This window comes from Lissotriton helveticus, chromosome 3_2 (assembly GCF_964261635.1).
Source record: "Lissotriton helveticus chromosome 3_2, aLisHel1.1, whole genome shotgun sequence".
Taxonomy (NCBI): Eukaryota; Metazoa; Chordata; class Amphibia; order Caudata; family Salamandridae; genus Lissotriton; species Lissotriton helveticus.
In genome coordinates, this window is record NC_136062.1 from 123,130,626 (window position 1) to 123,418,983 (window position 288,358).

At 44.9% G+C, this 288,358-nt stretch overlaps 1 long non-coding RNA gene across 1 annotated transcript; it reads left to right on the top strand.

The window, feature by feature from the left end:
- Nucleotides 1–33,168: 33,168 nt before the first annotated feature.
- Nucleotides 33,169–182,330, top strand: LOC144826235 (uncharacterized). Its single transcript, XR_013609724.1, has 3 exons — nt 33,169–33,256; nt 33,359–33,434; nt 182,199–182,330. It is a non-coding gene; the product is annotated as an uncharacterized LOC144826235 (long non-coding RNA).
- The last annotated feature ends 106,028 nt before the right edge of the window (nt 182,331–288,358 follow it).

Genomic DNA, 288,358 nt, shown 5'->3' on the forward strand with positions numbered 1-288,358 from the left:
GTGGCCTTGTATATGTTAGGCTGCATTATTTGTCTTAATTCTCTCAAGTGTCTATGCAGGACTGCAATGAAGACCGTTTAAGAGATTATTTTTGATTGCTCTGGGGTCCACACACATGGGCGGGACTATTCACTAGATTATGACTATTAAAGAGATACCCCTTCTACAGAACTGGAGTTACAGGTAAGAAACTACTCCTTCTTGCCCTAGGCTACCTCAAAAACGTTCCACCACTACCAGCCTCCCAGGTACCAGAAATCCATCTCCCTGACACTAGTTGTAGTTCAACCACACATAGTTATCCAGGATGTAGAAACAGTTGAAAAATGACAACTATTTTATAAAGATAGTTATAAAATAGCCGTATTGTTCAACTAGTTCTACATCTTAGAAATCTGTAATGATAGGTAGGATCTTTGCAATGGGCCATTCATTCATTTCTGCTTGCATGACTGGATGGGTTATGGTACACATTTTAATTTTCTTCATTGTTGAAATATCTAACTTCTGCTTTCATGATGTAGGTTTCCTTGACAATAGTGATTGTAGATTTAATTTAAGATATGAGATAGACGAGGAACTTCCAGTTTAATATACAATTCATAGCGTGACCTTATACAGCTGGAATCTAGTGTAGATGTGCATGATTTAGTCATTAAATTGCCAGATTTCAGACCAAGGGCTTAAAAACGGCTTTTCTGCTCAGTTGCTGTGTCGCAGTGTAAAAATGGGTGATTTAATTTGAAAAAGTTTTGTTTTACTCTGCTCAAAGCTACGTGTCTGAGCTACCCCAAGACGGAAACTGAAAATCATGAAGGCTTGGAGACACCCTATTCTCAGTCCATGAGAAACCTTGGGATTTAGTTCAACAAAGCTCTGTGGCACAATCCATAGAATTCTCAAGTAAAAAATAATATTTTTTATTTACTTGGGGGTATTTTACTTTCTAGTGTGATCCAAAACTGAATAAGACAGTGTTCCCTCTTATTCTCTAGAAAGACTTATTTTACTAAATGTAAAGCCACAGTTGTTTGTTTTTCCTACACTTATGTAGATTTGTTTTTAACATGAGGAGAATGGATTTCTACCTAGGTCTGCCATCCTCTTGCTCAGGAAATAGCTAATTTCTCAATGTTTGTATGAGAAAGCTGGGGTTGTGCCATTTGGCATAGGGGCATAACTTGGAAACCTTTACACAGCTAAACAGCTCACTCTTACGTGTAAAGCTTCGTGCTTCACATATATGAGGGTCGAGGCTGAAGTGAGTAAAAATAAAACTATTGAATGAATAAGCAGATAAGTAAGCATCTATGTGAAGTAATTCTCACAGCAGAACGTATTTGGACTGTTTCAAGACTGGAGCATTCACAACATTGGCACAATGAAGTTTGGCACCTAGCTCTAATCACCTCATTGAAGTAGTAATCAAACGATGCATTCACACCCTTAACTCGTGCTCAGGAATAACTAATCAGAAGCCCTTTGATAACTAGGTCTTTATTCAGTTTCCAACAGTAGCTCGGTCTCCATGGGCCTCAGTTCAATGTCTGGATCTACACCCAACAGCAAAATGAATGCAGGGAATATACTTTCACTGTCTAGGAAGCAGGACTCACCCTCCATCTTCTGCCATGCTAAACCAATGGCAGAAGGTTCATATTGAACACACACTCCACAAACACAAAGGATGTCAGAACAATGGTTCTTGGTTGACACATAACAGTAGCCCTTTACACAAGAGGATCCAGTAGGTGTGGGCAACTATAGGAGTTCATAAACAATGATATGCTGCTACCACCCCCTTATGTGCTTAACCCAAGACAGTAGTCCTCTGTCCAACCTGAGACTATGCTTGTTGCGCCCCAACAGGTCTGAAGGCAGGTCCTGCACCTATCATTGTTCAGGCAAGGATAGGCTTCAGTGCACTCCCTGAACTAACGGGCCACAGGTGCCAGAATGAAATTCGGGATACCAGATACGACCGCACAGTTGGGCACTCAGAATCAGGGTACATGACATTATTTGAAATGGTGGGACTTTCCAGTCAAAATTTAAATCAATCATACATTTTTTGCAAATGAAATAGTGTTATATTTTTATAGTGTTACGTCCTCGAAATGCATGATATCCCAAAATGCCTCACCCGACTATATTTTTAAACCCTGAATGAAAGTCAAACCTTGACTCAAGACTTTAAATTGTTAGCTCTTATTTCTTTTAAATAACCCCTGTCCTCACCTCCTTTCTCTGCAGGTCTCTTCTCTGAGTTTAGCCTACTCTAAATTGCATGCCTTTATTCCTTAATCTGTTATCTTTATTGTGTTTTATTCAAATTGCCTACATCTCATCTCTTGGATCACAACCTCCCCTTTCGTTGCAATCCAACAATACCTAATCTCCTGCAGCCTGCCTATTCATCCCAATATAATTTACAAGAACTCGCATTCCTCCACTTATGATCATACCTTTTATCTAGCTTAGTACCAAGAAATTGAAGCAAATATACTATATCAGTTACTAATGGATTGAACACACATCTTGAATTCCGTAGTAGCTTGTAACTCGTTGTCAAGTGCTACAGTGGTCCCATCTTGGGTACTAAGCGCTATATAAATGTAATCCAATACAATACTGACATCCTTAAATTCCAAAGGATACAAAACTGATCAGGGAAATGTTGCCTCAACCCAAAGAAGCCTGGCCACATCACCCCAACTCGGCATGAATTCTGTTCAAACTACTATGCATAATCTTAAAATCTCAAAAGGGAATAAGCTAAATCGTACACTAAAGCAAACTCGACTATTAGTGCAATGTCAGATCAACCTTTTGGTAATACACTGGAGACAATGGTGAAATCATGTCCGTCAAGCTTGGTGTCTTTGCACCATTGCCTGATCAGAAGTGAGTTGTCAAATGTTTCATATATTTTCCCAATTTATTTTGAGAGGGGTACTGCGTGAGAGTGTTAAATTTGTTTAATGCAGTATTCTTTGAATTAGAAATTGTACAACTCAGTATATTCTGAAATTTCCTTTGGCTTATTACAACCTTCTTTACTTTCGAATTTCACTTAATGTCAGTTTGCTACTGCGTTTAGAAAATGTTCCTCTACAGATTGTAACAGCAAGATAGAGTAATAATCCTCTAGAATCCCCTCTGTGATCTGTCAAAAAGGCATCCAACATATGTTTCACCTGCTGATTTTATGTGCTGCTTTTAAGAGAAGTCAATTAACCTATTTAAGTCCAGCTATACATAGATGCAATCTGTTTTAATATTTACAATTTTTTAAGGCTTTATTTTAACCTGTATTTACTAAATGGCTTACATTAAATATAGAGTTCATAATTATATATATTTCTTTTATACAATTATTGTGGTGCCCGTCTTGCCTTTAATTGATGATGAAGAATGTAGACCTCAGTTTAGGTACTAATCAGTTTTAAATTAACTTACGAGTGGACAGGCATGATAGTGTCAGAAGGGCTCAGTTAGTCACGCAGCAGTCTGTAGGTTAGAAGTTTGAGTCTCAGCCAGGCTGGTTCGGCTTGTCATCCTTCTAAGGTTGGTAAACCGCTGAGATGAAATTTGGATACCGGCAACACTTACTACTTGCAGTGTGTAGAAACTGTGTGATATGAAACTCCTTATAAAAAAAACCCAACACTTTATATTTAGTTTAATCATCTGTCTCAGTTGCGAGTTAAGCAGCATCATTTCCTAGACGCTTTCCAGTTTCTATAGGGTTTTATTAAGGGCGCTACAATCCAGTTGGGAAGGCACCACTAATAGTAGTACTGGAATTTTGGGAGGAACAGGGTCTCGTAGTAAAGTAATGATGGAAGATGTTGTTTTGCGTGTTTGCTTGATGGGGGAAGGAGAGATCCTTCTCTAACACCACATAAATTGCAAACCTTGGACATTGGTTTAGTCGGGATATCACATTGAGTTCGACCTGGCAAGATGGGGGTGTGATGGATTCATAGGAGCTACAGTTCTCTTTGGCTATTAAGACAAATTGAGGTTTAGTTCCGTGAGCAAGGTCTGCGTTCAGACCGAAACGCGTAGGGTTTGGTGCTGGATGCTGCTAAATAAACTAATATCTTGGTTTTGAATATCATGTGGACATCTCTTTAATCAAGTACCAGGGAGTGCGCAAGATAACAACGCCCTTCGGGGCTCTGCCGCCTCTCGTTGCACCGCCGTCAGAGCGCCTGGAAGCTCTCAAGTGGGTCACAACGGAATAATTATATATAAATATAAATATATATATATATATATATATATATATATCAAACCAAAACACAGTCGCTTTGAATCCCTGCCGCTTTCAATGGCGGATTTCGTGAAAAAGCAGGGTGTACCTGCGAAACGCGTCGAGAGAAAGCCTTCTGAATTAAACAAGCTTTGCAACTCTAAAGTGGCCCGGACTTCTTTCTTTTAAGGAGGAGAGTGTTTGGTTGTGTATGTGTATATATATATATATATATGTTTTTTAAATTAGTTAAAAAACGCAGAAATACTTAACATCTCTGTACAGTAGAAAGCTTCATTGTTCACCGTAGACTCATTTCTGTTAGGCAAAGAAAAGAAAAAATATCTTGATTACCGTATTCATAATCTCAAATCTCCCAAGTCTTTTTTCAAGCTAATCTGTAAAGAGAACACAGGAAAGAAAAAGCTGAAGCCCCTTTAACAGGGAAGTCTAATTCAATGACAGACATCGACTGTTGTGATATGAATTTCCTGGGCAGCGATTGAGACAGTGCTGCACAGTAAGCATTGCACTATCTGGAAGGTTGTCAAACCAACCAGAGAGGTCCTCCTCATTGCCAACCCAATCAAAACGCCTGGGGTGCCTTGGTTGCAACAGGCACCCTGCTACCAGGCGTGTAGTCCAATCACACAAGGAGTGTGACGTGCACTAATTGGCTCTGCCCGACAATGGACATTTCTTCAAAGCCAACTGAGATTAACTTCAACCTATCCCCTCTCTCGGGTGTTCAGTGTATGGCACCCACCTTTCTTTAACCAATGGTTCCATTAATCTGATTCTGTGAGTTGTGCTACATTTCTTTTTTGGCCTCCGTTTTCACCCTTCATCGCGTAATCATAGGAATTGAGTCAAATTTCCAAAGACATTTAGTACATTTATCGGTTAAACTCCTGTCATATGTAGCAAGTATTCCTCCTTTGTTAAAAATTCCCCTCGCTCCCTCTCGGAATTACTTATTAGGACCCTGTAACCGAAATGTAGATAGCATCTCTCTGTACAGCTTATTCCTAAAAGATCGTAGTATTGAACAGGTCTAAAATACAATACCATGTGGCCCTCCATCACCCTCTGTTAGCTACCTCCAGGCTGTTTGAGTTGATATGACTGGGATGGGACTACATCCCCCCAGCATTCCTAACCATATGAGGGGCTGAGTTTACTTGAACAGCTGCCTGCTGTAAACATCAAAGCGCTTAAAAGCGCTAAGAGACTCCTGCAGTACACGACTTCCATACTTTTGTTCTGCTGTTAACGATGCCATGTACTGGGGTGGCATTTGTCTAAGAGAGAGGGTTTGTGATATGCCACGAAGTGTGGCGCCTTGCTATGTTTGTGTTGTGTATGTTCATTATGTATGTTACACGGAGCAACTAGGAAAGGGGCACATTAGTAGGTAGATACGTGTAGTGGGGTGGACCGGCCGTGTGGAGGGAAGACTCCTGTTACAGACTGGTGGGTCACTGATTTGGTTGCCCCTTCCTCTTTTACTGCACATCAGGACGATTGGAGGTCTGACTCGCAGTCGCTATGGCCCGACAAAGCCAGTGAGGAGTGTTCCTTTACGTGGGCAGGTACTACTAAGGAAGATACGCCCCTGAGTGACGTCTACGCGACCGGATTGGATAAGACCCAGGAAGCAGAGAAGTCGGCGTGTGACATCACCGAACGAGCAAAGTCGAAGTGGAGAGGATCGAGAGAGGCGAGCGAAGGAGTTGGAGTTCCAGCATACCCAGAAGAAGACTTGGAGGGACGTCGAGACGAGGGGACAGCGGAGGAAGAGCCAGGAGGCCAACGACACCACGAGTCGCCCAGCCACACTCACAAGGGAGTGTGGCTCTCCCAGGTACGGCACCGCGTAACAAGCTGGCTGGGAAGGAGGGGAGGTGCTCCTCGGTAGACGAGAAAGCGCGTAGCCCAGTACTGTACATTAATCGTGCTTTGTTCATACGTCGAGTGCTCCCCTCCCTACCTATACCTACTTTCCCTCTCCAGACACCCTCTCCTCACTGTCTCCCCCACCACGCACGGCGTTTGTAAAATTCACGGTGCACGGTGCTCCTTACACAACCCGGACCTTCCCCTGGGAAAAGTATTGAAACAAGGACAGGTTCTAATTAGTGCCATCCTTTGCCTCACGCATGTCCTACGGTGGCGTAACCGAGGCGGAGTGGACAAGAGAAAAGCAGGAGGATAGGCGAGAACCACCCCACACCAGAGGAGTCAACCCAGCGATCTTGTCCAGAGAGAGACTGTCACAGAGGAAAAAGAAAACCTTTATAAAAATAAAACCATATATACAGAGGTCTAGTCTCCGTGCCCTTACTTCTCCACCCTCGCCCCCCTCTACAATATGTTTATTAGGAGAGTCCGTGATATCATAAATATTTCCATAAAAGATCCTCTCAAGATTTATAGAAAGTCTTCAATTCATTTAATCTTTATCATTATCAAGCACAACCAGCCAACACGTGTTTCGTCACAATGGGAAGTACCTTGTGACTTCTTCAGGGCTGTAATGTAAACGTAGGAATTTCTCATGGAATCGCCTTGCCGGTGATAATTCTAAACCAGCTGGTCTGGGTTTAGAAATTGAAAGTCTTTATCAATCCTATGGTAAAAGAATCAGAAAATCCGTTGTAACGGAGATCCTGGGACGAAAGCGCCTGTGCAAAGGTTAAGCGGCGGGTGCGCCGCCTAGTACCGGAAGACCCGAGGGTTGCAGCGTAAGGGAGTTATTATCAGGCGGGTGCACCCTTCAGCGTGTAAGCTGATGCAGGGCACAGGCACTGGTACACCTCTGTTCTGGCACTACATCCCCCAGCATTCCTGCCCATAGAAGGGGCTGACTTTAAACAGCTGATCGCGGGTAACATCAAAGCACCTAAAAGCGTGGTAAGACTCCAGCGGCGGGGCCCGCATTGCGCCTGACAGCTGGAAGAAGCCGGGCGCCCCTCTTGGCTCAAGGTCCAGGTACAACTGTGTGATTCAGCAATTAAATCATCCCTGGTGAAGTTTGGCGGCCACATCTTGTGATGCGCTGATAAGTCTGGAAGAGACTTTGGGGCCACAGGAGAACTTGTCATGGAGGCACCAACGCTACTACATTAGCAGATATTGATATAATTATGGCTCGCATCCCACTGGGCCTACCCCCTCTTAATAACTTTGTACTCTTCATTACCTGAATGAGCTTGGTGATGACACCTTTACCCTAGTTACTGGCGGTGGCCTTATTATATCCATATGGGGTTGTGGCACTATTAATTAACCGCTTGCTGAGTATTTACATCTGTGGAGGGAATTTACATTTTGGCTGTGTGCGCCAAATCTGGCCAAAACACTGCATCACTGGATGGGTCTATTAAGCAAGCAGTGGGGCTTCTAAATAAAGAGAACAGGTAGAACGATTCTTATCGGCCACTAAAGCTGCAGCTCCAGAGGCTCTACCAAATACAGAGGCTCCACCGAATACAGAGGCTCCACCAAATCCAGAGGCTCCAGTACAACCTGTTACTGATGTAGCTCCAGGAAGGCTACATGACCAAGTGAAAGCACCGGAGGTAACGCCAGTGAGACACACTCAGGGAGGATGTAACATCAGTAGCCCTATACCCTCTCCGAGCAATAGGGCTTCCCCAGCCAAACTAAAAAGGTCACAAGTGACACACAAAAAACCACACTGCTTCTTAACCTAGTGTAGCTGCTCTTAATAAAGAGACTTGTATCTTCGCAAGCGGAGGCAGGAATGTCTCAGGAGAACCTGTTGCCAAGTTTAAAAGAGGTGTTGTAAACTATGCTATCGCCTGTTTATGAACTGCTGGAAGAGATTAAAGAATATCTGGACTATATTAATTCAAAGTACATCTTTGCTGATGAAGTATTATCTTAGTCAATCCATCCAATACAAAGGTCTTTGCTGTGTGGTCAGGATGACCATGTAACTGTAATGCATTTACACATGACCTAATATGAGTTCATTCATTTTTATAACCATCTTTGATTCCACCCTTAGTTCGGTTCTTACTGCATTAGAGGCTGACCAATACCTTTTTTGCTAGCCTGCTCCCAAAATTGGCTAATGTTATGAGTTTGGGATTTTAACATTCAGAAATGTTCACTTCCAGCAAAACCCGTGTGTGGCATTACTGATTCAGATAGGGGGGGGGGCTCCCATTTCATACACAGTGTCTATGGACATGCCCTTGACTCCTTAATTTCCAAGTGTGGCCTATTATTAGAGACTAATATTGAAGTCGACAATAGTCCGATACCTTCATTTATTGGTAGAGGTGCTAATACGATTATTGACCATACATTATTTACTACTTAGCCAGGACCCTTGTTACTAATTATAGAATAATAGCAACCACTGTAGGTGATCACAACCCCCAGGCCACATCACAGTTAATACAGGTTGAGAGGCTGGAGGTTAATAAAATAGTTAGAAGTATAGACATCATTAGGTCTAACTGGGTACTGATTAAATGGACGGGGTTTGAACCCTCAGTGGTGCTGCAAAGGCTGTTCGATATTAATGCAGCAGAGTTTAGATACTGCTTGAGTGACATGGTGGACAATAAACAGCTAGTAGAGGCATTTGAGCCTATTGCTGGATCAATCAATGCTCTCCTGACTAACCGATCTAGACGCGCACCAGGGGATTGCCCGGTGCCCGCAACGGCCAGTCCGGGCCTGCCCGGAGCTCATTGAGGCAAGTATGGTTTGATCACTCATGTTTCCAGGCTGCCAGATTACGGCGGATTGTATTATACAGCTCTCACAGGGACTTTACTGCCATCAAGCAATTTACGAGGGGTTATAAATTGGCAAGGGAAAGGGATTCTTAGGGAAGAGACATGGGCCAATCTGGCACAGGCAGCTGAGACTAATAATTTTGTATTTGTATGTTGGATTTATATCGCGCCAATCACCTACAGATCTCTAGGCGCGCGGACATCGATGGAATTTATACCATAACCACATACAACACAGAGCGGTAATGCACCAGCCTACACTGCACCCAAAGCCCTCCCAAACAGCCATGTCTTTAGAGACTTTCTAAACCTTAGGAGATTCCCCTCTCTGCGCAGTACCTCTGGCACCTTGTTCCATAACTGAGGGGCCAACACAGAGAAGGCTCTCCCTCCCTTAGTCACCAATCTGTACCGAGGACAGACCAGCAGCTGAGAAGCAGAGGATCTAAGAGTTCTTTTTGGGCTGTACACATCCAAACGGTCTTTGATGTAGGCAGGTGCATGGCCATAAATTGCCTTATGGACCGTGCATAGACTCTTGAACTCTACCCTCTCTTTTATAGGAAGCCAATGTAGGCTCTGCAGTAGAGGAGAGGCTTTAGTCCTTCTGGGGAGTCCAAAAATCAATCGCGCCGCGTCGTTCATCACGACCTGCAATCTATTTGTCAGAGTTTTTGGGAGGCCGAGATAGAGGGCATTCCCATAATCTAATCTAGAGATAATGGTTGCCGCTACGATTGTTCGCAGCATAGCCTGGGATAAAACTGGGGCTAGCTTACGTAGCTGCCTGATGATATTCGTACAGCTCCCCACAACAGAGGAAATTTGGCTGCCCATTGACAAATCGCAGTCCAACTTAATCCCCAAACTCTTTACAGTTGCACTCGGCTTCGGAGTTGGACCTAACTCCGGAGGCCAGTAAAGATCGCTCCAAGGTGAGGTGGCTGATGTGATTATCAATACCTCAGTCTTATCTGGGTTGATCTTCAGCAGATTTCCCGTCATCCACCCAACCGTGTACCTCAGGATATTCTGTACTTGGGACTGCACGGCCACTTTATTTTGAAACAGTCAATGCTCCCTTTCTAAGAGATGATTCATTTCCTGAACTCACTTCACTCACTCTTATACAAGGGTCAAGCATTATTCGGATACTTATTGCACACGAGCGTGTGATATGTCTGACTGTCATTCCAACTTATGATAGCTTATTGGAAGTGTCCTTGGAGGACATACTCCCCGCCTTAGATCATAGTGTAGGGGGAAAAGTGCCTGGACCCGATGGTGTCCCAGTCGATGTCTTTAAGGCCATGGGGGAACTTTGGGCCCTATCCTGACTCTCATGCTCAATGTAGCCACCGAGTATAAGATCCCTCCTAGATGGGCAGATTCCATTATAGTGCCAGTGTTTACGAAAGGTGATAGATTGGACACAGGTGTTATCGCTCAATTTCTCTTTTGGACTACTGTTCTAAATCGATGGGCAGCGTTCTCTTACAAAGATTGGCGCACTGGGCTATTGATAATTCTATTCTCTCAGAGGTCCAGTATTTTTTTTAAAAAGGTTTGGGAACTGCAGAACAGCTTGTTAACCCAGACCTGAATGATGAGAAATACAAAAAGACAAATCCTGGCTCATTTTATTTATGTTTTGTTGATCTTAGTAGTGCCTTTGATTTGGTGGCTCATAATAACCTATGGGATACACTGCTCTAATTTGGGGTACTAGGAAACAGTTAGCTTTCTTGGCAAACTATATGGGAGTTTGACTGTAAGGGTACACTTTGCTCCAAATGGAGTGTACCTAACCCTTTTGAGTCAAGAAAGGAATTTGGCAAGGCTGCGTTTTACCCTGGTTTCTATTTTCCCTCTAAATTCTTGGGGTTGATGAAGCCCTGGGAGCACTGCAGGAAGATGCGCCTATAATTGCCGGTCGTTCAGTTCCTGTGTTACTTTGTGGCGACGCAGGGTTGATGCCAAGAACTCCTGGAGGTCTGCAGAGGCTGATGGACGCATTTGCTGATTATATGGAGGAGAAGATGTCGAAGATTAATCGCACTAAGACTTTCACAACGATTTGTGGGTGAAAAAACCTGAAATGTAGAACTAATTTTATTAAAGGCTCCTCGATTGTGAGTGTTGACAGTTTCACCAATGTAAACTGTTAAGTATCCCTTCCTCGACCTCAACATATATCAGTCACAATGAGATCGGGTTAACCTATCTAGAAGATTTACTTACACTTAAGCCAATTTGGCTTTGGCGGTCAATTTGGGCCAAACCCGAAACGTTCTTCACAAGATCTATTATGATGGACTGCTTGGTGCTTGGTCATGCTTTTAATATCCCCTATCTTGCCACATTAATGATACATTTAAGTAGCTACATTTTCTCTCTACTACACAGTGTGCTGGCTCTGTATTGGAATGAAATAAAACTCTACTCTTAGGCAGAAGGACAGAAAATTGGAGCCTTAGTGAAGGTACAAAACCTATGGGTGCACTATATATGTCGAATCCCTTTGAGGAAGGTTTTCAGTCATATAAGTCTATAGTCTTTCGGCCCCAGCATCGATTTGTTTTTAGCAAGGCCGCAGCTAAGTATGTTGCTTTTTTTAGTCTCTTTTCCAGTTATGAAGCATCAACCTATTGATAGGATTCAATGTCCATGTGAAGGTACTTCAAAACAAAGCACTAAGCACCTTATCCTTTTCTGTACGTTTTATGGTGGACTGCGGAGATACTATTTGAAGCTTTTCTTAGTTGCAAATAATGTTTGAGATCATAAGGCTGCCAACAAATGTGTGTATACTCTGACCGATCTACTGTTATGTTTCAGTTTTGTCTCATTTATATAGGGCGCAGTTTATATTGGGGAAAGTATTGTTTCTTAAACGTTTATATGGCTATATGCACTTAGTTTTATTACATTGTATTTTAGAAGGATCTGATCAGATAAACGTATACCTTTTCTAAATCGGATTCGTACTTCTGGAAACTGAGTTATAGAGAGCATGGAAGAATCTAACTTAACATTGGAACTGTTACTCTGTTTTAATACTATCTTATTTATAGGGGGCCAGTCTGTTTTAGGAAAGCCCAATTTTCTTAGGCATTATGTGGCCTATTTGCATTTTATGAATTTTGAAACTGTTTTCAAATATTTAATCAGGTGTTGCTGGTTCCCCTTATTGAAATATATTTAGAAATGTAGTAGGCTGTGGTATGTACTGTTTGTTTTGATGATAATTGCTGATGAAGTACCATTCAGTGTTAACTTATGAGCTGATTTTAAATGAATTTCCTTGTAGTTTTTATGGTCACTTGATATTGAACCGAATAAAGATTTTGAATAGAATTGCTACTCTAAAATACCAGATCAGCACTTTGCATTCAAATTCTCACCAAGAAAGAGTACATTGTAGCATTAGCTGAGGCAAACACTGAGGACTCCAATTCGTTTTCCTGATAAGTGGCACCTAGCTACTCTTCCCATTTAATCTCACCTTTCTCAAACATATTTTTCTTTAGGAGCTGTTTCATAGTAATGGGTTATCAGTTTTCATATGGTACAGCCCCAATGGACCAACTCTAGGATAGTTAAAAAGGCCTGTCCTTTTTTCTGAGCCACCTTTCCCTATGAATAAAATGACTGAAGATATTTCCAAACTAGTACGTATTTATGAAGTAAAGTGCCACGTACAATGAACAACTATTGGTTTTGGGCCTGGAGGCTGCATATACCAGGAGGAGCACCTGCAAAACATGCTTGCCATACGGCTCATGCACAATGACCCAAATCCAGAGTGAGCACACTACTGGGGTCCTTGTCAGCAGTCTACGCTGAAAGCACCAGCCAGGTGCTGGATCAACATGAGTAGGATAATGGGAAATTCCTTGCAGAAGATTGAGCTACATGTGCAGACCATGTTCTACAGTGGGAACATTGGTTTACCTGGGGCTAGTTACAGTGAGACTCCAAGCCACACGAAGATTATTAAGTTATGCTCCATATCTCTTGTTTGCGACGATGCGCCGTTCTGTGACCCAAAGAGTCCAGCACAGGTCTTCCACTCTCTCACTGACTCTCTCTCTCACCTACTGACTCTCTCTCTCACTGACTGACTCTGACTCTCTCACTGACTGACTCTGACTCTCTCACTGACTGACTCCGACTTTCACTGACTGACTGACTCTCTCTCACTGACTCAGACTTTGACTCTCACTCTGTCTCACTGAGTAACTGACTCCCTCTCAGTCTCTCTCTCTCAGTAGCTGACTCACTCACTGACTGTCTCTCTCTTGACGGACTCTCTCACTGACTAACTCTCTAACTGACTCACTGACTGACTCTCACTCTCTCTCCCTGACTGACTGGCTCTCTCAATCTCTCTCTCTCTCACTGACTGGCTGACTCTCTCACTGACTTCCACTGACTCTCTGACTGAATCACTCTCTCTCTCACTGACTGACTCTCTCACTGACTAACTGAGACTCTCACTGACTGACTAACTCTCACTGACTAACTGACTCTCTCACTGACTGACTCTCTCAATCTCTCTCATTGTCTTAATGACTGACTAACTTCCACTGACTCATTCTATCACCGACTGACACTCCCTGACTGACTCACTCACTCACACTCTCTCACTGACTGGCTGACTCACTCACTCACTTCACCCTCCTGTTATTTATGCCCCCCCAACACAAAAAAAACAATAACCAATTGGGACAGGCAGATAGAAGTTGCCAGCATTTACAGGACAAAAAATCCTCAAAACATTATTTATTGTTAATACTTTTTTAATATGGTCGTTCAGTTGTACATTATGCTTTCTTATTCACATATAAGGTAACAAAAATGCTTCTGACACTTAATTATAACTTTTCAGCATGCTTATAGACATAGGCAAAGTCAATATCTCTGGCTAAACACTTATAAGGTGCCAAAGGCGAGACCAATGCTTGTTTTTAGTAGACAGCCCCACTCCGCCCGTCCCACGACAGAGCTACTTGCCATAGAAATAAGGTAACTTTTGAATGACTTTTAAGAGCATTTGAGCACATTTCATTTAAAATGCGGCACAACTCGTAGAAATAATCATAACACACTATTGCCGCATGCCACTACAAGACCAAGCGAAAAACAGTAGAAACATTATAGCAGGTGGCATTTCTTTCACCACGAGCGACAATACTTCTGACCTTTAATATACGAAGCACTGCATGTGCTTTGGTACTACCCGCAGATAACTGTTATCATACCATCCTCACTCATATAAGGCACTGGCATACAAACTATGTGCTTGAAAAGTACAGCAAGATTTTAACCATTTCACAACCATCGTAGTGACACCTTAATTAGTGAATAGGGTTTGGAAACCGGCACAGCTGCATGCAAATATGAGATACTAATAATTTTGATGTATAGGCTTCCATTCCAGTATGTTTATTTGGAGTTTCAAAAACACATACATATTGTGATTTATGTATTCGTGGAGCATCAGACAGCACCAAGGATAAGACTGACTCTTGCATGTTGTCTGTTATTCATGGTCTTTTCTCCAGTTACAATTCACCTATAACAGGTTACAGTGCTATTTAGCACACGCAAGAAGAAGTGTAAGTGAACCACTTACCTACGCATACCATAAAGACGTGTGCCACAACACAGTCCTGAAGAAAGACCAACAACCCGACAGGGTGTGAGAGGGCTGAAACATGTCAACCAATCACACTTTTTAACAGGTGCAATAGAACAGTGACTTTTCAATTTCGTACCGCCCACCCTTTTTAGCTCCCCCCCCCCCCATCAACTTAATTAAAAGGCATTCTAATGAAATGGAGGTAATTTTAAACTCACCCTACTCTCACTTGAACAATTACTGATCGCTACTGCGAATACCAGTTGGTCTAAAGCATAACCTAAAACCCGAGGATGATGCTTTTCCTGTCATAATACCTGCGGATAATCAAGATACACCGCACCAACGGCTTCAAACGTGAATGAGGGGTTTAAAGACTGACAGACCCTGGTTAATAACAAGACAAGTGATCCATTCTCTTTTGATTTAGTTACCGGATGGAAGCCAAATGAGTCTCCGCTCCTCTTCCTCTCTGATTATAAGAGCCCTTTCTTACAGACCACAGGGGTCACCACCCTCTAAATTTAGGTAATCAATACACAGGGTACTTATGACATTCCCCTGTGGAATGATGCATGGGATTCATAGGATGTACGCCCTCAAGGGAACATGGACTCCAAACTCTACCCCACCGCTAGATGACACTACCTCTTACCTGACTTCCTTGGTAGGGTGGCCTCATTTCATAAGGTCAACATGCATAGGGATGCTTTTGAGGAGGATTTTCTACTAGAAACCTTGTCCCCCTCACGACGCTCATGCAGTACCTCCCAAAGCTCAAAGGCATGCTTAAACCAGCTTTGGACATATTTAGGGAGCTGGTTAAAGGTTGTCTAGTCACCCCTAGGATGGAAAAAAAATTGTAATGCCTCCCTTTCTGATCTACTCTACATCTGAGGTCATCTCCCTCCAGACTCTTTAGTGATGCATATGGCTCAACCCACACTGTACCCGCAACGAGCCATCACCGGACAAAGAAAGCAAGTGCATGAGTAAGCGGCCAACCATTGGCACATCGCCAAGTCCATTGGCCTGCTTTCTCAATAAGCTCCTTTAACATCTCCCAGAGGAGTACCACAGATGAGGGCATGTGCTAGTCTTGGAAAGCAAACTCACTTTTAACATTATGATCAGATATGCCTATGATGCTGCTGACACCGTCACATGCTGCATGAATTCCTGCATGCTCCATGTTAGGAATGCTTGGCTCCATGTCTCCAGATTTAAGCTGCACGTCCAAGAGCAGCTCCTCAACCTGCCCTTGATGGGAAGCAATTATTCGGGCAACAGGTTGATGAAATGCTGGAGAAGATAAAAAGAACACGACCGCTAAGGCCATGTGTGCCCTACAGATAACAACCACTTTTGGGTCCTTTCGCATGCCAGATTACTGAGGCGGCTCAATTGCTGCTTCCCCAGACGCCTCCACTTCCTTCCATCATCAGCAGCCTCAGCAACACTTCACAAGGGGCTACATCTGAAGGTCATACTAGGGTAACCGCTTCAAAGGCAAAGGTGCCTCTCTAAAGGAACTGCTGCATATTGTCAGAATATTTCCATGTGGCCACACTTCTGGATGGTATTCCCATGCTACAGCAAGGCATCTTCATGGCTGCATTCTACCTCAAAGATGCCTTCTCCCATCCCGATTCACCCAGTGCATTTTAGCTATCTACGGTTTGTGGTAAATGACAAACACTATCAGTTCAAGGTGCTGCTGTTCAAAGTCACAACCACACCTTGACTGTTTACAAAATGCCTCTCAGTAGTAGCCATGCACCTGCGAAGAGAGGGCATACATTTATTTGTGTACCTCGATGATTGGCTGATATAGAGCGGAACCCAGCAGCAGTGTCACACACACATGCAAGCCACCATAAACCTCTACATGATCCGGCGGTTTACCATCAATGCTGTAAAGTCCCAACTCCAACCCCTTCAGATCCAAGCACATTTAGGGGCAATCCTCAATGCAGAAGTTGCAAGGCATACCCCAGTTCCGAAAGGGTCCAGTCCTTCCATTTGTTGCTGTCTTTCAACCAGATCAAGAGGCACAGTCCAGATAGTCTTGCGCCTCTTTGGTATGATTGCCTCCTGCATCACCATAGTTCCTCACGCCAGGCAGGCGCCCACTCCAAGAATGCTTAACTCATCAATGGTCTCAGACATATGGTCATTGGGATGAACTAGTGTTGATCATCTGCCCCACTCATTGCTGTCGGCAGTGGTGGAACACCAACAAATTGTTGCATGGGCAGCCTGTTCTGAACCAAGTTCCGCAGATTACCGTTACAACAGAAACAACACTCTCAGGTTGGGGGTGAGCATCTACTGAACCAAACTATTCCAAGACCAGTAGGAACCCTGTTACCACATTCTGCACATGAACAATCTAGAAATGTTAACTGCCCTACAGCAGTGCCTTTGGCTCCTGTACCTGAGACTGGCCTGCTCCCTCTCCATTCTCCTGCTTCTGTAGCAGGGATCCAGGCCTCGGAACCTGGGCCGAGTCTGTCCGTTGTCTGCTTCTCACCCTCAATGAGACTAACCGCCTCCTTGATAACATCAAAACAGGCTCCCCCTTGGACCCTTGTCCGCTTAAACTTTTGAAAGCCTGCAGGGAGGTGGTTATTCCCCCTCTTCTTGAGGTGATGAACCTGGCATTCACTGAGGGAACCTTTCCCCTCTCCTGGAAACAGGCGGTTGTCAAGCCTCTCTTGAAGAAGGCCTCTCTTGATCCTGCGGTACTGAAAAACATTCGACCGATTTCTCTGCTTCCAGCCCCCGCCAAGATTCTCGAGGCCCATCTTAATCACCACCTTACAACCTTCTTGGATGAATCAGGCATGCTGGATATTTCGCAGCATGGCTTCCGAAAGTCCCATAGTACTGAGTCTGCCCTTACGATGGTCATAAACAACATTCGCTCGAGGGTCGACAGGGTCCAGACTACTCTTCTGGTCCTACTCGACCTCACGACAGTTTTCGACACCCTGTCTCCCCTAGTCCTGGTTGCCAGGCTCAGGGAGATAGGAGTTGGAGGCTCGGCACTTAGTCTTCTTACTTCCTTCCTACATCAGAGGGAACAAAGAGTGAAGCTGGGTGACTTCTTGTCCTCCCCAAACCAGTGCAGTGTGGGGTGCCCCAGGGATCTTCCCTAAGTCCTACCCTTTTTAATATATACGTTGCCCCTCTTGCCAAGGTAGTGAGGTCGTATGGTTTTGAGGTGTTGTCGTATGCCGACGACACCCAAATCATGGTATCCCTCACACAGTCTGTGAGTGAATCTGCCCTCAACTTTAGAACTTGTATGGAGGCAGTTTCCCAGTGGATGATACGAAATTTTCTAAAACTCAACGGGAAGAAGACGGAGGTCTTGATTTTTGGGAGCCGACAAGACATCTGGTCTAATGACTGGTGACCGGACTCCTTGCGTGTTTGTCCTACTCCATTACATTTCGCCAGGAATCTGGGGGTCCTGATCGATACCTCGCTCTCTTTTGACCGTCAGGTCAGCAGGACGGTCTCCACCTGCTGTGGGTTCATCAGGATCCTCAGAAAGATCGCAGCCTACCTCTCCCCGGATGCCCGAAAACAGGCTGCAGTAGCTCTGGTCTCTTCGAGACTGGACTACTGTAATGCTCTGTATGTGGGCTTGAATAAGAGCTCTATCCATCGCTTACAGATGGTGCAGAATGCTGCGGCCAGAATGGTGCTCAATCTTCCTAGGCTCTCTTCTGCAACCCTGGCCAGGGAATCTCTCCATTGGCTCCCTGTTGAGTCCAGGAACACATTTAAGCTTTTTTGCCTGGCTCATGGGGCTGTTTATGGCTCTGGTTCAGAGAGTATTAGGTCTCTCCTTCATCCCTATTCTCCCTGTAGGACCCTTCGGTCATCTTCAAAAAATCTCCTATTAGTTCCTAGATTTGCTAAAGCAAGATGCGGAGGGAAAGCCTTTGTCACCTTAGTCCCTAAGCTTTGGAACTCCCTTCCTCCGAAACTGGTGGGATTACCCTCTTTGGCGCGCTTTTGCAAAGAATTGAAAACTTGGCTCTTCTGTTAGATGTGAACTCGATGAATTTGAGATGGTCTCTTTAGTTTGGGCGCCTTGATGCCCTTGGGCTAAGTTGCGCTGTACAAATTTCAATCATCATCATCCACCGCTGAAGTCCTTCCTTCCTCACATTGTGGGCAAGGTAGACCTCATCTGGACGGAAAACATGACAACCATGTATTACATACAGAAACAGGGAGGCACTTGCACTCTCCAGCTAGCCCAGAAAATTTGGCAGTGAGCTCTACACCACAGAATCCTTTTGATGGCTGAGTACCTTCTTGGGGTGGACAACGACTTTGCAGACCTCCTCAGCACGTTGTAGCAACTAGTCCGCAAGTGGGAACTCCATCCACAAGTCCTGTTCTCGTACTTCCAGTGATTGTGTCTTCCCAACGTGAACCTTTTCACCATGGTGGAAAATAGTAAATGCCCATACTTCGCCTCCAGACCCACACCCAGTCAATAGGCAATGCACTATGGGTGAACTGGTCAGGGATATTCACCGATGATTTTCTCCCTCTCCCTCTCCTTCCATTTGTAGTTCTGAGGCTTTGGCAGACCTCTCACTCTCATTCTTGTGGCTCAACCGGGGCCAGACCGCCCTGGTTCACCACTCTAAGCAATCTCTTGGTGGATCCACACAAGATGCTCCCCAACAGGCTGAACCTTCTCAGGAAGATCCATGAAGAAATCAGGCACCCCAACCCCAGGAGTCTCAACCTTGCAATCTGACTTCTAAAGTCTTTTGTTACCTCAATCTACCTCCCGAATGTATGAATAATCTCAAGGAGGCACACAGGCCTACTACTCGTGCCTGCAATGCTGCCAAATGGAAAAGGTTTGTCTGTTACTGCATTTCCAAAACACATTGACCCCTTAGTAGCTAGTGTCCAGGACATTGTCTGCTACTTACAATACCTACAAACCTGTGGATTAGCGTTCAATTCCATCCAGCACCACTTAACTTCTTATCTCAAAAATAGGCAACACATTTCTCTCCTTGGGATTCCCTTTATCAAAGCAAATTGGTCATTCCTACACGGATCCTCCCACCTGATGTGGATCTCACTATCTTACATACCTTATGGGTCCTCCGTTTGAGCCACATCATTCATGATCCTGTCAATTCCTTTATTGAAGGTGATGTTTCTTGTTGCTATCACCTCACTCAGACATGTCAGTGAGCTCCTAGCTTCGACATTGGGAGAGCCTTTCTCTCAGGTTTATATAGATAGGGTTGTCCTTTACATTAACCCTACATTTCTTCCTAAGGTGGTCTCTCCATTCCACCTTAATCTGTCTTTAGAACTACCAGTTTTCTTTCCTTGACTTGACTCATTTGCAGAATGGGCCCTTCATACCTTAGATGTTAATTGAGCCCTATTGTGTTATGTGGATAGGACAAAACCCTTTCGGAAGACTCCACAACTCTTTGTTGCTATTCTCAAACACTATATTGGGACAGATTTATCTAAGTCAGGCATAGCCAGGTGGATAGATAAATCTATCCAAACATGTTATGCAAAAACGTAGCGGCCTTTGCCCCTCCAAGAGCCCACTCTACCAGGAAAAAAAAGGCCTCTATTGCTTTTATGAGGAACATCCCTAACGCGGAGATTTGCAAAGCAGCTTCTTAGTCTACAACACACACTTTTACTAAACACTATTGCCAACAAGCCAACGTTGGTTATGCTGTAACCGTACCCTTTTTAAGTCTACTGGAACACCCACAGGCTAGCCACTGCTTATGAGAGGACTGCTTTATAGTCTTAAGCACAGCATGTATATCTACAGCCACACATGCATAAAACAGAAAATGTTTTACCTTGTCCACATCTGTTCTTGGCATGTAGTTCTACAGATTCACATACTCCCAACCTCCTCCCTGGAAGCCTCTGGCTGTTGCAGTTATCATTCCTTCTTATTTCTCTTGCGTGGTCATCTCTCTCTCCTGCATCACTTTGCTCCAACTCCATCTTCACCCACTGTGCAGAAAACACTCGTAAAAGTGGAACCAATAACCGTGTATTACCAGCAAGTGGTGGAGTCACATTACCTCGTGACTCGAGAAGAATTCTTCAAAGAAAAATAATCCCATTATATAAGAGCTCTGATATAGCCTCTCTGATTATGCCAGGGCTCATACCATAGTAGTGTTTGAATATTTGCAATCCCCTTTTGTTACCATGTTTCCACAGATCTATATACTGGGGCTGAAGGTAGTGCTAAGCAATAGTTCCAGGGTTAGAATGCCCTTTTGAGTCTGTGCAAACCTACTAACTTGCATGTTTTAAGGGTTTTCACACAACACTTCTCTAATCTTGTACCATACTGAGAAATGTTGGAAATGTACTCCTGACAATGCAGACTTAAACCTTCTTCCAGAGTTGGGAAAAAAGTGGTTGGAGGGAAAGTGAACTTGCAAACACTCAGATTTTCCCATGAGCAAATCTACACATGCATATTAGCTCATGCTAAAATGAAGTTAACAAATATTTTCTAGGAGTACTATTTCTAGTTTTACTTCTGTAAATTCTTGGGAATTCACAAAATCTGCATAGCTGCCCTTAATGCAAAGACATATACCATGGGTGCACTTTTGATGCTTTTTTAAATAATTGGGCCCCTATTTTGGTGTGGCATTGACCGTGACCTTTTGTGTTTATTGAAATTCTGTCTCTACCTCTCTCTCTGTATAGGCTGGCTTCAATGCGAGTGACAGCATTCTACTCTTTCACAAGAAGCATATCGGCACACAAAATAGTTTTGTTCAGGGCCAGTAACTATTGTGGCAGTGTGTGCTTTTTGAGACCAAATACAAGTTTTGCTTTTTCCAAAGTTTGTTATAATGGTGAGGGCCCATCAGCTCCCACACCATTTAGGTTTACAAAAACCATGCCAAAACAAGTAATACATTGACAAAATGAAAAAGCTGACCACCAATTTCAGACCTACAGGCTTTGCCAATGCTAATTTATTTCTGTTTCCCATAATCTTATTGAAACTGGTTACAGAAATGCATGAGCTCCATTTCCATCTGGATGTCATCTATTTGCTTAAAGCTCAATTCAGCAAAAACGGAGTTGTTATAGTTTGGCAACAATCCCCGGGTTTGGACACCGGATTGGTGGCCTGAAGGGTTGGGAGCCTGTCCTATACCCTCTAGGAAAGCTAAAAATCTGAGAGTTTGGTGGATAATAAACTCACCATGGGGGATCAAGTGAATCAGGTAACTTCTGCCTGTTTTATGGTCCTCAGGATAATTAAAAAAATCAAGCTCTTCCTCTCAGATAGCAACCTTAGGACGGTTGTCGCGGCTTTAATTCTGTCCCGCCTGGACTATTGCAACAGCCTTTAACTTAATGTACAGAAACAACACTTGTACAAGTTGCAACTGGTCCAGAATGCGGTAGTCAGACTACTGTCGGACATCGCCAGGTTCGCTTCTGTTAGAGGAGAGCTGAGGAAATTACATTGGCTCCCAATCCCACTTAGATCACGGTTTAAGGCTCTCTGTGTGGTCTTTAAGGCAGTGAACGGGATTGGGCCGGAGTTTCTTAGACCTAGGCTCAGCTGGTATGTCCCCGGCAGAACCCTGCGCGCCTCCGGATCTAAGCTAGTTCGAACTCCCATGTTTAAGAAAACTTACTGGGGAGGCCGAAGTTTCTTTCACTGCGCCTCCAAAGCTTGGATCGAGCTCCCATTCCATCTCAGAGATGCCTCAGATCTTACTTCCTTTCGGAAGGGTTTGAAAACCTGGCTTTTCTCCAAATAATCAGTTCACTCTCTTCCCCAGGTAACTAGGACTCAGCGCCAGAACACCCCAGGGTACCAGTGCGCTTTATAAGTTCTAATAACATAACATAACACTGAATTTCCATTGTGAATATTTTTGGGGAAATACCAGCATGCATCAACACGTTATTAAACTTTTCCTGCATTGATTTTTTTATGAACATTTTATTTTGAAAGCAATCTTTCTTTTACGCTTCTGCGAATATTTGCATCAAACCAGAGAGCATTCTGGGAGCATTATACATAGCCTCATATTGCTAAACTTTGAAATAGTGTGTACACATTTTTATACTGGAACAAATGTCAGAAGTGCAGTTGAAGCTTAAAACATTTACTAAGAGCGCTCACCCTAATAATAAAGGCTTTCAATTAATGAACCATAAATACAAGTTTGAACAGCATTAACATATGGGCTAAAATATTAGCTTAACTGCAGACTGTGCCCTTCCCTGATCCATAATGTATTACTATAAACTGGCAGCCAAAGGGTTTGTACTGTAGGGGGTTGGGCCTACTTGTCCCAAGGACAAAATACACATGACAACCTGTTGCCCTTGACCCCAAACAATATGTCCTGGGTGTCGGGCTTCAGGAATTCCACATCCCTGTGGTTACTACTCCCCCCTGTGCCACTTCCTTTGGGGAATGGGTATAACCCTTTCCCAAGTACCTAATTCCATCAAAAACAATATGGCGTAATCCTCCTAACGTGGAGCACATCAGATAGCTCACCTTAGGGGTGTAACTCCCTTGTAGTGTACCACGCCGCATTGCACATCCAATTTCCCAGCTGTGCATTTTAAAGCTCTCAATGTCCACCATGCAATTGCATCTGGTTCGACTCTGACGAACTGTGCAAAAAAGCTGCAATTGTATTACTGTTTGTAAGGAGAACTATTTAGAATTGTATGAGAGTTGTCTAGTGGCCTTGTGTCAAATGCGACACCTTTAGGAAGTCCTAACCAACATCGCTGCGCATTCTGGGGCTCTTAGTTTTATCTTTACTTCTGTAGTTATGAGATGATGAAAATTCCCAGTTTGAAAAACCTCTTGGATTACAACCAAAAAAGCCACCCTTGTTCTATGCTTTGATTATTTGGTTTTCATTTCTTCTACCCATGTGCCAACTGTTTTTTGATGCAGGCTTGCATATCTTTCCCCATGCTATACTGGCTTTCTGAAGGAGAATGGCGATTCTCCATTTAATATACAGAGAGGATCTTGATTTCATTAAACACAGACGGAGGCTAACATTATGCAAATACTTTTATTTGCTGCCCAAACATGCAGCCCTTTAAAGAATGTTAATACATCATAAAACAAAGAATGTTCAGAACACCATAAGAAGACGGTGCACACTCCCATCTTCCTCTTAGGCTGTGATGACACCAAAGATTGGACACATCGTAGCATTCCGTTTGCTCCTTATCATTGTTATCTAAGGACCAAAGGAAAAAAACACTGATGAGTAAAGATGTAAAGAAAAGCTATACAGAAGCAGTTATGGTAATGTAATAAACAACTTCAGAGAACATTACATTGGAAGTAAAAATATACATATCAGGGAAAAACAATTTAATTGAGCATTACATTAACTAAAGAAAAAAGTAGTAATACCAAGTCCATACTCCTCAGGGAGAGGTGGGTGGGATAATGTTAGCCTCCATCTGTCTTTAATGAAATCAAGTTTCTCTCTGCATATTCATTGTAGAATCGTCATTTCATTACAAGAACGGAGGCTACCATTATGCATGTTCAAAGCCATGTAAGGCTACACTGCTAACATGCTCTACTGGTCTCAAACAACATTTTGAGAAGGTACTAGCATTTGACCAATCAGCAGCTTTAAGTATTTCAGTTAAGGATCCTCCTGCCCAGAATACTCCCTTGTCTGACATCTGGGACATCTCTAGATCTATTAGTTTTGAATTCTCTGAGTCTAGAACCATCTCTCTTGGTCTCTTGAGTTGAAAGGACATTTCCAAAGTTCTATTTTGAAGCCAACTATAGTTTCTAGAAGCCAAGGGTCTTGTGTAATCCTTGACCAAGTGTGTGCAAAATGTTTCAAACTCCCACCTTTGTATGGGAACAGGAAGTCGGGCTGACCTTGATAGTTTTGATTCGAAGGTTTGGGCGAAAGCCTCTGTTGAAGTGAGAGGGACCTCTCTGGTTTTGAGGGGAACAACTGGGACCTGTAGGCGTTGCGGCTGACAGCCAGACCCCTCCTGCCAGCCCTTTCAAAAAGTGGACGTCCATCAAAAACTATGCGCATGCTAGACTGCGCTTTGCTAAAAGCCGTTAAGGTGGAAACATACTTCCCCAAAGATTTCACAAAGTTGTTTCCGAATAGGAATCCTTTTGTATTGCCATGTCCTCCCTATAGGATAAATCGGCTAGTTTAGGGTTCATCCTTAAAAGAACTGCTTTTTGACGTTCCGTAATTAGGTTTGCGTTGGCATCACCTAAAAAACAAATTGGCCGTTGTGACCAGCCCCATAGAAGATCAATATTGATATTTGGATCGAGATTGGGGGTGTTGCACACCTTATCCTCCGTAGAGGGTCTTGGACACTGATTGCGCAGAAAGTTGCGAGTCTCTCTGTCCAGAGACTTCCTCACCCATTGAGTTAAAATATTGTGTACGTGGTCCATTCGCCACCATTGTGAGCTGCGGGGATGTCTGATAAATGTAGGGTTGAATATTTCCCATCTGAGGGCGTCCTTAACGGATGTAGAAGTGGAAGGTTGTCCCAGATGTTTGTCAAGATTTTCTAGGGTATCTTGAGGATTGAAAATAAATGTGTCCATGTCCAACTCCTCACATTCTAGGGATTCAGATTGTGAATTAAAGGTATCTTCAAAATCATTTGTATCATGAAGGTTTCTCTCATGCCGCTATGGGCAACCTTTCTGACTCCCCCAATATGTTGGGTGTTATCTTTTGTGCTGCTATGAGCACCATTATCTATTGTAGTGTGAGGGCTACCAAAATCATCAGCACTGGTGGATGCTTCCTCCAAGTGTTTCCTCTTGTGGTAAACTTTCCCCCCCTTCAGGGGTCCAGAGGTAGAAGGGGACTCGGAGAGAGAGAAGTAAATCTCAACAGGGGACACCCTCTTCCTCTTGGCTGATGCGGCGTCCTCCGCCTCCTTAAAGTAATACCTAAGCTCTTCCTCAACAAAACATCTTAAAGTTTTCTCCCATAAGCGCCTCCTTAGGGCGCTGTTGGGGATTATTCTGAAAAAAAGATTGTAATAAACAACAAGCATTGGCATAGCCAATTGGTCTCGCTTTTGGGACTTTACAAGTATTTAGTTATGCAGCACAATAGCCTTGGTGCAACATAGACTGTTGCATGGTTAAACACTTAGAAGGTCCCAAAGGCGAAACCTATTGGCTATGCCAATTTTCGTTTTATTTATCATTATTTAGAGAACATTGGAGTATATGGAATTAGCAATTGTTAGGCTCCTTCTTCACTGTCTCCCACATCCTAAATTGGCAGGGGCCATGGCATAAATTTCAGGCAAAGCTGCAGTGCCTGGTTGTTTTGTAATACAAAGTGCTTGTTTATTGATGGTGAGTTTTTCGTTGTAACTATGGGTTAGTGGGTAAATGAGAGAAAGTGTCACCGGAAGGATCAATGTTTGAGTGAATGAATGAATGAGTAACTGAGTACAGGGATAGTTAATGAGTGAGTGAATTATGGATAAATGAATGGGTGAGTACATGAATGGAAGAATAAGTGACTGCATGGATTACTGTGTAAACGGTTGTGTGAGAGCATCAAAGGAGGCAGGAAGCTTACATCCTTGTTACTGATGGAGGCCTCAAACTGCAGTAGTGATCATTTTATACAAATGAGAACTACCAATATTATGCCAATGCAAGTAGCACTTTGGGGAGGGACACCATCTTGCCAAGAATTCCCCTACTATGTCAAAAGCTCTCAGAGACCTGAAGCAGTCTGGTTCTTTCAGCATGTAGGCTGTGCGGCTGTAGAGCTCCACTCCCTGCATTTAGAATGCAAAGTTCAGACGGTTGCCCGGTTAAAGGCAGAAGTACGGAATAGAGTGCCGCTACAGGAGTTGGAAACACAACAGTGATGGACAGAATGTGGATCAATGTCACACATTCACCCCAGTCCAAAGATCTGGGCCCAAATCCATCGTTTTTCCACTCCACACCACCCTGGGTTAGACAATGGCGATATGCAAATCAGCGCTGACCCTGTGCCCCATGGGAACAGTCCAGTCCGAACTACAAAAGCCATGTCCTTCCCAGAACGGAAACAAGCATCCGAGGACCGGCCCGGTTTCGAGGTAACACCTCATCAGCCCGGCTAGCTTGATTCCAGTGGTGTGGAGTGCCTGGGACTCACGTCTGAGCATCCCCAGTACACTTAGAGCGGCAGGAGTTTGACGACTGTGATACCATTGCCTTGTATTAGTGCAGAGCCCAAAGTGAATTATGAAGCTGGTGCGGTGCCTGCAGGAAGCATTTAGGGCAAGTGACAGAAGACAAGCAATAATGGCATCTATCCTAAATCTGTGCTCTAGAGAAAAACTTGGGAGCTCCTTCACCCCTACCTCTTTCTTTCAAAACTGGCCCCTGCTCCGTTGGCAGTGGGAGACAGGCAGTGGACGAACTTTGGTGGGTACTTCACTATAGTAAATAATAAAGTTGATGCACTGGAGGAGGAAGAAGGACTAGCAACTCCTGTGCCATTTGGAGAGCAGTGGTGGCAGTGCAAACTCTCCAGACCAAGAGGACAGTGAGACCCTCCACTGACTTTTCCCCCCCAATAGCAGGTACTTGGTTGCAGATTAGATGCTCCCGCATCATCCCTTGCGTTGGAGAGGAGCTTCAACCCAACTGTCTATACTTGGCATTCTATCTAATTATTTCCCAAGCTGCAATGTCAAAGATGCACAACTCAGGCATGTTTTGTTTTAATTGTGACCATGGTTGAAGCAAAGAATAAACTGATGATGTCCTAATGTGAGTCTCATCAGAAAAAAACGATACTTTTTTATTTCACTGATGCTATTGGTGGCCGTAAGTGTGGGGTTGAGAAGGCAATTCTGCACGGGCAAGAATCCGGGGTTAATAGGACAGCTGGGGGGAGAGACTGGGTGACGTTTATGTGTTGCACCACTTGTGTTTATTGTGTCTTTCGGATGGGGACTAGTAGACCCCATTCCACTTACTACACCAGAGTTGCCTACTGGACTCTGTGGCCCAGCACCCCTGAAAGGGCCTGAAGGATATTTGGGTAATTGAAGAGTCCTGAACTTAACTGACACTTAGGTCGGCTAGTCGTTTGTCCAACAGTTCTGAGCGGTCCAATTCACCCAGATGTTTATCAATAGAGTTTAATTGATCTAAAATGGGATGCTTTTTCACATTTACAAGATGGCTGATCTTCTCACATAGAAATTATGTAGGGCCTACAGCCCCTCACCCGTTGGCAGGATCTAGTTGCGAAGTGGAGTCGGACTCAAGTGACCTCTGCTTCTCCTTTTGTTTTCTAAACTTTACAGTGGACCAATGCCAGGATACCACAGAACAGGCTCTGAACTAACGTTCTCCTTGCGGTGTAGCTCCATCGCCCTTGAACGTTAACACACTCTGTAGGGTAAGACCTCCAAGTGTCCTTAGGCCATGTGCAGGGAGCAATAAGCGGCGCTCGGACAATTTAATTTCTGTAGAATTAAATAACCCCCACAACACATGCTAAAAAGCCTTCGTTGGTATTATGACCATTTGTCTGGGGTTGGGCTGTGCCTTTCTTCTGTTTCCCTATTTTGTATTTACGAACCAGAGAACAATTAACTATTCAGACTAGATTGATTACGGTAACTGACAGAAACCAGCACAAATCCAAGGATGGAACAGCTTATGGGGCCAACCAAGGTAAAGTAAGTCTCATCAATGACCCGTACTTTAGAGCTAACTAAGCGAGGCAGACTATTAGAAATAAATGTACCTGGCTTGTAGAATGCTTTTCAAACAAGCGCTGAAACACAAGCTGGCCCCGCTGCCATGAAAGTTAATTGTTGTGAGAGAGAGGAGGAGCAGGATGTGAGCCCGCGAGTGGTGCACGCGCGTGCTTGGGAGAGTCTTCACTTTTGAAGCACTACATTTGTTCCTACCTGCTCGCTCCCGCAAGGTGGATGCCGCCACAAGCACAAGTGAAGTGCTTCAAAAAGAGCAGAGCGACGGCTAAAGGCCCTCCTAAGCAGGTCATGTGCGCTGCGTAGGTGAGACCTAAAAATGCCCTCAAGGCTTACTCACATTTATACGGCCGAAGAGGGACCCTTTAAAAGTGAATTCTTTCCCCTTATATTTCAAATCAAGGAACATTCTCTCCCTTTAATCCTCTTTTAAAAATGTTTTAAAATAAATTATTACAATTACAGGTTGAGCCCACCGGGTGGCGTTGCGTTGAAAAAAATATGCCAGGAAAGCACAGTTTCTAATGAGGAGGCGTCCGACTCTCAGCAGGCACTGTTACGAGCTTGAGCGGTGAGCCGTAGTCATGGTAACATGTTTACCGAGTCGTAGATCTCCTTCAGTGCTGTCAGGCATCGTGTCTCTAAGAGCACGTATGCTGTAACCAGGAAGAAGTCTCCCCCATGCCTCCTAGGAGGTTGCTAGGAGACTTGTGTGAGTTAAATCACGCTAGCGTTATTCCTTTGGTTCCGGCTTTTTTTTTTTTTAAATGAAGAAAAATTAAGCCGTAATCTGTCGCCCTGTCTATATTAATGCGGCCAGCGGAGAGCTACGCAGCATGGGCAAAACAGTTATGATAAAGCTGCTAAGCGGCACGCAACCAAATACGTTTCTTGTCATTAGCCAAAACGTAGTAACAGCATAAATGGTATAAAAAAATCACCTAAGGCAATGAAAATAACGCAAAAGGCTAAACCAGGCACTTACCTGTCCCCGCCATGAATTGGACAGGGTTAGAATCTGTCTGCTACAGGAGAGAAAGGTTAATACAAGTATTATCTGAAGCTAATGTCAAAGACAAGTTGCTATCATATTATAGAAAAAAGTATAACGTTATACCAATACAACAATAAATTAGCGATAAAGCCACGATTGAAGAGAGATACTTAGCTGTGTCAGGAGCAGCAAATAAAAAAGGCAAATGGAAGTGTGCACTGTCTTCTAATGGTGTTATGAACATTCTTTGTTTTATGATGTATTAACATTCTTTAAAGGGCTGCATGTTTGGGCAGCAAATAAAAGTATTTGCTGCTTACTTCCAGTGCTGGACCAATTTACTGAGGGATTCTTGTGCATCTGACGCTTGTGGTTGTAGTAGGTTGTATTCCTCTGTTTTGTTTATGATGTGTTCCTTTGGCCTCGCGCTTGGAGTGTGCCTGTGCAGGGGTTCGATCAGCTTCTGTCAGTTGCGGATCGAGCCTCTGATGGTGTGCTGCTCCTTACCACGGCTGAAGCTCTGCCCTAATAAACTTACCTGCAAATTGAAGAAGAGAGGCCTGTTCGTGTTCATTAGCTACTTACCACATTTGGCGATGAGCGGGAACCAGCTTCAGCCACACCATCCAGTAGAAGAACTCCACGCGGTGGGGTCACCTCACCAGTTGCTGTCTGCCGGCTGTCAGAAACTTCTCACCGACATCCAGATCTTGCTCATTTCTTCTGGTGACAAGCGGGAACTGTTAGGTCTATTGTTCCCTTCATTTTTGGCTGTTTCTCGTGGATTGTAGTTGGTCGGCCGTTGGCAGCTCGCACTGGGCTCTCGCGCTGATCTGGAGGTATGAAGTTGGCGCACACGCATGCTTAGTGCGTAATAGAACCTCGTTCAAGTGCACCAACGTGCTGACACTGTGTGAGGACGTACGGCGGCCTTCTTGGTTCAGGTTGCAATCCAAGGCTGACTGCAGTTCGCATCGCTGTGCTGCGCACGCCTTTAATTCCTCATCGTTTTGACAGTCCGCGTGCATCTCGGTGATGCGCACACTCTTCAGTCAGCAATATTTCTTCAGGCTACAAACCTCCAGCACGTGCACCACGGTGATGCGCTACCTATCTGATATTTGATTGTTACAGGCAAGCTGCGTGTTCGTTGACACGCACACCTCTGTCATTTATACAGCTACTGATACTGGGTTGAAGCTTCTATGTTAACCCTTGAACTTCGCTGTATTTGTTTTATTTTAGTGGTGGGGCAGTGGATTTAAAGCTTAAGTTAAAGTGTTCTTTCATTCATGGCTACTCCACAACAAATTACACAGCCTCGTCCATTCCTTGGGAAACCGCGCAAGCCAAGTATTCCCTGGTCAGAGTGGTTTTGTTTATTTGAAAATCACTTGGTGGCTATTGATGCCACAGAGTACTCTCCTGCCCGGAAATTGTCTCTACTTTTTGGAAGTTTGGGTCAAGCAGCTCAACATATTTTTGACAGTTTGCCTCCAATTCCTTCTCCTCCTGGCCAATCTGGTGACAGACACTGGAATATTTATTTAGAGGCTATCGCAAGATTTAAGAAGCAGTTTTCTGAACCACCTAATGTAATGCTGGAAAGGCACAAACTTTACAAGCACAAACATGGTGAAGAGGAAAAAGTGGAAGAATACATATCAGCTCTAAGCGTCTTGGCTACTACTTGTGGGTTTGGGCCTGTATTGGACGATTTCATCAGGGACCAATTCGTTTTTAACTGAACTTCACGCAAAATAAAAGAAAGGATTCTGAGCTGTAAAAATCCTCCTGTCTCTGAAGTAATAAACTTAGCCATAAAAATAGAGATGTCTTTTATTTCTACTAAGGCCATGCAAGCAAGCTCTCCTGTTAAGGTTAACCTGGTTTCTGACCAAGAGGAGGTCCCAGAGGATAGTTTGCTTGCTGTAGGGGTAAAAGATAAGCCTAAACAATGTGTTCAAAAGAAAGGCCAATCTTTCAGTTACAGATGTGGTTCAAAATTCTGCAATCGGTCATTTTTCTGGCTGTCCTGCGTTGGGTAAGCGCCGTTCTATTTGTAAGAAAATGGGCCCTTTTCAAAAAGTTTGCAGGAGTCAGAGAAAACCAGTCCGAGTGGGCAGCGTGAATGTCGAAATGGACAGGTGTGCGGAGTCCTTTGATAATTTGCTTTTGACATTGGAATATAAAGATGATCTTTAGGAAATTAAAGGTCCCTTATGTGATGGAGTGGAAACCAAGATTATGGCAGACTCTGGATCTCCAATACCAATTCTTCGTGATATTTACTTCTATGAAAATTAGGGCACAAAGATTACTTTGTCCCATATGGATGTGAACCCGAAGGCCTTCAGGGAGAAAAACATCGACATGTTTTTTTTATGGTAATGTTGAAATCTTGGGGCGCAATATTTTTACTAAAATGTCCCTGGATGTAAAGGGGAAGAATATTTTAGGCTGGAAAGATCTTGCTCGGATGGCCTGTATTTAGTATCAAGTGAAGACAATCCAGTTAGAGTCAAGGAAACCTCTGTGTGTAGTGTGGGTGAATCAGTAGTGGATTTTAAGAGTTTTTTGTCTAAATTTAAACCAGTGTTCAATTATCAGGTTGGTTGCGTCAAGGGATTCGAGCACAACATTAGGTTATTACCTAATGATCAACCAGTGATACACAAGGTCAGACCTGTACCCTTGAGTGCTAGAGAGGAGTTAAGATCCATGCTTGAGGGATTGTGTTCTCAGGGTATCATTCAACCCACTGAATCTTCGCAATGGGTCGCCCCCATTGTTGTTGCTAAAAAAAACAAAAAACAGGCAAGATTAGGCTCTGTGCAGACTTGAAGGGCCTAACTGAGAACATCTTGATCAATTGCCACTCCCTTCCCAAAATTCATGAACTTCTAGCAAAGTTGGGGGGTGCTAAATGGTTGTCACTAATCGACCTAAAGTCTGCCAACCATCAGATTCCTCTGGCTAGGGAGTGTCAGGAACTGACAACGTTTGTTACACCTTTTGATGCTTATAAGTTCCTGAGGTTTTCCTTCGGCCTAGCATCTGCTGCTAGTGTCTTTCAGAGGATAATGGTTACAGTTTTTAAGGGCATGAAAGGTGTACAAGCCTATTTGGGTGATATCTTGATCTTCTCTAAAATTCAAAAGAGCATTATGATTTGTTGAAAAAGGTGTTGTCCGCTCTTGGTGAACATGGCATGACTGTAAGAGCGGATAAATGTAAGTTTGGGGTGAGAGCGCTGGATTATCTGGGTCACACTGTATCTAGCGAAGGTATCAAACCAAACTTTTCTTTTATCAGCGCCCTTAAAGAGGCTAAACAACCTTGCGCTAAAGATGCTCTTCGCTGTTTCCTGGGACTTGCTGAGTATTACCCCAGATTCGTTGGCAATTATGCTTAAATTGTTGAGCCTCTTCACGTCTTACTCAAGAAGGGTCAAAACATTTTATGGTCTCAAGAACTGGAAGGTGTGTTTGTTAAAGTGAAAGATTTAATTGTTTCTGCCCAAGCATTGCATGCTTTTTGGGATAATTGTCCTATGATTTCAGTTGATGCAAGCATGAATGGTCTGGGAGTTGTCATCAGTCAAAGAGTGAATGGCAAGGAGCAAACTGTTTTTTCCATTTCATATCTAGGCGCAGTCCTCTTTCTATGCTCACCAGCTTGATTTTTTCAATGGCGTACACGAACGCGGTGCACTCACTGTGACCGGCGTTCTCAGAGAGGAAATACCGTTTTCATTCTGCTCGTTCTTACTATCGGTAAGCCTCATTTTTAATTTTCTGTTTAGTCATTTATGCAGCATTATTCGTCTTGTAATAAGTATCATACAGAGTGTCTTAAAACATGCGCTTTGTTTCCAGGTGCACGCGCATCCAGTCATCTCGTGGCTTCTGGCTACAGATACTTTCAAGACTAATTCAGACACGCAAACTTAAGGTATTCAGTAGTCTTTTTCATGTTTGCCAATTCCTTAGCACTTTCCACTGTAGTGATTAATTGCCAATTTTCCGACGATTATTCAACAGTTCACTATTTGGAGGCTGGGTCCGAAGTGCGGAAATCCTTTGAGGCTGGTTTACGATTGTAACTGAAATGTGGCCCACGGTTAGCGGGTCAACGAGTTGCACAGCTTTTTGTACACGGTGATCTCAAAGTAATCCACCTCAAACATATATTTTTTTCAAAGTTCATCCATATTTATTCCACAATTTTATCATTTTTTTATTTTTTTTTGCCACGTCAAAGGGTACAGAATTCATTATTTTCATGCATATAATTTGCTTGATGATTGCCCATCCGGGCCTATCAGTAAGCCGTTTAAGAATTGTACTGCTCCCAAAGAGTCCACACATCATACCCAATGCATTTCTGCTCCTTAAAAAATGCATGTCAGGCACATTGTTTTACAGCCAACGTCACATACATTTACCTTGATAATACTACCCTAATTTCACCACCAGTAACTCCCTCTACACTCTATGTTCTCACCCGTGGGCCACATTTCAGTTACTTATTCATGCAAAGTGCTTTAATGGAACGGAGCACTTATCGAGTGTATGCACGCTAAACTTGATTCAATTGCAAGGAACAGAATGATAAATAAAAGGAAAGGGTGTGCTTCGGTTTGACTTTTTTGGTTTAGGATTGTGGCAGTCTGTGTACACAGTTCTGTCTCTTGTTTTCAGGTAGATTTATTGTTCCTCTATTGGCCACACCTTTACTTATTCACAGCAGGGTTGTTTAAAAGTTCGGATGAGGCTTCTATTTCACTATTTTGTAAGGTTCCATGTATCAAGCACCCTAATGGTCTTACTTTTGGTTCCACTTTCAATACTCTGCATTTTTGGGTCGTTAAATTGGATCACTGGCCCTCTACATCCATTATTATTTTTTTTTCTTCGAGTCCTTGTTATTGAGCCATTGTCAGCTGAAACCTATGCACTATTTTATTATTGTACATTAATTGTGTAAATCATATACTTGTTACAGATTCCCCTGATGAAGGGCTATTGCTTAAAGCCCGAAATGTATTGGGAATTTTCGATATCTGTTTCTGCATGCTGAATTCAAGTTGCTACATTTCTTTTACTCCGAAGTTGATCTGCTTGACACTGAAATAAACCACGCAGATTTTCAACTAATGAAGCTCATGAAGATTTTCTTGTAACACTTGATCCTGTTTTTTGTTGATGCTGATAGATTGTACTAGCATATACACTTATCTTTGATTCTTTTGAAAATTATATTGTATACTTTATTAGTGACATAGCAGTAGTGCACTGGGTTTACCCAGATATCCATCTAGGTATTTGCCTTCATTTTGAACCAGGTGGTTCCCGGAACCCCTTGCCTGGTGCACACGAAATTTTGTTTGTATACTTATTATTAATTCGTAATTCCGACACAGAGAGTTTGAACTGGTTACCTGAGTGCACACCAGCTGGATTTACCCACTTGTAAGGAGCAAACTGAGGCATTTGTATCAAGATCCCGAAAACACTTTGAGCGAAATTACAGCACCATTGAGCGCGAGGCGTTGGCTTGTGTTTGGGCGGCTCAAAAATTACAATACTTTGCCACACTGTACCACTGGAGTCACTCCCTTTGAGTTATTGAGGGGTAGAAAAGCAAACACTACTTTGTTACCGTCGTGGCTTGACAGTAGAATAACTGTTGGTGATGGCTCTGATTTTAGGAGTGTGGCAAAGGTTGTCAAGGAGAAACAGTTGGACATGAAGAAAAGGTTCAACAGGAGAGGTTTCCTATTTGATTTGGGAATTTCTATTGGTGATTGGATTGGGTTTTGTTTAAAAAACTATTCAGGTTAAAAAAAGTGAATCTGTATTTTCCGATCCTGCTCTAGTCTTTAAAGTTAGTAAAGGTGTGGCGTTTTTAGAAGGCAAAGGTTGGTGGAACAAGAGGCAATTGACGAAGGATCAAGCTGAATTAATTTGAGGCAGGAAAGTCTCATTGATGGAGCATGATCTTGAGTGGACGCATTGGCTGCATGATCATGAACAGCCTGAGTTCATGAGTGAGAATGTGAGTCCGTTCGTCGATTGGCCTGTTGGTTGTACTTTAGGTGGGGATTCAGATAATTCAGTTTGGGGTGTCCTATTAGAAAACCCCCTTCGAAGTTCAAGGATTTTGGTACATAGTAATTTTTCTTTTTGTGCATAGGGGAGGTGATGTAGTGGGTTGTATTCCTCTGTTTTGTTTATGATGTGTTCCTTTGGCCTCGTGCTTGGAGGTTGCGTGTGCAGGGTTTTGATCCGCTTCTGTCAGTTGCGGACTGGGCCTCTGAGGGTGCGCTGCTCCTTGCCGTGGCTGAAGCTTTACCCTAATAAACTATTGCAAATTGAAGAAGTGTGGCCTCTTCGTGTTCATTAACTACTTACCACAATGGTTTCCTTGTGTACTGCAGGGGAGGCTTGTCCTGCCACTCCCAAGTCATTACTTCTTTTGTCTGGAAGATTTCCACTGCTTCATCCTGTGATGTCTGTTTCTGTAGGTTTAGATGGGCTTCTATGCTGTGTCTGGTGATATACATGTTTAATGCAGGAGTGGCTTTCAAAGCTGATTCCCATGAATTCATCCGTTTTAACGACATGATGGAACAGAGAATCTAAGATCTGAATTTGGAGCAAAGAACTCAACTTGGTAGCAGGGAAGGGCAAATGAAAAAGATGAATGGGACAAAGGGAGAGAGAAGATGGACAATTGGTAGGAGGGAATGGATTAAAATTTGTGAAGATTCAAGAGGAGAAATAAAGTGGAAATTTTAGAGAAAAGTAGAGGTGTTAAAAAAAGAGAAGAAACTACGAACTAAGAGGGCGAGGGTGATGAGAGGAAGAAAGAAACAAAGTTGCAGATAGGACGAAAACAATTTAACAGTAAAGGTGAAAGCGAAACTAAAGAGTATAGCACATAAATAAATAAATTCAAGAAGCATTAAAAACAAAGTCAAACAGGCAAGGAAATGCCGGAATTTAAAAGTAAGAAAGATAAGAGAAAATGAAAAGAGAAAGAACTCGGGTCCTACTCTGATAGTGTTGATTTACAAGTGGCCTCTAGATGGCAGCACACCAAGCAGGCTATTGTCACATGAAAGGTAAACTACTGGTCTAGGAAACTCCACATAAGAATGAAATGAACCCATTCGTTAAATCCGGATGTGAAGGTAATGACAGCTTAGTCTTTGCTTTCTGTCAAAAGGATTTTATCTGCACTGCCCTTATAACGTTTCCTCGTTAACAACCTTTTCTTAAGGGCTGCATTGATTTAACTTTCTTGAGACCAGCAACTCTCAGTCAGCGCCTCATCCTCCATTTTCTAACTCAAGAACAGCCGAAATGGCCTCCTACTCTTCTAGCAAAGCATTTTGATCTCTTGTAAGCTAATACGTTGACCTTCCTAGGTATAATGCAGGTTGAGTTGTACTGTTGAGGTACTGGAACATTGAGAAGAATAGTCTAAGGCACCGTGTGTAAATGATGGGCCCCCTTTAGTATACCCTTCAGGGAGGTGGGGATAACGTTTTGTTATCCTACAAATTGCTTTGTCTGGTGCTTTGTATCATCCCATACATCCCTTCAAGGCAATTACATATGAAAATAGTCACTTCAGCTACAAAGTCCTTATTTACTAACAGGACAATTTGGGGAGTGTGCTGGTTTGTTGTCCAGATATCAACATGTTACATGATGGAATATCTTTTGGCTAGCCATTTGTGGTACCAAGATCCATCTATTGATTCAAAAAAAGGCTGAAAGTCTTACTTTTTGTCCATTATGAAAAGGGCCCACATAATATCCAGAAATACATAATGCTAATAAATGTCTCTTCGCTCAAAAGGTACGAATGTAGCTTTTAGAGTTCAATGTATTTTCAAAGTATACAGTCAGGATATGAAATCGACTTTATACCTGGCTGATATTAGAACTTATAGGATAATTAATTTATCCTTTTTATGGCAGGTGAATGTTTTCTACTTCCAGTTGGTACTGACCTTGTCCTAAACTGTTTTTTGCACATGATTGTAGTGACAGACTTCAAATGATACATGCAGTATGAAGGTATTCTTTGAGTCTTTCTCACCAATTGCATTCCCTCAAACACTAGTAAGAGTGATACAAAGTAAGCAAGGACAACGCAGTGCTTTCTCATTCCCTGCCATCTGCAAACCCTTACTTTTTGTTACATTGCAAAGTAAAACTAAATCTTAGCTAACTTAGACCTTTTTATTCCTGACTACCAATATCAGAGATCCATCTTTCTTTCTAGCACTGTACAATAGTGTTTTTCTCATCTGATGTGTGACAAGTTTAAAGTTTTGCGGCAACTAGTGGCTACAAATTCAGGTTAGACTTTGCTTTTCCAGTGTTCCCTTTGTGAGGGAAATTGTCATTGCAGTTTACAGTTGCTTGTTTTCATCTCATTGGCTGTACGGTCTGAAGCCTTCCTTTCACAACATAGGCATCAAGCAATACAATATATAGTAAACACATCAAACTATGTTCTCTTGGTGCCATCATGATAGCTGCTTTGTTTGCATAGCCCATTAAGTACATCAATTTATGAACCAATGAAATCCTAATCCACAAAAATGTTTGCTAAGGTTGTATCTCAGAGTTGATAAGCCAATGCATTTTTAAGTCCAGTGCAGTTACATCTAAAAAACAAGTAATAGAAAAGAAATTCTCTAAGTCCTTGTACAGAAAAGAACATTTATTTCAGAGCTGAATATTTAGCTTCACCACTTTGGCAGCCTGAAAAGCATAGAATAAAGATAATTAATCATAAAAAAGATCTTTTTCATCAGCTCCTTTTTTCAAATTCCGGCCAGGTGCTCCTTGTGTAGTGCATATCATACTGTTGATTTCAGTGAGTATTAGTATGATAGTGTGAGTGAATGTATATTCAAATTAATAACATCTTTATATTGGTTCTTAGAGCCCTGTTGTGCAGTAACAGAAATGTCACAAATTAGTGTTATGTAGTTCTCTGTATTGCACAAACTAGTGAATATATACATTACACAATTTGCGCCTATCTTTATTTGTGTGGAGATTTACTTCCAGCATCTACCTCATTGTTGCCACTCTGTTTAGATATTTTATAATTCTCATAAGCTAAATTATTCCAATGTGCAAGCAGTGGCTATACGTCACAAATGGGTTGTTCTTTTGTATATTTCAGTTTGATATAACTATCAATACACATAGATTTCTATTATAGTAATTATCATTTCCGCAAACACAATCATGGATAACTTAAATTCACTATATTCCAAACTTTTTAGATGAACAATGAAGTATCTGTTTGCAGCAGTTCTAGAGAATGCAAACAGTTTGATAACATATGAGTCATATCTGCATCTCGTGCTAGACACATAAGTCAGTCCTTCAATATATTTTTTTTAGAAAACAATTAATGTAGCGGCAACGTTGTTGTATACCTTGTAGTAAGTGTTTGTTACCCTATTTCAGAGCCAGCATTACAATCTGGAATGAATCAAGAAACAATCTTGGAGCAAAAATTAGAATTTAAGTTCACTGGAGGGTCAAGGGCAAAATAATTTGTAAGATCGTATGAAAACAAATAAGACCTATACAAACCTACCACCAGGCACAAGGGGACTCTTCTACTTAGATTCAGGGGTAGCAAAAAGTGTTTTTTATTACTTCTATGATAAAACATCTATTTTCGTACTCTCCTCATTTTCTTCTCATATTCATATTTCACATCTGTTGCTTCTGTGTGTATCTTGATTTTTTTGCGCTGCACTTAGTTTGCAAGATTCCATTCTAAGGGCTTCAGTGTTTATTTCACTCTTGCTGTCTTGCTTTTGTTATTGTGGTCAGTTTGCTAAGTTTATGTGGCTTATTTATCCCCATGGTTCCTCCTCTCTATCCTGTTTGCCAGGAAGCAAGCTAAAAACAACAGATGATGGCCCAGGTCAGAATGAAATTATATTTGAATCGAAAAGATGAAGGCTAAGGGGGAAAACAGGACTCATGAAAGAGAGCTAATTGGAGATTGAAGGCAGAGACATGGTCCAAGACTGACAGAGATCCGAAGCAAGGTTATTATTAGAAATCCTGGGTAGAGCTACAGATGGATATAGGTGTTTGAGTTTGGCAGACTTACAGTATTTTGAAGTCAGCATCCATATCCGGACCCTGTGCAGGCGGGGCCCGTGTATTGGCTAAGCGACAAGGAAGTGGCCAAGAGGACGATGACAAGGCAGCAAATAAGGAAAGATACACTCCTAGGCCAGGACTTAATTCATGTAGTACAGAAAGACACAGTAACCAGCTTGTCTGAATTCAAAGAGTAAAGAAGAAAGCATGCAGAACTGTGAGTTCTAGTACAGGGTAAGCTCTCGAAGTTTGAATCAATGTCCATTTGGCAGAATGAGTTGCTAAAATGGCACCTTAAGGCCACTGATAACTGACTGACAGAAATTCCAGCAGGTGTGACCGTGGCCATTAAGAAAAGGCATCTTTTGCAGCTTCGAGCAGCCATCATAAATATGTATCCATAATAAAATGTTCCTTTTCTTCTAGTGCATAATTATTAAATTACTTATGTATAAGAATATTTAGTTTTAACTTATACATTTTGTTTCGGTCCCAAGTGCTACACAATTTAAAAACATATAGTTTTGACGTTTGAATATAGTTCCTTATACATAGTGCAATCTTCCACTGTTACTAACGCACACTTGGAAGAAAAAGCGCACATTTCTATTCTAAAAAAATGTTCGACAGCACTAACCTTTTCTAACAATTTCTGTATAAAGTAAAATATTAGTTAAGATTTAATTTGCAAGACCGCTCATCACAATTTTATTTTACTCTTTTATCGGCCTACCTCTATTGTTATTTTTTTTGTATGATTCCTGATCATACAAATGGTGGCATAGGAGCATGATCTCCTATGCCGACGACACCCAGCTGATCCTCTCCCTCACCAAGGACCCCCACACCGCCAAAACTAACCTCCATGTAGGAATGAAGGCCGTCGCCGAATGGATGAGGAGCATCCGACTGAAGCTGAACTCGGACAAGATGGAGGTCCTCATTCTCGGATCCACCTCCTCGGCCTGGGACGAATCCTGGTGGCCGACAGCACTGGGAACAGCTCCAACACCCACCGACCACGCATGCAACCTATGGGTCATCCTCTACTCCACCCTCTCCATGACGAAGCAGGTCAACGCCATCTCATCCTTCTGCTTCAACACCCTCCGCATGCTCCACGGGATGTACAAGTTTGAGCCCCACCGAAATGAGAAGAACGGTCACCCAGGGCCCTCGTCAGCAGCAGATTGGACTACGGAAGTGCCCTCTACGCAGGAGCCTCGGCCAAACTCCTGAGACAGCTTCAACGCATCCAGAACGCCTCGGCATGCCTGATCCTCGACATCCCTCGCCACAGCCACATCTCACCCCACCTGAGAGACCTGCAGTGGCTCCCCGTCAACAAGAGGATAACCTTCAAGCACAAAGCACTCCACATCACCGGACCAGCTTACCTTCGCATACGACTCAGCTTCTACACCCCCACCCGCCAGCTCTGCTCCGCCGACCTTGCCCTCGCCACAGTCCCCCGCATCCGAAGAGCGACATCCGGCAGCAGATAGTGCTCCCAACTTGCCACCAAGACCTGGAACACCCTCCCAATCCACCTACGGCAGACCCAAGACCTGCTGACCTTTAGAAGACTCCTTAGGACCTTGCTTTTCGAGCAGTTACAGCGTTCCCCACCCCCACAGCGCCTTGAGACCCTCACGGGTATGTAGTGCGCTCTACAAATGTTTTGATTGATTGATTGATTGATTGAGTGTATACATGTCTGTGGTGCCACAAATTCATTTCATCTAGTGGTTACTACTTTGTGTCCTATAGTGGCAAGTCCACATCATACTCCACTGAACCATTCTGCATTTAAATATTTAGCAAGTCCGTCTTTTGGGCCATTTCCCCATGAAACTTATTTTAATTTGCCTTTCATAGCTTTATTAATAATCAGTGTTTATTCTGCACAGCCATTTTTGTCCTGTCAATTTCAACATTTTTAATTTGCGCAGGTGCTTATGACCACAGCTATAGCTATTTTCCTCAATATGTCTTTGCTGTAGCAGTTTTTTTTAAAAATATAAACAAAAATTTCACCTTTGAATCATTAAAGTCATTATGGGCAGTTCCCATTCTGATTTGGTGACGTGGGCTATACTGCCTCCATCTCAGAAGGTTCCTGGACACATTAAAGCATGAACATAAAAAATGAGGAACTAGGGGGCATGGCCAAGATGGCGGCAAGTGTGGATGCGCTTTGCTGAGCTCCGTGTGTGACCTGCCCAAATATCCTGAATTTAACCTACATGAGCCACTTATCCAGGATGTAATGAACGGAGGAAGCCCCCTGCAACCACATTGACCGCCACTTCTGGAGCGGATTTGTAATAAGGGCGATGTCGGAGGTGCGGCGCCATGACTACCTGCGGCTGAGGACCTCAGCTGAGATCGTAATGCCCAGCAGCACCGGAGAGCGGAGGATGTGGGAAAGGACACTGACGAAGTAAGCTAGAAAGGCTGTATCTCCAGAGCCTCAATTAGCACAGGAGATGAACACTATACGAGCCCGGACCAGATGAAGCCAAGTCTATTGTGGCCAGCGTCCACTTCGACTCGTGGGTGGTTGGGCCTGGACGGCGCCCTTCCTCGCTGATTGAGTGGCCTGCGGTCCTGCATGCACAGGGATTGCATGGGTATTCCCCCCATGCCTCCCCCCGAGGCTGGAGCTGCTACCTATGAACACGCACCGAGTTGCGAGTCGGACGGTGGGCGGGCGGGGGATCGAGGGAGGTGCAGCACGCGAATGCTTGGCCACTTCTGCACTGGGTCTCGTTAAAGGTGTAGCTGTGTCTCTCTCCACATCTGGGGCATCGCCCGTATTGAAGGCCTGGTGACTCGTTCTGTGCCTTGAGGTTGTCACTGGCGCAGGACCGAGCTACTGGACTTATTTATGCAATACTATGGGAAATAGCGTGGGGTCCAATGCTGACGCCATCTCCATCTGTGGTGCGGGTGCCATCATAGGGGCGTACGATGAAGGTGGGTGCTGTAATAACAGAGGGGAGCTCGCCACTTGGGATCTGTAGAGAATGGTGTATAATCCCTGCCACGCTCATTAAAGTTGTAGTTAGGGTGGCCCGGCGCTCCCCACCAAAGGTGCGCATAGGACTATGGCGCAGGCCGGAATGCTGTGCAGTGCATGATCCTCTGATGACTACTGTCTGCCTCGGGACACCGTACCTGCTTTGTCCCCTCCCTTTGGGCCACTAGTGCATAGGTGCCGCACCGCTCAGCGCAACACAAACTGTAGCACAAAGGCAACATGGCACGATACCCAGCGAGGTGAAGGTGGATGATCATTTGAATATAAATAGAGGCCCGCCACGTGAGAGGGCCCGTGCTTTTACTGCCAGTGGGCCCCTCCAGAGCCAATACATACAATGGGGAAGCCCCCTCAGACAAATCACAGCCCCAGCAGACTGAAGCAATGACATCTGCTGCCGTTGGAGGAGATGCCACACAACAAGTTGCTCTCAATATAAGCATCCAACCAGATCACTCACATCGGTTTGATGAACTGATGGCAGCAATACTGGATATTAAGACCACATTAGGACCCAAAATTGACACACTATGCGCTGAAATGGGATTCTTAAGAGAGAACCAAAAAAAACTCAAAGACAGAGTTGAGGAATCAGAATTGGCGACCCTGCTCCCCACTGTGTCCACAGCTACAGATCAACTAAAGTCTCTAGAGATGGACTACTTGTCGAGCCGGGTGGAGGACCAAGAAGGTCGCTCCCATAGGAACAATATTTGTATTTTGGGGATACCAGAATGAGTAGTGGGTCCTGCCATGGACCTGTACCTGCAATCCTGGATCTCCAATGAGGCTGTTCATCTACAAGCGCACACTGGCTTCCTGGCTGCCCTGAAGCACACCAAAGGACCCTTCTCCTGCCGGAGCTGCAGCTTCACCAGCCTCCGAGCCACCAAACCGCCTGCCGTGACAAGACACAACCACCTCAGATGCATATTACTGCCCACTCGCTTTGCACGCAAACACGCCGTCGAACTCTGGGACCTGCTCAACACATCCTCCCTGGATGTTACCTTCCTGACAGAGACCTGGATTATTGCCTCCTCGGCACCCGACATCACCATAGTGTAGGAGAGTAGGGTCTGCTATCCTATGGTCACCCCAAATTTTTGCTTTTTGCTTCACTGGTTTTCGACTACTGAGGCTGTGGGCCTGCTGATCAGACCCCCAGCCTGCTGTTCTCTCACTAAATTAATGACACATGTGCTATAGGCACATACCAATTGGAAATGGACTCCTTGTCAGCCCCTGTAGAATGCACTATAGGTGCACAGGGCATAGGGGCCACCAAGGCCTACCAGGGGCTGCAGCATATCTTTTGCCACCCCTGGCTGGTTCTTAAATTGACACAACTGGCTGATCACTCAGCTGGGGTAAGGTGGTGTAAACACCCCTTGCTTAGGTATAGTATATCTATATCTAAACCTATATCTGGACACATGTAAACCTGTGAGCCACTCCTATAGTAGGCCTCATCAATCCTGGAGGCTGAGTGCGTGGTTTTATGTGAGATGGAGCTCTAGCATGAGCTGAGCCTGTCTGCAGCTGTCGGGAACAAATCCCTAAGCTGTTTCAGGATAATGCCATACCATATACTATTAAGTGCCTTATAATCCTCGCGGTTATTTAGCAACTTTGGTTTGGCTTTATCAAAACATGTCGTGTAAGGTGTCATACGATTTGGAATACCATCCCCTCGCCAGTTCTGGCGACGGGGATGGCATTCCACCCCTCTAGAGGGGTAAGACATGTTCCTTTACTAAATGCGGTTAATTTCTCCAAAGACCTTAAGATCCACAAAATGGATGCCTCTGCCACAGACAAATGTCTGGACCCCTGCAGTTGACCGAAACTCGACCAAATGGGTCCTGGACAAAGGGTTTCCTGTCACAGGAGGGTGTCACCGCCCTCCAGACAGGAGATAGTGTATTGTAGCAGGGAGGTTTGAAAGAAACCAGACACTGCCTGGGGCGCACAAGGCTGCCCCTTGCATAATCCGGCCAAACCGGTTCTGGGGCACTCCAGCCCTCGTGCCAGGGCGGCCTGGATCAAAGGAAGGGGGTGTATCCACCCACTTCCTGGGTACCACCCATAGGAGGGGACCTAGCAGGTAATCACGCCCCCCAGATTGGAATAAGAGTGGGAGCAGTGCCAATGCACATCAGATTTCCTGGAAGAAACATTAGAAACGAAACTCTGGACCCTTGGACCTCCATCTCAACGTGGAAGCCCGAAGAATCTCCCTTGTGGTCAAGGAGTGACCACCCTGCAGCAGCAGGCACCATCCAGCCCTCGACGTCTACTTAGTTGCAGTTCCCGCCGGAACTCGAGCGACTGAGATCGACGAGATCAAGCTTGCCTGCCTTCCAACAGCCCGATCCACAGTCCCTGCAGAGCTGAGACCCGTGGAGGCGACCGGAAGCGTGGGGCACGCCATCTTGAATTGACCACCAGACGCTGACCGTGCAGCCCACGAGTGACCCTCGAAGCTGTGCACCGGGGTTTGAGAAGCCCCCACCCTGAGCTGCTCCTGAGCCGAAGTTCAGCCCTCCACACTCGACGAGTGCTGCGTGGGGCCCTTTGGCTCTATTTGGCTCAACGCGTTGGCCCGGTCACTTGCCAGCTGGCTAGTGGTCCCTGTGCCGACGAAACTACAAAGAAGACTCATGAATCTGGTTGCTCCAGATCCACACCAGCTCCCCTGAAGAGGAGCCCCGACTCTGACCTTCCTGGTCCGAGTGAGAAGCAATCTTCCGATCCCGCGTGGATTGCTCTTACCAAGGCTTGTTTGCTCCAAACTTGAAGCCGACTGCACCGACGGTGAGAGCCTGCGTGGGACAGATCGTGACCTGCTCCTGGACGTCGCAGATGCCCCAGAGCCCACGTGACAGCGGAGAGAAGCTCCTCGACGACCACCTGATTGCGCCCGACATTGCCTGGTTCCGTCCTGGTTCCACCCTGGTCACTGCTGAGTGACCCAGACTCTGTCCCCTCTGCTTTCAGGTACTCTACAACTTGAGTCCACCCTTGGACTCCACCGGACACTTCATCTTTAACCCGCCTGCAGCCCTTTCAGCTTCAAGCACCAAGAGCCTGCGTGTCAAAACCCGACGCCACTTCGACCCTGTGCATCCACTTCCTGTGGGTGAGGTAACTTTGCTCCGCCGGTGTTCCCACACTGGTGCACACCTCTAGGGTCTGTGTGTTAAGTTTTGTTCCTCTAGGTTCAGCGGAAGTGTCCTTAAACTTTAACTCTATGACTTTTACGCACCATTGGTTAACATTGGTGCATGCGTGCGCTTTCCGCACATCTCCCGAATCCCGAGGGCCATTCCCGACTTCAGCATTGCTTGTCCTGACTGCTCCCAGCGATTCCCTAGGCCCTAGGCCTAACCACTGTTCGAGTGGCCTCTCTTATACCACTTGTTTAGTATATGGTTTGAGTGGCCACCCGCCCTCATCCATAATTGTGCAACTTGTATGTTTAAACAGTGCTTTTGATTTAACGCTTGTGCCCCTTTATTCATAAAGAATACTGGGGATTGTTTTTAGTAATAAACACATATATTTTTATAATATATACTTGTGTGGTGTCCTTTCATTTGGTATTACAGGATTGTATGTGGTAAAACAGCTTGCTTAACACGACCTCTTAAGTTAAGCCTTTAGGCTGCTTAGTCCATGCTACCCCTAGGATAGCTTGTCTAATAAGGTTGACTTACAACCAGACACCATAAGGGATTGTTTGGTCAGGTAGTAGGTGGTTCCAGAATTGGAAACATCCCCTACCAGGCCAACTTCTCACATTGGTGAGCAGCGGTGCGGATTTGAGCTTGCTGTTGTTTTACCATTGCAATCTTTATATCAAATTGAAAGATCACATCAAGTACCTCTAGGTACATATAAATCAAAAGCTTAGCATATTAGGTTCTACTGAACTTAGTAGTTGTAGGTTGAAGGGATTAGCACACCCTGACTACAACTAACTAGCAAGGTACAGTAGGAAAACACTTAGTGTAGGTAAGTGCACCACTTACACCTCACTAGTAACCATGTCTGACACAGGAAAAGCCTCAGGGTCTACTCCTGTGACAGTTGACCCTACCCAGGCAACTTTTGGATATGACAAACTAACCCGCAGAGACTTGATTGCCTTGTGCAAAGCAAGAGGGTTAAAAAGGGGCAGAAGCCCCACCTGCCTAATCCTGGTAGAAATCCTAGAACAGGATGACTTAGACAAGGCAAAGGCAGCTTCCCTAGACACAGGAAGTGGAGGGAACCCCCCTGAAACTGATCCCCCTCAGGAGGAGGAGGATGATGATGACTTAGATGAGGACTCAGATGTTGAGGACTTAGGAGTTCAGGATCAGGGTAGCCAGGTTCCAGTTGCCAGGCTTAGCCAGGCCAACTTGGACCTACTGGGGAATGGAGAGGGCCAGCACCTCCCCAGAACCCAACATGTTATTCTCCCAGGCAACAGAAGAGTGAGATCTCCCTCAGGGGACTCTCATGTTTCTAGTGCCTCCAGAGAATCACAGAGAGGCATGAATGCTTCTCAAAAGTTAGAGCATAGGGCCAGAATGAGGGCTGTCAAACTCCAGATAGAGAGGGAGGAGGTAGCCTTGGCTCAAGCTAGACTTGCCTTGGCAAGAGAGCAGAAATTAAGTGGCTTAGATGTCACTGGTGGCAGCAATTTTCCAAGAGAAAAAGACAGGGCCTATGACAATAGAAACCTGACCAAAATTGTGCCCCCCTTTAAAGAAGGGGATGACATCCACAAATGGATGACTGCTCTTGAGAGAGCCTGCATGGTACAGCAGGTTCCTGAGAATCAGTGGGCTGCAATTTTGTGGTACTCCTTTTCTGAGAAAGGGAGGGACAGGCTCCTCACAGTTAGACCTGAGGATGCCAAAAACTACTCTGTTTTGAAGAGTGCTCTTATTGAAGGGTATGGCCTAACCACTGAGCAATACAGGTTGTTGTTCAGAGACACCCAAAAAGCACAGACTCAAGACTGGACTGATTTTGTGGAGTGTGCCACTAAGGCTTTGGAGGGTTGGTTGCAGGGAAGTAAAGTTTCAGACTATACAGGATTGTACAATCTTATGATGAGAGAACAGATCCTTAATAACTGCACAAACCAGCTGTTGCATCAATACCTTATTGACTCTGATCTGACCTCTCCCCAAGAATTGGGAAAGAAGGCAGACAAATGGGTCAGAACAAGGATTAAGCAGAAACCCCAGAACCAAGGTGGTGACCAGAAGAAAACAGACCAGAAGGGTGGTAACCAGAATCAGAAAGATAAAGAAAAAGACCAGAAGTCTTCAGGCCCCCAAACTAATAGTAAGGAGGGTGGTTCCCAAAATGGTAACAAGAAGAAGAAGAACAAAGGTCCAAAGACACCTTGGTGTAATACCTGCAAATCAGTTTCACACTGGGGCAGTGAGTGCACCAAGGCAAATCCAGTTCCCACCACTACAGCTCCTAAAGCAACTGCAACCCCAAGTACAGTAAGCAGTGGTGGAACACAGTCCAAGGGTTTAGCTGGGTTGACCCTGGGTATTGAAGTAGGATCTGGCCTAGTCAGAATCCCTACACAGGCAGTTCTCCTGTATGATGTGGACATTGAGTTGCCCACTGCAGTAAGCCCCACTAACCTGGGCAAATACAGGCAGACTCCCTTAATTAATGAGAAACTGGCTCAAGCATACAGGGACACATGTGCCAGTGTCACCATGGTGACACCTGACTTTGTGGACCCTGGACAGATTGTACTAGGAGAGAGCTACCTAGTAACCAACGCCAGCAACTCCACTACCTCCCATAGTGTGGCAGTTGTGAACTTCTCCTGGGGAGGGGTTGATGGCCTAAAGAAAGTTGTGGTGAGTGCAGACCTACCAGTAGACTGTCTGTTAGGCAATGACCTTGAAAGCTCAGCATGGTCAGAAGTGGAGTACAGGACTCATGCAGAAATGCTAGGGATTTCAGAGCATGTCCTTGCCATGACAAGGGCTCAGGCTAAGAAGTGCCTTCCTGAACCAGTGGTGGATCTTGAAACAATAGACCAGCCACAACCCAAGAGAAGGAGCAAGAGAGGAAAGGCTCAGCCTTCCACCTTGCCCCAGGTTGAGGATCAAGTTTCAGAGGAAACTGATTCTGCAGTCCAAGAGGAGACTGTCTCAGAGGAGCTTGAACCTGACCAGGTTGAGTTTCTGGGGACAGGGGGACCCTCAAGGGCAGACCTGAGGCAGGCTCAATTAGATTGCCCTTCCCTTGAACCCCTCAGACAGCAGGCTGCTGCTGAGGCTGCTGGGGATGCCCAAGGTACCCATACTGTGTATTGGGATGATGGACTCCTTTACTCAGAGGCTAGAGACCCCAAGCCTGGCATGACCAGGAGGTTGGTCATACCTCTGCAGTTTAGGGGGTTCCTTCTTACCTTGGCCCATGATATTCCCCTTGCAGGACACTTAGGCCAGAACAAGACGTGGGACAGGCTTGTTTCACACTTTCACTGGCCTCACATGTCAGAGGATGTCAAGGAGTTTTGTCGCTCCTGTGTCACTTGCCAAGCCAGTGGTAAGTCAGGTGGCACAACAAAGGCCCCCCTAATACCACTACCTGTGGTGGGGGTCCCCTTTGAAAGAGTTGGAATTGATATTGTGGGTCCAATGGACCCCCAAACAGCATCTGGGAACAGATTCATACTGGTGGTAGTGGATCATGCCACCAGGTATCCAGAGGCTATTCCCCTGAGGACCACCACAGCACCTGTGGTGGCAAAGGCCCTCATTGCAGTTTTCTCAAGAGTGGGCTTTCCTAAGGAGGTACTATCAGATAGAGGGACGAATTTTATGTCCAGCTATCTGAAAGCAATGTGGAAGGAATGTGGAGTAAACTATAAGTTTACCACCCCATATCATCCACAATGCAATGGGCTTGTGGAGAGATTTAACAAGACCCTTAAAGGCATGATAAAAGGATTACCAGAGAAGCTCAGGCGGAAATGGGACATTCTTTTACCCTGCCTGCTCTTTGCTTACAGAGAGGTCCCACAGAAGGGGGTTGGCTACAGCCCTTTTGAACTTTTGTTTGGCCACCCTGTGAGAGGTCCATTGTGTTTGGTGAAGGAAGGATGGGAGTTACCTCTCAAAAAGCCCAAACTAGACATAGTGGACTATGTACTTGGTCTCCGCTCCAGGATGGCTGAGTACATGGAAAGAGCATCCAAAAACCTGGAGGCCAGCCAAGAATTACAGAAAGCTTGGCATGACCAAAAGGCTGTGCTGGTAGAGTTCCAACCAGGACAGAAGGTATGGGTACTGGAGCCAGTGGCTCCAGCAGCACTCCAAGACAAATGGAGTGGACCCTATCCTATTATTGAGAAGAAGGGGGAAGTCACCTACTTGGTAGACTTTGGAACACCCAGGAGCCCTCACAGGGTAATCCATGTGAATCGCTTGAAAGCATTTGTGGACAGGGAGGACATGAGCTTGCTCATGGCCACAGATGGGGAACAGGAGGAAGAGAGTGACGCTCTCCCAGACCTGCTTTCTCAGAACCCTGATGATGGTTCAGTTGATGGAGTAGCCTTGGCAGGCAGCCTCACTGACCAGCAACAGATGGACTGCAGACAAGTTTTGCAGGCTCACAGGCAAATGTTTTCACTCACACCCAGCCAGACTGACTGGTGTACCCATGTTGTGGACACTGGTGACAGTCTGCCTGTCAAGAATAAGATCTACAGGCAACCTGATCATGTCAGGGATTGCATCAAGGCTGAGGTGCAAAAGATGTTGGAGCTTGGAGTGATTGAGCCATCAGAGAGCCCATGGGCCAGCCCAGTAGTCCTGGTGCCAAAACCTCATACCCAAGATGGAAAGAGAGAAATGAGGTTTTGCGTGGATTACAGGGGTCTCAATGCTGTCACTAGGACAGATGCTCACCCCATTCCAAGAGCAGATGAGCTCATTGACAGATTGGCTTCTGCCAAGTTTCTGAGCACATTTGATCTGACAGCTGGCTACTGGCAAATCAGACTAGCTGAGGAGTCAAAAGCCAAAACAGCATTCTCTACCCCTAGTGGACATTATCAGTTTGTGGTAATGCCCTTTGGTTTGAAGAATGCACCTGCCACTTTCCAAAGGTTGGTGAACCAAGTCCTTACTGGGTTGGATGACTTTTGTGCAGCTTATCTAGATGATATTGCTGTCTTTAGCTCCACCTGGGAGGATCACCTGATCCACCTGAAGAAAGTTTTGGAGGCCCTGCAAAAGGCAGGCCTAACTATCAAGGCCACTAAGTGCCAGATAGGGCAGAGTAAGGTTGTATACCTGGGCCACCTAGTAGGTGGAGGCCAGGTTCAGCCACTGGAAAGCAAAATCCAGGCCATACAGGACTGGGCTCCTCCAGTTACCCAGACAAAAGTCAGAGCCTTCTTGGGCCTGACTGGGTATTACAGAAAGTTTGTGAAAAACTATGGGTCTATAGTGACACCATTAAATGACTTGACATCCAAGAAGATGCCAAAAAAGGTTCAGTGGACAGTTAGCTGTCAGAAGGCATTTGATGACCTGAAGAAGGCCATGTGCTCTGCACCTATCCTGAAGAGTCCTGACTACTCCAAACAGTTCATTGTTCAGACAGATGCTTCTGAGTTGGGGGTGGGAGCTGTGCTCTCACAACTTAATCAAGATGGTCAAGACCAGCCTATTGCTTTCATTAGCAGGAGGCTGACTCCCAGAGAGAAACGTTGGTCAGCCATTGAGAGGGAGGCCTTTGCTGTGGTTTGGGCATTAAAGAAGTTGAGGTCCTACTTGTTTGGAACTCACTTCCTGGTGCAGACAGACCATAAGCCCCTCTTATGGCTTAATCAGATGAAGGGTGAAAATCCCAAACTGCTCAGGTGGTCCATTTCCCTACAGGGGATGGACTTTACAGTGGAGCACCGCCCAGGGACTGACCATGGTAATGCAGATGGTCTCTCCAGGTACTTCCACTTAGAACATGAAGACTTATCTGGTCAAGGTTAGTTTAATGTCCCTGCGTTTGGGGGGGGGGTTGTGTAGGAGAGTAGGGTCTGCTATCCTATGGTCACCCCAAATTTTTGCTTTTTGCTTCACTGGTTTTCGACTACTGAGGCTGTGGGCCTGCTGATCAGACCCCCAGCCTGCTGTTCTCTCACTAAATTAATGACACATGTGCTATAGGCACATACCAATTGGAAATGGACTCCTTGTCAGCCCCTTTAGAATGCACTATAGGTGCACAGGGCATAGGGGCCACCAAGGCCTACCAGGGGCTGCAGCATATCTTTTGCCACCCCTGGCTGGTTCTTAAATTGACACAACTGGCTGATCACTCAGCTGGGGTAAGGTGGTGTAAACACCCCTTGCTTAGGTATAGTATATCTATATCTAAACCTATATCTGGACACATGTAAACCTGTGAGCCACTCCTATAGTAGGCCTCATCAATCCTGGAGGCTGAGTGCGTGGTTTTATGTGAGATGGAGCTCTAGCATGAGCTGAGCCTGTCTGCAGCTGTCGGGAACAAATCCCTAAGCTGTTTCAGGATAATGCCATACCATATACTATTAAGTGCCTTATAATCCTCGCGGTTATTTAGCAACTTTGGTTTGGCTTTATCAAAACATGTCGTGTAAGGTGTCATACGATTTGGAATACCATCCCCTCGCCAGTTCTGGCGACGGGGATGGCATTCCACCCCTCTAGAGGGGTAAGACATGTTCCTTTACTAAATGCGGTTAATTTCTCCAAAGACCTTAAGATCCACAAAATGGATGCCTCTGCCACAGACAAATGTCTGGACCCCTGCAGTTGACCGAAACTCGACCAAATGGGTCCTGGACAAAGGGTTTCCTGTCACAGGAGGGTGTCACCGCCCTCCAGACAGGAGATAGTGTATTGTAGCAGGGAGGTTTGAAAGAAACCAGACACTGCCTGGGGCGCACAAGGCTGCCCCTTGCATAATCCGGCCAAACCGGTTCTGGGGCACTCCAGCCCTCGTGCCAGGGCGGCCTGGATCAAAGGAAGGGGGTGTATCCACCCACTTCCTGGGTCCCACCCATAGGAGGGGACCTAGCAGGTAATCACGCCCCCCAGATTGGAATAAGAGTGGGAGCAGTGCCAATGCACATCAGATTTCCTGGAAGAAACATTAGAAACGAAACTCTGGACCCTTGGACCTCCATCTCAACGTGGAAGCCCGAAGAATCTCCCTTGTGGTCAAGGAGTGACCACCCTGCAGCAGCAGGCACCATCCAGCCCTCGATGTCTACTTAGTTGCAGTTCCCGCCGGAACTCGAGCGACTGAGATCAACGAGATCAAGCTTGCCTGCCTTCCAACAGCCCGATCCACAGTCCCTGCAGAGCTGAGACCCGTGGAGGCGACCGGAAGCGTGGGGCACGCCATCTTGAATTGACCACGAGACGCTGACCGTGCAGCCCACGAGTGACCCTCGAAGCTGTGCACCGGGGTTTGAGAAGCCCCCACCCTGAGCTGCTCCTGAGCCGAAGTTCAGCCCTCCACACTCGACGAGTGCTGCGTGGGGCCCTTTGGCTCTATTTGGCTCAACGCGTTGGCCCGGTCACTTGCCAGCTGGCTAGTGGTCCCTGTGCCGACGAAACTACAAAGAAGACTCGTGAATCTGGTTGCTCCAGATCCACACCAGCTCCCCTGAAGAGGAGCCCCGACTCTGACCTTCCTGGTCCGAGTGAGAAGCAATCTTCCGATCCCGCGTGGATTGCTCTTACCAAGGCTTGTTTGCTCCAAACTTGAAGCCGACTGCACCGACGGTGAGAGCCTGCGTGGGACAGATCGTGACCTGCTCCTGGACGTCGCAGATGCCCCAGAGCCCACGTGACAGCGGAGAGAAGCTCCTCAACGACCACCTGATTGCGCCCGACATTGCCTGGTTCCGTCCTGGTTCCACCCTGGTCACTGCTGAGTGACCCAGACTCTGTCCCCTCTGCTTTCAGGTACTCTACAACTTGAGTCCACCCTTGGACTCCACCGGACACTTCATCTTTAACCCGCCTGCAGCCCTTTCAGCTTCAAGCACCAAGAGCCTGCGTGTCAAAACCCGACGCCACTTCGACCCTGTGCATCCACTTCCTGTGGGTGAGGTAACTTTGCTCCGCCGGTGTTCCCACACTGGTGCACACCTCTAGGGTCTGTGTGTTAAGTTTTGTTCCTCTAGGTTCAGCGGAAGTGTCCTTAAACTTTAACTCTATGACTTTTACGCACCATTGGTTAACATTGGTGCATGCGTGCGCTTTCCGCACATCTCCCGAATCCCGAGGGCCATTCCCGACTTCAGCATTGCTTGTCCTGACTGCTCCCAGCGATTCCCTAGGCCCTAGGCCTAACCACTGTTCGAGTGGCCTCTCTTATACCACTTGTTTAGTATATGGTTTGAGTGGCCACCCGCCCTCATCCATAATTGTGCAACTTGTATGTTTAAACAGTGCTTTTGATTTAACGCTTGTGCCCCTTTATTCATAAAGAATACTGGGGATTGTTTTTAGTAATAAACACATATATTTTTATAATATATACTTGTGTGGTGTCCTTTCATTTGGTATTACAGGATTGTATGTGGTAAAACAGCTCGCTTAACACGACCTCTTAAGTTAAGCCTTTAGGCTGCTTAGTCCATGCTACCCCTAGGATAGCTTGTCTAATAAGGTTGACTTACAACCAGACACCATAAGGGATTGTTTGGTCAGGTAGTAGGTGGTTCCAGAATTGGAAACATCCCCTACCAGGCCAACTTCTCACACATAGCCATCCCGGACGGCTACAAGATCACCCGCAGGGACCGCACCAACGGAATAGGAGGTAAAATTGCCATCATCCACAAGAACATCCTCAGGGTCTCGACCAGGACCGACAACACCCTCGGCACCGCTGAACACCTGCACTTCCAGATCCACTCCGATCCCAACACTACCCTCAGAGGAACGCTTGACTATCGCCCCCCCCCCCCGGACCACAGCCTCAGTTCAGCGACTCCATCGCCGTCTTCGTCAGCACGCACGCCCTTACCTCCATAGACTACATCCTCCTCGGTGACCTGAACTCCCACCTAGAGAACAACAACGACACGAACTCCACCTCCCTGATTAACAACCTCACCAACCTTCGACTCAGACAGCTCGTCACAACACCCACCCACTCTGCTGGACACACGCTTGATACCATCTTCTCCGCAAGCCCCCACCTCACTTCAGCCACACCACCGAACTTCACTGGACCGACCATCGCTGCATCTACTTTACCTTACGGAAACCCACCACCCACCACGCACCACCGCACTCAACAGATCCCCCACCGCAACTGGAGCAAAATCACCAAAGAACAGCTAAACACCACCCTCATCTCAAGCCCACCTGCCGACCCCACCAATGCAGCCGCCCGATCAAGAAACCCTCCAACAGACACACTAGCAAGCAAGCCAGCTGGTTCACCGTAGACCTCCAGGCCTCCAAGCAAACCTGCTGTACACTAGAGAAGAAATGCTCCAACACCAACGGCATCCCACCATCGCAAGACCTGTGTGACTCCCTTGCCACCTTCTTCCACCGCAAGATTGCAGACATCCATGACAGCTTCAACAACTTGACCATCCTGAAAACTACCGACACCTCAGACCCCGCGGCCACCACCCACATCGATCCCCTGCTCGCCTGGACCAACATAAATGACACCGACACCATAAAAATCATAAACACCATCCACTTTGGCTCTCTGTCAGACCCATGCCCACACCACATCTTCAACAAAGCTAACACCACCCTCCTACCCCATCTCCGCAAGGCCATCAACATCTCTTTCGAGACCGCAACCTTCCCGGAGAGCTGGAAGCACGCAGAGATCAATGCCTTACTGAAGAAACCCAAGACCGATCAAAGGGACCTAAAAAACTTCGGCCCATCTCCCTGCTCCCGTTTCTGGTAAAGGGCATCGAGGAAGACTGTTAACAGACAGCTGAGCCGCTACCTCAAGGAGAACAACATCCTGGACACGTCCCAGTCCGGGTTCCGCAGCAACCACAGCACCGAGATGGCCCAATGACATCAGAGCCCTGCTGGACAACGGCGAAACCAGGGCCCTCATCCTCCTGGACCTATCAGCCGCCTTTGACACTGTCTGCCAACGCACACGCCTCCACAATGCAGAGATCTGAGACAAGGCTCTGATTGGACCACATCCTTCCTCTTCGGCAGAACCCAGAGCGTCCGCCTCTCCCTTTCCGTTCCGAAGCCTCCAAGATCATCTGCAACATACCCAAAGGATCATCCCTCAGCCCGACATTGTTCAACATCTACATGGCACCGCTCGCCCACGTCGCCTGACAGCACGACCTCAACATCATCTCCTATGCCGACGACACCCAGCTGATCTGCTCCCTCACCAAGGACCCCCTCACCGCCAAAACCAACCTCCAGGAAGGAATGAAAGCCGTCGCCGAGTGGATGAAGAACAGCTGTCTGAAGCTGAACTCAGACAAGACAGAGGTTGTCATCCTCGTCTCCACCTCGTCAGCCTGGGACCGACTCCTGGTGGCCGTCCTCACTTGGAGTAGCACCGACACTCACCAACCACGTGTGCGACCTGGGGTTTATCCTCGACTCAAAACACTCCATGACCAAGCAAGTCAACGCCGTCTCGTCCTCCTACTTCAACACCCTCTGCATGCTCCGCAAGATCTACAGGTGGATCCCTACCGAAACAAGAAGAACAGTCACAAAGGCCCTCGTAAGCAGCAGGCTGGACTACAGAAAAGCCCTCTCTAGGAGCCTCGGCCAAACTCCTGAAAGGACTACAACGCATACAGAATGTCTCTGCACACCTTATCCTCGACATCCCGTGCCCCAGCCACATCACACCACACCTGAGACCTGCACTGGCTCCCCATCACCAAGAGGATCACCTCAAGTTCCTCACCCACGCACAGAAGGCGCTCCACAACACCGGACCAGCATACCTCAAAAGACGATTCACCTACTACAACCCGAATCGACAGCTCCGCAACCTCGCCCTTGCCACCGTCCCCCGCATCCGAAGAGGGGCCACTGGCGGAAGATCGTTCTCCCATCTCGCAACCAAGACCTGGAACACCCTCCCTATCCTCCTACGGCAGACCCAGGACCTACAACCCTTCAGGAGGCTTCTCAAGACCTGGCTATTCGAGCAGTAGCATGTGTGTAAGTATATATCTAGGCAATTGCAATCGCTTGTCTCAAGAAAAGGATTAAAGGCTAAAGACCATTCTCAAAGATATGGTACTACAATTTTATTGACATTACATCAGTTCATAAAACGTATTAAAAACAGTCGTTTAATGAAGCCAAAGAATAAAAATGACCCTACTAGGGGCATACAATACATATGCAACAACATATACAAAAAATAGGAATAAATGAATAAAAACACAATGTAAAAAATGTGGCACAATAATATATATTCTCAAGCAGTAGCAGCATCCCCCCTCAACACCTTAAGACCCTCATGGGTGATTAGTGCGCTTGGTAAATTTATTGATTGATTGATATCTACCAAGACAGACACCATATCCTCCAAGTGACCAAATCTGGTGGCCCCTGGCAGGTGGAGAACGCAACAGTTCACATTTACCTTGATTATACTGCGACTGTGCAGCACTGCAGATCCTCCTGTATGGAGGTTAAGCAATGCCTCAGGGAGCACCAGATACAATATGCATTGCAAACCCAGCTAAACTGCGCATCTGGCATAAAGAGTTCAATATATACTGCTCTACCCCAGAAGAAACCTGGGCATGGATAGACCAAAATAGATTTGCAGCCCCCCGTCTACTACCCTGGCGGACTCACAACCGTCCTAGAAACTCATAGGTGCACGCAGAGGGCATGGGAGGAACAAGATACAATGTCCTACCAAGAAACAAGTGGCAGCGGAACGGACGCAGGCATAAATAAAGACAGCGGAATACCTTAGTAATCCTACAACACCCACTAGAACTGACTCAGACGCAGGGCAGGACCACTTGTTATCCTTAACAGACTCTCAACACGCAGAGTTGCGGGAAGGAGGCCTAGAGATTACCCCGCAGATGACAAATGAACTTGGGTGATGCCCTGAATATCCTTTTTGAGTGTCTGTAGTCTCTACATGGACAGTCTGTTTCCAATGTGGGGGGGTCAACTCAGTTATCTTTTTTTTTTGCAGAGTTATATATAGCGCGAACTTGACTCGAATCGGGTATCAAACTACTTTACATAGCACCAGTTACGTTACACGAGGACATACATACATTTTTGTTAGGCACGGGGAGATTAAGTGATTTGCCCAGAATCACAGGCTGTTTTAGCGCCGTTACCGAGACTCGAATCCAGATCCAGGGGACTGGGGTACAGGATATTGTAATGTTGCTCAATACATGGCAGCCAAATTCAAATAGGACAGAATACAGCTACGCACCCTAGTAACGTTAGGTGGCAAGTTTGATAGCATTTCAGTGCAATTGGCTAATTGCCCATTAGCAAGCTGGCCTTGGGTGGGAAATGTTTTTATTGTTTAATGCAATCTCTATTTCCTACCATGATATGTATGTGATGCAACTGGAATATTATTGTATACAACACAGCGTTCTTTGGGGGAGATGGAAATATGGACTGGGCAACATGATGGCGGGCCCCTCTATCTCTCCTTTGCATGGATTTGAATGGCTAATAATGACTACACTTTATTGACCTCAAATTGGCGGGTACTGGCAGGATGTGTTAAGCAGTGGTGGCTGGTGACATTTGAAGGTGGTGAGGGCGTAAAAGTGCAGGATGAGTGCCCTGTGGCAGGCAAGCTTACGTAGTCAACATAGTGACATCCCACGCGATGGTAGAAATGATGTAGAATAATTACATAAGACGACGGAGATAAAAACTGTTCTTGCAGCACTGATCTTGAAATCCCTTTTTTTCTTTTTTGTTTAATGTGGTTCCCATTTGATCCATTTTATACATTTTTCTATGGGTTTAAACTGAACACTACAAATTGTGTTTTAAAAGTACATGCTGCTTCTAACTTCATATTTCAGACAGGAGGCGGCAGTCCAAAAGAAGCTCAAGTCTCGCCAACTAGTTGTTGCCTTAAAAACATGGGGAATAAAAGTGGCAGACTGGCTACCTAACAAGTAAAAAGTAATTAAAAGGCAAAATAATATGCAATTAATGTCTATATGGTTGTCTTTCTAGAGAACCCCTCCTAAAGCCTATAGCTTGTAAAGTATTTGCTACTTCATCTCTTTATAAATCCTTTTAAGTCACTTTACCTATAGCTTGTGCTATGCAACTTATTGTACAATATGTTATATGTTGGGAGGTTTCTATAGCGCCATCACCGCCTAAGCAGTCTCTTGGCATTAGGAAGAGGGCTCTGATTGGGTTAAAGAATCCAGTCATGTGCACAGGAACTATGAAAGGGAATCGACATGCGTAACTTCTTACATCAGTGTGTTCTCCATCTCTCTTAACCGCATGCGCGCTAGCGGTTTTCCCGCTGCGCGCTGCGTTTTTCAAATTACCGCGTTACTTGACGAGCTCAGCTCGCCATCAGCGCACGGCACGTTACGCTCATGACGAGCTGAGCTCGTCATCAGCCCCGAAGGGGTTAAATAGTGTAGGACTAAACTTGATGATGTGGTTGCCCTGGCATGAGGAAAAGGATCGTCCTCCTGTTTGAAAACACTGATACAATGTGCCAGGAGGATGTGTTCATTTTGCCACACAGTCTTCTTGTGGTCAAGTCGGATAGCCTTTGCTTCGTATGCTTAGAAAGTGAGGGCCAGAATCGTGATCAGTGAGCAGGTGAAACTTATTGAACCAGATACCAATCCTTTACTTTTTTCAGGTGTTGTAATTCTGCCAGCATGTTCTTGATACTGACCAAATACGTACTACAAGCGAAATCGAGATGGGAGAGTTAGAACTTAACATAACACACCCATTGTGGAGAAGCGTGGCTCAGTGGTTAGAGGCGGCAGACCCGGAAGCTGAGATCAGCCGTGGACCAGGGTTCGATTCCCCGCCTCGGCGGGTCTCGGGCTCAAAAATTCCACGGACTCGACAATTCTCGCTCCGGTGCCTACTCGACTCACGGGGTCACACTCTGCGACTCTGGGCAATAGCTTGCTTAATCTCCACTACGGCCCCTCGCGGCGGGATGCCTGGCTTTCACCTTGTGAATACCCTGCTGGGGTATCTCACAGGGGAATACCAGGACGGGTTCCCTAAGCAAGCGCCTTGAGACCCCTGGGTGATTAGTGCGCTATATAAATCGAAATACATTTACATTTACATTTACATTGTTAGTGTTCATAGTAATGAAACAAGTAATTCAAAGGTATACTGTAAGCAGACATTAAAGGCTGTGGGCATGCCTACCTCTGAAGCCTTGAACACTGAGGATTATTACATGGGAGACAGTCTTAGAAACACAGCGCTAACAGGAAACCAGGCAGGATCATTGGGGAGCTGGTGGCAACACATTCTTAAATACATGCACACTTGAATGACGCGCACAATCACGAGGCCACCTCGTAGCACTATGGTGCTAAATGCCGTTAGAAAGTGGCAGAGCTCAGCTTGGTGTCAGTGAGGGTGCCGTATGCAAGAAAGGAGAGGGGTACCCCCGACTAGAGTTCCTAATTTCGGGATATGTGACCGTGTGTCAATACAATAATTAGGAACAAGATAAAAGGGCGGATAATTACTGACAAGAGAGAAGGAACACTAAATCATCAAAAAAGTGTGCGGTGCAGTTAAGTTTCATATATTTTTATTAGACAATCATATATCAAAAAGAGGAAAGGAGGGAGGAACCAATATCTTTTATACATTCATTATGGTTTGGTCTCCGTCATATTTGTATATTCTACAACAGCATGAAGTTATACATATTTGTTTCTATAGACAGCTTGTTTGAGATTTACATTTGTAGTGCTGTATAGAAGATTACATTAAAATACATGGCTAAAGATTTGAGTGTTACTACGCGCGTTTCGGCTATTTAGCCTTCATCAGGAAGCCATGATGAATAGTTCTGAAGTACCCGGAACTTATTGATGTAACGTCCTGCAGTATTGGCACGGAAGAATTAGGTGGACACTGTTCGGTTGCCAGTTGAGGAAGGTAAAGTTCTATATGTTAACGGGATTGATGACAGTCTTTAGTAGTGGGGTTGTGCGTAAATGGCCTTCCTCGCAATAACCATGAACCTATCTGTAGGTATGGTGGGTCCTCCGTTTGGAGCGATCACTGGATGTTTGGTACTGCAGGATAAAGTGGCGGTAATGGCACTAATAAGTCGTACCTTGTGTGGATCACTGGTATATTAGCTGATAGCCGGTCCTTTCCAGTGATCGCTCCAAACGGAGGACCCACCATACCTACAGATAGGTTCATGGTTATTGCGAGGAAGGCCATTTACGCACAACCCCACTACTAAAGACTGTCATCAATCCCGTTAACATATAGAACTTTACCTTCCTCAACTGGCAACCGAACAGTGTCCACCTAATTCTTCCGTGCCAATACTGCAGGACGTTACATCAATAAGTTCCGGGTACTTCAGAACTATTCATCATGGCTTCCTGATGAAGGCTAAATAGCCGAAACGCGCGTAGTAACACTCAAATCTTTAGCCATGTATTTTAATGTAATCTTCTATACAGCACTACAAATGTAAATCTCAAACAAGCTGTCTATAGAAACAAATATGTATAACTTCATGCTGTTGTAGAATATACAAATATGACGGAGACCAAACCATAATGAATGTATAAAAGATATTGGTTCCTCCCTCCTTTCCTCTTTTTGATATATGATTGTCTAATAAAAATATATGAAACTTAACTGCACCGCACACTTTTTTGATGATTTAGTGTTCCTTCTCTCTTGTCAGTAATTATCCGCCCTTTTATCTTGTTCCTAGTCAGTGAGGGTGCCCCCAAGGTGCGGTGACACTAGGGCTACCTCAGCGTCACCGAGTGTGGTGTCATCGAGAGAGTTCAGCCTCGTGTCAGTAGGTGGGATGAAAGCAGAGTAGCCGCATTTCTACAGGCTAACATTTCTATGGAAAAATCTTGCTAATTTTAATCATTTTCTTTCTACTAATGCCCCCATTTTAAAAAATAATTTCGTCTTGGACCTTGTGGCTTTTCAAGACTGGATCCAGTCTCCACTGGACACTTGCCTTTCTATTTCGGTCAGGAAGTTAAGCAACCACCGCCCCCTGCCCCGTGGTTCTCTGAAGAGTTGAAAAAGGAGAAAACTAAATGCAAAAACCTGGAGTGACGGTGGCGTAAGACATATACGCCCGAAGCTAAAACCGCCTACCTTATCATCAAAAGGGCTTATCACTCTCACTGCAGGTCTGCACGTGCAAATTTTGTTTCCTCAACCATCACTCAGGCTCAAAACTGCCCCAAAACCCTATTCAAGATGGTTAAAGTACTATCCGGCTCGGCTACCACGCAGGCCTCCCTCAGTCTCAACGTAACGCAATGCGAGGATCTTGCCCCATTCTTCTTACACAAAGTGGTAACTATTTACTCTGCATTGGCTACAACTACTTCTACTCTCATGCCCACTGTGACCTCTGACCTATCATGCCCTTTGCCTGAATGTCTTACTGCTTCCGCGTCTGACCATATGCACATGAATTTCCTTGACACTTGGCCACCCTTGGACATGGTGACACTTACACAACATCTTAATAAAATTAAATCGGGCTCCCCCTGCGACTCACTACCCATCTCAGTACTACAGCAGATCGTATAACCATCACTTTACTACATCCTCGAACTTCTTAATGCATCCTTAAAGGAGTACCTCGTCCCTTCTGACTGGAAACATGCAATGGTCGTCCCTCTATTAAATAAAACCAACTCTGACCCCGCGCTTCCCTCGAACTATCGTCCAATCTAACTGCTTCCAGCTCTCTCAAAAATTTTGCAGAGACACATCAATGGCCATCTATATAATTTCATCGAAACTAATAGGCTCTTGCATCCTTCCCAGTCCCGCTTTAGGACCGGCTATTCTAACGAGTCCACCCTTTAGGTGTTACAGAAATGCTTCGATAGAACCTGGATGCAGGTGATACAATGGCCCTGGTATTGCTTGACTTAAGCGCGGCCTTTGATACGGTCTCCCACACAGTACTTATAAAGGCCCTCCAATCTACTGGGGTTATCAGCTTGGACTTGAATTGGCTTTTCTCTTTTCTTTCGCACCGCACCATTCAGGTTTTCTTATCTACCGCTAAATCCAAGCCACATTTTTCACCTAATGGGGTCCCACAGGGTTCAATTCTCACCCCCCTGTTATTTAACATTTATGTTAGACCCCTAGCAGTTATGGTAGAGGAATCTGGGTTGTCGCTATTCTCATATGCCGACGACACCCAGATCATCTTCTCTCTCTCAGCGGGTAAGACCTCAGAGCCTTCTGCTCTCAGGACAGGCCTTAACAAAGTCATGGCCAGGATAAACGCCAATTTTTTAAAACTCAATGGCGAAAAAACGGAGGTCCTGGTTCTGGGCAAAGACAGAGGTCAGAGGTCTTTGGGGGCCCCAACATTTGGCTCCCAGAAATGGGTGCGTTCCCACAACCTTCCACCCAGGCACGCAACCTTCAAGGCACCAAGGTTGCAGCTACCTGTTTCACCATTTTGAAATGGTTGAGGAAGATTGAGGAAGATTGTGTGGATGTTACCTGTTCACACCCAGTGTACCGTAACCCAGGCCCTTGTTACATCTAGGCTGGATTATGGGAACATCCTTTATCTGGGAGTTAACAAAGAGGTAAAGCGTAAGCTGCAGCGAGTGCAAAACTCTGATGCCAGATTACTGTGCCGAGCCCCCAGAACCGCATCGACCTCCAGGCTGCTAGGGAACCTTCACTGGCTTTCGGTGGAGAAACGGATCATGTTTAAGGCCCTTACCTACATGTTTCGTATTAAGCATGCACAGTCTCTCCGCTACTTGCAACAATTAGCCTGTCCTTATGTTCCCTCTTGCGCCCTTCAGTCTTCCACACAAGCTAAATTCCAAGTCCCAAAGGTCAGACTTTCCTGCTCTTTCTCCTACCTGGGTCCTGTCTTATGGTATGCTTTGCCTTTACCTCACCGCACGCAATCCAATCTCCTCTTGTTCCGTAAGTCTCTTAAGACTTGGCTCTTTAGCCAGTAGGTCTCTTTCTTCTCTCTGCTGTTCCTTTATGGCGCCGGGAAACCCTTTTTGGGTAGCTGTTGTGCTGCCATATAAATTCAATTAAATAACTAAATAAATAAATAAATTAATTAATAAATAAATATGAATATGGGGCTCAGGCTCGGATTACTAAGCATCACACGGTTTGGCGCCACAAGCCAAATTTCTTTCATCAGAATGTAAATTAAGTCGGTCAAATTCATTTCCTGGTTTCCCCTACAAATCCCATGATTGTGGCATTTAAAATCCCATAATTTTCAGGGTCACGGGTGATATGGTTTCATATCACGAGAGGAGCCTTTCCCCTGAGGATAATCCTGCTGCAAGAACCCATTTTGTGCAGGTTTGAGAAGTACTTTCCTGCTCTGGAAGCATACAAATATGTCCCCAGCTGCCAAGCATATTCCCATCCTCAATCATCTTGGCTGGAGATGGAATAACTGCCTAATACCTGGAACACGCGTATCTGCGTCGCACATACATAGTAGATAGAGAAACTAAAGTAAACAAGCATTGGCATAGCCAATAGGTCTCACTTTTGGGACCTTATGAATATTGAGTTATACAGCACAATATCCTTGGTGCATCAAGTGTTGCATGGCGAAACACTTATAAGGTCCCAAAGGCAAAACCTATTGGCTATGTTCCAAATGCCCAGGGACTTATGAATTCAGGATGATGTGTTTATTTCAGCTTACTACTGTACATTCTACTGAAAAGTGACCTTGTAGCAAATTTTATGTCGAACCACATTTCAGCCGGTGTACAGGTCACCTACGCTACTCACTGAGAACCAGTATTACTTCAAAATAACGGGATGACAAGGCTTTAGCCAGAAATGTCTAAGCTCCAACAAACATCACACATTCCTGTGCATTTCACTTTAGAAAATTACATATTTGATTGCCCCAACACTGCCTATTTGGGCAAGCACACTGTTGGCAGCAAGATAGTCACTGGGCCACGCTCATATTGTTGTGGTTGTCACCCTACAGCTGTAGATGGTAATGTAAGGCCGGAGGACACACTGGGTTGTCGCTCCCAAGGCATTCGAGCTGCCCCTGCTTTATACCACTGGGAAGCGATACAGCGCACTAAGACACATGAGTCGTTAGAGGGCTGTGGGGGGGACAACTAGCACAAGCACTCACATTTCACTGCCTGTTCAGTGCTCAACTATCTCCATTCTTTGGTGGACATTACTGTGGGTAAGGTGTGGTGGGAGGTGGCAGCAGGGACACTCTCACTCTGGGCTGGTACTTTTAGGACACAGGGAGCAGGGGGTGCAGGGAAACAGCTGACTAACGTTGCTGGAGAAGCTGGCTCTCCAGTAACTGTTCCTATAGGCAAGGTAAAGGGGAGCAGAGGAGGACTGCTTCAATAATGGAGCCCCCTCGAAGGTTTGTGGGCCCTCTGGAGGGTTGGTGGCCCTCCTGCTCCACAGGGGCCTAAGTTACCCCAGGTAGGGGCAGAAGTAAATGTCTGGTGCTGTGCAGTCTGTTTAGAAACCCTGCTGTGGCCCGCATCAACGCAGCAGGCCATTAAAAGTAGTTTCTAATACTGCAGGCTTGCTCAGTATGACGTGGCAACGGGATTGTATTGTTTACAGAGAAGAGTGACTGTGGAGAGGGAAATGACTCATCCTTCACTGGAAGGAAAATAATGTGATAAAATGTCACCTCCGTTAGCGGCTGATTTTAAAACCCGATCAACAAGGAAGAAGATTGGCGGTGTTGCTGGAACATTCCCACCGGCCTACAACGCATTGAACAATAGATTCCAGGACACAGGATACAGTTTCAGATATGCACAAAACGTATATTTTTAGACTGCCGGGGAGGGGCGGACTTGATGTAAACTAGGAGAGACCGAGAGGCTTCGAGTGTTAATTCCGTGCACAAAGTAAAACTAGACGCGCGGCCGCGAGACCCTCTCTGTGGTGGGGGAGGGGCATGGCGAGGCGCTTGGGAGAGCAAGCCAGAGGAAAGCCAGATAGCGCCTGATCGCGCGCTGTAAGGGTGCCGCGAGGAAAGCCAGATGGCGCGCATAACTGTGCGCGTAACCGCACGCTCTAGGCCACAGAAAAAGCTGTGGTAGGCTTTTTGAAGCCCACTAACTAAAAGTTTCGCCAGAGCAGTGCATGCGCTGGCTCAGGCGAGACCTAACGAAAACTGTAACGTCCCTGCTGACTGATTCCTGAAGCTTCTCTTCCCATCTCGCGGATCATGGATATAAAAGACGTCTGAAAAACAACTGCCTCGTGCATTTCATTACCCTCAATCCTGCACCAGGTAGAAATGCACAATGGATGCTTGTTTGTAAATAGGCTAGGCTGAACTCAACCATCATTAAAGAAGATAGAAGATAGGGTTTTGGATTGGCAAACTAAGTGTTCCTTCGAAACAGTTTTGGAAAGGAGCTACTGCCATAATGGAGACCACAGTCCTCTCTGCTCTCCTTTACGCAGGTTTGCAAAATGTCTGTGACACCTGGTTTCCGCGCAGATCTATCTAGACATGGCCCTTAACATCCTGGAATTAGCAAATCTCACATCAAAGGCTATAGCTTCCAAGTCATTATTTTACACCTTGTTATTGTTAATCGATTTCAGAAGTGTTCTCACCTGGGCCTACCGCTGTGAATGCACACTGCACTGCAGTTATTCTTAGCGCGCCAGTGTTGCTTTCCCTCACGAATGATAAAAGCAGCCAACACACGAACACCTGCTGCGTGCTCATTATCACGGAAATGAAATCAGAGCTGCAGAGACAAACTCTTCCACAGCCCACTCCCCCAGCTTCCATTGTCCAATAGGAGGCTTAAACAGTGGTGCAAGCATGAAGGGAGTGCTTCAGTTGTTGCCACCCACTTCACTTCGTTGATATATGCCAGCCCTGCCCCATAACATTTAGTGCAATGGCGCTCTGTTGAAAACGCCTGGGCTACAGCGAAAGCGCCCTATTTAAAAGTTAATAATTGCCGCTTCCTCCAGCCACTCCCAGCATGCTGACATCACTCTCCTTGTGTGTGCCTCAAGGGCGAGCAATAGCCCTCGCCCCGACCGGCACATGCGCAGGAGGACTCGCCTCAGTCTGACCTCACCCCTTCCTTTAAAAAAAAAAAAAAAGCAAACTAGAATTCGCACGAAGCAGTGAGCGGAGCGCTTAATTTAAAGCTGCTGTTCCACATGGTGCACATTCTCTTCTTCTTCTCCCGGCCACTGGTAAAGCAACGCCCCTTTTGCCCATTAAAACCAGCCGCCACTGGTAAGAGACATAAAATATATCAATACCTGTGGAGCCACAGTATTTCAATCGCATTAATACAGGAGACACACCTTACTACAGAGACTCTTGCCTCATTGCACATGCGATGGAGGGGCATTATCTTGGATTGATTCCCAGGGCCGTTATGTGGTGCTAGAGGGCTTATTAGATGGTTCCCCATTGACATTAATAACCCTGTACTATCCGAATACTGGGCAAGCATAATTTCTACAGACACTTACGCCATTCCTGGTCTCCGACCCCGCAGCACCAGCACTGTGGGGAGGGGATTACAATTGTACTTATGATGGCGTTCGGGATATCTCACGTCCGCCGCTTCTGGGAGTGCAATCAATCCAGTTGTCACGGCACATGAGAGACTCGGGCAGGTCACATGCAGCTGTGCGAAGCATGGCGTAGTCAACACTCCAAACGCGGAATGATGCGCTGTATTGCTCGACGGAAACCTTAACTAGAGTAACACATACGGAATACCTGCCACGTGCATTATTAGATCATACCCACTACAGTTGCGCTTTTCATGGGGCACTCACAGGGCTAGGATTCCGACCTTGCGTCTCTCCGGATCAGCCCTCAGGGACACAACATTTCACTCCTCTCTCTCACAAGTGATCACCACATATTTCCTGAATAATGCAGGCACCTCCTCCGGCAGAGGCATAGAAGGGGTGCATTTAAGCAGGTCACTCTTGTGCACGCCATCAAACGGTATACGGTTCCCAAATGGCGCTGACACTAGAATTACAAAAGCACAAATCGGAAATTCTGAGATGTGAATGCCTGGCGCCCACAGATGCCCAGGTGGCTCCCCTGCTAGCTGAGGGGCACCTGGCATACAAGGAGGCTTTAGAATAGATAATCTCTGTGCGTTAGATTATAAACAATAGCTCACCAACACACAGAGTGGGACAAAGCAGGTAAATGCTAGCTTGCCTCTTGAAAACGAACGGTTCACAGCCTCCCATCACGGAGATACATAATAATGGGGGTGTATTGGTGAATACACAGGTGGCAATGAAAGAATCCTTCCATAAGTATTACACTTCCTTGTACAGGGCGCCCAGTAGTGACAATCGCCCCCACATTCAACGATTTTTGACACAAATACAACTTCCGCAGGTCACACAACCCCAACATGACTCGCTTGAGGAACCTATCACAGAGGACGAAATACTTGATGCCATAAAGCAGCTAGTGGTGGATGAGACCCCAGGTACTGATGGTTGGCCCTCAGAGTTCTACTCCACTTACTCAGAACAGCTGGTACCTCAGCTCTCCAGTGTATACAAGGAGGGATATGAAGGGGGAGAGCTCCCATCATCCCTCCGAGAAACACTGTTAGTGGTGGTACCCAAACCAGGTGGGGATCTGCTACAGATGGCGTCATATAGGCCACTGTCATTATTAATTGCTGACAATAAAATATTGGGGAAAATACCGTCCAACAGGCTCATAGAAACATCACCCCTACTGATAAGTGAAGACCAGAACAGCTTTATTCTGAGGAGAAGCACTGGCCTGAATCTGCGCTGTCTGCTTGAGCTACTGGATTGGGCCCAGTTGGAGTCCGACACTCCCTGGCTAGCAGCCTTGGATATTGAAAAGGCGTTTGACACCTTGGGCTGGCAGTATCTGGATGTGCTCGGTAAATTTGGCATTGGGCCTAAATACCTACGCCGGGTGCGTATATTATACACAAACACCAGGCAAGAGTAAAGACGGGTGGTGAGATCTCCCACATTTTGCAATAGAGCGAGGCACCAGACAGGATTGACCCTTGTCACCAATCTTGTTTGCATTTTCCATGGAACCCTTGGCATGTAAACTGTGTCAACTGATGCTGGTTTGGAGGCTCAACGCACAGAGGCAATGGCATATTATTTCGCTACACGCAGACGATACGCTAGTCTACCTTAGGGGCGAAATCGCTCTGCTGCTAGAATTGATGGAGCTTCTGGATACCCATGCTCAGGCCTCGGGCCTTCGGGTTAACTGGTCTAAGTCGGTAGTGTTCCCCATAAGAGCGCTTTCACCTGATCAAAGACAACCCTTGCCTCGAATCCTGCTGGAATGGGCACTTGACACTTTCAAGTACTTGGGGGGTGTACATTTATCACTCCAGTTCAGATATTATAGATGGGAAACTGGGAAAGGCAATGTCCAGAGCCCGTGCAGCCCAACCATTTTGGCAGAATCGTCTATCCCCTATGGGCAGAATGGCCATTGCTAAAATGCTTTTACTCCCACTGCTCCTGTATTTCTTCACTGCCCTCCCTCATGAATTCCTGCAGAGCACATTTAAAGAACTGGAATTTTTACTGGTCTCGTTGATCTGGGGGAGGCTCAAGACCTGCAGTGGCACTTTGCAAACTTACCAACCACTTACTGACGGAGGATTGGGGCATCAAACTATGAGAATTATTATGCTGCAGCATAGCTCCAGTGGCCAATGAGATGGCTAGCGAGTGCCCATGTTGCCGAGATGTCTTTCTGGGCAATGACAATAAGACGAAAAGCCATAATAGAGTGGCTGTGGGCCTCCACAACTCCACTACAATAAAAGCAGGGTAACCTGTTAATGACGACAGCTAAACGTAGCTGGTTAAGAGATGTGATGCCTAAGAACCAATTGGCACCATATGCACCCATGCTACCACTGGAGATTTTACCAGGTTTATTTGCTTGCCATGGCCGCCAGGACCTAGAGTCCTGGACTGCGGTGGGATTGGACACCTGGGGTGACCTATTTGTAGATTCACATCTACAGACCCATGAACCGTAATACATTTCTGGATATAGCCTGAGCACTGGCAAAGCGGAGAATAGCTATGGCATGGAAATGGAGTGCTGCCCCCAACATCCGCATATGGCTGTTGGTTCTCTGCAAGGCACTAGTGGTGGAGCACACAGCGCACACACTTAGGGCACCCCACACCCCCTCACAGACTAATCCCATGCAATGGCAGGAATACCTGTCGTTTGTAGAAGACAGACTGAATGCATCCAGCTCGGCCCAGGACTGATGGTTCCTCGCTCTCTATATTTGATATAGCACGCTGATACATGGACAAGAGTATGCAAGCCCCCTCACAGGTATGATTTAACTGGACAGATTACCACATGTACGTGGTTGAGTGATACGCGCGGCATTCTCCCTCCTCCCTCGCTGATCCTAAACATTCCCACACAAGCAGTCATCCTTGCTCATATATGGTGTTAGACGCAACGTACTTGCAGCTTAGATGAGATCGAATAGTTCTGTGTAATCTACAGCCTGGTTATGGTTAGTGAAAATAATATTAGAGACAAGGAACGTCTATTGCTTTATTTGTTTGTTACAATGTTGGTAATATATAATTAACTATACGAAATGTTGGTTCAGCTCCTTGCTACCTGCATGCAATGGAGTCTGGTACCCCACCAAGTGTTGTGTTAATAGATGTCACTGTGATGTTTTGTATGATAAAACTGGCAACAATTGTACTATGCATGACTTATGGAACACCAATAAAGACGATTTAAAATTAAAAAAAATAATTGGGAACTAGCCTCGCTCCTATTCAGGTAGGAAAATGGGAAACATCCTAAACAACGAAGTGTTAATAACGACTCGCCTTAACAACGAAGTCCGAACAACGAAAAATCCACATCAACGAAGTCCTGAACAACGAAGTCCTGAACCACGACTTTTACGGGACTGCAATGCAAAACTGTGCTAATAAAAATAATGCCAGGCTGTTGTTTGATGCAGAACTATCCACTATCCTTTGTACACCAAATCACAGCAGGAAATCATTGCATACGCCATCTTCTGATGCTGACAATCACTTGGCTTTTTCAATTAAAATTCTGCAATGAACTTTCCAGGGCCTTGGTGCTTTCTCAGTTTGACAAATGTAACATTATCTAAGTTGGAGCACCCAATTATGAGGCCTTGAGAAAAGAATGCAAATTAAAGTAGCCATGTTTTGCTTGTAGAAATCAGTTTATATTGCTCATGGCTCTCAACAAACTTCACTATTCTATGGGGGGAGGGGGGGGGGGTGCATGCTTACCATTCTTGATGGCATCAAAATCCTGGATGTTTCATGGCTCCTGGACAGTTATGGTCCGTCATATTGTCCTCATGCAGTGTGCCTCTCACTGTGCTGGACCTTGGCTCTCTTACCTTGCATCAGGTTACTCCTCATGACAAGCAGAATCCAGATCCTCATATAGGCAGTTAGAGCTTCCTTCTCTCCATGGGTCAAGCAGCAAAGCGACTTCTTAGGCTTCCTGGGATCTTTGCCCAGTCCAGAGGGAGAATTGCAACCACATAGATGTTCCAGTCCCGGTTCAGTTATCTTTTTTCCTTATGCTTGTGAACCAGCTTCCTTTGTATTAAGTCAAGCATCGAATACAGGACTGGCAGAGGGAAGCCATTACTTACTGTGATCTCAAAAACAAGGCAGCTTGCCTTCAGGAAACTAGACAGTCTGCAATTGTTTAATGTTCCAGTACACCTTTAATCATAAAGAAGCATTTTCTCTCTGTTGCTGGCTAAATTTTGCAGACTCCGTCCTGTTGGACCGACTGAGACCAATTCGGGATGGCTCAGGTGAGACTGTTTAGTTGGATGTCGGAAGGCTCCTATTACCATGTTAGACAACCAGAAGACAGAAAATGGACAAGGGCAGGTTTCACTGTAGCAGTATCGAGGGACGGCGGTGGGAGGGCTTACTTCCCCAACTAACAGTTACACCTTTTTATTGACAGAAATATATTCGAAATGGTATGCTTTAAAGGACATCAGCCTTGCACAAAAGAAACTACCGCCATTTGCAGTATACCCAGTTGAAGTGCAAAGGACTCAAGCATTCACTATCCAGCTACACAAACTTAAACTCACCCACACAAATTGCACACTTTTAAGTAACCTTTACACATGTCCCACCATGAAGATCAATAATCCGAGTATTGGGGACTGAATGTAAGGGAGGCTGGTGCCAGTCCCCCCTTAGGGTAAAAATAAAAAGACATACTTCCCTCTCTGGAACATATTGCCACCACTGTCAGATAGATATATATGGTAATCCTTCAGCCTTGATGAAAGAAAACAAAATTCTGAAGGGGTATCTGCAAAAAGCCTGGAATTCATCTGGAACATAAAGTTTTTGACTGCCCATTTAAAGCGCCCTTTACCTGCTGGCGTAGGTAAAGGGAGCTTTAGCAACTTGGACAAAAGGGGTGCTCCTTGGTAAAACAGGACATCAGAGCCCAGCTTCAATGTTGATGTGAAGAATATGCTACTTAAAGTTGAAAATGCTGTTTCTAGTGGATACTCTAACCACAAATTCCTCACCTTTAGTATATCCAAAGATGGCCGATTGTATCTGGAAGGTTTTTCTACATAGCCCCTGCATTTGTAATTTGTAATTTGTAGGGGTATTTATAGAGCGCAACGGTCGCTCCGAAAGGAGCATCTTGGCTCTGATTTCTTGGTAGGAGATCAAATTACTTCCTAGAGGCTAAGAATTAGATGGCTGCCATGGTGTAGTCATCAGGAAGATTAAATATCCAGGTTTTTAGTAATTTCCTGAAATGTTTTTCTTGAGATTGGGACCTCAGGTTTTTGGGCATGAGGTTCCAGGCTTTGGTGGCCAGATAATTTAAGGTTTTGCCACCTTTGGTTTTCAGATTAAACCTGGCTGGAAGGATTAGATTGTCATCGGAGGAGCGCAGGGTTCTGCTAGGGTTATAGTAAGGGAAACGCCTGATGAGATATTTCGGGCCGGAGTTATTAAATGCCCGAAATGCAACAATAAGAATCTTGAAGAATATTCTTTTATGAAGTGGGAGCCAGTGTAAATCTTTTAAAGCTGCGGATATTGAAGATTTTCTGGGTAGCTTCAAAACTAATCTGGCTGCAGAATGGAGTACACTTTGGAGTTTCTTAAGTGTAGATTTCTTTGCGCCAGCCAGAAGACCGTTGCAGTAGTCAAGGCGTGCGAGAATTAGGGCCACTGCTACGGTTTTTCTAGAGTCTATCGGTAAGAAGTCAAAGAATTTTTTAAGAGACTTTATGATTCCGAAACAACGACCAGCCACAGTCCTAACGTGTTGGTCGAAAGACAAATCGGTGTCGAACAGGACTCCAAGATTCCTTGCAGTTGTTACGGTCTGGGGGGGAGCAGCTGAATCTTCAGGCCACCATAGGCCTGGACAGAAGTTGGTATTTTTTCCCATTGGGAGGATCTCTGTCTTGCTGGAGTTGCATTTAAGATGGTTTATATCCATCCAATGAAAAACAGCCTTCAGACAGCTTTTGAGGTTTTGTTCAGCTTTAGTAGAGTGATCCTCTAGTGGCACGATGAGTTGCGTATCATCGGCATACGATGTTACCAGTATGCCGAATGACTCAATCAGAGATATGAGTGGAATTAGGTAATATTGAAGAGTAGAGGGCTCAAAATGGAGCCCTGGGGAACTCCTGATGGGACCCTCTTCTCTTTGGAGAGGAAAGGACCTAGGGCGATCGTTTGAGATCTGTCAGTTAAAAAGGACGTTATCCACGCTAGAACCACCTCTGAGATACCAATATCTTTCAGTCTACTAAGCAGAATGGAATGTGAGATGGTATCAAACGCCGCTGTGAGGTCTAGAAGAATGAGGACGGCTTTCTTCTTTTGATCCTGCAGCAGCTTTATAGAGTCTGTTAATTCAATCAGAGCCGTTTCTGTAGAGTGATGGGGGCAAAAGCCTGATTGTTGGGGATGGAGTACGTTGTGTACTTCAAGATGCCTTTTGAGTTCTCTATAAACCATTTGTTCGGTAATCTTTCCTAGAGCAGGGAGGAGCGATATTGGGCGGAGATTAGTAAGATCAGAAGGGGATTTATTGGATTTTTTCATCAGGGGTTTTACTATTCCCTGTTTCCATAAGCGAGGCACTGTTCCCGTGCTAAGGGAGGAGTTGACAATCTGGTTAATGATTGGGTTCACCACGTCAATGAGTTGATGGAGAATTCTGGGGGGGCAGGGGTCAGATGGTGATCCAGATTTGCATGCCAGAATAACTTCTCTAGTTTGATCTAGATTGACCGGTGTAAAGTTTTTAAGACTTCCAACTGGAATTACTTTCTGAGCAGTTATGCTTGAAATCTGGGTTGTTTAAGGTGGAGGAAATTTTTTGGGGATGGCGTCGATTTTCTCCTCAAAGAAGTCGGCAATTTGGTTACAAAACTCTTGAGATGGGGGAATTTCAGGTTGTAACGCTCTGGGCTGGGTGAACGTCTTCACTATGGAAAACAATGTTTTTTGTTTCTGTTTGGACTCCTTAATAGCGTTCGTATAAAAGACTTTTTTAGCTGTTTTAATGTTGGAGTGATATATTTTCCTCAGCTGAGTATATGAAAGTCTGTCTGCCGTGTCGTACGTTCTGCGCCACTTGCGTTCGGCTATTCTGCAAGATAGATGGGCTTTTGCTAGATCTGAGGTGAACCAGGGGGCATTGATCTTAGGTTTTTTATCTGTTCTTCGGGGACGGTTGGGAGGTTCACGTGCTCTGATCTCCTGAAGAATCCAGCTGTGGAAGAGATTAGCGTCATGTTCGGTGTCGCCGGTCAGATTAGGGGTCTGAGATTGGGTAATAGGATTTAGCTCAAAATTTTCCTCTATCTTTTTCCAGTTGACGAGGTTAACCGAGTGTGAGCAGGGTTTACTAGTATTCTGCGAGCGTGAGGTTTTTATATGGAACGGGATCAGACTATGATCAGTCCATATTTGTGGGACAGGAGGTAGGGTTGTTAGAAGGGGAAGGTTAGTGCATACCCCATCGAGTATATGTCCTAGTAGGTGAGTGGGCTGAGTAACTGTTGTTGAAGGTTGAAAATTTCTAGGGTCTGTAGAAAGTTTTTGGCCTGTAAGTCAGTTTTGGACTCGAGGTGTAAATTAAAATCCCCAACAAGAGTGAAGTGCGGGTATCTAAGGAGAAGGTGTCCCAAAGAATCACTAAGCGTGTCCAGGAATCTGGTGGCGTTACCAGGGGGGCGGTAGATCAATCCTCCTGAGAAGGACGAGGATTCATTAAGTTTGATTGAGAAGCCAAGACCTTCAATGTCTTTTAGGGGGTCTAAGTTGAATGTGTGGCAGTTGAAGCTGTTTCTGAGTATTACGGCAACTCCTCCGCCTCTCCCCTTCAGTCTGTCTTGCCTAAAGATGGAGAAGCCCTGGGGGAGGGCTATGGCTAGATCAGGGTTACTATCGTCCGTTAGCCAGGTTTCCGTTATAAGGAGGCAATCGAGGTCTAAGTTTAGGATAAGGTCCCTTATGTCTTGGCTGTGCCGACACATGGAGCGAGCGTTGATCAGCCCTCCTTTAAAGTGCGGTATATTATCCATGGGGTTGGTTACGGGAGTAAATGACTTAGCTGGGTCTCTGTAGGAAGACCAACGGCAGAGTTTACAGCTGAAAGGACCGTTTAGGTTCTTCATATCGAGCTTGCAATTGCAGTAGTTTATCCCGCGTAGATGGAGCAGGTCGTTTGGCTGATACCTTACTAAGGGGGGGGTTAGGCCAGAGTTTCCTGCGCCTATCGCGGACTTGGCGCGGACGGGCGCAGACGGGCTTGCCTTAGGTGCGCCTTCGGCGCGCAAACGGCGCTCCCGCTGCGCTCCCGCTGCGCTCGTCCGCTGCACTTCCTGTGCATGCACATATCAATCTAAAGGGGGCGTGGCCTCAAGGGGGCGTGGTCAGCTTCCGCCTCAGGAGTGGGATTAGAAATCAAAAGCGGACGCTAGAAGTCAGCGTCTTTATAGGATGGGCGGGGGCGGGGCCTCAAGGGGGCGTGGTCAGCGAGCACGCCTGAGATGATGGCGGCCGCTCAAGTAAACAGTAAGCGCAACAGCGTTCAGATCGGCTGTGCGCTGATAGAAGCGTTGGGCTGCTGCCCCAAAAGAGCAATGAGGGCGGTAAGCTTTTTGTTTATGAGTCGATTTAAAACACAGCATTATAAGTGACACCAAACAATTTTAAAACAAATAGTAGGCAAAAGAAATCGTACCGCCAGCTCCCGGCTTCCGCCTCAGGAGTGGGATTAGAAATCCTGGCAGGTGGCATCATGCGGCTCGGTGTTGACCCTGCTCCATCGCAGAAATTAGGCTGGAGCTGCATATCAGCCACCAAAACACGCTGATATCACTTTGTTTCTTTCTGTGCCTTTGTACAGAGATCAGGTGCTAGCTCCTTCGGTTTTCTCAGTAATTGGCAACATTTTGTATTAAAATACTTTCTCCAGAACACAAGAAATGATGTCCCTCAGAAAACCATGGATGTAGTTCGCTGAACACCTCAGGAAGTCCCATAAGACCCACTGTCGCTTGTAGTTTCGATTGCCGACCAGTTCCTGCCCTTGGGGCACTCCCGCAACAGGTCTTCATCATGATCCAAGTATTTCAATTCAAAGTCTAAAAATTAAAATTTGAAATCCCAGTGGGCCACCCTCACCACTCTTGAGAGGCTGTGAAGATATCAGGGTGCCTCTTGGTCTCGCTCTTGGTCAAGTAACCAATTCAGTAGCTGATCCCAATACCGCCGGAATTTCCAGGGCCATTTGTGTCTCTACAACAGACATTAAAGGAAGCCATGCTACGAATCTTTGGCACCCTGCAGGCGCGTGTCGGCACGCCTTTCGGGCCCACGGATCCGCGGAGGCATCCGTTTGGATTACTACCGTTTTGAGGGTAGCTCTGACTCCAGACCTGACTACACGTCCAGAATCTCAATTGGTACTTGTTAATGCCACATCATCGCCGGCATCAACGCCGCCAGTGCTGGAGGAGGATGCTCATCCTACTGTCCTGCTCTGAATCAAATCCATCTCGATGTCAGCCAAGGTTCTTTTTATTTATTTATAAAGTTTTGTATAGAGCGAATATGACCCAGGTGGGTCTCAGAGCGCTTCGCAATTAGTGTAGGTAGGATACAGTAGTGGTGTAGGAAAGTAGGAGCTGCTTCTTATGGTTACCCACACTTTTTTGCTGGTGCTCCAGCCGGACACCGAACTCTCAGCACTTAACACCCTTTGTGGGACAGCTCATATGCGGCTCCTGGTCCAGGTGGCTGCAGAGTCAAGAACCCCCTTCAACGCACCTGAAGCACCCGCAATCAGTGGGCATTCGTCTACCGAACCCCTGGCCTCTCCTGAGTGACCCATACTCTGTCCCCTCAGCTTTCAGGTACTCTTTATCAAGAATCCTCCTTTGGATTCCAATGCACACTTTTCTTCTTCCCAGCAGTGGCTCTTCCTCGAAGTCCTCCTTTGAGATCAACAGCTGTTTCCGACACCACTTCAGCCCTATGCCTGCGGCTTCCTTGGGACAGGTAACTCTGGTACTATGGTATCCACGGGTGGTTTGGCTTTTCAACCTCCTCGTAATCCACTGGGAAGCGTCCTTAAACTTTAAAACTGCAACCGCGACTCTCCCATAGAATTGTACGGCACCAGCAGTCGTATTTCCACACTGCACCAGTCTTCCGTGGGGTCCCTACTTACTCACCTTGGGTGGTCCTTGGGGTCCCATCGATTCTACATCCGGTAGACACTGTCTTGACTCGAGTCGTGGTTTTTACACCCCTATTTTAGTATATGGTTTGGTCTCCCCCTGGAGCCCACTTTGTATTAGTGCTACTTACGATTGTTTCTGTGCTACAGTATTGTGTGCTTTGTGTTTATCTGCGTGTAGCAGATATTGTGAAGTATTTAGAGTGTGTTTGTTGCAAAGTCATCCTGTGCCCTGGGCACCCCCCAACTTTTTGCTGACTGGAACTGGTGGTAACTGACTCTGACTGACCCTGGGCTCTGTTTAACCAGGCCCAGTGCCAGTGCCAAGCTAAAAGGAACACATTAGAATACAGTTAAGATACCCAACACTAGGGTACTCTATGGTATGGTGGGGTACCCCTGTAATTGGCACGACCTACCCCATAAGCCCCTAGTATGTAATAGGGCAAGGGATTGAAACTACCTAGAAGTCTCCAGTATCCTGGGGCATGGCAGTTTAGAGGCCAGCAGATTTTTTTGCACTAGCATTTGTGCAGTGCTGAAGCCTGAGGTCAGTTTAAAAGCATCCCTGTTGGCCAGGACAGCTTTTAAACCTTAAATTGTGTCCAAACTCGACTTTGGGGGTAGGGGCCCATAAAAATGAAAAACCTACCATGTTATTGCATATTAGGGACCCCCAGGGTCACCCCTAGGTATCCCAGGGGTGGGGGGGTCAGTTATCTATAAGGAGCGCCCTTATAAAATGAGTTTTTATATGCCTAGGTAAAGTGAAATTTTACATTTCACTTCCCACATTGTGTTAAAGAGCTGCTCAAATTCGACTTTGATGCTAGAATAATTGGGTAAGGATAATCTGCATGATTTCTGCAGATTCAGAACCTCTGAAGCCTTCCGTAGGTGCACAGGGGGTGGGGATCCTGTAGAAATTAGGGAAATACTTATAAAATATGGTTTTATAAGCCCTGGTGCTACAAAAGTGGCCCCAGTCCTTTTTCCCATTGCAAACCCCATGGCCCATAGGTTAACATGGTAGGAAGTTATTGATTAATAAATATTGATAGGAGAGGACTAGCCGGACCATTCAAAGACTTCCCAGAATGCAAATCCAACAATATTATATTGTTGAATTTCTCCTAAAGTGTACATACAAGAAGTTATAAGACCTTCTTCTTTGGTCTGCCCTGATTGGTCAGAGTTAAGTGGATTAGCCAGGCTGCTTTGTAGAGTTGATAAGGAACCCCTCCGGTTAATCACTCTGCTGGAAGGGCAGTGGGCTGGTCTATAGGAATGCCAGGCCAGGAGGTGGCGTCGTAAACTATGCTCTTCAAAGGTAGAGGGGAGGCCTGGGTTTCAGTCCACTCGGACAGTCTTGACCCAGAGTCAAGGCTAGCCTTAAGGAAGGTATATGCAGATGATAGGGGGAGAGTCCATGGAAATAAGCAATCCCAGAGGGTGTGTTTAGTCAGCTCTTACCTCCTTGCTGGAACTCCACCTCCCTGATTGACAACCTCACCAACCTTCGACTCAGACAGCTCGTCACAACACCCACCCACTCTGCTGGACACACGCTTGATACCATCTTCTCCGCAAGCCCCCACCTCACTTCAGCCACACCACCGAACTTCACTGGACCGACCATCGCTGCATCTACTTTACCTTCCGGAAACCCACCACCCACCACGCACCACCACACTCAACAGATCCCCCACCGCAACTGGAGCAAAATCACCAAAGAACAGCTAAACACCACCCTCGTCTCAAGCCCACCTGCCGACCCCACCAATGCAGCCGCCCGATCAAGAAACCCTCCAACAGACACACTAGCAAGCAAGCCAGCTGGTTCACCGTAGACCTCCAGGCCTCCAAGCAAACCTGCTGTACACTAGAGAAGAAATGCTCCAACACCAACGGCATCCCACCATCGCAAGACCTGTGTGACTCCCTTGCCACCTTCTTCCACCGCAAGATTGCAGACATCCATGACAGCTTCAACAACTTGACCATCCTGAAAACTACCGACACCTCAGACCCCGCGGCCACCACCCACATCGATCCCCTGCTCGCCTGGACCAACATAAATGACACCGACACCATAAAAATCATAAACACCATCCACTTTGGCTCTCTGTCAGACCCATGCCCACACCACATCTTCAACAAAGCTAACACCACCCTCCTACCCCATCTCCGCAAGGCCATCAACATCTCTTTCGAGACCACAACCTTCCCGGAGAGCTGGAAGCACGCAGAGATCAATGCCTTACTGAAGAAACCCAAGACAGATCAAAGGGACCTAAAAAACTTCGGCCCATCTCCCTGCTCCCGTTTCTGGTAAAGGGCATCGAGGAAGACTGTTAACAGACAGCTGAGCCGCTACCTCAAGGAGAACAACATCCTGGACACGTCCCAGTCCGGGTTCCGCAGCAACCACAGCACCGAGATGGCCCAATGACATCAGAGCCCTGCTGGACAACGGCGAAACCAGGGCCCTCATCCTCCTGGACCTATCAGCCGCCTTTGACACTGTCGGCCAACGCACACGCCTCCACAATGCAGAGATCCGAGACAAGGCTCTGATTGGACCACATCCTTCCTCTTCGGCAGAACCCAGAGCGTCCGCCTCTCCCTTTCCGTTCCGAAGCCTCCAAGATCATCTGCGACATACCCAAAGGATCATCCCTCAGCCCGACATTGTTCAACATCTACATGGCACCGCTCGCCCACGTCGCCTGACTGCACGACCTCAACATCATCTCCTATGCCGACGACACCCAGCTGATCTGCTCCCTCACCAAGGACCCCCTCACCGCCAAAACCAACCTCCAGGAAGGAATGAAAGCCGTCGCCGAGTGGATGAAGAACAGCTGTCTGAAGCTGAACTCAGACAAGACAGAGGTTGTCATCCTCGTCTCCACCTCGTCAGCCTGGGACCGACTCCTGGTGGCCGTCCTCACTTGGAGCAGCACCGACACTCACCAACCACGCGTGCTACCTGGGGTTTATCCTCGACTCAAAACACTCCATGACCAAGCAAGTCAACGCCGTCTCGTCCTCCTACTTCAACACCCTCTGCATGCTCCGCAAGATCTACAGGTGGATCCCTACCGAAACAAGAAGAACAGTCACAAAGGCCCTCGTCAGCAGCAGGCTGGACTACAGAAAAGCCCTCTCTAGGAGCCTCGGCCAAACTCCTGAAAGGACTACAACGCATACAGAATGTCTCTGCACACCTTATCCTCGACATCCCGTGCCCCAGCCACATCACACCACACCTGAGACCTGCACTGGCTCCCCATCACCAAGAGGATCACCTCAAGTTCCTCATCCACGCACAGAAGGCGCTCCACAACACCGGACCAGCATACCTCAAAAGACGATTCACCTACTACAACCCGAATCGACAGCTCCGCAACCTCGCCCTTGCCACCGTCCCCCGCATCCGAAGAGGGGCCACTGGCGGCAGATCGTTCTCCCATCTCGCAACCAAGACCTGGAACACCCTCCCTATCCTCCTACGGCAGACCCAGGACCTACAACCCTTCAGGAGGCTTCTCAAGACCTGGCTATTCGAGCAGTAGCATGTGTGTAAGTATATATCTAGGCAATTGCAATCGCTTGTCTCAAGAAAAGGATTAAAGGCTAAAGACCATTCTCAAAGATATGGTACTACAATTTTATTGACATTACATCAGTTCATAAAACGTATTAAAAACAGTCTTTAATGAAGCCAAAGAATAAAAATGACCCTACTAGGGGCATTCAATACATATGCAACAACATATACAAAAAATAGGAATAAATGAATAAAAACACAATGTAAAAAATGTGGCACAATAATATATATTCTCAAGCAGTAGCAGCATCCCCCCTCAACACCTTAAGACCCTCATGGGTGATTAGTGCGCTTGGTAAATTTATTGATTGATTGATATCTACCAAGACAGACACCATATCCTCCAAGTGACCAAATCTGGTGGCCCCTGGCAGGTGGAGAACGCAACAGTTCACATTTACCTTGATTATACTGCGACTGTGCAGCACTGCAGATCCTCCTGTATGGAGGTTAAGCAATGCCTCAGGGAGCACCAGATACAATATGCATTGCAAACCCAGCTAAACTGCGCATCTGGCATAAAGAGTTCAATATATACTGCTCTACCCCAGAAGAAACCTGGGCATGGATAGACCAAAATAGATTTGCAGCCCCCCGTCTACTACCCTGGCGGACTCACAACCGTCCTAGAAACTCATAGGTGCACGCAGAGGGCATGGGAGGAACAAGATACAATGTCCTACCAAGAAACAAGTGGCAGCGGAACGGACGCAGGCATAAATAAAGACAGCGGAATACCTTAGTAATCCTACAACACCCACTAGAACTGACTCAGACGCAGGGCAGGACCGCTTGTTATCCTTAACAGACTCTCAACACGCAGAGTTGCGGGAAGGAGGCCTAGAGATTACCCCGCAGATGACAAATGAACTTGGGTGATGCCCTGAATATCCTTTTTGAGTGTCTGTAGTCTCTACATGGACAGTCTGTTTCCAATGTGGGGGGGTCAACTCAGTTATCTTTTTTTTTTGCAGAGTTATATATAGCGCGAACTTGACTCGAATCGGGTATCAAACTACTTTACATAGCACCAGTTACGTTACACGAGGACATACATACATTTTTGTTAGGCACGGGGAGATTAAGTGATTTGCCCAGAATCACAGGCTGTTTTAGCGCCGTTACCGAGACTCGAATCCAGATCCAGGGGACTGGGGTACAGGATATTGTAATGTTGCTCAATACATGGCAGCCAAATTCAAATAGGACAGAATACAGCTACGCACCCTAGTAACGTTAGGTGGCAAGTTTGATAGCATTTCAGTGCAATTGGCTAATTGCCCATTGGCAAGCTGGCCTTGGGTGGGAAATGTTTTTATTGTTTAATGCAATCTCTATTTCCTACCATGATATGTATGTGATGCAACTGGAATATTATTATATACAACACAGCGTTCTTTGGGGGAGATGGAAATATGGACTGGGCAACATGATGGCGGGCCCTTCTATCTCTCCTTTGCATGGATTTGAATGGCTAATAATGACTACACTTTATTGACCTCAAATTGGCGGGTACTGGCAGGATGTGTTAAGCAGTGGTGGCTGGTGACATTTGAAGGTGGTGGGGGCGTAAAAGTGCAGGATGAGTGCCCTGTGGCAGGCAAGCTTACGTAGTCAACATAGTGACATCCCACGCGATGGTAGAAATGATGTAGAATAATTACATAAGACGACGGAGATAAAAACTGTTCTTGCAGCACTGATCTTGAAATCCCTTTTTTTCTTTTTTGTTTAATGTGGTTCCCATTTGATCCATTTTATACATTTTTCTATGGGTTTAAACTGATTACTACAAATTGTGTTTTAAAAGTACATGCTGCTTCTAACTTCATATTTCAGACAGGAGGCGGCAGTCCAAAAGAAGCTCAAGTCTCGCCAACTAGTTGTTGCCTTAAAAACATGGGGAATAAAAGTGGCAGACTGGCTACCTAACAAGTAAAAAGTAATTAAAAGGCAAAATGATATGCAATTAATGTCTATATGGTTGTCTTTCTAGAGAACCCCTCCTAAAGCCTATAGCTTGTAAAGTATTTGCTACTTCATCTCTTTATAAATCCTTTTAAGTCACTTTACCTATAGCTTGTGCTATGCAACTTATTGTACAATATGTTATATGTTGGGAGGTTTCTATAGCGCCATCATCGCCTAAGCAGTCTCTTGGCATTAGGAAGAGTGCTCTGATTGGGTTAAAGAATCCAGTCATGTGCACAGGAACTATGAAAGGGAATCGACATGCGTAACTTCTTACATCAGTGTGTTCTCCATCTCTCTTAAATAGTGTAGGACTAAACTTGATGATGTGGTTGCCCTGGCATGAGGAAAAGGATCGTCCTCCTGTTTGAAAACACTGATACAATGTGCCAGGAGGATGTGTTCATTTTGCCACACAGTCTTCTTGTGATCAAGTCGGATAGCCTTTGCTTCGTATGCTTAGAAAGTGAGGGCCAGAATCGTGATCAGTGAGCAGGTGAAACTTATTGAACCAGATACCAATCCTTTACTTTTTTAAGGTGTTGTAATTCTGCCAGCATGTTCTTGATACTGACCAAATACGTACTACAAGCGAAATCGAGATGGTAGAGTTAGAACTTAACATAACACATCCATTGTTAGTGTCCATAGTAATGAAACAAGTAATTCAAAGGTATACTGTAAGCAGACATTAAAGGCTGTGGGCATGCCTACCTCTGAAGCCTTGAACACTGAGGATTATTACATGGGAGACAGTCTTAGAAACACAGCGCTAACAGGAAACCAGGCAGGATCATTGGGGAGCTGGTGGCAATACATTCTTAAATACATGCACACTTGAATGACGCGCACAATCACGAGGCCACCTCGTAGCACTATGGTGCTAAATGCCGTTAGAAAGTGGCAGAGCTCAGCTTGGTGTCAGTGAGGGTGCCCCCAAGGTGCGGTGACACTAGGGCTACCTCAGCGTCACCGAGTGTGGTGTCATCGAGAGAGTTCAGCCTCGTGTCAGTAGGTGGGATGAAAGCAGAGTAGCCGCATTTCTACAGGCTAACATTTCTATGGAAAAATCTTGCTAATTTTAATCATTTTCTTTCTACTAATGCCCCCATTAAAAAAAATAATTTCGTCTTGGACCTTGTGGCTTTTCAAGACTGGATCCAGTCTCCACTGGACACTTGCCTTTCTATTTCGGTCAGGAAGTTAAGCAACCACCGCCCCCTGCCCCGTGGTTCTCTGAAGAGTTGAAAAAGGAGAAAACTAAATGCAAAAACCTGGAGTGACGGTGGCGTAAGACATATACGCCCGAAGCTAAAACCGCCTACCTTATCATCAAAAGGGCTTATCACTCTCACTGCAGGTCTGCACGTGCAAATTTTGTTTCCTCAACCATCACTCAGGCTCAAAACTGCCCCAAAACCCTATTCAAGATGGTTAAAGTACTATCCGGCTCGGCTACCACGCAGGCCTCCCTCAGTCTCAACGTAACGCAATGCGAGGATCTTGCCCCATTCTTCTTACACAAAGTGGAAACTATTTACTCTGCATTGGCTACAACTACTTCTACTCTCATGCCCACTGTGACCTCTGACCTATCATGCCCTTTGCCTGAATGTCTTACTGCTTCCGCGTCTGACCATATGCACATGAATTTCCTTGACACTTGGCCACCCTTGGACATGGTGACACTTACACAACATCTTAGTAAAATTAAATCGGGCTCCCCCTGCGACTCACTACCCATCTCAGTACTACAGCAGATCGTATAACCATCACTTTACTACATCCTCGAACTTCTTAATGCATCCTTAAAGGAGTCCCTCGTCCCTTCTGACTGGAAACATGCAATGGTCGTCCCTCTATTAAATAAAACCAACTCTGACCCCGCGCTTCCCTCGAACTATCGTCCAATCTAACTGCTTCCAGCTCTCTCAAAAATTTTGCAGAGACACATCAATGGCCATCTATATAATTTCATCGAAACTAATAGGCTCTTGCATCCTTCCCAGTCCCGCTTTAGGACCGGCTAGTCTAACGAGTCCACCCTTTAGGTGTTACAGAAATGCTTCGATAGAACCTGGATGCAGGTGATACAATGGCCCTGGTATTGCTTGACTTAAGCGCGGCCTTTGATACGGTCTCCCACACAGTACTTATAAAGGCCCTCCAATCTACTGGGGTTATCAGCTTGGACTTGAATTGGCTTTTCTCTTTTCTTTCGCACCGCACCTTTCAGGTTTTCTTATCTACCGCTAAATCCAAGCCACATTTTTCACCTAATGGGGTCCCACAGGGTTCAATTCTCACCCCCCCTGTTATTTAACATTTATGTTAGACCCCTAGCAGTTATGGTAGAGGAATCTGGGTTGTCGCTATTCTCATATGCCGACGACACCCAGATCATCTTCTCTCTCTCAGCGGGTAAGACCTCAGAGCCTTCTGCTTTCAGGACAGGCCTTAACAAAGTCATGGCCAGGATGAACGCCAATTTTTTAAAACTCAATGGCGAAAAAACGGAGGTCCTGGTTCTGGGCAAAGACAGAGGTCAGAGGTCTTTGGGGGCCCCAACATTTGGCTCCCAGAAATGGGTGCGTTCCCACAACCTTCCACCCAGGCACGCAACCTTCAAGGCACCAAGGTTGCAGCTACCTGTTTCACCATTTTGAAATGGTTGAGGAAGATTGAGGAAGATTGTGTGGATGTTACCTGTTCACACCCAGTGTACCGTAACCCAGACCCTTGTTACATCTAGGCTGGATTATGGGAACATCCTTTATCTGGGAGTTAACAAAGAGGTAAAGCGTAAGCTGCAGCGAGTGTAAAAAAACTCTGATGCCAGATTACTGTGCCGAGCCCCCAGAACCGCATCGACCTCCAGGCTGCTAGGGAACCTTCACTGGCTTTCGGTGGAGAAACGGATCATGTTTAAGGCCCTTACCTACATGTTTCGTATTAAGCATGCACAGTCTCTCCGCTACTTGCAACAATTAGCCTGTCCTTATGTTCCCTCTTGCGCCCTTCAGTCTTCCACACAAGCTAAATTCCAAGTCCCAAAGGTCAGACTTTCCTGCTCTTTCTCCTACCTGGGTCCTGTCTTATGGTATGCTTTGCCTTTACCTCACCGCACGCAATCCAATCTCCTCTTGTTCCGTAAGTCTCTTAAGACTTGGCTCTTTAGCCAGTAGGTCTCTTTCTTCTCTCTGCTGTTCCTTTATGGCGCCGGGAAACCCTTTTTGGGTAGCTGTTGTGCTGCCATATAAATTCAATTAAATAACTAAATAAATAAATAAATTAATTAATAAATAAATATGAATATGGGGCTCAGGCTCGGATTACTAAGCATCACACGGTTTGGCGCCACAAGCCAAATTTCTTTCATCAGAATGTAAATTAAGTCGGTCAAATTCATTTCCTGGTTTCCCCTACAAATCCCATGATTGTGGCATTTAAAATCCCATAATTTTCAGGGTCACGGGTGATATGGTTTCATATCACGAGAGGAGCCTTTCCCCTGAGGATAATCCTGCTGCAAGAACCCATTTTGTGCAGGTTTGAGAAGTACTTTCCTGCTCTGGAAGCATACAAATATGTCCCCAGCTGCCAAGCATATTCCCATCCTCAATCATCTTGGCTGGAGATGGAATAACTGCCTAATACCTGGAACACGCGTATCTGCGTCGCACATACATAGTAGATAGAGAAACTAAAGTAAACAAGCATTGGCATAGCCAATAGGTCTCACTTTTGGGACCTTATAAATATTGAGTTATACAGCACAATATCCTTGGTGCATCAAGTGTTGCATGGCGAAACACTTATAAGGTCCCAAAGGCGAAACCTATTGGCTATGTTCCAAATGCCCAGGGACTTATGAATTCAGGATGATGTGTTTATTTCAGCTTACTACTGTACATTCTACTGAAAAGTGACCTTGTAGCAAATTTTATGTCGAACCACATTTCAGCCGGTGTACAGGTCACCTACGCTATTCACTGAGAACCAGTATTACTTCAAAATAACTGGATGACAAGGCTTTAGCCAGAAATGTCTAAGCTCCAACAAACATCACACATTCCTGTGCATTTCACTTTAGAAAATTACATATTTGATTGCCCCAACACTGCCTATTTGGGCAAGCACACTGTTGGCAGCAAGATAGTCACTGGGCCACGCTCTTATTGTTGTGGTTGTCACCCTACAGCTGTAGATGGTAATGTAAGGCCGGAGGACACACTGGGTTGTCGCTCCCAAGGCATTCGAGCTGCCCCTGCTTTATACTACTGGGAAGCGATACAGCGCACTAAGACACATCAGTCGTTAGAGGGCTGTGGGGGGGACAACTAGCACAAGCACTCACATTTCACTGTCTGTTCAGTGCTCAACTATCTCCATTCTTTGGTGGACATTACTGTGGGTAAGGTGTGGTGGGAGGTGGCAGCAGGGACACTCTCACTCTGGGCTGGTACTTTTAGGACACAGGGAGCAGGGGGTGCAGGGAAACAGCTGACTAACGTTGCTGGAGAAGCTGGCTCTCCAGTAACTGTTCCTATAGGCAAGGTAAAGGGGAGCAGAGGAGGACTGCTTCAATAATGGAGCCCCCTCGAAGGTTTGTGGGCCCTCTGGAGGGTTGGTGGCCCTCCTGCTCCACAGGGGCCTAAGTTACCCCAGGTAGGGGCAGAAGTAAATGTCTGGTGCTGTGCAGTCTGTTTAGAAACCCTGCTGTGGCCCGCATCAACGCAGCAGGCCATTAAAAGTAGTTTCTAATACTGCAGGCTTGCTCAGTATGACGTGGCAACGGGATTGTATTGTTTACAGAGAAGAGTGACTGTGGAGAGGGAAATGACTCATCCTTCACTGGAAGGAAAATAATGTGATAAAATGTCACCTCCGTTAGCGGCTGATTTTAAAACCCGATCAACAAGGAAGAAGATTGGCGGTGTTGCTGGAACATTCCCACCGGCCTACAACGCATTGAACAATAGATTCCAGGACACAGGATACAGTTTCAGATATGCACAAAACGTATATTTTTAGACTGCCGGGGAGGGGCGAACTTGATGTAAACTAGGAGAGACCGAGAGGCTTTGAGTGTTAATTCCGTGCACAAAGTAAAACTAGACGCGCGGCCGCGAGACCCTCTCTGTGGTGGGGGAGGGGCATGGCGAGGCGCTTGGGAGAGCAAGCCAGAGGAAAGCCAGATGGCGCCTGATCGCGCGCTGTAAGGGTGCCGCGAGGAAAGCCAGATGGCGCGCATAACTGTGCGCGTAACCGCACGCTCTAGGCCACAGAAAAAGCTGTGGTAGGCTTTTTGAAGCCCACTAACTAAAAGTTTTGCCAGAGCAGTGCATGCGCTGGCTCAGGCGAGACCTAACGAAAACTGTAACGTCCCTGCTGACTGATTCCTGAAGCTTCTCTTCCCATCTCGCGGATCATGGATATCAAAGACGTCTGAAAAACAACTGCCTCGTGCATTTCATTACCCTCAATCCTGCACCAGGTAGAAATGCACAATGGATGCTTGTTTGTAAATAGGCTAGGCTGAACTCAACCATCATTAAAGAAGATAGAAGATAGGGTTTTGGATTGGCAAACTAAGTGTTCCTTCGAAACAGTTTTGGAAAGGAGCTACTGCCATAATGGAGACCACAGTCCTCTCTGCTCTCCTTTACGCAGGTTTGCAAAATGTCTGTGACACCTGGTTTCCGCGCAGATCTATCTAGACATGGCACTTAACATCCTGGAATTAGCAAATCTCACATCAAAGGCTATAGCTTCCAAGTCATTATTTTACACCTTGTTATTGTTAATCGATTTCAGAAGTGTTCTCACCTGGGCCTACCGCTGTGAATGCACACTGCACTGCAGTTATTCTTAGCGCGCCAGTGTTGCTTTCCCTCACGAATGATAAAAGCAGCCAACACACGAACACCTGCTGCGTGCTCATTATCACGGAAATGAAATCAGAGCTGCAGAGACAAACTCTTCCACAGCCCACTCCCCCAGCTTCCATTGTCCAATAGGAGGCTTAAACAGTGGTGCAAGCATGAAGGGAGTGCTTCAGTTGTTGCCACCCACTTCACTTCGTTGATATATGCCAGCCCTGCCCCATAACATTTAGTGCAATGGCGCTCTGTTGAAAACGCCTGGGCTACAGCGAAAGCGCCCTATTTAAAAGTTAATAATTGCCGCTTCCTCCAGCCACTCCCAGCATGCTGACATCACTCTCCTTGTGTGTGCCTCAAGGGCGAGCAATAGCCCTCGCCCCGACCGACACATGCGCAGGAGGACTCGCATCAGTCTGACCTCACCCCTTCCTTTAAAAAAAAAAAAAGCAAACTAGAATTCGCACGAAGCAGTGAGCGGAGCGCTTAATTTAAAGCTGCTGTTCCACATGGTGCACATTCTCTTCTTCTCCCGGCCACTGGTAAAGCAACGCCCCTTTTGCCCATTAAAACCAGCCGCCACTGGTAAGAGACATAAAATATATCATTACCTGTGGAGCCACAGTATTTCAATCGCATTAATACAGGAGACACACCTTACTACAGAGACTCTTGCCTCATTGCACAAGCGATGGAGGGGCATTATCTTGGATTGATTCCCAGGGCCGTTATGTGGTGCTAGAGGGCTTATTAGATGGTTCCCCATTGACATTAATAACCCTGTACTATCCGAATACTGGGCAAGCATAATTTCTACAGACACTTACGCCATTCCTGGTCTCCGACCCCGCAGCACCAGCACTGTGGGGAGGGGATTACAATTGTACTTATGATGGCGTTCGGGATATCTCACGTCCGCCGCTTCTGGGAGTGCAATCCATCCAGTTGTCACGGCACATGAGAGACTCGGGCAGGTCACATGCAGCTGTGCGAAGCATGGCGTAGTCAACACTCCAAACGCGGAATGATGCGCTGTATTGCTCGACGGAAACCTTAACTAGAGTAACACATACGGAATACCTGCCACGTGCATTATTAGATCATAACCCACTACAGTTGCGCTTTTCATGGGGCACTCACAGGGCTAGGATTCCGACCTTGCGTCTCTCCGGATCAGCCCTCAGGGACACAACATTTCACTCCTCTCTCTCACAAGTGATCACCACATATTTTCCTGAATAATGCAGGCACCTCCTCCGGCAGAGGCATAGAAGGGGTGCATTTAAGCAGGTCACTCTTGTTCACGCCATCAAACGGTATACGGTTCCCAAATGGCGCTGACACTAGAATTACAAAAGCACAAATCGGAAATTCTGAGATGTGAATGCCTGGCGCCCACAGATGCCCAGGTGGCTCCCCTGCTAGCTGAGGGGCACCTGGCATACAAGGAGGCTTTAGAATAGATAATCTCTGTGCGTTAGATTATAAACAATAGCTCACCAACACACAGAGTGGGACAAAGCAGGTAAATGCTAGCTTGCCTCTTGAAAACGAACGGTTCACAGCCTCCCATCACGGAGATACATAATAATGGGGGTGTATTGGTGAATACACAGGTGGCAATGAAAGAATCCTTCCATAAGTATTACACTTCCTTGTACAGGGCGCCCAGTAGTGACAATCGCCCCCACATTCAACGATTTTTGACACAAATACAACTTCTGCAGGTCACACAACCCCAACATGACTCGCTTGAGGAACCTATCACAGAGGACGAAATACTTGATGCCATAAAGCAGCTAGCGGTGGATGAGACCCCAGGTACTGATGGTTGGCCCTCAGAGTTCTACTCCACTTACTCAGAACAGCTGGTACCTCAGCTCTCCAGTGTATACAAGGAGGGATATGAAGGGGGAGAGCTCCCATCATCCCTCCGAGAAACACTGTTAGTGGTGGTACCCAAACCAGGTGGGGATCTGCTACAGATGGCGTCATATAGGCCACTGTCATTATTAATTGCTGACAATAAAATATTGGGGAAAATACCGTCCAACAGGCTCATAGAAACATCACCCCTACTGATAAGTGAAGACCAGAACAGCTTTATTCTGAGGAGAAGCACTGGCCTGAATCTGCGCTGTCTGCTTGAGCTACTGGATTGGGCCCAGTTGGAGTCCGACACTCCCTGGCTAGCAGCCTTGGATATTGAAAAGGCGTTTGACACCTTGGGCTGGCAGTATCTGGATGTGCTCGGTAAATTTGGCATTGGGCCTAAATACCTACGCTGGGTGCGTATATTATACACAAACACCAGGCAAGAGTAAAGACGGGTGGTGAGATCTCCCACATTTTGCAATAGAGCGAGGCACCAGACAGGATTGACCCTTGTCACCAATCTTGTTTGCATTTTCCATGGAACCCTTGGCATGTAAACTGTGTCAACTGATGCTGGTTTGGAGGCTCAACGCACAGAGGCAATGGCATATTATTTCGCTACACGCAGACGATACGCTAGTCTACCTTAGGGGCGAAATCGCTCTGCTGCTAGAATTGATGGAGCTTCTGGATACCCATGCTCAGGCCTCGGGCCTTCGGGTTAACTGGTCTAAGTCGGTAGTGTTCCCCATAAGAGCGCTTTCACCTGATCAAAGACAACCCTTGCCTCGAATCCTGCTGGAATGGGCACTTGACACTTTCAAGTACTTGGGGGGTGTACATTTATCACTCCAGTTCAGATATTATAGATGGGAAACTGGGAAAGGCAATGTCCAGAGCCCGTGCAGCCCAACCATTTTGGCAGAATCGTCTATCCCCTATGGGCAGAATGGCCATTGCTAAAATGCTTTTACTCCCACTGCTCCTGTATTTCTTCACTGCCCTCCCTCATGAATTCCTGCAGAGCACATTTAAAGAACTGGAATTTTTACTGGTCTCGTTGATCTGGGGGAGGCTCAAGACCTGCAGTGGCACTTTGCAAACTTACCAACCACTTACTGACGGAGGATTGGGGCATCAAACTATGAGAATTATTATGCTGCAGCATAGCTCCAGTGGCCAATGAGATGGCTAGCGAGTGCCCATGTTGCCGAGATGTCTTTCTGGGCAATGACAATAAGACGAAAAGCCATAATAGAGTGGCTGTGGGCCTCCACAACTCCACTACAATAAAAGCAGGGTAACCTGTTAATGACGACAGCTAAACGTAGCTGGTTAAGAGATGTGATGCCTAAGAACCAATTGGCACCATATGCACCCATGCTACCACTGGAGATTTTACCAGGTTTATTTACTTGCCATGGCCGCCAGGACCTAGAGTCCTGGACTGCGGTGGGATTGGACACCTGGGGTGACCTATTTGTAGATTCACATCTACAGACCCATGAACCGTAATACATTTCTGGATATAGCCTGAGCACTGGCAAAGCGGAGAATAGCTATGGCATGGAAATGGAGTGCTGCCCCCAACATCCGCATATGGCTGTTGGTTCTCTGCAAGGCACTAGTGGTGGAGCACACAGCGCACACACTTAGGGCACCCCACACCCCCTCACAGACTAATCCCATGCAATGGCAGGAATACCTGTCGTTTGTAGAAGACAGACTGAATGCATCCAGCTCGGCCCAGGACTGATGGTTCCTCGCTCTCTATATTTGATATAGCACGCTGATACATGGACAAGAGTATGCAAGCCCCCTCACAGGTATGATTTAACTGGACAGATTACCACATGTACGTGGTTGAGTGACACGCGCGGCATTCTCCCTCCTCCCTCGCTGATCCTAAACATTCCCACACAAGCAGTCATCCTTGCTCATATATGGTGTCAGACGCAACGTACTTGCAGCTTAGATGAGATCGTATAGTTCTGTGTAATCTACAGCCTGGTTATGGTTAGTGAAAATAATATTAGAGACAAGGAACGTCTATTGCTTTATTTGTTTGTTACAATGTTGGTAATATATAATTAACTATACGAAATGTTGGTTCAGCTCCTTGCTACCTGCATGCAATGGAGTCTGGTACCCCACCAAGTGTTGTGTTAATAGATGTCACTGTGATGTTTTGTATGATAAAACTGGCAACAATTGTACTATGCATGACTTATGGAACACCAATAAAGACGATTTAAAATTAAAAAAAATAATTGGGAACTAGCCTCGCTCCTATTCAGGTAGGAAAATGGGAAACATCCTAAACAACGAAGTGTTAATAACGACTCGCCTTAACAACGAAGTCCGAACAACGAAAAATCCACATCAACGAAGTCCTGAACAACGAAGTCCTGAACCACGACTTTTACGGGACTGCAATGCAAAACTGTGCTAATAAAAATAATGCCAGGCTGTTGTTTGATGCAGAACTATCCACTATCCTTTGTACACCAAATCACAGCAGGAAATCATTGCATACGCCATCTTCTGATGCTGACAATCACTTGGCTTTTTCAATTAAAATTCTGCAATGAACTTTCCAGGGCCTTGGTGCTTTCTCAGTTTGACAAATGTAACATTATCTAAGTTGGAGCACCCAATTAAGAGGCCTTGAGAAAAGAATGCAAATTAAAGTAGCCATGTTTTGCTTGTAGAAATCAGTTTATATTGCTCATGGCTCTCAACAAACTTCACTATTCTATGGGGGGGGGGGGGTGGGGTGGTGCATGCTTACCATTCTTGATCAGACCCTCCAGCTTATCGCGATTTCGCGATTTGCAAAAAAATCGCGAAATCGCGCGATCGCTGCAAATGCCGCGATATTTGGCATAAAGCCCGCGAAATTTGCCGTTTCCGCACCCATTTTCCATTTGATTTGCGGCTTGCGCGGCGAGAAGAGAAGGAGCCAGGAGGTCGAGGACGCGCGAGGGAGAAGACCACGGCTGCCGAGAGAGGGAGAAGACCACGGCTGCCGAGAGAGGGAGAAGACCACGGCTGCCGAGAGAGGGAGAAGACCAGCACCACACCAGCAAGAGGGGGAGAGAGCACGAAGCGGCAGCGACACACAGGAAGACTCTTCCTCATTCCTCAGAGACTCGCAGCAGGAGGAAAGCCGGCCGGCGGCGAACAGAACACTGACAGGTACCGTCCGTAGGCAAGTTTAAAAGCAGCTGCGTTAAGAAGCGCTGCCCGGGTGGGAGGGGGGCAGTGGAGATGTGGAAGAGGAGAGAGGGAAAATCTTTTATTGCAGGCCTCGCCCGGCCTTGGGTAAAGTTTTTATTATTTATTTATTTATGCATTTTTATATAGCGCGGACTTTACCTGAAGGCGTCAGAGCGCTTCACATTAGGAACAGAGATGAAACATAATGAGAAACATTACAAAAGGACAGATTGCAAAAACATACGTTACTTACATAAGGTAATAGTGACATTTGTGAGCAAACAAAATACATGAGGTAGTAAAAACTGTGAGCAACCAAAAATACATGAGGTAGTAAAGGTAATAGTGACAATCGTGAGCAAACAAAATACTTGAGTAAAAATTGTGAGCAACCAAAAATACATGAGGTAGTAAAGGTAATAGTGACAACCGTGAGCAAACAAAATACTTGAGTAAAAATTGTGAGCAACCAAAAATGCATGAGGTAGTCAAAAGTGCACAAGAGGAGATGAAAGTGACAAGTGTGCAGTTATAAGAGAAAACAGAGTATAATTTGAGGTATAGTACTGCAATAAGTGCTAGACACTCAGGCACAGGAACAAGCGTTACGTGGGCAAGGTCAAACAGTAAGATATCTGTGTTTGGTGTTGCAAAAACCCCAAAATAAAATGCCGCTAAATGCCGCTAAATTTCCATTTTTGTGCCGCTAAATTTACCAATCCATGCCGCTATATCCTGGGGGGTCTGCTTGATGGCATCAAAATCCTGGATGTTTCATGGCTCCTGGACAGTTATGGTCCGTCATATTGTCCTCATGCAGTGTGCCTCTCACTGTGCTGGACCTTGGCTCTCTTACCTTGCATCAGGTTACTCCTCATGACAAGCAGAATCCAGATCCTCATATAGGCAGTTAGGGCTTCCTTCTCTCCGTGGGTAAAGCAGCAAAGCGACTTCTCAGGCTTCCTGAGATCTTTGCCCAGTCCAGAGGGAGAATTGCAACCACATAAATGTTCCAGTCCCGGTTCAGTTATCTTTTTTCCTTATGCTTGTGAACCAGCTTCCTTTGTATTAAGTCAAACATCGAATACCGGACTTGCAGAGGGAAGCCAGTACTTACTGTGATCTCAAAAACAAGGCAGATTGCCTTCAGAAAACTAGACAGTCTGCAATTTTTGAATGTTCCAGGACACCTTTAATCATAAAGAAGCATTTTCTCTCTGTTGCTGGCTAAATTTTGCAGACTCCGTCCTGTTGGACCGACTGAGACCGATTCGGGATGGCTCAGGTGAGACTGTTCAGTTGGATGTCGGAAGGCTCCTATTCAGGCCCGGCTCCAGGAATTTTTATTTGGGTGGGCCAAGGGTGCATTTGGGTGGGCCACTGGGGCTCAATTTGTCGCATATATTTCTGGGCAGGCCTGCTTCAGGGCCCTCATTTATCTCTTCTTACTCTTGCAAGGCCCAGTAAAACGCACTCTTTTCCAAATCTCTTTCTAAATGTTATTACTCTCAAAAAGTGTTTTTTCCTTGAAATGTTCCTTTGATGGGAAGAGGAGGTTTCTGAGGTGGGGTATCAGGCAAATGACACTTCTCGGGATCCCTCTGTGCGAGCCTTCAGGGAGAATCCCTCTTCATTACTACCTCCACCTGACCCCAGACTCTGCAACACACTCCCTTACAGGCTTGAATATCCACTACTCCTCTCCAGTGCACCTTATGTCACAGCTGACCTTGGGCCCCCGCCCCATATCAGGCACCATCGGGCTCCACTTTCATTTTGCCCGGTAAAAACATTAGAAAAATCCCCTTTAAACTTAAAACATTGAATATAGCAGTAAATGTAATTAGCACGCAGTAGCCCTTATGACCCAACTGCTAATTAAATAAACAAAAACAGAAAGGCCATGAGAGGGCCAGCTTTATCGCTGATGCGAAAGTCTTTTTTGGCGCCACACCAATAACCTCTTTCTCCGTAAATACCTTTACTACCACCTTCCAACAGTGCCCCTCATCCCTCCATGATCCCCCCTATTGACCTCCTCCTCAGATTTCCTCACTGCCTCACGCCACAAGTGCCCCTCATATCCCCATAGCCCCTCCCCCTCATGACCTCCTCCTTGGAGACCAGTACCCCGTATCTCTCTGTAGCCCCTCCCACTCATGATCTCCTCATCTGACTTCCTCACTACCACCCTCCACCAGTGCCCCTCTCATCTCTCCCTAGCTCCCCCTTCACCCCCTGACCTCCTCCTCGGATTCCCTCACTGTCATCCTCCAGCAGTGCCCCTCATCGCTCCATAGCCCCTCCCACTACCTCCTCCTCGTATTCCCTCACTGCCACCCTCCAACAGTGCCCCTCATCTTTACATAGCCCCTCTCTCATATGCATTTCATTTGTTGTATAGCGCTAGTCATATCAGTGTAGTGTGTGTCAGTACTTTACATCACACACACATTATACAGAGACAATGAATCATACAAGTATGTAAATCAGTCTATAGGGAATGTCACATAAGCCAATGAGGATTACAAGGTGTATGAATCACATGTCATCCATACTGGTGGGCAGTATATTTTAAAAGGTTTGGTATGGGGAAACACAACCTTAGGATTTAAAGAGTATTCCATGGGGGTCAGCTTTACTGATAACAATGTATATCTGTCCAAACATACTCATTTTAGCAACATTAGAATAATGAAAGACTGGGGAAGTTCTAACTATATCACAAAACAAAAAAAGCGAAGTTCTAACTATACCATATATGTTTGTAGGCAGCTCTTAGATGACAGTTCATAGGTCACTGCCCTATGATACGATTGTAACTTCTGAACTGCAAGTAACACAAGGATCTCTGTGACAAAGGCAGTAACCCACTGAGCTATCCAGATACAATACAGTATATCTGCATTTAAAAACTACTAACAGACAAATGATTGCTCTTTAGAAGGATCATTAATCACCAGCGTTATCTGGGCAATGGCATTTTGTATTGTCTTATTGCTGTCCTGCATCGGCCATGATAAAGATAAAAACTGTTTAAATGAAGCTCACACGAAGTATGTGTCCTGCTGGGCCTGTGCAGATTTTAAAAAGAAAAAAATGTAGTAACACATTCCCTTACCTACTCCATTAGTCAAACTTTGTGTCACAGCCTGATGTGATAAGCCACTGCAGGGGTTAGGAAAGGTGACTAGAAATAAATAAACTTCTTTTCGCCCCGAGCTGCATAGAAAAAGAAATATCAATGCAGCAGGACAGGAGGCAAAGGTTACCAAAGGTTAGCAGTGTCAAAGAAAGGATTTGCCACTTTTCGCCATGCCGAGATGGAGGGGGGGGAGTAAACACAGCCTCGTTAACATGCTAATGGTCTTTAAAAACCTGTGAAGTACTCGGGTGCGGGGCTGCGATAATCTCTAAAGCGGTCTGTGTGTGTGCGCCCGGGAAAGCTGTTTCGGCCCGGGCTGTGTTGTATGGCTTGTTAGATAAATAAATGAAGAGAATCCTGGTAGTGATCTTCAATATAGGTTTAATCCTTAGTAAGTAAAACCCACGACCAGCAAGGATGAATAACCGCCTTGTAATGGTCATGACATAGGACATTACACATTCTGAGAATCTTCAAAATAGAACACATATCTAACATTCCTTAAAGAGGACAAGTGTATTAAAATAACATACATATTACACATCCTTCCCCTAATAATTAAACTAAAACCAAATATAAATTTCACGTAAATAAAAAAACTAATTCAAAACATAATCATGAAGTCTCACAGGGACAGATCTGATTCTGCGACCTACTCCCCTTCCATCCCCCTCACCAATGGTATTCGAAACAGGTTGTAAAGTAGGGAGGACAGTAAGATTATTTGAATCACCCTGAGCTAACAATGAAGAATCAAGAACGTTATTTGCAGAACGACTGACAGGAAGAGATGCACTCATTGAAGATTCACCAACACCAAACCAATCAGTAGTGGAACCATCAGACAAATCCGAAGTCTGTTTATTGGAAGAAATAATTTTTGCTTGCTGATCAGAAATCTTAATGAGAGCATTCTTGTTCCACCAACCTCTCTCAAATAAAAGAGCTGCAGTTCTAGAAACTTTTAGTACTTTCACAGGTGCAGAAAATTTGGATTGACCCTTAGTGATTTTCACAGGTTTCTTAATAATGACCCAATCACCTGACACAAGAGGTTTTTCTGTAACTTTCATGCGTTTGTCATAATTACCTTTATAACTCTCCTGTTTCATTTTAACACGTTCACGAATCTTGGCTAAATCAACATTTACAAGAGAACTTTTCATTAACCAAGAAGGATTCAATTTAGATGTAGGAATCCTACCACGAAGTAAAACAAAAGGAGAGATTCCTGTGGTACTGTGCGGGGTACAATTATAGTTCCATATTTTCTCATGAAGAAATTCTGAAATATCAAGATTATTTGCACAAGCTGTTTGAACAGCTTCCTTTAACAAACGGTTTGCCCTCTCCACAAGACCATTTGATGCAGGACTGTAAAGAGGAACTAAAGTATGCTTGACATCTAAATTGTTTAAAAACATATTCACTTCCTGTGAAACAAAGTGTGAACCATTATCGGAAACAATTTCATGTGGAGTACCATCAATGACAAATAATCGCTTTAGAAAAGAAATCACAGCTCTAGAATTCGGATTCTTAACAAAAGAAAAATAAATCCATTTTGAAAAGTAATCAATGGCTACAATCAAGAATTTATAGTCATCATTGAAAACAGAAAATGGACCCGAAAAATCCAGAGCAATTTTCTGCCAAGGGGCCTCGGGCCATTGTACCGGAACCAGTGGTGAATTGGACAACTTCCAATGTTTATCGGAGCATAAACATTGTGGACATTGGTTGACAAATAATGTAACCTGGTTGTCAATACCAGGCCACCAATAAGTGGTTTTAATTTTATTTGTGGTACCAGTAATCCCAGGATGTGTCTCATGGGCTACAGAAATAATTGATTGTCTAATGCCAACTGGTGGGACAAATTTGTCTTGTCTAAATAAAATGTCACCAGACATAGACAATTCAGATGCAACTTGTGCATTATGTTTCTCCTCCACAGACATGCTTCTATCCCTAGGCCAACCTTTAATCAAAAATTTCTTAACATTCTGTAGGCAAGAATCATTATCCATACTACTTAACCAATCCTGTTTGGTGATCTTACTACCTTGAAGGGCATCATCAACTGCAAAAACACACTCTAGATCAGAATTAATAGACTCATGTGTGGATAAAGGAATGCGTGATAAACAATCCGCACGGATGTTTTTACCTCCCGGTAAGTATTTTATTTCAAAATTAAACTCTTGGAGTCGAGCCAATAATCTAACTAAACGAGAAGAAGCTCTATTGGAAGAACTTTCGCCTAGCATGTAAATCAAAGGTTTATGGTCCGTGTACAAAAGAAACCTTGTTCCCCAGATATACATTCTGAATTTTTCCACAGACCATGAACACGCTAAAGCTTCTCGCTCTATAGTACTATAATTGACTTCAGCCGAAGTCAAAGAACGTGAAGCAAATGCAATGGTGCATTCTTCACCTTTAATTATTTGACTAAGGACAGCACCCAGACCGCGAGAACTAGCATCCACCGTAATGATGCTCTGGACACCATGGGAAAAAGGCTTGATAGCAGGAGCAGAGAGAATCATATTTTTGACGGAGTCGAAAGCAGTTTGTGATTCCGTAGACCATATATATTTGGCATGCTTTTTTAAAAGATCTCTAAGGGGTTGGACCACTATTGCATAGTTCCTTACAAAACGGGCGTAATATTCACTTAATCCCAAGAATGCCCTCAATGAGTCTTTATCTAGAGGAGAGGGCGCATTTTTAATAGCTTCTAATAAAGATGATTTGGGTTTAATACCTTCTTTTGAGAGGTTGTGGCCCAAATAATCAACTTCATCTGTTAGGAATTTGCATTTCTTCTTGTTGATGGTAAGACCATGACTTTGTAATGATTTCAAAACATATTCCATTAGTATATAATGTTGATCTAAAGATTCAGAATGTACCAAAATGTCATCTTGGAAAGTTTGAATTCCAGGACAATTATTAAAAATTGTATCCATTAACCTTTGAAATATACTTGCCGCTGAAGCAAGCCCGAAAGGTAATCTTTTATACATATACACTCCAAAAGGTGTTACAAACGTTGTAAGAGGCTGAGATTCTATAGATAATGGAATTTGATGATACGCTGAGCGCAAATCAATAGTAGAAAAATATTTGCTACTACCAATATTGGCCAGCATATCATGGATTTTTGGTAGAGGATGCACGTCAATAACAATGTTGCGATTAAGTACCCGAAGGTCTGCACATAAACGAATTTCCCCAGAAGGTTTTCGTGCTACGACGGCAGCAGAAACCCATTCCGAAGATTCGATTGGACAAATAATGTCCTGAGCAACAAGAGATTCAATGTGCTTCCTTAAATCTTGTCTAACAGATAGAGGCACTGGTCGTACTTTCTGGACTACAGGATAAGCCTTGTCTTTTAATTTAATTTTATGCTCGAAATTTTTAACTAAACCAATTCTGTCCTCAAATACAGCTTTGTATTTTTCTAAAACATTGCAGAGAATAGGATCATTACAATAATCACAAACTGACAGAATAGGTAGATCTCCCAAGGCAACGGGTTCAGGATGACCAGGCTTTAAAATAATACCTAACCTAGCCTCATCTTGCCAACCCAAAATATCCCTGCCATTCAGTGCAACATAAATCTTGGTATATATTACTCGCCCTTTAAAATCTATGTTATCAGGAAAATAACCACGCATGGTTATATCAAATCCCCCAAAGGCTTTGGGATTAACATCTGTGGCAAGTAATTTTTTGTCATTCCAAGAACACTGAAAAGTACTTTCATCTAAAATGGTAATGGGAGATCCTGAATCCGCCATAACTTGTATAGTTTGTATACCAATAGAAATTTTACAAATAGGACCCTTGATGCTGAAGTTACTTAAAGCATTAATTTGAACAAAATTTATAGAAGAAACATTTAAAGCATCACAAATTTCTTCTTCAGAATAAACCATATTGACTTTAGGTTTATCTCTAGGTAAATTGCTAATCCATTGTGCTTTGCACGCGTGGGTTCGTATCCCATCCTCGTCGCCAATAAATGTTGTATGGCTTGTTAGATAAATAAATGAAGAGAATCCTGGTAGTGATCTTCAATATAGGTTTAATCCTTAGTAAGTAAAACCCACGACCAGCAAGGATGAATAACCGCCTTGTAATGGTCATGACATAGGACATTACACATTCTGAGAATCTTCAAAATAGAACACATATCTAACATTCCTTAAAGAGGACAAGTGTATTAAAATAACATACATATTACAGGCTGACACACACGACTTGCGCATTGCGCGCCTGCCTTCCAGCCCTCACTGCTGAGGGCCAAGGCTCCTGTTTGGGTGGGCCAGGCTCATGTTTGGGTGGGCCTGGCCCACCCGGCCCACCCCCTAGAACCGGGCCTGCTCCTATTACCATGTTAGACAACCAGAAGACAGAAAATGGACAAGGGCAGGTTTCACTGTAGCAGTAATAGGGGGACGGGGGGAAGGGAGCTTACTTCCCCAACTAACAGTTACACCTTTATATTGACAGCAATATATGTGAATTGGTATGCTTTAAAGGACATCAGCCTTGCACAAAAGAAACTACCGCCATTTGCAGTATACCCAGTTGAAGTGCAAAGGACTCAAGCATTCACTATCCAGCTACACAAACTTAAACTGACCCACACAAATTGCACACTTTTCAGTAACATTTACACATGTCCCACCATGAAGATCAATAATCCGAGTATTGGGGACTGAATGTAAGGGAGGCTGGTGCCAGTCCCCCCTTAGGGTAAAAATAAAAAGACATACTTCCCTCTCTGGAACATATTGCCACCACTGTCAGATAGATATATATGGTAATCCTTCAGCCTTGATGAAAGAAAACAAAATTCTGAAGTGGTATCTGCAAAAAGCCTGGAATTCATCTGGAACATAAAGTTTTTGACTGCCCATTTAAAGCTCCCTTTACCTGCTGGCGTAGGTAAAGGGAGCTTTAGCAACTTGGACAAAAGGGGTGCTCCTTGGTGAGACAGGACATCAGAGCCCAGCTTCAATGTTGATGTGAAGAATATGCTACTTAAAGTTGAAAATGCTGTTTCTAGTGGATACTCTAACCACAAATTCCTGACCTTTAGTATATTCAAAGATGGCCGATTGTATCTGGAAGGTTTTTCTACATAGCCCCTGCATTTGTAATTTGTAATTTGTAGGGGTATTTATAGAGCGCAACGGTCGCTCCGAAAGGAGCATCTTGGCGCTGATTTCTTGGTAGGAGATCAAATTACTTCCTAGAGGCTAAGAATTAGATGGCTGCCATGGTGTAGTCATCAGGAAGATTAAATATCCAGGTTTTTAGTAATTTCCTGAAATGTTTTTCTTGAGATTGGGACCTCAGGTTTTTGGGCATGAGGTTCCAGGCTTTGGTGGCCAGATAATTTAAGGTTTTGCCACCTTTGGTTTTCAGATTAAACCTGGCTGGAAGGATTAGATTGTCATCGGAGGAGCGCAGGGTTCTGCTAGGGTTATAGTGAGGGAAACGCCTGATGAGATATTTCGTGCCGGAGTTATTAAATGCCCGAAATGCAACAATAAGAATCTTGAAGAATATTCTTTTATGAAGTGGGAGCCAGTGTAAATCTTTTAAAGCTGCGGATATTGAAGATTTTCTGGGTAGCTTCAAAACTAATCTGGCTGCAGAATGGAGTACACTTTGGAGTTTCTTAAGTGTAGATTTCTTTGCGCCAGCCAGAAGACCGTTGCAGTAGTCAAGGCGTGCGAGAATTAGGGCCACTGCTACGGTTTTTCTAGAGTCTATCGGTAAGAAGTCAAAGAATTTTTTAAGAGACTTTATGATTCCGAAACAACGACCAGCCACAGTCCTAACGTGTTGGTCGAAAGACAAATCGGTGTCGAACAGGACTCCAAAATTCCTTGCAGTTGTTACGGTCTGGGGGGGAGCAGCTGAATCTTCAGGCCACCATAGGCCTGGACAGAAGTTGGTATTTTTTCCCATTGGGAGGATCTCTGTCTTGCTGGAGTTGCATTTAAGATGGTTTATATCCATCCAATGACAAACAGCCTTCAGACAGCTTTTGAGGTTTTGTTCAGCTTTAGTAGAGTGATCCTCTAGTGGCACAATGAGTTGCGTATCATCGGCATACGATGTTACCAGTATGCCGAATGACTCAATCAGAGATATGAGTGGAATTAGGTAATATTGAAGAGTAGAGGGCTCAAAATGGAGCCCTGGGGAACTCCTGATGGGACCCTCTTCTCTTTGGAGAGGAAAGGACCTAGGGCGATCGTTTGAGATCTGTCAGTTAAAAAGGACGTTATCCACGCTAGAACCACCTCTGAGATACCAATATCTTTCAGTCTACTAAGCAGAATGGAATGTGAGATGGTATCAAACGCCGCTGTGAGGTCTAGAAGAATGAGGACGGCTTTCTTCTTTTGATCCTGCAGCAGCTTTATAGAGTCTGTTAATTCAATCAAAGCCGTTTCTGTAGAGTGATGGGGGCGAAAGCCTGATTGTTGGGGATGGAGTACGTTGTGTACTTCAAGATGCCTTTTGAGTTCTCTATAAACCATTTGTTCGGTAATCTTTCCTAGAGCAGGGAGGAGCGATATTGGGCGGAGATTAGTAAGATCAGAAGGGGATTTATTGGATTTTTTCATCCGGGGTTTTACTATTCCCTGTTTCCATAAGCGAGGCACTGTTCCCGTGCTAAGGGAGGAGTTGACAATCTTGTTAATGATTGGGTTCACCACGTCAATGAGTTGATGGAGAATTCTGGGGGGGCAGGGGTCAGATGGTGATCCAGATTTGCATGCCAGAATAACTTCTCTAGTTTGATCTAGATTGACCGGTGTAAAGTTTTTAAGACTTCCAACTGGAATTACTTTCTGAGCAGTTATGCTTGAAATCTGGGTTGTTTAAGGTGGAGGAAATATTTTTTGGGATGGCGTCGATTTTCTCCTCAAAGAAGTCGGCAATTTGGTTACAAAACTCTTGAGATGGGGGAATTTCAGGTTGTAACGCTCTGGGCTGGGTGAACGTCTTCACTATGGAAAACAATGTTTTTTGTTTCTGTTTGGACTCCTTAATAGCGTTCGTATAAAAGACTTTTTTAGCTGTTTTAATGTTGGAGTGATATATTTTCCTCAGCTGAGTATATGAAAGTCTGTCTGCCGTGTCGTACGTTCTACGCCACTTGCGTTCGGCTATTCTGCAAGATAGATGGGCTTTTGCTAGATCTGAGGTGAACCAGGGGGCATTGATCTTAGGTTTTTTATCTGTTCTTCGGGGACGGTTGGGAGGTTCACGTGCTCTGATCTCCTGAAGAATCCAGCTGTGGAAGAGATTAGCGTCATGTTCGGTGTCGCCGGTCAGATTAGGGGTCTGAGATTGGGTAATAGGATTTAGCTCAAAATTTTCCTCTATCTTTTTCCAGTTGACGAGGTTAACCGAGTGTGAGCAGGGTTTACTAGTATTCTGCGAGCGTGAGGTTTTTATATGGAACGGGATCAGACTATGATCAGTCCATATTTGTGGGACAGGAGGTAGGGTTGTTAGAAGGGGAAGGTTAGTGCATACCCCATCGAGTATATGTCCTAGTAGGTGAGTGGGCTGAGTAACTGTTGTTGAAGGTTGAAAATTTCTAGGGTCTGTAGAAAGTTTTTGGCCTGTAAGTCAGTTTTGGACTCGAGGTGTAAATTAAAATCCCCAACAAGAGTGAAGTGCGGGTATCTAAGGAGAAGGTGTCCCAAAGAGTCACTAAGCGTGTCCAGGAATCTGGTGGCGTTACCAGGGGGGCGGTAGATCAATCCTCCTGAGAAGGACGAGGATTCATTAAGTTTGATTGAGAAGCCAAGACCTTCAATGTCTTTTAGGGGGTCTAAGTTGAATGTGTGGCAGTTGAAGCTGTTTCTGAGTATTACGGCAACTCCTCCGCCTCTCCCCTTCAGTCTGTCTTGCCTAAAGATGGAGAAGCCCTGGGGGAGGGCTATGGCTAGATCAGGGTTACTATCGTCCGTTAGCCAGGTTTCCGTTATGTGGAAAAGTACATTTTGCCATGTTCTGTGTCCCTACGTGTCATCCATCATATGTTATGTGTGCATGATTAAATATGCATATGCATTCCCTATGTTCGATCAATGACGCAATTACAGTTGTGTCCACCTCTAGTATGCCAGTTTCCAGTTCTCGTGAATACTACGAATATCAGGCCTATGTAAAGCTACGTTGCCACGTTTCTCAGTGTGCACGTTATTCTATTGAAAAGTCCCCGTTTCTAGGCCTCAAAAGGGCCCGGACACCAGATTCAGCTCCTGTCTCCTGAAGCCTCGCTGAGGAGCGATACAGCCCCCACCTGTATCCTCGACCCTTCACTTACTTCCTGCCTCGCAGTGCCCGGCTCACCCTGGCTCTGCCTCTGAGTCTGCCAAGAATATGTTATGATTCCAGTTATCAGTTCAGTCCTCCTTCTCTGCATTCCTAAAGCTACTGAATCGCATCGATAGTTTCCGTCATTGTCTAGCCTTCACGTCTCCACGTTAGAGAAATACTGCATTTAATGGTCATTTAATATTCTTCATCACGCACTACATGTAGAATAATGCATGGTCCAGTCTTAGAATCAAGTTAGCCTTTCCCCTCCTGACTTCTAGTTTATATCAACATGTTCTCTAAACATCAGATACTAGATGCTGTTTAGGTACATGTCGCCCTGACTCTCCAGACTTCAGTCTCTGCTCCTAGCACAGAGTTCATAGCCCCCAGCTTCTCCTAGTAACACGTCATTGCTAGTTTGCGCGCACCATCAGGTTAGAGGTCCCGGCTCCTCAGGTAGCCCCCTCCATGGTTTCCGCCCCATTCATGACATATTCTGTTACGTTTGCATCACATGTCTATGTATACGCCCTGTTACACCTCTTTTCACCCTTATCTTTCGCGACTGCTACGCGTCACGCCTTTTGCTCCACCCACTGCTACGCCTATTGCAATGTAATGCTATGTGTTTGCGTTATGTATATATGCTCATGCACTGTTATTAAAAAGTTATTCCCCTTGTCCCGATCCTGACCCCGGCAGCGCTGCTGGGCCTTGCCATCCTATTCCTGTATTTGCTGTATTAAACCTGCAAAACTCCTACTACCTCGAATCTTGACTCTTATTTATTGAGCTATCTGTTATTCATTTATTCATTCAAAAATAGGGTATTATTTATTTATTTACCACATAATGGCGCCCGAACAGGGACTTGCCCTTTCCCCACGCGTCGGTGAAGCCACGCCGACCCCCTGACCCTCTGCAGTCGTGACGGAACTCTTCTGCGCACCGGCAGATATTTCTGCTTCAAGTATCCCTCAGGCCCACGGAGGAGACGGAGGAGGCGGTCCAGCATCCAGACGAGACGGTGGAGGAACGCGGCGAGTCCCGACCAGAGCCCAAGCCGAGAGTCCAAGGTCCGAGGTATCCGGAGGCCCACCTGTAACAGAAGTCCGAAGTTCGTCCGTCCGGCGTCCAAGCAGTCCCGTCCAGTCTGAGGCCTTCCGTTCTTGCTGCCCGGTGAGTACCGTTACTGGGGTAGTATCTAGACAGGGTCAATTTAATTGACTCTGGTCCGTGGGTTGGTGGTACACAGACCCACAAACGAAGTGTCCACTTCGGTGGATGCGGGTCCTGACGTGTCTCTTTATGAGACCGGTAAGTTTCGTACTGTTTCAGCAGTGCACCTAGTTTCTGTTCCAGTCAGTTCTGTTCTCGAGGAAATTCATGTATTCTGTGTTCCGTATTCAGGTAGTATTCTGTTCGAACTGTTATTTTTAAATGTTCTTCATGTATTTTAATGTCGTGGTATGAATGGGGAATAAGTATCGTGTTCATTGTGTATTGTATTGTGTCTAGATTACAGTCCAGTTATGCCCTTGTTTTCTAAGTTACGTCAGTTAAAAACTAGAAAGGGTCTGCTGGAAGCAGCAGTTCCAGTTCCGCCTAGGGACAGTCCAGGTCATTTTATGTATCAGAAGCATGGCATAAGCGCCATTTTGTATCTAGACTTATGGGTAGATTATACCAAACAGTTAGAAGAAAAGTATAGATGGCCCGTATCGGGTACATGGGATGCCGAGTGCATCATGCGAGTAGAAGAGGCATTATGGAAAAAGAAAGCCAGACAGTCACAGAAAGATGCCATCGAGTTATGGCGCAAAGAAGCTCATAAAAGAACTGAAAAAGAAATCAGAAAGTCAGAATTAAGTAGAGAATCCTTAGAACGAGCACAAGAAAAAGAACTAATCGAGATAGGTGAACAAGTCAAAGCCGAACAGTCAGACAGACAGAGGCATGCCCTTATTAGGGGTATGTATCCTCTCCTTGCCGAGGGCTTGCCAAAAGCGACCCCAGAGGCATCCAGTAATTTCCCGCCACCATTAGTTCCGACCAAGCTACGTCACAAACAGACCGCAGCTGATATTTTTATTTCGTCCTATTTGGACGACACAGTCCCAGAATATGCAAATCCTGTTCGCGCTCCGCCAGTCCCTGTAAATCAGGCACTTCCCGCTCCTCCAGACACCGGAGTACCTGTTACGGTACCCCCGGTCCAGCCCGCCATACAAGTCCAGCCTACATTTCCATTTCCCACTCTGCCAGGACGAAGAGCCTCAGTAGACGACTCTAGTTTAGGGGCCGCAGGGGGAGGTACTCCTCAAACCCCGCCGCCACACAAGCGTTTAACGACAGCCGAATTACATATGCAAGCATCACAGCGTACGCCCAGACATCAGACTGTAGCAGAAATAAGAAAATCCCTTGCCGAATGCGGCTATGATCCAGTCCCAGGCGAGGATAATATGGTTTTATATTCATTCCGCGTAAGAAAGGTGACCGAGTATCTAGTCACCTTACCGAATATGAAAGAAGATCTAGACAGAATATATCGTTTCATCCGTACAGGGGATGATCCAGAAAGCATTGGCGAGGCCATGTCTCAAAGGAAAGCTGAGACCCAGCTCATGATATTAAAGTTTCTGATCAATTGTCTAATAAGAGAACAAGATTACCCGTCTAAAGATCCGGCTGAAATGAAAACCCTGACAAGGTGGAGTGATAATATAGCCGAGGGTAAGCACAAGACCGTCGGTGCTATGGAGAGTATGTACAAGAAAATCCGTAAAGAAATAATAAAGTTACACGAACAGCGTAAAGCAGCACAAGTAAGCGAGAAAGAAAGTAACTCTGATCCTGAAGAGTTAGACGACGAGAATCCCGACAGAATAGCGTATGTAGGAAAATCTAGATTTCCAGATCGCCATTTACGCCTAGAACACAAGTCTATTTTTCATCATCCAGCACCAGAACAAGGTTCTCTAGAACAAGTGTTTCAAGCTACCGATCACATTCTGAAATCACGAATCGGTTACAGTGAGTTGAGTACCATGCATGAACAAGAACTAGCCCGATCAGCAGTCCGATGGATTACTGATTCTACCACTTTTCCAGACGAAATAGTGGCACAAATGTTTCTGAAAATGCCCCCAGCCGAACAACGACTGGCGGGTATGTATATGATTCAGCACCTCATTACATTGTATGAGGGTCAGCACTCTGATCCAGGCCCGTTACATGATATCCTGAACGAGTTACTCCAGTATAGATGGAAAGGTTTAGGTACCGACTTAATTAGTGTCATTCTAGAACAGCGTCACAAACATAGAACGTTTCTGAACCCGCATTTTGTTCATGTCTCACCCCCAGAAAGTAAACCATTTTTAGAACGTTTCTGAACCCGCATTTTGTTCATGTCTCACCCCCAGAAAGTAAACCATTTTACATAGAGAGACAGAATCCGTTACGAGAAGTCCACCCAGTTAGAGGAACGGGTGGCGAACTAGAACGAGTGTTTGTTTACACTCCGATTACAAAGATGGAACTCTTAGAGATGAAGAAATTAATTCCCTGTCATGATAAAGATCCAGCAGGGTTCCATAGAGAATTAAAAGACATGCTCCGTATGGGAGAATACACGTATCCAGATATAATTAAAATGTTAAAGGTTCTGCTGCCCGCAGGGGTGTATGAAAAGCTCAAGGAAAAAGAATGGGAGGTGGGAGAGAAAAAGATCGATTGGGCAGTTCTAGAAGCTGAAGACAAGGCACGAGTACCAGGTACCGGTCTTGGAGCGAAATGTAAAGAATTACCAGAATTATTAATACAAGTTTTACCTAGATTATTGACAACTAGAAAAGAAGACTGGGATGCAATCTCAGCCTGTAAACAGAAACAAGACGAAGATATTAGTGATTTTTATTCCAGATTTGAGAAATGTTTTAGCATCAACAGTGGCCTCAAGACAAGTAGTGAGTCATACCCTCACCTTTTTGTTACTAAATTAGTCGAGAATTCAAGTCCACAAATTAAAAATCGAGTTTTGAAAGTCGAAAGTACCTGGCAAGCTAATACCCCGTCCCAGATGTTGCAGATGCTCCAATACCACCAGAATAGGATCAGGGAAGAACAAGAACACGAGACAAAACGTATGAAAGACACAAAAATGAAAGTACTAGTTGCACAATCTGTTCCTCAAGACAGTCAGAAGAGGGGTCCGAATCAAGCCAGTCATCCTGCAGCTCCCGTTAAAGGGAACTGCAATTATTGTAAACAGCCAGGTCATTTTATAAACGAGTGTGCAGTTCTGAAACACAACATAGCTACTGGTAAGACTAAAGAAAGACCACGTCCGCCTAGACAAGAACAAGTTTCACAGACTCCTCAGTCACAGAATGCACCACAGACAGTTACCGCACCGCAGCCTATTGCTGCAACACAGCACGTTACACAGCAGATGTACCAGTATGCACAGTCTGAGTATCCAGAGTACCAGCAGTATTCATGAAACAGCCTAGAGAGGGAGGTAGGCTTGCCTCTCATCGAGATACCTGTAGATCAAGAAGGTCCCTATGTTCACAGTCAAGTATTAGGGAAAGACAGAAAGTTTTTGATTGATACAGGGGCAAGTAGGACCACAATTAGTCACGCCGAAGTTCCAGGGGCTCCGCTCTCAGGCTCAAGAAATGTTTCCCTTGGATTTTCAGGAAAACCCATTGTAAATGAAATATCAAAGCCAGTTACTCTAGAAGTAGGTCCATTGTCCCGCACTACTGATCTGTTACTTACTAAGTCATGTCCAGAAAACCTATTAGGCATTAAAATACTGAAAGAGTTAGGTGCAGTTATATGCTGTTCCCCAGAGGGAATACGATTGTTCCTACGTGACTTTTAGGGTCACTATGTATTATGAGATTTTGATCCCAGATTGTCTAATGTTCCGCAGCATCTATGGGCGCAAGGTCCAACTGATGTTGGTTATATGCAAATCACACCCTATCGTGTGACTCTCAAGCCAGGTGTGGTGTTACCACGAATCAGACAGTACAGATTGCCACCTGAGGCTGTAGCAGCCTTATCCAAAATTATTGACGAGCTCATGGCTCAAGGAGTGGTTGTAGAAACTGACTCCAATGTATGCAATTCCCCGATCATTCCAGTCATGAAACGTACTGATCCAAATGCACCCCCAGTATATCGATTAGTGATTGACCTACGAGAACTTAATAAATGTATTATTCCTCAGTACCCAGTCGTTCCAGATATCTCTTCCCTATTGACAGCCATTGATTCCGAAGCCACGTTCTTTACTGTAATCGACCTCAAGAACGCGTTTTTCAGTGTCCCTATTCATCCAGACAGCCAGTTCCTTTTCGGATTTTGTTTAAATGGAAGGAGCTATATGTTCACACGCGCTCCTCAAGGTTTCACAGAAAGCCCTAGCATTTACAGTCAAGCACTTAAAAGACAACTAGACAACATTCACATGCCAACTGACACTGCCCTGCTCCAGTATGTCGATGATCTCCTGATCACAGCCCGTTCTGAACGTGCTTGCGAGCGAGCATCCCTTACAGTCTTGTATTTCCTAGCCGAGATGGGGCACAAGGTGTCCCCTTCTAAGTTGACACCAGACCGTATCCAGTTAATAGCGAGTCTTCCTCAGCCCAAGACCCAGAAGGAGGTACGTGCTTTTATCGGCCTTACTTCTTACTGCAGACAATGGATTCCTCAGTATGCATTTCTAGCCAAGCCACTGATACAGTTAACGACACAGGAGGCAGCCGTATCGACTGTCCTCCCTTGGACATCTGAACATACACTTAGTTTCAATGAGTTAAAGAAAGCCCTATGCCAAGCTCCAGTTCTAGCGACACCGAACTACAGTAAGCCTTTTACACTTTTCGTCACTGAACGCGAAGGTACAGCATTATCTGTTCTCACACAAGATCAAGCAGGACAATACAAGCCCTGTGCTTATTTTTCGAGCACATTAGATCCTGTAGCCCAGGCTCTGCCTGCGTGCCTCAAGTCAGTTGCAGCCACGGCCCTAGCTATCAGACAAAGTGATTCCATAGTCTTAGGACACTCCTTGACAGTACAAGTTCCACATTCCGTGGAAGTTCTTTTAAACCGAACACAAACTCAGCACTTGACAATTGCACGTTTAACAGGTTATGAATTGACACTGTTCCAGCCACACATAGAAATCAGACGCTGCAACATCCTGAACCCTGCTACACTGTTACCATCAGTTACTCCGAATTCTGCCACACATGACTGCGTGGAAGTAGTTAACATTACGACAAAGCCAAGACAAGATCTGACAGATATTCCGTTACCAGACCCCGACCTGACACTTTATGTGGATGGTTCATGTATGAGAACAAGTACAGGAGAACTAGTCGCCGCGTATGCAGTGACTACTGACACTGAAGTTATTGAAACACACCGTATTGACACCCTGTCCGCTCAAGCAGCAGAGCTAGTTGCTCTGACACAAGCCTGCATACACGCCAAGAACTTGAAAGTTAATGTTTACACAGATTCACGCTACGCATTTGGAGTTGTACACGACTTCGGAGTGCTCTGGCAGGAGAGAGGTTTCATGACTTCTCATGGAACCAAGATTCAGCATGGTCTCCTTATTCAAGCTCTGTTAGATGCCATACATTTACCGACATCTATCGCTATCATGAAGTGCAAAGCACATACGAAAGTTACTGACACCATTTCTCAAGGTAACGATCTAGCAGATCGCACAGCCAAGCTTACAGCACAGACTCTAGACATTCCAGTTAACATGACACACACTCCAGATCCGATTACATGTATTGTGGTAAATAAATAAATAATACCCTATTTTTGACTAGGCATATAGCATAACAGATAGCTCAATAAATAAGAGTCAAGATTCGAGGTAGTAGGAGTTTCTGCAGGTTTATTACAGCATAAAGGACAGGATCAGGACAACCTGCATAGGAACAGAATGGCAAGACTAGAGTGGCCCGGCAGCTGCCGGGGCTGGGTCTGGGATGAGCGCGCTAACTTTTAATAACAATACATCAACTTATATACATAGCGCAAACACATAGCATTACATTGCAGTAGGCGTAGCAGTGGGTGGAGCAGAAGGCGTGACGCGTAGCAGTCGCGAGAGATAACAGTAAAAGTAGGTGTAACTGGGAGTATACATAGACATGTGATGCAAACGTAACAGAATATGTCATGAATGGGCGGAAACTTTGGAGGGGGCTACCTAAGGAGCCGGAACCTCTAACCTAATGGTGCGCGTAAACTGGCAATGACGTATCACTAGGAGATGCTGGGGGCTACGAACTCTGTGCTAGGAGCAGAGACTAGAGTCTGGAGGGTCGGAGCGACATGTACCTAAACCCTATCTGGTATCTAATGTTTAGGGAACATGTTGATATAAACTAGAAGTCATGAGGGGAAAAGCTAACTTGACTCTAAGACTGGACCATGCATTATTCTACATGTAGTGCGTGATGAGGAATACTAAATGACCATTAAATACAGTATTTCTCTAACATGGAGACGAGAAGGCTAGACAATGACGGAAACTATTGATGCAGTTCAGTAGCTTAGGAATGCAAAGAAGGAGGACTGAACTGATAGCTGGAACTATAACATACTCTTGGCAGACTCAGAGGCAGAGCCAAGCTGCACCGGGCACTGCGAGGCAGGAAGTAAGTGAAGGGTCGAGGATACAGGTGGGGGCTGTATCGCTCCTCAGCGAGGTTTTCAGGAGACAGGAGCTGAATCTGATGTCCGGGCCCTTTTGAGGCCTAGAAACGGGGACTTTATAATGGAATAACGTGCACACTGAGAAACGTGGCAACATAACTTTACCTAGGCCTGATATTCGTAGTATTCACGAGGACTGGAAAATGACATACCAGAGGTGGACACAACTGTAATTGCGTCATTAATCGGACATGGGGAATAACATATGCATATTGGTCATGCACACATAACATATGATGGATGAGGCGTAGGGACACAGAACATGGCAAAATTTACTTTTCCACATTCCCTCCTTGTCACTACGTTTCCATCAGGAAACATCAATTTTCATGATACCATCTATCATTTCATACAGTATCATTTGCTCGTCTCGAATTGTCTTGGAACGGGATTTAGAACGGGGCTTGGGACTAGGAATACAAGAGGTAGCACAAATGCCGCAAATCGCAGGGCCACATTGTATACAGAGGCAGCAGCTAAATATGATCGCTACTGCAATACCTAGAAAGGACAGGACTTTCCATCCCCAAGCGGAAATTATATTCCAGAACCAACCGGACCATGTCCAGGTGCCTGGATCTTGGTGTAACAGATGGGCAATTTTATGGAGTCTGGTTATAGCTGAATAAACAGACGGCGCGTTATTTGGAATGAAAATGCAGCAACTAGATCCGATGACTCTACAGGCCCCGCCCCTATCGGCCAGTATGACGTCAAGGACGAGACGATTTTGCAAAACGACAAATCTCATAGCAGATTGTTCTTCGGTTAGGTTACCTAGAGCAGAGGCAGTCTCATTTACTACAGCTTCAAGGGTTCTTGTTAACCTACGGATCAGTTTACTATTCTGGACAGGTCCTACAAAGAAGAAGAAACCTTTATTGAAATCTGTATACTGTTCTAGAGTAGTTTCAGTATAATCGACAATTGGGGACTCCCTTCTATGTCTAATGTGTACTAGATGTGTGTTTCTGTGATAATCAGATGGGGCTAGGAAAACAGGTGGCAGTAGGAAAGCAATGTAACAGGTTCCCTCCCAATCGAGGGGCAGACGGACATATGCAGTTTAACCACAAATAAAATAAGAATGACGTGAAGCTTTGAAAACAGATTTCCCACTGTCACTATACTGGATAACAGTAGTACAGTCACTATGACCTACATGTATGGAACCATAACTACGGACACATAATTCGCCTTTGACAGGTAATACTGAAATAGCAGGTAAGTCTGGAGTAGTATCAGACTGAACATTCAGGACCATAAAATTCGACGAATAATTACCTAAATTATATACTTCATTTTCTATATCTAAACCTGTTCTGTGGGGGAAACCTTGCTTGTCTGAGAAACATGTACTGTTAAGAAAAGACATATCTGTTGAGGATGACGTTAACGTGGACCATGCTCCACACGAACCATTGTGTGAGAATGGATAAGGAAAGAGTGGCAGAACTCCCTTCGGTGTCTGGAAAGGGGGGAGTCGACCACACACCCAACAATTAGTGGCATTGCTGGTCTGGTGTGAATAATGTAACATGCGGACAAATGTGTTGTTGCGCATAGCAAGGCGGTAAGAATATTCGTGAGGAGGCAGATCACTAAACGTGTGCTCTACTGTAGCATTAGCAGACATATTTACATGAGGAACTGGAAAATACAAATAGAATGCATAGCTGGTGCAGGAAATCAAAATGCTGATGAATAATACGAAACTCAGAAAAACGATACATTGAATTGAGTTATTACTGACTCTCTCACTATGGGGGTCTATTTTATACATGTCAGAAACAGTCTAACCGTTTCACCTAGGGGAGGACTTATACAATCAAACTGACTGACTTATTTTACTAGACCTGAGCTTTAACTTATACTCCTGTTGCGGAGTTTTCTCTAACAAGGGAGGGGTTGTAGTAATGTCTTTTGCGGGACAGTCCTTTAAAACAATGTTTTGGCAGTCTTTAGAATCTTGGGAATCCTTGGAAATGTTCTTGGAGACTGGTTTCAATCCATTGAAAAGTTTTACATGAGAAAGATGGACCCATCCCTTTCTGCCTTCCAGCTTGACGGCGGTACGGGTGGTCAAGAGGACCTGACGTGGCTCCTTCCAACGAGGCTCCAACGGACTTGATCTGTCAAAATTACGGACCATCACAAGGGAACCTGGAACGATTTCATGCGGTGCCACCTCGGTATTGTCTGGAAATGCGGCGGCAACCTGTGAACGACATGAGTTGAGGGCAGACATCAAGGAAGCTAGGTAATCTGTCAGCATATTACATGAAACATCGGTAATACTTCGGGGTCTAGGAGTACCCCACATGTTAGGGGGGCGGCCGAACACGACCTCATACGGGGACAGACCTGATCTGGAATGTGCGACCATGCGCATATAAAACAAAGCGACTGGCAGAGCTACTAGCCAGTCCACACCCTTGTCTTTACATACTTTGGCTATGCGGATTTTCAGGGTCTGATTATGTCTCTCGACTAGACCGGCTGCTTCAGGATGGCGTACACAATGGAACTTCCACTGGTACCCTAACAACAGGGAAACGTGCTTCATTAACTCAGATGAGAATGGCTGACCGTTATCAGAATATACGACTCTAGGGAGTCCATATCTAGGGAAAAATTCACGAACCAACTGCTTGGCAGTGGTCGCGGCTGTGTAATCTGGGACTGGATATGCTTCTGTCCACCTGGACAAAGCGCATACGACTACAAGGACATACTTGAAACCTCGACATCGCTCCATCTGAATATAATCCATCTGGAGGACCTCAAAAGGGTGGTCAGGGGGCTGGAAACCACCTTGTTCCACCGGGACACTTTTACCTGGGTTAAACTGACAACATATCATACAGGTGCGGACTTTCTGCTTGGCTGCAGCTCATAAATGCTTGTTGAACCAAATGTTCTGGATACTGTCTAACATAGCTTTTTCTCCTAAATGTGCTGGACTATGTGCGGTATTGATAATGACTTGAACCATAGAATCGGGGAGAAACCATGTGGCTCTACCCTTCGTTAACCATCCTTGATCTGTCTGGACCCCTCCTTGTTCAGACCATTTCTTGATTTCATCGGGAGTAGCATGTAACTGGATATCTATGACATCTTGTGTAGGGTCCTTAACTGTCATGCATGTAGTCGGATCTGGAGTATGTGTCTGATTAACTGGGATGTCTGGAGTCTGTGCTGTAAGTTTAGCTGTGCGATCTGCTAGATTATTACCTTGGGAAATAATGTCAGTAACTTTCGTATGTGCTTTGCATTTCATGATAGCAATGGATGTCGGTAAATGTATGGCATCTAACAGAGCTTGAATAAGGAGACCATGCTGAATCTTGGTTCCATGAGAAGTCATGAAACCTCTCTCCTGCCAGAGCACTCCGAAGTCGTGTACAACTCCGAATGCGTAACGTGAATCTGTGTAAACATTAACTTTCAGGTTCTTGGCATGTATACAGGCTTGTGTCAGAGCGACTAGCTCTGCTGCTTGAGCGGACAGGGTGTCAATACGGTGTGTTTCAATAACTTCGGTGTCAGTAGTCACTGCATACGCGGCGACTAGTTCTCCTGTACTAGTTCTCATACATGAACCATCCACATAAAGTGTCAGGTCGGGATCTGGTAACGGAATATCTGTCAGGTCTTGTCTTGGCTTTGTCGTAATGTTAACTACTTCCACACAATCATGTGGGTCTGGATTTGAATTAACTGATGGTAACAGTGTAGCAGGATTCAGAACGTTGCAGCGTCTAATTTCTATGTGTGGCTGGAACAGTGTCAATTCATAACCTGTTAAACGTGCAATTGTCAAGTGCTGTGTTTGTGTTCGGTTTAAAAGAACTTCTACTGAATGTGGAACTTGTACTGTCAGGGAATGTCCTAAAACTATGGAATCACTTTATCTGATAGCTAGTGCTGTAGCTGCAACTGACTTGAGGCACGCAGGCAACGCCTGGGCGACTGGATCTAATGTGCTCGAAAAATAAGCGCAGGGCTTGTATTGTCCTGCTTGATCTTGTGTAAGAACAGATAATGCTGTACCTTCGCGTTCAGTAACGAAAAGTGTAAAAGGCTTACTGTAGTTCGGTGTAGCTAGAACTGGAGCTTGACATAGGGCTTTCTTTAACTCGTTGAAACTAAGTGTGTGTTCAGATGTCCAAGGGAGGACAGTCGATACGGCTGCCTCCTGTGTCGTTAACTGTATCAGTGGCTTGGCTAGAAATGCATACTGGGGAATCCATTGTCTACAATAAGAAGTAAGGCCGATGAAGGCACGTACCTCCTTCTGGGTTCTGGGCTGGGGAAGACTCGCTATTAACTGGATACGGTCGGGTGTCAACTGCCTACCCCTCTTGGACAGCAAGTGTCCTAAGTATACCACTTGCTGGACACAGAATTGAAGCTTCGAAGGGGACACTTTGTGCCCCATCTCGGCAAGGAAATACAAAACTGTAAGTGACGCTCGTTCGCAGTCACGTTCAGAACGGGCTGTGATCAGTAGATCATCGACATACTGGAGCAGGGCAGTGTCAGTTGGCATGTGAATGTTGTCTAGTTGTCTCTTAAGTGCTTGACTGTAAATACTAGGGCTTTCTGTGAAACCTTGAGGAGCGCGTGTAAACATATAGCTCCTTCCATTTAAACAGAATCCGAAAAGAAACTGGCTGTCTGGATGAATAGGAACACTAAAAAATGCATTCTTGAGGTCTATGACAGTGAAGAACGTGGCTTCGGAATCAATGGCTGTTAATAGGGAAGAGATGTCTGGAACAACTGGGTACTGAGGAATAATACATTTATTAAGTTCTCGTAAATCAATCACTAATCGATATACTGGGGGTGCATTTGGATCAGTACGTTTCATGACTGGAATGATCGGAGAATTACATACATTGGAGTCAGTTTCTACAACTACTCCTTGAGCCATGAGCTCGTCAATAATTTTGGATAAGGCTGCTACAGCCTCGGGTGGCAATCTGTACTGTCTGATTCGGGGTAACACTACACCTGGTTTGAGAGTCACACGATGGGGTGTGATTTGCATGTAACCTACATCAGTTGGACCTTGCGCCCATAAGTGCTGTGGAACATTAGACAATCTCGAATCAAAATCTCGTAATACATAGTGACCCTTGAAGTCACGTAGGAACAGACGTATTCCCTCTGGGGAACAGCAAATAACTGCACCTAACTCTTTCAGTGTCTTAATGCCTAATAGGTTTTCTGGACATGACTTAGTAAGTAACAGATCAGTAGTGCGGGACAATGGACCTACTTCTAGAGTGACTGGCTTTGATATCTCGTTAACTATTGGCTTTCCTGAAAATCCAAGGGAAACATTTCTTGAGCCTGAGAGCGGAGCCCCTGGAACTTCGGCGTGACTAATTGTGGTCCTACTTGCCCCTGTGTCGATCAAAAACTTTCTGTCTTTCCCTAATACTTGACTGTGAACATAGGGACCTTCTTGATCTACAGGTATCTCGATGAGAGGCAAGCCTACCTCCCTCTCTAGGCTGTTTCATGAATATGGCTGGTACTCTGGATACTCTGTCTGAGCATACTGGTACATCTGCGATGTGACATGCTGTGTGGCAGCAATAGGCTGCGGTACTGTAACTGTCTGTTGTGCATTCTGTGGCTGAGGAGTCTGTGAAACTTGTTCTTGTCTAGGCGGACGTGGTCTTTCTTTAGTCTTACCAGTAGCTATGTTATGTTTCAGAACTGCACACTCGTTTATAAAATGACCTGGTTGTTTACAATAATTGCAGTTCCCTTTAACGGGAGCTGCAGGATGACTGGCTTGATTCGGACCCCTCTTCTGACTGTCTTGAGGAACAGATTGTGCAACTAGCACTTTCATTTTCGTGTCTTTCATACGTTTTCTTTCGTGTTCTTGCTCTTCCCTGATTCTATTCTGGTGATACTGGAGCATCTGGAGCATCTGGGACGGGGTATTAGCTTGCCAGGTGCTTTCGACTTTCAAAACTCGGTTTTTAATTTGTGGGCTTGAATTCTCGACTAGTTTAGTAACGAAAAGATGAGGGTATGACTCACTACTTGTCTTGAGACCACTATTGATACTGAAACATTTTTCAAATCTAGAATAAAAATCACTAATATCTTCATCTTGTTTCTGTTTACAGGCTGAGATTGCATCCCAGTCTTCCTTCCTCGTTGTCAATAATCTGGGTAAAACTTGAATCAATAATTCTGGTAATTCTTTACATTTATCTCCAAGACCGGTACCTGGTACTCGTGCCTTGTCTTCAGCTTCTAGAGCTGTCCAATCGATCTTTTTCTCTCCCACCTCCCATTCTTTTTCCTTTAACTTTTCATACACCCCTGCGGGTAACAGGACCTTTAACATTTTAATGATATCTGGGTAAGTGTATTCTCCCATACGGAGCATGTCTTTTAATTCTCGATGGAACCCCGCTGGATCTTTGTCATGACAGGGAATTAATTTTTTCATTTCAAGAAGTTCCATCTTTGATATTGGAGTGTATACAAACACTCGTTGCATTTCGCCACCCGCCCCTTGGACTGGGTGGACTTCTCGTAACGGATTCTGTCTGTCTATGTAGAATGATTTACTTTCTGGGGGTGAGACATGAACAAAATGCGGGTTCAAAAACGTTCTATATTTGTGGCGCTGTTCTAGAATGACACTAATTAAATCGGTACCTAGACCTCTCCATCTATACTGGAGTAACTCGTTCAGGATATCATGCAACGGACCTGGATCAGAATGTTGACCCTCATACAAAGTAATGAGGTGCTGGATCATATACATACCCACCAGTCGCTGCTCGGCTGGGGGCAGTTTCAGAAACATTTGTGCCACTATTTCGTCTGGAAAAGTGGTAGAATCAGTAATCCATCGGACTGCTGATCGGGCTAGTTCTTGTTCATGCATGGTACTTAACTCACTGTAACCGATTCGTGATTTCAGAATGTGATCGGTAGCTTGAAATACTTGTTCTAGAGAACCTTGTTCTGGTGCTGGATGATGAAAAATAGACTTGTGTTCTAGACGTAAATGGCGATCTGGAAATCTAGATTTTCCTACATACGCTATTCTGGCGGAATTCTCGTCTTCCTCTTCAGGATCAGAGATACTTTCTTTCTCGCTTACTTGTGCTGCTTTACGTTGTTCGTGTAACCTTATTATCTCCTTACGGATTTTCTTGTACATACTCTCCATAGCACCGACGGTCTTGTGCTTACCCTCGGCTATATTATCACTCCACCTTGTCAGGATTCTCATTTCGGCGGAATCTTTAGACGGGTAATCTTGTTCTCTTATTAGACAATTGATCAGGAACTTTAATATCATGAGCTGGATCTCGGCTTTCCTTTGAGACATAATCTCGCCAATACTTTCTGGATCGTCCCCTGTACGGATGAAACGATATATTCTGTCTAGATCTTCTTTCATATTCGGCAAGGTGACTAGATACTCGGTCACTCTCCTTACACGTAAGGAATATAAAACCATATTATATTCGCCTGGAACTGGATCATAGACACATTCGTTAAGGGTTTGCCTGATTTCTGTAACAGACTGATGTTTGGGCGTGCGCTGTAACGCTTGAGCATGTAATTCGAGTAATGTTAAACGCTTGTGTGGCGGCGGGGTTTGAGGAAGACCTCCTCCTGTGGCCCCTAAACCGGAATCGTCGACTGATGCCTTTCGTGCTGGCAAGGTCGGTAATTGTAACGTGGGCTGGACTTGTATGGCAGGCTGACCCGGGGGAGCTGTTAAGGGCACCCCGGTGCCTGGAGGAGCAGGAAGTGCCTGATTTACAGGGACTGGCGGAGCGCGAACAGGATTTGCATATTCGGGGACTGTGTCGTCCAGATAGGACGAAATAAAAATATCAGCTGCGGTTGGTTTGTGACGTAGCTTGGTCGGAACTAATGGTGGCGGGAAATTACTAGATGCCTCTGGGGTCGCCTTTGGCACACCTTCGGCACGAAGAGGATACATACCCTTAATGAGGGCATGCCTCTGTCTGTCTGACTGTTCGGTTTTGACTTGTTCACCTATCTCGATTAATTCTCTTTCTTGGGCTCGTTCTTGGGATTCTCTACTTAACTCTGACTTTCTGACTTCCTTTTCCGTTCTTTTATGAGCTTCCTTACGCCATAACTCGATGGCATCTTTCTGTGACTGTCTGGCTTTCTTTTTCCATAATGCTTCTTCTACTCGCATGATACATTCGGCATCCCATGTACCCGATACGGGCCATCTATACTTTTCTTCTAACTGTTTGGTATACTCTACCCATAAATCTAGATACAATATGGCGCTTATGCCATGTTTCTGATACATAAAATGACCTGGACTGTCCCTGGGCGGGACAGGAACTGCTTCTTCTAATAAACCCTTTCTAGTTTTTAACTGACGTAACTTGGAAAATATAGGCATGACTGAACTGTAATCTGGACACAATACAATACACAATGAAAACACGAAATCACGTCACACTCATACCACAACAGTAAAATACATAAAGAACATTATAAATAACAGTTCGAACAGAATATTACCTGGAATACCGAGAACAGAAACAGAACAGAATTTCTCGAGAACGGAACAGACTAGAATTACTGGATGCACTGCTGTAACAGTACGACATTTACCGGTCTCATAAAGAGACACGTCAGAACCCGCATCCACCGAAGTGGACACTTCGTTTGTGAGTCTGGGCACCACCAACCCACGGACCAGGAGTCAATTTAGATTGGTCCTGTCTAGATACTACCCCAGCAATGGTACTCACCGGGCAGCACGGAACGGAAGGCCTCGGACGGGACTGGACTGCTACGACGACGGACTTCGGACTTCAGTTACGGGTGGGCCTCCGGATACCTCGGACCTTGGACTCTTGGCTTGGGCTCTGGTCGGGACTCGCCGCGTTCCTCCACCGTCTCGTTCGGATGCTGGACCGCCTCCTCCGTCTCCTCCGTGGGCCTGAGGGATACTTGAAGCAGAAATATCTGCACGTGGCCGGTATGGTTCCGTCACGGCTGCAGAGGGTCAGGGGGTCGGCGTGGCTTCACTGACGCGTGGGGAAAGGGCAAGTCCCTATTCGGGCGCCATTATGTGGTAAATAAATAAATAATACCCTATTTTTGACTAGGCATATAGCATAACAGATAGCTCAATAAATAAGAGTCAAGATTCGAGGTAGTAGGAGTTTCTGCAGGTTTATTACAGCATAAAGGACAGGATCAGGACAACCTGCATAGGAACAGAATGGCAAGACTAGAGTGGCCCGGCAGCTGCCGGGGCTGGGTCTGGGATGAGCGCGCTAACTTTTAATAACAATACATCAACTTATATACATAGCGCAAACACATAGCATTACATTGCAGTAGGCGTAGCAGTGGGTGGAGCAGAAGGCGTGACGCGTAGCAGTCGCGAGAGATAACAGTAAAAGTAGGTGTAACTGGGAGTATACATAGACATGTGATGCAAACGTAACAGAATATGTCATGAATGGGCGGAAACTTTGGAGGGGGCTACCTAAGGAGCCGGAACCTCTAACCTAATGGTGCGCGTAAACTGGCAATGACGTATCACTAGGAGAAGCTGGGGGCTACGAACTCTGTGCTAGGAGCAGAGACTAGAGTCTGGAGGGTCGGAGCGACATGTACCTAAACCCTATCTGGTATCTAATGTTTAGGGAACATGTTGATATAAACTAGAAGTCATGAGGGGAAAAGCTAACTTGACTCTAAGACTGGACCATGCATTATTCTACATGTAGTGCGTGATGAGGAATACTAAATGACCATTAAATACAGTATTTCTCTAACATGGAGACGAGAAGGCTAGACAATGACGGAAACTATTGATGCAGTTCAGTAGCTTAGGAATGCAAAGAAGGAGGACTGAACTGATAGCTGGAACTATAACATACTCTTGGCAGACTCAGAGGCAGAGCCAAGCTGCACCGGGCACTGCGAGGCAGGAAGTAAGTGAAGGGTCGAGGATACAGGTGGGGGCTGTATCGCTCCTCAGCGAGGTTTTCAGGAGACAGGAGCTGAATCTGATGTCCGGGCCCTTTTGAGGCCTAGAAACGGGGACTTTATAATGGAATAACGTGCACACTGAGAAACGTGGCAACATAACTTTACCTAGGCCTGATATTCGTAGTATTCACGAGGACTGGAAAATGACATACCAGAGGTGGACACAACTGTAATTGCGTCATTAATCGGACATGGGGAATAACATATGCATATTGGTCATGCACACATAACATATGATGGATGAGGCGTAGGGACACAGAACATGGCAAAATTTACTTTTCCACAGTATGACAGTTAAAGACCCTACACAAGATGTCATAGACATACAGTTACATGCTACTCCCGAAGAAATCAAGAAATGGTCCGAACAAGGAGGGGTCCAGACAGATCAAGGATGGTTAACGAAGGGTAGAGCCACATGGTTTCTCCCCGACTCTATGGTTCAAGTCATTATTAATACCGCACATAGTCCAGCACATTTAGGAGAAAAAGCTATGTTAGACAGTATCCAGAACATTTGGTTCAACAAGCATTTACGAGCTGCAGCCAAGCAGAAAGTCCGTACCTGTATGATATGTTGTCAGTTTAATCCAGGTAAAAGTGTCCCGGTGGAACAAGGTGGATTCCAGCCCCCTGACCACCCTTTTGAAGTCCTCCAGATGGATTATATTCAGATGGAACGATGTCGAGGTTTCAAGTATGTCCTTGTAGTTGTATGCGCTTTGTCCAGGTGGACAGAAGCATATCCAGTCCCAGATTACACAGCCGCGACCACTGCCAAGCAGTTGGTTCGTGAGTTCTTCCCCCGTTATGGACTCCCTAGAGTCGTATATTCTGACAACGGCCAGCCATTCTCATCTGAGTTAATGAAGCATGTTTCCCTTTTGTTGGGGTACCAGTGGAAGTTTCATTGTGTACGCCATCCTGAAGCAGCCGGTCTCGTAGAGAGACATAACCAGACTCTGAAAATCCGTATTGCAAAAGTATGTAAAGAGAAAGGTGTGGACTGGCTAGTAGCTCTGCCAGTCGCTTTATTTTATATGCGCATGGTCGCACATTCCAGATCAGGTCTGTCCCCGTATGAGGTCGTTTTCGGCCGCCCCCCTAACATGTGGGGTACTCCTAGACCCCGAAGTATTACCGATGTTTCAAGTAATATGCTGACAGATTACCTAGCTTCCTTGATGTCTGCCCTCAACTCTTGTCGTTCACAGGTTGCCGCCGCATTTCCAGACAATACCGAGGTGGCACCGCATGAAATCGTTCCAGGATCCATGGTCTTGGTCCGCAATTTTGACCGCTCAAGTCCGCTGGAGCCACGCTGGAAGGAGCCCCGACAGGTCCTCCTCGCCACCCGTACAGCCGTGAAGTTGGAGGGTCGCAAAGGCTGGGTGCACCTTTCACATATAAAGAAGTTTTATGGACTGAAACCCGTCTCAAAGAACATTTCCCAGGATTTGAAGGATTGCCAAAATATTGTTCTCAAGGACTGTCCCGCAAAAGACATTGCTACAAACCCTCCCCTGTTAGAGAAAACTCCGCAACAGGAGTATAAGTTGAAACTCCGGTCTAGTAAAATAAGTCAGCCAGTTTGATTGTCTAAGTCCTCCCCTAGGTGAAACGGTTAGACTGTTTCTGACATGTATAAAATAGACCCCCATAGTGAGAGAGTTAGTCAAAACTCAATTCGATGTATCGTTTTTCTATGTTTCATATTGTTTCTCAGCATTATGATTTCCTGCACCAGTTATGCATTTTTCTTGTATTTCCCAGTTCTTCATGTAAATAAGTCTGCTAATGCTACAGTAGAGCACACGTTTAGTGATCTGCCTCCTCATGAACTCTCTTACCGCCTCGCTATGAAAAATAATTCTTTCATCCGCATGTTACATTACTCACATCAGACCAGCAATGCCACTAATTGTTGGGTGTGTTGTCGACTCCCCCCTTTCCAGATACCGAAGGGAGTTCTGCCACTTTTTCCTTATCCATTTTCACATAATGGTTCGTGTGGAGCATGGTCCACGTTAACGTCATCCTCAACAGATATGTCTTTTCTTAACAGTACATGTTTTCCAGACAAGCAAGGTCTCCCCCACAGAACCGGGTTAGATCTAGAAAATGAAGTGTATAATTTAGGTAACTATTCTTCGAATTTCATGGTCCTGAATGTTCAGTCTGATACTACTCCAGACTTACCTGCTATTTCAGTACTACCAGTTAAAGGCGAATTATGTGTCCGAAATAATGGTTCCGTACATGTAGGACATAGTGATTGTACTACTATTGTCAAGTATAGTGACAGTGGGAAATCCATTTTCAAAGCTTCACGTCATTCTTATTTTATTTGTGGTCAAACTGCATATGTTCGTCTGCCCCTCGATTGGGAGGGAACCTGTTACATTGCCTTCCTACTGCCACCAGTTTTCCTAGCCCCACCTGATTATCATAGAAACACACATCTAGTACACATTAGACATAGAAGGGAGTCCCCAATTGTCGATTATACTGAAACTGCTCTAGAACAGTATACAGATTTCAACAGAGGTTTCTTTTTCTTTATAGGACCTATCCAGAATAGTAAGCTAATCCGTAGGTTAACCAGAACCCTCGAAGCTGTAGTAAATGAGACTGCCTCTGCTCTAGGTAACTTAACTGAAGAGCAATCTGCTATGAGATTTGTCGTTTTACAGAATCGTCTCGTCCTTGACGTCATACTGGCCGATAGGGGCGGGGCCTGTAGAGTCATCGGATCTAGTTGCTGCATTTTCATTCCAAATAACGCGCCGTCTGTTTATTCAGCTATAACCAGACTCCATAAAATTGCCCATCTGTTACACCAAGATCCAGGCACCTGGACATGGTCCGGTTGGTTCTGGAATATAATTTCCGCCTGGGGATGGAAAGTCTTGTCCTTTCTAGGTATTGCAGTAGCGATCATATTCAGCTGCTGCCTCTGTATACAATGTGGCCCTGCGATTTGCGGCATCTGTGCTACCTCTTGTATTCCTAGTCCCAAGCCCCGTTCTAAATCCCGTTCCAGGATAATTCGAGACGAGCAAATGATACTGTATGAAATGATAGATGGTATCATGAATATTGATGTTTCCTGATGGAAACGTAGTGACAAGGAGGGAATGTGGAAAAGTAAATTTTGCCATGTTCTGTGTCCCTACGTGTCATCCATCATATGTTATGTGTGCATGATTAAATATGCATATGCATTCCCTATGTTCGATCAATGACGCAATTACAGTTGTGTCCACCTCTAGTATGCCAGTTTCCAGTTCTCGTGAATACTACGAATATCAGGCCTATGTAAAGCTACGTTGCCACGTTTCTCAGTGTGCACGTTATTCTATTGAAAAGTCCCCGTTTCTAGGCCTCAAAAGGGCCCGGACACCAGATTCAGCTCCTGTCTCCTGAAGCCTCGCTGAGGAGCGATACAGCCCCCACCTGTATCCTCGACCCTTCACTTACTTCCTGCCTCGCAGTGCCCGGCTCACCCTGGCTCTGCCTCTGAGTCTGCCAAGAATATGTTATGATTCCAGTTATCAGTTCAGTCCTCCTTCTCTGCATTCCTAAAGCTACTGAATCGCATCGATAGTTTCCGTCATTGTCTAGCCTTCACGTCTCCACGTTAGAGAAATACTGCATTTAATGGTCATTTAATATTCTTCATCACGCACTACATGTAGAATAATGCATGGTCCAGTCTTAGAATCAAGTTAGCCTTTCCCCTCCTGACTTCTAGTTTATATCAACATGTTCTCTAAACATCAGATACTAGATGCTGTTTAGGTACATGTCGCCCTGACTCTCCAGACTTCAGTCTCTGCTCCTAGCACAGAGTTCATAGCCCCCAGCTTCTCCTAGTAACACGTCATTGCTAGTTTGCGCGCACCATCAGGTTAGAGGTCCCGGCTCCTCAGGTAGCCCCCTCCATGGTTTCCGCCCCATTCATGACATATTCTGTTACGTTTGCATCACATGTCTATGTATACGCCCTGTTACACCTCTTTTCACCCTTATCTTTCGCGACTGCTACGCGTCACGCCTTTTGCTCCACCCACTGCTACGCCTATTGCAATGTAATGCTATGTGTTTGCGTTATGTATATATGCTCATGCACTGTTATTAAAAAGTTATTCCCCTTGTCCCGATCCTGACCCCGGCAGCGCTGCTGGGCCTTGCCATCCTATTCCTGTATTTGCTGTATTAAACCTGCAAAACTCCTACTACCTCGAATCTTGACTCTTATTTATTGAGCTATCTGTTATTCATTTATTCATTCAAAAATAGGGTATTATTTATTTATTTACCACAGTTATAAGGAGGCAATCGAGGTCTAAGTTTAGGATAAGGTCTCTTATGTCTTGGCTGTGCCGACACATGGAGCGAGCGTTGATCAGCCCTCCTTTAAAGTGCGGTATATTATCCATGGGGTTGGTTACGGGAGTAAATGACTTAGCTGGGTCTCTGTAGGAAGACCAACGGCAGAGTTTACAGCTGAAAGGACCGTTTAGGTTCTTCATATCGAGCTTGCAATTGCAGTAGTTTATCCCGCGTAGATGGAGCAGGTCGTTTGGCTGATACCTTACTAAGGGGGGGGGTTAGGCCAGAGTTTCCTGCGCCTATCGCGGACTTGGCGCGGACGGGCGCAGACAGGCTTGCCTTAGGCGCTCCCGCTGCGCTCGTCCGCTGCACTTCCTGTGCATGCACATATCTATCTAAAGGGGGCGTGGTCAGCTTCCGCCTCAGGAGTGGGATTAGAAATCAAAAGCGGACGCTAGAAGTCAGCGTCTTTATAGGATGGGCGGGGTGGGGCCTTAAGGGGGCGTGGTCAGCGAGCACGCCTGAGATGATGGCGTCCGCTCAAGTAAACAGTAAGCGCAACACCGTTCAGATCGGCTGTGCGCTGATAGAAGCGTGGGCTGCTGCCCCAAAAGAGCAATGAGGGCGGTAAGCTTTTTGTTTATGAGTCGATTTAAAAACACAGCATTATAAGTGACACCAAACAATTTTAAAACAAATAGTAGGCAAAAGAAATCGTACCGCCAGCTCCCGGCTTCCGCCTCAGGAGTGGGATTAGAAATCCTGGCAAGTGGCATCATGCGGCTCGGTGTTGACCCTGCTCCATCGCAGAAATTATGCTGGAGCTGCATATCAGCCACCAAAACACGCTGATATCACTTTTTCTTTCTGTGCCTTTGTACACAGATCAGGTGCTAGCTCCTTCGGTTTTCTCAGTAATTGGCAACATTTTGTATTAAAATACTTTCTCCAGAATACAAGAAATGATGTCCCTCAGAAAACCATGGATGTAGTTCGCTGAACACTTCAGGAAGTCCCATAAGACCCACTGTCGCTTGTAGTTTCGATTGCCGACCAGTTCCTGCCCTTGGGGCACTCCCGCAACAGGTCTTCATCATGATCCAAGTATTTCAATTCAAAGTCTAAAAATTAAAATTTGAAATCCCAGTGGGCCACCCTCACCACTCTTGAGAGGCTGTGAAGATATCAGGGTGCCCCTTGGTCTCGCTCTTGGTCAAGTAACCAATTCAGTAGCTGATCCCAATACCGCCGGAATTTCCAGGGCCATTTGTGTCTCTACAACAGACATTAAAGGAAGCCATGCTACGAATCTTTGGCACCCTGCAGGCGCGTGTCGGCACGCCTTTCGGGCCCACGGATCCGCGGAGGCATCCGTTTGGATTACTACCGTTTTGAGGGTAGCTCTGACTCCAGACCTGACTTCACGTCCAGAATCTCAATTGGTACTTGTTAATGCCACATCATCGCCGGCATCAACGCCGCCAGTGCTGGAGGAGGATGCTCATCCTACTGTCCTGCTCTGAATCAAATCCATCTCGATGTCAGCCAAGGTTCTTTTTATTTATTTATAAAGTTTTGTATAGAGCGAATATGACCCAGGTGGGTCTCAGAGCGCTTCGCAATTAGTGTAGGTAGGATACAGTAGTGGTGTAGGAAAGTAGGAGCTGCTTCTTATGGTTACCCACACTTTTTTGCTGGTGCTCCAGCCGGACACCGAACTCTCAGCACTTAACACCCTTTGTGGGACAGCTCATATGCGGCTCCTGGTCCAGGTGGCTGCAGAGTCAAGAACCCCCTTCAACGCACCTGAAGCACCCGCAATCAGTGGGCATTCGTCTACCGAACCCCTGGCCTCTCCTGAGTGACCCATACTCTGTCCCCTCAGCTTTCAGGTACTCTTTATCAAGAATCCTCCTTTGGATTCCAATGCACACTTTTCTTCTTCCCAGCAGTGGCTCTTCCTCGAAGTCCTCCTTTGAGATCAACAGCTGTTTCCGACACCACTTCAGCCCTATGCCTGCGGCTTCCTTGGGACAGGTAACTCTGGTACTAGGGTATCCACGGGTGGGTTGGCTTTTCAACCTCCTCGTAATCCACTGGGAAGCGTCCTTAAACTTTAAAACTGCAACCGCGACTCTCCCATAGAATTGTACGGCACCAGCAGTCGTATTTCCACACTGCACCAGTCTTCCGTGGGGTCCCTACTTACTCACCTTGGGTGGTCCTTGGGGTCCCATCGATTCTACATCCGGTAGACACTGTCTTGACTCGAGTCGTGGTTTTTACACCCCTATTTTAGTATATGGTTTGGTCTCCCCCCTGGAGCCCACTTTGTATTAGTGCTACTTACGATTGTTTCTGTGCTACAGTATTGTGTGCTTTGTGTTTATCTGCGTGTAGCAGATATTGTGAAGTATTTAGAGTGTGTTTGTTGCAAAGTCATCCTGTGCCCTGGGCACCCCCCAACTTTTTGCTGACTGGAACTTGTGGTAACTGACTCTGACTGACCCTGGGCTCTGTTTAACCAGGCCCAGTGCCAGTGCCAAGCTAAAAGGAACACATTAGAATACAGTTAAGATACCCAACACTAGGGTACTCTATGGTATGGTGGGGTACCCCTGTAATTGGCATGACCTACCCCATAAGCCCCTAGTATGTAATAGGGCAAGGGATTGAAACTACCTAGAAGTCTCCAGTATCCTGAGGCATGGCAGTTTAGAGGCCAGCAGATTTTTTTGCACTAGCATTTGCGCAGTGCTGAAGCCTGAGGTCAGTTTAAAAGCATCCCTGTTGGCCAGGACAGCTTTTAAACCTTAAATTGTGTCCAAACTCGACTTTGGGGGTAGGGGCCCATAAAAATGAAACACCTACCATGTTATTGCATATTAGGGACCCCCAGGGTCACCCCTAGGTATCCCAGGGGTGGGGGGTCAGTTATCTATAAGGAGCGCCCTTATAAAATGAGTTTTTATATGCCTGGGTAAAGTGAAATTTTACATTTCACTTCCCACATTGTGTTAAAGAGCTGCTCAAATTCGACTTTGATGCTAGAATAATTGGGTAAGGATAATCTGCATGATTTCTGCAGATTCAGAACCCCTGAAGCCTTCCGTAGGTGCACAGGGGGTGGGGATCCTGTAGGAATTAGGGAAATACTTATAAAATATGGTTTTATAAGCCCTGGTGCTACAAAAGTGGCCCCAGTCCTTTTTCCCATTGCAAACCCCATGGCCCATAGGTTAACATGGTAGGAAGTTATTGATTAATACATATTGATAGGAGAGGACTAGCCGGACCATTCAAAGACTTCCCAGAATGCAAATCCAACAATATTATATTGTTGAATTTCTCCTAAAGTGTACATACAAGAAGTTATAAGACCTTCTTCTTTGGTCTGCCCTGATTGGTCAGAGTTAAGTGGATTAGCCAGGCTGCTTTGTAGAGTTGATAAGGAACCCCTCCGGTTAATCACTCTGCTGGAAGGGCAGTGGGCTGGTCTATAGGAATGCCAGGCCAGGAGGTGGCGTCGTAAACTATGCTCTTCAAAGGTAGAGGGGAGGCCTGGGTTTCAGTCCACTCGGACAGTCTTGACCCAGAGTCAGGGCTAGCCTTAAGGAAGGTATATGCAGATGATAGGGGGAGAGTCCATTGAAATAAGCAATCCCAGAGGGTGTGTTTAGTCAGCTCTTACCTCCTTGCTGGAAAATCAGCCATTATGGATTTGGAAGAATGATGCACTCTGGGACAAACTAATGCCACACTCTACAGGATGTGGGCATAACTATGAGGAGTTGCCCTGCTCTCAATGGTCAGCAGTGACCTGTTGCTTGACCCAGAGAATTTTGATAAAGTATCTGAGAGGGGCAGAGCCCTCCAGGTCTGCTGCTTGAAACTGTATGAAGCAAGAAGTGCCCTGCTGGAAAGTTCTTTTGCTGTACAAGAAACTCTAAGGCCTGACCTATGAAGACTGCACAATCTGAAACCACAGCCCTGTGGATTACCTTGCTGCCCAAGGACTAAGAGTGGACTCCCTGCAAGCTACAGGTTAACAGAGCTCACCTGGACAGCCCCACAAAGAATTCAAAGCCTGGAGTACCAGTGGATTTGTAAGGGTTTTGTTCAAGTGGATTACGGAATTGAAGTTTCGCACTTTCAAGGACCCTCTTGGAGATTCCAGAACCTTGGATTGTGTGTTGGATACTTTGGGACCCGCAAGCAGAACGCCAGGAAGGTGTTCTAACTGGACCCCGCTTGCTGAAGAAGGGGGCCACTACAGTGGTGAGAATTCTTCAGAACAATTTATAAAGGTGTGTCCCTGACAGAGAAAACGAAATGACTTAAAGGGGCGCTGTTGGTTTCTAAGCACTAAAAAGTGACTAATCTTTAAAAATTCATATCTCTGGTTTCCTACAGTGGATTATTTTCATTTTGGTGTCATTTAAAAGTTAAAAATATTACCTATTTTTATAAATTTGTTTTGGCATTTTATTTTGGATTGTGTCTTAATTATTTACTGAAATGGTGTTTTTGAATGCTTTACATACCTGTCTTTAAAGTTAAGCCTGTCTGCTCGCAGCCACGTTACCAAAGGTTGAGCAAAGGAATAATTTTCTAAGACCTATGCTGAGTCCTATCATGTGTTAGTGGCCTTATTGCCAGAGGCAGACCTACATTTGCTCCTACCAATAACCCACTTTCCAACAGTGGTATATTAATAAATACTTATTTTTATAACTACTGTGTGGTTCTCCTTTCATTTAACCAATAATGTAGGGTTGCATTCTGGTAAAACAAGCTGCTTAACATTCCTTCAAGACTAAGCATGCAGGCTGCTCTCCACAGCTACCACTTGGATAGCTTTCTAAGGTTATCTTTGACCTCTTAAATCACCATAAGGGTTGTTTGGACTGGTACAGGGTGCCCTCTTTAACTAGTGGACAGCATATAGCAGGCCAACTTCTCACAAGTGGGAAAAGAACACTTGGTACATATATGTGCTGAGCATGCTAACCATAGGATTCCCAGGTGTACAACCATGTAGTACTCAATCATGGCCTCCGAATAGAGGTTACATCTCTGAACAGCTTTAAAATACTCAGCACTAGTTAATTCTGCCTCTGCCAAACTCCCTTACCTAGGAATCCTCTTCCAGAGCTCGAACAACTTTTTTGGATTGGACTCTAACCAAAGTCAACCAGCCTATATTGATGAAATTCATCCCATGATATGAAGATGACAACTTTTATCTGGACCTATAAGAGGCCAGTGGATTGGGCATTTCCCCTGGCCCCTCCATGGATGAGACAGCCTTGTTTGTTGTAGTCATCAGACAAGCAGCAGAAGACCTGTTCTTACAATTACCATCTTTTGAGGTGAAAACTAGTGTCGTCACTGAAGACTTAAAACCTAAGCCGAGCCCTTGCTGCCATTCAAAGAAGCCCTGACACCCGCATGGGTACTCGGACTAAACCTTGTTGTTGTTGATCTGTGAACAGACAAGTAGCATGACCCCACAGGCCTGCCTGCTGCAGGTGACCCTGCCTTCCAGATGCACCACCATAATCCTGAGAGCCTGGGAGTTCTGCCATGTGCTAGAAGGGGTAATCCTTCTTGTTTGTCTACGATCAGACCAGACACTCAAAGAGGACGGAGGCCTTTGGGAAATAGACGTATTTATCAGCTAGCCTTTGGTCAGTCATTGCAAGCAGCTTGCTGAACAGGTGCTCCCACGCAATATGACACATAGTGATCTTACAGGTGTTCCCGGAGGAATTTCTTGCCAACCTGGCGCAAAACAATCTAGGTGGCAAGACGTGGCCAATTATCAGATCAGATCAAGACTTTACACTACTGAGTGCTTAGACAGAGGATTGTGCCATCCCAATCCAAGCAAATTATTATTGTAACCATTGATCATATATCTCACAGCAGACCCTGTTATTGTCTCCCAGGTATGACCCTTTCTTCCTCTAGTAAATGCACGCCACATACCTAGTTTTCTGTCCCAATAAATACATTAATTGTTGTTTCATGAAAGGTTATGTTGGCAAGTACTCTTTGAGTTCTTACATTGCATTTCTGTATTTCCGTTATGCAATTCCTCTTTTTTGTTTTGGTCTCTTGGGCAATATGCTGTTTTCAGTAAATTTTTGTTTTGAAAATTCATGCTTGTTTTCTAAATAGCCCATTTTTTAGAAAGGCCTTTTTATTTTGAAAAGACACATTTTTTTCAAGTCTTCTGGGTATTGCCATTTTTTCAGTGCGATTTCATGATTACTTTACCATTATTAACGCAGAATTTTGTACTTTTGGGAGAATTGTTTGTTACATGATACTCAGAGATGATGTGTGGAGAGAAGAGAAGGTTGAAGCTGCCTAAAACCACCCAGAGGTGCAGCAAATTTGAGGAAAAGAGAGGGAGATGGTATTTGCAGACAACTCATTCAAGGCTGCTCGGTGAACAACAAACAAAAGATCTACTCTGCTGAGCGAACTAAACTCATGGAAATTGTGGTAGGTGGGTGGGCTTTATGGCACAATGGGTACATCACACTTAAAGATGACACTGACAAATAGCAGCTAGAACACATATCAACTGCAGCAGTTATTACATTGTGGTCCAGAACCTAAATAAGCTAGAATAGCACATACTCAATGCTTGATTGTGATTTTACATCTTTTATTTTTTATTTCCTAAACATATATGTAATGTTTTTTTATGTAAATCATTGTGAATATGTATAAACATAGTTCATGGTCATCTGTTTTCTTACCTCATCCCAGCATGAGTCAGGATATGTTTTTCACATCTGTTATGTGATGACAACCGTGGTTCCTGTGGATTACTTTGCAAGAATTTTGTTAACTCTGATTCATGAGTTTTTAGAACTGATTCATTCACATTCAGAAAGAAATTATTTAAAGGAAGCTTTTTATCTTTTCGTGCCAAATCCAAGTAACTACTAATGGAAATAAATAAAGTGCAGTCAGTACTGTTAGGCATAAGGAATATATTAAAAATTACACATTTCTGAATAACCGGAATTAGTCATTCCACTATAGTAAAAAAAATGTTCAAAAGAGTGGCCAGGTGATCCAAGTGACAAATGGTTCAGTATATGTGAATAGTGAAGGTAGCGAAATGTTCACAGCAAAACATTTGTAAGAGAAAATCAACATTTTACCTGCTTGATATGATGTTTACTGTGCCAATTTGAGCTGCTATGTTGCACAGTGCAATCTGTCTGACTTGAATTTCCTCAATAAAGGTTTTGAAAATTATTTTAAAAAAAAGAAAAAAAAGAATGATGATGGATTAAACCCAGATCAGTTGACTGGGGATGAGTGCTTGCAATGTTCAACACTCCGTCCATCATCCTCTTTGGTTTTGCTTTTTTCACCCTAAGTTGGCAGGGTATGCCCAGACATGGATCCCTTGCTCAATTTGCCCCCTGGATTGAAACTAGCCTGGCTAATGACGGCTGATTATCCAGAAACCGGTACCAGGATGCTTGTTTCCGGTCCAGGGAAGACATGGCTTGGCAGTTCAGGCTGGACTGTTCCCATGAGGCACAGGGTCAGACCGATTTGCATATGGTCATGTGTGAACTGGGGTGGCGGAGTGAGCTAAAGAATGATGATGGATTAAACCCAGATCAGTTGACTGGGGGTGAGTGCTTGCAATGTTCAACACTCTGTCCATCATCCCCTGGGAAGAAGCCATTACTTAGCACACTAGCACATTTCGAAGGCTCTGCATCAACACACACACAAAGTGTTTCCCACTAGTCTTTTGTGTCCCCAGTCAGGATGAGGCCAGGGCAGGGAGGAAGGACATTCCAGGCACATCTGTTAGGTGAGGATTCTGTAAGCTTCTTCAATTTCCTAGTGGGTACTAGGTATAAAGATAAATAATGGACCCTTGGTACAGGTCTGGCCTGTTGAAGACGCTGAAGAAAGAATGCTGTGCTGCTCTGCTACCTTGCTGCCCATCGGTTTGAGTGCGAAGAACTGGACCTTCATCTTGAACTCAGTACCAGGGGTAGTTGTCTGGCCTCATGGGCCGAGCTTCAGGGAGAGAAAATGCTCAAATCCTGTTGAACCTTGCAACTGGACTCTGCCTGCTGTGGTCCTAACCCCCAAGAGTTGCCCCTCCAGTCTTGGACCCTTGGAAGTGAGGATAACGGTGCTCTGCTAGACCAGCTGTGGTTCAATCAGAACCAACACAGTGTGGCACAAACCTGATGAGACTCTTCACAGCACCTCATCAGTACTGACGCAGTGCACCGCAGCCTTGACTCAAACCTGCATTGAAGCCTGCCCAGCCTATCCAACCTGCCGCTGCACAGTGCATCCTCAATGCGGACCTCTAAGCCTCTCACTCGAACTGATGCAGTGTGATGCAGCCTTGATGCAAGACAGCACCTCACCACTCGCAGCTCATCAGAACTGCAGCAGGGTGATGCATTCTTGACACAAGCCTGCATTGGAGCCCTCGCAGGTCATCAAAACCACAACTGTACAACACATTTTCCTCATGGACCGTGCATCACTTCCAGGGACTGCCCCTCTGCGGCGGAATACTCCGCAACCAAGATTTAGGGTACCTTTCTCATCTGGGCTAACTTGGTCCCTGTATCTGGCCCATGCTCCATTGTGGTAGGGCTGCACTAGTAACTTTTTCCCTGTCCGGCATGACCAGGTAACCACAGTTGGTACCCTGTGCTTTTTGCACTATTTTTACCTAAATCTTTAAAATTGTAGATCTCCATTTCTACTCATTTTATTTTGCTGTTTTAGTGTCAAAAAATGTGTTAAAATTGGATTTTGTTTTCTGGTGTGTTTTCACTTTATTACTGTTACAGTGCTCCATAAATCCTTTACACACTGCCTCTAAGCTACGCCTGCTTTTGTGCCAGGCTACCAGAGCGTTGACCACAGATTATTTTGAGGTTTTCTTGTGTTTCACCATGACACAAATTTTGGTTGCTGTTTGAATAGAGTTTCACCCCTCACAAACAGTAACCCAATTTCCTACACTAATTATCTAGAAATTGTTTCAAAAGAACGAGTGTCTCCATTGTTGGCGCATAAACTTTTTTCTTTAAAATGGTCAGTTTAATCTGTAACTTACAATAAGGGTATTCAACTCCACATCGAAATCATCATCTCTGCAATGGATCTTTACCATCATTTTTAGAATGGAGCATCAATTGAAAACATCTCAATAGAAATAATCAACTTAGTGATTTACTTCAGTCAATGATGAGCATTATGGATTAGTTTGAAAATCTTTTCTTATCGATAAGAGTTTAGTAGTTGTTTTGTCTTTTTATTCAAATTACTAAATCATATAAATCTGTTTACAGAAATATCAAGAAAAGTCGTAGCTCGACTCAATCAAGAAAATTACAGCATGTTCCATAAAGGAAATGCATCACTATTCTACTCTAAGCAGATTGTAACCTACCAGAAACCATAAAGAGTCCTTTTTGAAAAGAACAAGATTTCAAGGAGCATTGAAATAGAATCAGATTGAAGCTAAACTCCTCATGAATAGTAGATCCAGAAACATGTCATAGTCTCTTCTCTCAAATCAGCATCAGCAAATAGTCGCAGTACCAACTGTTCAAAGTTAAGCTAAGAAAATAGTCACAGCAGTAACAATATTGTTAAAGAAAATAGATACCCACAAAGTAGTAGGCGACAGAGATCACCGTCAGCAGTAGCTCACAGCACATAGGGTAAAAAGTGCTAAGGAAGAAAGGGATGGTTGCAGAAGAATGACCTGGACTGGACTGGAATGCTTTAATTCTAACTAATGTGTATTTTAAAAATACAAGCATATGTTATAATCCATACTGATGTTAGGTTATGTTAAGCCAATGAGGAAAACTCGTCTGATGGTCTGCTGCTTCTTTCATTTCCACAGTAAATGTACAGAGTTGGCAAGGTGCTATCTACAAGTGTCAATTTAGTTGCTATACATTAATGTCTGATAGCTTCAATCTGCATTCCCATGAGAACGCCGCAGTCTAAACTATTAGCTATTCAGTATGCAACTGCGTAACAATGAGCTATTCTAAAGGCCGAAACGTTTTAGTTGTAACATATGATATTTAGTCATGAGATTCACGTCTACATGTAAGCAATATTGTTAATACACTATTCAGCATTGTGAATGTGTGGCAGCTAGAAAACTAACTAAACACATAGGTTAGGAAAATAAGAAATACATTTTTAAAGTCAGCACATTCTACAGAGATGACACATTTAAACAAGTCTAGTGGGAATCATTTCTCAAATCATATTGCATATTTCAGAATTTCCTAAAAGCATTTATTTCGTAAAGAAAACAAATTACTGAAAGGCAGAAAATAGAAGAGGCCTAGTCTGTTTAGTAGTGTAATTACAATAGGAATGAGTGCTTACTTCAAGTGTCATGCTACTCGTGAATTTGGCACGTTTAAGAAAAGGCACGTTCTGCTACGTTTCATTCTATTAGGCACTTTCGTGTTAATGTCTAATGTAAATTATGGTATTTATTTAAGCTACATTCTCCTACTCTGTCAATCCCTCCATTTGATGGTGTCTTAGCTATCACAAAAATTCATTTCCCATTTGTGTTAATTTTAGAGTGCACATTCATCATCCGTTCAGTCTTCTCTTCCTTTTCTGATCTCTAAATTTCAGTGACTGCATTTAATCATCATTTATGATTCTCCTCAAACCTAAATATTTATCATGTAACTTTCTTTGCATTCTTTCCTGTCTTTTGCGTAAAATACGTCTACAGCTCACAAATGAAACATAAAGAAATATCAGACAAAGCCCTATAAGTATTATTGCCATTAGAATAGCTTTCAAAATGTATTTCCTGCTGTTGAAAACCAATTTCCAATTGTGTAAATTCCTTTCCCAAAGTTTAAAAAAAAACTTGGTGTTTCCATTTCATATTCATATTCATGTAATTCAGGTTCTAAACCTGAAATGTTCCCTGCATAGCCTTCTATTTCCTTACTTCAATCAGGTATGTATGAACAGCAGTGAGTTAATTAAAGCATTTTGAAGACTCGTCCTTTCTCTACGACTAAAAAGTCTAGTGCAAGTTGGGTTTGAAGTACCATAGACCATATTGCAATTAACTCAGTGTTAATTATAAGCAAAGCTCTAGATGTGCTCCTTTCCATATTGACAACAATGGTAGCCAACTTTTTGATCTTTTTTGTCATTTAAAATGACACCTACCAGTGGAATGATTGCTCCAAATATGTCTCCTTATAAGCCTGTTCCAATTTCAGCATTTTGTTTCTGTTTATTTGATGGTGTCATTGTTAATGGATATAAACTCTGCACATAATTCATCTTAGGGATTAGTATGCCTAAAATAACAAATACCTTCCCAATCAGTTGGCGACAAGAAATAACCATTTGCTCCCCAAATATAGTAAACTCCAGGAATTGTATTATCTTCTCCTTGCAAAATCTGCCATGTTCCTCCTGTCAATTCAAAGGCTTGTTCACAACTACTAGTTGCTACATGCTTGTTTCGTTTGGGTATCCTGTAAACGCACATTTTTCCTTTGTGTTCTCTTTCTAATTTAGGCTAAACCATTTTCTTTCTAAATTCATACTCATTTTCTAATACATCACTATCTTTATCGCTTATTTGTGTTATGTTAGTGTACCTAAGGCAATTATGTATAGCCTCTCCATTGGTCGTATTAAGCATGTTAAATAATTCTTATACGCTTGAACACTATCTATAGGTCTGTGTGGAAAGAAATAATACCAGGCTGTATCCATTCCTTTTGCTTGAGGATGTAAATTCATGTTTTCTAACAAAGGTACCCTAGAAAGTATTAGATCATAGTTAGAATATATTCAAAATATCCTTGTCGACAAGCTAATGAAAGTTAGATGTGGCATGAATTTGCATAAGATAAACGCATGTGGTAGTATGTTACTTCTTCTGAAACAGACATTGGTAAGTGTGCGCTTACATAACAGTCCTCCGCGTCCATGGCATTAGTGTATTCTTGTACTAACATAGAGTAAACATTAGTAGAAACATCATCTTACTTGTAGCTCACAAAAGAATATTTATATTGATCTTATTTGCTAAGATATGTGTGTGGTTTAGTAGAATTGTTTGCTTTGGGTGCTGGCTTTGGTGTGAAGTTAACCGCATGCGTGCGGCATGATTTCCCCCCGTACGCTGAGATTTGCGGATTCGCACTTTACATGACGAGCTGGGCTCGTCATGAGCGTGCGAGGAGGCTACCTCATGACGAGCCCAGCTCGTCATGAGCGTCGAAGGGGTTAAATCCTATTATACTAAAGAATTCATCATTACTGTTATTACGAACATTATATATTTACACTTATTTGTGATGCAACACCTTTCTCCTTGATTCTGTTCCAATACTGCTTGAATTCAGCAGTTCTTTTTTCCCCCTTGAGTTACTTTTGACAATGTTAGTCTTCAGAAGTTTAGTTACTAATTAGATAATCTTTAACCCTACTCCATGTTCTTCTAAAATGTTATCCCTACTCTTCTACTGCTCATTCGGGCCTGTGTTTTGCTTCAGTAAAGTAAAAGACTAAAATAAAAAAGGTCTAATAGCACAATTTGTTTCCTCAATGAGTTCTATTAGTTTTTCTTCTTTTCGTACATGCAAATCTTTTCCCATCAAGGTTTCAGGCTGCTCTAGCAGTTCAGTTTTCACTTTGCACAAATCTTCCAAAGTGACATTCAATATTGTGTTTACCTAGTATGACCACTCGGGTGCTGAGTGGGTCCCGTGCTCTCCATGCCACTGGAGTCAAGCTATCCTGGCTGAAAGCCCAAAACCAATCCTAGGATGCTTGTTTCCAGTCCAGGGAGGACCTGGCCTGGCAGTTCGGGCTGGACTGTTCCCTTTTGGGCGCAGGGTCAAGACTGATTTTCATATGCCTGGGTCCAAACTGGAATGTCATTGTGAGCAAAAAAAATGATGGATATAGGCCCAGATCTCTCTACTGGGGTGAATGTATGACATTGTTCTGCATTCTGTCCACCAATTGTTCTTTTTGCATGAGTCTCTGACACAAGGCACCCTCGCTCTTTTGGATCTTCTTAGAGTTTGGTTATTTGAATCTATATTCCTGACTGAGTTTCTTCAGGTATAATTTTGGTATTTTTAACTATTGATGAGCTCTTTCTCGGGTTTCTGTGTTCATAGCCTTGTGGCCATTCAGCTTGTCGATTTACTCTCATTGATCCAGTACTCATTCCTTCATCTGGATCTGCTATTTGTGCGGCACAATTTCATTGACACTTTTGTTCTGAGGATTGATCTCTGCTTCTTTTTCTTTAGAGACTTCAACTCCACTCTGTCTAACTTTATGCACTTGAATTTCTCATCCTGCTTGTTCTTCACCCTTCGCTTCATCTTGCTGTTGTACAACCAATGGAGCTGCTGGTCTGGGTGGTCTCGTGGGTGGTGCAGTCACCAATGTTCTTTGTTCAGGATCAGAGACCATTATTGCTTCCTCTGGATTTCTCACTTTCTTGGTGTGTGAGGCATGAATCCAGTTTGGAATTCCAGCACACTTAACAGAAGTGTTTTTTGTCATCTGGGCTCTAGAAAAGTCTTCCAAACATGCTTCTTGATCGTTTCTCAATCACCAGGACTGAGGTTGTGGCATTTCCCTTGGTGTGGATCTGGTATTACTGCCAAAACCTGATAAGAAATAGAATGGACCACATCAACCAATCCTTTGTAGTAATGCAAAATAATATTATCAGTGATATTCAAGATAGCATTTGCAGGAACATCAGTTCATCTCATGGCCCTGCCCATGAGCATTTCGTTCTGGGACAAACACATCTTCTTGTCTGGAGTACTTTGAAAGCTCATTAACACCAAGGGTGGTGCATCTGCCATTTCAAAGAAGTTGAAGCACAACTTTTGGCCAATAGAGTCTTGATAGTCCACCTTACCTCTTCAACTATTCTGGCAGCTTCAAGCCTGTAACGGCTACAGTGAGGAAATCATTTCTCCTGGTTGGATAGGCTTCCACCCATCTAAAGAAAATGCATAAAATGACCAGTACGTATCTCAGCTTGTTGTAAACTGCCATTCCATTAAAGTCCATCTGCATTCTGTTGAAGGGACCCTATGTGTGTCAGTGTAGCATGTGTTTTCTTTCCTGCATTAATTTGTTGACATATTAAACATCTGTGGCAAATTTCTTCAGCTAACATTCGAAATCTGGAATTGTAGCAGCGTTGCCTAAAGAATCTCACCATGGAATCCCTACCTAAACTTGTGTATCCATGATAATATCATGTTATAGGAAACAACAAGCTATGGGGCAATACTGGTCTCCCATCAGAAGACATCCAAGTGTAATTTGCATTTTTCTCACAACCTGCTTTTATTCAACTGCTTTGCTTCTGAAATATTTTCCTGCACTCTCTTTAAATCATCCCAAATATCAGTGACTTTCATCAGCAATGTGAATGAATTCTCTTCCTCAGACTCACATGTGAAATTTCCATGAAATATGCAGGCCAACAAAGCACAATACCGTGCAACCGAATCCACATATCTGTTACCTATAGCAATATAACCATTACCACTTTGATGAGCTGTACATTTAACCACTGCAATTTCCCTGGGCAACTGCAATGTCTCCAACAGATTCTTGATGTGGATCCTGTTCCAGATCAGTGTATCTGTAAAAGTCAAAAAACCTTGTTGTGACCACAATTGCCAATAGTCGTGGACAACATTTAACCCATAAAATTGTGACTCTCATTGGTGCAGTTAAATTGTGTGCTCTGGTAAGGGCAATCAATTTGGCAACTTGTGCTGACGTAACTGTTTGAAGCCATGAAGCTTCGATAACACCATTTATTGTGCACTCTGCATATGCTGCTCTTAGTGTGGCATTGTTACCTCTTAAACATGAGCGGTCTACAAAAAGTGCATGATCAGGCTCAATTAGGGGTTCATACTTCATATCTGGTCTTGGTTTGGTGTATAAATCTATGACATCCAGGCAATCGTGTTCAATTTGATCACAATCAGCATCTTTTTCAGGTAACAAAGTTGGAGGATTAAGCACTATTAATGTATATAATATTATATATATATATAATATTATAATATAATAAAATAATTTAATACTGATAATGACAACTATTGAGAACCACATTGTCACAGGACAGAATAGTCTGCTCCTACTTAGTCAAATGATTGTGTTAGGTAATGTGATTCTGTTTTTTTCTATAATATCTCCACCATAACAGTTAAGGGGTAACCCATCACTATGTTCTTGCTCTTTTCCAGACTAGTATTCACAATAGCAACCGCTTTTAGACAACTGGAAAGACCTGCAGCTATGGGATCAAGCGTAGTAGAGAACAATGCCCCAGACTTTTGGGCATCTCCGTGCATCTGTGTCGGTCCTGAGAGAGTGCACCCACCTATCTCTCTCACTGTAAAATAGTGTGAATCATTTCAAATAATAAGGCATTCCCAGTGCCGAGGCACAAAACAATTTGTCTTTCAACTATAGAAACGCTTTTGAGCATTCGTTGTCCGACATGTCCCTGTGTGTCAACCTTACTAATGGTTTTGCCATTAAGGAAATGTTTGGTATCACTGTCTACAGTAGCTAACCATTACCAAAAGCATTTTGACTTCCTTTTGAGTTTGTGGTGGATTAATCTGCAAGATTGCTTCCGCCCTCTCTGGTGAAACCTGTCTAGCTCCTTTCACAATGATGTTTCCCAGATATTAAACTTCTTTCTAACAGTACTGCAGCTTTCCTGGAGACAACTTCTGTCTATTCTCAGCCAGGTGATTCAATAAGGCAGTGGTGTCTTGTGTACAAGCTTCTCATGTTTCTGATGACACATGCAAGTCATTAATATATTGCACAAGGTTCGAATTACTTGGCATTTGTAAGGTCTCCAGATTTATTTTCAGAATCTGGTTGAAAACTGATGGACTCTCTGTATACCCTTGTGGGACACAACACCATGCAAATACTTTCTGTTAAAACACTAAGGAAAAAAGATATTGACTTTTTTCGTGCAACGGCACTGAGAAGAAAACCCAACATAAATCAATGACTGTGAACCAGTCTGCAGTACACTTGATCTGAACAGTATTGTGACTGGATTCTGTACCAGGGGACAATAAGGTGGGACAAAAATTTCATAAATTTTCCTCAGGTCCTGCACTTTCCATTGTGTTTTTGCAAGCCCATAATTGGAGAGTTACATGGACTTCTAATCAACTCCCTCAAAATTCCTCTCTGTAACATGTCTTCTATAACAAGGTGTTATTCCTGCAATAGTCTCTGGCGTCAAATGGTACGGGCTGTTCTGAGAAACACTGCGTTTGCCTTTACAGTAATTCGGACTCGTTCTACACCTTGTATAAGTCTGATATCCTTCCCCATGAGTTCTCAAACTTTGGCAATAACTGTCAATGGCAAACAATGAGAAAACTCCTGTCTCATTTCGCTGTCTAGTCATTTCAAAATGTACATCCTCATCATGGGTCTGAAAAGCAACAACATCCTGTGTGTAGTAAATGGTGCAATTTAACTGGAACGGCAAATCTCTTCTTAGTATCTACTGGTGCTTTACTACAAATGAATGTATCTTTACTGGGACCTTTACTGAAATGGAATTCATGAACTGCTTATTTGTAACTCCTACAACTTGGATAGGTTTCCTGGAGAGAGGTAGATCTCCAACTTCCACTGTTCTAACTGTGGATCTGGTAGCATCTGTATCAATCAAAAATGATATTGGATGTCCATATACTTCAGAATCCACATTTGGACAACTCTGGCCTACCTCTAAGATTGACCCGAGTACACAATCTTCCTCCCCTTTCAGGTACCTTCATTGAAAATTAACAGAAACCTGAACCATCAATTTTGAAAAAGGGATATTGCTGTGAAACAGTTAGGTTCAGATTTTGAAATTGTGACATGGAATTTTGGAATTTTTAGCATTTGATTTAAATCTAACTGAGATTTCCTGTATTTTGTAAGTTCAAGAGTACCGGTGGGCGGGCATCACTGGGATCTGACCTTGCATAGCCATTTTTATCTGCTGTGAAGTAAATGTAAATGTACAGGAATTTATATAGCGCAAATCACCAAGCGGTCTCTAAGCGCTTGCTTAGGGAACCCGTCCTGGTATTCCCCTGTGAGATAACCCCGGCAGGGTATCCGCAAGGTGAAAGCCAGGCATCCCGCCGCGAGGGGCCGTTGTGGAGATTAAGCAAGCTATTGCCCAGAGTCGCAGAGTGTGAACCCGTGAATCGAGTAGGCACCGGAGTGAGAATTGTCGAGTCCATGGACATTTTAGGACTCAAGACCCCGCCGAGCCGGGAATTGAACCCTGGTCCCGGGCTGACCTCTGCTTCCAGGTCTGCCTCCTCTAACCAGTGAGCCACACTTCTCCACGAGAAGACACATTTTGCATTTGCATTCCTTTTAGCATCTGTACATTTCCACCAGTATTATTAGGATTATATTTTATTACAGAAGTGACAGGCAGTTAGCTTTTTCATAGCAGCAACATCTGTTCCAGAAACTGTACCCAGAGCAACACCTCTATCTCTACCTTGAGTAACGTTAAATCCTCATTGATGTCTTTGAAAACCAACCTGTGGAACTGCAACTCCTTGCATATTTCCTTGATGTCCTGCAAAAGAGGGATACAGAAAATCTTTCTGAGTCAACCTCGTTTGTGCCAACATAAACTTCTCTTTAATCTTCTTCTGCTTTATGTCTAACTCGTCACTGTAGTATTTAGCATAGCTCAAGATTTAATTGAGAGACAGGTTCTTCCAACCTATCACACTTTCAATAATATGCGTACAGTCAGGTCTCTGGTTTCAGTCCTAAAACGAACTATAACACAAACAACCCCATATCCTTTTCTTCAGGATATTCTTGTCAACTGTGCTGCTGAAACACCTGTAACAATTGTTCATAGTATGCATTCACTTTTTCTTTCAGCTCTTGGGTAGTTCTTATAATTTTAATCCAATCCATATCTCTCAAGAAAATAATCATTGCCTCATATTTATCCATCACTATAGGAGATTGTATTTTTGTCCTAGTCTCCCTCACAGGTTCCTTTTCAGGCCATTGTACCACAGTCTTACATTCATTTCATTAATCAGCAGGTGCTACAATGTCAAAAAAACATATTTAAATCAGCTCACAATACCTTTGAAATATTTGAGTCGTTCCACTTATGCATACCTTTGTACTGGTGTGTCTCTCAATTTCAAAAAATTGTTTGTAAATGCAGCCAAATCACCTCTACTCCAAGGAATATGCACATACATTCCTCCTAAAATTTCTCTGAGTGGGTATGCTGTTGTTTATCCCTCACTTCCCTCATCTTGCTTCCCTGCTATAGCTGCTTCTCTCTTTTTCTTTTCATGTTTCTTTGCCCATTTAATTAGTGGATTTTCAGTCTCACTCCATTTGCAAACCAATTCGACACATTTAATAATGTGTAAAAGCATTCCTGAAACTCTTTTGTTCTCTAATGCTGGATCATCCAGTTGGACCCTATAGCTTCTCTGCAGATGGACATTTTTATCATGATCAATCTAGTATTTCTGAGCCAATTCTGTCAATTGGTCATGCACTAAAGCTGCTCTTCGTGTAATATCCATTTAAAGGAAAATGTGTTCCTTTCTTTGGTATTGCCCAATATGTTCAAATTCTAAACACCTCCTTATTATTTCTTTAATTACACCTTCAACTGAGTAACATTTAAAGGCTTTTCCCTCTTCCTGTCTGGCCTCTCTGTGCTCTGTTTTCCTAATTCCCACTGCTTGTTCTAACCTGGCATTTAACCCTCTTCAGTAGCATTTATGTCCCTATGAGTAATAGGGGCTGTAAAGAGTAATGTATTAGTAATAGTAATCTATTAGTGTTTGTACTGTCTGTGGGAGTCTCCATATAACAATCTGAGAATGTTGTGAATGATCTGGCTTAGGTATATATATCAAACACAGTGGTAGGTATACCTCCAGTGGCCTGATAAACGCCTGGCTTTAAATTTTGATTTGTAGGAGCATTTGAAATATAGCAGCATTTACAGGTGTTATTTGGGTTGTGGTATGCACTCCAGTCGCATTAGTCACAGTCTGAACTGCAACCTGTGGTCGAGCCATAACTGGTGGGATAAATTGGAGTCTTTCAATCTGTATCTACAGGAGCAGTTGCCACTGTGGCATGCGTACCAGCACTTGATTCTCTTTGATCAGTAAGGGTAGTATAGGGCGGAAGTCTTGCAGCTAGCATCTGCTCTGGAATCTCATCCCTTGAGTCAGCATCCCTCTCATCCCCATCTTTCTTTTGGTAATCGTTCTCACTTCCCTTCTTAGCTTCTTCCGTATGAATAGCTGAATATAATCTTGTTCCCTCTATGATAGCCTTTCTCCAACTATGTTGTTCTTCGGGGAGGCGCTAGGGGGCGCACAGCGGAATGGCTGTGTGAAACCACAGCTCCGCCGGACGTCCGACATCCGTCCACAGAACACACTGCTAATCCGGCCAAACACGTCCAACAACCACTGATTTATGGAGCGGAACATACCGTGCTTCTGATGTGGTGAGGTGCTTTTGATAAACGGGACGGCAGCTGGAGATATCTGCAGATTTCCTCGCGGGTGAGAGCGATGATTAAGATGGCGGCCGCCCGATGATTTGACTGTTCGGGTCCCTGGCCGCAGTCACAGTCACATCGCAGTCCAGCGGAGTGGTGGTATCTAGACTGTATGGCGGAATGCAGCCCCACGGCGGCGCTGAGCGAAAGGGGTGCGAGGAAGATAAATCCCTGACTCGGTGCCCCTCGGGACCTGGAGGCGACAAGATGGCGGCGCCCAGACCGATGAAAATCGACTAGCTCCGACTGAGTGCATATGAACCAGTGACTTACTGCTGCAACTGCGGTGCTCAGGAGCGGTGAGTCGCCCTTCGCGCCCTATCATTCCTGCGCTAATTTTAGTGATGAGCGCTACCACAAGCGCATTCGTTCTGCACTGCCCGGAAGAGGGAGCCCATTACTGAGGCGCGAGGGAGCGCGAAACTAACTATCCTGGACGCGCGCCCGCCTCACGGAGATCGCACTGTCCGAGAACAACTGCAGAAGCGTCGGCATCCCTCGGAGTGGCGCGAGGGTGCACAAAAAAGTAAGCGTGAGGCACTGTGGGGAATGTTATCGCCCAGTGGGGAGCTCTTTGATGGAGGCATACACGGTGCGTCACTCGGAGGAGTTCTGGCTGGGGTCACGCTCAAAGGACTGAACCTGCTTGTCACCATAGTGCCCGGCAAACCAAAGTGCTGCTTTCGTTACGTGTGCCCTAATACTGCGCGTTCTCGCATTTCCATTGCGACCGGGTGTCCCCACTGGGCCGTCCTTCCCACGCCTCGGGGCTCCGTGGGAGTAGTTCACTGGCCACGGTCTTCAACGACGGCGGAGGGGGAATAGGTGGGCCACCAATTCGCTGTGCATCAGAGTTCGATCCAGCAAGAACATTCCTAGCCAAGACGGGGTCGCCCACTACACTACCGAGATCCACACGGCAGACCACCAAAGCCCAGCTGGCATTGCGGGGTGTAATGGGGAGACCTGATAAGCAGCAACCGAAGTTGAGCTTTGAATCAAAGAAGCCCACAAAAAACGCGGAGGCTATGGCGGAGGGTGGAGGTCAACCTGCAGCGTCAGCAAGCAACAACATGGAGAAGATTCTTCTCGCCATACAGTCGAACCTGCAGGATATCAATGGCAAGCTCGATCATCTGACTTGCAGAATGGATGGCATGGCAGACAAACTCGATAAACATGGGGAGAGGCTAGAGGCGGCCGAGGCGCGGATTTCGGAGGTTGAGGACGAATCCAGAACAACCACAATGAAATGCAATGGAATGGACAGAGTCCTCGCAGTGATACGTGCCAAGGAGGAAGAGCTGGAAGCGCGCTCTCGTCGCAATAATGTGCGCATCACGGGAGTTCCGGAATCGACCAATACTGGGCGCATGGAACTCTACGTTGAACAACTGTGCAAGGATTTATTCGGAGCAGAGGCTCTGTCTTCAGTTTTCATTGTCGAGAGAGCTCATAGGTCCCTCGCGCCGCGGCCTCCCCCGGGCGTGCCTCCCAGACCCATTGTCGCGCGCATTTTAAACTACCGTGACAGGGACACCATTCTCCGTCTTGCGCGTGAGAAGGGGCAAATAACGCACCAAGGGAACAAGCTGGAATTTTACCCAGATCACACGGTCGCCGTTCAGCAGGCTCGGAAGGAATTTGCTTCAGCGAAAGCGAAACTACGTGAGTTAAACATCGTCTACGCCATGTTGTATCCGGCCAGGCTCAGGGTAACATGGGATGGGAAACCTGTCATTTTGTCGAACCCTAAAGCAGCAATGGAGTTTGTCAAAAACGCCAGGAAACAGGCGAACAAGGCATCCCGAGATGACCAAAATGCGGATTCTGACTGAGATGGTAATGTATCACAACGCTTAATCCCTACTGGGTACTCCCTGCTTACTACTCAGACGGGGTGTGTCCATCACCGCCATTGATTGCCTATTGACTTTCACTCTAGTGCCGCGGCATTGCACTCATGTGCGATAGACATTGTTGCTGAGCTGGTACTTTACAATAACTTTACTCCGAGCTCTGCTTATTCCGTGGCACTTTGTCTGATGTTTTTCCTGACGATATACCTGTGGCCCCATCAGCTCTTTCTTGTGCCTTATACTGTGTCGCCAGGAATTCTAATTATGCAAAGTTTCAAATGTACATATTGTAGCCGTTCAGCTGCCCACGCTCTTCCTGTATTGCTTTTCTCCGGTCATATGGGTGAAGTCTAAATGCTTGCCAATGTTTTATTTCCTGAACACGCTGCCTCCTGACTGCCCTTGCCTGGATAGGTTATGTTGCATGGACCCAGACATGCTGTTATTACTCTGTTGGCTGCTTTCTGTCTATGCTGATCCGCCCATCCTTTTGCCTGGTCTCGCAGGGTGGATCCCCCCCGACCTATGCCATGATCTGGTATGTGCCTACCCCCCCCTTTTAGGAGGTTGTGATCCACTACACGGCCTTTGGGACTACCAACCCCATATAGGCGTACTTGTCTAGCTTCGGATCACGTTCCCTACTTCTGTGCTATTGCAGTTGACTCAGTTACTAGGGTCATTAGTAAACACTTGAACTATAGTGGTAGACGCACAGTTAACTTGTGTTCTATTGGCTAGTCATGTCGTAGAGGACGCAGCCGGGCCGCAATTCATAATGAGGTCACTGGGGGGGGGGGGTTGGGAGATGGGATGGATGTGCCTGGTTACTGCCCAGTGCGACTAGCGAATGGGCGACATATGAATTGATATATGCAGTGTTATTGGCTCGAATCTAGATGCATTAGAGACGTCCACGCCCGTGCATTCGGGTGTTGAGCTGTGCCCCCTGTGGTCCTCCAAAAGGGTGTTCCCCGCAAAGTTACTTGGGATGGGGAACTCATTTTGTCCTCGTTGTTTTTGGGGTAATTGTTCCTGGGGAAGATGGCTTCGGCAGGTTTGGGGTGCTGAAGTGGGTGGGGGTGGGTGGACGGGGTGTTTTGATTTTGTTTTGAGACCGATTGCTCTGAAACACAATTATAATGTTATTTTGTCACTTGTGTGCTCCTTGTACATGAACCGACACGGCCAGTTCCTCTTGCACTACATACTATTATGCTGTTTGTTTTCGGTACCGTCTACTATGCTACCACGGAGTTATGACTACTGTGAACAATAATAGACACAGAACACAATTATGCCTCCTCACTTGGAATGTCAGGGGGTTCTCAAAGCCAAAAAAGATTAGACAGATATTCTCTTACTTGACAAGGTGGGATGTCGATATCGCATTGATACAAGAAACCCACATCGCTCCTAACTCAAAACTTACCCTAGGTGCTCGTTGGGCCGAAGCTTCTTACACATCACACTACTCGTCCTATTCCAGAGGGGTAATTACCCTAATACGGAAAGGTACGAATTTCGAGCATTTGGGGACGACTAGTGATCCCGAGGGTAGATTCACCATCGTTAATGGCATACTACGTGGCCAAAAGGTTGCACTACTAAATGTATATGGTCCTAACGTAGACGCACCAGAATTCATTCGGGATCTGTGGGGTCGTCTTCAAAATTTTCGGGGTGCACACATCATTTGTGGGGGGACTGGAATATAGCTTTGGATGACGATCTAGACAGGTCGCCAAACTCGCACGAACCGCACAAACACGCTAGGCTGCAGCTACACCACTTAATGCGCGATCTTGCTCTCACGGACATCTGGAGGCATAAGTTCCCGGTCACCGCTGGCGCAACACACATATCACCGGTACACAACAGTTGGTCACGCCTAGATTACTGGCTCGCCTCGACTGACATCGCACTTTGGACTACAGATATACGGGTGCTGCCCAGAACACTTTCCGATCACTACCCTGTCCTGCTTTCCATAACTATCCCGAACTATACTCCGCCTCCCTTCCAATGGAGATTCAACTCTAGAGCTTTGACTGACTCAAATTATGACCATACTATACACACGGCTATCGTGGACTACTTCCAGCTGAATGAGCCATCTTCAGATGACCCTTGCTTACTCTGGGAAGCTTTTAAAGCCACGATTCGTGGAGTTTGTATCAGCACCACAGTAGGCATACTGAGAGATATACGACACCAGATCAATAGGCGAGAAAAGCGAATGAGGGAACTAGAGAAGGCTTTCGAAACCTCGCAGGACGTCTCCTTATTGAGCGAACTGCGCTTGTTGCACACAGAACATAGCTCTTATGTGGAAGATGAAATCAAATACTTAGACAAGCGCTACTCTGCTAGAGCTTTTGGGGAGGGCGGAAGACCTGGAGGAATCCTAGCTTCCAAAATCTGCGAGGGCAGAAAGCGCAATTCTGTCCTACGAGTACGGTCCACTGACGGGGACTGTAAGACACAGGCCACTGACATACTGTCCTGTTTCGTTGACGCATATAGCGCACTCTACACTTCCCGTTCTATAGCATCCCCGGATGAAATATACAGCTACCTGGAGGACGTGGCCATAGCCTGGCTATCAGACTCTCAGAGGGAGCACCTGGCTGCCCCCATTACAATCGAGGAGGTCACGGACATAATTAAATCTCTACCCAACAACAGATCCCCTGGGCCAGACGGCTACACCAATGAGTTTTACAAACATTACGTGGACATTCTGGCCCCGCATTTGGTGGCGATGTTCGGTGCGGCGTTCGATCAGGGAGAGTTGCCGCCCACTCTTAGGGAAGCTGTGATCATCACGTTGTTAAAACCACACAAAGACCCCAAACTCTGCGATTCATACAGGCCCCTATCGCTTATAAACGCCGACTCTAAAATTCTTGCCAAAATCCTAGCTGTTAGACTCACCCCCTTAATGACTGACTTAGTGCTTCCTGACCAATCAGGGTTTATCCCCACTCGCTCCACAGCACACAATACGAGGACACTATTCGCATTATCCCACTACCTGCAGCCTTCCACGAAGGCCGTGGCTATCATGTTGGACGCCGCAAAGGCGTTCGATTCAGTTGAATGGAGCTATCTCATCACCATATTGCACAGAATGGGCTTTCCTAAAAGGTTCATGCAATGGGTGAGATTACTCTACACCAACCCTGGCGCTAGAGTGCGTGTGAATGGCTACGTATCCAACGGTTTCCCTATAGGGCGTGGTACGAGACAGGGCTGCCCCCTGTCCCCCCTATTATTTGCCCTCGCCCTCGAACCACTTGCATGTCGCATCAGACAGGAATACAAGTCCTCGGCACTGCGGTTTACTGATAGACCCCTGCACATATCATTGTACGCAGATGACATGCTCTTGTATGTGCGAGATCCGGCTACGAATCTCAATCCGCTACTCAGGGAATACGTGAAGTTCGAGGGTCACTCCGGGCTTTCCATTAACTGGTCAAAATCATACATTATCCCATTGACTGATATGGCTGAACCTATCCACACGGACTACCCGCTGGTCTGGCAAACAGACCCGGTTCGCTATTTGGGGATCATGTTTCATAGGGACCCGGAGGTGGTGATTAGGGAGAACTATGGCACTGTCATTTCCACGTTGGAAGATAAAATCCGGCGCTGGATACAACTCCCTCTATCCCTGGCAGATCGCATAGCGATTGTCAAAATGAATTTCTTGCCCAAACTCCTGTACCTGTTCAACAACATCCCAATCCCTCCCCCGGCCAAGGTATTCCGTCGCATAAAAACACTCACGCTGCAGCTCATATGGGCGGGTAAACAGGCGCGTATAGATCTACAGACTTTGACGCTCCCATATATCAAGGGGGGCTTTGGTGTCCCGGATTTTTTATTATATTACCTTTGCGCGCAAGCCCAATTTGCTACTTACTGGTTTCATGAGGTCCCCTACCTCACGCACACAGCAATAGAAAAAGATGATGCGGCCCCAGTACCCCTCACGTCCATACTCACGCATAAACGACAGCCTCTCCACTCCCAGGATATCAATCCGGTGGATGCCACCATTAAAGCATGGAACAAATTGGGTCATCTAACGCATAAAGCACCTTTGTTTGCCCCTTCCCTGCCGTTGGCACATCACCAAGCTCTGTCGGTCACAGGGGAATCGGTGGGCATGACTATGCTACAACGAGTGGGCATATCCACGCTTGGCGATTTATTCTGTGAGGGGGTCTTTATTGAAATAGATGACATGACGTATATACAGAATAAGTCCCCGCTCTTCATATTTACATACTACAGACTGAAGCGGGCATTAAGGGAACACTACCCCAACTTCCCACAGGAACCAGACACTCTAGCTCCCCTACAACTCATGATTGAATCCTCTAACACCTCCCATATGGTATCCCGGCTGTACTCCTCAACTCAGGCTGACTTACCTTACTCTACGGCCAGCGCCAAAGGGCGTTGGGACATGTTCCTTGACGACCCGCTCACTGAACAGGAATGGCAGCAGGCATGCGCACTGACCCAGATCCTTACCCCCAATGGCAATCTCTGCATTATACACTTCAAATTCTTGCACCAAGCATACTATACCCCGGCTCGCATGCACAAATATGGATTATCAGAGGTCGACCAGTGTAAACGATGCGGGAGGGAGGGGGCTGACTTCTTACACCTGGCCTGGTCATGCATAGCGATCCAGAACTACTGGTGCGAGGTCTTCACTACGTTGTCCGCCATGCTGGGCTCTGAAGTGCTGTGTTCTATAAGAGTGGGGCTTCTGGGAATAACGGCCCAATTCAAGGCCATTAAACGTAAATTCTGTGTTATTGCATTACTGCTGGCCAAGAGACAAGTAGCTCAATGTTGGAATAGCTCCAAGAAACCAACTATAGCTAGATGGCTGGGGGACATGGCCAGCTGCAGAGATAGGCTCAGGACCTATGAGGAGGACCTGCCAGCGAAGTCCAGACCAAAAGACTTTTGGAGTTTTCTCACTGACTTTCTAGTTACAGGACAGGCTGAGGAGGAAGATCAAGGGGTCCCTGAGCTGTCGCCTGGGTGATGTGACTTTACCGATTGCCGTCATTCATGTGTGCACTGGTCCTGGTGCGCGTCGTTGTTTTGTGAATTGCACTAATCTTATTTTTCTTTCAGAGGTAATGGTCTCCAGTTTAATGTTGTACCAGGTTCTGCTGGTTGTGGCCTAGGTTGCCTTTCAAAAGATTAAAAAAAACAACCACATAAATACCGTTACAAGACCCAACTGTATGTTTTACACTGCCGCCCCGACTGCTTGTATCTATGTATAATACGCTTTCGTTGAAGCTTCCACTCTCGCAGCCGGCCCCAGGGTTGTAGGCTACAGGCTGTGTAATGTTTTGACTTTGTCACAATAAAGGTCATGTTGTTCTTCATCTCATCGGGCATCCACATAATTCGTCACCGCTCGTTTTGTCCTTCTCTCGTATATTTCCTTTTCCTCTCCCTTGTAGACTTTTTCTGTACATTCAGATCTTTATATTGCGGGGGTCTAGGTGGTGGCTTCATCTTGGACAACTTTCCTTTCAAATGATCAAGAATTCTGGTATTAAATGTCACATGTCTCGGAAAACCCAGTGCACCTTCTTTTTCTTTTTTTCTCTTGCTTCATCTGTCCGTAACGGAATAGCAACATCTCCTCTTACTAAACTCTTATATTCTTTAAAATATTTTATTTTTGCAGTGCAAGGAGAGACAAGGTAAACTTCAATTTCAATCAAATGTTATTCTTTTGTTCCATAAACATTACATTTCAATGCCAATCTAGTTAAGACTATTAGTTTTCCAATATTTGTTGTCAAATTCAAATACATTATTCATTTTCTTGTAATCCAATTCCAGCGCGACACCCTGGCGTCACCAATCACAGTGCGAAAGCACACCACCCGACCAATCTGAGGGTGAAATAATGACGTTTGCTCTCACTCCTTGCAACAGTTCACCCTTCTTTATAATCTCCCTCGCATTCACACAGCTTCAACAATAGGCTTTAACATCCCTCTTGCTTGCTTCTAATAAAGACATAAAGACAAAATGGCCTGTTCTCTGGAAGGGGAGTGTGTGGAAGGCTGCTCCCTGCCTTTCTTTGGCCTAGTGCAGGGGAGCGCTCTTTGCCCTGCTGAGACCTTCACTGGCCGCTGGCCAGACCGAGCAGTCTGCTCCGATCTGCCTTGGCTGGGTCCTTGCTTTGCCCGCATTGTTGCCTCACGGTGAGAACTCCCTTGGACAGGTCCTGCCCCACTTCGAGGGTACCTCCCAGAGCAGCCTCTATCGAGACAGGTTGAATGGCAACCCCAAGCAGCCTGGCTACCCGGGACGCATCTGTCCATCCGGCCCCACCCTCCGGTATTCAGGTGAGGGATGCCATGGACCCCGGTCGCGAGGCTGCCAACCCGAATGCAGCACCCTGAGCCGACAGCCACCAAGTCCCGAGGGTGAGACGGCCCCAGGGGAGTTGGGAGTCAGCCCGCGCTCCCAACTACAAAGTGCACAGAGAGGCTGTATGGCCACCAGCTGCCAAGTGGGGAAGCGGGCAGGTGCCCTTTTTAGCTGCTTAATTAGGCCGTGCCTGGGCAATTTTAAAGAGCTGCTTGGAGTTGACAGCTGCCGTGTGTAATTGTGGGCTGCTGACATGTTTGTGCCTGCATGTGCCTGCATCTATGTCACCCGACCAATCTGAGGGTGAAATAATGACGTTTGCTCTCACTCCTTGCAACAGTTCACCCTTCTTTATAATCTCTCTCGCATTCACACAGCTTCAACAATAGGCTTTAACATCCCTCTTGCTTGCTTCTAATAAAGACATAATAGTATTACAAACACTCAAGAGTATTTTCCACAACCGTAAGTGAGATCTCAAACTGCATGAAATCACTCAAATCAATGAAGCTTCACTCATTTATGCAATTTGGTTGCCACCACTTTAGAATAGAGTGTGGACCTTGCCCTTGTTCCAGGGTTATACCCAATCTTTTTGCATTCCTCCTGCTATTTTTCTGATCAGTTTTTGATGGTTTTATGACTATGGGCAGGTTGCCACTGCTGATCAGTGCTAAAGCGATACCAAAGGGGATGATGGATGGAGCGTTTGAGTAAATCAAACACTCGCACCCAGTAAACTGATCTGGGTTTAATCCATCATCATTCTTTAGCTCACTCCACCACCCCAGTTCAGACATGGCCATATGCAAATCAGTCTGACCCTGTGCCTCATGGGAACAGTCCAGCCCAAACTGCCAAGCCATGTCTTCCCTGGACCGGAAACAAGCATCATGGGACCGGTTTAGGGTTCATAACCCTCATCAGCCAGGCTATCTTATATCCAGTGGCAGAGTGAGCGAGGGACCCACGTCTGGGGAAACCCTGCCAACTCACGGCGAACAAAGCGATACCAAAGGGGATGATGGACGGAGCGTTTGGGCAAATCAAACACTCACCCCCAGTCAACTGATCTGGGTTTAATCCATCATTATTCTTTAGCTCACTACACCACCCCAGTTCAGACATGGCCATATACAAATCAGTCTGACCCTGTGCCTCATGGGAACAGTCCAGCCCGAACTGCCAAGCCATGTCTTCCTTGGACCGGAAACAAGCATCCTGGGACCCGTTTCGGGTTCAAAACCCTCTCCAAGGAGTGCTGTTATGCCCATTGTCTTAGTAAGCGTAGAAAGCACTTTACCTCCCTTTCACTTTGGGGACAGGAAGCACGTGTTGAGCGCTGTGGCCTGTTCTCTGGAAGGGGAGTGTGTGGAAGGCTGCTCCCTGCCTTTCTTTGGCCTAGTGCAGGGGAGCGCTCTTTGCCCTGCTGAGACCTTCACTGGCCGCTGGCCAGACCGAGCAGTCTGCTCCGATCTGCCTTGGCTGGGTCCTTGCTTTGCCCGCATTGTTGCCTCACGGTGAGAACTCCCTTGGACAGGTCCTGCCGCACTTCGAGGGTACCTCCCAGAGCAGCCTCTATCGAGACAGGTTGAATGGCAACCCCAAGCAGCATGGCTACCCGGGACGCATCTGTCCATCCGGCCCCACCCTCCGGTATTCAGGTGAGGGATGCCATGGACCCCAGTCGCGAGGCTGCCAACCCGAATGCAGCACCCTGAGCCGACAGCCACCAAGTCCCGAGGGTGAGACGGCCCCAGGGGAGTTGGGAGTCAGCCCGCGCTCCCAACTACAAAGTGCACAGAGAGGCTGTATGGCCACCAGCTGCCAAGTGGGGAAGCGGGCAGGTGCCCTTTTTAGCTGCTTAATTAGGCCGTGCCTGGGCAATTTTAAAGAGCTGCTTGGAGTTGACAGCTGCCGTGTGTAATTGTGGGCTGCTGACATGTTTGTGCCTGCATGTGCCTGCATCTATGTCCCTGCGCGCCCACATACCTGGGGGCAGGGTATCTTCTTTTAGAGAACAGGGTGAGACCTCAACAGAGGCCCCAGGTCCCTGTGTTAGGTTTCCTCATTGCCATAGTTCCCCATATAGATGAGAAGGAGTGCCTGCACCCACATTCGGAACTGGAATTACCATATGACCTGTAAGGGAAGCGCAAGTGTGCCATAGCAAGGCGAGGACTACACCATCATCATCATCAACAAACTTTATTCTGCTTTAAAAATAAAACCATAAAAGTTAAACAGCCAACAGAATTCCATCATTCAAGTTACAAGTTAACAAAAATGAAGAAATCCAGAAATCAAGACACAGAATAAAAGTACATCATTACCATGCAAATGTTAGCGCAGTTTGTCCTAAGTCTAATGGCAACCCATAAAAAACTAAGAGTGTACAAAACGGTGTCGCTAGTGAGAAGTTGTAAAAAGATAAAAGCTGGTCTCACCCTCCTAAAACCCATCTTTTTCAAAATGGGAATAATAAATAACTTTCTGGGTACAAAATAAAAAGTACAAAACATTAAAAAGTGCAACATGTCCTGAGGAGACTCCCTGTCGCAGCCACAGGGCATGAGGCACTGGCCTCTATGGGAACCCTGGGGGTGTGCTAGTAAGTAATGAAAGAGGTCGAGCCGAAACCTTGTCTGTAAGAAACAGTTGTGAATACTTTTAAGCCCTAAGAGGTAAGGCTCAGTAGTGGGCACAGTTTTTAGTACGGCATACTTTTGCACACTAGGTTTACACAACTCATTACCGTCTCTTTCACAATGAAGTGTTCTTAAATAAACCTCCTTGGCCCAAACAAGGTCCCTTTTTTCGAATTCCCTCAGGGTTCATATAAAGATGTGCTCTTCCTAGCCTGGCGAGGCCAGCTTTAATGTACTGGGGCCAGCGAATACGCGAGGCATGATCAAGAGAAAGCAATCTCGTATAACATCTACCTGGGGGTGTCTGCTTTAGTTGCTAGGAGGGCCTTCTCTAAGGAATTGATGTATAGATTAAAAAGCAAGGGTGTGAGGATACACCCCTGGTGCACCCCCCTCTTGATATTAAACTGATGGGACAATTTCAAGTCCTTTGAGTAACGTACTACTGCCCTTGAATCTCGATGACGATCCCTCAAAAACAAAATGATGTTATTATCGATGCCGATGGATGACATCAACTGTCATATCTTGGACCTGTTCACACAGTCAACGGTTGACGACAGGTCCATAAAGGCTAGATATGTAGGGCAGGCACAAGCCACCATGTACTTGTTCAAGACAAGATGCAGATTTAGGTACTCCTCCATAGTGGATCGACCGGGGCGAAAGCCGTATTGGATCGCAGAATTGTTTTCATCCGCCCATGATATCAGTCTATCAAGAAACATGACGCCCACCACCTTTACCACAGAGTCCAGAAGGGAAATGGGCCTATAACATGAAGTACTGTCCCTCTCACCCTTTTTAAATATCAGGACTATAGTCGATAAATCTCACAAGTCAAGACGGCCAACCTGGACCGAGGTGTTAATAACAGCAGTAAGAACGGGCGTCAAGTATCTACATGGGTGATGTAGATGTGAGGCGGAATCTCGTCTGACCCTGGGGCCTTTCTGTTGGTCAGGCCTAATATGTCCGCGCTCTACTCAGATTTGGAAAAGACAAGATCCACCTTACCTTCCAACCTATCATTCCCCGCATTAGGCAAGGAATTCAGCTGAAAATGCCCTCAAAATGATGGACCCAGTTGTCCTCTGTAATATCGGCATCCAGTGAATTAGCGTTATCTTTAGAGAGGAATGGGTTATTGATAATGTACTACATGATTCTGGTGATTTCCTATGATTTATGCCCTGCCGGTTTATATTGGGTGATGTTTTGCGCCCTGTGTGTTTTCTCCCTCCCACTTAACTGCAGTATTTAGGCCCTCGTGTGATAATTTATGTCACGCATACCACCTACTCTCCTGGACCAACATCAACGATGACGACACCATCAGGGTCATGAACACCATCCACTACGGATCTCCGTCAGACCCCTGCCCACACCACATCTTCAACAAAGCCAGCACCGCCATCGCACCCCATCTCCAGAAAGTCATCAACATCTCCTTCGAGACAGCAACCGTCCCGGAGAGCTGGAAGCACGCTGAGATTAACGCCTTACTCAAGAAACCCAAGGTGGACCCCAAGGACCTCAAGAACTTCCGGCCCATCTCCCTGCTCCCATTCCCAGTGAAGGTCATCAAGAAGACCGTCAACAAACAACTGAGACGCTACCTCAAGGAAAACAGCATTGTGCACCCATCACAGTCCAGGTTCCGCAGCAACCACAGCACCGAAACTGCCCTCATCGCTGCCACCGATGACATCAGTACCATGCTAGACAACGGAGAAACCAGGGCCCTAATCCTCCTGGACCTGTCAGCCGCCTTCAACACGGTCTGCCACCACACACTACGAACAGGCCTCCACAACGCCGGGATCCAAGAGAAGGCCCTGGACTGGACCACCTCCTACCTCACCGGCAGAACACAGAGCGTCCACCCCCCCTTCTGCTCTGAAGCCACCGAGATCATCTGCGGCATACCCCAGAGCTCATCCCTCAGTTCAACATCTACATGGCACTCCTCGCCCACGTCTCCGGACTGCACGACCTAAACATCATCTCCTACGACAACAAAACCCAGCTGATTCTCTCCCTTACCAAGGAGCCCCACAACGCCAAAACCAACCCCCACAAAGGAATGAAGGCCATCGCCAAATGGATGAGGAACAGCCGACTGAAGCTGAACTCGGATCAGACGGAGGTGCTCATCCTCGGATCCACCCCTTCAGCCTGGAACAACTCCTGGTGGCCGACCGGACTGGGTACAGCTCCAACACCCACCCACCGACCACGCACGCAACCTAGGGGTCATCCTCGACTCCACCCTCTCCATGGTCAACGCCGTCTCTGCCTCCTGCTTCAACACCCCCTACATGCTCCGCAAGATCTACAGGTGGATCGCCACCGAAACAAGAAGAATGGTTACTCAGGACCTCGTCAGCAGCAGGTTGGACTACGGAAATGCCCTCTATGCAGGAGCCTCGGCCAAACTCCTGAGATGGCTTCAACGTATCCAGAAAGCGTCTGCATGCCTGATCCTCGACATCCCTCGCCGCAGCCACATCACACCTCACCTGAGAGACCTGCACTGGCTCCCTGTCAACAAGAGGATAACCTTCAAGCTCCTCACCCACACACACACGGCACTCCACAACACCGGACCAGCGTACCTCAACAGGCGACTCAGCTTCTACACCACCACCCGCCAGCTCAACCCCGCCGACCTCACCCTGGCCACAGTCCCCCGCACCCGTATTGTGACCACCGGCGGCAGATCGTTCTCCCACCTCGCCACCAAGACCTGGAACACCCTCCCCATCCACTTACGGCAGACCCAAGACCTGCTGTCCTTCAGAAGACTCCTCAAGATCTGGCTCTTCGAGCAGTAGCAGCATCCCCCACTCGCCAGCACCTTGAGATGAACTGTGATCATTATAATAAAGAAAAAGATCTTTTCAAATCGAATCTACTGCCTAAGGACTGGTTATTAGAAGGTTTCCAAATTTTGGATTGATGTTCAATTTGAGACATTTTGGCGCTCCTCTTGTGTATATTGTTTGGTGTTAGGTCATCTTCAGCCAATGAGGAGAGAGATCCTGATGATCTGCTGCTTCCTTCAGTCCCACAGTAAACGTTCAAAGTCGGCAAGGTGCTATCGATAAGTGTCAACTTAGTTGCTGAACATTCATGTGTGTTAGCTTCACTCTAAATTCCTACGAGAACCATGCAGTCTAAACTATTAGCTATTAGGTATGCAACTGCGTAATAACGAGCTATTCTAAAGGCGGAAATGTTCTAGTTGTAACCTATGATATTTAGTCATGAGATTCACGTCTACATGTAAGCAATATTGTTAATACACTATTCAGCATTGTGAATATATGTGGCAGCTAGAAAACTAACTATGTACGATGGGAACATGTAGCTTAGGAAAATTAGAAATACATTTTTAAAGTCAGCACATAACACAGAGATGACACGTTTAAACAAGTCAAATGTGAATCATTTATCAAATCACATTACATAGGTCAGCATTTCCTAAAAGCATTTATTTATTAAAGAAGAAATCTATTGAAAGGTAGAAATTGGAAGCGGCCTAGTCTGCCTAGTAGTGTAATTACAATAGGAATGAGTGCTTACTACAAAAGTCATTCTACGCGTTAATTTTACATGTTTAAGAAAAGGCGCATTTTCCTATGATTCATTCTTTCAAGTGTTTTCGTGGTACTGCCTACTGTAAATTATGGCATTTATTTAAGCTGAATCTTCTGCTCTATCACCATCTATGAGGATGTCCCTAATTTTTCTTACCCCAGTTTTCTTCCATTTCTTGCAGTAAGTGCCATGAAATATTGGCAAGAATAAAGGGGAGTCCGATAAACGGGAGTATATCATCAAACCCGCTATTTTTCACCAAAACTTTGAATGTCAGTAGTAATATCAAACATTTTACCTTTTTATAGTAGCTCCGTTCTATATATTTTAAGAAGAAGCTGGCAACATTTTTACGAAGGCTTTACTTATAAATTGGTGATGGACTATTAGAGTACTAATTCTGCCTATTGAGGCCTTCTACTAAGTAGTGAATGTGTTACATCTTTCCCATGGAATAACAATACCTAAAATTAGGAAATTCTAAGTGGGAGTCTCAGGAATTTGACAATCCTTCTTGGTCGCTTATATCCCCATATAAAGCTGTTACAAACCAGGTCTAGCTTCTGGAATCACTTAGTACGTACTTCCAGTGGTATGGTTCTAAATAGATATAACACCCTGGGTAATATAGGCATCTTAATAATATTACTACGCCCAATGAGCATAAGCGTAAGATTATCCAAGTGCCTCAGGTCCCATGCGTTTTTTTCTAATACCAGATCATAATTCTGTAGGATCATTTCTTCTATGTTAAATGAGAATTTAGCTCTGAGATAAGTTTCAGTCATAGTTTCTCTACCATCAGACAGTTGCAGCCTATTATTACGAATTATATATATTTTTCTGCAGTTCAATTAATACCCCAACACTGTCCCAAACTGCTTTGCTGTCTTCTCAATCTCATTGATAGCTGTACCTGGGTCAATAGCCAATACTTCAACATCGTCTGCGTATGACAGTACTCTACTTAAATGGTTGGCATAAATAGGAGATTGTGTTTTCATTTGATTACAGCTTCTGTAGAAAAGGCTCAATATATAGAGCAAACAGAAGTGGATAACGGGTGAACACCTGTTGCGTACCTCACAATATTATAAAGTCATTAGGTTCCTGCCCCATTAACCGGAGTCTAGCTTTAGTGTACACATGAGGAGTCAAAATCCATTCCAAACAGAACTCTTGATAGGTAACCCCAGGACACTCAATCAAATGCTTTTTCCACAATGAGCAAGATCATTTAGAGTGGCATACTTTGATTCTGCAATAACAAAAAGTGCGATAGAGCGACTAATGTGGTTTATTGTTACTCTTCTCTGAACAAATCAATGCAGTCACGGAGTAAATATTTGTGCAATAACCCTGCTTAGGCACGTAGCCAAAATGATAGAATATATTTTATCGTCGCTATTGATCAAAGACCTTGTCTCCATGACCCAGTACATGTTAGGGATTTACCTTTCTTGATTAAAAACTACTATACCGGATCTAGACCTTGATTTTGGGGCTGCCTGGCTACTGTGCACTGTTCTGAAGTACACAAACATCTTAGGGAGTATTGCCGGTCCTAAACTTTAGCAGGATCACATCAGAACAGCTTCTCCAAATCGTAAACTTTTAATGGCCACCGTGATTTTTGGTAGAGTCACAGAACCTTTCATTTCTGTTCTGTCTTTATCAGACAATATTCCTAGCTATACCCTATAAAGAAAAGAATCGGTCATGCTTATTGTGGTATTACTGTACTCTAAATACAAATTCTGGTAGTAGGCCCGGAACACCTTCACAATTTCCTCTGGCCCATAAAGTATATCTCCCTGAGCATTTAAAATTCCTGTGATCATGCTCTTTGCTTCTCTTTGATGAGTTTTCAAAGCAAGAACTCTCCCAATACGATTGCTATATTCTTAATTATTTGACCTCTGTACCTAATACTTATGTGCTACTCTTTCTCCATAAAAACTATGGATCTGTGCTTTAACCACTGCAATCCGTTGAACTGTATCAGTATAATTGATTCCTAACTGCCCTGTTCTTATTATGTGTTCTTTTTCAAATCTGGCGAGTTTCTACTGCAATTCCTGAAGTGACCATGTCTGTTTGTCCCTCTTCAATGAATAGCTCAAAGTATCTCCTCCGATTATAGCTTTAAATGCATCCCAAACTTCTCCTGGCAGAGCGTTTACCCCAGTTCCACCGAAAGAAGGCTGCAATGCATTGATTTATATGTTCTATAAACCCGGGGTTTGCTAGCAAGGCCTGCTTAAATGGCCTACGTGAAATAGAATAAGCCACTCGTTGAACCTTTAAATCCAGCACCAGAGGATTATGACCTGATTATTATTATTATTCCACATTTATAGAGCGCACTGCAACCCCACAGGCATCCTGGCGCTGAGACACAGTAAAGTTGTAATGATCCGCAAAAGCGGACTGACGATTACCCTCTGGGGAACAACCAGGTCTTAACTTTCCTCCAAAACAACAGCAGCTCCTGCGTTTGCCTCAGTGCCAAAGGGAGGCTGTTCCATTGTAGTTCGCTTGAACCTAGGGATGGTTGCCAGGCTAGCTGCCGAGGATCGCAAGTTGCGTACAGGGGCATACAAGCCAAACCTACTCTGAAGTGGCTTGGGCCCCGTACCGTGAAGTGCCTTAAAGGCAATACATAGCGACTTGAACAATATCCTTTGGCTTACCGGGAGCCAATGTAGCTCAGCTAATGCCTGGGAAGTTGATGATCCCCGTGGTCTTCTCAAGACCAGTTTTGCTGCTGCCGCCTGGATACTCTGAAGCCGCGATATTAGATACCTAGGCGATTCCAGCAGCAAGGCATTACAATAGCCCAGGTGGCTAAGGATGACACTCCTGACCACTGTCCCTCTGGTCTGAGAAGGTAGCAGTGGTAGAACCTTCCGGAGTCCTTTGATACTCTGGGATACTTTACCAGCTGTGTGTCACTTAATAAATTTAGTAAAAAATAATCTAACCTTGTATATTTTGCTCTTGTATGAGTAGGCTGTGGGGTTTTAGGTTTAAACCTATAATAACTGATAAAACCCCACTGAAAGAAAAATAGCCCTCACCGGTGAAAACATATAAACACTGAAAAAACACCTGGACAACTACAACCTAAATGCCATTCAAAGAAAGGAAAAAGAGAGTGAAAGTCATTTTTTTCTTCCTGAAGGGGTCAATACAATGTAACTTTGTTATACAAGTAGCAGTAAGAAAGACTGGCTAACATTATTCTGCCTGAGTTTTGTTCTTTAGGGATGCCACTAAAATATTGTCTCTTCTTCCTTTTACTTTTTCGGTTTTGTTGCCTTTGGTCTAAAGATGCAGGGTTTAGTTTCATGTTTTAGGTCTAGTTTAATTATTTTATAAACTATAGAGAATCAGGAAATATCAAACTCATATTTGATATTTTGGCTGCATTTGATTCTTTCACCGAAAGGTAAAATGTCTGGTTTCATCAAAATCTTTCCTAATATGTGTCATCACATTTACCCACAGAGAATGGGTAAAAACCCTTAATACATCAGACCATAGTTTCTAGTGGGTCAGTATTGATAGTACGTGAATAGCCAACACATCAGGCTTTAAAAATTCAATGCAAGGTATAGTGACAAGTATATATATCACCAATCATCTGGGATAGTGGTGAAAACATGACACCAGACTTTTGGAAAACATGGAACGCAGTGTCACTTGTAATGCTCTGCAAAAAAGGTTCTTTCCAAGTTCAACAAAGATTGGAGTGGGGGGAGGAGCTTAACCTGCAACCATGATGGCCGCCTGATCCCTCGGCTCCGCCGACCCTCTCGCTTTCCCTCCGGAGGGCTGCTGATCCTGCCTGTTATCCTGTACCCGCGCAGATGTTTCGGACTTGGGAGACTGTCCTGATGCCAACGGTGCGCTCCCCGGCGTGTTTACTGCAGCGGAGGCAGAGGAACGTCCTTGTCCCGTTCTGGGCGTGATGGCGGCGTCCCCGTCTTTGTTTGGTGAGGGCGGCTGATCCTGAGTGCCACTCTCGTGCTCACTTCTGACGGTCGACTGGTGGGGAGCGGCTGCTGTACTGCTCCTCACGCCGCAACGTTTCACCCCGCCTGGCTCCCTCCTCGCTGGCAACACTGTTTCTGCGACCAGTGCTACAATGTGTCCTTCCCCCAGCCGGTAACCGACGTTTGATGCCTCTTTGTTTGCCAGCAACGCTGTGGGTGCCATCTTGGACCGCGCACTCGACACTTGCATCTACCGACGCGGGGCTGCTTTGCTGGTGTATATGACAACTGGCGCTGCACCGTAACTGAGTGCGGTGTTCTGCCGGATTGCGTGACCCCTGGGCCCCCGATATTGTTGGCTCTGCGGAGTGCTGGCTGCCTATGCACGATGGATGTCTCTGACCGGTGTTGTGATCAGACCAGTTCGGCTGTGCCCCGAGTGCGGGACGCTGCTGCATCTACCTCACCTGTGGCGTCTCTAACGTTTGCTGATGTTATGAGCGCTTTGAGTAATTTGCGCACTGCCCTATCTGCCACTGCTCGGGACCTGGGGGACCGCCTTGACGCCATTCTGTCCGTGGAGCCCCCCCCGACTTGCCGAATGGGTTTCACTGTGCAGTTCGCTTCGCCACACCCTGTGCTCCAATGCCGGACTGCGCTTCCCCAGATCTGTGTGGAGACCTTGGAGCACCCAGCTGTGATATTGCCTGTTGGAAATGGGATCCCCGGCTGGCCAGGGCTTTCGCCAAAGTCAGTCAGAGACCACCACTCCCAAGTCAGGGCAAGGGAGTTACACGCCAAGATAACCCCTACTCACCCTCTAGGTAACGTGGCGCGAGCAGCAAGGCTAAACTTGGAGGCGATGTAAGTTAAGTATTTGCGCACGCACCCCAGCAACAACAACCAAAGGCCCACCACAAAGGAAACTCCACACAAGGTTATATAAAAATAGCCTTTGTATTACACCAAAACACATTAGATAAAACACACACTTTACAATGTGCCAGAGGCACGGGCAGAATTTACAAGGGGATATTTACAAGACAGGGCCACCTGGACCACTGTCAGGAATCAGCACTTTTAGAAGTAACAATACAATACTTGTAGGCCTAGAACTTAGAACATAGCCTATCAGACAGTACCTTCCGTCCTGGTTGCACGGGATAATGCGAGTGACCTCCTTAGTAAGCTTGAGCGGGCGACCCAGCGAAGCGGCGCGGCTCAGGGGAGAGCGGCGCTGCTCGAGGCTTGGACGGGCTGCCGGCACGGTACAAGCGTTTCTCTGGGGCGACCAATGTGTGTGGCTCAGAAGAGGAGGGGGGAGGCAGGATGCGGGCGACCTAGCGAAGCGGCGCGGCTCAGGGGAGAGCGGCGCGGCTCGAGGCTTGGACGGGCTGCCGGCACGAGCTGCCGAGGGGAACGAGCGAGGCACACTTCAGCGAGGCCCCAGGGGCCCAGGGAGATCAGACAAGTCCCATCAATTTGGCAGGGAAGGCACCATAGAGTCCACTGGTCCTGGGACTCTGGTCAGGGGGCAAGCTCAGTATCAAGCCCTTGGGATCACTTATAACAGAAGATCACTGTAACACAAAATAGGACATAAAGCACAAAACCAGTACCCACTGGTAACTGGTAAGTCCCCCCTACGCAATCCTAACCACCCTAGGAACAGGTCACGCAGGGAACCAGGACCTTACTAGCACCACCTGCACTAGCAAGAACAACCACCTCAGTATCACAATACACATAGGGGCATAGACCTGGGGACAAAAACATGATGCAGAACCTACATTCAGCGGTGTAAGGAACACATGACGCATCAACACACGTTCAGCGGTGTAAGGAACAGGGCACATAATGTATCAACAACACATTCAGAGGTGCAGAACACAGGGTGCGCAAAACATACTACACATTGTACATTTCCTAACACCCAAAAGCAATAGGACGTAGATCATAACAGCATCTAAACCTTTAGCGCAGAACTCACAAAGTCCAGGTTGCGCCACTGCGCCAGGACCTAAACGTAGCAGCTGCCCACTACTTGCTGGGCAGCTGAGGGACAGAACAGGGGGCCTAAACGCTGCAGCTGGCACGAAGTGCTGCGCAGCTGGGGAAAGGCCAGGGATGAAGGAGTGCGCCTCACTCCTAAGTCCACAGTACATGTCCCTAGGGAAAGAAATACCTACACGGTGCAGCTGCCCACTAATTGCTGGGCAGCTGGAAAACAAATCTGCGCCAGGGGCCCTCACTGGCCCCTCAGGAATCAAGACTGAATCCAAACTGCGCAATAGGTTGGAGCCCACCGGCTCTGGAAATACTCATTGCGCACTTTGAGCCCTCCAGGCTCTAGGGACCATGCTGCTGCACACACCACGTGGGAGCCTCGCAGGCCCTGCATAAAGCCAATGCCCCACGGTGGAGCCCTCTTCGTTGGAGTCCCGCCCGGGGGACTCGAAATCGCAAAGTGCCCCAGGAGCCTCTCTGGCTCTAAATACAAAATGCCCAAAATGTGGGAGCGGCCCGCTGCCATCGGGGCCGCTCAGTACATGAGGAGAGGGGCGCTATGCCTTGCAGGCACCCACAACATAGGGCCCCCTTCCCTGGGGCTCTGCAGGGGACACTCAACAACGGTGGAGCGGCCCGCTGCCAGACGGGGCCGCTCTGTCTCTGTCTCTCCACCACCCCCTCCGGCCGGCTTCACTTACCGGCTCCTTGCAGCGGGGGCGGTCCTCCTTGGCCGGGGCTCCCTCCATTACATGGGAGCCCCGCAACACCGGCGCTGCACTTGGCTGGCTGCCCCGGGGCTCTCTCCATCGGTCGGGCGCCGGCCAATCCCTGCGCGGCGGCAGGCGGGACTTCCTTTCCAGACCGGAAGTCCCGCCCAGCGTCAGGCACTACGGTGCCTGACTTCCTTTTTACCCGCGGTTTGCGGCGGTGAATCTCGGGGCACAGAGAGGGGTAGGCACCCTCGAAATACATCGCGGATGGCGGGGTGAGCACCCGCGAGGCACTGATAGCGGGGTGGCACCCGTGAATGAATGTAAAGAAAATCGGGCACCATGCAGGGTAGGCTCCTGCGAATCTCGGCTCACGTCACGAGCCAAAATAAGATACAGCGCCCCCCAAGCGCTGGGGGCATGAAAACAGCGCTCCCAGCACAATAGGCAGGATAAAGCGCTCCCAAGCGCTAGAAAAGGAATACAGCGCTCCCAGGCGCTAGGAAAGAAATACAGCGCTCCCAGGCGCTAGGAAGGCACAAAGAGCAACAAAAGTCCATCAGGGGTCCATCAGCAAGCCAGGGGCTGGGCAGGGCTCAGGGAGGCAAGCCATCCCTGAGCCCAAGCAGCAGCACGCCCCTGGCAGATTCAAGCAGCAAACAAGAACCTTTTCCTGGGGTCACAGCCCCTCTTTTATACACCTTTTCCCTTTGTCTTTAGGTGCAGGGTGGGGGCAGAACCAGTCGCAGCTGGTTTGGGAGTACTGTTGATGGCCCAACCACCCATTCTATTCACAGGCAGGGCTAGGGTCATCAGTCACACCACAGGGGGGCGGAGCCAGCATTGTGTGGGGAAAACCCAGCCCATCCAGGACACAGGTACACTCCTCCCACACATCACTCATGCTAATCTCTCCATTCACCACCGGGGCAGACCCACACAGACTTCCTGGAGCCTGGCATCCCAGCCAGCTCCAGCCAATCACACGCCAGGCATATTTTACACTAATATGCCAACTCCTAGAAGTGGCGCTTCCGCACACGACACATACACGCCGCACATACCGTTGCGCAGCATTCACTCTCACGAGTTCGCACATACCAAACTTAAGCATGCACGCCTCACGCATCAGGAACTACCAGGGACACAGACATTCCCCATGCATTCCTATGGGAGGGCAGGCCAGTCTCACTCCACGCACTCAGGGAGCGCACGCACTTTACACTGCGCCACAGTGTCAAGGTGCGCAAAGACCAGAAATCACTACACTTCAAGGCAAAAAGTTCAGGGGTGAACCTGCCAGAAGGCCCAAGTCCAACATTGCCTGTCATGGTTCAGCTACAATGGAGTGCGCTATCGGTGCCGGGGCGCTGGCTGGGGGATGATTTTTGGACGCTATGCCGAACAAATCCTGTGTGTACTACTGACATGTTTCTCTGTTTTATCCTGGCTTTATTGCTCCTGTCTTGGCTGGTCGCTCTTCGAGGGTTCCTGTTTTGTTCAGCCGACGACCGTGGGACATTGAAGTGGACAGACCTTGGTGGACAGTGCTCTTTATTGTGGCCGTCGTTTTGTCTGTTTTTTCCATCCGCGAGGGTTACGCTGCGATGGTACCTCGTCGTCGTGCTCGACCGAAGGGGACAAGGTTGATGCTGTTTTTTTCTCCTTTTTTGCCTTCTGCTGCCTGTTTTTCGATTGGATAATGTTACCTGGACTGGGGAGTTAGCCGTTGGTTCTGTTTTGGGTTCCGGGACCGGGGGGGTGGGGCTGCTGGGTTAAATGTGTCGATGGTTTTGTTTCCAACTGTTTAGCCCTCCTCCGATCTTCACCGATTCCCTTTTTCTTTTCTCTTTCTTATTTCTATATTTCGGGTCTTTTCGGGGCGACAGGCACGCTGCTGGGGGGGGGGTGGCCGTAGCCTCTGCATGCGTGTAGGGTGGGGGGTATGCGTTTTCCATATTCCTTTTTGGTTTCTATGGGCCTTTTCTTCTTTTCTTTATTCTTCTTTTCTGCCTCCCTTTGGGTGATGGGTGGGATCGCTGCGGGGTGGGTGGTGACTAGCGAGTGACATGCTGTGGGAATGTACATCCTTTTGTATTCTCGATAAGCCGCCATTTTGTATTAATCTTACGGCTTGCTGGATCTCTGTCGGTATCGCTCGCCCGTTTCTGTTTTGGACACTTTGTATGGACTTCGATCCTCCTCAACTCCTAATTTTTACGCTATACTGTAACTTTAAAATGTAAACCTTTATTTATCCTGCTTCTCGGGCTTACCTATGTCCTTGGTGTACTATGGAATGATTATGCTTTGTTCTCATTTGTTTCCGAGTCGCCGTTTCAATTGCTGCTTTGACCTGCAAGATGTTGTGGCCGGCCGGATGGTTGTGGGCCCGTATATGTTTGCCAATAATGCGAAATAAAGGTTTTCAAAAAAAAAAAAAAAAACAAAGATTGGAGTGATATTGTTTGTATTTGCAGTGATTCAGCTACGTATATAAAAAAGTTGTGTGATGACCTGTCAAAATTGATACCCGAGCTGAAGTGATTCCCTGTAGTAGATCCTTGCCACTTGTTAGATGGTATGCTGAAAGCATCTTTACAATCTTAAGAGTTAATGAGGGATGCTATCCACTTTCTAGTCCATTCTGGTGCACTGGTTTCTAATGTACAGGAACTAAAACGCAAATATTTACCATTTCGTGCTTTATGTGGCATCAAAGAAAGAGTCATCCCAACTGTGTCCCTTAGCTGATGGTTCTCAGCCCAATGGAATAAGAATGCTGAGAGGGCCCTTTCACAGAAGTTTACATGGGAAGGAAAGAGCGCGCGCACATGACCCAAAGACTCACCGAAGAAGTATTGTATGGTGTACTACAATAAGATTAATTTGCAAAAATCTATTTGAACCTCATATACACTATAAGTACACTGTCTATATACCATGTTCTTTCAGAGAAGAAAGCAAGCAATAATAAAAGCAAAACGTTCCATAAACACCGGAAAAACACTTTTTCTGTTGTTTTTAGTGGCGCGAAAATGTGTAACCACTGATAACAACTGTTTTTTAAGATATTGAAAACACTGAAAAAAAACCACCAGAATTTACCAAAAATAGAAACTGAAAACAGGAAAGCCTATGTATGAGCTAAGGAATACAAAGGACATCCTGGGTCAAAGCTATTAAGTTGTGCCCAGGGATCAATGAGACAGTTCATTTTATTTTATTTAAGTCTAACAGAGCCTTATATATATTAGGTTTTTGACCCTTTTAGAGAGCTTCAGGATTGCAGTTCATATTACAATTGAAATCTCTAAATATTATAATTGGGATTGGCCACTGTGCCAGTTCCATTGTCAGATATCCAATCATCATAGAATCATCTATAATGGGGCCATAATCAGAACAGAGAGTAACATTGTTAATGATGAATATACGTCAACTATAGACCTCCTCCCAAATCTATCTGAGGCTTTTCATTTGACACTGAATGAATTTCTTTTATCCATTATTGCCATACCCCTTGTTGTAGTCTCCAGCATTGTAGAAGCTAGGAGATCACAGCCCAGAGCATACAATAAGTGTTTCTTTGTGTACTGAATATCACCTTCTTGAATACATGTCAAGCTAGGCTTTTATGATCTTACTTCCTTCGCCACAACACCTTTTTAGGACTCGGCTGAACGCGCGGAAGCGCGTCTCCGCCGAAGCTCTTTTGTCGGCATGTGTGCTTCCCAGGAGACAATCCTGGCCGCGCGCATCGCCTTTGAGGCGATTTGAAACTGGCACGCGCCGTGCTCGGCCAGGCTGTCTCCTGGGAAGCGCAAACATACCCAGGCACACCTCCCCCTGCACGCATGCGGCCACACATACATGAGCGCACATACACGCACGCAGACAGAGACACTCCCCCCTCCCCCCGCCGTCGCACACAGAGACACACACACAGGAGCGCACATACACGCACACATACAGAGACACATGTACACACATCCACACCGTGATGCCTTTGAAATGTGACGCGCATGGCCCTTGCGGTGCAGTTTACCCTATTTCCAGACATGGCTCGTACCCATCCATGCCCGGTCGCCCGGCGCCCTCTCCCGGTCCCTCCTCCGGGTCTTGCTCTGCTTCCCGCGGGTCTCCGGCTGCAGCGCGCCCGGGTCTCCCCTTTGCGGGTCCCCGTCGTCCGTAGCTCTCCAGAGCGACCCCTGGTGGAGAGTGTGTGTCCGTGGCTGCTACCTCCGGCTTCGCTGGGCAGCCCCGCACTCCTCGTTGCTGCTTGATCTGGGAGTCCTTGGGGCCGCCCGACCCCCTGTTGGTCCTGAGTTCTCTGCCTCGCTCCGGGCTCCTCTCTGCGGCTGCAGCCCTCTGCTCTCTGCCCCTGACCTCGGCCTCCCTCGGCTCGCACACTCCCCGATCCCTCTCTCAGACCCCGGAGGTCTCCGCTCCTCCCCCTTCTCCCGGCCCGCACTTCCCTCCTCCACAACTCATCCCCCTCCCCTGATTTGGACGTCCTTTTCCAGGACACCCCTCCCCTGCACCTCCTCCTCCTTCTCTCGGTCTCACCACCCCACCGGCGTAGCTAGGGGGGGGGAGGGGGATGGTCCGCCCCAGGCGGCACTATATTGAGGGCGGCGGCATCACTGCAGTGGTGGCCCGTGGCGGCGGTGTTTATTATTTAATTGGGACAGTAGTGTCAGTGTCCTGCAACGTCACAGACTCGACCCCCGTGGCCTTTTGCTTCCCTGCAGTGGCACACACTTGGCAAAGAGCTGCTGGCACGCAGTATTCATAACTGGACCTGACCCTCCACTGCCCGCACCCGAGACTGTGTGTTTGTTATGAGGTGAGTGAGAAAGAATCATGCAGCTGCAGCGTGGGCAATATTAATGAATGGTTCCCTCTGCAGTCGTGCAAGTGTACCTCATGCACAAAGAACATGTACAGTATGCACAGTATCAGTGCCCGCCTCCGTCAGCATTAGTGCAAAATAATGCCGAGACCATTGCATTGTAAATGCTTGTTCATTATATCGTTCAGACCTCTTACATTTATAGTTAAAATCCGTAGCGCATCAACATCACCACACATCAGCTAAGGATGAAGTTTAAAAACAGTGGCGGCAACTGTTCAAGCCCCTCCTGTGCTTGTTCTAAACATCACATGTGTTTGCTGTCACTAGAAAAATAGCGTCCAAATAACATCTGAATACATTTACTGATCTCAGTTTCTTTTTGCCAAAAACTCTCCTTTTGCTCCTCGTTATCTGGGCTTTTATCGCCTGCCCTCCCCACTCAACCCTCCAATCCCCCACATCCGTACCCCCCCTTCACCACCCATCTCCCACTGAAAGCCAAGGCCCAACAGCCCTGCCCATCTCTTCCCACTGCACCCAAACCCCACCAACATCTGCACCTCTGTCCCTCCCATGTACAAAAATCTGCACAACCAAAGACCTTGGTTGTATCAGCAATTAGCGCCTCTTGCTCTCCTCCCAAGAAGCCTCTTGTACATACCCTATCGGCCTGGCTTACTTTTTATAATACACTTTTAATGCATCCATTGTTAATAATATAATTCATAGTTCACTGTTAAAATACATTCAGTCATGTCAGAGCTATTGGTTCTCTAACAATGCAGCAACTAAGAAATTCTTTTGCTTTGATGTCTGAGTTAAAAACTGTCACTCTTTCATCGTTAATGATCTGCAGCCTGGCCGGACTCAATAAGAATGCTTGAAAGCCCTTCTCTTGAAATGGGTCAATCATTTAATGAAGACACCAGTGCATTTCCACTGTGGCATGACAGAAAGCAATCTAGTAAAAAACATTTCACCATTGGCTTCTTTTTTTGCATCCGGTCATGTCTTCTCAAATACTTTTTATCTCAGGAGAAAATTCTCAAAAAAGAACAGGATAGTTCTTGCTTTGTAGTTGGTATTTGTGACCGAGTTCTGAGTTGCTGAGCGCTTTATTGAGAGTTGAAACCTATGTGATCTTTGTATTTTGGCTTCCCAAATCCAATCTACAAGTTTCAGGAAAGAAGACTTGAAGAGCTGTATCATAAATCCACAAACATTGCACCCTTCCGAACCTTCCTTTATGCCAAGAACTCGCAGATTATTATGACAATGTCAATTCTCTAAATCTTTGGCTTTCCATTGTATATCTACCACTTGAGAGACATGACTTGTGGTTTGAGCTTGTAACCCGGCGACTTCAGCCTCTGCAGCTGCAGTCCACTTTAGACCATTTCCTACCCACGCTTTCAAGTTTACTTGTGGCATGCAGACTTATTTGCTGTCCATTTTAGCCTCTCCTCTATGGGCCATGATTCCCTGACATATCTCCTCTAGAGTTGGAACATCTCCATTCTCGAGCCCTGCCTGAGGAAATCTTAGTGACGTGGTAAGTGTAGCATTCAGCAGTGATTAAGATAAAGAGTAGTCCCACTTCAGTGCTCTCTTTTGCTGCCTGAATAAAGGCTGGCTTCTGGACTGCATGGGGAGCCTCTCTGTTATCCAATTATGATGTTAAATGAACATTAGTCTTCTGATTCCATACTAACTATATTACTGACTATGTTCGTGTTGCCCTCCTACTGGTCCATAAACCCATCGAGAGGGAATCAAATGTTTCACTGATTTCCTGTTACATTACTCCCTGTCATAAATAATGAGTGCTTATCTTCTTGCATCTTCCCTCTGCACTTTTACCTCACAGCTTAGAGCCCAGTCTTTACTTTAGTGTGGACCACATCTTCACTATTGGCCTCATATGGTGAACAAGGTTCAACTGGAATATCATATTCAGATTCTTCACTCTTGGACTGCACTATGGAATCACCCCTCGTACAGAACATTGGGTGTGTTTAGGGGCCTGATCTGTTAGACCACTTAGGGTACACTGTGTTGTGTTAAAACTGTTTGATCAGCCCTCTCAGTTTGAAATGTTCGGGATTGTTGGGGATAGCTTTGTCAAATCCAGATTTGGCTTTTTCCATCAGGCTCTCTGCATTAGAGCGAACCAGGACCCGAAGTCAGTCAGTTTCACTATTTCACCAGACCCTCACCCACCGGGATGCCCTGGGCCTGGTATTGTTATCTACAGACAGGCATCTCTGTTTGTATTATTGAAATGGATTTCCACTTCCAATATCTGTTGTATCCCACTTTCTGAGTCTGCAGCTGCATCCCTTAGTGCCACCTCTGCAGTGCCACTTCCTCCGTCATACTTCAGGAACTTGCTAAAAAAGCTGAAGATCAAGGCCTTGGGAGGCCTCCTGCGCCGACACTGCATGAATCCATCTTCTATCTGTTGCATTGTTCATTGCCATGACCCGTTCCGTTGTTGCATCAAGCTGCCCGTAGAGTGTTGCTTTGGTAGGCTCGGTTGCATGTGCAGCTTCGGCTGTTTGTGCTGCTTGGACGTTATGCCAGAACTACACCCCTGTATCCCATCACAGATAGATGGAGACCGAAAAGTGGTAGTTGCCAAATGAAGAAGATGCCTCTGTGCTATCATACTGAGGTCTCATGCCCCACAGAAGTTGACCAAAGTAAGCAGCGGAGCCACCCGGAAAGAAGAGAAGGTATGGTTTAAGGCTACTCGTACAGCAGATGTTGGGAACGGAGAGAGAGGAGTGCACGCTGATCACGCCGCTGCCATCTTGGATCCTCCCTTCCATAAACAAAATAGTAACTTTGAATGTCAGTTGGCCAAACTCTAGAGCTAAACAGAAAAGAGTTGGGTAGATAGCTTCAAACCTTTTATAGCATGTCTACAGGAAGTTAGAGTCACCAGAAAGTACAGATTTAAATATTTAGATCTAACTTTCAGATTGTCTATAGTAAATTGGACCTGGGCGGGTGAAGGGTAATCATAGGGGTCAAGATAGGCTGTGCTTTGGTAAATGTATGTTCTGTATATGGTGTTAATGAAGATGATCCAACTTTATTTGGTAATATTAGAGAGATACTCTTGATGACATCCTGCTACCTTATAATAGTCGGGGATTTAACTGCATTTCTTGCTTAAGAAAAACTACAAACAATATCTGAGGGTGCACTCAAATGCCAAAATTAGAAAAGCTGCTATAGTTTACTAAAGGAAAGTTTAGATCTAATAGATTCCTGGAGATACCAGATTATTTTATCCAGTACACAATCAATATTCCAGGATAGAGAGCTTCTTAGTGAACATGGAAACAGCTCAGTGATCAACCTGTGGCTTTTCAACCTATTTGGGTCACAGATCCTGCACCCCTAACAGTGACTTTCACAAATCTTGATACTACACCATGCAACTAGAGCTAGACCTTTCCAACAGTGGTGGCTGCCGCAAATAAAAAATGGTGAGACGGGGGGGCACAGGGGAGGTAACACCAAATTGAAAGCTGTAGAAACCGATGGAAATAACCCACATTAGATTGCCCACCCTAATATCACACCTATTTGACTTCCTGAATTGGAAGTTATGGTTATGGTTTATTAGGACAGTGAACAAATTATTACATCAGACTTAAGCACCGCAGTCCCCGCAATTGAAGAGATTGCAATTAAGTATGGAAAGGTAGCTGGGTACAAGCTAAATCTGGAAAAGACAGATATCAAATATAGATTCAATCAGTACAGACACATCATATACCATGAATAGCCTGAAATATGGTCACGTGGCTCACACTTAATTATAAGACCCTGAAAGAGGCTAATTACAAGAAACTTCATAGCAGTATGCCTTTTAAAATAAGTGGGAGAGACTACCCATTTCGACTATAGGAATGACTAATTATATTAAAATGATCATTCTGATCAAACGTATGTATTTGTTTAGGGTACTACACATTTATCTCCCACCCGCTCTTTTCAAGCAAATAGTTGCTGCTATCACATCCTTTATATAGAGACATTGTTTGACAGGAAGACCTACAAGATATCTGCAACTGCCAGTGAAGGGGATTTGACTTTTTCCAGTATTCAATTTTACTATTTGGCTGCAATGTGTAGGAGGCTAATACAATTGATTAACAATCAGGATAGTTTTCTGCGTTTGAGTAGGCTGTGAAGGATAAAAACACCTACCCTGGCATTAAGTTACTCTCATCCAAATCCCATCCCAAACACATCAGATAGAAGTGTACCTTGGACCTGGGAGGTGTATGGAAGAATATTATGAGGTACTTTAATGCTACTAAATACCATGTGTATTAACTAGTTAGGGACATGATAGATACTAGTGTCCAGATTTCTTACACTTCCCAATAAGTTACTGTACAACTATTATAAAAGTTATATGCTGATGGATTCAATAAAATGTAATAGTTTCTAAGAAGGTTCAGACAAAATTTAGGGTTGGGGGGAAAACACTAGTGTTCAAGTTGGGAGGAGGCTTAACTAGTCCAGGGCCGGGAGAGAATAATTAGTATCAGCGGTGTCGTTCTATATAATATTGTTCAGCTGTTGTCTTCTTTGTATTGTCTGGGCTGTAATGCGTATCGTTATGGAAACTGCTGCTCTGCCCAATAAAAAAGAGTAAGCAATAACCTGTTTAATGCACACGGCTGTTTAATGGTTCCAAAGAGATCCTAGACTTTGGGAATCCTCACAGATGTTGACTAAAGAGCAGTGGCTGGCAGGAATGGGCTGGTGTACGGGCATCGAAAACGCAGTGCAGGAAATCCGAGGCTTCGTCAACAAATTCATGAAAATTTGGAAAAGATGGAAGGAGCATCCTGATTAAAAGATTCTAAGAGTTGAAGTCCGAGGTCTATCCTCGTAATTGATGAAATCATAAACGAGTAATGGTGTAGTGAATAATTATTTCCCTGCTTAGAGTGCGAGTAGTATAACATTGATAGATCCGCCACTACATCTTGATCAGATTCTACACTAGCCCGCATTTTGTAACAGCCCACAGGTGTGTTAGTGAGACACCTGTCTGTTCTCTCCGCTTCACAGGCTATCTCTAGGAAGGATGGCCAGATCCTGGGCTCTCAACAAATGTCTAATCTTAGTACATTTCGGACTCTCATTCTAAGGAGTGGCCCTCCACTTCTGCATAGTTTCTCTGAGGCTGACTTTCTTTCTTGAACCAGTTCACAGGTGCACAAGGGTTGATGTACTAATTGGAATCCTGTCCATGGCTTTGTTACCCATCAGATTCCAGAGGTAGATGGCAATTACATGTTCAACTAGTCAAATATCAATTTTCATTCTGAAATTACCAATATTTGAGTATTGATATCACCAGCAGGGAGCACAGCTTTACTCAATGAGGTTGTGCAATACATGAATTAGTAATCTCGCTCCCATCTTCTATGTTTCAAATACATCTGAAGAAGTACCAGAAGAAGACATATTCTTCATCCTCAGAATCGCAGCTTGTCGAAACACTGTATACTTCTCAAAATCTTAATGGGGATTGTACCATAATGCATGTGTCGTCCCCTCTAGGGCTACAGACAACATGCCACCATGGTAGTCCAAGTTTACCTTGTTGTCTCGCTCACACTAATGGTGCAATCTCAAGACATCATCATTATTGCAAAATACCGACTGTTGAAAGAGAAGCAAAACGTTACACTCTATTGTGACGGAAGGCCAGTGAGAATAAAGTGCTTCTCATTGTCTAAGGGCCCACATACTACTTGCCTTTTTTCTAATTTTAGTAACGTGGAGAAAGCACTTTAGTTTCAGAAAATACAGCATCTTGAAGTCTGACCCTGGGATGATAAATGAAAGCAAACAATGAAGCAGAATTCAGCTGATTATAAAGGAAAGCAGATGATTTTCTTCAAGCAGATTTATTATTTTTACCTTATTTACTTTCATCAGAGAACAGCTGACGAAAACAAGATGAACAGAAACCCCCAGTCAGCCCAGGAAAAAACAAACGCAATCAGTTGGCATATCCATCATATGAGCCAGCCAAAATTAGAAAGCGGTATCATTCAATCCGGCAGACAGCGAGCTTGAAATGAGGAACTAGAAGAGCAATGAGGCGAAGCAGTGGAGCTCTGAAACATTAACTGAGTAAAACTGCAAACAGCCACACTTTAGCAGAAGTCCGCCCCTTCAAAGCATCTCATTTAGGGGGCAAATTGTTCTTTGGAGGTCCGTCACGATTAAATACTATGAAAAGCATCTCTGATGATAATGATAGCTATTGGGGCGGCCTTCCCACCTATAGCTGAAAGGCCAAGAGATGAAGGGTTTTCTCTCTCTCTTACCAGGGGCGGCTCTAGGCTCATGGCGGCCCTGGGCAGGGAGCGTAGGGGGCCCCGGAAAAGGGGGTCCGGGCGGGGCGGAGCGCGGAGGCCAGTGAAGAGGGGAGGTTCAGGGTGTTTGGAAGTGGAACAGAGCCGGAGGCCGCCAAATACCTGCCAGGGGCCGCCACGCAAATATGTATCAATCCTCAGAGGATTATTATATTAAGGATATATATTGGTGTGGTGGCCCCTGGGGTTTGGTGGCCCTGTGCAGGTGCACAGCTTGCACATGCCTAAGGTCGCCCCTGCTCTTACTGCTGTAAGCAAACATCAGAACGATGAGACAGAGGCACCCTCTGCGATGCGGGTGTACATTGTCACTTGGACAGCGTTCAGCTCCAGCTGTTCTTGCCTAGGATGAGCGCCTGGAAAGGAGGCAAATTCTGGACAGGAGAGTAAAAAAATGTAAGGCAAAAATTCACTACAAAGGATCAAAATTTAGAAGAATATTTCAGGACAAATGGTCAGTTTTATGTACACATCCAGATAGAGGCTATTCCCCACAACTTTATCAGTGCTTTTATTTACTATAGCACTATTTATTCACTATGGTCTTTTTGTGATTGCCTCTAGGTAGGCTACATTCAGGTGGCACATTACGTCCTTGTTCAATAGTAAATGAATGCCCTTGAGCAGAGTGTCAAGGCCATCACCCCAACCCAAATATACCCTATATTTCTTAGACAGAAAGCCCCAGCAACATTTTGATAATGTTTCTAAACATTTAAAAAACCATGGCAATCAGTGGAGGAATCAGTAAGGTAACTGACCTTATGCTAGTATAAACAAGTTGAACAAAAACATCTGGCTCACCTCTACCTCCAGTGGACTTTAAACCTAACAAAACATTACTAAGGCAGAGCAGATGATGGGGGTGACAGTCACACATCTAATGTCAATATGTGAGGTACCCACAACTTGTCTGTAGTCTCACAGCACTTGAGTGTAGTGTCCGGGATTCTACATTTATATCAGAAAGTACGCAAATATAAAGTACTGGTATAGCTTGAAACAGAACATAGCAACCTCATATCTGCATCAAGCATTGTGGGAAGAGATAAAAAATGATGTTAAATCCCCACATAACCAGTACCTTGAGAAGGCCATAACCGAGACTGGAACAAGAAATCTCTGGGAACTGAATTTGCCTTATCCAGTGTTTAAACAAGCCATAAACAAGTCAACAAAATTCCATTCTCTTCTACTCGACAAAGCCACGTTCAGAACAAGAAAACACGCTTGGATGGTCATATCAAACTATAAAACTCTCACTGCAGCCCCATATCTAACAATTACATTCCTGGCTTGCAAAAAACAAAAGTTAATGGGGCTCCGTCTGGGAAACTTTCCATCAACTATGGACCAACCAACTTGGCTACACGACGGACCCAAAACCTGTAGACTATGTGGGAGCAGCAAGGAGGACTTTACTCATCTAGTATGTATCTGCCCGAATTTAGCCCAAGCACGAGCAGTCTTCTTAAAAAGGGCAATGAACGAACGAGGCATAAGAACGTGTAGATCCGCGATTATGTCAACTTTGAATCCAACAGACACCCGTTTGAACTGTTTACTATTAAAGTTCCTCATGGCTCACGCTCAAGCGTTAAAACATAACCAGGCACCCGGCCCACATAAGGACAACAAAACTGCGGTAGCGCAGTGAGAGGGCTCTTTTGAACTGAATAAATATCAGAACTCTTGGAACTATAAACAACATGGATTGCTTAATTGTTTTTAACAACAAATTTTAGCACTAGACTTAGAATGAACTAATAGAGAATTTATCCATATAAAAGGAATTTTAAATGAGTAGTTGATTTTATAAAATTGTATTGTTATGGTTTTAATTAACTGAAACAATAAAACTTTTCATTCATGTTACGTGTTTACCAAATGCACTGCCATTTTGTCAATTATTTTGTCAATTATATCAGAACTGGGAGCCTGAACTAACAATGAAGGAGAATTAAAGATGAGGATGAAATCGAGATCAGATGGGAGATCCACAGCAACTGATTCTAAAGGTTGGTGCTTAGAACTGGATAAAGAAAGAAAAGAAGATCAAGGTAGGACAAATCCTAAAGTCAGACAATATGGATCCACCAAGAGTATCAAAACCTATTGTGTACTTGGGGAGTTGTCTCAGCAGAGAGGATAGAAACAGAAGAGGCATTGCCTAGTGGTTAAACAAGCAGCACCCACCCACCTTGGCAAACTCTCCTGCTGCAATGATCCACCAGTTTGTGCTTGAGAAGGGCGAGCAGGGGCTAGACCCCTTGTAAGGTTGTGCTGGGCAATTGCCCACTTAGACCATGTCTTTAAATGGTTTTGCAGTTGAGCCAAAGCCAAACCAGTGATCTGGCTCAACCCTAAATACCATTATACACGTAGAATCTTCAAAATATTTGGAATGTAAATTACACAAACAAAATATAAGAACATGCTAAAGATTTTAAAATCTAAGAAGTGTTTCTTTAATATATGGTAGTGTTTTCCCCTTTAAATACAATTAGACCCCAGGTTGAACTGGGAATCAGTTACACTTCAATACCCAGGGATTAATATCTACCATGCCCGAATCTGGGCGTACTGACATGGTCCCTCTGAGCCCAGTTTGCTTTTTGGTCTTCTCTTCCACTTTCAGTAATGGGCTGTCTGGCAGTCTTGACTCTAGGAACACCTGCAAGGTTCGAGTTGCTTGAGCAGAGAGAACTACTTGGAGTAAATGGCAGCACCAAAGATCTTACGTAGGAGGCCCCAGATTTGAAAGACATTTGTGTACATAGCACAATGCCTTAAATTAGATGCAAAGTTCAACAGGGTCTAGAACTCGTAAACTCACTACCACGAAGAAACCCTACGCTCCTGCACTACCTTTGCTGAGCCTTCCCACATGCACAGAATTGCTACGCTCATGGCAACTCTGTCAGTGGCATGCTGCAGGCCTCTCACATTTGTGGGATTTATTTCCTGACAGCAAGCTACTAGATTTCCAAACCCTTATGGCAGACTACATTCTTCACCTGGGTCAACTCCTTACTTACAAACACCATAAATAATCATGAAATGCCCTATTTTATATCCACCACCTGGCATCAATCCCACATGAGGTGTGTCAGATGCTCTACAGCATAGGGACTGGTGGCAAACTGTTACGATAGGTGTACAGAGCTTTCCTGAAATATGGAGATCACTCCAGGGCTTCTTTCTGTACTACTTGCGCGACTGACATGGCCAAACATCTGCACGATATGGACTGGGCGACTGCCATTTAAGCAGGGTGTATTCAAATTAATATTATGAACTGAGCTTACCATACACCTGTCTGAAGGAACAAAATATATCCGGGAGCCACAGTTGCATGTCCGTGTATGCAATTAGATGCTGATTTGCTTTACGTGCTTTGGTCTTGCCCAACACTCCTTTCATACTAGCAGAGAGTTCTCGAGGTGCTGTTGACCATAATAGGCCATGTATTAACGGGGGCGTGGCTAACTGATGAACATGGCGGACGCTTGGTGAATTAGCTCAGTGCCTGGACCTGCATAAATCCTGATTAAACCCTGCCGGTTCGACGCCCACTGACCCCTGCCTCCCCTGTAGTGGACCCCATACCACACCTGGCGCCTACCTACTGCGGATCCCTATCCTGACTCCCGCCTGCCTCGCCTGCCAGGAGTTGCTGCCAATGAACTGGAGGAGCCAGCGGACTTTGCAGCTATCCTCGGAGGTGACGAGTCAGGTGAGCTGTGCCGAGCCTCCGGGGACCGCTGCGGCAAATGATTTGCCCTGATAACCCCCTACCAGTGCACCACCTGGGGCATTGCGGAGCTGTTTTCGCAACCGCGGGGGCACCCGGAGGCGGCCGCTGCTGTGTGCGCCTGACGCCGGCGCATGACCCCGGCGCTTGACCCCGCGGTTCCCCTGCGGATCTACAGTTGAGGTGGCACCCGCGAGAGAGGCTGCGCTGCGCACAGCAGGCGGTCTGTGATGCAGCTGGTGGGGTGTGCCTGCTGTGACTGGTGAGACTGCCTGGAGCCCGAGCCTTGATCCCAAGATGGGGGCTGGACCCAGAAAAGATTTGGCCAAACTCTGCCCTGCAGGATGCCTGGGACAACCACTTTGGCTTTTCCCTCCCTGCTGTGGTGCTGATGACGGAGAGCTGGTGAGACCCCGTGCTGGTGACGGAGAGCTGGTGAAACCCCTGAGGAGGCTGACCCCCTGAAAAACCGGCACACACCCAGTGAGGGGCCATCGGACCGTGCAAACGCTTCAACGGGGTGGCAGACGTGCCTGCGGTGGCGGTCCTTGAGGAACACCCACATGCCTGAGGTGAGCTAACGCCGCATGGCCTATCCGTCGCTGGGGGCGCAGCGGCGATACCGTTATGCCCAAGAGGGGTCACACTGATCTGTGTACACAGTGTCGTTAACCCCCTGTAGTGTGCGGTCGCTGCATTACGGCGGTACTGCAGTGCAGTTCCGTGGGAGTCACTGCAATGGGGCGCCCCAGGGGAAAAGTACAGGAGCCTGGTGGGACGGACTCCCAGGGGGTAGAAGACAGAGAGTCTGGTTCACAAGTTGTGGACAAAGTTCCCCCTACCAATCTTTGAGGCCCCCACGGACAAGCTTGACCTCATACTAACAGAAGTGCGAGACTCGAGGGTGGCCATAGAGCAGCAACTTGGCTCAATGAAGACGGGATTCACCCTCCTTAATGCTAACCATGCCAAACTAGCGCAACCGTGAAGGACAATAAACTTGAGCTTCTGGAACTGCTTCCGTAGCATAGGGATCATGGAGTACAACTCACATGACTCCAGCAACAAGTTACCAGCCTGCAGGAGAGAGCGGACGACGCGGAGGGTAGAGCTCGGTGCAACAACATCCGCGTCATAGGCCTACCAGAGCGCTGCGAAGAGTCAGAGCCCGCCATCTTCATGGAACATTGGTTCAAAGAAAGTGTGGCCCTGGAAGGCCTATCTGACTACTTCTGTGTGGAGAGGGCACATAGGATTCCACCTGGTAGACCGACGGCTGGTGCCCACTGTCGCCCACTGATAGTGAGAATCCTAAATTTCAGAGACAGAGATGTACTGCTGCAAAGGGCGAGAGAACTGTCCCAAATACACTATGAGAATCAAAGGGTGTCCTTATATCCAGATTACACTGCTCAGATACAGCGCAGACGCTCCCTCTATCAAGACGTAAGAAAAAATCAGAGCGCTGCACATTAAATATGCGCTGCTGTTCCCAGCCAAGTTAAAAATAATCCATGACCAGAAGACACATTTATTTGAGACATCGGATGAGGTAGAAGAGTGGCTCAAAATCATGTTCCCCCTGGGGAGTCTGGCGCCCCCTCGCAGCTTATGGACGCACCCTCGAAGCTGAAACATATCCGCAAGTCCTAACGCTTCCGAGCGGGGCGCACAACCAAGACTGGGAACCCCACCCATAGCAGGCTCAGCGTGACCAAGCGGAAGCGCTGGAGACAGCCAACAGATTTCGAGAGGGCACACACGCAATATCTTCGGACTTTTCAGAGGACGTATCGGTCCATTCAGACTCAGAATCCAGTATAAATTTGTTTAGCAATATTATGCCTCAGACTGCCGATGGTTATCTGGGGTAACGTGGTGGCTGTCACTGGATTTTATCGTAAGCTAAGAGATATTGGTGTGCCTGTGTCATTTCACCCCCATTCACATTGCGTGGTGGTTGTCATGATGGGCCGACTCCGGGTTGAATACTGCCACTTGGGGGCGTGGAAGCGTAGAGCTCATACCGTGTCCGCCTCCCTAGGCAGGTGTTAGGAATTCACCCCCCACAGCGAAAGCAACGCGCACACTGTTATTAGTTTGCATTGTTGTGCACCTGGTTTGGGCCAGTGTAGTTTCACCCGCTGGCCCGAGTATTGTAATTCATAGTTTAGTAGTTATTTTATCCTGGCCCCCTAATTCCGCTACACTGGGTATTGATGCTCCCCCCACATCACACATGCCCCGATTGTTAGCACACACTGACCGCATATGCAGGATAGATACAACGTAGTTACTTGGAATGTGCGGGGATTGGGGTCTGTCCACAAGAGACATATAATACATGCGCAACTCAATAGGCGAAGGGCGCACATTGTATGCTTGCAGGATTCCCACCTGACCACTGCTGAGATAGCTAAACTGCGCAAGAAATGGAGGGGACAAGTATTTTCCACATCATACTCTGCCTTTGCCAGAGGTGCCACAATATGGGTTAGAAGCGGAGTTGCTTTCAAGGCACTGGAGCAGCGGGTGGACCCACTGGGCACATATATATTGGTGAGGGGCATGTTAGACGGCGCACAAATTGTACTGGGCAGTGTATATTCGCCCAACACAAATTCCTACTGAGCATTAACCCGGTACTAGCGGCCTGGGCTACATGCCCATGGGTACTTGGCGGCGATTATAACGCTGTGCTGAATATCGCTATTGAGAGATCTCACCCCCTCTAGCTGGTACTAGCTCCATAAGACAGGCAGACGCAATGCGTGACTGGGCTGACAGATGGGAGTTGGGAGACGCTTGGAGACTGAAACATCCAACTAGCAGGGAATATTCCTTTTTCTCTCATCCACAACAATTAAACACTCGTATAGATAGGATTTTCTGCTCCGGTCCCATCGTGGCCCAGATCACACATGCCACGTATTTGGGTAAGACACTTTCTGACCATAACCCATTGGAAATTACGCTGGCATGGGGCAGAATCCCCACTCCAATCCCTACGTGGAAGTTATGGCCTCAGATTCTTGAGGACACTGTCTTTTGGGAGGCTCTCTCCACCGGCATTTGAAATTATTTTTCTGTAAACACAGGTACTGCCTCTACCCTGCAGGTGGAGTGGGACGCCTTCAAGACGGTGATTAGATGACTGGCTATTAGCACCACAGCTGGGGCGCGACAGGAAATCCACAATAATCTTAGGGAAGTTGAAAACACTTTGAATAAATCAGAACAGGCAGCGGCCAATGACCCCTCTAGGGACGCCCCATTGCAGGAAGCCCGGATAAAGCACGCAGAGCTCCTAGAAACATTGCGATGCATCGACTACACAGTCTATACACATACCAAGCACGCTGGAGCAGACAGGGCCGGCTCGCTACTGGCACCAATACTCCGGGACAACCCCCCGCATATCCCCATACACGAGGTCACCACAGTGTCCGGCGACACGGTGGATACACAGCAGGGCATTAATGAAGCTTTCTGCGAATACTACCAGACGCTTTACCAAGAACCCCTCCAGTTGGACAGAGATGCTCCGGAGGCGTTTTTCACTGACGTGCGACTCCCCCAACTAACTAAAGCAGTGCAGGATGACATCTCGGGCCCCGTTACTACAGCAGAAATCAAGGCTGCCATCCGGGGTCTTCCCAGTAACAAGGCCCCTTGCCTTGATGGCCTCCCAGCTGAATTCTTTGTTACCTTCTCAGAATTCTTAGTGCCCCTACTAGAGTGCCTGTATAACGCTGCGAGAGATGCTGGAAAACTGCCCCCCACTACTAGGCAGGCACTAGTGGTATCCCTCCCCAAGCCGGGACGATCAACCACAGTCCTCTCGGGTTACAGGCCCCTGTCCTTATTGGCGACTGAGAATAAAATATTGAGCAGAGTTCTAGCAAGCCGCTTGGTCCCCTACGTACATCAATTGATCCACCCTGACCAGTGTGGGTTTGAACCGGCACATAGCACCTCACTCAATATTAGGAGGCTATATCATGTTATGACAACTACCCCATCAAACTGGAGTAGCGCGGGTTGTATCACCCTGGATTTGAGGCAGGCATTTGACACGCACAGATGGGATTATATGTTCCAGACTCTTGAGAGATTTGGAATCCCTCCGGAATATTTGAGGTGGGTCAAACTACTATACTCAGGCCCCATGGCGAGAGCCTGCACAGGGAGACACATTTCCCTGCGAATATCCAATTGGAAGGGGCACTCGACAGGGATGTCCCCTTTTCCCATTATTGTTCGTGCTGGCATTAGAACCCTTGGCCCTCAGGGTACGAATGACTGCGCCGCTGTTGGGTATACAACTTGGGCAGGCTACGCATATAATATCTGCATATGCAGATGATATCATTCTGTATGCCAAAGATTTAACTGCGGACCTCACACCTCTGTCAGGCACCTTCACTACATTTGCACATATTTCAGGCCTCACTGTCAATGAGGGTAAGTCCTATGCTTTCTTTTTCTCTCCGGGGGAACATACTGGGACCATCCAATTTGGCCCTCATTCTCTATGGGTTGGAACACACATGTTTAAATACCTCGGAATACAAGTGTACAGAACAGCTTCGCACCTAATAGAAGGCAATTTGGGTAAAGCCGTCACATCACTCAGAACACAGGTCCTGTTCTGGTCTTCCCTTCCACTCTCTGTGATGGGAGGAGTGGCGATCTCAAAGAAGGTGGTTCTGCTGCATCTGTTGTATTTCTTCACTAACCTGCCAGTGACAATCCGGACTACACTCCTTAACTCGCTAAACAAGATGCTCTCTGACCTCATCTGGGGTGCAGGCCACCGAAGGGTGGGATTGGCTAAATTACAACTAGATACAGAATAGGGAGGCCTGGGTGCTCCTGATTTCCGTGCCTACTGCTATGCCAGCCAACTGCAGTGGCTATCGTACTGGCTAGCGCGGCATAACCTACATGAGATAGATTATATACCCATGGACATAGACCGGGGAGGACTCCAAGCACTACTCCTGCTGGCGGCTCGTATACCGGTCGTTGCTCCGCCCAGGGCCGGACTGGCTACCGGGCATTTTAGCATTCTGCAGAGCTGGGGCTGATTTCGTTGATGGGGACCTGCGTGTGCAAAATGAAATTCGTTTTGCATTGTTGATTTCGAAGCACACGCAGGTCTCCATCTACGAAATTAGCCCCCACTGCACTGACATCAGCCCCCAGCTCTGCAGAATGCTAAAATGCGCGGTAGCCAGTCCGGCCCTGGCTCCGCCGCTATTACGCACAGCGCTGGAGTACTGGAAAAAGGCAGTCCATTACACGCAGAGTTGCCCCCATACTCGATAATATACCACTCCTGGGCATCCCTTCTCCAACAGGCTTACTAACTAGGCGGTGTTTCCAGGCTTGGGCGGAGTGGGGGTGGCCACGGTGGGCACGCTGTTCGATGAAGGCGCACCCTCTTGGATCATGGCAATTTCGTAAGATGTCATGGGGTCACGGACACACTATATCTAATGCATGCTGTACTTATACAATTTGTGAAGAAACATTGGGCCCCACGTAGGACGGCACCTACACGACAAACATTGGTCTACATGATCCACCTAATGGGAGAGGGCCGCCACCTTATTAAATGGCTATGCAAAGGGATGACAGCGCACACTAGGGCACCCTTGATAGATTTACGCAATAAATGGTCCACAGACCTAGGCACCAACTTAACAGACAGAGAGTGGGACAAGATCTTAGAATACCCCAAGAACATCCTGCGTAACACCAAGTTTAAGTTCATTCAATACATGGTCATACACAGGGCGTATCTTACCCCACATAGGCTGCAATGCATATACCCGGCCACACAACACCACTGCCCCAGGTGCAGGCTGGAAGACGTCCGCTTGTTCCACATGCTCTGGGTATGCCCGAAGCTGGCTTCATACTGGCTGGAGGTGGTCACCATACTCAGAAACGCATCTGGGATCTCTTTCCCAGATACTCCCGTGGTCTGCCTATTGGAGCCGACCCGTTGTCCCAAAGTGCAGAAGGTACAGTTTCACTTTATTGACTTAGCTTTGCTACTTACTGGCCAAATGTGCCCTAACAATGAGGTTGAAGTCCATTACACCTCCAACACTCTGTAACTGGCATGGGGTGGTGGTGAGATGGGGCTGTGCTGAAAGCGCGGTGATCCGGCGAGAGGAAGCCAGCGGTCTACGGCAGAAGTAAATCTCCGTTGAGTGGGATACCATTTTAGAAGCGTTTAAAGCCCTTGCGCCGCCGCCAGTCCCCCCAGCGCAGACGTGATAGACACTTGAATTCCCCACCCCGCACTGGCGAGTGTAGCACATGAGCGATAAGTTCCGCCGCTATACCACTATGCTGCTAACAATGGTGATTATATATCTTGGGGCACTGACGGTTATGGAGGGGACGGTTAATGGAAACATTTATTGTACAGTACAACGTAGGATGGGGCGCCAGGAAAAGTTGGGTTTGGGGGGGGGGGGGAGGGATAGCTTTTAGTAATCACATTATGTAAGCCTGGCCAGGAAGGAAAAGTTAAAAATGTAATAAAATATGTTTTAAAAAAATGGGCCATGTATTAACAAATTGCCCAGCAATGGTTCTATTGGGTGCATTCCCCCGCCCTATGTTTGAGAAACACTCCACCAAGTTCCTCAACCTGACTTCTTCTAGCAAAATGCAATATCATACTGCACTGGAAGGATTCACGTCCTACAACTATCATAAATTGGATGAGGCCTCAGTCTATTGGTTTTAATCTGAGATTACTCTGTTACATAGAGAGGAATGAGCAGATCTGAGAAAATATTTTATTGCACAGATGTGGTATACAGTGGTGTAACGAAACTTGAGGGGGCAACTCTGCAAAATACATGGAGGGGGCCCCCATTCTCAGTGTCAGTCAAGAGCTCTCGGGCCAGTGACCCACCATACTGCAGGGGCTCACTCCAGCCATAAAAAAAGGATTCTGGTTCCTCCATTGGTCACAACCGCCCTTTCATCGAGCGATTTACATACATCAGTAAATACTGCTGCAGCGCTCTCCAGCAAAGTAACATAACACAGCCTCCAGCCTGCCCACCAAACACATCCTCCAACTTGATGACCCACCTTCAAGCGAAGCCCGCTCAGTTGACCACCTCCAAATACAGACCACTTCCTTCATGCCTGCTACTAACGCATCCATTAACTCTACTCTCACCACTACGAAACCCACAGTTATGCTTTTCTGCCCGCCTTTGAAAACCTCCCCTCAGATGTCACTGTGAACCCGTGACTGCCACCCACTGCTCCCCTGTCCACCACCGACAGGAAGACTGATGGTCGGTCCCCATCTAACCACTGCCTACCAGTAAAGACAGAGCCTTTCAGCTGCTGCCCTCCCCAATGCCACTATAGTAATTTAAAACATGTTAAACAATCTCTTCAACTGACCACCTCACTACAGTTCTTCCTACTAGCCTCTTCGGTATGAAAGCTGTTCCTGTTACTTTTCCTGCTCTGCATGATGCACACAATAATATTAAATGTACAAGAGTCCGATTTTTGTTTGCTCACACCAACATTATTTTATACTATGTACCCCACTAAACCATACCTCCTGTCGAAGGCACACATGATCCCATGTGCAGCACCAGTCAGCAAGTACCCGAAGGACAAACATTAGAGAGAATGCATGATTCATGTAATTATACCTACAGTGACAACGTAGCATTTCCCCACCCACTGTCAGCCCAGCGAAGTCCGCAACCGCACAGTAGCCATCAATACTGGCAACATCTAAAGCGATTTTCCACTTCCTTTCAATGGCAGCTCCTGATTCATCTACCTATGACTTCTGGGCGGTATCTACCACAGCATTCTTTGTCTCCCTAAGACTAACCGAATGTTGTCGGTGAACGCTTCTCTTCTCCATTCCTTACTAATAACTAATGGAAGTTAACAAAAAAAATATATAGTATCTTCTTATACAAATAGCGAATCAAGCAATTGCTGCCCGCAGTCCCCACCAGATCCACACTTTTCCATATTCTGCTAACGCACCATCATTTCAACCCTATTATTATCTGGAGATGTTTTTTTTCCCTTCCGTGAACTGGGAAAAGCAATACCTTGCACGAAAACAAGTCCCTTTAAAACCATTGCTCCTTAAACAGGCTCGCAAAGCACATACTTGTTTTACTAACTGTCGTTTTAAAGCAAACAGGTAACTCATTCTAGGATTGGAATTGCAGCTTAGAAGTGTGGAAGTTAATATTGAGATGTAGCATGGGTTTTTGCATGTCTGGCAGACTCGTTCTTCCCTGCATGCGCACACAATGCAACAATACAATTTAGATTACAAATTGTTCAGAAATGTAGCGGAAGGAAAAGAAACAGCCCATATTATTTTTACAAAGAAAAATAGACAAACGTCCACTTTATACCCCATGACATAAAAGCCTTAGCGTTTACAGCTTGTCCAAATCCACGCCACCTAATTCAGCCCTGCCAAGTACCACGCATCTGGCGTTAGACTAACGCATTTCAGTGTGGTGATACACACTGAAATGCAAAATCATGCATAACAGGCATCGCGCCTCCTCGGGTACCAGTGCTGCTAATCAATGCTGGTGTAGTATTATTTCTATGTGGCCGCCGTCTGTTTTCTGGTGCTTCCCCTGTCTCCTAAATGTGATGCGGTAAATTTTGTTATGCAGTACAGCTTACTGTGTGATAGTCCTGTAATGGATGTCCCTTTTCCATACCCACAACATTTTGCAGAATTTCCGTAGTGTGTCCATAAAGTTAGGTCTCGCAAGGATTTTTTGCAGGCGCGTGTGCGCCATGCACCGGCAGCCCCACGATATCAGCCGCTTCGAGTGGGACATCTACTAGGAATGGTTTCTGACGGGAGCTAGGTGCTTGAAAAGGGCACCGGAGCTCTGGAGTGGGTGATGTTGTGACCCCGAATAACCTCTGCCTCCCTGCGGGGAGCGATGTGCAAAAACAGCCGCTCTGCATGGAGGAGCCGGGATCTAAGATTCCAACACGATGACACCACAGCGCTCAAGTGCCCAATTTCATTGCTGTTTTGATGTTGGGGGAACGGAAATAACGATGAGTAAGTATTAAAGGAATAACATGCAGGAGTCTGTTTCCAGGCTGATTCCTGCTTGTTTTCTTCTAAACTTTCACATGGCGGTAAAAGCTACTTTCAGCAGCAGACATACCAGAATGAAAAACAAAAACGTTAATTGTGAAGGTCCTGTAACTCCTGTAACCTAGGTGATTAGCTGGATACACCTCATGAGATTCCAGCAGGGCTTCGGATCTCCATCCGGCGAGATCCGAAGCAGACGAATAGGTCTTCACAGGGGTACTGAGCTGCGATGTAGTTTTTCAAACAGCCGGAACCCCTGCCAGAATCTCATGAGGTGTATCCAGCTAATCGCTAGTGAATACACTGAAAGGGAACTCCCCTCTTACACATAGTGCACCTTCGTGCGTGCAACACATTCTTTATTCTAAACACGTAAACCTAGTTTATATTTTTCACTACACACACTATAAGGTCCTGAGGAAAGCCAGTATACAATCAAGGCCTGGCTGAAACATGTAGACCGGCCCCTGGATGTAGGAGCACTTAATTACCGCTCCACTCACATCCACTGCCTTGTTTTTACTGCTGCCAGTGGCCCAAACATTAAAAAACCTTGTTGGTAACGGGACCACTGTACAGTTTTAAATTTCACTATCACATCACCACACTCCACACTCAGTAAGAATACCTGCTCCACTGTAATCAGGCATCGTAGAACACCAGGGACACACTCGGTGTCACCAGGTGTGCCCTATGATGAAGCATGCCACCAACTAGGTTGGTGGGTGAGGGCTTTATGAAAAAGAAAAGCTCTTTTCTTTTTCTTTTTCAGTTAAAAACATACAGCTCCTATATTATCACATAGCACCAGACTAGTTCTTTTTGATAATACACATAATTCCACACGTCACACAATTTCACAATTCATCCCCACACAATTAATCACACAACATAATTACACTCCACAAAATACCACTCAGCACCGCATAGTTTACCTCCACATAATTATTCTCTACTCCATATTGCATAAATACACTCCACGTAAATCCAGTCTATGCCACGTAGCAACATTCCACATAACTACACTTCACACCATGCCTCATAATACCACTAAACACAATTTTCACTCAACAGCACACACTTCCACATCACACAAATTGAACTCTACACATTTCCCTTCCATACTACATAATTCAACCCAACAACACAATTACACAACACACAACATACATCCAATTTACACCACTAAATTCCACATCATACTACAACATTTTACAGCACACCACATAAGTAAACTCCACTACATACCACTCCACAACACAAAATACCATTCCAGATAATCTCACTCCAAGACACATAATCCCACTCCATGACACACAATCCCACTCCACAAAATTCCAGTAAACGCAATACCACACAATTACTATCCACATAATTACACTGCACACCATGCCACATTATTTCACTACACAAATCCAATCCACACAACGCAATTCCACAACTAATATTTCCAATCCAAACCATATATGACTTGCAAATAAGCAAATGCATATATTGCAAAACCATATATTGCAAATGCTTGTTTACCTACGAATGCATCCCAGCAGATCCTGTTCCTGGAGCTGCAATCCTTCTCCTGCCCCTGTCAGCTATGTGCTGCCTCCGGCTCTCTCTGGGGCCCCCAACCCGATCCTTTTTCCGGGCCTGGCTCTGACTCAAGAGAAACAATGTAAGTTTGTTTCTCTTCAGTCCTGGGTCAACTCGAGGAGTTCATAGCAGGCTGCACACTGCAGCTGCCTTAGAGCAAACCTCTCACAGCTCTCTACCGATAAGCTGAGGCGGCCCCCCTTCATGCACTGAAGACTGGGGGCCCCCCGCACTGCGGGGGCTGCCGGGGTGTTTGTTACTCCCCATGTGGGATAGTTTGATGGAGGACTTTAAAGACTACACCAAGGACGATACTGTCCCCTCCTGCCCCCATAAACCACCCTGACACATACACTCTTGGTTTCTATGTACTAGTTGTTCTTGCTACATCTAGGCAACTACACTAGGCAGTTGTCTAAGTGCGCTTATCTCTGACACACTGGCATGATTTCCCCACCAGAATATTTTCTTCTAGGCACGACAGAGTTCATTGCCATGCTTCCCTATGTTGATAGGTTAGGCAGCAGGAAATGGGCATGGTGGTGTGGGGGGACAGTTTATTATGGGTCTGTTTGTTCACAGAAAATGTTTCAAATTGTGTGCTAACTCTTCATAAATGCATGTAGTCCAGCACCTGTTCTTCTGTAAAAGTATGATGGAATCTGTTGCTACATACTTGGCTACTATCCTGCTATGTAACCTCTTTTGACATAAAACAATAAAAAAATAGTTACAAAACACATATGGTAGTGTATCAGTTTAGTACATTAGATCACAACATTAAATTGACATTTATATGAAGTCAAAGTTTCTAAACATAAACTGTAAAACCATCATAAATCCGCACTGTTGACAACACCACAAGTGAACAATGTGAACCAATTGTCTGGTTTCCCTTACATCATGGCCAATATTTTTGTAATGGATGATGGAACGTTACAGGCTTAATAAAACATATAAGTATGTTTTTTTGTACATAGTCCACTGTAAACTGAATTACTTGAAAGTGCTCTCAAATGTCACATTTAAGTAAAATAGACATAGCAAGTAAACAGATTTAGTCATGAGGAAATCCGTGATTTGAACCCAGGCTTTCCTGTCACACATGGTGTACTTAAGCCAATGAATAGGTTACTTTCTTTATCTCAATCCCCTATAAAATCAGAAGACAGTGTTTTTGTATATTTCTGTAGGATGAATAGCACACTGTGCTAAATAAAGATTAGATTAATTTATCAAGTGCGACGAATGCTAGATGACGTCTTGATGCTATCAGCTATAGTACGATATAAATGAGAGCACAAACAAATCAAGGCTTCAGCATGAGAATAGCCACATTTTAGCTGTTTTCTAAAACATCAGGTCCGGCTAGGACCTGATATGCAAAGGCATTTGATTCCATAACAAGGCAGTAGTATGTAGAAAGCTTCTGCCACCCCGGGAAACATCATTTACAACGATGTCTTTTCCACGATTGACGTTTTAAACGATCCACTTACCCCGCAAACGTCTCTTCAACGAGGGAGCCTTCAACGACCGTCTTGACCACGAAAAAACGTTCAGCGTGGCTTGGGGGGAGACGTGGTATTCCGTCCAGTCGTGATGGGGGGGCTGGGGGAGGGTTGGGAGGGGGCTGGGGGGGTCTCCCCCCCAAAAAATAACAAGCGAGCGAGCGAGTTAGATAAAAAAAAAAACGCTCTGTGGTATTGATGAAGAAAAAGGAATGACCCTCCCTCAAAGACGTGCAGTGTACGTAAAAAAAAACAGTCCTTTATTTATTTTAGAAGACGTGGGCTGGGGGGGCTGGGGGGGTCTCCCCCCCAAAAAATAACAAGCGAGCGAGTTAGATAAAAAAAAAAACGCTCTGTGGTATTGATGAAGAAAAAGGAATGACCCTCCCTCAAAGACGTGCAGTGTACGTAAAAAAAAACAGTCCTTTATTTATTTTAGAAGACGTGTTTTGACGCTTGTTTCCATGGTAGATGGAAGTAAGGGGCTGCAGGAGAAAGACGTGCAGGTAAGACGTTCCTACCGTGGTACAATCCTTCGTTGTCAATTCCAGCGTGGTAAAGCCACTTGCGATGTAAAATTCGCGTGGTAATGCCATGCGTGGAACTTGTATTAGTTGAAAAATCATATATTCTGCCACCCCAAGAAGCTCTACGAATCTTGGATACTAGCATGGTCTTAGCAGAAGCTGATCACAGACATCTACTGAGAGTGTACCATAACATTTTGTCCTTTAGATAATCTGGGCCTATTCCATGCAGGGCTTCATGAGCCAGGCAGAGCTCTATAAAAGTAACTACAATAAATACAGATCACAGGCTAGGCTGGATCAATATATAAAAACGAAAAAGTTACATATTTAAGTTAAGGGGAGGCAGGACATCATAGATAATGTCATTAACTTTTTTAGACATTACATAGCTATTCTATGCAGTGGCTGAAGAGCATTTAAAAATGTACGGATACTGCAGTGGGGACATCATTATTTTAAACATGCTTTACACACAGTATAATATAGGCTGTCACAAAATGAGCATATGAATTTGGGTTAAAGATAAAAAGTGCTTCTAAATCTTAGATTTCAATATGGTGCAGATTGTACCGAGAGCAAAAATGTGTATAACTGTCCATTAAAAGCACGCACTCCACACCTCAGACTGGAACACCCCTACAGTACCTCTAAAAAAGAAAATAGCTTTCCCATCAAAGAAGCTTCAAGGGACTCCTTTAAATAATGCTATATTGGCTTCCAATCAGCCTTTACATTTGCAGTTTACCAGTTGCGCACATTTGCATTTCTTTTGGGAAGCAGGTAGGCTAGTTTCTTTTCTGTCTGCCCCTCCCTTGGGATCACAGCACTGGTGATTCCCTCCCTTCCACTACAGCTGGGGAATCTGAATTGTCACAATTAACTTTTGTCCTTTAGCTTATAGGCTAAAATAACGCACAAATGCTGTCCGGTAAACCATCCATCATGGTCAACGAACATAAGGGCTAAATTAAGGACAGTCCGTAATTTAGCCCTAATGTTCGTTGCACATGATGGATGGTTGGAAAATTATGGACAGTTGGTCACCCTATTTTTACCGCTAGTCCTAGGTATGTTCAGATATCTTTTGCCTAGAGGTGGGGTAGCCAATGAAGGTTCAAACCAGTTGCCTAACTCTGGCTCGGGTCAAGGTTCTCTTGGAACCTCGAGCCTATAATGAGCCTGGGCTTTCTCTGATGCAACATTGCACAGTGGTTCTAACTGCCAACCATGCAACACAGGGAATGAAATGCTCTTATGGCCATTGTCACGCTTAAGGATATGAAAAACTACCAAAAATAAAATGTTGATTCTGTCATCTTCCTCTAATCTCATCTTCAAAGAATTAATGACCAAGCCGGTGCTTAATTTGAGCTGGTGGTTGCCGATGGGCTCCATCTACACTCATTTTTGGGTACCGTTACTTATTTTTCCTCATCGTACATTTCCCGCAATCAAGACTGACAAATATACAAAGTGTAAAGACAGAGGAAGAGAAATACAACAAAAACATCACACAGGGAGAGAGCAGGAAACTGCAAGAGTGACATAAAGGGCTAAGGAGTGCGTGGTAGTCATTAAAGGTGACATTATGTGGATTCCAAACTATGTAGCCTTGGTGTTCAGTGCACCATAAGCAGAGCTTTGAGCCCTGACACTGGACCAATCAGTAAACTTTGATGTCAGAAAGAGAGGTCCATCTAGTGGCTGAATGTCACAGTATGAAATTGGAAAATATGGGATCAATCCTGGCTTCCCTGCTTGACCAAATCATGTGATTCTAGGCAAATGCCTTTTTTACAGAGCATCCTTTTTGATCATTATTAGTTTAAAGCCTACCAGACAGAAAAGCTATCTGATTTGGTAACGGCTTGTTGTGGGTATTCCGAAAGCTTCCCTGGGAATGCATATTACCCTTGCTTACTATTGGCTTTGTGGTTTGTTACTAGGGGTGGGTGGCAAACTCCGCTCCGCTGGCGGAAATCCCACAGTTCTGCCTCTCGGCGCTCCGCTTGGAGTGAGGAGTTCAGCAAAAAAAACTCTGTTGACTGCTGGCAGAGCGGAGTACAGCTTACCGGACCCATTTTGTGTTTTATTCTGCCTTCATCATGCTCGAGCTGTGTCTTTTAAGATGGCCTCAGTCATAACAGGAGTTGTTTTGAGGGCGGGCCCTCAGAGACGCCTAAAAAGTCCTCCTTAAGTTGTTATTGCTAATGCCTATGGTGGGAGGGCAAGTCCTCTGATCCAGCAGTTGCTTGCTGCTGTGCCATAGCTGACAGGTGCGCACAGTTCACACACCAGACTGATCTAGCAGAGTAGCATTTGGCAGTCTTTAACCATGTGGGAAAGAAGAGTGGCATAGGGCAGGAATATGGAGGAACACCCCTTTTACGGGGGCCTGCAGGCGAGCGAGTCCAACAAGAGTCAGCGAGGAGGGCTGGATCTACCCAGATAAAAAGTGAGTCTTGGGGAGGGCTGCGAACCTCATGTTACCAATCTTTCTCATATATTTTTGCATTTAGGTCTAAAGGTCCTTTCAACAAAACATAACACTGATAAAGAGGGGGAAACTTCCTTATGCCTGCTTGTGAAAGCCCAGTATCCCCCGCCTGTTTCCATTCACAGATGAAAACACATTTCATAAATCAGGCTGAATGTTCCTGAACATACTAGGCCTTACCTGCGGTCTCCCTAGAAAGGATCACAAAAATCTGAATTCCTTTGCTTTCAATCTAACCAACTTCAGTATGAGGAGCTGTCATCATGTCTCTGTATGCTGTCTTCCTGATCTTTTTGGGCGCCAACTTTCAAGATGGATTCCTTTTTCCCTGTAATGTAAAATGTTTTTTTTGTACTGTATGTGAAACTTCATTTTAATTCATTTGATTGCCGTCAAAGTGCTCTTTTAAAATCGCACTAAGGGTTTTGTTTGGTTAGCTCAATGTATTTACAATGCTCTGAAGTTATTGAGAGATTATGTATGAAGAGAAGGCTCCCATTCTTTCATTTTTCTTGTTCCACAGACACCGCCAGTTTCCAGGGGCTGATCGGCTTTCCTCTGCCTCCTAACCCACGGCAAGTTCAGGGGCTACCTTGATCGGAGATCACAGGCTCCTTGGTGCCTCCAATGGATTGCTTCTCTGTCGCCCCGGCAATCTGTCTGTGTGTTGCCTGTTTTCTTTTTTTGTATTGTGTATGGAATAGCTTAAATATCCTAAGCATGCTGTCTCCAATAATTTCTGATTCTTTAGGTAGCATTTGTTTGCTATTCCCTGTATTATATTTGTGGTTGTGTAAAGGTTGCTGCACTGCCTCTGGGATGGTTGATAGATACCAGGTACTGATACTCATGTGAACTTGTCATATTACCACCAACCATTAAATTGTTTTATTTCTAATTGGAGTCAGTACATAATCGGTACTGGGGTTAGGCCAGAATGGCATGGTGCTTTCACCCGTGGTTGGGAGGGATGGATGGCACTGCAGCCAGGGAAGCACCATAACTGGTGCAAGTTATAGCCGTGATGATTCATCTGCTAAGGCAGAGAAACGTTGGTTACACTGCTAATTGTGCAGTGTAAAAAAAGAAAAAGAAAATTATAATACCAAGCAGTTATTATCATATTTTTCTGCGAGGGATTGGAGCCAAGTCGATGTGGGGCTGAGCACAGTGAGGAGTGGTTTTTGCACTCCCAAAGTAAGCATGATGGCCAAACATTCATGCGCACTTAGCATGTTCTCCACTGGGCTGTGTTACACAGCCCCGTGGAGGACATGTCCAGGCTCCCTGGTACTGCTTGAGCGGCCAAACAGGCAGCTCAGACCAATCACGACGCTGCTCATGCAGCAACGTGATTGGCTGGGAGAGGCTTCCGGCGCTTCAGAGTGAGGACAGAGAAGAGGGTACGGTAATGGCTGCGAAGAAGGTAAGTTTTAAAAAACATTTTTTTATCCAATTTCCCCCGGCACCAAAGCAGCCACCACTGGTTATAGCAGAAGCCGCTCCTTGCGATGCTGGCTCTGTGGCACTATAGTCAGCACCTGGCGAGAGGCAATGCTCCGCCAACAAGCAGCCCCAGTGACATTCCTCTGCATGAGGAACTCCATGGAATTGCACTACTCCACGTGATTATGCAAAGTAAAACTCTGTGAGTTCCGCTCACCCATGTTTGTAACTCACAGTTGCTTACTTTCTATTTTCTGGCTTTATGTGCTATAGGCTGTCTGACTTAAGTTCATCCCTAATGTGGAACATCCCATGTTTACTTCATTCCTCTGAGTACTCGTTTTCTGTAAACATGCCTTTAAATCATATTCTTATCTTGTCACATTTTCTATGCATTCAAATACAGAGTTCAAATGTCAGGTTCTATCTTCTGAGGGAGCTTGGTGTTTACTTTTCTTTCTCTGACTCCAAAGTAAGAGAATTTGTGTGCCAATCCTTCTGGGTACAGATGTGAGAGAGGTTGTACAAATGTATTTTTTCTAGCACACAACAAAAATGAACTGAGCTTATATATTTCAGAATTAGAGAAGTGTAAATGCAGCAATTTTTTAAAATATAATTCTGAAGAGTGGTGGAACAAATATTTGAATTCGATCAAAACGCATCAATACACTAGTGACGATATTTCCACACATCATTGTTTGTGCGCAGTAAAGCTTTAAAACTGTATGTCTATACAAATGTAATGGCCATTTCAATTGAAAATGTGTGGTCTTCAAAAGCAGTGTACTACCTGCCTCTTAATTCATTCCAACAAATTTCACATGATGAATTTATGGAACTGGTCAAAGCAAGCAGGCCTGCCGGCAGCCCTTCTGACCCATGTCCACCACAAACCTTCAAGACAATTCTTCTAACTACCTCTGCTTCCACACCTGTAAGAAGAATCATCAACAATTCCTTAACTACCAGAATATTTCTAGATAATCTCAAAAAGTCATACATACATCCATTAATGAAGAAAACAACCCTAGACCCCCTTAACCCTGACAACTACAGACCAATTTCGAATGGAACTTTCTTGAGCAAACTGATAGAAAGAGCAGCATTTGCCCAGATGCCGCAATTCATTGAAGATAATTCCATACCTTCAGACTTCCAAACAGTATTCGATCCAGGACGAGGCACGGAATCTGCCCTCGTTGCCATCTGGGATGCCCTTAAGAACACAGTTGACTGGAACGGGGTTGATGCACTACTTCTCTTGGGCCTCACAGCTGCCTTTGACACAGTTGACCATGACACTCTAATATAAAGACTCTACGAAGCCGGCATAGAGGGGACTGCTCTCCACTGGATCACATCGTACCTTCACAACAGAACTAATGTCATCCGCACCCCCTTTCTCATACAAACCATACTACACAAAAGCAGGGGCCCCTCAAGGCTCTATCATCATAACCACCATATTCAAACATAAATATACAGAATATCCCTCTGTATATAAACAAGTATTTGGACGATAGATGTGAACATTCATATGTGGATTGCTTTGTATACATTATATAAATATTGAGTTTTAAAATATATAGATATTCACTAGTTCTGCTTAACAAATGTACATATTACTTATAGTTATATTATTCTATGTTTAGGTGACTGCAAAAATAAGTCAATATTTTATCATAACTATTTACCTACAATTGCTTCACTATTGGAAAAAAATTAACTTAAAGTACAGCAACACTTGAAAGTCTGTGTTTATTAAATACAACTTAAATCTGCATATATTATCTTGCTGATACATGTATACCTTTCATATACTTATGTATCTTTATATGTATTACTTTGCTTCTAATTCAGCATCTCCAATGCACTACCCTATATCTCACCTTATACCTCTCGCAATATATCCTCTACCTCCACTCTGACTCATCTCAAAACGTATTCTACTATTCTCTCCAATGCACTATTATATTTCTCACTCTATACCTCTCTCAATTTATCACCTACCCCCAATCCCTCACTAATCCCAAACCCCATCCCATTACTATGATCCCCACCCCAAAATAACCCTTTCTAGACTCTTCCCTCCTCTACCCCTCCTTGCCTCTTCTCATACCCCTTTTGCTATTCAGATCTCCCAAACAAGCCTTTCCAAAGACTTCTTTCTAACTCTTCCATCCACACCTCCCCTTTTCTCATCCTAAACCGCCTCCTTCTGCTATGAACTCCAAAAAAAAACCAACTTTCTAGACCCTTCACTCTTCTATCCCTCCACAAGTCTTTTCAATCCAAATAACAGGCTAACATGTCCACCGCTCAAATTAATTTCATATTTCCCCATACTAATTCCCCACTAATCCTGATTGGATTCCGGAGTAGTGTGCTACCCACGAAAAGTGCTTCATTAACTCATCAGGGGTCGCATACGCTATGTAAATGCAAATGCTTCTCTCTTCTATCCCTCCACAATAATTTTCAGTCCAAATAACAGACTAACATATCCACCGCTCAAAGATTTTCATATCTCACTATAACAATTCACCACTAATCCTTTTTGGGTTCTGGAGTAGAAGGCTACTTGCCGAAAAGGCGTGTCAATGCCTCGTCAGAGGTAGTAAGCGCTATATAATGCGATTACAATACAATAACATACAATACACGTCCACTTTTCTCCTTGACCGCAAACGTTATCAGCAGCACTTTTTGAGGTAAGAAAATGTTTCTTTCCAAATGACGAAGCAACAATAATGCAGCAAATAGCCTGGTGGAGTTTTGAAGACCAACCAACCTAATTTTTAGCCCTTTTAATACGTTTCTCCTGTCTTATTTTCTAGTCAGAAAGGCATGGGCATGCTTCGAGCAGCCCACATTAAAGGCCCCGTTGATCTCAACAGACGTTTCCTGTTTGCCCGGGAAAAGGCTCATTTTAGCATACCTACAACCAGTGCTAAAAAAATGCATGTGGATACGTTGAGTGTTTTTTTTATTTTGTAACAAAATACATTGTGTTATAAAAAAAAGAAGGAAAAGAGCGCAGGTGTCAGAAATCCCTGGTAATTGTTTTGCACAGTCTGCAAAATGACTTTCAATGTTTCTCCTTATTGCTGGCCAGCATATCCCATGAGCAAACAGGCACCGTGGCTTAATGATGTCATGAGCATGTGGTCGGGGCATGCGCTCTGACGTTTGGTGCGGTCAGGGCTATTTACAGCTCATTGAACCTCGGCAGTTTACTTATTGCATTTGCAAGAAATCGTTTACCCAGACTGGCAGAGCGCCAAGAGCGTGGGCTTGGTCGCACTTTCTTTCCCCGTATGTTAGCTGAGCTCAGGGGTGATGCGGCCTGAGCTCATCTGTTTATTCCGTTTGCTCCCGACCTTGATGAATTGAGAAGAGAGTTTAGGAGGAAAGTCATTCCGAATATTACATTTTAGCACCAGGAAGAGGCGAAGAATTTGTCGGCATTACTTTCGACGATTCGTATTTCAAGCGTATGTTTTACTCGTTATTAATCCTCGGGTGGGCTTTTACTGACTGATTTCTTTTCTTATTTATCGACGTGTTTTAAACATAGTCACCGGCGTTTCTGTACGTTTAGTTAAGTTACTTCTCTGATCACGGCTTTAAGTAATTACCTAATTTTCCTTTCGCTTTTTCTGTTCACAGGACGTGTCTGGGATTCTCTGCCCTGGCTCCGTGTTCATCATCATTTCACATTGTTCTGCTCGTTGGCCTTTTTTTTTCTGTCCGCCATCTTCTCAGCCCTAGTATTCGTCTCATGTTACTCTCTTCTTTGTTGAGACTCTTTTATAAGCAACCTGGGTGTGATTTAGTAAGACTGGTTGGCGGGAATCAGCCTGCATGTGCCCAGCTCAGCGGTGGAGGTCAGCGAGGGCGCAGCTGGACTCAGTGTGACTGTGAAAATGAACAAGCCCAGAGGCAGGTATTTAAAAAGTTGAAGTTCCATTAGCGAGGAGGTAGGCTGTGGTCTCACAAAGACTCTTGATGCAAAAACCTGCCCTTCATTCACCTAGTTCAGAAAAAAGTGATCCACATCCCTTAAACCCAATCTTTGAGGAAGAAAATTAAATGCTCTTTTCTTAAAAAACAAAAATGTTGATTTTACTCTGACATTATTTTCGATTTGCCTAATTCTGCCAACTCTTCCAAGTGTTGGCAAGCACTGTTGAGAGATGTTTATATGTGGCGGTACAAGACATACTGTGTACATACATTTATACTTAATTCACAGAGAAAAAAATATCTATGACAATTTAATAATATAAAGACACAATAACACCGTATCGTATGCAATACTATAAAGGGAACCGCAGGGCTGGTCAAAGCTACCAGGTGGCTGGAAACTATAAAACTGTGTGCCTGTCTCTTACACTCTATCATCCAACACACTGCTACACGCTGCGTTCCATAACACAATAACCGTACCTCAGTGGTCATCACCCACAATATGGACCACTCCCACATAGGATCAAAACAATAACAACCTCCTTCCAACCACACACCCTACAGGGTGTAGCGGGCTTCTCATGTAGGCAAGCGCTTCAATGCCCCATATTGGGGTAGTAAGTGCTATTTATATATGCTACAATACAACGCAAGAACATCCCAAACTCTTCTTATATAGAGAACAGTAAACTTGCAAAGAAATTCACAAAATACACAGTAGCCAAATGCATACCCGTTCCTAACGTTGAACAGCTTTCTAGAATGCCAGATACACCCATGGGGTTTTATGGCGAGCAGTATCTGGCTCATTTTACTGGAAGGAAAAACATTAGAACTGATGTAAAAAAGCAGGCTTACAGTTTGCAATGAAACTGAAAGAGTGTGGCCTGACTGCTTCCGGAAAAGTTCTGGACTCCTAAACCTATTCTTCCACTTGACAATCCGAATCCTTACTGATGAGTGGGATTCCACCTCGGTATTGGGAACTCCAGTTTGAAATGCTGAGAATACTAGACCCACCCTCCCTAGTGGGGTACCATAGAAGGGGCTAGTATTCCCAACATTCTCTTGAACTATCCAAGCCAACTCTGAAAGTCAGATACTAGAGGGAAGGTGTAAGGAAGAATAGAACTAAGAGCAATGAAGATCACCAGAAGTACTCGGAACATATTCCTATTCCTTGTCTAGTTCTCACTTATAAGAGATTCCCAATCGCCAAGGGGCCCTTCAGAGGTCCAGAACTTTACCAAAGACCCAGGGACTGCAGTTCACGCAGCCTCAGATTGAAGGTCCGCTCCTTGAATGGTAAAATGAAGAAATGGCACCCCATGGAGGGAACCAGCCCCTGACAAAGAAGCAATATCCCACAGCACCCTGAAAAGAGCCAGCAGGGCCTTCATGTCAGGGCAACAACTGCTAGTGTACGCCAGGCCAGCTAGGCCAACCAGAACTCCCAAAGAGCAGGAAGCAACATGGCAGTGGTGGCTGCTGCAAGTAAAAAATGGTAGGGCGGGGAAGATAACACCCAAGTGTAAGCTGTAGAAACTGATGGAAACAATCCACATTAGACACCAGTAAAGTGATGCAACTAGAATGACCACAGTCCTCCTAAGACCTGTCCAAACTGCCCCAACTAAAATATGCCAGCCCTGCTGAGAAGAGTAGGCAGTGTCCCTTTAAAAGTTTAACAATTCGCTGAAAAGTGTACTTCTAGTCCTGGAACTCTCCAAACTGTTCCATTAAATGTAAAGTAGCCCTGCTAAGAAATGTTTGCACTGTTCTAGGAAAGGTATTGCAACAGTAAGAAATAAGTGCTCTGGCCCATTCTAAGAACGAAACACCGATACAGGGTACAGCTCCTAAACAGCAAGGCCAAGCCTACGATAATCAAGTAACAAAGAAAACGCCAGTGCTTCGGCTACCTTCACACTCAATTTACAGTGCATTGAGGGAAACAATCTGATAGAACGATTGGGTTTTGGAGTGTGTGCACAAATGAAGTCTGTATGTAAGTAAAGCAGTTTGAGTGACACGTGTGAGGGTAGAAAGGGTGGCAAGTTGTATAAGTTGAAAAAGTAAAAAGATGGTTATATTGTTTTGTAATGTTGATTAAGCTTTAATGTAAATTGTGCAAAACTTGAGATTAAATCCAACGGAAAAAGTGTAACCCCTGTGGTGCTAAGAAGCGCATGTTTGTCGATGTGAGGGACACATGTCTATGATATTGGCAGAGTCAGACGACTGCAGGAGGGTGGGATCACGCAACCTGTTTGGGTAGAGTCGGATAGCTCTGTTAGACTTTATCATAGACCAGCGCTTGATTGGAAGGGTGGCTTTGGAGTAAGTGGAGAACTGCGTTACGGTGTCTCAAAAACTGAGTGGGTAGGAAGGACCCAGGTTCAGAGGGAGGACACCAGTCCACTGAGGTGTCTGACATCACTGATAGCTCCGGTTTATGACATAGGACAGTTGAAGAGTGAGGTTAGCAGAGTCCTGAACGCACCACAAACACTGTGGTGTGAGCTCTAAAGATAAGGATAGTGGTGTGAAGGGGTGGCTCACTACACATGTGTTGGGCACTGAGTGCTATCTTGAGCCATCTCACAATTTTGTGTTTCACACCTAGAAGGAAACAAATCTCTGCGTGCACAACATCTGCAAAACTATAGTCAAGTTCTTCAACCACTTCCTTAACTGCTGCTCCCGAAATATTTAATCTGTCCCCCTCCCTCCCCCATACACTTAGAGAAGCACCTGCATCCTCAGTGCCGCACACCGGGGTAGACGGTCCTCCTGTAGTGAGCGTAGTTTGAAAGACAGTTACAAATACCCGGGCTTTGCTGCTTCAGAGCAAACAACAGTGCAAATAAGCCTCCTCACCCCTACAGAGCTAGAGTCTCTTCGGACTCTCGGTTTAGCTGGCAGTTGAGATTATTCAGTGACAGGGTAGAAAGACACCTTGGGTCCGATTCACAAATCTTTTATTCCTTTTCCTGGAGTAACGAATTAAAAAATGGACTTACCTTATGCTGCCAGCTGCCTCGGTGCTCTTTTGCTCCTGGCACAGGTCTCAGAGTCCCCACCTAATCCAGATGCTGTTCTCGTGTTATTACCAAACATGAGAAAAGCGTTGTGATTGGCCTGAGCAGGCTGATTTAATGCTCTCTCAGGTACTGGGAGCCCCTGTCTTTTCCCCACCTGGCTGTTCAACATAGCTGGCTTCAAAAAATATAAATGCGCATGTCTAAAGCGGCCGGCTAAACTGACCTGCAAACTTACAAGTGCCCACCACTCCCCCCTCCCTGTCCCTGTCCAAGAGGATGGCCCAGCCTGCCCCCACTCTCTACTCGTGTCAACTGTCAGTTAAAATAATAATAAAATTGATTTAAATATTTTATTTTTCAGCTGCTGACTTTTAGCAGTGTGGCAACGCTGCTCCACCATTACGGAGGAGCCACCGCTGCTTGTCGGAATGGGCCAAGGACCAGCTTTTAGCATGAGTGACCCGGGCCCATTTCTGGAGCACCAATGATCAGAAGGACACATAGACCTCTCTGTGTACAAGTCAGGCAGTAGCCACTCCCTGATCTGCCTCCAGTGAAAACTATAATGAAATAATATCTTTATAGTGCTGGCACACTCATCAAAAACACCCATTATACTCACCAGGCCCTCACCTCCCAATTCTTGTTACCGTATGAGAGCTTGATGGGAGAGGTTCAGATAAGGTTGGGGCAGAGTGGGAGATGTGTGCTCACAAGTCAGTCACAGTGCTGAGTGTAGTAGCTGTGTCCTGACTTGCGCACACAGAAGGGCTACCAAAGGAGGCCACCAGCAGGGGCACAGGGAAGATCATGGGGAGCAGAGAACTCTCCATCCTCAGCCAGCAGGAGGCACAGACAGTGTTGATGAGGTATGGGTGAGGCCCAGGGCGCGGTCACAGCTATAAGGTTACAACATGTTTGATGTGGGTATTTATTAAGGTTTGTGTTTCCTCTTTGGATTCCGAGTCTTGCAATTTTGTTTCCACTCACAATAAATGTAGAACAATAAATAGCAACAGACATACTTAAGATACTGGAATCCAGTGGAATAAGTTTCCTCAAAAGAAGTAGGGAGGTTGCTAAAGTTGATTTTACCTGGAAGCTAACAGGGCAATGGGCAGCCCTGACAGTGGACACCCAGGGCAAGTGAAAAGCCTAACCAATCCCACGTGAGTTGAAGATAAAAAGCGGGAAGGGATATTGACCCACAGGCCACAAAGGACTTATTCCACCATGGAGTACAAGAGCAGACTATAGAAACCCACAACCAGTGAAACATACAGAAGAAACACCGCTGACTCAAAAGACCCCATGGAAAGCAACAGCCAGCATGAAGAACATTTCAAGAAAAAAATAAATACCACCTGGAGGCTGCCAGAACAGGGTAGGAGTAAAATGGAGCTGCTGTACTGCAAGAGAATTGTGTTGCCAGAAATCTGAACAAATACTTGACTTCTGACCTAAAAACTTAATGGAGAAAAAGTGATAATCAACAAGGCATCGGTGGGACAAGGTCACAAGCTAGATCTGAAGCAGTGTTCGACAACAGCGGATTGATGCATGAGCAGGATCCCAGTGCAGTTGTCAACAAAGGCCGGAAAGCCTAGAGCAGATGAAGTCCGTGCCCAGGAAGGCCTTTATGTTGATTGGATGTTCCTCTACGTTAATCTTGGTAAATCCCTCCACATTCTGACTTAGAAACCTTTCTGGAAATCGGATCTTCAGTGGGACAAGCTGACAAGTTGAGGCACACCGGCGATTTGACATCAACGGCTGGTGCTTTGACGTTGACCCCAATCTCTATTGGCTGTCCTGGCAGTAAGTTGCCATTTCTAAAGTCCCACTTCTTGTAGTGCACTCTAACACAAGCCAAGAAATGCAGGACTTTTGGGGGGACTTGTGGGTTAGGTCCCACTCCAGGAGAGGCTAGCAGCTGGGTCCAGAATGTGCCCAGTTGGGACTGTTCAATTGGGCAGCTGCTGGGGAGAAACTTCTAGAAACTTGTTGCATCCCTGTAGCTCAAACAGCACCTCGGCCTGTGGGTAGGATCTGGGATTCACATTTATGACCAGTGCTAGCCTGTCAGTGGAGGGCAAGCCTTTGTCCAACCCCTAAACTAATTGTTGTCGGTTTCTTCCCATCCCACTGGGTTTGATGCCAGCCTAACTAGAGAGACAAAAAGGAGGCAGGCGTAGGTGTGAGCTCCATCTGCTAGCGACAAGGTAGAGGCATCCTTTGAAACTAAGAATGGGCTGGGCACAGCCCACAGGCCATCCTCTCAAGGGAGAAGGCTCTATTTCCTCATCCAGAACCCTTTGTGCACTGTCTGGGAGCAACATAAATAATAAAAAATGAAATTTCCAAAATAGTAACATAAAAACCAACTTGACCATTGATGTGGATTTTAAATTACTATTAAAATGAGCCCTAGAACCTTTTCTCTAGCTACTCCCAATTTAGCACTTATTAAATGTAATGGTGTCAACAAGTGTTGACCTGTGGGAGAGCCAGCTATGCCACAGTGAAAAACTAGTTTGGAGTTTTTTCAGTGCCTGGACATGCAAAACATTAAATATAAATGTGCTAGTTTTTAAATACCATGCACCATACTTTATGGATGTTTAAGACCTATGGCTATTTAAAAGGAAGGATTAGACATGGCAAAATGTTTATTTTGGGCAGTTAAAAGGATTGTTAAAACTGCACACCCAGGCTGCAGTGGACATGTTTTGCAGTGCGAAGTTAGTTAATCAGACCCTACAGCTTATCGCGATTTCGCGATTTGCAAAAAAATCGCGAAATCGCGCGATCTCCGCAAATGCCGCGATATTTGCCATAAAGCCCGCGAAATTTGCCGTTTCCGCCCGTCGCCCCCGTTTCCGCCTTAAAAGAAGGCGCGAGGCACCCATTGAGTCATTTGCGGCGAGAGAAGACGGCGGCCGAGCGAAGGGAGAAGAAGACCAGCACCACACCAAGAGGGGGAGGAGAGAGCACGAAGCTGCAGCGACGACACGAAGACTCTTCCTCAGCAGAGACCGGGGCTCGGAGCAGGAGGAAAAGCCGGCCGGCAAACAGAAGACAGGTAAGTCCGGTCCGTCCTACACTGGTGGGGCCCCGCCGCACACATAGGGGAGAGCGCTGCCCTGGTGGGAGGGGGGCAGCGGAGATGTGGCCGACCGGCCCCGGGCTGCGTGTTTCTGTGAGAGCGCTGGCCGGGTGGGAGGGGGGCAGTGCAGGGAGGCGCAGGGAGTAACAGTGCCACAAACTGTGTAAAGCGCTCGCACATGTTTTTATCTGTTGTTTACTCATACAAGGATTTTCATGTCAGCACATTTGTGTGGGCGCTATGTGAGGACTGGATAATACAGGGCGTGAATGCCCTGGGAGTTTTTGTACACCAACACGCTTACATATTTCGTTACATACAAAGACTCTTTCCTGCAATGAAAAAGGCTGTCGATTTACCTGCTCGTGGGGGAAGTTGTTTTATCCCTGTGAAAATATACTTGCCCATAAAGAAATAAAAAGTTATCAAGTACATTTACACCTTCATTGCATATTTTCGCATACAAAAATATACATATGTATACTTTGGCATGAATAAATACAGTAGATTTGCTCCCATGCAAGGCCAATTTCCAACCATTTTTTGTGGATTTGGCCCAGTGGCAAGAGGTGGCATCATCAAAATTGTCTGGGGGGAAGCATGTTGAACTCAATTTACTCAGTTTTAAGGCATGACCTTTGACTCAAGTAAAGTTTCAGCAAATGATGTCACGCAAAGTAATGTGATTGTATGGGGCCCTTTGAGGATGCCGCTAGAAAGATGGAAGTTGGCATATGCTAACAACTGGACACAAGATACCCATAATCATTATCACATCCCATTACCACAGGTTGTACCCTTCTCCGAAGGCGTCAGAGCGCTTCACATTAGGAACAGAGATGAAACATAATGAGAAACATTACAAAAGAACAGATTGCAAAAACATACGTTACTTACATAAGGTAATAGTGACAATTGTGAGCAAACAAAATACATGAGGTAGTAAAGGTAATAGTGACAATTGTGCGCAAACAAAATACTTGAGGTAGTAAAAATTGTGAGCAGGGGGAGCATGGAGCGGGCCAAGATTAACATGCCTTTTAACTAAAACAAATGGGCTGAATTGTAAATAAACAAAATGTACATAGCTCCATGTTGTCAAATAACTCAAACAGTAAGATATATGTGTTTGGTGTTGCAAAAACCCCAAAATAAAATGCCGCTAAATGCCGCTAAATTTCCATTTTTGTGCCGCTAAATTTTCATTTTTGTGCCGCTAAATTTGCCAATCCATGCCGCTATATCCTGGGGGGTCTGGTTAATAGCCCAACGAGTGCTTCTGCCTATTAGTAGAATTCAATTTGCTGGTCCTGCGTACAGATACATATTAAAGACTTACAAGCAAATTCAATGTGCTAATAAGGTGTATACAAAGTTTAACATTCTTGAAAAGGAGGGCACTAATACGTTGCCACTGGTTAGTGGAGGTAGAGTGCACACAGTCCTATGGCCAACAAAAGCAGTTTGAGCCAAAGAAGGCAAACATCTGGGGGAATACCACAGAAAAGATGGTAATTTCCAACTTGTGTCCCCACCGGTCGAAGGCAGGGAGAATGGCTCACCCTCATGGGAGTTCTCGTCGTTAAGGTGGAAAAACTTGGAAAGACCATCCGCACTGGCATGGTCAATTCTAGGGTGAGGTTCCACCGTAAAGCCCATTGCCTGTAGGGTGATGGACCACCTCAACAGTTTTGGATTCTCACTCCACTTTTGCATCAGCCACCTGAAGGGTCTGTGATCTATCTGCACCTGGAAGTGAGTCCAAAACAAAAATGGTCCCAGAATCTTCAGTGCCCAGACCCCTGCAAATACCCCCCTCTCAATTCCACTCCACCTCAGTCACCTGGGAAGTAGCCTTCAGCTGATGAAGGCTATAGGTTGGCACAAGCCCTCAAGGATTAGCTGTGACAAGACAACCCCAATCCAATGAACGATTCGTCTTAACTAGAACTCTTTTGAGAAATTAGGGACCTTAAGTCCTGGTTTTGTGCACATGGTATCCTTTAGGGTATATTATGCTTTCTGGTACATCTCTGTCCTGATCATCTTTCTGGGCTGCTTCCTGGAAATCAGCTCATTGAATCTTAACAAGTCTCCTGTAAGAACCTTTGAGGCCCAAGAAAGTTTTCATCTAGGTCTGCATCTCAGGAGGTTCCCAAGCCATGATGGTCTGTGTTTTGGGCAGAAGAGGCTGTACATTGGCTCTACCAACTTGATGGCCCAAGTATACAACAGATCCTTGCCAAATCTTGCACTTAATGACCTTGATGGTCATGTCTGCCTGTTGCAATGCATTAAGCACTTACTAGAGCTGGTGCAGGTGGTCATACCAGCTGGAGCTGAAAACTGCAATCTCATCCAAGAGGGCTGCACTGAAGTTTTCTAGCCCAGCCAGGACTCAATTGACCTGTCTCTGGAAGGTGGCAATGGCCATCTTTAATCCAAAGGGCATCACCCAGAACTTGCAGTGGCCCTCTGGGGTGTAGAATGCTGAGCTCTCCTTGGTCCTCTGTTATGGCAATCTGACAGTATCGTGACATGAGATCAAAAATACTCAGGAGCATGGCAGCTAAACTGATTCATAAGCACTTCAGCTTTGGAGAGAGGTTGAGCATCCAACTTGGTGACTGAAGTGAGAACGCTGTAATCTATAAACTGTAATAGCTCCGCGCACAACCTTGATTGGTATTTGTGTTGAAAAAAGCTTGTGAAATTTATAGTATTTTTGGGGTGCTCCTGGGGTAACGTTACCGTCCTGTATTCCGTCAATGTATCATTATACCCTCTGTGCTCCCAACTGGATTTAGTTGCATCCCCCTATGGGCACACTCCTGTTGCCTCTGCCGAAGTTATTATGAGCTTTGTAAATAAATCATTGAAGCTCGTGCGTTAGTTATATCCGTTGATTTGTATTGACATTATAAGTGTTTCAATTTTACTCCTTTCTTTTGTATTCTATCATTCAATTCTATTCATAAACCTCCAATGCATTTCGAGCCAATCGGCTCTTCATCAGGGAGAAAATTCTGAAAAGGATTATACACACATTAACTACACTACTATTGTATTATGTACATTGTGTCTAATGAGAAATAAAAACAAAAACAAGGAAACTGTGAGTATTTCAAATGATAGTGCTTATGTGTGGTTATATGTGCCCGTTGTTGACAGTGCTCGAGAATGTTAGTGATACGTGCCAACTTTTGTCACTAGTGTCAATTATGTTGAAGCTATTATTTATACTCACGGATCAAATGGTTATTTAATGTTCATGGCGGCAAGTAAATCTGTAAAAATGGAAAAGCAAATGCTTTGTAGCAAGATTTGTCTTGAAACAGGTATTTAAATAAAGGGTTTCACTCCATTTAAGAAAACAGACATCGAATCTATGTATTAATCCATGCGCGATTGGGTACACGCGTTTATAAGCTACTATGCGCCGGTTTTAACTTACTATTATATCTGTTTATTTAGATTCGTGGGTGAAGCAGTCGGAGCGGACTCCCAACGGCTTATTCCGGCGTCTGTTTCTGCTTCACGTTGTGTTTGCAAATGCGACGTTATTATGAAGGTGTGTTTGTCTAACGCGTCGCGTTTATGTAATAGAAAGCGGACTGATATATCTTGGTGTCGGCCATATTGAGTGTGAAGTGTCAATGTTGTAATGCAACGAAACCTGTGAATACCAAATTTAAGGATCAACAACCAAATATCATGATGTAATATAAACACAATTAGTATAAACACAATTAGTATATATCAGTACTGTAGAAAGGAAAAAAGGAAAAAATATATTTACAACAAAATGCTTTTCAAGCGAATAAAGGAATTTTTAATGTGGTGATTTTTTAGACCACTATTATTCATCCTTGGAACAAAGTAATGCAGTCCAATTGTCATAAATAACACGCGTATTCAATGCGTTCGTTGAGTCCATATGGGTTATATGATTGTAACCTCATCATCCAATAGTTTCCTGTTGTCTCTTCCTTCGATTCGTTCAATTGTTTCCAATATCAAATATCTTAGTTGAGATATATTATGTTTGGCCTCCAAAAAATGGATTGCCACTGTGAACTTTAAATTTTTTGTTCTTATGTTTGATTTGTGTTCATGGATTCTGGTCTTAAACTTTCTTTTAGTCTTTCCAACATATATTTTGCCACAAGGGCATTTCAGCATATAGATTACGTTTTCAGTATCGCAAGTAGCCATGGTGTAGATTTTAATAGGATGACCTTTCATCGGGTGAATTATTTTGATACCACGTATGACACCTTTCCAATTGCTACAATTCAAACAAGGTATTGCACCTTTTGGATTCATAATTCTTCTGGGCTGTGATTTTAATAGTTCTCCTATGTTTTTGCTTCTTGTGTATGCAAATATTGGGGGTTCCAAGAAGGAGTTTCTGAAATCAGTGCCAATGTTTGGTGATGATCTTTTTAAATCTAATACTTGCCGTTGAGAACCTTGAAACTATTACCGTACTGGTATTTTTTGTTTCTGTGTAGTTTTCAAAAGTTCCTTTCTGGTCTTGGAATCACATCTTTTCTTTGCTTGCTCCAATATTGTTTGAGGGTACCCTCTTTGTTTGAATCTGTCTTCCATTCCTCCTATTCTTAGTTGTAGAGTCGTTGGATCTCATAGTACTTGTTTTACTCTTATCATTTGTGATGTAAGTAAATGTGTTTTTAATGAAGATTGGTGGTAACTGTTGAAATGTAGCATGTTGTTCCTATCCGTTTCTTTACGATAGATGTCTGTTTTTAATCCTTCATTGGTTCTGGTGACCAGTACGTCTAAGAAAGTTATGTGTGTTTTTGAGATCTCGTTGGTGAATTGAATTTGTTCGCCTATTGAGTTCCAACTTAGCATGGCCATTTTTGCTTCTTCTAGTGTGCCTGACCATAAATATATCGTCAATATATCTTAAATACACTTTTATGTGAGGCTTCCATTGTGGATTGGATAGTATGCGGTCCTCCTCAAAATGTTGCATGACTAAGTTAGCATACGCCGGCGCAGCACAGTTGCCCATGGAAGTTCCAGTGAGCTGAAGGTACCACTCTTCCTGCCATTGAAAATAACTCTGATAAAGAGTAAAATGAATCAATTCCATGATGAAAATCTGCATTGATGTATCCAGTTATGATCGTATTAGGGCATGTTCCATTGCTTCTAGCCCCATTGCATGTGGGATGGAAGTGTATAAGGATTTTATATCCGCTGTGCATAGAAGTACAACCTCGTGTTCCGTCAGAGTTATGTTCTGTAGTTTGCACAAAAAGTCAGTCGTGTCCTTGACATAAGAATTCATCTTTTTTACTATCGGTTAGAGATATTTGTCAATTAATTGACCTATCGGCTCATGAATGCTGCCACGGGTAGACACAATAGGTCTGAATGGTGGTTCCTTTTGGTCTTTGTGGATTTTTGGGACCATATATAAAATAGGGCTCCTTGGATTTTGTCTGAGTAAGAATTTTTTCCTTTTTTCTTTAATGACCCCTGTGTCAAAAGCTTTGTTTATTATTTCCTTGAGTGTATTTGCAAATTCTCCTGTGGGATTGTTGGCCAATTTCATGTAGGTAGAGTTGTCCGACACATGTTCATTTACTCGGTTTATATAATGTGTCTTGTTCATAACCACTAATGCGCCTCCTTTGTCTGCTTTTGAGCAGATAATAGTAGGGTTGTTTGCTAATTTTTTTATAGTGTCCATTTCTTTCTGTGTGAGATTATTGGTGAATTTTCTGTTGTAATTTATTTGTGACAGGTCCTTTTTTACTTGATTTTCAAATAGATCCAGTGTGTTATGACTCACTGGAGCCATATCTGGACCTGCACTTTTTAAACCTCTTAATTCATCAGGTCCTTTGAGATTTTGATCCTGCAGCATGTTGTCAAAGAAGTTCCTTAGCCGTAACTTTCTTGTAAGTTTGAATAGGCTTACTTTCAATTCTAAAGAATTCGTGTTGGTAGTAGGGACGAAAGATGTCCCTTTTTTGTAGTATTTCTGATTTAAGGGGTGACAGTTTGTAGTCAGAAATGTTAATCACTAAGTTTCTTTTAAGGTCTTCTTTTTGTCCTTCTTTGAACCTGTTGTGCTTCTTGTGTTTGGGTGTTCTTTTTCCCCTCCTGGGTCTCCTTTTTCTGATGGGCCTGTCTCTAAAAAAGACTGTGTCGAGGAAGATTGGTGTGCTCTTAATTCTGTAGTGGCTTGTGGCGCTCCTTCTGATGTCGGTGTTAGTCTGTGTATAGATGGTTTTTGAGTTCTGTCTGTGCTTTCACTACCAGATGATTAAGTGTCTGTCTGTTGTGAATATGGGTGGTTACGTCGTCTCTGTGCGTATACTTCCGCCCACGTATACACCTCTCCCAGTTTATAATCCAGGGTGTCTCTTTTGAATTTTCTGATCTTCCGGTCATTGATTTCCTGAATGGAGTGAAACCCTTTACTTAAATACCTGTTTCAAGACAAATCTTGCTACAAAGCATTTGCTTTTTCATTTTTACAGATTTACTTGCCGCCATGAACATTAAATAACCGTTTGATCAGTGAGTATAAATGATAGCGTCAACATAATTGACACTGGAGACACAAGTCGGCACGTATCACTAACATTTTCGAGCACTGTCAACAACAGGCACATATAACCTCACATAAGCACTATCATTTGAAATGCTCATAGTTTCCTTGTTTTTGTTTTTATTTCTCATTAGACACAATGTACATAATACAATAGTACTGTAGTTAATGTGTGTATAATCCTTTTCAGAATTTGCTCCCTGATGAAGAGTCGATTGGCTCAAAATGTATTGGAGGTTCATGAATAGAAATGAATGACAGAATACAAAAGAAAGGAGTAAAATTGAAACACTTATAATGTCAATAAAAATCAACGGATATAACTAATGCACGAGCTTCAATGATTCATATACAAAGCTCATAATAACTTCGGCAGAGGCAACGGGAGTGTGCCCATAGGGGGATGCAACCAAATCCAGTTGGGAGCACAGAGGGTATATTGATACATTGACGGAACCCTGTAATCTACACAGAACCTCAGTTCTGAGGTGGTGCCTGGTGGGGCTGCCTTGGTAGCACTGGACTGAACCTGGAACTACAAGAGGGCTTAATCATAACCAAATCCAACATTTTGGAACCTTCATCGTTGGTGTTGGCTCTCACCTCAGACAACCTGTAGGCCTAATTCTTTACAGGCATGCTGTTCCCTTTATTCAGTCAGTGAGCCCTGGGGTAAGTGAGAGAATTGACTAGCAACATTCTCACTCCTGTTTGGAGTCGGTGTGGGAGAGAGGCTGACATCCTCCCCTTATCCATATTGCTCATTGGAGGACAGGAGGTCTGGAAGAGGCTTGCTCTTCTCCTGCTCCTCAACTCCAACTGTCACCATGAGCATAGTGACTTGAGGCGGTTTACATTCAACACCCTTAAATTCCTAGATGTCTTGAGGTTCACTCCTTTCTATTTCTTCATCTCATTGGGCCCAGCCTAGTCCCGGGGCTTCACAGGTTCCATCACCCACACTTTTGTATCAGTCTGATACTCCACCAGTCTAGTACCAGTGCTTCATGACTTGCTGACTGGCATCCTGGCTCGCAGTGACCTATTTCTAGAAACCCTTCATCTCAGACCGAAGGTCCGACATGTAGCTCACTACATCTTAGGGGGATTCAAGGGAGCATGCTCCCACCACTCCTTTCCAAGACTGAGAGGTTGACGCACAGGGTTGTCAAACAGAAGTTCAAAGGTATTGAACTTCACTTCCTTGTATGCAAACAGTAGGCACACACCCACACAGGTAAAAATTCACTGTTTCAGGCTTGAGGTCCTCCTAAATCCCCTTTGGTTCTCCCATGGCCTGTGTGGTCAAATGCAGCCACTCAGGCACCCCCAAACATCTCGAAATGAGACATGAGCTCCACCGCTTTCCAGATGGTGTGATCCACGTCATTTCCAAAACAGACAGCCAACATGCATGGCTGGACTCATATCTACCTATATGGAACTTGAAACACCCCACCTCCCCGATTTGAAAGGAACTAAAGCCACTGGATAGTGGCTCACCTGGTTGTCTGCTGTCACAACCTGGTGCATTGCATCAGTGACTACCTGCTGTGAGTGTTGTATGTTGCATGTCTTTACCATGCATACCTTTATTACACATATTTCACAGTATATGCCTTTACGACACATCTACATAAGATAACTTTGAATTTACCTTTACCACACATTAACCATTTAAACCTTTACCACACAATTCTAACATTTAAACATTAAACAATTCTACAAGAAAATTAAAAGCACTACCTGTATTTTTTATGATGAAAAGTAAATTTAAAACTTAATGACATTTGAAAATGTGCCCCAACCAAGATGACTGACACCCATACTATAGAATGTAAAATAAAAAGTCAAATTTACCAGTCACTTAACGTAAAGGTTTGGTCATGTATTTTCCCTTAAAATAAGACAGGCAAAACCCATATTTTCGTGTGAAGTAGGGTTATACCTAAAAAAAAATACATAAAACAGAGCTGTCACCATTTTTGATTTTTCTTGTATCTGACCAGAGATGTGAGCACATACAACAGCAAGTTTGGAAAAACAGTGCCATTTAGCAAAACTAGTAAGTATAACAGAAATAAAAGCAATGCCTAAAAATATTTATGTTGTAATAATAATTTAAAAATATATATTAATTTTTTCGCCTTCTGAGAACGTTTCCTAAGTAGGCGATACTGCAGAAATTCTCAAAAAAGTTGATAACATTAAAAGTTCATATACATGTAAACAACAATTATTTTTCTTTTGTATCAAAAGAAATGGTTATTTAATTATTTGCTTTTTTGGGGGGAGATACTCCAGACAAGTATAGTATTGTTGGACTCTGAAGTGGTCAGATTTACTATTCCCACGTCAATCTAAGCCATTTCCAATAAGGTGTTGGACACTAACCAAGATAAGGCTTAGATTGAAGTGTTGGACACTAAAACTCCATCATGGCCGACCCCTAGCCTAAATGCAAATAAGAGGAGAATTTCGAGTGGGGCTAGCTACCCCACTATGTACAATATCCTAGCTAGAGAAATGCCTACCAAAAGACATCTGGGCCTTGGGGGAGAGAGACATCTCCTACTCAGAGAGCCATGATACCTTGTGATGAAAGCTAGAGATCCCTGAATGCCACAAACCCGATCCACCTGCTATCAACCAAGACCATCATCATCATCGAGACATGGAATGTGAGGACCATATATGAGACAGGTAGGACAGCCCAAGTGGCAGCGGAGATGGAAAACATATAACCTTGCCTTGCTTGGCATCAGCGAGACCAGAAGGACATAGTCTGGATAGAAAAGACTAGCTCCAGGAGAAATGCTGCTGTATTCTGGACATGAGGAAGAGAATGACCTACTCACTCAGAGAGTAGCACTGATGCTAACACCAGCAGCCAACAGAGTTCTGATTGGATGGGAAGCCCACTGTCCTACTATGATCACAGCGGGCTTATGCGCAAAGAAGAAGAATATCAGCATGAATGTTATCTAGTTCTATGTCCCTACAACTAACAGAAAAAGACAGTTTTATAAAAACACTCCAATCCATCCTGGAGAAATGCCTGGAGAGAGTCTTTAGCACACTGTTGGGGGACCTTAATGCCAAGACTGGAAGTAATAATACTGTGTACTTAGAAGACCTGGGCACTCATGGCCTTGGCGACCTGAACGAGAATGGTAAAAGGCTCGCAGATCTCTGTGCCCTGAACAGTCTGGTTATAGGCGATAGTGTATTCCACTCAAAAGAATAGTCAAGGCACTGTGGAGTCACCCGACTATGCAACAGAGAATCAGATCGACCATGTCTGCATTACCAATAAGTTCCGGAGTTCTCCGCAAAATGTGAGAGTTATGAGAGGAACCGATGTGGCGACAGTCCACAAACTTGTTGTGGCCAGGCTAAAGCTGAAGAAAGCATGAATGGAACTGACAAACCAACACCAGTAATATACCACACTTCTCCTCAAAGGGGCACAGAAATGGAGTGAATACTCGGGTACCCTCAGTAGCAAGTTTCAAGTCCTGCAAGAACTAGAGGATGACATAGTCCCAGTAGAAAGCCATTGGGAGAAGATCAATGAAATAGTGACTTCAACCAGCAAGAAGGTAATGGGTACCAAGATTCATCAGCAGAAAGAATGGATTTCCACCAAGATTTTCTGCGAAATCCAAGAGAGTAAGTAAAAGACTGTTGCAGTGCAAGTCAAACAAGAGTAGAACATGCTAAAGCTCAAGCGTGAATACACCAAGACCAAGGAAGCAAAGAGAATCTTAAAATCAGACACCTAAAAATTCCTCAATGATCTTCCCACAGAAGCCATGGAAAGTTGAAAGAACTCTACAACATAACAGGGAAACCTTCCTGCAGATACAGAAAGCCAGGAAGACCTGTTAAGGACAAAGTTAGGAAGTCAGTCAAGGGTAACGACGGCCAACAATGAAGATGGGTAGAGAACTTTGAAGAACTGCTGAACCAGCCCGTGCCGCACTCTCCACCTGACATACAGCCAGCTGACAAGGACTTGCCAATCGACCGCAACAGACCAACCAAAGAAGGAATACGGCAAGCCATCACAGTCTGAGAAATGGTAAGGCAGAAGACCTGACAGAACTCCTGCAGAGGCACTGAAGGCAGACATTGCAACATCAGTAGACATGTTCTATCTCATGTTTTAAAGTATCTGGAAAGAGGAAAAGGTGCCATCATCATCAAGATCCCCAAGAAAGGTGACCTGAGTAACTGTACAAGTTGATGCTCAGTTTTGAGACCAGCAAGCTGCCTTACGCAAACATACATCCTGCACAGGCCAGATTGCAACACTGGGCATCATCAATGAGCAGTCGATTGAACGGAACACCCCCCTCTATGCCAACTACATTCACTATGAGAAGGCATTTGACAGCATGGACAGAAAGACCCTTTGGAAACTCCTCTGCCATTACGAGGTGCCAGATATACTTGTAAGAATCATCACGAACTTGTACAAGGAAATGACCTGCAGTATAGTCCATGGAGGACAAGTCACAGAAGCCTTCCAAGTGTGGACTGGAGTCCACCAGTGTTGTTTGTTCTTGCCTTTTCTCTTCCTGTTGGCAATAGACTGGGTCATGAAGACATCCACAGCAAGGAGAAGAATTTAGATCCAGTGGGCACCTTGGATGCAGCACATTGACCTTGGCTTTGCAGACAACCTGGCCCTACTCTCCTATTCCCATCTGCAGATACAAGAGAAGATCGGAAATGTGGCAGCCACACCAGCATAATTTAGCCTCAAAATCCAAAGAGGAAAAACCAAGATCCCCAAGACTAATATTGCCAGCACAACTGCAGTCACTCTTGCAGGCGATGCACTGGAAGAGGTTGAGGCATTCACCTGCCTGTGTAGTATCATAGACAAGTAGCGCAAACACAGATGCTGACGACAAGGCAAGAACCAGCTGAGAAGATCTGGAGCTCCAAGGACCTAATGCTGCAAACCAAGGTAAGGCTTTTTAACACCAACATAAAATCAGTTGTACTTTATGGAGCAGAAACGTGGAGGACAAAAGTGACCACCACCAATAAAGTTCAGACCTTCATCAAAACCTGTCTGAGGAAAATCCTCCAAATACAATGGTTAAACACCATCAGCAACACTGACCTATGACAGCAGACCTTCGAACTCCCTGCTCATAAAGAAATGAAGAAAAGACACTGGGGCTAGACAGGTCACACCCTCCAGAAGCCAGCATGAAACACCACCATGCAAGCCCTGATCTGAAACCTTTCAGGGAAAAGAAAAAGAGTAAGGCCAAGAAACACCTGGTGGCGATGCCTCAAGGGGGACTTCAAAGAGATGGGTTATATCTGGAGGTAGATTGAAACGAAAGCGCAAGACAAGTCAAGTCAGTCAAGTTAAAATTTGTATAGCGCACTACTCACCCAGAGGGTCTCAAGGCGCTTGAGGGAGGGGGGGTATTTTATTTATCAAAAATCCAAGTTTTGAGTTGTTTTCTGAAGGATAGGTGGTTCTGTGTAAGGCGGAGGTGGGGGGGAGGGAATTCCACGTTTTGGCCGCTAAGTAGGAGAAAGATCTTCCTCCCATGGATGGATCTTTGGATGCGTGGAATTGCGGCGAGGGCTTGATTGGACGATCGTAGTAGGCGGGTGGGGGAGTAGAAGGTCAGGCGCGTGTTGAGGTATATGGGACCTAGGTCGTAGAGGGCTTTGTGTGCGTGGGTGAGGAGACGGAACGTTATTCTCTTGTTGACGGGGAGCCAGTGGAGGTCTCTTAGGTGACCGGATATGTGATTGTGGCGGGGGATGTCAAGGATGAGTCTGGCGGAGGCGTTCTGAATTCGTTGGAGTTTTTTCTGTAGTTTGGCTGTAGTTCCGGCGTAGAGGGTGTTTCCGTAGTCCAGTCAGCTTGTGACTAGAGCATGGGTGACCGTCTTTCTTGTTTCCGTAGGGATCCAACGGAAGATCTTTTTGAGCATACGTAGGATGTTAAAGCATGATAATGAGACGGCGTTGATTTGTTTGGTCATCGAGAGGGAGGAGTCCAGGATGAAGCCCAGGTTGCGTGCGTGGTCCGTGGGTTTGGGTGCGCTGCCCAGGGCCGGAGGCCACCATGAGTCGTCCCAGAAAGAGGGGGATGATCCTAGTATGAGGACTTCCGTCTTGTCTGAATTTAGTTTTAAACGGCTGTTCTTCATCCACTCGGCTACGTCTTTCATCCCTTCATGTAGGCTGCTTTTGGCGGTGATTGGGTCTTTGGTGAGGGAGAGGATAAGCTGTGTGTCGTCAGCGTAGGAGATGATGTTCAGGTTGTGTTGGCGCGCGATGGATGCGAGGGGGCTCATGTAGACGTTGAAGAGGGTGGGGCTGAGCGATGATCCTTGTGGTACGCCGCAAATGACTTCAGTAGCCTCTGATCTGAAAGGGGGAGGCGGACCCTCTGAGTTCTTCCGGTGAGGATCGAGATGATCCAGTCTAATGTTTTTCCTTGTATCCCGACGTTGCTGAGGCATTTTATGAGGGTGCTGTGACAGACCGTGTCGAACGCTACGGAGAGGTCCAGTAGGATGAGGGCAGCTGTTTCTCCGTTGTCAAGTAGTGTTCTAATGTCGTCTGTGGCTGCGATGAGGGCGGTCTCGGTGCTGTGTTTGGCTCGGAAGCCGAACTGTGATGGGTCGAGGTAGTCATTCGACTTGAGGAAAGCGGCAAGCTGATTGTTGACGGTCTTTTCTATGACCTTGGAAGGGAAAGGGAGGAGCGAGATGGGGCGGTAGTTTTTGAGTTCCGTCGGGTGTGCTGTGGGTTCTTCAGTAGAGCACTGAGTTCGGCATGTTTCCAGCTTTCTGGGAAGATAGCGGTGTTGAGAGATCCGTTGATGATATCCCGGAGATGGGGTGCGATGATGGAGTCGGCCTTGTTGAAGATGTGGTGGGGGCATGGGTCGGTTGGTGATCCGGAGTGGATGGAGTTCATCAAGCGGATGGTGTCTTCTGTGCTGATTGGGTCCCAGGCGTTAAGGGTGGTGGTGGGGGGCTTCAGTTCGGTGGAGGTGAGGGGGGTGGTCTGGTCGACAAAGCTGTTATGTATGTCTGCGAATTTGCTGTGGAAGAATGAGGCTAGAGAGTCGCAGAGGTCTTGAGAGGGAGTGATGTCGTTGGTGCCGGCGCTGGGGTTGGTAAACTCTTGACGATGTTGAAGAGTTCCTTGCTGTTGTGGGCGTTGTTGTCGAGTCGATCCTTGAATGCTGATTTCTTGGTGGATCGGATCAGCTGATGGTGTTTGCGGGTGGCGTCTTGAAGGCGGTCATGTTGTCTGTGGTTGGGTTCTTTCGCCAGGCTTTCTCAAAGGTGCGGCAGATCTTTTTGGATTTCTTAAGTTCGTCATTGAACCAGGGGGCTTTTTTGATACCTGGCTTGTTTTGATAGTTTTTCAAGGGTGCTAATTCGTTGGCGCTGTGTGTGATCCATTGTGTGAGGTTGGTGGCTGCTATATTTGGGTCCAGTGATTTGGTGGGAGGGTTTTGGTAAAGCGATGTGGTGAGCTGGTCGGTGGTAATTTTGTTCCAGTTTCTGCGGGGAATTTGTTGTGGGTGGTGGTGGGTTGTGGTCTTACTGTAGTTGAAATGGACGCAGCAGTGGTCCGTCCAGTGGAGTTCTGTGGCGTGATTGAAGAAGATATGCTTGCTGGAGGAGAAGATTGGGTCGAGCGTGTGACCGGCGTGGTGGGTAGGGGTGTTTATCAGTTGTTTGAGTCCGAGATTGGCGAGGTTGTCCAGAAGGGAGGTGGTGTTGCAGTCGTTGTTCTTTTCCAGGTGGAAGTTGAAGTCCCCTATTAGAATGTAGTCCTCGGAGGGGAGGGCGTGTGGGCTGATGAAATCGGTGATGTCTTCGCTGAATTGTGTGCGGGGTCCTGGTGGTCTGTAGATGAGGGTGCCTCTGAGTGTGGTATTAGGGACGGTGTGAATCTGGAAGTGAAGGTGTTCGGCTGCTGTGAGGTTGTCGTCGGAGCTGGTTGTGATGCGGATGGTGTTCTTATGGACGATGGCTATGCCTCCTCCTGTTTGGTTGATGCGGTCTTTTCGAATGATCTTGTAGCCGTCCAGGATGGCTATGGCGATGTCAGGCGCTGATGAGGCGTTCATCCAAGTTTCTGTAAGAAAGGCGATGTCCGGCGTATTGGTGTCTAGTAGGTTCCAAAGTTCAGTGGCGTGTTTGTGGACAGAACGGGTGTTGAGCAGGATGCACTTCAGGTGGTTAGTGTCGGAGCTCTGTTTGGTGTTTGTAGATTTAGTGTGGGTCCTGATACAGTCGAACTTGCAGAAGTGGCAGATGAAGGGTCCATGGGTGTGTCCTTGGGCGGCTTGGTAGCAGTCTGGGAGACGGCCGGAGTTGAGTGCAGAGAGGGTGGCGGAGTCATATGTTATGCGGGTGGAGTGGACTTTGCGGGGGCCAGGAGGTCTGGTGCTGGGCGCGGTCCAGGCGCGGACGGGCGTAGACGGGCTTACCTTTGGCGCGCCTTCGGCGCGCATGAGGCGCGTCCGCTGCGCGTGGCCGCTGCGCGTATGTTGCTCTGACATTAGTGGATGGTGGAGGGGGCGGAGCGAGGGAGGAGCAGCTGGGAGGCGGGAGCGGGGTGGAGAGATGGGCTACGAGGCACAACAACAAGATGGCAGCAGAAACAAAAGCGAAACTGGACTAGATTGGGGCACAGTCTCTAATATCGTTATGCTATGGCCAATGGCACCGGCACAATCAGGCACATATAATTTTAATAAGCAAAGCGAGCAATGCAAATAGTTAAAAGCAGCAGTGAATAGTATAGCGCTACAATGCAGTCAATGAGAGTAAAGCACAATTAATAAAAGCGGCAGTGAGCAGTATGACGCTACTATATCGTCAATGCGAGCAATGCACAGATAATTCTAAGCGGCAGTGATCAGAATAGCGCTACGATACCAGATACCCAGATGGCCAGGGAGCGTGAGGAGCGACCGCTTCTGAGCAAGTCAGGACGGTCACAGCGCTTAGACACACGGGACGATCCTTAACTTTCAGTGGGAGGGAGGAGCAGCTGGGAGGCGGGAGCGGGGTGGAGAGATGGGCTAAGAGGCACAACAACAAGATGGCAGCAGAAACAAAAGCGAAACTGGACTAGATTGGGGCACAGTCTCTAATATCGTTATGCTATGGCCAGTGGCACCGGCACAATCAGGCACATATAATTTAAATAAGCAAAGCGAGCAATGCAAATAGTTAAAAGCAGCAGTGAATAGTATAGTGCTACAATGCAGTCAATGAGAGTAAAGCACAATTAATAAAAGCGGCAGTGAGCAGTATGACGCTACTATATCGTCAATGCGAGCAATGCACAGATAATTCTAAGCGGCAGTGATCAGAATAGCGCTACGATACCAGATACCCAGATGGCCAGGGAGCGTGAGGAGCGACCGCTTCTGAGCAAGTCAGGACGGTCACAGCGCTTAGACACACGGGACGATCCTTAACTTTCAGTGGGAGGGAGGAGCAGCTGGGAGGCGGGAGCGGGGTGGAGAGATGGGCTAGGAGGCACAACAACAAGATGGCAGCAGAAACAAAAGCGAAACTGGACTAGATTGGGGCACAGTCTCTAATATCGTTATGCTATGGCCAGTGGCACCGGCACAATCAGGCACATATAATTCAAATAAGCAAAGCGAGCAATGCAAATAGTTAAAAGCAGCAGTGAATAGTATAGCGCTACAATGCAGTCAATGAGAGTAAAGCACAATTAATAAAAGCGGCAGTGAGCAGTATGATGCTACTATATCGTCAATGCGAGCAATGCACAGATAATTCTAAGCGGCAGTGATCAGAATAGCGCTACGATACCAGATACCCAGATGGCCAGGGAGCGTGAGGAGCGACCGCTTCTGAGCAAGTCAGGACGGTCACAGCGCTTAGACACACGGGACGATCCTTAACTTTCAGTGGGAGGGAGGAGCAGCTGGGAGGCGGGAGCGGGGTGGAGAGATGGGCTAGGAGGCACAACAACAAGATGGCAGCAGAAACAAAAGCGAAACTGGACTAGATTGGGGCACAGTCTCTAATATCGTTATGCTATGGCCAGTGGCACCGGCACAATCAGGCACATATAATTCAAATAAGCAAAGCGAGCAATGCAAATAGTTAAAAGCAGCAGTGAATAGTATAGCGCTACAATGCAGTCAATGAGAGTAAAGCACAATTAATAAAAGCGGCAGTGAGCAGTATGATGCTACTATATCGTCAATGCGAGCAATGCACAGATAATTCTAAGCGGCAGTGATCAGAATAGTGCTACGATACCAGATACCCAGATGGCCAGGGAGCGTGAGAAGCGACCGCTTCTGAGCAAGTCAGGACGGTCACAGCGCTTAGACACACGGGACGATCCTTAACTTTCAGTGGGAGGGAGGAGCAGCTGGGAGGCGGGAGCGGGGTGGAGAGATGGGCTAGGAGGCACAACAACAAGATGGCAGCAGAAACAAAAGCGAAACTGGACTAGATTGGGGCACAGTCTCTAATATCGTTATGCTATGGCCAGTGGCACCGGCACAATCAGGCACATATAATTTAAATAAGCAAAGCGAGCAATGCAAATAGTTAAAAGCAGCAGTGAATAGTATAGCGCTACAATGCAGTCAATGAGAGTAAAGCACAATTAATAAAAGCGGCAGTGAGCAGTATGATGCTACTATATCGTCAATGCGAGCAATGCACAGATAATTCTAAGCGGCAGTGATCAGAATAGCGCTACGATACCAGATACCCAGATGGCCAGGGAGCGTGAGGAGCGACCGCTTCTGAGCAAGTCAGGACGATGATGACTGGAGAGTCCTGGTTGATGGCTGATACTCCAGGAGAGTAGTAGGCATAAGTAAGTTAGATGGACACTAAGTGGTGAGATTTACTATTCCCCCTATAATCTAAGCCATCGCGGGGAAGGTGTTACACACTAAAGGGATCAGATCTACTATTCCCACTCCAGTCTAAGTCATCTTTGGGAAGGTGTTGGACTCTAAAAGAGGCAGATTTACTATTGCTACCCCAGTCTAAGTCATCTTTGGGAAGGTGTTGGACTCTAAAAGTGGCAGATTTACTATTGCCACTCCAACGCAAGCCATCTTGGGGAAGGTGTAGGACACTAAAGGGGGCTGGTATACAATTCCCATACTGATAGAAGCCATCTTGGGAAGGCGATGGATCCTAAAGGGGTCAACTTTAATATTCCTACTCAATTGTAACTCATTGTGGGGAAGATGTTGGACACTGTAAAAACGTAGGGGCTCATTACGATGGCGGGCGGACTTGTTGCAGTGTTATGGACCGCCCACCAGTCATGCGGCAGTCCCACCACTGCAATTACAATGCACCCGCCAGTATGGCGGGTGCATTCTGGCCATTTAACATTGCAAACAGTGCTGCTGGCTGCAGCACCGTACGCAAAGTTGAAATGTGATGCTGTGCATTTCCCTGCACTACGTGGCAGGCACCAGGCGGTGCCTGCCACGCAGTGCAGGGAATGCATTGTGGTACCATGAGTACCCCCCCATTGCAGCAACACTTTCCCCAAAACAAGGGGGCCCCCAAACCCAATCCCCGCCTGCCGTTCTATGGCAGTTCCCCCCGCAGGGGAAAGGCTGGCTGAGGCTAGCATTGTGATCTGTCGAACGGTGCCTGCTAGGCACCGCCACCATTCACGTGCATTTGTCTGCTCTGCCAGGCAATCATGACGATTGCCTGTGACGGAAGCGTGGCAGGCGGTCTTTGCGCCCCACGCGCGTGTGGAACGATTCCCCAACGCCATCATGATGTGGTAGGGGAAATTGCCAGTTGAATGGCGGAGGGCCCGCCACTGCTCGGCTGGCCGTGGCGGGCCTTCCGCCATCATAAATCGCCCCTTAGTTATATTTAAGATAAGAAAATACATTAAATCTGTTTTTACAAACTGGATGCTTTCCTAAATGAAGTCACTACAAGACAAGATTTTTTGAAAGGATTGTAGACATTTCAAAAGGTCAATTTATAACATTTTTAATTTTAGACATTTGCTTAACCATAAATGGGTTGTTTTCGTCATCCCACTCATAATATTTTATTCATCAACAGGTATAAATATCCTTCACTAGGCAAAAGACTAAAATGTTTTTTTCTTTAGGTTTTGTTCACTAGACCTGTTCCATATCTTAAAACAAATGGTGATATCCACAGATAAACCAGTGCAAAAGTCTGAAATCAGAGTATTTAATCAACTAAGGAAAATCACATGGGCAAATTAAAAACAACATTTTTTTGCAACTATCATTGACTACAGAAGCAGTTGCCCAGACTAACTACAAATATGTTGTGTCCCATATTAAAAATCGTAACTTAATTTTTCCTTTTCAAATAGAATAAACAAATAATAATGGGTTTTCCTTCTCATTGGAATATAGGCCAACCATCAAAATGATGAAATCATATTTACGATATCCTTATAAAGTTGTAGAACATAACCTCAAGATCAAGAAACCCCAGGTGAAAACTGAAAGAACAAACAGAACAGGACTCACTACAAATACCAAAACCCAACACCAAAAGGTGAACTTTTGGACAGTTACTGCAGCACAAATTGGTTACAATTTTTCCAACCCTTAACCTGGAAATAACTACCATTTTTTTTCTCGCAACAGAATTCTACACCATAAAAATGTTACAGTTTAAAATTAAAACTGCTATAAAGAATCAACATTTTCTTTCATTCAACAGGAAAATATCAAAAACATTTTATAAACAGTATTATGTACAAAAATAAATACCCAACTTCTTTTTTATTTTTTCCTTTTCAGAATGCCAATACATGGAATATTCCCATCTGGCTGTTGCTGCTCTAAGAGAGGCGACATACTGCTAAAATCTGATGGGTACAAGCTTTAACTATGGTCAAATATACAGTGAGAATCACTAACCATGGTCAAACCTAACAAGAAAATCACACTTTATACATGAATATCACATATAAGTTAATATGCATTTTAAGTCAATCCCAAAAAACTGTGATATTGTCAAAAGGACTGCCAGGCATAATCGTTCTGCCTCTGTAGCAGAATTAGGAGTCGGAGACATAAAGTCATTTAATACTACCTCCCAAAAATATTGTGGCTCATTATTAAGGGAGATAGCGGAGAGCATCCCCACGCATGTTGTGAGTAGTATGCCACTATACCAATTTTAATGAGAATGGTACAATGTCAAAAACAGGCGAGTAATCCACAACTAACAACCTCTCAAACCTATTAGAATATTAACACAGCCCTTGAACTAACAGAACTCTTTAACCATGAACCTTTTCTAGTATATGATAATAAAACCCCTCATAAATGTATACTAATATTTGTAACCCTACCTAACACAGTAACCGTGGAGAATAGGGATTTGGATGATAGATGGTGCATTTAAATCGCCCCCCCTCATCCTTTTTTGTCATATTTATACTCCTTATGCTAATGTAAATAACACTACTAACCATTGATTTATTGGTTGCTACCTGATAAACAATCCTCAACCTATACAGAATTATTATTAGTGAATTATTATTGGTGATAAAATTAAAAACAGCCAATAAAAGTCTTACGGAAATTATAAATGACTTTGAATTGCAAATGTTAAATATTATTATTTAGATTTATTCAAACACTAAATTCAAGGATGTTTTTCCCATTTTGTCCAGGCATATTAGAAAAAAATCCATGAGACATCCCTGGCTGAGGATTACTTATCAAGTAGCAAACTACAGTTTGAATTTAAAAATACTGAACTGCTTTGTGTTTTGTTCCTCCTGAATGTGTGGAGGAATTCTATACCTCAATTCTATAATCTGTTTTTTTTTGTTGCACAAAATGAAGAAAAATGGGCACAGTTTTAAAATTACTTTGGAGAAACATGAACTGGCCATCTAAACAGGAGGAAGCCATTTTTCCAATTGTGGAACTGCTACTCGCCCTGCTTAAAGAGAGGCGCAAAGACAAATAATGCTATTGAGCACTGGCATAACTCTTTTCAAAATGCAATTGGTAAAGATCACTCTAACCTGTGTAAATTCCTGGATCTTTTTAAAAAAAGGAACAACGGTTTCAGGAAATAAGACAGACACTAGTATTGACAGGTAGTCTGCATCCCCTGAATTCCAAAAGAAGTAAAGAATGTCAGAGACACTAAAGTCCAACAATTTCCAATGTTGGGAGCTACAGAGTAAATTGACAAATATCACATGCAGCTTACATTACTAAAACTAATTACAAACATTACTCACCACGTTTTAGATTGTCTACGAAATACAGTTAGCTTTCTTCAAAAACTTTTTATATTTGTATTTTTTAATTGACCTACTTGCTAATATCTTCCTTTTTCAACACTTGGTGATTAACTATTCATCCACTCACCAAGTGTACCAGGCAAAGCTTAATCTATAAGCATGTATAAAAATCCAAAACCACATTTTTTTTCTTTTGATTTAAAAGAAAAAAAAGGAATCCCTACATTCATTAAAAATCATATACAGTGTGGTCGACCTTCTGATCAATTCCATTCTTCAAGCCCTTTAATGCAAAAACTTGTAAATATATATGTATATATATTATCACTGGCGGTCGCCAGTAGGTTGTTATAATTAAGACTAAGCCTGGGTGGAGGTTGCAGAGTTCTGCTAAGAGGAACACCGCAAAAGTGCAAAAAAACCCCTCTGCTGCGCTATATAGAGCTCCGCAAGCGGTGGAGTGCGTTAGATAAATGCCGTTCACAGTGATTTTTAGTGGCAGGTGCTTGTCCGCACTGTGCAATCATCGCAAACGGCACCATGCACAGCGCAAGTGGGTGCTGCTTCCTTTCTGCCGATCGAGTAGATTTTTTACTCCAGAAGCAGCTTTCTCAATGCGAATGGACGCTTTCTCAACATGACCGGTCGCGAGCATACGCGACCACCCGCAATGAGAAATCTGACCGCCGGCGTTGAGAAATCTCACCGGGAGGTTGATTTTCCACGCTTCTGCTTGCCAACTTGAAGTTGACGATCATGAACGAGGAAAAATCTCACTAGGAGGTGGATTTTCCTCGCTCGCCAACTTGACGTTGATGAACACAAGTGAGGAAAAAACTGTGCTCCGCTATGCGGAGCAGAGTTTTTCAGAACTCCATGAGCTCTGTGTAATGTGGAGTGCGGTGAACTCCACGAGCGGAGTTCACCACCCAGACTTAGGGGCCCATTATGATCATGGGGGGATCACCACCGTGGGGCCGGCGGTTGCGACCGCTTGCCAAATGATCCATTTTCGCCCGACATATTAGTATGGCGAGGGGCACCGGGGCAGACGGAAAGACCATCCGCCGCTTTTCCGCTGGTTGGATTGCCGGCAGGGCGGAAAATGCAGTTAATATGTTGGCCGTGCCTTGCAGGCACCGCCATCCATATTAGGATGCATGCCTTTCCATGGCGGAAACTCCATCATTGAAAGGCATGCAGCAAATCACTGTGGGCCCCTGGGGAGTTTGGGGGTTGTGGGTGGCTGCACTGGGGGGTACCCATTGTACCCCCCAACATTGTCATGCACAAGATGGAAGGCACCACACTCAGGGGTTCTCACAGAGCAAAAAAGGCATTTTCTGTAAATATTTTGGCAGGAGTCGCGTTGGGTGCGCAAATCCTGCCGAAAATAAAAATCAAAGGCCCCGGGGTCAATTACAAATAATGATGCATGGGCCTACAGGAACCACCACCTCCCCGTGGCTATGTTCATAACATGTGAGGGGCCACACGGCCCCTCCGCAACCCCGGGAAGCACCATCTCCCCAGGGCTTTTAAAAAGAAAAACCGCCACCTCCCGGGGCTTTATTTTTAAAAAAAAGACATAGGGGGCTCCTACCCCCATGCAGCCCGGACACGCCACCTCCCCAGGGCAATAGTCCTTAAGGGGGCCACGCCACCCATCCGCAGCCCTGGCAACTGACACCTGCCCAGGGCTATCTTTAAAAGTGAAATTTGGGGGGCTTGAGCCCCCCACATAGCCCCAGGGACCACCACCTCCCCGGGTGCAGCAGATGGGAGGAGGGCCAGAAGGCCCCCCTCCTGGAGCCCTTCATGGCCCTGGGGACTGCTCCCCTTCAGGGCCGGCTCCAGCAATGTCCCTGGGTGCCCACCCCCGGGACATTGCAGTTTTCTATGACTTGGCGGGATTGGGGCCATGTGGCACCACTTCCAAAAAATAAACAATAAAAAAAAAAAAGAAATGGCCAATCCCCGGGGGACTGTTCAATTAAAATGAAAACACAGACCTAGCCCTAGGGGATGATGTCCCTGGGGTAAAATGGGACTCGGGAGGGGGGCCGGCTCAGCCCTTCTTCTTTTTAATTGAATTTAAAAAATAGGTCAGTCCCCGGGGGATGGGGTCCCTGGGCCCAAAAGGTTGAAAGGGAAGTGGGGGCCACACAGCCCCCCTTCCTAAAATAAAACAAAATGAAGCTGGCAACTCGCCGGAGGCCCCGCTCCCTTTCTCCACTACTCTGTAAATGCGCCTCCTGGCACACTCTTGGTTCGGGGATGAAGTCCTCATCACTGCTGAGGGTCCTTAGGGGCCAACTAGCCCACCAGGTACCTCCAGCAAGCCCCACACAGTGGTATTGCTAAGAGGTGGTCGAAGGCCATGCCTCTTTTTACAACAGTCTGTAAACGCACCTCTTGGCGCACTGCTGCTGGGGGGATGAGATTCCCTTGTGTCCTGAGGGCCTCAGGACTAAAGTAGGCTTCATACCCCAAGCTACAGTGCACCCAGAGGTGCGTTTGCAGAGTGGTGGAGAAAGGGGGCATGGCCTCGGACCACCTCTTAGTAATCCAGCTGTATGGGGCTTACTGGAGGTAATAGGAGGGCTAGTTGGACCCCAGGGACTCTCAAGAGGCAAGGGGAATTTATCATCCAACCAAGAGCACACCAGGAGGCACTTTTGCAGAGTTGTGGAGAAAAGGGGCATAGCCTGTGACCACCTCTCAGCAGTCCCACTTTGTGGGGCTTACTGGAGGAGCAGGTAGGTTATTTGGCCCCTAAGGACCCCTAGTAGTGAGGAGGACTTCATCCCCAACCAAGAGCATGCCAGTAAGTGAGTTTGCTGAGTGGTGGACAAAGGGGGTGTGGCCTGCTAGCAGAACTCAGCAATCCTGCTGTGTGGGACTTAGTGGAGGTAATAGGAGGGATAGTTGGCCCCCTAAGGTATCCTTGGGGTCCAACTACCCCTCCTCCAGTGAGTCCCACACAGTGGGATTGCGAATAGGTCTTTGGATGCCACGCCCTCTTTCTCCACCACTCTGTAAACGCGCCTCCTGGCACACTACTGGTTGGGGGATGAAGTCCACTTTACTGCTGTGGGGCTTGGGGGCCTAGAAGCCCTCTTGGTAGCCCCTGTAAGTCCTAAGCAGCGGAATTCTTGAGTGCTGGTTGGAGGCTTAGCTCCCTTTCTCCACCACTCTGCAAATGCGACTTCTAGTTAAAAAATCTTAGCAATTTACTGAAAAAAACACAAGTGTTAGGAACATAATAGTTAGAAATTAGCATTGAAAAAACCTAGAAATTCACTGAAAAAACACTGGTTTCAAGGACGTTATAGTTAGAAATTACCATTTAAAAAACCTTAGATATTCAAGGAAAAAACACCAAAGGTTAGGGGGACATTATAGTTAGTCTGACATTTCACCTGAACAAAAACAGAGAAATTCAGCTGTTATAGTTAGCTGAAGTATCTATAACTCGCGCCCCCGCAATGACCTACTTATGTCCTCTTATATTACATCACTCATGACATTGTCAGTGACATCACTCATGACATCTCAAATGACATCACTGATGACATCAGTGATGACATCATCCACAGGATCTCTGATGCACCCACTCACACAACTGTTGAATCTTTTATACACTCACTGCCACTCCCACACAACCATTCACAAACCCGTTTAAAGAGTCATACCTGTACTTACACACCCACTCACTAATTCATTGATCTATACACACATCCACTCGCTCACCCATATTGCCACTCATAGACCCACTCTCTCACTAATACAGGCATTGACATATCCACTCATACAGGCATACAGTTGCTGACACACTGAGTGAGTCACCCATAGAACTACTCACACACCTAGACACTCACCCATACAGTCAATCATACAGCTAGTTACTCACCCAAACAGTTACACACTCACCCACTTACTTACTCATACAAATAGGAAACCATACTCACTCAGCTATACAGGCGCTCAACTATATAGCCACTCTCACATTCACTCACTCACGCATACAGTCACTCATATACCCAGTCACTCACTTATACAGCCTTTCACATGCTCAGTTACTCCCCCATACTAACACATGCTCTAAATCACTGACACAGGCCATACAGACACTCACACAACTTTTCACACATGCAACAGTTCCCCACACAGCCACTGACTCACCCACTTACTGATCCATACAGGCAGTCAACCACCTCTTCACCCACAAACACAGACACCCAGACAACCATAGACGTAGTCAGACAAACAATTAATCATCCATATAGCCATCCACCAATCCATTAACACACTCATACACCCACTTAGACATGAACTGGCAGACAGATGCACACATTCACACAACCAGTCACTCACCCATATATTCACTGAGACAGCTAATCAATCACTTATACACTCAGTCACAACACCCACTGAGTCATCCATGCAGTCACTCATAAACCCAGTGATTAACCAATACACCTTGGTATATATATTTAACACTCATAAATGTTTAAAAAACTGTCAAAGGCGTTATTCCTCGGGACTTGCTCGATAATAATCCACATTTGTAAAGCACGAACAATCACCCGTAAGGGTCTCCAGGCGCTGGGGGCCGTCGAGAAGATTAAGCAAGCTATTGCCCAGAGTCACATGGTGCTGGGCTAATCTGCCGCCGGGGATCGAACCGTGATCCCCAGATTCCAGCGTCAGTCGCCGTGGCCGCGGCGCCACACCTCTCCCCGATGATAGAAGGGTCCACCTCCAGGCAGCTCCAGCTCAGAATTTTCGTTATGACACAGAGTAATGGAATGGCCAGGTGGGGAACAGGGTGTTAGGAAAGGAACAGCAGGGAAGGAGATCTGTAAAACAAATGTAATAAACGTCACATCCAAAACTGACTGAAAAAGCACAATACATATATATATATATATATATATATATATATATATATATATATATATATATATATATATATATATTCACTGAAAAAACCATAGGTTTGACACCAGTTATAGTTAGCTGGAAATTTTGCTCGCATAAAACCAATGAAATTCCCACGTTATAGTTAGTTGGACTCACTATAACTTGCGCGTGCAATGCACCGCTGATGACGTCACATATTACATCACTCATGACATGGTCAGTGACATCAGTCATGACATCACTGATGACACTATCCAGTGAATGTGTGTCTTTTTAAAAAATAAATATGTGTTATATATGTATATGTAAAAGTTGATGGAAGAATAAATGTTTAAATAAGTGATTACTTGGATGTTTTAAAAAAAAAATTGACTGGTTAACTGGTTTATTAAGTGTATCTTAGTGAATACATATATTAGAGAGTAATGTTTAAATATTTAAATATATGTATTAGTGTTTCACTTTGTGTATAAGTGGTTGCATGGATTGGTGAGTAGCTACATGTGTATGTATATGGGTTATTAGATGTTTTTGTTAGTATCAGTATGAGTGTTTGTATGGTTTGGTGGGGGTATTACTTAACACATAGATGCATGAATGACTGACTCTCTCTTTGTATGTGTTTTGAAGACAGCATATGTGCAGGACTGTATGGGTGGAAGAGTGTGTATATGTGTGTGTTAGTGAGTGAATGACTGTCTCACTAGTGTCTTTATCAGTAACTACATATGTTTTAATCTAATATATGTGAATATTGATGTATATAAGTGAGTATATGTGAGAGAAAGAGATTGTAAGAGTTCCTGTTTAGATAAGTATGTGTTTCTATAAGTGATTGTTTAAGAGAGTAAGTATGTGTAAGTTTCCATAGAAGTAAGGTGGTTGTGTGTGTATAGCTGTATATGCAAATAAATTGATGTTCAATAGTTTATTTGCATGTGTGAATATGTGTGAGAGTATCTTTTGGATGACTGTCGGTGTGTAACAGGATGTATAGGTGTATCACTACATATCATGAGTGAGTATATGTAGGAGTGACTATATAGAACTGTTGATCAATGAGTGGATGTGTATATACATGGTGGAATTATTGAATTGGTTGTTGTAACTGGTATGGGTATCTCCATTTTTTTGAAAATTTTAGTTTCTATTTTTGAATATGTGTTTCAAGGGTTACATTACAGTGAAAAGAGGTCTGTCACTCTGTCACAAGGATGGTGTCATCAGTGATGTCATGACTGATGTAATTGTAATTTGTAATTTGTAACTGAGTTTTGTATTGCGCCAACTCACCGACAGGTCTCAAAGCGCTTCTGACAAGTAAAGCAACAAGAGAACAAAGTGGAGATAAAGATGTTAACTAGACTACGGGGATGTAAATGCATCCTTGAAGAGCAGAGTTTTCAGGGTTTTTCTAAACCTGAGAAGGTTAGCCTCTCTACGGAGCACCTCCGGTAGCTTATTCCAGATGGTGGGAGCTTGAACTGAAAAAGCTCTGCCTCCTTTTGTTGCCAATTTGAAACGTGGGCAGGATAGCAGGAGGGGATCGGAGGATCTGAGGGCGCGCTTAGGTTCATAGATTCTGAGCCTATCTTTTATGTAGGCTGGCGCCTGACCGTGGATTGCTTTATGGCAGATGCACATGCTCTTGAATTCAACTCTTTGTTTCATAGGGAGCCAGTGCAGCCTATAAAGCAAAGGAGAGGCATGGGTCCGCCTAGGTACTCCGAATATCAGACGGGCCGCGTCGTTCAGGATGACCTGTAGACGATTGATGGAATTTTTAGGGAGGCCTAGGTATAGTGCGTTACCGTAATCAATTCTCGACACAATAGTAGCTGAGACGATGGTTTGGAGCATGCTCCTTGAGAGTAGAGGGGCAAGCTTACGTAGCTGCCTGATCAGATTAGTGCATGAGCCTACGACAGCGGACACTTGGTTAGTCATTGATAATTCCTGGTCGATTTTCATCCCGAGGCTCTTTACATTAGAGCACGGTTTTGGGGTAGGTCCAAGTTCTTGTGGCCAAAATAAGTCATTCCAGGGGGAGGTAGAAGTAGAAACTACAAGAACCTCCGTTTTATCTGGATTTATTTTCAATAGGTTGGACGACATCCAGTTCACTGTGAACCGTAATATATCTTGGGCTAAGCACTGAGCCGATATGGTATTGTCGATACTCAGCAGTAGCTGAGTATCATCGGCATAATTAAAAACTTTACAGCCCATGTGTGCCAGGGATTCTATCAGTGGTTGTAGGTATAGGTTGAATAAGAGTGGAGAAAGCGCAGACCCTTGCGGGACTCCACAAACTAAAGTACCTACTTCGGAGACCTGATCTGCTAACTGGATCCTCTGTGTCCTCCCTGATAAGAAGGCTGTCAGCCACTGGAGAGCTTGTTCTCTTATCCCGGACCTAGCTAGTCTGTCCAGGAGCAGTGCATGGTCGACAGTATAAAACGCCGCTGATAGGTCTAATAATATCAGGGCGCTTGGCTTTTTACTGTCGGCCATGCATCTGAGCTCATCCAGTACTGACAGCATTACTAGTTCCGTGCTATGGTGGGCACGAAACCCAGCTTGCCGCTCCTGGAGAAGATGGTGGGTTTCCAGGAGGGGTGATAGGGATTTTAGTACATGTTGTTCTAGTACTTTTGATAAAAATGGCAGCTGGGAGATTGGCCTGTAGTTCTTTAGACTAGTTGGATCTGCTCCAGGTTTTTTTATCAATGGTTTGACACGTGCCTCTTTGAAGGTGGTTGGTAATGATCCAGTAGCTAGTGAGGTGTTCAAAAGGTCTAAGATCTGGTCCTCTAAGATCGGGATTGCTAATCGGAAAATATTGGGCGGACAGGGGTCAGCAGGGGAACCTGACTTGGTGGATGCTACTAGCTGTCTAAGGGAGGTAGCATCGATTTCAGGAAACCTAGTAATGATAGGGGTTGAGGGGTGTGAAGGGGACAGTGGCAGGATGTGTATGACCGGGTTGTCTTTCTTGATGTCTGACAATATGGACGCTACTTTTTCAAGGAAATATCCCTGAAGGGTGTCACAGTTAATCAATATGTCTACCTTTTCCTCCTTCTTACTTAGCTCCTTCAGAATTTGAAAGGTCTCTTTCTGGATGTTTATGGCATTATTCATGCGTGTCTCAAAGTAGTCCTTCTTGGCTGAAATAATGAGCTTTTTATACAGTTGAAACGATGTTCTGTATAAATCCCTATCGGTGTCCTGTTTGGATTTCCTCCAGCATCTTTCGAGATAGCGGAGCTTTCTTTTTTGGTCTCGTAGGCTCTGGGTGAACCAAGGGGCTCCTTTTTCTGCACCCTTTATTTTTTGAGTTTTTTCAGGGGCTATCTCCTCGATGGATTGCTTGAGGGTGGTTGTTATCCTGTCGTAGTTTGAATCTAAGTCGATAGCATCTGATGGAGTTATAGATATCTGTTTGTGTTTGGACAGAGCTTTGGTCAGAGTATCAGTGTTGACTTTTTTCCACTGGCGCACTTTTTTAGTTTTTAGTGGAAGTTTAGTCTGGGAGTTATGATACGGTATGTTGTATAAAATTAGGTGGTGGTCTGACCAAATGCAGGGTGTAATATTTGTGATGACCGCCGTTTGCATAGAGGACCAGATAAGATCAAGGATATGGCCCTTTGTGTGGGTTGGAGATTCCACAAGCTGTACCAATCCCAGAGCGGTCATAGAGGTCTGCAATTTCTGAGCTAGCAGATCTTTGTCCCTATTATCCCAGTGGATGTTAAAATCACCGGTCACCAAGATGTTTTTATAACGTGTACATAGATCCGATATTATAGGGAAAAACGAATCATTGAAAATTGAGGTGCTTTGAGGTGGACAATATATTGTTAGGATAATGAGACAAGAGTTATTCATAGTGATTTTTATCCCTAGTAGGTCCGCAGCATTTATGGTCTCCGTTAGGATTTTAGTTACCATAAGCTGGCTTTTAAAAATCGTTGCTACACCACCACCTCGGGTTCCCGCTGGTCAGTTATGCCAGACCATGTCATACCCGCTAGGAAAGGCAGCTATGATATCCGGGGAGGAGGTGTCACTCAGCCAAGTTTCGGTGAGTGTCAGGACATCGATGGTCTCGTCCTGTAGAAGGGTGAATATTTCTAGGTGATGTTTTTGTAAAGACCTAGTATTAAGGGTGGCTAACTTTAAAGGGGATGGCTGCCTCGAAATCATAGAACTAGGGATACAGAGAATATCATTTCTCTTGATAGTAGCGCATGTGGTAGGAGACAGACAATACCTGTCGGACTTCAGTGCTAATAGATCAGATGAGGTATAGCAGGTACGTGTGCCAGAGTCCCTAAGCCCTAAGCCCGGTCGAGTGCGGATGGGTGCAGACGGGCAGGACTCTGGCACGACTCCGGCGCAGATCCGGCGCGCCCGCTGATCGCGTCCGCTGCGCGGAGTCATCCCTGGCCGTTTTTATGACACTGCAAATCGCGTCACGAAGCCCAACCCGACCCAAGATGGCCGCCCAAACCGGTGCCCTGCCCTCGGCGTCAATACTCGGCCGAGAGCAGGTCCGGAGCAAGAGGGGAGGGGGTGAGAAGGGGTCTGAAGCGCTACTGAGCGCTGGGGGGTCACAACACAACAACACACCTTTTAAAACTCAGGTGGAGCGAAAGTGCAAAATGCAAGATGCAATGTTTAAAAACATTAAAATTTAAAGGAAAGGCAAGAGACCTCCCGGCTTTCCGCCTCAGGAGGGTGAAAAATGCGTGCAGAGTCAGAAATTACCTGCACTCTCCCTCTCGTCCCTTTTATGACGCTGCAAATCGCGTCACGAAGCCCAACCCGACCCAAGATGGCCGCCCGAACCGGTGCCCTGCCCTCGGCGTCAATACTCGGCCGAGAGCAGGTCCGGAACAAGAGGGGAGGGGGTGACCATGTCATGAGTGATGTAATATGTGACGTCATCAGCAGTGCATTGCACGCGCAAGTTATAGTGAGTCCAACTAACTATAACGTGGGAATTTCATTGGTTTTATGCAAGCAAAATTTCCAGCTAACTATAACTGGTGTCAAACCTATGGTTTTTTCAGTGAATTTCATAGGTTTTGTAAATGCTATTTCCTAACTATAACGTGTGTAAAACCTATGGTTTTTTCAGTGAATTTCATGGGTTTTTTAAATGCTACTTCCTAACTATAACGTGTTTAAACCCTATGTTTTTTTCAGTGAATATATATATATATATATATACATATATATAGAATTTCTATGGCAAAATGAAACCCCTCATTTTGTTCCTTTTCAAATTAAATGTATTAAGTGTTACCACTTTATTCCAATCAAGATGACTTCAGGTGTGCCATACTTTTGTCATAAGTAAGACTGTTAGCGTTCTAGTTGTTCTTTAGAACACTCTGGGACATTCTGTCATTGGGCTATAGTTGGGCTACATCTGGCTGATATTTGGGCTACATTTGTTTTTTTTGTCTCTGGTGGCCATCTTTGGGCTACATTGGGCTACATTTGGGCTCTAACATATATATAGCCCAATGTAGCCCAATGTCTATTTTTTCAAAGTTAATTTTCTCAGCAACTACTGAGCAGATTTACACCATTCAAAGAAAAGCGTAATCTGCGAGCCGGACCAAATTTCTTATAAATCCATTCAGCCGTTCGAGCTGTAGCCGTGTCTAAACGTCCTATGGAAAATTACATGGGGAAAACACGTTTTGGGTCCCCCCTTTTATCTCAGCCCCCACTTGACGAATCCCCCCCAAACTTTCAGGGAAGGAGCGGAGCGGAGCAGGCCATCTTCTTTGGGGAAACTCGCAAAGATTCGTCCACCGGCAGCAAAGTTATTCTCAATAGAATGTTGCAGATTTCCTATGGAAAATAGGTCCTAACTACTGTCATTGGGCTATAGTTGGGCTACATCTGGCTGATATTTGGGCTACATTTGGGCTCTTTTGTCTCTGGTGGCCATCTTGGGAGACTGCATATCAGAATTTTTTTAATGAAATATACGAGGATTTGAGAAGTCACTCAAAATGTGCCCTAATTTTTCTTTCTTCAGCACTAATCATAATTTCTATGGCAAAATGAACCCCCTCATTTTGTTACTTTGCAAAATAAATGTTTTAAGTGTTAACACTTTATTCCAATCAAGATGACTTCAGGTGTGCCATACTTTTGTCATAAGTAAGACTGTTAGCGCTCTAGTTGTTCTTTAGAACACTCCGGGACATTCTGTCATTGGGCTATAGTTGGGCTACATCTGGCTGATATTTGGGCTACATTTGGTTTTTTTGTCTCTGGTGGCCATCTTTGGGCTACATTGGGCTACATTGGGCTACATTTGGGCTCTAACATATATATAGCCCAATGTAGCCCAATATATATTTTTTCAAAGTTAATTTTCTCAGCAACTACTGAACAGATTTACACCATTCAAAGAAAAGCGTAATCTGCGAGCCGGACTCTACCTTTCTACCAAATTTCTTATAAATCCATTCAGCCGTTCGAGCTGTAGCCGTGTCTAAACGTCCTATGGAAAATAACATGGGGAAAACACGTTTTGGGACCCCCCTTTCATCTCAGCCCCCACTTGACGAATCCCCCCCAAACTTTCAGGGAAGGAGCGGAGCGGAGCAGGCCATCTTCTTTGGGAAATTCGCAAAGATTCGTCCACCGGCGCCAAAGTTATTCTCAATAGAATGTTGCGGATTTCCTATGGAAACTAGGTCCTAACTACTGTCATTGGGCTATAGTTGGGCTACATCTGGCTGATATTTGGGCTACATTTGGGCTCTTTTGTCTCTGGTGGCCATCTTGGGAGACTGCATATCAGAATTTTTTTTAATGAAATATAAGAGGATTTGAGAAGTCACTCAAAATGTGCCATAATTTTTCTTTCTTCAGCACTAATCATAATTTCTATGGCAAAATGAACCCCCCCACTTTGTTCCTTTGCAAATTAAATGTTTTAAGTGTTAACACTTTATTCCAATCAAGATGACTTCAGGTGTGCCATACTTTTCTCATAAGTAAGACTGTTAGCGCTCTAGTTGTTCTTTAGAACACTCTGGGACATTCTGTCATTGGGCTATAGTTGGGCTACATCTGGCTGATATTTGGGCTACATTTGTTTTTTTTTGTCTCTGGTGGCCATCTTTGGGCTACATTGGGCTAGATTGGGCTACATTGGGCTACATTTGGCCTCTAACATATGTATAGCCCAATGTAGCCCAATATATATTTTTCAAAGTTAATTTTCTCCTCAACTACTGAACAGATTTACACCATTCAAAGAAAAGCGTAATCTGCGAGCCGGACTCTGCCTTTCTACCAAATTTCTTATAAATCCATTCCGCCGTTCGAGCTGTAGCCGTGTCTAAACGTCCTATGGAAAATAACATGGGGAAAACACGTTTTGGGACCCCCCTTTTATCTCAGCCCCCACTTGACGAATCCCCCCCAAACTTTCAGGGAAGGAGCGGAGCGGAGCAGGCCATCTTCTTTGGGAAATTCGCAAAGATTCGTCCACCGGCGCCAAAGTTATTCTCAATAGAATGTTGCGGATTTCCTATGGAAACTAGGTCCTAACTACTGTCATTGGGCTATAGTTGGGCTACATCTGGCTGATATTTGGGCTACATTTGGGCTCTTTTGTCTCTAGTGGCCATCTTGGGAGACTGCATATCAAATTTTTTTTAATGAAATATAAGAGGATTTGAGAAGTCACTCAAAATGTGCCCTAATTTTTCTTTCTTCAGCACTAATCATAATTTCTATGGCAAAATGAACCCCCTCATTTTGTTCCTTTGCAAATTAAATGTTTTAAGTGTTAACACTTTATTCCAATCGAGATGACTTCAGGTGTGCCATACTTTTGTCATAAGTAAGACTGTTAGCGCTCTAGTTGTTCTTTAGAACACTCTGGGACATTCTGTCATTGGGCTATAGTTGGGCTACATCTGGCTGATATTTGGGCTACATTTGTTTTTTTTTGTCTCTGGTGGCCATCTTTGGGCTACATTGGGCTACATTTGGGCTAGATTTGGGCTCTAACATATATATAGCCCAATGTAGCCCAATATCTATTTTTTCAAAGTTAATTTTCTCAGCAACTACTGAACAGATTTACACCATTCAAAGAAAAGCGTAATCTGCGAGCCGGACTCTACCTCTCTACCAAATTTCCTATAAATCCATTCAGCCGTTCGAGCTGTAGCCGTGTCTAAACGTCCTATGGAAAATAACATGGGGAAAACACGTTTTGGGACCCCCCTTTTATCTCAGTCCCCACTTGACGAATCCCCCCCAAACTTTCAGGAAAGGAGCGGAGCAGGCCATCTTCTTTGAGAAATTCGCAAAGATTCGTCCACCGGCGCCAAAGTTATTCTCAATAGAATGTTGCGGATTTCCTATGGAAACTAGGTCCTAACTATAACTACCTACTGGCGACCGCCAGTAGGTAACATATATATATATATATATATATATATATATATATATATATATATATATATATATATATATATCTCAAAGAGAAGACCACTCAGAAAGAAGTGATGCATTTCGGCTATTGAAGCCTTCTTCAGACACTGCCTGCAACCGGATGGTGCCTTCACCCTCCCTCATAGCAACGGTGCTCCCATTAGTGGGAGAGCAGCTGACCCTGCTTGAGGCAGCTGTAGTCAAATGCGAGACCACATCACCCAGAATGCAACAGGTGGGTATGTCCCGTAGCAGGGAAATTAACACTCGGTGTTAATGCTGCAAATACCGTGTGAAGGGGGGCGTGTAGTGGCAGGTACCTTCCGCATTTCAAAGTGTCCGGGCAAGCTCAAGTCCCCTACGCCCCAGCAACAAATTCAGAGCAGACCGGGGCATGGAAAACGCTGCAGTGAGCCCTCTCCCGGTGAAGTCACGGTCTGCCTCCTGACAGCAACCGCATGAATGGTCAGTCTTCGTGGCGGTCCCAGGTAAACCAATTCCTTGGTAAAGTTAAAGTTCAATGCCAGTGATACCCGGGACTCTTGGTGGAGCGGGTCCTTGTACCGCGTTTCTGGCCTGCGCGGGTAACATCAAAGAGAAGACCACTCAGAAAGAAATGACCCAAGGACACAGCGGGGATTCTTTCAGGAGCCCTTTATTCACTAGTTGCACAGCATGATGCATTTCGGCTATTGAAGCCTTCTTCAGACGCTGCCTGCAACCAGATGGTGCCGTACCCCTCCCTCATAGATTTCCGCGGTGCTCCCATTGGTGGGAGAGCAGCTGACCCTGCTTGAGGCAGCTGTAGTCAAATGCAAGACCACAGCCCCCAGAATGCAACAGGTGGGTATGTCCCGTAGCAGAGAAATTAACACTCGATATATATATATATATATATGCCATGTCTCAACTAAACGACCACGCATGCTACCACATAAGTAGCGCATCAGCAGTAAAGGAAACTGCCAACACCTACTATATGAAATTGATAGCTTGGAAAAGCGCCGGCTTAATTACCAAGGATGAATATTTGTACATGAGAAATGACTATCCTACCATCCCCAACATTTACTTTGTGCCCAAAATACATAAACATGCACTGAACCCACCGGGAAGGCCCATCATTTCCACCAGACATAGCCTCTTGGAACACACCTCCAATTATATAGACTTTTTCCTAAAAGACTGTGTTACTGGGCTGGAATCCTATTTGAGGGACACCACCGATTTTCTTGGGAAAATAAAAGATTTTGTATGGAACTCCAACTACCATTTACTGACTCTGGACGTCTCGTCTTTATACACCTGCATAAACCATCACGACGGACTAAGAGCCCTGGAATTTTTTCTAAATCTAAAAAGAACTTTATTGCCTGAACACAATCGCATGTTGGTGGACATGGTAACATTTTGCTTGAATCACAACATGTTTACATTCAATCAGGTATATTATCAGCAGACCAGGGGCGTGGCAATAGGGGCCAGCTTCTCCCCCAGCTACGCTTGCATTTTTATGGGCTGGTGGGAGAAGCTGGTCCTCAAGGGCACACATGCGGATTGGTATGAAAAACATGTTAAACTGTACTACAGATATATTGACGATTTGATTTTTGTCTGGGATGGTACAGCAAATGAGGCAAAGGAGTGGGTCAATACTCTCAACAACTACACCATAAACCTAACTTTTACCAGTACAATCAGCAAAACTAACATTTGTTTCCTAGATATAGAATTTTATATTGCCAACAACAGTTTGGAAACAAAATTATACAGAAAAGAAACCGCAGGCAATTCTGTCCTGCATTACTCCAGTTTCCACCCCAAGCACCTGATTCACAGCATTCCCTACGGGGAAATGTTGCGAATTAAAAGGATCTGCAGTAATCCGACAGACTTAGCAAATGCCCAACAGGAATGCAGGGAAAGATTTCTTGCCAGAGGTTACCCTACAACCACCATAGAAACAGCAATCAACAAAACTAGGGAGTTAGATAGAAATCTTCTCCTCACTCCGAAAAAAGACAGAAACCTCAATGACAGTGTGGGTGCTCCTTCCAACAATGCCACAGGGGTCAGATTAATTGTACCATACAGTGCCCAAAAAAACGCAATAGTCAAAATCATCAATAAAAATTGGTCCATCATACGCAGTGACCCTGTCATAGAGATACACATGCCTGCTAAACCCAGCATAACATACAAAAGGGCCACATCCCTACACAACAGCCTTGTTACCAATTGCCCTGAATCTAAGCCGTCCAAAGAATGGTTTAAAGCACCCAATGGCTTCACCAAGTGTCACTCCTGTAAGGCGTGCAAACACGGTATCAACAAAACCAGTTACCGCACGGCTTTTAGTGACGAAGTCAAAATCACTAAAAACCTCCATTGCAAAACAGAATTTGCCATTTATGTTCTCGAAAGCACGTGTCCCTTAAGATACGTGGGTAGCACCAAGCTACCAGCCAACATGAGGGTCCTACAACACATGAGGGCGATCACTAATCATGATCCCACTTACCCCGTGGCAAGGCATTTTCATGAGGTCCACAACAATAACCTTCAGGACCTCCACTATTATGTCATTGACACAGTCCCCAAAACCAAACAAGGTGGAGACAGAGAACACAAAATGCGCAAATTGGAAACCCGGTACATTCTTAACTTTAACAGCAAAAATCCGGGAGGTCTCAACAACACCGAAGACTTGCATACTTGCCTGTAATTCATTCAAACCAGTCAACCTTCTTGGCACCTACACCTCATTCCACCGTCTGAGCCTAACCCCTTGCATTCTTTTCTTCCAAAGTCCTTTACCTGGCAACCATTATTCCTTGTCAAACCTTGATTTTGTTGCCATTTTTACTATCTCACCGTTAGGGTGAGCCTTTATATTTCCTTCATGAATCATTATCAGAATCCCAGCCACCGCCCATTGCTTCCCCTCACTAAACTTAGGTTTTAAAAATTCCTTCTTAACGCATTTTTATCACCTTCAGCACTTTTACACCTTTGTTCCAAACCAGGTAAACACTCCAGCCATAGCACAAATTAACTTTCCACTTAAACAGGGGCCTAGTAAATAATTTTTGACTTCTCAATAACTGCATTTAGGCTCTTATGAAGACACACATAGTGTCCTGTAACTCAACCGGTTATTGGTCCTTCTTTATTATATATGCATACATATTGAAGGGTTTAAAATAGACAATACATGCATATATCTTTAAACCAACCACACATATATTGTACAGCTGAATAACCAAATATGTACGTATATTTTGTATTTCCAACATTATTTTGGTGGTTGTGTTTGGTAATTTGAGCATACATGTATTCATACAGTAATTCTGAATTTCTGTTTATCCTGTTTATTCTGTGACCATTTTCGTGCATTTTACCAAAAACGTATTCATTTGCTTTAACTTGGAAGTGTTTGTGTACTACACCTATACGTTGGGAACAACACATATTTCTTTTATGTCTATCACCTACCTCACTGTCACGTGCTATAGGTGCAGTTTCTCAAATGGTCCGTTAATATGGTTAGCATTGTCATGTGATCAAGCCACTCCGGTGGTGAAACGCGTTATGGCCGACTAATAAACGCAGAAGACTTTGCACACAGTTTGGGTCCGTGTCTGCTTGTTTGCTGCCTGCCAAAGTTCCATGCGGGAAGCGGTTCCTGAGCAGCTATCTGAATATATATATATATATATGTATATATATATATATATATATATATATATATACATATATATATATCTATATCTATATCTATATCTTGTTCTGTAATTTTGTCTATAATCACCTGAATCTTCTCTAATGCACGATCAATGTAGTATTTTAGTGATTTTCTGGAATAGAACACATATTATTATTAATACATTGAAAACATTTCCCTTTTCCTCAGATTGATTTTTACATTTGCAATATAAGCAATGAAACCCACCTTGTAACCTTTCCTTGTTGTCTTCCAAAAGGGGGTTCTTAAATAGTATATTGTCTGAAAAGTTCTAAGTAATTTGCTGGACCTGCCACGCAATGTTGTTTCAAGATCCTCTTGAGTTTTGAGGCTGAACTTTCCAAAAATGGTTCTATTGTTGTTAAACAAATGTTCAGAATGAATTCCTCGAATTCATTCCCTAATTCTGAGTAAAGAGCTCTTTTCTAAAGTCAAAAAGTGTAATAAGGCACGTAGGAGGCAAGTAAGAATGTCCGTTTAGCCAAACTGACTTCAAAGTCTTACCGCGATTCAGAAGCGTGGAAAGACTCTGCCTTTCACCTTCGTGACCCCATGGAGTTGTCTCAGCTTTCTTTTGACACCGGAGACTCCGCGTTCATTTGAAGAAAGGCGCCGGGGGAAAAGTCCGGCAGCCGATCCCAAGATGAACCGCCAGCAGGAAAACGGCAAAGAATAGCGAGCACCTGCGTATGGGCGTGGTCCCCTTTTACAGCAGGGACCCGCCCTGACGCCTGCAGAAGTTCGTTTCGCTCGCGGTAGCGGAATGACATCTAAAGTGGGCGTGGCCCACCGTTGCTGAATCGCGTGTGAGCAGTTCTTGACATACAGAAGTCCTCAGTAAACCAATGATTAAAAGGCATCAAAAATGGCATAAAAGAACATCCGTTTACTACATGACAAAGGCAATGCTTAAAAGGGCAATACACGACTAAGACACTATATTGTGAGAGTCAAAACAAAGCATGACTGTATAACATGATGAAACATTACCAAGACAGTTATTTCCCAGGAACATTACAGAACCATATCTGGAGTGAAAGCAATGCCACCAAAAGCGCGCCATACTAGCGGCAAAATGCATTTTGCCACAGAGCCTATGCGAGCGTTTGCCCGTGCCCCTAGAGCCTCAGCCCGTAACCATGACAGTACTCCCCCCTCCCACGCGGTCTCTAGGGGCAGGTTTTGAAGGGTGGGAGCCATGGAATTGACACAACAAACAAGGTGCATGTACATTTGCAGCAGGTCCCCAGGATTCATACTCAGGACCATAACCCCTCCAGGAAATCAAGTACCACAAACGGGAACCCCGCCTGCAGGAATCCAAGATTCGACATACTTCGAACTCCTCTTGTCCATCTACAATTAAAGGAGCTGGTTGAGTGGAACAATGTTGAAGGGCTGGCTTTAATAAAAAGGTGTGAAATACAGGATGAATCCTCATTTGAGGTGGCAATTGTAGTTTATACGTTACTGGATTTACTTGCTTCAAAACAGTGTAGGGTCCAATGAATTTGGAATGGAAGGTTTTCTTTAGCTTGAATTGTATGTTCTTTGTGGATAGCCATACCTTATCTTCTACAGAATATTGAGGCCCTTGTATACGATGACAATCCGCTGTAGCCTTGTATTTTTGCTTAGTAAATTCCAATTGTTGCATTATTGAGGAATGTACCTTTTGGTTCTGTTTAATTTGTGCTGAAATTGAAGGAACCAATTGTTGTTTGTCAGGAAGAGCGATTGGTAAGTATGTAGGATGGAAACCATACGTAGAATAAAATGGTGAGGTCTGTAAGGATGTATGATGGGCTGAATTATAAGCAATCTCTGCCAACCATAAAAGCTCAACCCATGAGTCCTTTGTGGTTGATATGTAACAACGGAGATATTGTTTTAATGTCTGGTTAAATCTTTCTGTTTGACCATTGGTCTGTGCGTGGTAACTTGTGGAAAGAGCTGATCATATTTGTAAGGATTTACACCATTGGGACCAGAAGGTGGCTGTGAATTGGGTGCCACGGTCTGAGATAATCTTTTTTGGGATTCCGTGAAGTCGGACGACATGAATCAATAGTAAATTAGCTAACTCACTAGACGTTGGTATCTTTTTGCAAGCCACAAAATGTCCCATTTTGGAAAAACTACCCACAATAACCAGTATACAAGTTTAACCTTGATCATTTGGTAGGTCAGTAATAAAGTCCGCTGAACAAAGTTCCCAATTCCTCTGGGGTGTTTGCAGAGGCATTAGTAAGCCTTTATATTTTCCATGTTCACTTTTATTTCAAGCACATATTTCACACTCAGAGACCCATTTGGCAACATCTTGTTTTAATTTTGGCCACCAAAAATTTCGACGTATTGCTTCAGTCCTCTTTAATCTTCCTGGATGCCCAGAACTTGGATGTATATGTAGCCAATCAAAAACTTTTTTTTGCAATTGTTCAGTAGGAACAAATAAGGCATTTTCATGGAATGGTACATCTTGAATGATTTGTCAATTTGCTTCTTCTGTAAGCCCCTTTCTCCATTTTTGTATTGGAAAATTATCTCGCACAGAGTCTGTAGATACTAGACAAAGAGCCTTATCAGGACTGATTATGGCCTGTGGTTTTTCAAGTGTTGGTATTTGTGTCGAATCTTGCAGAGTTGAAGCATCCGTTTTTCTGTTGTCAATACCTGGGTGAAAGGTGACTATAAAATCATATTCAGAAAAGAACATCATCCACCGCATCGGATGTGGAATTAAAGACCGAACAGTTTTCATGAATTGTAAATTTTGGTGGTCCGTGAAGACTGTGATGATATGTCTTGCTCCCAATAAATGGTGTCTCCAATCTTTAAAGGCATCTCTTATTGCTAATAGTTCTTTTTCTGCAATGGTGTAATTTCTTTTGGCTGGAGTTAGTTTCTTTGACATAAATGCCACAGGATATAACTGGCTAGACTTTTCGTTTCTTTGTGATGAAATTGCTCCGACTGCAATCTCTGAGGCGTCAGCTTCGACTATGAAAGGTTGTTCTCGATTTGGATGAGCAAGGATAGTAGCTGAAGTGAAAGCCTTTTTTAGCTGATCGAAAGCTGCCTGAGCTTCTGCATTCCATTGAAAAGGAAAATTTTTGCGCAGTAGACGAAAGACTGGGGCAATGAGTTGAGAAAATGATTGATAAAACGTCTGTAGAAATTTGCAAAGCCCAGAAAACACTGCACATCACAAACTGTCTTTGGATTAGACCAACTGAGTTCTGCTTGTATTTTTCTTTCTGCCGTTTGAAAACCTCCAGGGGTAAGAATTACACCAAGAAATTCCACTTCAGTTACATGTAAGTCACATTTATTTAATTTGCAGTATAAACCATGTTCTTGTAATACGTTCAGAATTGTGGAAACATGACATGTGTGAATATCATGAGAATTTGAATAAATGAAAATGTCGTCGATATATACTATGACCAATCTATCTAGGAACTATTGCAAAATATCGTTCAGAAAAAATTGAAACACCATGAGGCATTACAGAGCCCAAAAGGCATATCTGTATATTCAAAAAGGCTATATCTGGTTTTAAATGCCGTTTTCCACTCATCGCCAGGTCTCATTCGTACTAGATGGTAGGCACCTTTAAGATCTAATTTTGTGTACACAACTGCTGATTTCACTTGGTCCAATAAAACCGGAATGAGAGGAAATGGATACTTATTTTTTAGCGTAATTTTGTTCAATGCTCTGTAATCGATACATACGCAGAGTTCACCATTAGCTTTCGGCACAAAAAATAAGGGAGAGGCTGCCGGTGTCTTGGAGGGTCTAATAAAACCATTTGCTAAATATTTGTCTAGATAGTTTCTCAAATGTTTGTTCTCTTTTTCTGCTAAGGAATACATCCGACAATTAGGAATTACAGCACGAGGTACATGATCTATTTAGCAATCATATGCTCTGTGAGGTGGTAGGGTTTCTGCTTTTCCTTCATTAAATACTTCTCGGAATCTTTCATATTGCTGTGGCAAGTTAGTTTCCTTCTCCTCTGCTGTGGCTAAGTAATGATTTATATCTTGTTCTTTAGGTGAGTCCGAAATGCAATGTTGTTTACAAGATGTAAACAGCCCAATGATTTTTCGTTGAATCCAGTCAATCTGTGGGTTATGGGATTGCAACCACGGCATGCCAAGAATAAAACCATATTGAGGGGCATTGATTACATTGAAAGAAATCTTTTCAACGTGTCTTAAGTTGGTTACGATGAATTCCCATTGCATCATGTGAGTTTTTTTTGTGATGGGACCTGAGGTTAGTACCCTTCCATCCACTGTTTGTACCAATTCGGGTTTTTTCTTGAGTTCAAAAGGTAGGGACAACTGACGAGCTAGAGTTGCATCTACAAAATTACCAGTTGCTCCTGAATCTAAGAGTACAATAATTACTTCTTTCTTCTTTTCTGGGGTAATCTCTAAAAGCATTTCTAGGGTCAAATTATCAACTTGTTCGTTGTTGGATATATTTGCTGAAGGGATTTGCCAGACACTCAAAAGATCCCCTTCTTTTTCTTTTGAGATGTTTAGTTTTCTGTTGGGTTAGTTACTGTATTTATTGTTTTTTTAGATGGAGTAAAGGTATGATTCTTGGGCTTAGTAGGACAGTCCTTTACAAAGTGTCCTTTTTTCCACAGTATAAGCACAATCCATTTTTACGGCATATTTTTTCTTCTTTGATTAAAGAAGGATGAACTGATCCAATCTCCATAGGTTCACCATGAATGTCCGAAGGTGGAATACTGATTACAGGTTTACTTTTTTCAAATCAAAAGGTATTACGTTCTGGTCGTCGACCTTTTCGTTCTGATAATCTGTGATCTAATTGTAAAGTCAAATGTATCAAATCTGTACATCCCTTGGGTTGTGGATCGATTTGTGCTAGAACATCCTTTAGGTCGTCCCTTAAACCATGATAGTAAATTGCAGCCCTTTTTTCTTCTGGCCACTTAGTTTCTGACACCAAATGATTAAAATGGGTAAGGTATGTGACTAAATCTAGGTTTCCTTGTCGCAATTCTAACAGTTCTCTATCAGCTTACAGTGTGGCTGCCCTTCGATCAAAAACTCTCTCGTATTCTTTAACAAAAGATTTCCAATTATACAAAATGGGGTTATCTTCATGTACTAAAGGGACTGCCTAAAATGCTTCATCTCCTACCAGATAAGAAATTAAGAATGCAACCCTGGATTGGTCATCAGGAAAAGTGGCTGGTTTACAAGTAAAATCCAGTTCAACCTGTGGTAGGAAAATTTGGATTTTTGCAGGGTCTCCGGAAAAACGCTCAGGTACCTCTAAAGGCACTGGGGTAGGAACAGTTACTGATATATTGGTAGGATTTGAACCTCCACTAGAAGCTCCTTGTCCCACAGGGTGAAGTGCATTTGGAAATTTCTCTAAAGGAACATCAAAAGGATTACGTTCTGTTTTTTCTCTACTATCTAATCTATGTTGTAACAAGGAAAAATTTTCAGCTAAAGCAGTTGTTCGTGCTTTTAGAATCAGCTAACTCTTGTTGTACCCGACCTAATGCTTTCATTATGTCGTCTAAGGTAGCCATTCTATGATTGGGCAAGCTAAGACTAATATAAACCGTGGGCTCGCTATTCTGGCAAAGGCGTTATTCCTTGGGACTTGCGCGATGATAGAAGGGTCCACCTCCAGGCAGTTCCGGCTCTGAATTGTCATTATGACACAGAGTAATGGAATGTCCAGGAGGGGGAAAGGATGTTAGGCAAGGAACAGCAGGGAAGGACATCTGTAAACAAATGTAATTAACGTCACATCCAAAACTGACTGGAAAAGCATATATATATATATAGACATCCCTCCACAACCTTTGGTGACTTTTAGAAAAGCTAGATCCCTTAGGGATATTTTAGTGAAGAGTCACTTAGAGAAACTGCCAGAAAGGGCAAGCACGCTCAAACAGATGATGGGCTTTTTCCCTTGCAGTAAATGCAAGGCCTGCGTGAATAGCAGGAGGATTTTAACATATAAGATACCAGACATTGAGATAACTAAAAAGATCATTAAGTTTATCACTTGTAGCACACCTTTTGTAGTGTATTGCCTGGTGTGCCCTTGCGGGCCCCGGTATATAGGGAGTACCGTCCACCCAGTGAAGATCCGGGTGTTAGTGCATATGCGGGCCATTGACAAAGTTGACCAGGCATACCCAGTTGCGCGTCATTTTGCCGAAAAACATGGAAGTGATCGCAACCAGCTACAATTTTATGGTCTGGACCATGTAGCTTTGAGTCTGAGGGGAGGTGACAGATTAAAAAAGTTGCGCAGACTTGAATCGCGCTACATAATTGGTATGCACACTAAACATCCCCCAAGTGTTAATTGTGGAGAGAAACTGGCAGTTCACATAGGTCAAAACTGATTAGGAGATAGGGTCAGAGTGGATGAACATCTAGTTTTATACCAATTGTTTAATTATATCTATAATTTAGTTTATTGGTATGTTTATACACTTGGCATTATGAGTTTATTTTCCAGATAGGGCAATGTAATGGTATCCTGACAATTGAGAGTTATGACATGATAATGAATTCTGAGATGAAAAAAATCCATTTAAGTATTTGTAGATAGCTTGCCATTTAATTGAACACCTTGACATGCTCACAGAGAAAATATATTCACACTCCAAACGATCTAAAGAATGTTGATGACCAGTTTAATCAGAATTTCTGATTGGGGTATCTGATGGAAGGATATTAGCCGTTCCACGGCTTTGTTTTAACTCACATCTACGCTGAATTACTGTTACAGGGGTTACTCTGCTTTGTGTATTTGTATTTGATCTGTCCACAATGAATTAAGATTTCAATGAATTGACATTTCAATGTCACAATAATGCACTGGACCGGAATTTCGAAAATGTTGAATTGTGTTTTTAGCGTGGAAATGATGGTAATGTGCAATATGTGTATCCGTTACAAAATGGCGCCTACATTAGAGTTTGTGCGCTAGTCCTTCCTTTATTATGGCTGTTTTCAGTGTGATTTAAAAACATGGCGTTTCACTTTGTGCCGGTAACATTGACAAAGGCACTTCAGCCGAAACGCGTCTGTTGCTGTGAGGTCTGTCAATAAATGAATTGAACTTGCCCCCGGAGTGCGGTATTTTCTTTCTGGTACCTGGAGTACGACGAAGGAGTGGAGCGTGATATATATATATATATTTATATTGTTCTGTAATTTTGTCTATAATCACCTGAATCTTCCCTACTGCATGATCAATGTAGTATTTTAGTGATTTTCTGGAATAGAACACATATTATTATTAATACATTGAAAACATTCCCCTTTTCCTCAAATCGATTTTTACCTCTGCAATATAAGCAATGAAACCCACCTTGTAACCTTTCCTTGTTTTCTACCAAAGGGGGGGTTCTTAAATAGTATATTGTCTGAAAAGTTCTAAGTAATTTGCTGGACCTGCCACGCAATGTTGTTTCAAGTTCCTCTTGAGTTTTGAGACTGAAGTTTCCAAACATTGTTCTATTGTTGTTAAACAAATGTTCAGAATGAATTCCTTGTATTCATTCCCTAATTCTGAGTAAAGAGCTCTTTTCTAAAGTCAGAAATTGTAATAAGGCACGTAGAAGGCAAGTAAGATTGCCAGTTTATCCAAACTGACTTCAAAGTCTTACAGCGATTCAGACGCGTGGAAAGACTCTGCCTTTCACCCTCGTGACCCCACGGAGTTATCTCAGCTTTCTTTTGAAACCGGAGGCCCTGTGTTCATTTGAGGAAAGCTGCCGGGGGAAAAGTCCAGCAGCCGATCCCGAGATGAACCGCCAGTGGGAAAATGGCAAAGAATAGCGAGCACCTGCGTACGGGTGTGGTCCCCTGTTATAGCAGGGACCCGCCCTGACGCCTGTAGCAGTTGGTTTCGCTCACGGGAGTGCAATGACGTCTAAAGTGGGCATGGCCCACCATTGCTGAATCGCGTGTGAGCAGTTCTTGACATACAGAAGTCCTCAGTAAACCGATGATTAAAAGACATCAGAAAGGGCATAAAAGAACATCCGTGTACTACATGACAAAGGCAATACTTAAAAGGGCAATACAGGACTAAGACACTATATTGTGAGAGAAAAAAACAAACCATCACTGTATAACATGGTGAAACAATACCAAGACAGTTATTTCTCAGGAACATTACAGAACCATATCAGGAGTGAAAGCAATGCCACCAAAAGCGCGCCATACTAGCGGCAAGAGGCTTTTTGCCACAGAGCCTACGCGAACATATGCCCATGCCCCTAGAGCCGCAGCCCGTAACCATGACAAAAACACTCACAGCCACTGGATAATGTCATCAGTGATGTCATTTGAGATTTTATGAGTAATGTCACTGACCTTGTCATGAGTGATATAATATATGAGGTCATAAGCAATGCTAACCTTTGTTTTTTCCTGTGAATATTTTATATATATATATATTTACAGCAATACGCAAAAGAAACCAACCCACCTGACTGCTTGCTACTTTAAAAACCCCACTTCAAAATCAGTGCCATTACCAAGTAAGAACATTTTTGTGAACGTCATCAGCAGTGCATTGCACACGCAAGTTATAGTGAGTCCAACTAACTATAACGTGGGAATTTCATTGGTTTTATGCGAGTAAAATTTCCAGCTAACTATAACTGGTGTCAAACCTTCGGTTTTTTCAGTGAATTTCATAGGTTTTGTAAATGCTATTTCCTAACTATAACGTGTGTAAAACCTATGGTTTTTTCAGTGAATTTCATAGATTTTTTTAATGCTACTTCCTAACTATAACGTGTTTAAAACCTATGTTTTTTTCAGTGAATATATATATATATATATATATATATATATATATATATAATTTCTATGGCAAAATGAAACCCTTCATTTAGTTCCTTTTCAAATTAAATGTATTAAGTGTTACCACTTTATTCCAATCAAGATGACTTCAGGTGTGCCATACTTTTGTCATAAGTAAGACTGTTAGCGTTCTAGTTGTTCTTTAGAACACTCTCGGACATTCTGTCATTGGGCTATAGTTGGGCTACATCTGGCTGATATTTGGGCTACATTTGGGCTCTTTTGTCTCTGGTGGCCATCTTGGGAGACTGCATATCAGAATTGTTTTAATAAAATATAAGAGAGATTTGAGAAGTCACTCAAAATGTGCCCTAATTTTTCTTGCTTCAGCACTAATCATAATTTCTTTGGCAAAATGAACCCCCTGATTTTGTTCCTTTGCAAATTAAATGTTTTAAGTGTTAACACTTTATTCCAATCAAGATGACTTCAGGTGTGCCATACTTTTGTCATAACACTCTGGGACATTCTGTCATTGGGCTATAGTTGGGCTACATCTGGCTGATATTTGGGCTACATTTGGTTTTTTTTGTCTCTGGTGGCCATCTTTGGGCTACATTGGGCTACATTTGGGCTCTAACATATATATAGCCCAATGTAGCCCAATATATATTTTTTCAAAGTTAATTTTCTCAGCAACTACTGAACAGATTTACACCATTCAAAGAAAAGCGTAATCTGCGAGCCGGACTCTACCTTTGTACCAAATTTCTTATAAATCCATTCAGCCGTTCGAGCTGTAGCCGTGTCTAAACGTCCTATGGAAAATAACATGGGGAAAACACATTTTGGGACCCCCCTTTTATCTCAGCCCCCACTTAACGAATCCCCCCCAAACTTTCAGGGAAGGAGCGGAGCGGAGCAGGCCATCTTCTTTGAGAAATTCTCAAAGATTCGTCCACCGGCGCTAAAGTTATTCTCAATAGAATGTTGCGGATTTCCTAAGGAAACTAGGTCCTAACTACTGTCATTGGGCTATAGTTGGGCTACATCTGGCTGATATTTGGGCTACATTTGGGCTCTTTTTTCTCTGGTGGCCATCTTGGGAGACTGCATATCAGAATTTTTTTAATGAAATATAAGAGGATTTGAGAAGTCACTCAAAATGTGCCCTAATTTTTCTTTCTTCAGCACTAATCATAATTTCTATGGCAAAATGAACCCCCTCATTTTGTTCCTTTGCAAATTGAGGGGCTTATTAGGATAGCGGATTTTCCGCATCCTCTGGGCCGGCGGAAGCCACCGCCGGCCCGGAAGATGGGGAAAATCTGCTGCGGACCCACCAAAGACCCACCGCCACATAAGGATGGCTGGTGGGTCCTGGTTTCCATCCGCTGCTTTTCCGCCGCGGTTGGCTTACAACCGCGGCGGAAAAGCTCTAATATGGTGACGGAGTCCCTCAGACACCGTCAGCCAGATTAGGATGGGATGTGAAACATGCTTTTCCGCGGCGGCTTTTCCGCCGTGGAAAAGCATGTGTAACTTCACTGCGGGGGCCCGTTGTGGGCCCCCTAGGTGAAGGGGGGGTGGGGGGTACACATGGGGGGTACCTATGGTACCCCCCTGCATTTGTATGCGGAAAGCGGCAGGCGCCACGCGGTGCCTGCCTCTTTCTGCATACAAATGCAAAACCTGCATTTTTGACATTGCTGCGGGTGCAGCTTGAAGCCGCACCCGCCGCAATGTTAGTAATAGAGGATGTGACCGCCAGGGTGGCGGTCACATCCTAATCGCACAGGAGGGAACGCCGCAGCCCATGCGGACGTTCCCTCCTCCTCAGTGATCGCGGACAGACGAAAGTCCGTCCGCGATCATAATCGGCCCCTAAATGTTTTAAGTGTTAACACTTTATTCCATTCAAGATGACTTCAGGTGTGCCATACTTTTGTCATAAGTAAGACTGTTAGCGCTCTAGTTGTTCTTTAGAACACTCTGGGACATTCTGTCATTGGGCTATAGTTGGGCTACATCTGGCTGATATTTGGGCTACATTTGTTTTTTTTTGTCTCTGGTGGCCATCTTTGGGCTACATTGGGCTACATTGGGCTACATTTGGGCTCTAACATATATATAGCCCAATGTAGCCCAATATATATTTTTTCAAAGTTAATTTTCTCAGCAACTACTGAACAGATTTACACCATTCAAAGAAAAGCGTAATCTGCGAGCCGGACTCTACCTTTCTACCAAATTTCTTATAAATCCATTCAGCCGTTCGAGCTGTAGCCGTGTCTAAACGTCCTATGGAAAATAACATGGGGAAAACACGTTTTGGGACCCCCCTTTTATCTCAGCCCCCACTTGACGAATCCCCCCCAAACTTTCAGGGAAGGAGCGGAGTGGAGCAGGCCATCTTCTTTGAGAAATTCGCAAAGATTCGTCCACCGGCGCCAAAGTTATTCTCAATAGAATGTTGCGGATTTCCTATGGAAACTAGGTCCTAACTATAACTACCTACTGGCGACCGCCAGTAGGTAATTTATATATATATATATAAATATACACATATATATATATATATATATATATATATATATTTAAAAATAAAACGTAGCCCTAAATCATTTTCCTGCACTGAATGTCTTTCGAGTTCCAAACAACACAAAAATATATTATTTAAAAGAAAAAAAAGTACTACTGTAAAATAAGTGTAACATTATTTTCTTTAAAATTTAAAACCTGTTCAAAAACCCCAATTAAAAAAACAAAGTTGCCATATCAAACCATTAAAAAACAATGAAAAATGAATGAATGTGGAAACCGTTCTTAAAAAAAAAAGAAAATGACAACCAGCCCGATTTGCGCATGTTCAAGCAACCTCTTTGAGTATATAAACTGGTTAAAAACATACAACACATATAATATATATTTATTTAACGTCTATAAAACCTCCCTGACGTGGGGTACCCTTTTTCGGACTGCCATGAAAAGTGTGTCAGTGAGGAAACTCGTAATATGCTTGGCGAGATTGCAGCGGACCCTCCAAGCATATTGCGGCCTAATACCACCACGCAACCGCCACGGATCTATGAAGACCCTCTTTAATATTTACATATGACCATTGGCGGAGTTTGTAGAGAGGTGCGATCTCTTGCTTTTTTCTTTAAAAAAAACCAAACTTTTATTTAACATCTCACAGATGGTGCATGTTGTCATGTCAGATCACAAAGCAAGGAAAAATAAATCACAGATTACCATACTCATCAGGTAAGTAGTACAGGATATCACCATGAGCTCAATGTTTGTCCAATTTCTCGGCTGACAAGCGTAATTGCTGGGCAACCATTATCGTGTATGTCACATATGACACCTCCCATGGACATTGATCATGCACAATAACACGTTTAACGAGAAAAAAAATTATTAGAAGAACTTGGCAGCGACAGGCAGTTGGGAAATATTACCTATAAGAATCCTTGAGTAGCAGTTAGGGTACAATTATATGCACGTGTGACATCCCCTGCAGGACATCACCCAACTAAGCTGCCCGCTTTTTTCTTACGCTGATGACACCCAGATTGTGGTATTACTGTCTTCCAAAGAAAATCACAATCCTAATGCTTCAATCAGCTGCCTCATGAAAGTGGTCACCTGGATGAAAAGTAATTCCCCAAACTGAACGGGGACAAGACTGAGATTCTCTTGGTGGGCAACAAACCTCAACTTTGGGGCCCCCATTTGTGGCCGGAGACTCTAGGTGTAGCTCCTGATCCGGTCCATATAGTTAAAAATCTTGGTTTTTGGCTGGTTAATAAGCTCTCAATGGGCCATCAGTTTACCAAGGTAGTGGCCACCTGATTTGGAGTGCTGAGATGGCTTACAAAAATCCTTGGCGGCCTCTTTGTTCCGGCTCAAAGAACCGTGATCCAAGCATTGAATATTTCCAGACAAGCTAATGGGAATATCCTTTACTTAGGGTCACTAATGCATCACTAAGGCGCTTTAGAGAGTCCAGAACAACCCCCCCCCCACAAAAAAAAATACATCACTGCTAAGCATCTACAAGTTCTCCACTGGTTTCCCTTTAAGATTCAAATCCACTTTAAAGCTTTATGCTATATTTGCACAAGCTCATGGTGAATTCAGGGCCCCTATACCTCAGACCTTTGTTGCTGCCTTCCAAGATGAACAATGCCCTGTGCTCCTGCTACTGATGGAGCAAGAATTCGCACGTAAAGCGTCTTGCTTGTATTCAAGAACCTCGCATAACGTTGATAAAATATAACCAACATGTTTGTTTTACTAATTTCCCATTTATTCTGACATTTTGGGTATCCTAGTGATGCTTGCCTATGTGTTTATTAACCGTAATACATTTGCCACTAAAATGGCCGCTGCTTGGCGGGGTTTTCTTCTGCGCATGCGTTGGTCACAATCACGTGACGTGACGTACTCGCAGTTCTGGTGGGAATCTTTGCGCTTGCGCACTCGACTTAAGATGGCTGCTATGTGTTCTCACATGCCGAAGCTTGCACTGTCGCTTTCTGCAATTAGTTTGCACTAATATTTATGCTATAAGTTAGTATAACGTAAGGGGAGTCATATAGGGATTCCTGGTATACAGTGTATTCAATTATTTTCTGTGTTTTAATTTGTTTTCGCTTACTTTTCATGTATCGAAATCCGTGGGCATGAGGGAATGGGGATACTCCATATTGAACAGCCTTTCTGCCAGTGGATGAACTCTATGGCATTGAACACTTGCCAACCCGAGGTCCCAGCCAAGATGTGCCTGGGAAGATGCACCTTCGCCTAGCAGAAGAAGCTGACATGTACTAAATGTAACATAATTCATAGATGCGCTATTGTAATATTGAGACTTAAGTCATGGGAACCCCAAATTCAATAGGCGGTCCCAAAAGATGTAAATTAGGACTTGTGAAAATAAATTCTGGTTGGTGTGTTGACCTGTCATACTTGAGGACCAATTGAAATTGGGGATTCTTACACTTGCAACATTTGGGGGGTGGTACACTGACCCGAAAATAATATAATTAGCATAGGTTTAGCTAGAGAAATTGTCCGACTTGTCCGAATAGCTGACCTGTCACTGACCCAACGCACTCAATAGGTGACTGATACAGAGAGCTGCGGAGCACTCTGTCCGTAATTTCCTCAGACCTAAACGGGGGTTTCGAGAACCTTAAGTGCTGGCGGAGCACTTTATTGGAGAATTCGATAACCCAATCGGGGTTCTGACTGATAGCTGCAGAGAGGGTGTAGCGCAGGCGCTGCTACCGAACTGCGGGTGCTGGTCTTTCCTTGGTGGTCCTGTCCTGATCCTAATCTGGTTTTCCTGTCCTGTCCTGGGGTGTCCATTCTGCACCTGCTGGCCTACTGGCGACTGTCCTTTCCTTGGGGTTTCTCTCGTCCTTAACTGACCTGTGGCCAGGGTTGGTCTTCACACCGTTCTAGGTAAATATAGTGCTGGGAAATCTATTCTGCATCTTTCTTTCTTTTCCTTGCTTTAATAAAGACGTACTCTTGCATATTGATTTTCCATGCTTTCTTTGCACCGACAAATGAAAAGGTCATACATTATAGTTGTTATACTAGCATGTTCCAATTTTTCCCTATTCTTTAAGTACGTTCCTGCATACAGCATATGAAATATAGATGTTCCTTTTCTTCACCTTCCTGTAGCTAAATGAAGTGATTGCTCTGAAATATTTTTTTTTTTTTTTTTTTTTTTTTTTTAAAAACCTTTATTTGAGTAAGCAAAAAAGTACAAGGATGGGCCTACAACCACACGGGCCGGCCGCTAAAGAGGAGTAGACACATACTATATATGTCCGCAGAGGTAAGAGTCAATCAACAATGCAATACTCATCACTATTTACAGGACAAGAACAGATTTTATTTATATGAAAGAACAAACACACACAAAAAGGCGAAAGTGTATTACTGAAGGTCAGCTCAATGGACGTAAGGGGGGGACAGCAACAGAAGTACAGTAGCAAAACTCTAAGCACTAAGGAGCTCGGGGGGGGGGGAGGGACACAGAAGTCAGTACATAAAGGGGGGGGGGAGGGCCGGAGACACCAGCGCAACCCCTATATGAAAGGTTCCAAGAACGCTTGTCTAAGGAGTCAGGGCAAGCTCGATAGTGCCCACAAGGGGAGGAGTACAAATGTCGCCACGGTAGTCGTTCCATTGACCCCACACCTTCACCCATGCCCCGGGTCTGCCCCTGGCCACATAGACAGTCTTCTCACGGAACATGGACCAATCCATGTTATCCTCCCATTTCGAGAGGTCAGGGGGCCTGGAGGCCCCCCAGAGTTGTGCAATATCTCGCTTCGCAACCATATAGCCCAGGGTGGCCCATCTAGTCTGCGCCACCGAGTAGTCCGTGGGCTCCCAAACATTCAAAAGGCATCGACGAGGTTCGGGACGCAAGGACACCCCTGTCACCACAGCCATCACTTCAAGCACGGCCGCCCAATAAGCAGCCACCATCGGGCACTCCCAAAGAATATGCAGGAAAGTAGCACGCAAACCACACCCACGCTTACACAATCCATCGGAGGAAAAGCCCATCACCACCAGTCGCGGTCCCGTCACGTACACCCGATGAAGGATCTTCAATTGGACCAGACGGAGACGAGCCGGAATAGCCACATCCTTCGGGGAGGAGAGGGCTGATTGCCAATCCTCATCATCAAGTTCTAACCCATCTCCCATCCACGATTCCCGAAGACGGGCCAATAAGTCAGTCCGATTGTTAATCAACTTTTTATAGATCAGGGAGATAGTGCTATCAGGAAGATGTTCATCAAGGATACGGTCCTCAAGGGGGGAAGAGTCAGGCGGAATCTCACCAGGAGCAAATACCGAAGCCAGGGCGTGTCTGAGCTGTAAATAACGAAAGAATTCCCGACCACTCAGGCCATAGTCAGCCTGGAGGGCCTGAAACGAACGCACAGAACCCTTAGAGTACACATCCCCCACCTTAGAAATCCCAATCATGTCCCAACGGTCGAAACCCTTGGAAGACCAAAGACCGCCCAGACGTTCCGAAGCATAAAGCGGCGTCGCCAACGTCAAGCGATCCTCCCAGCCCAAGCTCACATTCGCGGCACGCCACACCGTCAAAGCAGTCAATGTAGGTCCCACAAGATGGCGCCCAGCGGAGCGAGAATAAAGCACTCTGTTAAAGTCACCTCCCGGAAGCTGAAGTTTATCCATTTCAAACGCTGGATTACGACCTGGCGAAAACATAGCGTGATTGATAGCGGACAGATGGGAAGCCCAGTAATATCTCTTAATGTCGGGGAGCGCCATGCCCCCATCATACCACGGGATGGAAAGTTTCGCGAGAGCAATGCGCGGACGCCCATCCCAAATAAGCTGCCTCTGAAGGCTCTCAATCTCCCGAAAATAGGACTTAGGGATAGGATCATAATAATTCTGGAGAGCATAGAGAAACCGCGGCAATGACATCATCTTAAACAGGGCCGCCCGACCCAGGGGAGACAGGGGAAGTTTGCGCCAACGGGCAACGTCCAAACGTAGCCTAAGCAACGGGGGAAGGAGATTACGATCAAAACGAAGGGACGAGTCCAAGGTAACAAAAACCCCCAAGTATTTGAAGCCATCCCTGGCCACCTGAAGAGGAAGTCTGCTCGGCAACGGAGGCAAGACACCAGATAAAACATATACACAGGATTTAGCCCAATTGATGACGAGGCCTGAGTTAGCGCCAAAGGACACAAGAACGTCAAATAAAACAGTTAAAGACTTGCGAGGGGAAGTAAGGTACAAAAGGATGTCGTCCGCATAAAGCGAGACGCGGTCTTCGAAGTCCGGGGCCCAGCGAATCCCTTTAAGGGACGGTTCCCAGCGGAGCCAGGCCGCTAATGGTTCAAGAGCGAGCGCAAACAACAGCGGGGACAGGGGGCAACCCTGACGGGTACCCCTGCCCAAGGAGAAGGGAGCCGACACTCTACCGTTTACCACAACTTGTGCCAGAGGTTCCGCGTACAACAACTGAATCCAGCTAATAAACTCGCACCCGAATCCGAATTTCTCAAGAGTCGCCCATAGATAGGGCCACTCCACAGTATCAAAGGCCATAGAGGCATCCAGGGACGCCAAAATGGCCGGTTCAGTCAGAAGCCCCGCCCTTGCCAGCACACCGTGAAGGCGCCGCAGATTCAAAGCAGTGTTGCGATGCGGGATAAAGCCAGACTGATCCGGATGGACCAAATCCCCGAGAACCGAAAGGAGACGGGTCGCCAAAAGTTTTGCCAAAACCTTGGGTTCAACATTTAACAGGGATATGGGTCTATATGAGGAACAGAGGTCACGTGGTTTACCATCTTTAGGGATGACGACGATTGTCGCCAGACGCTGATCATAGGGAAGGATGTTACGCTCACGAGATTCTAGAAACATGGCGCGAAGATACGGCGCCATCTTATCGGGGCGTAGCTTGTACAACTCAATAGGCAATCCGTTCGGGCCCAACGCTTTGCCCGAACGGAGCGAACGGATAGCAGTCGCTATTTCATCATTCGTAAAAGGGGAGTCCAAAGCAATACGGTCCAGGTCGGTGACACAGGGCAAAGTGATATCGCGCAAGAGGAAGCGGGAGTCAGCCACGTCCCTCACAGACACGGGAGCATATACAACACGGAAATATTCCGCAAAACGATCAACAATGGCAGTCGGATCAATCACATTCTCACCACTCGCAGACTGAATCACAGGCACCACACGATTAACTCTTTCTTTCTTGTCCAACCACGCTAGGAGTTTACCCGCCTTATCACCCACATCGTACAATCTGCCTTGTTGCTCACGAAACATCACCTTTGCAGCGTCAGTGACCAGGGATTTATATGCAAACTGTTTTAGACCCAGGGCATGGAGTTTCTCAGGCGTGACACCAGATTCCAACTCGTCCTCTAAAGCAGAGATCTCCCCCTCAAGGTCCACCACCTCCCTCCTCCCGGCCTTCTTGGCTTCAACAATCAAGGAAAGGGCCTGTCCACGAATCACAGTTTTAAAGGCTTCCCACAGGGACACAGCCGAAGGGACCGACCCCTCGTTTTTCAGGAAATATGCATCCATGGACTTGAGCAAGAGGGTACGAGTCTCAGGGGAGGAAAGATACCATGGGTTAATTGGAGCCACTCGGCCCGCTGCCTCTACCCCAACCTCGAAACGAAGCCAGAGCGGCGAGTGGTCAGAAATACCCCTTGGCAAATGCAGAATCTCACGAACCGCCGACGACTGGGCCGCGGGCATCAGGAAATAATCCAGTCGAGACAGACTGCCATGTGCCCCAGAATGGAAAGTGTATTGGAGCTGAGTGGGATGCAAGAGTCGCCAGCAGTCCACAAGGCCAAAGGTATCTAGAAACCTTGCTCTGAAATATTAGCGTGTTCCACTTTTACCTTCCCTATAGTTACATGTTATTTTTCTGAGTTTCCATAGACTGACTAAATTCTCGTACTGTGCCCATTTTGAAGGGGTACATTCTAGCATGTTCCTTATCTTTCCCCGTCCTTTAGTCACTCTATGACTAGTCTAAATTCTTGAAAAGCCTTACTAGCATGTTCCTTGTTTTTACCTTCCTTTAGAATTCTAAATGGTTGGCCTGATTTATTTCTTATATGGATACGTGCTCTTTATAATTCTAGTTATTGACAGTTTATTAGCTGTAAACCTTATGCTTAATGAAACTGACGAATTTTAGATAAAGGTTTTCAAAACTTCCTGAGTTTGTGGTTATTATATGTGTGCAGATATAGAAAAGTATTTGGTATTTTGGTGTCTGCCTTTCTTTTACAGCTAGCTCCCTGATCCATTGTGGTCATAGGTACCCGTAGCGGTGGATTGGTAAGTCGGGTACACTGGAAAATACAATAGGAAGGAAACAGGGTTACTGGTAGTAGAGTGTAAGGTTACCCGATTAATAAATATGGTAAATTGATTTTTTTATGGGCCCAATACGTATATGGTAAAATTATGGTCGGGTGACCTGCGCGCTCTATCAGTAATTTATCTGGTAGCAGAGGTATGGTTAGGGACTAGTTAAAGTTAGGTAGGACTAGTTAGGAGAGGTAGGTAGGTTATTTGTTGCTAATTCTGAAAAGTTTGCTGCTAAGTGATCGAATGAAAAATTAATGTTTTACTGCTGTGAAAATTATGAAATGTTTTAAATTGTTTTTCTTGCTGCTATATTGATATATGTTTTAACAAACCTCGTTAGTGATTGTTATATGTTTGTTTGGGATCCCCGGGGGCAGATTGGTAGCAAAGGAGTTCACTAGTGAAACTTTTGGCTTAGTATATATCCCAAAGTGGATGAGTCGAAGGAGTAGCAGGTTCACTAATGCTTGTGTGAAGGGTAGGCAGAAGGGATCTACTCATAGTATTTGAAAAGTAAATAAAAGAAGTTTACTTGCAGTGAAACAAATCTTTCCTTTCTAGACACTCGAGTACAGTGGCGAATGTGTTTTTGTTGTAGATTTAACTAAGCATTTGCACTTTAAAGAGGTAGAAATCGAAGCGTTTCTTAACTTGTGAAGGAGGGAGTCCGTTGCGGAGCTGCGCTGATGTCACTCAGTGCCGCGCTGGTATTGTTCGAGACAGCGGGCGTGTAGTTGAAGTGGAATTGTAAGGGAGGGGTGAGCACAGGAGCGTGAGAACTCGTTTACGGGAAACGCCGCGCACCCATTGGTTGATTTATTTTGAAATCGCGCATTTGATTGGTTGCAGAAAAATAAAAGACGCTTTTTGGTTGGAAGTGATTTTGTAAACAAAGTCGCTTGTGGAAAATTATATGTGGTATCCAGAATTTTTACCTGATCCAAAATACTTAGGGTTCGCTAAAGAACAGATGCTAAAAGGCAGACCTTATAATATGTACGGAAGCAAGAGAAAAATGACTGTAGTAGACAAAGTTAAAAATTATTTAAAAAAGGATAAGCCCATCAAGACTAGAGAAGGAATAGTTATTCCACCACCTAATAGTCCTGCATCATTCATGTTATTTGACAAAGGGTATCACACCTGTGTATGGTTGGAAAATGTGGTGGAATATACTAAAAATGACGGAATTTTGGCATTTCCATTAGATGGTACTTTTAATAGCCGGATTCTGTTCAATTTGAGAACCCGAATGAATGATTTACATCCCAGACCCAGACTAACGCAATATGAGGCCTTAGAAGAATGGGAGATAGAGGCTTTTGAACGAGATAGACCTAGAATTGACAAAGGAATAAGTAAATGGTACCCAAAAATGCATGGAGAAGCCAAAGAGAAACAAATGAAGCAGTGGAGACAGAACATGATAATAGAAGGACTGTACCCTGTAATTGCCGTAGAAGCCCCAATGGGAGAGAAAAGGACAGAGAAAACTAAACATTTAATGGCCAGTGGGGATTCAGATGATGATTATTTGGAGGAATTGTTAATGAAGAATCCACCTCCTTATAATGAAAGACACAGATCCTCAAGTGTAGGGGGTGCTTGCCTTAGACCTTCTTACCAGGAGGGATCTAGATCAGTAAGTGTAAGAGACGTCTGTCAAATACCTCCTTATCAGGAGGAGCCGAGACCTTTAAGCACAGGGAATCCATTCCTGAAACCTAACTATGGTGAGGGACCAAGTATGACGCATCCAACTGCCCCGACTTATGCCCCAACCCTGACTCCGCAAATAGTGCATGAAACAAGCCTGGAAAGAGTACTCCAGGAGAGAGCGCGAGAGGCTATAGCTAAACAGAGAACAGAATTAATTCAGAAAATCTCCCAACTTATTACAAGTCCTGAAGCCTTAAAAATCCCAGTGACTATTGGACCAGTTGTTCCTCTGTACGGGGATAAACAGGGGTGTCCAAAGACTCCAATTATTACCCCAGCTGTAGTGCAGTCGAGAAAAGAACCCCTAATTGTGGATGACCAGGCAAGTGAATGTGAATCTGTAATTTCCTTGATGGATTTACCAATAAGGGAACCAGAAAGGGGTTCACGAAGGAAGAACACTCCTTTCAATTCAGGAGAAGTGCAGATTGAGTCAGCTTCTGGTACTAGAAGTGCCACCGTAGTGACTCCTGAAGAAATCGAGAGATGGAGTCGAGAATTAGAGAAACCAAATCCTCAGTCGAAACCATTAGATATTTACAAATTAAGAATAGAATTGGAAGAACTGATGGCTGGAAATGTGGGGTTAGACAGACTAAATACTTTTTCCGAGGAAGAATTGCTGTTTATCTGTAAGAGTATCACCCGTAATACCAGAGTGTTCCATGAGAAATTAATGGACACCGCGGCTAGTATGGGAATAGATATTGGGAAATCTAAAGTGTTGCACAAACCCTACAGAGCAGTGTTCTCAGACTAAGATCTAGAAAACATGAATGTGTCAGGAAAAAATGTACAGATCAGAGAATTGTTGAACCTGTTGCAGAAATGGGGAGAATTAGAAAAATGGAAAGCCAGGTGGGCTAAGAAAAAGGAGGAGATTAGATCAAAACAGATGGCTTCCGAGTATGTTTTAAAAGAAGCAGACAAGGCAGAAAAATTATATCCTATGCGAGAAGTGCCAGGTGGAAAGTATGTGCATGTTCCATGGTCCCGACAGGATATTGTGTCCTTTACTAATGACTTCCCAAAATTACGAGAAAAACCTGTAGATTGGTACAGACAGTTAGAAAGGTTTGTGAAGGTACAAAAATGCCTTTGGAAAGAGTTGGATGGTTTCTTTGATATTGTAGTCCCCGTAGATTTGTGGACAGAATGCAAAATTGCTATTGATTGGCCTAGTGAGGAATTCCCGAGAGACCCTAACACAGGGGCTCCTTCACCCGAGGTAATGAAAAAGTACAACCAGGTGATGTTGCATCTGAAGGGAAAAGTGCCTGCAAAGGAAACTGATTGGACCCGAATAGACAGAACTACCCAGAATAGAGACGAAACTGTGCATTCCTATTATGAACGACTGTTACAGGTATTCAAAATATACAGTGGTTTAGACAACATCGAGATGAAGGACATGACCCACTTTATTTATAGATTTGTGCTAGGTTTTAGACCCGAGATTTCACATTGGATCAAAGACAATAAAATCTGTTGGCAGTCTAAACCAATTGATGAGGTCCTGAAGTATGTCAAGTATTGTGAGGATGAGATGGCAGACAAACGAAAGGCACTAAAAGAAAAGGTCATGTGGGCACAGGTAAAATTGGCAGAACAGCAGGAACAACAGCTAAATAAATTGACTAGTAATCAGAATCAAGGCCCCGGGGGTGGTGGTAAGCCCAGAGTAAAAATGGGCAGAGAAGAGGCCAAAAAGAAGTTCCCCTGTCACGGGTGCGGACAGATAGGGCACTGGAGAGACGAGTGTCCACATGTACAGAATGGTAACGTCCAAATTAATGATTTAAATCCACAGACGCAGAATGAGAAATCACGAAAGACCCAGCAACAGGTAAAACAGAATCAGTTGCCTCATGCACCTAGACAGAATTTTAGGAGCAAAGCACAACAGGGTGAAGACACCGAAGTGTGGGAAGTAAGGGAAAATAAGAATGCAGCAACCTCACAATTTCTGTTAAATGACACATTTTTCTGTGACGACATCTACTGACGGTGCCTGAGGGGGGAGGACGAGGAGTGCGTGCTTGGCGCCTCCTTGCCGGTGGACCTGTCAGGGCCATATATTGAAGGAAAGGTTGAAGGAAATGACGTCACCTTCCTGTTGGACACTGGTGCTACCCGTTCTACTGAGAGAACAGCAGACGTTCCAAACCTACCCCTCTCGGGAGAAGCGATCCAAGTAGTGGGCGTTTCTAATCAGTTAATTAGTACCCCAGTTACAAAACCCATGGAGATTAAAATTGGAAATTTTAAAGAGATGCATAGATTTGTTGTCTGCGACTCCAGTCCTGTAATCCTATTGGGACGAGATTTGCTGTGCAAAATGAACTGTACTATCTTTTGCACACCAAATGGCGTCGAAATTCAAACCCCAGACGAAGATGGAATTTACAAATTAATGTTAGCAAGACCCCGACTCTGAAATTAAAAGTCTGACAATGCAAGACTTGCCTGAAGAGCTCCAATGAACAGTGAAACCAGAAGTATGGGATTTTACTGGAAAAGATGTAGGATTAATGGAAAATGTTGACCCAATTAAAATAGCCATAAAGGAAAATGCAACATACCCAAATATTAAACAGTACAAAATGAGTGCAGAAGTAAAAGCAGGAGTTGCCGTAGAAATAAAAAGATTGTTAAAAGCAAACATCATACAAGAAGTAATGAGCAGCCCATGTAATCGCCAATAATTGGGATCAAGAAACCTAGTGGAAAGTACAGGGTAGTACAGGACCTGCGCAAAGTTAACAAAATTGTGGTTTCTTGTTGTCCTGTCGTGCCAAACCCTGCAGTGATTCTATACCAAATTCCCTGGAATGCTGGATGGTTTACCGTCATTGATTTATGTCATGCATTCTTTTCAATTCCATTGCATCCAGACAGCAAATTTCTTTTCTCATTTGAATTCGACAGTCACGTGTACGTCTGGACTCGCGTCCCTCAGGGGTATACAGAGAGCCCCTCAATCTTTAATCAGATTCTGAAAAAGTGCCTTGAGACCCTAATTTTGCCCGGAAAATCAGTTTTGGTGCAATACATAGACGACCTCTTGGTGGCGTCGAAAAGTCGAAAAGACTGTGTCACTGACACAATTGCCTTGCTGAACCACTTAGGTGAAGGTGGACATAAAGTATCACCCGAAAAATTGCAATTCTGTACCACATCAGTGAAATATCTGGGGCACCAGATAGAGCGAGGTATCAGGAAAGTTACCTCAGAGAGAATCAGGATAATTCGAAACATGGAATTACCAAATACCCAGAAGGAAATCAGAATGTTCCTTGGAGTTGTAGGGTATTGCAGGCAGTGGATTGTGGGATTTGCTGTCCTAGCAAAACCATTAATAAAAATGACAAAGAAAGGAGCAAGTGACCCTGTAGAATGGGATGACGAAAGCATGACCGCTTTTACAAAATTACGAGACTGTCTCTGTACTGCTCCTGCCTTAGGAATGCCCGATTATTCAAAAGATTTTGCACTGTTCTGTGACACACGAGATAATTGTGCACTCTCAGTCCTGACCCAAATTCATGGTTTGACTCGACGTCCAGTGGCATACTTTTCTTCCACATTGGACCCTGTAGCAGCTGGATTACCTGGATGTTTGAAAGCTGTAGCTGCAACATGCATGAGTCTTGAACAGAGTGAGTCCATTGTTATGGGACATCCAGTAACTGTGTATGTTCCACATTCTGTCGTAATTTTACTGACAAGGACAAAAACCCAGTACCTCACACCTAGTCGGCTGACTAAGTATGAGAGGATCCTGGTAGGTGCAGGAAATGTAACCATCGAAAGATGTAACATTTTGAATCCAGCTACTTTACTACCCAGCTCATTTGCAGAGGAGGTGAGGGAGGAATTTGCACATAATTGCATTGATTTGACTGAGTTCAGTACCAAACCACGCCCCCAGACATCAAAGAAAACCCTCTGTATAGTGAAGATTGTGAGCTGTTTGTAGACGGCTCATGCATGAGACATGAGGATGGAGGCATGAGCGCTGCCTACTCAGTATGCACTCTAGAGCGACCAGTGGAAGCATCCTATTTACATGGGGTAAAGTCTGCACAATGAGCCGAATTAATTGCATTGACAAAAGCTTGTAAATTTGGGAGAAATTTGAGAATAGCCGTATATACTGATAGCCAGTGCGGTTATGGGGTTGTGCATGACTTTGGCCAATTGTGGCTACAGAGGGAGTTCCTGACTTCTTCAGGCACCCCTATCCGAAATGGAAAATACGTGCAGGATTTACTGGAAGCAATCCAGTTACCGAAAGAATTGGCTGTGGTCAAGTGTGCTGCTCACAAATCTGGCAATGACGATGTGACAGCAGGTAATTGTTATGCAGACCAGTTAGCCAAACATTGTGCAAAATACAAAATGGCAATCAATATAAAGGTTGGGGGAAATGGAAGCAGCTGCTAACTTTTGATGCTAGAGGGAGTGAATACATGGGAGGAAGTGAGAGACTTACAGGAAGCAGCAGACCCACAGGAAAGGCAAAGATGGAGAAACTTTGGTTGTCGTAGGAGGCATGAAGATGGTGTCATTGTTTACCTTGATGATATGCCTGTGTTGCCAGACTGTATGCTTGCTCCTATGGCTAGGCTGATCCATGGAGACACCCATGTAGGCAGAGATGCGATGATTCGCATGTTCCGCCAAACATGGTTCAACTCGAAATTCAGAAGCGTAGCAGAAGCACTCTGCCAGAGGTGTTTGACCTGCCAACAATTTAACCCTGGAAAGAAAACCACAGTATTGCCAGGGAAAATTGGAAAGGCAGAAGGCCCTTTTATTAGATTACAACTTGACTTCATTCAGTTGCCTCCTTGTCGAGGAATGAAATACCTACTTGTCATTGTCTGCCTGTTTTCAAAATGGGTGGAAGCTTTCCCTGCACGTAGAAATGACAGCATCACAGTAGCCAAATTATTGCTTAGGGAACTAATACCTCGTTACGGTTTCCCAGTCTTAATTGAATCGGACAGAGGAAGTCATTTTCAGAATGAAATAATAAAACAAATCTGTGAAGCATTCAAAATCACGCAACATCTGCACTGTGCATATCGTCCAGAGGCTTCTGGAGTGGTAGAACAGATAAATGGCACAATCAAATCGAGATTGGGAGAAATGTGTGAATACATTCAACTGGAATGGCCAGATGCTCTGCCTCTTGTTTTGATGGGACTCAGAAGTATTCCAGATCGAAACACAGGCTTGAGTCCCCATGAAATCCTGATGGGAAGAGCAATGCAGCAAGCGTGGGTGCCTGGATACAAATTAATAGGCATATCTGATGATTTGGTACTGGAATACTGTAAAGAGCTGGCTGACCAAGTGCGTTCTATCTCTCGCCAGGTTGGGGGAGAAGACATCGCCAGGCCAACGACTCCAGCACATAACCTGAATCCAGGTGACTGGGTTGCACTAAAGAAGCACACTCAGAAAAGTTGCCTTGAACCCAGGTGGGGAAAGCCACGACAGGTGATCCTGGTAACCACCACAGCTGTAAAGTGTGCAGGAGTACCTTGCTGGATTCATGCCAGCCACACGAAGAAAGTGACTGAACCAGACCTAACTGAAGCTGAAGGGTGCGCAGCTGAAGGATCCCAAGACATCGGTCCTGAAGTAGCTGAAGAACAACCGAGCTCCAGTCAAGAAGATTGGATTCCATTTATCGATCTGACAATCGACCCTATACGAACTAGGAGTCAAGCTCAACTAGATAGACAGTGGGATAATAGTGAGGACGAGACAGGTGAAGAAGAAGCTACTCAGATCATCGAAATCCATGTAAAATCTGATTCTGAGGAGGACCAGGTAGGGAGAGAGCAGGTAATTGACACTCCTCCAAGAACACCTGCACCAGAAAAGGGACAGACAGGAATTAGGGCGGAAGTTCATGCGGAAGAAAATCAAGAGTTCGAAGAGCTTGAACAGGAACAGGTAGGTTTAGACAATTGTGTTCATGAAGAAGAGACCGAAACAGATCAAAGCCAAGCTCAGCAAACACCTGAACAAGGCCAGTTTAGGGACCAGGCAGAAGAAACAGATGAAAGACCTGGACCTATTCAGTTAGGGAACAATACAGGAGATGAACTTGATCCAATTGTGCCACAACTGAACGAAAACAAAAGAGTGTTTGAAAAAGGCCAAGACACAGTGCCAGTTAAAAGACTCAGAAAAGGTGACTCAGTACCTCGATTTGTGAAAAGGCTGAGATTGCGTTTGAAGACAATAAACGAACAGCCTAACCAAATAAATGAGGTTTCGAGTCAAACTGACCCAGTGGTGACAAAGCAAAGGAGAAGAAGTGTTCGCATTAAAAAGCTGAATAACAAGTATTCGAGCCCTGAATGGACTTACTATGTACTGGAAGAATTTGAGAATCTTGAAATAAGTGACGCAAGTACTGAAAGTGACGGAGAATTGATTGCTGAACAGAGCGAAGACGAAGCAGAACCACCCTGAAAAGGTTACTCTAGTAAGCAAATTGTGCAGAGTTACAAAATGTCTGATTCTTCTGAGAATGGGAGACCGAGACGAAGTTGTTGTAAAACATGCTGCCAAGTATGTTTATGTAGTGTAGCAATAGTTCTGATCCTCTGGATAGGACTAACAATAACTCTTCCTTCTATGATGAGTAAAAACCCAAGTCTATACCCAAATAATAATTTACCTGACGACACTGTAGAATCACACACTAGAATTACACCCCGAAGAATAGATACATTGGACAAACCACTTAGCCTGAAACGGAGACAATTAGACTTAGAAGCACCAGATGAGGAAGGATTACACTTTAACAGAATAAAGAACAAGACTCATTTAAATGTTTTCGCAAACCTGTTATTGCATTACGTAGAAACTATGGAAATAGACGACTGTTATGTCTGTATGAAGCTACGTACTTCTGTGGCTGAAGGCGTGACTTATCATCACCTGCCCTTAACCTATGGAATTTCCTGTAGTATGCTAACTAGCTTATTTTACAAAAGAGGACCTTTACAGTATTACTACTCAAACTCTGACGTAACGTTTTCTGAACTTCCTGTTCGAAGAAACCTGAATCCTGTACATACGACTAGAGATGTAGCTAAGTACATGAGTGATTATTTTCTAACTGTAGGAAAAATTAATATAGATGATGGACATAAAAATAACCTGACCTGTTCTTTACATGAAAAGGAAAAAGAATTTCTGGACATGGTAGAGAAGAGAAGAGAGAGTTTCCAAAAGAAAGCCAAAGACAAGAACCATAAAGTTCCTAAATGGGCAGAGAGTATAGGGAGCACCCCAAATGGTGGAGCTAATGCTGCGATGCTTCTGGATTTTGAAAAGAAAGGGAAACTCTGTCTTAAAAGGGAAATGACTAGTTATTATAACAATATTTTCATTGGTTCTAGTGAATGCGATCATAATTACAAGGTAATTGGAGGTTGGGGTTTCAAAGATGGGACAGAGCCTGTGTTTCCTGGAATTTACTTTATTTGTGGGAACAAGGCTTACTTCAAATTGCCCGACCATTGGTACGGGAGTTGTTATTTTGGTATTGTCTTCCCAAAGATATACCATGTGGGGAAAATAACTGGAAGCAATGAAGAAACTAACCAATTAGTACGTATTAAAAGAGAAAGTGCTGGTGAAATTGTAGGAGATATTTTTAGTGCACTGATACCCGCAGTGGGAGTGACTCTGAATACACACAGAATTTGCAAATTGTCAACAGTGGTAGACCGGTTATCTACCGATACTGCTGGAGGTTTCCTGATGGTCAATACCGAAATGGTTGCAGTCAGATCAATGGTTTTACAGAACAGACTTGCCCTTGATACTCTATTGGCAAAAGAGGGCGGAGTCTGCCAAATGTTGAACGCGCAACATTGTTGCACTTACATACCTGATAAAAGTGTAGAAATCCAAAGGTATGTAAGGAACATTACTAATTTGGCAAAGGAACTTAAACCACTGGAGGTCGACAGTGCCTGGAAGAGACTTACTGATGGTCTTTCCGCCATAGGTCATTGGTTTTCTAATTTAGGTAAAAGTTTTCTGATTAAAGTACTAATGCCAATAGCAGGAATAGGTTTAGTAGTATTCATCATATTCGCCTGTTGTAAATGTCAAAAGCATCAGAAGAAGTATACTGTGAACCAGAGAGGGGTAAAGAGAAATGTGGACAAACTTGAATTAGAAGAAATGAACAATCAGATTTATAAAAGGGTGAAAAATTCTCACCCTAATAAAGAGACAAAAGAGAAATTGAACCGAATGTTTGAAGAAATTGAATTGGGCAAACTATAAAAAGTTGGCATCTGGTTCTAATGGATTGTGATGATATAAAATATCATCAGAGAGGGGATTGATGGAGCAAGAATTCGCACGTAAAGTGTCGTGCTTGTATTCAAGAACCTCGCATATCGTTAATAACATATAACCAACATGTTTGTTTTACTAATTTCCCATTTATTCTGACATTTTGGGTACCCTAGTGATGCTTGCCTATGTGTTTATTAAACGTAATACATTTGCCACTAAAATGGCCGCTGCTTGGCGGGGTTTTCTTCTGCGCATGCGTTGGTCACAATCACGTGACGTGACGTACTCGCAGTTCTGGTGGGAATCTTTGCACTTGCGCACTCGACTTAAGATGGCTGCTATGTGTTCTCACATGCCGAAGCTTGCACTGTCGCTTTCTGCAATTTCTGTTCGTTTGCACTAATATTTATGCTATAAGTTAGTATAACGTAAGGGGAGTCATATAGGGATTCCTGGTATACAGTGTATTCAATTATTTTCTGTGTTTTAATTTGTTTTCGCTTACTTTTCATGTATCGAAATCCGTGGGCATGAGGGATGGAGATACTCCATATTGAACAGCCTTTCTGCGCATGACAGTTTTCCGCCAGTGGATGAACTCTATGGCATTGAAGACTTGCCAACCCGAGGTCCCAGCCAAGATGTGCCTGGGAAGATGCACCTTCGCCTAGCAGAAGAAGCTGACATGTACTAAATGTATCATAATTCATAGATGCGCTATTGTAATATTGAGACTTAAGTCATGGGAACCCCAAATTCAATAGGCGGTGCCAAAAGATGTAAATTAGTACTTGTGAAAATAAATTCTGGTTGGTGTGTTGACCTGTCCTACTTGAGGACCAATCAAAATTGGGGATTCTTACTCTTGCAACATTTGGGGGGTGGTACACTGACCTGAAAATAGTATAACTAGCTTAGGTTTAGCTAGAGAAATTGTCCGACTTGTCCGAATAGCTGACCTGTCACTGACCCAACGCACTCAATAGGTGACTGATACAGAGAGCTGCGGAGCACTCTGTCCGTAATTTACACAGACCTAAACGGGGGTTTTGAGAACCTTAAGTGCTGGCGGAGCACTTTATTGGAGAATTCGATAACCCAATCGGGGTTCTGACTGATAGTTGCAGAGAGGGTGTAGCGCAGGCGTTGCTACCGAACTGCAGGTGCTGGTCTTTCCTTGGTGGTCCTGTCCTGATCTTAATCTGGTTTTCCTGTCCTGTCCTGGGGTGTCCATTCTGCACCTGCTGGCCTACTGGCGACTGTCCTTTCCTTGGGGTTTCTCTCGTCCTTAACTGACCCGTGGCCAGGGTTGGTCTTCACACCATTCTAGGTAAATATAGTGCTGGGAAATCTATTCTGCATCTTTCTTTCTTTTCCTTGCTTTAATAAAGACGTACTCTTGCATATTGATTTTCCATGCTTTCTTTGCACCGGCAAATGAAACGGTCATACATTATAGTTGTTATACTAGCATGTTCCAATTTTTCCCTATCCTTTAAGTACGTTTCTGCATACAGCTTATGAAATATAGATGTTCCTTTTCTTTACCCTCCTTTAGCTAAATGAAGTGATTGCTCTGAAATATTAGCGTGTTCCACTTTTACCTTCCCTATAGTTACATGTAATTTTTCTGAGTTTCCATAGACTGACTAAATTCTCGTACTGTGCCCATTTTGAAGGGGTACATTCTAGCATGTTCCTTATCTTTCCCCGTCCTTTAGTCACTCTATGACTAGTCTAAATTCTTGAAAAGCCTTACTAGCATGTTCCTTGTTTTTACCTTCCTTTAGAATTCTAAATGGTTGGCCTGATTTATTTCTTATATGGATACGTGCTCTTTATAATTCTAGTTATTGACAGTTTATTAGCTGTAAACCTTATGCTTAATGAAACTGACGAATTTTAGATAAAGGTTTTCAAAACTTCCTGAGTTTGTGGTTATTATATGTGTGCAGATATAGAAAAGTATTTGGTATTTTGGTGTCTGCCTTTCTTTTACAGCTAGCTCCCTGATCCATTGTGGTCATAGGTACCCGTAGCGGTGGATTGGTAAGTCGGGTACACTGGAAAATACAATAGGAAGGAAACAGGGTTACTGGTAGTAGAGTGTAAGGTTACCCGATTAATAAATATGGTAAATTGATTTTTTTATGGGCCCAATACGTATATGGTAAAATTATGGTCGGGGGACCTGCGTGCTCTATCAGTAATTTATCTGGTAGCAGAGGTATGGTTAGGGACTAGTTAAAGTTAGGTAGGACTAGTTAGGAGAGGTAGGTAGGTTATTTGTTGCTAATTCTGAAAAGTTTGCTGCTAAGTGATCGAATGAAAAATTAATGTTTTACTGCTGTGAAAATTATGAAATGTTTTAAATTGTTTTTCTTGCTGCTATATTGATATGTTTTAACAAACCTCGTTAGTGATTGTTATATGTTTGTTTGGGATCCCCGGGGGCAGATTGGTAGCAAAGGAGTTCACTAGTGAAACTTTTGGCTTAGTATATATCCCAAAGTGGATGAGTTGAAGGAGTAGCAGGTTCACTAATGCTTGTGTGAAGGGTAGGCAGAAGGGATCTACTCGTAGTATTTGAAAAGTAAATAAAAGAAGTTTACTTGCAGTGAAACAAATCTTTCCTTTCTAGACACTCGAGTACAGTGGCAAATGTGTTTTTGTTGTAGATTTAACTAAGCATTTGCACTTTAAAGAGGTAGAAATCGAAGCGTTTCTTAACTTGTGAAGGAGGGAGTCCGTTGCGGAGCTGCGCTGATGTCACTCAGTGCCGCGCTGGTATTGGTCGAGACAGCGGGCGTGTAGTTGAAGTGGAATTGTAAGGGAGGGGTGAACACAGGAGCGTGAGAACTCGTTTACGGGAAACGCCGCGCACCCATTGGTTGATTTATTTTGAAATCGCGCATTTGATTGGTTGCAGAAAAATAAAAGACGCTTTTTGGTTGGAAGTGATTTTGTAAACAAAGTCGCTTGTGGAAAATTATATGTGGTATCCAGAATTTTTACCTGATCCAAAATACTTAGGGTTCGCTAAAGAACAGATGCTAAAAGGCAGACCTTATAATATGTACGGAAGCAAGAGAAAAATGACTGTAGTAGACAAAGTTAAAAATTATTTCAAAAAGGATAAGCCCATCAAGACTAGAGAAGGAATAGTTATTCCACCACCTAATAGTCCTGCATCATTCATGTTATTTGACAAAGGGTATCACACCTGTGTATGGTTGGAAAATGTTGTGGAATATACTAAAAATGACGGAATTTTGGCATTTCCATTAGATGGTACTTTTAATAGCCGGATTCTGTTCAATTTGAGAACCCGAATGAATGATTTACATCCCAGACCCAGACTAACGCAATATGAGGCCTTAGAAGAATGGGAGATAGAGGCTTTTGAACGAGATAGACCTAGAATTGACAAAGGAATATGTAAATAGTACCCGAAAATGCATGGAGAAGCCAAAGAGAAACAAATGAAGCAGTGGAGACAGAACATGATAATAGAAGGACTGTACCCTGTAATTGCCCTAGAAGCCCCAATGGGAGAGAAAAGGACAGAGAAAACTAAACATTTAATGGCCAGTGGGGATTCAGATGATGATTATTTGGAGGAATTGTTAATGAAGAATCCACCTCCTTATAATGAAAGACACAGATCCTCAAGTGTAGGGGGTGCTTGCCTTAGACCTTCTTACCAGGAGGGATCTAGATCAGTAAGTGTAAGAGACGTCTGTCAAATACCTCCTTATCAGGAGGAGCCGAGACCTTTAAGCACAGGGAATCCATTCCTGAAACCTAACTATGGTGAGGGACCAAGTATGACGCATCCAACTGCCCCGACTTATGCCCCAACCCTGACTCCGCAAATAGTGCATGAAACAAGCCTGGAAAGAGTACTCCAGGAGAGAGAGCGAGAGGCTATAGCTAAACAGAGAACAGAATTAATTCAGAAAATCTCCCAACTTAATACAAGTCCTGAAGCCTTAAAAATCCCAGTGACTATTGGACCAGTTGTTCCTCTGTACGGGGATAAACAGGGGTGTCCAAAGACTCCAATTATTACTACAGCTGTAGTGCAGTCGAGAAAAGAACCCCTAATTGTGGATGACCAGGCAAGTGAATGTGAATCTGTAATTTCCTTGATGGATTTACCAATAAGGGAACCAGAAAGGGGTTCACGAAGGAAGAACACTCCTTTCAATTCAGGAGAAGTGCAGATTGAGTCAGCTTCTGGTACTAGAAGTGCCACCGTAGTGACTCCTGAAGAAATCGAGAGATGGAGTCGAGAATTAGAGAAACCAAATCCTCAGTCGAAACCATTAGATATTTACAAATTAAGAATAGAATTGGAAGAACTGATGGCTGGAAATGTGGGGTTAGACAGACTAAATACTTTTTCCGAGGAAGAATTGCTGTTTATCTGTAAGAGTATCACCCGTAATACCAGAGTGTTCCATGAGAAATTAATGGACACCGCGGCTAGTATGGGAATAGATATTGGGAAATCTAAAGTGTTGCACAAACCCTACAGAGCAGTGTTCTCAGACTAAGATCTAGAAAACATGAATGTGTCAGGAAAAAATGTACAGATCAGAGAATTGTTGAACCTGTTGCAGAAATGGGGAGAATTAGAAAAATGGAAAGCCAGGTGGGCTAAGAAAAAGGAGGAGATTAGATCAAAACAGATGGCTTCCGAGTATGTTTTAAAAGAAGCAGACAAGGCAGAAAAATTATATCCTATGCGAGAAGTGCCAGGTGGAAAGTATGTGCATGTTCCATGGTCCCGACAGGATATTGTGTCCTTTACTAATGACTTCCCAAAATTACGAGAAAAACCTGTAGATTGGTACAGACAGTTAGAAAGGTTTGTGAAGGTACAAAAATGCTTTTGGAAAGAGTTGGATGGTTTCTTTGATATTGTAGTCCCCGTAGATTTGTGGACAGAATGCAAAATTGCTATTGATTGGCCTAGTGAGGAATTCCCGAGAGACCCTAACACAGGGGCTCCTTCACCCGAGGTAATGAAAAAGTACAACCAGGTGATGTTGCATCTGAAGGGAAAAGTGCCTGCAAAGGAAATTGATTGGACCCGAATAGACAGAACTACCCAGAATAGAGACGAAACTGTGCAATCCAATTATGAACGACTGTTACAGGTATTCAAAATATACAGTGGTTTAGACAACATCGAGATGAAGGACATGACCCACTTTATTTATAGATTTGTGCTAGGTTTTAGACCCGAGATTTCACATTGGATCAAAGACAATAAAATCTGTTGGCAGTCTAAACCAATTGATGAGGTCCTGAAGTATGTCAAGTATTGTGAGGATGAGATGGCAGACAAACGAAAGGCACTAAAAGAAAAGGTCATGTGGGCACAGGTAAAATTGGCAGAACAGCAGGAACAACAGCTAAATAAATTGACTAGTAATCAGAATCAAGGCCCCGGGGGTGGTGGTAAGCCCAGAGTAAAAATGGGCAGAGAAGAGGCCAAAAAGAAGTTCCCCTGTCACGGGTGCGGACAGATAGGGCACTGGAGAGACGAGTGTCCACATGTACAGAATGGTAACGTCCAAATTAATGATTTAAATCCACAGACGCAGAATGAGAAATCACGAAAGACCCAGCAACAGGTAAAACAGAATCAGTTGCCTCATGCACCTAGACAGAATTTTAGGAGCAAAGCACAGCAGGGTGAAGACACCGAAGTGTGGGAAGTAAGGGAAAATAAGAATGCAGCAACCTCACAATTTCTGTTAAATGACACATTTTTCTGTGACGACATCTACTGACGGTGCCTGAGGGGGGAGGACGATGAGTGCGTGCTTGGCGCCTCCTTGCCGGTGGACCTGTCAGGGCCATATATTGAAGGAAAGGTTGAAGGAAATGACGTCACCTTCCTGTTGGACACTGGTGCTACCCGTTCTACTGAGAGAACAGCAGACGTTCCAAACCTACCCCTCTCGGGAGAAGCGATCCAAGTAGTGGGCGTTTCTAATCAGTTAATTAGTACCCCAGTTACAAAACCCATGGAGATTAAAATTGGAAATTTTAAAGAGATGCATAGATTTGTTGTCTGCGACTCCAGTCCTGTAAACCTATTGGGACGAGATTTGCTGTGCAAAATGAACTGTACTATCTTTTGCACACCAAATGGCGTCGAAATTCAAACCCCAGACGAAGATGGAATTTACAAATTAATGTTAGCAAGACCCCGACTCTGAAATTAAAAGTCTGACAATGCAAGACTTGCCTGAAGAGCTCCAATGAACAGTGAAACCAGAAGTATGGGATTTTACTGGAAAAGATGTAGGATTAATGGAAAATGTTGACCCAATTAAAATAGCCATAAAGGAAAATGCAACATACCCAAATATTAAACAGTACAAAATGAGTGCAGAAGTAAAAGCAGGAGTTGCCGTAGAAATAAAAAGATTGTTAAAAGCAAACATCATACAAGAAGTAATGAGCAGCCCATGTAATTCGCCAATAATTGGGATCAAGAAACCTAGTGGAAAGTACAGGGTAGTACAGGACCTGCGCAAAGTTAACAAAATTGTGGTTCCTTGTTGTCCTGTCGTGCCAAACCCTGCAGTGATTCTATACCAAATTCCCTGGAATGCTGGATGGTTTACCGTCATTGATTTATATCATGCATTCTTTTCAATTCCATTGCATCCAGACAGCAAATTTCTTTTCTCATTTGAATTCGACAGTCACGTGTACGTCTGGAATCGCGTCCCTCAGGGGTATACAGAGAGCCCCTCAATCTTTAATCAGATTCTGAAAAAGTGCCTTGAGACCCTAATTTTGCCCGGAAAATCAGTTTTGGTGCAATACATAGACGACCTCTTGGTGGCGTCGAAAAGTCGAAAAGACTGTGTCACTGACACAATTGCCTTGCTGAACCACTTAGGTGAAGGTGGACATAAAGTATCACCCGAAAAATTGCAATTCTGTACCACATCAGTGAAATATCTGGGGCACCAGATAGAGCGAGGTATCAGGAAAGTTACCTCAGAGAGAATCAGGATAATTCGAAACATGGAATTACCAAATACCCAGAAGGAAATCAGAATGTTTCTTGGAGTTGTAGGGTATTGCAGGCAGTGGATTGTGGGATTTGCTGTCCTAGCAAAACCATTAATAAAAATGACAAAGAAAGGAGCAAGTGACCCTGTAGAATGGGATGACGAAAGCATGACCGCTTTTACAAAATTACGAGACTGTCTCTGTACTGCTCCTGCCTTAGGAATGCCCGATTATTCAAAAGATTTTGCACTGTTCTGTGACACACGAGATAATTGTGCACTCTCAGTCCTGACCCAAATTCATGGTTTGACTCGACGTCCAGTGGCATACTTTTCTTCCACATTGGACCCTGTAGCAGCTGGATTACCTGGATGTTTGAAAGCTGTAGCTGCAACATGCATGAGTCTTGAACAGAGTGAGTCCATTGTTATGGGACATCCAGTAACTGTGTATGTTCCACATTCTGTCGTAATTTTACTGACAAGGACAAAAACCCAGTACCTCACACCTAGTCGGCTGACTAAGTATGAGAGGATCCTCGTAGGTGCAGGAAATGTAACCATCGAAAGATGTAACATTTTGAATCCAGCTACTTTACTGCCCAGCTCATTTGCAGAGGAGGTGAGGGAGGAATTTGCACATAATTGCATTGATTTGACTGAGTTCAGTACCAAACCACGCCCCCAGACATCAAAGAAAACCCTCTGTATAGTGAAGATTGTGAGCTGTTTGTAGACGGCTCATGCATGAGACATGAGGATGGAGGCATGAGCGCTGCCTACTCAGTATGCACTCTAGAGCGACCAGTGGAAGCATCCTATTTACATGGGGTAAAGTCTGCACAATGAGCCGAATTAATTGCATTGACAAAAGCTTGTAAATTTGGGAGAAATTTGAGAATAACCGTATATACTGATAGCCAGTACGGTTATGGGGTTGTGCATGACTTTGGCCAATTGTGGCTACAGAGGGAGTTCCTGACTTCTTCAGGCACCCCTATCCGAAATGGAAAATACGTGCAGGATTTACTGGAAGCAATCCAGTTACCAAAAGAATTGGCTGTGGTCAAGTGTGCTGCTCACAAATCTGGCAATGACGATGTGACAGCAGGTAATTGTTATGCAGACCAGTTAGCCAAACATTGTGCAAAATACAAAATGGCAATCAATATAAAGGTTGGGGGAAATGGAAGCAGCTGCTAACTTTTGATGCTAGAGGGAGTGAATACATGGGAGGAAGTGAGAGACTTACAGGAAGCAGCAGACCCACAGGAAAGGCAAAGATGGAGAAACTTTGGTTGTCGTAGGAGGCATGAAGATGGTGTCATTGTTTACCTTGATGATATGCCTGTGTTGCCAGACTGTATGCTTGCTCCTATGGCTAGGCTGATCCATGGAGACACCCATGTAGGCAGAGATGCGATGATTCGCATGTTCCGCCAAACATGGTTCAACTCGAAATTCAGAAGCGTAGCAGAAGCACTCTGCCAGAGGTGTTTGACCTGCCAACAATTTAACCCTGGAAAGAAAACCATAGTATTGCCAGGGAAAATTGGAAAGGCAGAAGGCCCTTTTATTAGATTACAACTTGACTTCATTCAGTTGCCTCCTTGTCGAGGAATGAAATACCTACTTGTCATTGTCTGCCTGTTTTCAAAATGGGTGGAAGCTTTCCCTGCACGTAGAAATGACAGCATCACAGTAGCCAAATTATTGCTTAGGGAACTAATACCTCGTTACGGTTTCCCAGTCTTAATTGAATCGGACAGAGGAAGTCATTTTCAGAATGAAATAATAAAACAAATCTGTGAAGCATTCAAAATCACGCAACATCTGCACTGTGCATATCGTCCAGAGGCTTCTGGAGTGGTAGAACAGATAAATGGCACAATCAAATCGAGATTGGGAGAAATGTGTGAATACATTCAACTGGAATGGCCAGATGCTCTGCCTCTTGTTTTGATGGGACTCAGAAGTATTCCAGATCGAAACACAGGCTTGAGTCCCCATGAAATCCTGATGGGAAGAGCAATGCAGCAAGCGTGGGTGCCTGGATACAAATTAATAGGCATATCTGATGATTTGGTACTGGAATACTGTAAAGAGCTGGCTGACCAAGTGCGTTCTATCTCTCGCCAGGTTGGGGGAGAAGACATCGCCAGGCCAACGACTCCAGCACATAACCTGAATCCAGGTGACTGGGTTGCACTAAAGAAGCACACTCAGAAAAGTTGCCTTGAACCCAGGTGGGGAAAGCCACGACAGGTGATCCTGGTAACTACCACAGCTGTAAAGTGTGCAGGAGTACCTTGCTGGATTCATGCCAGCCACACGAAGAAAGTGACTGAACCAGACCTAACTGAAGCTGAAGGGTGCGCAGCTGAAGGATCCCAAGACATCGGTCCTGAAGTAGCTGAAGAACAACCGAGCTCCAGTCAAGAAGATTGGATTCCATTTATCGATCTGACAATCGACCCTATACGAACTAGGAGTCAAGCTCAACTAGATAGACAGTGGGATAATAGTGAGGACGAGACAGGTGAAGAAGAAGCTACTCAGATCATCGAAATCCATGTAAAATCTGATTCTGAGGAGGACCAGGTAGGGAGAGAGCAGGTAATTGACACTCCTCCAAGAACACCTGCACCAGAAAAGGGACAGACAGGAATTAGGGCGGAAGTTCATGCGGAAGAAAATCAAGAGTTCGAAGAGCTTGAACAGGAACAGGTAGGTTTAGACAATTGTGTTCATGAAGAAGAGACCGAAACAGATCAAAGCCAAGCTCAGCAAACACCTGAACAAGGCCAGTTTAGGGACCAGGCAGAAGAAACAGATGAAAGACCTGGACCTAGTCAGTTAGGGAACAATACAGGAGATGAACTTGATCCAATTGTGCCACAACTGAACGAAAACAAAAGAGTGTTTGAAAAAGGCCAAGACACAGTGCCAGTTAAAAGACTCAGAAAAGGTGACTCAGTACCTCGATTTGTGAAAAGGCTGAGATTGCGTTTGAAGACAATAAACGAAGAGCCTAACCAAATAAATGAGGTTTCGAGTCAAACTGACCCAGTGGTGACAAAGCAAAGGAGAAGAAGTGTTCGCATTAAAAAGCTGAATAACAAGTATTCGAGCCCTGAATGGACTTACTATGTACTGGAAGAATTTGAGAATCTTGAAATAAGTGACGCAAGTACTGAAAGTGACGGAGAATTGATTGCTGAACAGAGCAAAGACGAAGCAGAACCACCCTGAAAAGGTTACTCGAGTAAGCAAATTGTGCAGAGTTACAAAATGTCTGATTCTTCTGAGAATGGGAGACCGAGACGAAGTTGTTGTAAAACATGCTGCCAAGTATGTTTATGTAGTGTAGCAATAGTTCTGATCCTCTGGATAGGACTAACAATAACTCTTCCTTCTATGATGAGTAAAAACCCAAGTCTATACCCAAATAATAATTTACCTGACGACACTGTAGAATCACACACTAGAATTACACCCCGAAGAATAGATACATTGGACAAACCACTTAGCCTGAAACGGAGACAATTA